The sequence below is a fragment of the Camelus bactrianus genome, chromosome 8 (genome assembly GCF_048773025.1).
Source record: "Camelus bactrianus isolate YW-2024 breed Bactrian camel chromosome 8, ASM4877302v1, whole genome shotgun sequence".
In the NCBI taxonomy this organism is placed as follows: domain Eukaryota; kingdom Metazoa; phylum Chordata; class Mammalia; order Artiodactyla; family Camelidae; genus Camelus; species Camelus bactrianus.
This window is the reverse complement of record NC_133546.1, coordinates 90,600,995-90,888,483: the sequence shown is the minus strand read 5'-3', so window position 1 is coordinate 90,888,483 and position 287,489 is coordinate 90,600,995.

The window sequence follows — 287,489 nt, the reverse complement described above, 5'->3', positions numbered from 1 at the left end:
CGCAATCCACACAGCTGCCTGGTGTCACAGGTGTTCCCTGGCAGGGGGAATTCCGCTTATTACCTCATCTGTCCATGGGGAGGCACTAGATGCTACCTACATTTCCAGCACAACCCCCGACTATCCCAGGCAGCCCGCAATAAGAGACACTCGGGGAAGACACGCGGATGACTCCTAGTATATCCCAGGCACTGCAGACAGAGGACGAAACCTCGCCACACTCAGAATTCCGGAACGAGTCTGAATGTGTGTGGGAGGTTTGGGCCCGCACTTCACGCAGCTGCGTGGTGTCACATGTGTTCCCTCGATGGGAAAACCGCTAATTACCGCCCCTGTACAGAGGGAGGCACTACATGCTACCTGCATTTCCAGCCCAATCCCCAAAATTCCCCGGCAGCCCGCACAAGGGGACACTAGGGGAAGACACATGGAGGGCTCCTAGGATATCCCAGTCGCTGCAGAATGTGTACGGACCTCCCCACACTCAGAATTCAGTAACGCGGCAGAGTGGGTGGGAGAAGTTTGTGGCCGCCTTCCACGCTGCTTCCTCGTGTCACAGGTGTTCCCTACAAAGGGAAGGTCCGCTAAAAACCTCCCCTGTCCAGGGGTAGGCACTATATACTACCTGTATTTCCAGCACAACCCCCGCATTTCCCCGGCACCCCGCACTAGGATACACTCGGGGAAGACACGCGTAGGGATCCTAGGAGATCCCAGGCACTGCAGACAGATTACGGAACTTCCCCACACTCAGAATTCCGAAACGCGGCCGAGTGGGTGGGGGACGATTAGGACCACCCTCCACACAGATGCCTGGTGTCACATGTGTTCCCTGGCAGGGGGAATTCCGCTAATTACCTCCCCTGTCCACGGGGAGGCACTAGATGCTACCTGCATTTCCATCGAAACCTCCGCCTTTCCCCGGCATCCCGCAATAGGAGACACTCGGGGAAGACACCCAGATGGCTACTAGGAGATCCTATGTTCTGCAGACAAAGAACGGAATCTCCCCACACTCAGAAATCTGGAACGCTGCCAAGTTGGTGGGAGAGGTTTGTGGCCGCCCTCCACGCAGCTGCCTGGTGTCACATGTGTTCCCTTGCAGGGTAAATCCGCTAATTACCTCCACTATCCAGGGGGAGGGACTACATGCTACCTGCTTTTCCAGCCAAACGACCGTTTTTCACTGGCAGCCCGCACTAGGAGACACTCGGGTAGACACGTGGAGGGCCCCTAGTTGATACCAGGCGCTTCAGACGGAAGACTTGACTTCCCCACACTCAGAATTCCGGAATGAGTCTGAATGTGTGTGGGAGGTTTGGGGCCGCACTTCACGCAGCTGCGTGGTGTCACATGTGTTCCCTCGATGGGAAAACCGCTAATTACCGCCCCTGTACAGAGGGAGGCACTACAAGCTACCTGCATTTCCAGCCCAATCCACAAATTTCCCCGGCAGCTCGCACTAGGAGACACTAGGGGAAGACACATGGAGGGCTCCTAGGAAATCCCAGGCGCTGCAGAAAGTGTACGGACCTCCCCACACTCAGAATTCAGGAACGCGGCAGAGTGGGTGGGAGAGGTTTGTGGCCGCCCTCCACGCAGCTGCCTCGTGTCACAGGTGTTCCCTACAAGGGGGAGGTCCGCTAATTACCTCCCCTGTCCAGGGGGATGCACTATATACTACTTGTATTTCCAGCCCAAACCCCGCATTTCCCCGGCACCCCGCAGTAGGATACACTCGGGGAAGAAACGCGGAGGTATCCTAGGAGATGCCAGACGCTGCAGACAGAGAACGGAACCTCCCCACACTCAGAATTCCGGAACGCGGCCGAGTGGGTGGGGGAGGTTTGGGGCCGCCCTCCACGCAGCTGCCTGTTGTCACATGTGTTCCCTGGCAGGGGGAATTCCGCTAACAACCTCTTCTGTCCAGGGGGAGGCAATAGATGCTACCTGCATTTCCAGCCAAACCCCCGTGTTTACCCGGCAGCCCGCTCTAGGATACACTCGGGGAAGACAGGCGGAGGACTCCTAGGAGATCCCAGGTGCTGCAGACCGAGGACAGAACCTCGACACACTCAGAATTCTGGAACGCGTCCGAGTTGGTGGGGGAGGTTTGGGGCCGACATCCACGCAGCTGCCTGGTGTCACATGTGTTCCCTGGCAGGGTGAATTCCGCTAATTACCTCATCTGTCCAGGTGGAGGCACTAGATGCTACCGGCATTTCCAGCCAAACCCCCAAATTTCGCCGGCATCCCGCACTATGAGACACTCGGGAAGACACGTGGATGGTTCCTAGGTGGTACCAGGCTCTTTAGACCGAAGACGGGACCTCTCCACACTCAGAATAACAGAACAAGCCCGAGTGGGTGTGGGAGGTATGGGGCCAACCGCCACGCAGTTGCCTCTTGTCACAGGTGTTCCCAGGCAGGGTGACTTCCGCTAATTACCTTCCCTGTTCAGGGGGAGGCACTACATGCTACCAGTTATTCCAGCACAACCCCCGCATTTTCATTGTAGCCCGCAAAATTAGACACTCCGGGAAGACACGCGGAGTGCTCCTAGAAGATCCCAGGTGCTGCAGACAGAGGACAGAACCTCCCCACACTCAGATTTCCGGAACTCGTCCGAGTGGGTGGGGGAGGTTTGGGGCCGCCCTCCAATCAGCTGCCTGGTATCAAAGGTGTTCCATGTCAGGGGGAATTCCGCTTTTACCTCTTCTGCCCAGGGGGAGTCCCTAGATGCTACCTGAAATTCCAGGACAACACCAGGATTTCCCTGCCACCCCCACAAGTAGACACTCGGCGAATACAAGCAGAGGGCTCCTAGGTGATCAAAGGCGCTGCAGTCAGAGTACGGAACCTCCCCACACTCAGAATTCCGGTATGTGGCCGAGTGGGTTGAGGAGGATTTGGGCCGCCCGCCACACAGCTAACTGGTGTCACATGTGTTCCCTTGCAGGGGAAATCCGCTAATTACCTCCACTATCCAGGGGGAGGCACTACATGCTACCTGCTTTTCCAGCCCAACGACCGTTTTTCACCGGAATCCCGCACTAGGAGACACTCGGGAAGACACGTGGAGGGCTCCTAGATAATACCAGGCGCTTCAGATCGAAGACTTGACTTCCCCACACTCAGAATTCCGGAACGAGTCCGAATGTGTGTGGGAGGTTTGGGGCCGCCCTTCACGCAGCTGCGTGGTGTCACATGTGTTCCCTTGATGGGAAATCCGCTAATTACCGCCCCTGTACAGAGGGAGGCACTACATGCTACCTGCATTTCCAGCCCAATCCCCAAATTTCCCCGGAAGCCCGCACTAGGAGACACTAGGGGAAGACACATTCAGTGCTCCTAGGAAATCCAAGGCGCTGCAGAAAGTGTACGGACCTCCCCACACTCAGAATTCAGGAACGCGGCAGAGTGGGTGGGAGAGGTTTGTGGCCGCCCTCCACGCAGCTGCCTCATGTCACAGGTGTTCCCTACAAGCGGGAAGTCCGCTAATTACCTCCCCTGTCCTGGCGGAGGCACTATATACTACCTGTATTTCCAGCCCAACCCCCGCATTTCCCCGGCAGCCCGCACAAGGAGACACTCGGGGAAGACACGCGGATGGTTCGTAGGAGATCCCAGGTGCTGCAGAGAGAGGACGGAACCTCGCCAAACTCAGAATTCCGGAACGCGGCCAAGTGGGTAGGGGAGGTTTGGGGCCGCCATCCACACAGCTGCCTGGTGTCACAGGTCTTCCCTGGCAGGGGGAAGTCCGCTAATTACCTCATGTGTCCAGGGGGATTCACTAGATGCTACCTGCATTTCTAGCCAAGCCCCCGAATTTCCCCGGCACACCGCAGTAGGATACACTCGGGGAAGAAACGCGGAGGGATCCTAGGAGATGCCAGGAGCTGCAGACAGAGAATGGAACCTCCCCACACTCAGAATTCCGGAACGCGGCCGAGTGGTGGGGGAGGTTTGGGGCCGCACTCCACGCAGCTGACTGGTGTCACAGGTGTTCCCTGGCAGGGGGAATTCCGCTAATTACCTCATCTGTCCAGGGGGAGGCACTAGATGCTACCTGCATTTCCAGCACAACCCCCGCTTTCCCTGTCAGCCCGCTCAAGTATCCACACGGGGAAGACAGGCGGAAGTCTCCTAGGAGATCCCAGGCGCTGCAGACCGAGGATGGAACCTCGCCAAACTCAGAATTCCGGAACGCGGCCGAGTGGGTGGGGGAGGATTGGGGCCGCCATCCACACAGCTGCCTGGTGTCACAGGTGTTCCCTGACAGGGGGAAGTCCGCTAATTACCTCATCTGTCCAGGGGGAGGCACTAGATGCTACCTGCATTTCCAGCCAAACCCCCGCGTTTACCCGGCAGCCCGCTCTAGGATACACTCGGGGAAGACACGCGGAGGACTCCTAGGAGATCCCAGGCGCTGCAGACAGAGGACGGAACCTCGCCACACTCAGAATTCCGGAACGTGCCCGATTGGGTGGGGGAGGTTTTGGGCTGCCCTCCACGCAGCCGCCTGGTTTCACTGGTGTTCCCTGGCAGGGGGAAGTCCGCTAATTACCTCATCTGTCCAGGGGTAGGCACTAGATGCTACCTGCATTTCTAGCCCAACCCCCGCCTTTCCCCGGCAGCCCGCAATAGGAGACACTCGGGGAAGACAGGCGGAGGGCACCTATGAGATCCCAGGTGCTGCAGACCGAGGACTGAACCTCGCCACACTCAGAATTCCGGAACGCAGCCGCGTGTGTGGGGGAGGTTTGGGGCCGCATTCCACGCAGATGCCTGGTGTCACAGGTGTTCACTGGGAGGGGGAATTCCGCTAATTACCTCATCTGTCCAGGGGGAGGCACTAGATGCTACCTACATTTCCAGCTCAACCACCGTCTTTCCCAGGCAGCCCGCAATAAGAGACACTCGGGGAAGACACGCGATGGACTCCTAGGAGATCCCAGGCACTGCAGACAGAGGACGGAACCTCGCCACACTAAGAATTCCGGAACGGGGTCGAGTGGGTGTGGGAGGTTTGGGGCGGACATCCACGCAGCTGCGTGGTGTCACATGTGTTCCCTCGAAGGGAAAACCGCTAATTACCGCCCCTGAACAGAGGGAGGCACTACATGCTAACTGCATTTCCAGCCCAATCCCCAAATTTCCCCGGCAGCCCGCACTAGGGGACACTAGGTGAAGACACATTGAGTGCTCCTAGGAAATCCCAGGCGCTGTAGAAAGTGTACGGACCTCCCCACACTCAGAATTCAGGAACACGGCAGAGTGGGTGGGAAAGGTTTGTGGCCGCCGTCCACGCAGCTGATTCATGTCACAGGTGTTCCCTACAAGAGGGAGGTCCGCTAATTACCTCCCCTGTCCAGGGGGAGGCACTATATACTACCTGTATTTCCAGCCCAACCCCCGCATTTCCCCGGCACACCACTGTAGGATACACTCGGGGAAGAAACACGGAGGGATCCTAGGAGATGCCAGGCGCTGCAGACAGAGAACGGAACCTCCCCACACTCAGAATTCCGGAACGGGGTCGAGTTGGTGGGGGAGGTTTGGGGCCGCACTCCACGCAGGTGCCTGGTGTCACAGGTGTTCCCTGGCAGGGGGAAGTCCGCTAATTACCTCATCTGTCCAGGGGGAGGCACTAGATGCTACCTGCATTTCCAGACCAACCCCCGCATTTCCCCGGCAGCCCGCAAAAGGAGACACTCGGGGAAGACACGTGGATGGTTCCTAGGAGATCCCAGGCTCTGCAGAGAGAGGACGGAACCTCGCCAAACTCAGAATTCCAGAACGCGGCCGAGTGGGTAGGGGAGCTTTGGGGCCGCCCTCCACACAGCTGCCTGGTGTCACATGTGTTCCCTGCAGGGGGAAGTCCGCTAAATACCTCTTATGTCCAGGGGGAGGCAATAGATGCTACCTGCATTTCCAGCACAACCCCCGCATTTCCCCAAAAGCCCGCACTAGGATACACACGGGGAAGACAGGCGGAGGGCTCCTAGGAGATCCCAGGTGCTGCAGACCGAGGACGGAACATCGCTACACTCAGAATTCCGGAACGCGGCCGAGTGGGTGGGGGAGGATTGGGGCCGCCCTAAACGCAGCTGCCTGGTGTCACAAGTGTTCCCTGTCACGGGGAATTCCGCTATTTACCTTATCTGTCCAGGTGTATGCACTAGATGCTACCTGCATATACAGCCCAACCCCCGCCTTTCCCCAAAGCCCGCACTCGGAGACACTCAGGGAAGACACACGGAGGGCTCCTAGGACATCCAAGGCTCTGTATACAGAGGACGGAACCTCGCTACACTCAGAATTCCGGAACGCGGCCTAGTGTGTGTGTGAGGTTTGGGGCCGCACTCCACGCAGCTGCCTGGTGTCACAGGTGTTCCCTGGCAGGCGGAAGTCCGCTAATTACCTCATCTGTCCATGGGGAGGCACTAGATGCTACCTGCATTTCTAGCCTATCCCCCGCGTCTTCCCGGCAGCCCGCACTAAGAGACACTCGTGGAAGACACGTGGAAGGCTCCTAGGAGATCCCAGGCGCTGCAGACAGATGACGGAACCTCCCCTAACTCAGAATTCCGGAACGCGGTCGAGTGGGTGAGGGAGGTTTGGGGCCGCCCTCCACGCAGCTTCCTATTGTCACAGGTGTTCCCTGGCAGGAGGAATTCCGCTAATAACCTCATCTGTCCAGGGGGAGGCACTACATGCTAGCTACATTTCCAGCCCAACCCCCGCCTTTCCCCGGCAGCCCGCAATAGGAGACACTCGGGGAAGACAGGCGATGGACTCCTAGGAGATCCCAGGCGCTGCAGACAGAGGACGGAACCTCGCCACACTAAGTATTCCGGAACGGGGTCGAGTGGGTGTGGGAGTTTTGGGGCCGCCATCCACGCAGTTGCCTGGTGTCAAATGTGTTCCCTGGCATGGGGAAGTCCGCTAATTACCTCATCTGTCCAGGGGGAGGCACTAGATGCTACCTGCATTTCCAGCACAACACCCGACTTTCCCCGGCAGCCCGCTCTATGATACACTCGGGGAAGACAGGCGGAGGGCTCCTAGGAGATCCCAGGTGCTGCAGAACAAGGACGGAAACTCGCCACACTCAGAATTCTGGAACGCTGCCGAGTGGGTGCGGGAGGTTTGGGGCCGACCTCAACGGAGCTGCCTGGTGTCACAGATATTCCCTGGCAGTGGAAATTCCGCTAATTACCTCATCTTTCCAGGGGGAGGCACTAGATGCTACCTGCATTTCCAGCCCCCCACGGCTTTCCCCAAAGCCCGCACTCGGAGACACTCAGGGAAGACACACGGAGGGCTCCTAGGACATCCAAAGCGCTGCATACACAGGACGGAACCTCGCTACACTCAGAATTCCGGAACGCGGCCTAGTGTGTGGGTGAGGTTTGGGGCCGCACACCACGCAGCTGCCTGGTGTCACAGGTGTTCCCTGGCAGGCGGAAGTCCGCTAATTACCTCATCTGTTCATGGGGAGGCACTAGATTCTACCTGCATTTCTAGCCTATCCCCCGCGTCTTCCCGGCAGCCCGCACTAGGAGAACCTTGTGGAAGACACGCGAAGGCTCCTAGGAGATCCCAGGCGCTGCAGACAGATGACGGAACCTACCCTAACTCAGAATTCCGGAACGCGGTCGAGTGGGTGGGGGAGGTTTTGGGCCGCCCCCCACGCAGCTTCCTATTGTCACAGGTGTTCCCTGGCTGAAGGAATTCCGCTAATAACCTCATCTTTCCAGGGGGAGGCACTAGATGCTACCTGCATTTCCAGCCCAACACCCGCCTTTCCCCGGCAGCCCGCTCTATGATACACTCGGGGAAGACAGGCGGAGGGCTCCTAGGATATCCCAGGCGCTGCAGAACGAGGACGGAAACTCGCCACACTCAGAATTCTGGAACGTGGCCGAGTGGGTGGGGGAGGTTTGGGGCCGACCTCCACGGAGCTGCCTGGTGTCACAGGTATTCCCTGGCAGTGGGAAGTCCACTAATTACCTCATTTTTCCAGGGGGAGGCACTAGATGCTACCTGCATTTCCAGCCCCTCCCGGGTTTCCCCGGCAGCCCGCACTAGGAGACACTCTGGGAAGACACGCGGATGGCTCCTAGGAGATCCCAGGTGCTGTAGAGAGAGGATGGAACCTCGCCACACTCAGAATTCCGGAACGCGGCCGAGTGGGTGCGGGAGGTTTGGGGCCGCCCTTCACGCAGCTGCGTGGTGTCACATGTGTTCCCTTGATGGGAAATCCGCTAATTACCGCCCCTGTACAGAGGGAGGCAGTACATGCTACCTGCATTTCCAGCCCAATCCCCAAATTTCCCCGGAAGCCCGCACTAGGAGACACTAGGGGAAGACACATTGAGTGCTCCTAGGAAATCCCAGGCGCTGTAGAAAGTGTACGGACCTCCCAACACTCAGAATTCAGGAACGAGGCAGAGTGGGTGGGAGAGGTTTGTGGCCGCCCTCCACGCAGCTGCCTCATGTCACAGGTGTTCCCTACAAGGGGGAAGTCCGCTAATTACCTCCCCTGTCCAGGCGGAGGCACTATATACTACCTGTATTTCCAGCCCAACCCCCGCATTTCCCCGGCAGCCCGCACAAGGAGACACTCGGGGAAGACACGCGGATGGTTCGTAGGAGATCCCAGGTGCTGCAGAGAGAGGACGGAACCTCGCCAAACTCAGAATTCCGGAACGCGGCCAAGTGGGTAGGGGAGGTTTGGGGCCGCCATCCACACAGCTGCCTGGTGTCACAGGTCTTCCCTGGCAGGGGGAAGTCCGCTAATTACCTCATGTGTCCAGGGGGATTCACTAGATACTACCTGCATTTCTAGCCAAACCCCCGCATTTCCCCGGCACACCGCAGTAGGATACACTCGGGGAAGAAACGCGGAGGGATCCTAGGAGATGCCAGGAGCTGCAGACAGAGAACGGAACCTCCCCACACTCAGAATTCCGGAACGCGGCCGAGTGGGTGGGGGAGGTTTGGGGCCGCCCTCCACACAGCTGACTGGTGTCACAGGTGTTCCCTGGCAGGGGGAAGTCCGCTAATTACCTCATATGTCCAGGGGGAGGCACTAGATGCTACCTGCATTTCCAGCACAACCCCCGCTTTCCCCGTCAGCTCGCTCAAGTATCCACACGGGGAAGACAGGCGGAAGTCTCCTAGGAGATCCCAGGCGCTGCAGACCGAGGATGGAACCTCGCCAAACTCAGAATTCCGGAACGCGGCCGAGTGGGTTGGGGAGGTTGGGGGCCGCCATCCACACAGCTGCCTGGTGTCACAGGTGTTCCCTGACAGGGGGAAGTCCGCTAATTACCTCATCTGTCCAGGGGGAGGCACTAGATGCTACCTGCATTTCCAGCCAAACCACCGTCTTTCCCAGGCAGCCCGCAATAGGAGACACTCGGGGAAGACACGCGATGGACTCCTAGGAGATCCCAGGCACTGCAGACAGAGGACGGAACCTCGCCACACTAAGAATTCCGGAACGGGGTCGAGTGGGTGTGGGAGGGTTGGGGGCAGCCATCCACACAGCTGCCTGGTGTCACAGGTGTTCCCTGACAGGGGGAAGTCCGCTAATTACCTCATCTGTCCAGGGGGAGGCACTAGATGCTACCTGTATTTCCAGCCAAACCCCCGCGTTTACCCGGCAGCCCGCTCTAGGATACACTCGGGGAAGACACGCGGAGGACTCCTAGGAGATCCCAGGCGCTGCAGACAGAGGACGGAACCTCGCCACACTCAGAATTCCGGAACGTGGCCGATTGGGTGGGGGAGGTTTTGGGCTGCCCTCCACGCAGCCGCCTGGTTTCACTGCTGTTCCCTGGCAGGGGGAAGTCCGCTAATTACCTCATCTGTCCAGGGGGAGGCACTAGATGCTACCTGCATTTCTAGCCCAACCCCCGCCTTTCCCCGGCAGCCCGCAATAGGAGACACTCGGGGAAGACAGGCGGAGGGCACCTATGAGATCCCAGGTGCTGCAGACCGAGGACTGAACCTCGCCACACTCAGAATTCTGGAACACGGCCGAGTGTGTGGGGGAGGTTTTGGGCCACCTTCCACGCAGATGCCTGGTGTCACAGGTGTTCACTGGGAGGGGGAATTCCGCTAATTACCTCATCTGTCCAGGGGGAGGCACTAGATGCTACCTAAATTTCCAGCCCAACCACCGTCTTTCCCAGGCAGCCCGCAATAAGAGACACTCGGGGAAGACACGCGATGGACTCCTAGGAGATCCCAGGCACTGCAGACAGAGGACGGAACCTCGCCACACTAAGAATTCCGGAACGGGGTCGAGTGGGTGTGGGAGGGTTTGGGGCCGCCATCCACACAGCTGCCTGGTGTCACAGGTGTTCCCTGACAGGGGGAAGTCCGCTAATTACCTCATCTGTCCAGGGGGAGGCACTAGATGCTACCTGCATTTCCAGCCAAACCCCCGCGTTTACCCGGCAGCCCGCTCTAGGATACACTCGGGGAAGACACGCGGAGGACTCCTAGGAGATCCCAGGCGCTGCAGACAGAGGACGGAACCTCGCCACACTCAGAATTCCGGAAATGGTTCGAGTGGGTGGGGGAGGTTTGGGGCCGCCCTCCACGCAGCTGCCTGGGGTCACATGTGTACTCTGGCAGGGGGAATTCCGCTAATTACCTCATCTATCCAGGGGGAGGCACTAGATTCTACCTGCATTTCCAGTGCAACCCAAGCCTTCCCCTGAAGACCGCGCTAGGAGACACTCAGGGACACACGCGGAAGGCTCCTAGAAGATCCCAGGCACTGCAGACAGAAGACGGAACCTCCTCACACTCAGAATTCCGGAACGCGCCCGAGTGGGTGGGGGAGGTTTGGGGCCGCCACCACACAGCTGCATGGTGTCACAGGCGTTCCATGGCAGTGGGAAGTCCGCTAATTACCTCATCTGTCCAGGGAGAGGCACTAGATGCTACCTGCATTTCTAACCCAACCCCCGCTTTTCCCCAGAACCCCGCACTAGGAGACATTTGGGGAAGACACGCGGAGGGCTCCTAGGAGATCTCAGGCACTGCAGACCTAGGACGGAACCTCGCCACACTCAGAATTCCGGAACGCAGCCGAGTGTGTGGGGGAGGTTTGGGGCCGCCATCCACGCCGCTGCCTGGTGACACAGGTGTTCCCTGGCAGGGGTGTAATTCCGCTAATTACCTCATTTGTCCAGGGGGATGCACTAGATGCTACCTGCGTTTCAAGTCCAACCCCGCCTTTCCGCAGCAGCCCGCATAAGTGTCACTCGGGAAGACACGCGGAGGGCTCCTAGGAGATCCCAAGCGCTGCAGACAGAGGACGGAACCTCCCCACACTCAGAATTCCGGAACGAGGCCGAGTCTGTGGGGGAGGTTTGGGGCCGCCCTCCACGCAGCTGCATGGTGTGACAAGTGTTCCATAGCTGGGGGAATTCCGCTAATTACCTCATCTGTCCAGGGGGAGGCACTAGATGCTACCTGCATTTCCAGCCCAACCCCCGCCTTTCCCCGGCAGCCCGCTCTAGGATACACTCGGTGAAGGCAGGCGGAAGGCTCCTAGGATATCCCAGGCACTGCAGACTGAGGATGGAACCTCGCCACACTCAGAATTAAGGAACGCGGCCGAGTGGGTGTGGGAAGTTGGGGCCGACCTCCACTCAGCTGCCTGGTGTCACAGGTGTTCCCTGACAGGGGGAATTTCGCTAAATACCTCATCAGTCCAGGGGGAGGCACTAGATGCTACCTGCATTTCTAGCCCATCCCCCACGTTTTCCCGTCAGCCCGCAATAAGGGACACTCCTGGAAGACAGGCGGAGGGCTCCTAGGATATCCCAGTCGATGCAGACAGAAGACGGATCCTCCTACCACTCAGAATTCCGGAACGCGGCCTAGTGGATGTTGGAGGTTTGGGGCCGCCCTCCACGCAGCTGCCTGGTGTCACAGGTGTTCCCTGGCAGGAGGAAGACCGCTAATTTCCTCATCTGTCCAGGGAGAGACACTAGATGCTACCTGCATTTCCAGGTCAACCCCCGGTTTTCCCCGGCAGCCCAACTAGGAGACACTCGGGGAAGACACGCGAATGGCTCCTAGGTATTCCCAGGCGCTGTAGACTGCGGACGGAACCTCGCCACACTAAGAATTCTGGAACGGGGTCGAGTGCGTGGGGAAGTTTGGGGCCGCCCTCCACACAGCTGCCTGGTGTCACATGTGTTCCCTGTCAGGGGGAAGTCCGCTAATTACCTCATCAGTCCAGGGGGAGGCACTCGATTCTACCTGCATTTCCAGCCCAACCCCCGCCTTTCCCAGGCAGCCCGCTCTAGGATACACTCGGAGAAGACGTGCGGAGGGCTCCTAGGAGATCCCAGGCGCTGCAGACAGAGGACGGAACCTCGCCACACTCAGAATTCCGGAACACGGTCGAGTGGGTGCGGGAGGTTTGGGGCCGACCTCAACGGAGCTGCCTGGTGTCACAGGTATTCCCTGGCAGTGGGAAGTCCGCTAATTACCTCATCTTTCCAGGGGGAGGCACTAGATGCTACCTGCATTTCCAGCCCCCCCCGTCTTTCCCCAAAGCCCGCACTCGGAGACACTCAGGGAAGACACACGGAGGGCTCCTAGGACATCCAAGGCGCTGCATACACAGGACGGAACCTCGCTACACTCAGAATTCCGGAACGCGGCCTAGTGTGTGGGTGAGGTTTGGGGCCGCACACCACGCAGCTGCCTGGTGTCACAGGTGTTCCCTGGCAGGCGGAAGTCCGCTAATTACCTCATCTGTTCATGGGGAGGCACTAGATGCTACCTGCATTTCTAGCCTATCTCCCGCGTCTTCCCGGCAGCCCGCACTAGGAGACACTCGTGGAATACACGCGAAGGCTCCTAGGAGATCCCAGGCGCTGCAGACAGATGACGGAACCTCCCCTAACTCAGAATTCCGGAACGCGGTCGAGTGGGAGGGGGAGGTTTGGGGCCGCCCCCCACGCAGCTTCCTATTGTCACAGGTGTTCCCTGGCTGAAGGAATTCCGCTAATAACCTCATCTGTCCAGGGGGAGGCACTAGATGCTACCTGCATTTCCAGCCCAACACCCGCCTTTCCCCGGAAGCCCGCTCTATGATACACTCGGGGAAGACAGGCGGAGGGCTCCTAGGAGATCCCAGGCGCTGCAGAACGAGGACGGAAACTCGCCACACTCAGAATTCTGGAACGTGGCCGAGTGGGTGGGGGAGGTTTGGGGCCGACCTCCACGGAGATGCCTGGTGTCACAGGTATTCCCTGGCAGTGGGAAGTCCGCTAATTACCTCATCTTTCCAGGGGGAGGCACTAGATGCTACCTGCATTTCCAGCCCCCCCGGCTTTCCCCGGCAGCCCGCACTAGGAGACACTCTGGTAAGACACGCGGATGGCTCCTAGGATATCCCAGGTGCTGTAGAGAGAGGATGGAACCTCGCCACACTCAGAATTCCGGAACGCGGCCGAGTGGGTGCGGGAGGTTTGTGGCCGCCCTCCACGCAGCTGCCTCGTGTCACAGGTGTTCCCTACAAGGGGGAGGTCCGCTAATTACCTCCCCTGTCCAGGGGGAGGCACAATATACTACCTGTATTTCCAGCCCAACCCCCGCATTTCCCCGGCACCCCGCACTAGGATACACTCGGGGAAGACACGCGGAGGGATCCTAGGAGATCCCAGGCACTGCAGACAGAGGACGGAACTTCCCCACTCTCAGAATTCCGGAATGCTGCCGAGTGGGTGGGGGATGTTTGGGACCACCCTGTACACAGCTGCCTGGTGTCACAGGTGTTTCCTGGCAGGGTGAATTCCGATAATTTCCTCCCATGTCCAGGGGGAGACACTACATGTTACCTTCTTTTCCAGCACAACCCCCGTATTTCCGGGCAGCCCGCAATAGGAAACACTCGGGGAAGGAACGCGGAGGGCTCCTAGAATATCCCATTTTCTGCAGACAGTGTACGGACCTCCCAACACTCAAAATTCCGGAACACGGCCGAGTGGGTGTGGGAGATTTGGGGCCACCCTCCACGAAGCTGCCTGGTATCACATGTGTTCCCTGGCAGGGGGAAGCCGCTAATTACCTCCCCTGTCCATGGGGAGGCACTAGATGCTACCTGCATTTATAGCCCAAGCCCCGCATTTCCCCGGCACCCCGCAAAAAGGTACACTGTGGAAGACACGCGGAGGGCTCCTAGGAGATCCCAGGCACTGCAGACAGAGGACGAAACCTCCCCACACTCAGAATTCCGGAACGTGGCCGATTGGGTGGGAAATGTTTGGGCCCGGATTCCACGCAGCTGCCTGGTGTCACAGGTGTTCCCTGGCAGGGGATATCCGCTAATAACCTCCCCGGTCCTGAGGGAGGCACTACATTCTACCTGCATTTCCAGCCAAACCCCCAAATTTCCCCGGCATCCCGCACTAGGAGACACCCGGGAAGACACGGGGATGGCTCCTAGGTGGTACCAGGCGCTATAGACCGAAGACGGGACCTCTCCACACTCAGAATTCCAGAACAAGCCCGAATGGGTGTGGGAGGTATGGGGCCACACGCCACGCAGTTGCCTCTTGTCACAGGTGTTCCCAGGCAGGGTGACTTCCGCTAATTACCTTCCCTGTTCAGGGGGAGGCACTACATGCTACCAGCTATTCCAGCACAACCCCCGGATTTTCATTGTAGCCCGCACAAGTAGACACTCCGGGAAGTCACGCGGAGTGCTCCTAGAAGATCCCAGGCGCTGCAGACAGAGGACGGAACCTACACACTCAGATTTCCGGAACGCGTCCGAGTGGGTGGGGGAGGTTTGGGGCCGCCCTCCAATCAGCTGCCTGGTGTCAAAGGTGTTCCATGTCAGGGGGAATTCCGCTTTAACCTCTCCTGTCCAGGGGGAGTCCCTAGATGCTACCTGAAATTCCAGGACAACACCAGGATTTCCCTGCCACCCCCACAAGTTGACACTCGGCGAATACACGCGGAGGGCTCCTAGGTGATCAAAGGCGCTGCAGTCAGAGTACGGAACCTCCCCACACTCAGAATTCCGGTATGCGGCCGAGTGGGTTGGGGAGGATTTGGGCCGCCCTCCACACAGCTAACTGGTGTCACATGTGTTCCCTTGCAGGGGATATCCGCTAATTACCTCCACTATCCAGGGGGAGGCACTATATGCTACCTGCTTTTCCAGCCCAACGACCGTTTTCACCAGCAGCCCGCACTAGGAGACACACAGGAAGACACCTGGAGGGCTCCTAGATAATACCACGCGCTTCAGACAGAAGACTTGACTTCCCCACACTCAGAATTCCGGAACGAGACCGAATGTGTGTGGGAGGTTTGGGGCCGCCCTTCACGCAGCTGCGTGGTGTCACATGTGTTCCGTTGATGGGAAATCCGCTAATTACCGCCCCTGTACAGAGTGAGGCACTACATGCTACCTGCATTTCCAGCCCAATCCCCAAATTTCCCCGGCAGCCCGCACTAGGAGACACTAGGGGAAGACACATTTAGGGCTCCTAGGAAATCCCAGGCGCTGCAGAAAGTGTACGGACCTCCCCACACTCAGAATTCAGGAACGAGGCAGAGTGGGTGCGAGAGGTTTGTGGCCGCCCTCCACGCAGCTGCCTCATGTCACAGGTGTTCCCTACAAAGGGGAAGTCCGCTAATTACCTCCCCTGTCCAGGGGGAGGCACTATATACTACCTATATTTCCAGCCCAACCCCCGCATTTCCCCGGCACACCGCAGTAGGATACACTCGGGGAAGAAACGCGGAGGGATCCTAGGAGATGCCAGGCGCTGCAGACAGAGAACGGAACCTCCCCACACTCAGAATTCCGGAAAGCGGCCGAGTGGGTGGGTGAGGTTTGGGGCCGCACTCCACGCAGCTGCCTGGTGTCACATGTGTTCCCTGGCATGGGGAAGTCCGCTAATTACCTCATCTGTCCAGGGGGAGTCACTAGATGCTACCTGCATTTCCAGCCCAACACCCGCCTTTCCCCGGCAGCCCGCTCTATGATACACTCGGGGAAGACAGGCGGAGGGCTCCTAGGAGATCCCAGGCGCTGCAGAACGAGGACGGAAACTCGCCACACTCAGAATTCTGGAACGCGGCCGAGTGGGTGTGGGAGGTTTGGGGCCGACCTCCACGGAGCTGCCTGGTGTACAGATATTCCCTGGCAGGGGGAAGTCCGCTAATTACCTCATCTTTCCAGGGGGAGGCACTAGATGCTACCTGCATTACCAGACCCCCTCCGGCTTTCCCCAAAGCCCGCACTCGGAGACACTCAGGGAAGACACACGGAGGGTTCCTAGGACATCCAAGGCGCTGCATACAGAGGACGGAACCTCGCTACACTCAGAATTCCGGAACGCGGCCTAGTGTGTGGGTGAGGTTTGGGGCCGCACTCCACGCAGCTGCCTGGTGTCACAGGTGTTCCCTGGCAGGCGGAAGTCCGCTAATTACCTCATCTGTCCATGGGGAGGCACTAGATGCTACCTGCATTTTTAGCCTATCCCCCGCGTCTTCCCGGCAGCCCGCACTAGGAGACACTCGTGGAAGACACGCGGAAGGCTCCGAGGAGATCCCAGGCACTGCAGACAGATGACGGAACCTCCCCTAACTCAGAATTCCGGAACGCGGTCGAGTGGGTGGGGAAGGTTTGGGGCCGCCCTCCACACAGCTTCCTATTGTCACAGGTGTTCCCTGGAAGGAGGAATTCCGCTAATAACCTCCTCTGTCCAGGGGGAGGCACTACATGCTACCTACATTTCCAGCCCAACCCCCGCCTTTCCCCGGCAGCCCGCAATATGAGACACTCGGGGAAGACAGGCGGTGGACTCCTAGGAGATCCCAGGCGCTGCAGACAGAGGACGGAACCTCGCCACACTAAGAATTCCGGAACGGGGTCGAGTGGGTGTGGGAGGTTTGGGGCCACCATCCACGCAGTTGCCTGGTGTCACATGTGTTCCCTGGCATGGGGAAGTCCGCTAATTACCTCATCTGTCCAGGGGGAGGCACTAGATGCTACCTGCATTTCCAGCCCTACACCCGCCTTTCCCCGGCAGCCCGCTCTATGATACACTCGGGGAAGACAGGCGGAGGGCTCCTAGTAGATCCCAGGCGCTGCAGAACGAGGACGGAAACTCGCCACAGTCAGAATTCTGGAACGCGGCCGAGTGGGTGGGGGAGGTTTGGGGCCGACCTCCACGGAGCTGCCTGGTGTCACAGGTATTCCATGGCAGTGGGAGTCCGCTAATTACCTCAGCTTTCCATGGGGAGGCACTAGATGCTACCTGCATTTCCAGGCCCCCCCGGCTTTCCCCGGCAGCCCGCACTAGGAGACACTCTGGTAAGACACGCGGATGGCTCCTAGGAGATCCCAGGTTCTGTAGAGAGAGGATGGAACCTCGCCACACTCAGAATTCCGGAACGCGGCCGAGTGGGTGCGGGAGGTTTTGGGCCACCATCCACACAGCTGCCTGGTGTCACAGGTGTTCTCTGGCAGGGGGAATTCCGCTTATTACCTCATCTGTCCATGGGGAGTCACTAGATGCTACCTGCATTTCTAGCCTATCCCCCGCGTTTTCCCGGCAACCCGCACTAGGAGACACTCATGGAAGGCACGCGGAAGGCTCCTAGGAGATCCCAGGCGCTGCAGACAGAGGACGGAACCTCCCCACACTCAGAATTCCGGAACACGGTCGAGTGGGTGGGGGACGTTTGGGGCCGCCTTACACGCAGATGCCTGGTGTCACAGGTGTTCCCTGGCAGGGGGAATTCCGCTAATTACCTCATCTGTCCAGGGGGAGGCACTAGATGCTACCTACATTTCCAGCCCAACCCCCGCCTATCCCAGTCAGCTCGCAATAAGAGACACTCGGGGAAGACACGCGGATGACTCCTAGGAGATCCCAGGCGCTGCAGACAGAGGACGAAACCTCGCCACACTCAGAATTCAGGAACGAGTCTGAATGTGTGTGGGAGGTTTGGGGCCGCACTTCATGCAGCTGCGTGGTGTCACATGTGTTCCCTCGATGGGAAAACCGCTAATTACCGCCCCTGTACAGAGGGAGGCACTACATGCTACCTGCATTTCCAGCCCAACGACCGTTTTTCACCAGCAGCCCGCACTAGGAGACACACAGGAAGACACCTGGAGGGCTCCTAGATAATACCACGCGCTTCAGACAGAAGACTTGACTTCCCCACACTCAGAATTCCGGAACGAGACCGAATGTGTGTGGGAGGTTTGGGGCCGCCCTTCACGCAGCTGCGTGGTGTCACATGTGTTCCGTTGATGGGAAATCCGCTAATTACCGCCCCTGTACAGAGTGAGGCACTACATGCTACCTGCATTTCCAGCCCAATCCCCAAATTTCCCCGGCAGCCCGCACTAGGAGACACTAGGGGAAGACACATTTAGGGCTCCTAGGAAATCCAAGGCGCTGCAGAAAGTGTACGGACCTCCCCAAACTCAGAATTCAGGAACGAGGCAGAGTGGGTGGGAGAGGTTTGTGGCCGCCCTCCACGCAGCTGCCTCATGTCACAGGTGTTAACTACAAGGGGGAAGTCCGCTAATTACCTCCCCTGTCCAGGGGGAGGCACTATATACTACCTGTATTTCCAGCCCAACCCCCGCATTTCCCCGGCACACCGCAGTAGGATACACTTGGGGAAGAAACGCGGAGGGATCCTAGGAGATGCCAGGCGCTGCAGACAGAGAACTGAACCTCCCAACACTAAGAATACCGGAAAGCGGCCGAGTGGGTGGGGGAGGTTTGGGGCCGCACTCCACGCAGCTGCCTGGTGTCACAGGTGTTCCCTGGCAGGGGGAAGTCCGCTAATTACCTCATCTGTCCAGGGGTAGGCACTAGATGCTACCTGCATTTCTAGCTTATCCCCTGCTTCTTTCCGGCAGCCCGCACTAGGAGACACTCGTGGAAAACACGCGGAAGGCCACTAAGAGATCCCAGGCGTTGCAGACAGATGACGGAAACTCCCCTAACTCAGAATTCCGGAACGCGGTCGAGTGGGTGGGGGAGGTTTCGGGCCGCCCTCCACGCAGCTTCCTATTTTCACAGGTGTTCCCTGGCAGGAAGAATTCCGCTAATAACCTCATCTGTCCAGGGGGAGGCACTAGATGCTACCTGCATTTCTAGCCTATCCCCCGCGTTTTCCCGTCAACCCGCAATAAGAGACACTCGTGGAAGACAGGCGGAGGGCTCCTAGGAAATCCCAGTCGATGCAGACAGAAGACGGAACCTCCTCACACTCAGAATTCCGGAACGCGGCCTAGTGGATGTGGGAGGTTTGGGGCCGCCCTCCACGCAGCTGCCTGGTGTCACAGGTTTTCCCTGGCAGGAGGAAGACCGCTAATTTCCTCATCTGTCCAGGGGGAGGCACTAGATGCTACCGGCATTTCCAGGCCAACCCACGGTTTTCCCCGGCAGCCCAACTAGGAGACACTCGGGGAAGTCACGCGAATGGCTCCTAGGTAATCCCAGGCGCTGTAGAATGCGGACGGAACCTCGCCACACTCAGAAATCCGTAACGCGCCCGAGTGGGTGGAGGATGTTTGGGGCCGCCCTCCAAGTAGCTGCCAGGTGTCACAGGTGTTCCCTTGTACGGGCAAGTCCGCTAATTACCTCATCTGTCCAGGGGGAGGCACTAGATGCTACCTGCATTTCCAGGCCAACCCCAGCCTTTCCCTGGCAGCCCGCACTAGGAGACACTCGGGGAAGTCACTCGGAATGCTCCTAGGAGATCCCAGGCGCTGCCGACAGAGGACGGAACCTCCCCAAACTCAAAATTCCGGAACGCGGCCGAGTAGGTGGGGGAGGTTTGGGGACGCCCTCCACGCAGCTGTCTGTTGTCACATGTGTTCCTGGCAGGAGCAAGACCGCTAAATACCTCATCTGTCCAGGGGGAGGCACTAGATGCTACCTGCATTTCCAGCCCAACCCCCGCATTTACAGGCATCCGGCACTAGGTAACAATCGGGGAAGACACGCGGAGGGCTCCTAGGAGATCCCAGGTGCAGCAGACAGAGGACGGAACCTCGCCACACTCAGAATTCCGGAACGTGCCCTAGTGGGTTTGGGAGGTATGGGGCCGCACTCCACGCAGCTGCCAGGTATCACAGGTGATCCCTGGCACGGGGAATTCCGCTAATTACCTCATCTGTCCAGGGGGAGGCACTAGATGCTACCTGCATTTCCAGCCCAACCCCAACTATTCCACGGCATCCCGCAGTATGAGACACTCGAGAAAGAAACGCGGAGTGCTACTAGGAGATCCCAGGCACTGCAGACAGAGGACGGAACCTCCCAACACTCAGAATTCCGGAACGCTGCCGAGTGGATGGGGTAGGTTTGGGTCCACCCTCCACGCAGCTGCCTGGTGTCACAGTTATTCCCTGGCAGTGGGAATTCCGCTAATTACCTCATGTGTCCAGGGTGAGGCACTAGATGCTACCTGCATTTCCAGCCCAACCCCCGAATTTCCCTGGCAGCCCGCACTAGGAGACACTCGTGGAAGTCACGCGGAGGGCTCCTAGGAGATCCCAGGCGCTGCAGACAGAGGACGGAACCTCGCCACACTCATAATTCCGGTTCGCGGCCGATTGTGTGGGGGAGGATTGGGGCCAACCTCCACGCAGCTGCCTGGTGTCACAGGTGTTCCCTGGCAGGGGGAAGTCCGCTAATTACCTCATCTGTCCAGGGGGAGGCACTAGATGCTACCTGCATTTCCAGCCCAACCCCCGCATTTACCCGGCAGCCCGCTCTAGGATACACTCGGGGAAGACAGGCGGAGGGCTCCTAGGAGATCTCAGGCGCTGCAGACCGAGGACGGAAACTCGCCACACTCAGAATTCTGGAACGCGGCCCAGTGGGTGGGGAAGTTTGGGGCCGACCTCCACGCAGCTGCCTGGTGTCACAGGTGTTCCCTGGCAGTGGGAAGTCCGCTAATTACCTCATCTTTCCAGGGGGAGGCACAAGATTCTACCCGAATTTCCAGACCCCCTGCCTTTCCCCGGCATCCCGCATGAGGAGACACTCGTGGAAGACACGCGGAAGGCTTCTAGGAGATCCCAGGCGCTGCAGACAGAGGATGGAACCTCCCCACACTCAGAATTCCGGAACACGGTCGAGTGGGTGGGGTAGGTTTGGGGCCGACTTCAACACAGATGCCTGGTGTCACAGGTGTTCCCTGGCAGGGGGAATTCCGCTAATTACCTCATCTGTCCAGGGGGAGGCACTAGATGCTACCTACATTTCCAGCCCAACCCCCGCCTATCCAAGGCAGCCGGCAATAAGAGACACTCGGGAAAGACACGCGGATGACTCCTAGTTGCTCCCAGGCGCTGCAGACAGAGGACGGAACCTCGCCAAACTAAGAATTCCGGAACGGGGTCGAGTGGGTGGGGGATGTTTGGGGCCGACCTCCACGCAGCTGCCTGGTGTCACAGGTGTTCCCTGGCAGTGGGAAGTCCGCTAATTACCTCATCTTTCCAGGGGGAGGCACTAGATGCTACCTGCATTTCCAGCACAACCACCGCCTTTCCCCGGCAGCCCGCACTTGGAGACACTCGGGGAAGACAAGCTGAGGACTCCTAGGAGAAACCAGGCGCTGCAGACAGAGGACGGAACATCGCCACACTCAGAATTCTGGAACGCGGCCGAGTGGCTGGGGATGTTTGGGGCCGACCTCCACGCAGCTGTCTGGTGTCACAGGTGTTCCCTGGCAGTTGGAAGTCCGCTAATTACCTCATCTTTCCAGGGGGAGGCACTAGATGCTACCTGCATTTCCAGCCCAACCACCGCCTTTCCCCGGCAGACCGCACTAAGAGCCATTCGGGGAAGACACGCGGAGAGCTCCTTGGAGATCCCAGGCACTGCAGACAGAGGACGGTACCTCGCCACACTCAGAATTCCGGAACGCGGCCTAGTGTGTGGGGGAGATTTGGGGCCGCCCCCAACGCAGCTGCCTGGTGTCACAGGTGTTCCCTGGCAGGCGGAAGTCCGCTAATTACCTCATCTGTCCAGGGGGAGGCACTAGATGCTAAATGATTTACCAGCTCAACCCCCGACTTTCCCCGGCAGCCCGCAATAGGAGACACTCGGGGAAGACAGGCGGTGGACTCCTAGGAGATCCCAGGCGCTGCAGACAGAGGACGGAACCTCGCCACACTAAGAATTCCGGAACGGGGTCGAGAGGGTGTTGGATGTTTGGGGTCGCCATCCACGCAGTTGCCTGGTGTCACATGTGTTCCCTGGCATGGGGAATTCCGCTAATTACCTCATCAGTCCAGGGGGAGGCACTAGATGCTACCTGCATTTCCAGCCCAACACTCGCCTTTCCCCGGCAGCCCGCCCTATGATACACTCGGGGAAGACAGGCGGAGGGCTCCTAGGAAATCCCAGGCGCTGCAGACAGAGGACGGAACCTCGCCACACTCAGAATTCCGGAACACGGTCGAGTGGGTGCGGGAGGTTTGGGGCCGACCTCAACGGAGCTGCCTGGTGTCACAGGTATTCCCTGGCAGTGGGAAGTCCGCTAATTACCTCATCTTTCCAGGGGGAGGCACTAGATGCTACCTGCATTTCCAGCCCCCCCCCGTCTTTCCCCAAAGCCCGCACTCGGAGACACACAGGGAAGACACACGGAGGGCTCCTAGGACATCCAAGGCGCTGCATACACAGGACGGAACCTCGCTACACTCAGAATTCCGGAACGCGTCCTAGTGTGTGGGTGAGGTTTGGGGCCGCACACCACGCAGCTGCCTGGTGTCACAGGTGTTCCCTGGCAGGCGGAAGTCCGCTAATTACCTCATCTGTTCATGGGGAGGCACTAGATGCTACCTGCATTTCTAGCCTATCCCCCGCGTCTTCCCGGCAGCCCGCACTAGGAGACACTCGTGGAATACACGCGAAGGCTCCTAGGAGATCCCAGGCGCTGCAGACAGATGACGGAACCTCCCCTAACTCAGAATTCCGGAACGCGGTCGAGTGGGAGGGGGAGGTTTGGGGCCGCCCCCCACGCAGCTTCCTATTGTCACAGGTGTTCCCTGGCTGAAGGAATTCCGCTAATAACCTCATCTGTCCAGGGGGAGGCACTAGATGCTACCTGCATTTCCAGCCCAACACCCGCCTTTCCCCGGAAGCCCGCTCTATGATACACTCGGGGAAGACAGGCGGAGGGCTCCTAGGAGATCCCAGGCGCTGCAGAACGAGGACGGAAACTCGCCACACTCAGAATTCTGGAACGTGGCCGAGTGGGTGGGGGAGGTTTGGGGCCGACCTCCACGGAGATGCCTGGTGTCACAGGTATTCCCTGGCAGTGGGAAGTCCGCTAATTACCTCATCTTTCCAGGGGGAGGCACTAGATGCTACCTGCATTTCCAGGCCCCCCCGGCTTTCCCCGGCAGCCCGCACTAGGAGACACTCTGGTAAGACACGCGGATGGCTCCTAGGAGATCCCAGGTTCTGTAGAGAGAGGATGGAACCTCGCCACACTCAGAATTCCGGAACGCGGCCGAGTGGGTGCGGGAGGTTTTGGGCCGCCATCCACACAGCTGCCTGGTGTCACAGGTGTTCTCTGGCAGGGGGAATTCCGCTTATTACCTCATCTGTCCATGGGGAGGCACTAGATGCTACCTGCATTTCTAGCCTATCCCCCGCGTTTTCCCGGCAACCCGCACTAGGAGACACTCATGGAAGGCACGCGGAAGGCTCCTAGGAGATCCCAGGCGCTGCAGACAGAGGACGGAACCTCCCCACACTCAGAATTCCGGAACACGGTCGAGTGGGTGGGGGACGTTTGGGGCCGCCTTACACGCAGATGCCTGGTGTCACAGGTGTTCCCTGGCAGGGGGAATTCCGCTAATTACCTCATCTGTCCAGGGGGAGGCACTAGATGCTACCTACATTTCCAGCCCAACCCCCGCCTATCCCAGTCAGCTCGCAATAAGAGACACTCGGGGAAGACACGCGGATGACTCCTAGGAGATCCCAGGCGCTGCAGACAGAGGACGAAACCTCGCCACACTCAGAATTCAGGAACGAGTCTGAATGTGTGTGGGAGGTTTGGGGCCGCACTTCATGCAGCTGCGTGGTGTCACATGTGTTCCCTCGATGGGAAAACCGCTAATTACCGCCCCTGTACAGAGGGAGGCACTACATGCTACCTGCATTTCCAGCCCAACGACCGTTTTTCACCAGCAGCCCGCACTAGGAGACACACAGGAAGACACCTGGAGGGCTCCTAGATAATACCACGCGCTTCAGACAGAAGACTTGACTTCCCCACACTCAGAATTCCGGAACGAGACCGAATGTGTGTGGGAGGTTTGGGGCCGCCCTTCACGCAGCTGCGTGGTGTCACATGTGTTCCGTTGATGGGAAATCCGCTAATTACCGCCCCTGTACAGAGTGAGGCACTACATGCTACCTGCATTTCCAGCCCAATCCCCAAATTTCCCCGGCAGCCCGCACTAGGAGACACTAGGGGAAGACACATTTAGGGCTCCTAGGAAATCCAAGGCGCTGCAGAAAGTGTACGGACCTCCCCAAACTCAGAATTCAGGAACGAGGCAGAGTGGGTGGGAGAGGTTTGTGGCCGCCCTCCACGCAGCTGCCTCATGTCACAGGTGTTAACTACAAGGGGGAAGTCCGCTAATTACCTCCCCTGTCCAGGGGGAGGCACTATATACTACCTGTATTTCCAGCCCAACCCCCGCATTTCCCCGGCACACCGCAGTAGGATACACTTGGGGAAGAAACGCGGAGGGATCCTAGGAGATGCCAGGCGCTGCAGACAGAGAACGGAACCTCCCAACACTAAGAATACCGGAAAGCGGCCGAGTGGGTGGGGGAGGTTTGGGGCCGCACTCCACGCAGCTGCCTGGTGTCACAGGTGTTCCCTGGCAGGGGGAATTCCGCTAATTACCTCATCTGTCCAGGGGTAGGCACTAGATGCTACCTGCATTTCTAGCTTATCCCCTGCTTCTTTCCGGCAGCCCGCACTAGGAGACACTCGTGGAAAACACGCGGAAGGCCACTAAGAGATCCCAGGCGTTGCAGACAGATGACGGAAACTCCCCTAACTCAGAATTCCGGAACGCGGTCGAGTGGGTGGGGGAGGTTTCGGGCCGCCCTCCACGCAGCTTCCTATTTTCACAGGTGTTCCCTGGCAGGAAGAATTCCGCTAATAACCTCATCTGTCCAGGGGGAGGCACTAGATGCTACCTGCATTTCTAGCCTATCCCCCGCGTTTTCCCGTCAACCCGCAATAAGAGACACTCGTGGAAGACAGGCGGAGGGCTCCTAGGAAATCCCAGTCGATGCAGACAGAAGACGGAACCTCCTCACACTCAGAATTCCGGAACGCGGCCTAGTGGATGTGGGAGGTTTGGGGCCGCCCTCCACGCAGCTGCCTGGTGTCACAGGTTTTCCCTGGCAGGAGGAAGACCGCTAATTTCCTCATCTGTCCAGGGGGAGGCACTAGATGCTACCTGCATTTCCAGGCCAACCCACGGTTTTCCCCGGCAGCCCAACTAGGAGACACTCGGGGAAGTCACGCGAATGGCTCCTAGGTAATCCCAGGCGCTGTAGAATGCGGACGGAACCTCGCCACACTCAGAAATCCGTAACGCGCCCGAGTGGGTGGAGGATGTTTGGGGCCGCCCTCCAAGCAGCTGCCAGGTGTCACAGGTGTTCCCTTGTACGGGCAAGTCCGCTAATTACCTCATCTGTCCAGGGGGAGGCACTAGATGCTACCTGCATTTCCAGGCCAACCCCAGCCTTTCCCTGGCAGCCCGCACTAGGAGACACTCGGGGAAGTCACTCGGAATGCTCCTAGGAGATCCCAGGCGCTGCCGACAGAGGACGGAACCTCCCCAAACTCAAAATTCCGGAACGCGGCCGAGTAGGTGGGGGAGGTTTGGGGACGCCCTCCACGCAGCTGTCTGTTGTCACATGTGTTCCTGGCAGGAGCAAGACCGCTAAATACCTCATCTGTCCAGGGGGAGGCACTAGATGCTACCTGCATTTCCAGCCCAACCCCCGCATTTACAGGCATCCGGCACTAGGTAACAATCGGGGAAGACACGCGGAGGGCTCCTAGGAGATCCCAGGTGCAGCAGACAGAGGACGGAACCTCGCCACACTCAGAATTCCGGAACGTGCCCTAGTGGGTTTGGGAGGTATGGGGCCGCACTCCACGCAGCTGCCAGGTATCACAGGTGATCCCTGGCACGGGGAATTCCGCTAATTACCTCATCTGTCCAGGGGGAGGCACTAGATGCTACCTGCATTTCCAGCCCAACCCCAACTATTCCACGGCATCCCGCAGTATGAGACACTCGAGAAAGACACGCGGAGTGCTACTAGGAGATCCCAGGCACTGCAGACAGAGGACGGAACCTCCCAACACTCAGAATTCCGGAACGCTGCCGAGTGGATGGGGTAGGTTTGGGTCCACCCTCCACGCAGCTGCCTGGTGTCACAGTTATTCCCTGGCAGTGGGAATTCCGCTAATTACCTCATGTGTCCAGGGTGAGGCACTAGATGCTACCTGCATTTCCAGCCCAACCCCCGAATTTCCCTGGCAGCCCGCACTAGGAGACACTCGTGGAAGTCACGCGGAGGGCTCCTAGGAGATCCCAGGCGCTGCAGACAGAGGACGGAACCTCGCCACACTCATAATTCCGGTTCGCGGCCGATTGTGTGGGGGAGGATTGGGGCCAACCTCCACGCAGCTGCCTGGTGTCACAGGTGTTCCCTGGCAGGGGGAAGTCCGCTAATTACCTCATCTGTCCAGGGGGAGGCACTAGATGCTACCTGCATTTCCAGCCCAACCCCCGCATTTACCCGGCAGCCCGCTCTAGGATACACTCGGGGAAGACAGGCGGAGGGCTCCTAGGAGATCTCAGGCGCTGCAGACCGAGGACGGAAACTCGCCACACTCAGAATTCTGGAACGCGGCCCAGTGGGTGGGGAAGTTTGGGGCCGACCTCCACGCAGCTGCCTGGTGTCACAGGTGTTCCCTGGCAGTGGGAAGTCCGCTAATTACCTCATCTTTCCAGGGGGAGGCACAAGATTCTACCCGAATTTCCAGACCCCCTGCCTTTCCCCGGCAGCCCGCATGAGGAGACACTCGTGGAAGACACGCGGAAGGCTTCTAGGAGATCCCAGGCGCTGCAGACAGAGGATGGAACCTCCCCACACTCAGAATTCCGGAACACGGTCGAGTGGGTGGGGAGGTTTGGGGCCGACTTCAACACAGATGCCTGGTGTCACAGGTGTTCCCTGGCAGGGGGAATTCCGCTAATTACCTCATCTGTCCAGGGGGAGGCACTAGATGCTACCTACATTTCCAGCCCAACCCCCGCCTATCCAAGGCAGCCGGCAATAAGAGACACTCGGGAAAGACACGCGGATGACTCCTAGTTGATCCCAGGCGCTGCAGACAGAGGACGGAACCTCGCCAAACTAAGAATTCCGGAACGGGGTCGAGTGGGTGGGGGATGTTTGGGGCCGACCTCCACGCAGCTGCCTGGTGTCACAGGTGTTCCCTGGCAGTGGGAAGTCCGCTAATTACCTCATCTTTCCAGGGGGAGGCACTAGATGCTACCTGCATTTCCAGCACAACCACCGCCTTTCCCCGGCAGCCCGCACTTGGAGACACTCGGGGAAGACAAGCTGAGGACTCCTAGGAGAAACCAGGCGCTGCAGACAGAGGACGGAACATCGCCACACTCAGAATTCTGGAACGCAGCCGAGTGGCTGGGGAAGTTTGGGGCCGACCTCCACGCAGCTGTCTGGTGTCACAGGTGTTCCCTGGCAGTTGGAAGTCCATAATTACCTCATCTTTCCAGGGGGAGGCACTAGATGCTACCTGCATTTCCAGCCCAACCACCGCCTTTCCCCGGCAGACCGCACTAAGAGCCATTCGGGGAAGACACGCGGAGAGCTCCTTGGAGATCCCAGGCACTGCAGACAGAGGACGGTACCTCGCCACACTCAGAATTCCGGAACGCGGCCTAGTGTGTGGGGGAGATTTGGGGCCGCCCCCAACGCAGCTGCCTGGTGTCACAGGTGTTCCCTGGCAGGCGGAAGTCCGCTAATTACCTCATCTGTCCAGGGGGAGGCACTAGATGCTACCTGATTTACCAGCTCAACCCCCGACTTTCCCCGGCAGCCCGCAATAGGAGACACTCGGGGAAGACAGGCGGTGGACTCCTAGGAGATCCCAGGCGCTGCAGACAGAGGACGGAACCTCGCCACACTAAGAATTCCGGAACGGGGTCGAGAGGGTGTTGGATGTTTGGGGTCGCCATCCACGCAGTTGCCTGGTGTCACATGTGTTCCCTGGCATGGGGAATTCCGCTAATTACCTCATCAGTCCAGGGGGAGGCACTAGATGCTACCTGCATTTCCAGCCCAACACTCGCCTTTCCCCGGCAGCCCGCTCTATGATACACTCGGGGAAGACAGGCGGAGGGCTCCTAGGAAATCCCAGGCGCTGCAGAACGAAGACGGAACCTCGCCACACTCAGAATTCCGGAACGAGGCCGAGTGGGTGGGGGAGGTTTTGGCCTACCTCCACTCAGCTGCCTGTTGTCACAGGTGTTCCCTGGCAGGGGGAAGTCCGCTAATTACCTCATCTGTCCAGTGGGAGGCAGTAGATGCTACCAGCATTTCCAGCCAAACCCCCGCCATTCCCCGGCAGCCCGCACTAAGAGTAACTCGGGGAAGACCCGCGCATGGCTCCTAGGAGATCCCAGCTGCTGCAGAGAGAGGACGGAACCTCGCCACACTAAGAATTCTGGAACGGGGTCGAGTGCGTGGGGAAGTTTGGGGCCGCCCTCCACACAGCTGCCTGGTGTCACAGGTTTTCCCTGGCAGGAGGAAGACCGCTAATTTCCTCATCTGTCCAGGGGGAGGCACTAGATGCTACCTGCATTTCCAGGCCAACCCACGGTTTTCCCCGGCAGCCCAACTAGGAGACACTCGGGGAAGTCACGCGAATGGCTCCTAGGTAATCCCAGGCGCTGTAGAATGCGGACGGAACCTCGCCACACTCAGAAATCCGTAACGCGCCCGAGTGGGTGGAGGATGTTTGGGGCCGCCCTCCAAGCAGCTGCCAGGTGTCACAGGTGTTCCCTTGTACGGGCAAGTCCGCTAATTACCTCATCTGTCCAGGGGGAGGCACTAGATGCTACCTGCATTTCCAGGCCAACCCCAGCCTTTCCCTGGCAGCCCGCACTAGGAGACACTCGGGGAAGTCACTCGGAATGCTCCTAGGAGATCCCAGGCGCTGCCGACAGAGGACGGAACCTCCCCAAACTCAAAATTCCGGAACGCGGCCGAGTAGGTGGGGGAGGTTTGGGGACGCCCTCCACGCAGCTGTCTGTTGTCACATGTGTTCCTGGCAGGAGCAAGACCGCTAAATACCTCATCTGTCCAGGGGGAGGCACTAGATGCTACCTGCATTTCCAGCCCAACCCCCGCATTTACAGGCATCCGGCACTAGGTAACAATCGGGGAAGACACGCGGAGGGCTCCTAGGAGATCCCAGGTGCAGCAGACAGAGGACGGAACCTCGCCACACTCAGAATTCCGGAACGTGCCCTAGTGGGTTTGGGAGGTATGGGGCCGCACTCCACGCAGCTGCCAGGTATCACAGGTGATCCCTGGCACGGGGAATTCCGCTAATTACCTCATCTGTCCAGGGGGAGGCACTAGATGCTACCTGCATTTCCAGCCCAACCCCAACTATTCCACGGCATCCCGCAGTATGAGACACTCGAGAAAGACACGCGGAGTGCTACTAGGAGATCCCAGGCACTGCAGACAGAGGACGGAACCTCCCAACACTCAGAATTCCGGAACGCTGCCGAGTGGATGGGGTAGGTTTGGGTCCACCCTCCACGCAGCTGCCTGGTGTCACAGTTATTCCCTGGCAGTGGGAATTCCGCTAATTACCTCATGTGTCCAGGGTGAGGCACTAGATGCTACCTGCATTTCCAGCCCAACCCCCGAATTTCCCTGGCAGCCCGCACTAGGAGACACTCGTGGAAGTCACGCGGAGGGCTCCTAGGAGATCCCAGGCGCTGCAGACAGAGGACGGAACCTCGCCACACTCATAATTCCGGTTCGCGGCCGATTGTGTGGGGGAGGATTGGGGCCAACCTCCACGCAGCTGCCTGGTGTCACAGGTGTTCCCTGGCAGGGGGAAGTCCGCTAATTACCTCATCTGTCCAGGGGGAGGCACTAGATGCTACCTGCATTTCCAGCCCAACCCCCGCATTTACCCGGCAGCCCGCTCTAGGATACACTCGGGGAAGACAGGCGGAGGGCTCCTAGGAGATCTCAGGCGCTGCAGACCGAGGACGGAAACTCGCCACACTCAGAATTCTGGAACGCGGCCCAGTGGGTGGGGAAGTTTGGGGCCGACCTCCACGCAGCTGCCTGGTGTCACAGGTGTTCCCTGGCAGTGGGAAGTCCGCTAATTACCTCATCTTTCCAGGGGGAGGCACAAGATTCTACCCGAATTTCCAGACCCCCTGCCTTTCCCCGGCAGCCCGCATGAGGAGACACTCGTGGAAGACACGCGGAAGGCTTCTAGGAGATCCCAGGCGCTGCAGACAGAGGATGGAACCTCCCCACACTCAGAATTCCGGAACACGGTCGAGTGGGTGGGGAGGTTTGGGGCCGACTTCAACACAGATGCCTGGTGTCACAGGTGTTCCCTGGCAGGGGGAATTCCGCTAATTACCTCATCTGTCCAGGGGGAGGCACTAGATGCTACCTACATTTCCAGCCCAACCCCCGCCTATCCAAGGCAGCCGGCAATAAGAGACACTCGGGAAAGACACGCGGATGACTCCTAGTTGATCCCAGGCGCTGCAGACAGAGGACGGAACCTCGCCAAACTAAGAATTCCGGAACGGGGTCGAGTGGGTGGGGGATGTTTGGGGCCGACCTCCACGCAGCTGCCTGGTGTCACAGGTGTTCCCTGGCAGTGGGAAGTCCGCTAATTACCTCATCTTTCCAGGGGGAGGCACTAGATGCTACCTGCATTTCCAGCACAACCACCGCCTTTCCCCGGCAGCCCGCACTTGGAGACACTCGGGGAAGACAAGCTGAGGACTCCTAGGAGAAACCAGGCGCTGCAGACAGAGGACGGAACATCGCCACACTCAGAATTCTGGAACGCAGCCGAGTGGCTGGGGAAGTTTGGGGCCGACCTCCACGCAGCTGTCTGGTGTCACAGGTGTTCCCTGGCAGTTGGAAGTCCATAATTACCTCATCTTTCCAGGGGGAGGCACTAGATGCTACCTGCATTTCCAGCCCAACCACCGCCTTTCCCCGGCAGACCGCACTAAGAGCCATTCGGGGAAGACACGCGGAGAGCTCCTTGGAGATCCCAGGCACTGCAGACAGAGGACGGTACCTCGCCACACTCAGAATTCCGGAACGCGGCCTAGTGTGTGGGGGAGATTTGGGGCCGCCCCCAACGCAGCTGCCTGGTGTCACAGGTGTTCCCTGGCAGGCGGAAGTCCGCTAATTACCTCATCTGTCCAGGGGGAGGCACTAGATGCTACCTGATTTACCAGCTCAACCCCCGACTTTCCCCGGCAGCCCGCAATAGGAGACACTCGGGGAAGACAGGCGGTGGACTCCTAGGAGATCCCAGGCGCTGCAGACAGAGGACGGAACCTCGCCACACTAAGAATTCCGGAACGGGGTCGAGAGGGTGTTGGATGTTTGGGGTCGCCATCCACGCAGTTGCCTGGTGTCACATGTGTTCCCTGGCATGGGGAATTCCGCTAATTACCTCATCAGTCCAGGGGGAGGCACTAGATGCTACCTGCATTTCCAGCCCAACACTCGCCTTTCCCCGGCAGCCCGCTCTATGATACACTCGGGGAAGACAGGCGGAGGGCTCCTAGGAAATCCCAGGCGCTGCAGAACGAAGACGGAACCTCGCCACACTCAGAATTCCGGAACGAGGCCGAGTGGGTGGGGGAGGTTTTGGCCTACCTCCACTCAGCTGCCTGTTGTCACAGGTGTTCCCTGGCAGGGGGAAGTCCGCTAATTACCTCATCTGTCCAGTGGGAGGCAGTAGATGCTACCAGCATTTCCAGCCAAACCCCCGCCATTCCCCGGCAGCCCGCACTAAGAGTAACTCGGGGAAGACCCGCGCATGGCTCCTAGGAGATCCCAGCTGCTGCAGAGAGAGGACGGAACCTCGCCACACTAAGAATTCTGGAACGGGGTCGAGTGCGTGGGGAAGTTTGGGGCCGCCCTCCACACAGCTGCCTGGTGTCACATGTGTTCCCTGTCAGGGGGAAGTCCGCTAATTACCTCATCAGTCCAGGGGGAGGCACTCGATTCTACCTGCATTTCCAGCCCAACCCCCGCCTTTCCCCGGCAGCCCGCTCTAGGATACACTCGGAGAAGACATGCGGAGGGCTCCTAGGAGATCCCAGGCGCTGCAGACAGAGGACGGAACCTCGCCACACTCAGAAATCCGGAACGCGGCCGAGTGGGTGGGGGAGGACTGGGGCCAACCACCACGCAGCTGAATGGTGTCACATGTGTTCCCTGGCAGGGGGAAGTCCGCTAATTACCTCATCTGTCCAGGGGTAGGCACTAGATGCTACCTGCATTTCCAGCCCAACCTCCGATTTTCCCCGGCAGCCCACTAAAGGATAAACTCGGGGAATACAGGCGGTGGGCTCCTAGTAGATCCCAGTCGCTGCAGACCGAGGACGGAACCTCGCCACACTCAGAATTAAGGAACGCGGCCGAGTGGATGTGGGAAGTTGGGGCCGACTTCCACTCAGCTGCCTGGTGTCACAGGTGTTCCCTGGCAGGGGGAATTTTGCTAAATACCTCATCAGTCCAGGGGGAGGCACTAGATGCTACCTGCATTTCTAGCCTATCCCCCGCGTTTTCCCGTCAGCCCGCAATAAGAGACACTCGTGGAAGACAGGCGGAGGGCTCCTAGGAAATCCCAGTCGATGCAGACAGAAGACGGAACCTCCTCACACTCAGAATTCCGGAACGCGGTCTAGTGGATGTGGGAGGTTTGGGGCCGCCCTCCACGCAGCTGCCTGGTGTCACAGGTGTTCCCTGGCAGGAGGAAGACCGCTAATTTCCTCATCTGTCCAGGGAGAGGCACTAGATGCTACCTGCATTTCCAGGCCAACCCACGGATTTCCCCGGCAGCCCAACTAGGAGACACTCGGGGAAGACACGCGAATGGCTCCTAGGTAATCCCAGGCGCTGTAGAATGCGGACGGAACCTCGCCACACTCAGAAATCCGTAACGCGCCCGAGTGGGTGGAGGATGTTTGGGGCCGCCCTCCAAGAAGCTGCCAGGTGTCACAGGTGTTCCCTTGTATGGGGATGTCCGCTAATTATCTCATCTGTCCAGGGGGAGGCACTAGATGCTACTTGCATTTCCAGGACCACCCCAGCATTTCCCTGGCAGCCCGCACTAGGAGACACTCGGGGAAGTCACTCGGAATGCTCCTAGGAGATCCCAGGCGCTGCCGACAGAGGACGGAACCTCCCCAAACTCAAAATTCCGGAACGCGGCCGAGTAGGTGGGGGAGGTTTGGGGACGCCCTCCACGCAGCTGTCTGTTGTCACATGTGTTCCTGGCAGGATCAAGACCGCTAAATACCTCATCTGTCCAGGAGGAGGCACTAGATGCTACCTGCATTTCCAGCCCAACCCCCGCCTTTCCCCGGCTGCCCGCACTAAGAGTAACTCGGGGAAGACCGGCGCATGGCTCCTAGGAGATCCCAGGTGCTGCAGAGAGAGGACGGAACATCGCCACACTCAGAATTCCGGAACGCGGCCGAGTGGGTGGGGGAAATTTGGGCCGACCACCACTCAGCTGCCTGGTGTCACAGGTGTTCCCAGGCAAGGGGAAGTCCGCTAATTACCTCATCTGTCCACTGGGAGGCACTTGATGCTACCTGCATTTCCAGCCAAACCCCCAACTTTCCCAGGCAGCCGCACTTGGAGTCACTCGGGGAAGACCCGCGGATGGCTACTAGGAGATCCCAGTTGCTGCAGAGAGAGGACGAAACCTCGCCACACTCAGAATTCCGGAACGGGGTCGAGTGCGTGGGGAAGTTTGGGGCCGCCCTCCACACAGCTGCCTGGTGTCACATCTGTTCCCTGTCAGGGGGAAGTCCGCAAATTACCTCATCCGTCCAGGGGGAGGCACTAGATGCTACCTGCATTTCCAGCCCAACCCCCGACTTTCCCCGGCATCCCGCTCTAGGATACACTCGGAGAAGACAGGCGGAGGGCTCTTAGGAGATCCCAGGCGCTGCAGACAGAGGACGGAAACTCGCCACACTCAGAATTCCGGAACGCGGCCGAGTGGGTGGGGGAGGATTGGGGCCAACCTCCACGCAGCTGAATGGTGTCACATGTGTTCCCTGGCAGGGGGAAGTCTGCTAATTGCCTCATCTGTCCAGGGGGAGGCACTAGATGCTACCTGCATTTCCAGCCCAAATTCCGCCTTTCCCCAGCATCCCGCAATAGGACACACTCGGGGAAAACACGCGGAGGACTCCTAGGAAATCCCAGGCGCAGCAGACCGAGGACGGAACCTCGCCACACTCAGAATTCCGGAACGGGTTCGAGTAGCTGTGGGAGGTTTGGGCCGACCACCACTCAGGTGCCTGGTATCACATGTGTTCCCTAGCAGGGGGAAGTCCGCTGATTACGTCATCTGTCCAGGAGGAGGCACTAGATGCTACCTGCATTTCCAGGCCAACCCCCGGTTTTCCGCGGCAGCCCAACTAGGAGACACTCGGGGAAGACACGCGAATGGCTCCTAGGTAATCCCAGGCGCTGTAGACTGCGGACGGAACCTCGCCACACTCAGAAATCCGTGACGCGCCCGAGTGGGTGGGGGATGTTTGGGGCAGCCCTCCAAGCAGCTGCCAGGTGTCACAGGTGTTCCCTTGTACGGGGAAGTCCGCTAATTACCTCATCTGTCCAGGGGGAGGCACTAGATGCTACCTGCATTTCCAGCCCAACCCCAGCCTTTCCCTGGCAGCCCGCACTAGGAGACACTCGGGGAAGTCACTCGGAATGCTCCTAGGAGATCCCAGGCGCTGCCGACAGAGGACGGAACCTCCACAAACTGAAAATTCCGGAACGCGGCCGAGTCTGTGGGGGAGGTTTGGGGCCGCCCTCCACGCAGCTGCATGGTGTGACAGGTGTTCTATGGCTGGGGGAATTCCGCTAATTACCTCATCTGTCCAGGGGGAGGCACTAGATGCTACCTGCATTTCCAGCCCAACCCCCGCCTTTCCCCGGCAGCCCGCTCTAGGATACACTCGGAGAAGACAGGCGGAGGGCTCCTAGGATATCCCAGGCACTGCAGACCGAGGACGGAACCTCGCCACACTCAGAATTAAGGAACGCGGCCGAGTGGGTGTGGGAAGTTGGGGCCGACCTCCACTCAGCTGCCTGGTGTCACAGGTGTTCCCTGACAGGGGGAATTTCGCTAAATACCTCATCAGTCCAGGGGGAGGCACTAGATGCTACCTGCATTTCTAGCCCATCCCCCGCGTTTTCCCGTCAGCCCGCAATAAGAGACACTCGTGAAAGACAGGCGGAGGGCTCCTAGGAGATCCCAGTCGATGCAGACAGAAGACGGATCCTCCTACCACTCAGAATTCCGGAACGCGGCCTAGTGGATGTTGGAGGTTTGGGGCCGCCCTGCACGCAGCTGCCTTGTGTCACAGGTGTTCCCTGGCAGGAGGAAGACCGCTAATTTCCTCATCTGTCCAGGGGGAGGCACTAGATGCTACCTGCATTTCCAGGCCAACCCCCGGTTTTCCCCTGCAGCCCAACTAGGAGACACTTGGGGAAGACACGCGAATGGCTCCTAGGTAATCCCAGGCGCTGTAGACTGCGGACGGATCCTCGCCACTCTAAGAATTCCGGAACGGGGTCGAGTGCGTGGGGAAGTTTGGGGCCGCCCTCCACACAGCTGCCTGGTGTCACATGTGTTCCCTGTCAGGGGGAAGTCCGCTAATTACCTCATCAGTCCAGGGGGAGGCACTCGATTCTACCTGCATTTCCAGCCCAACCCCCGCCTTTCCCCGGCAGCCCGCTCAAGTATACACTCGGAGAAGACATGCGGAGGGCTCCTAGGAGATCCCAGGCGCTGCAGACAGAGGACGGAACCTCGCCACACTCAGAAATCCGGAACGCGGCCGAGTGGGTGGGGGAGGATTGGGGCCAACCACCACGCAGCTGAATGGTGTCACATGTGTTCCCTGGCAGGGGGAAGTCCGCTAATTACCTAATCTGTCCAGGGGTAGGCACTAGATGCTACCTGCATTTCCAGCCCAACCCCCGCCTTTCCCCGGCAGCCCACTAAAGGATAAACTCGGGGAATACAGGCGGTGGGCTCCTAGTAGATCCCAGTCGCTGCAGACCGAGGACGGAACCTCGCCACACTCAGAATTAAGGAACGCGGCCGAGTGGATGTGGGAAGTTGGGGTCGACTTCCACTCAGCTGCCTGGTGTCACAGGTGTTCCCAGGCAAGGGGAAGTCCGCTAATTACCTCATCTGTCCACTGGGAGGCACTTGATGCTACCTGCATTTCCAGCCAAACCCCCAACTTTCCCAGGCAGCCGCACTTGGAGTCACTCGGGGAAGACCCGCAGATGGCTCCTAGGAGATCCCAGTTGCTGCAGAGAGAGGACGAAACCTCGCCACACTCAGAATTCCGGAACGGGGTCGAGTGCGTGGGGAAGTTTGGGGCCGCCCTCCACACAGCTGCCTGGTGTCACATGTGATCCCTGTCAGGGGGAAGTCCGCAAATTACCTCATCAGTCCAGGGGGAGGCACTAGATGCTACCTGCATTTCCAGCCCAACCCCCGCCTTTCCCCCGCATCCCGCTCTAGGATACACTCGGAGAAGACAGGCGGAGGGCTCTTAGGAGATCCCAGGCGCTGCAGACAGAGGACGGAACCTCGCCACACTCAGAATTCCGGAACGCGGCCGAGTGGGTGGGGGAGGATTGGGGCCAACCTCCACGCAGCTGAATGGTGTCACATGTGTTCCCTGGCAGGGGGAAGTCCGCTGATTACGTCATCTGTCCAGGAGGAGGCACTAGATGCTACCTGCATTTCCAGGCCAACCCCCGGTTTTCCCCGGCAGCCCAACTAGGAGACACTCGGGGAAGACACGCGAATGGCTCCTAGGTAATCCCAGGCGCTGTAGACTGCGGACGGAACCTCGCCACACTCAGAAATCCGTGACGCGCCCGAGTGGGTGGGGGATGTTTGGGGCAGCCCTCCAAGCAGCTGCCAGGTGTCACAGGTGTTCCCTTGTACGGGCAAGTCCGCTAATTACCTCATCTGTCCAGGGGGAGGCACTAGATGCTACCTGCATTTCCAGACCAACCCCAGCCTTTCCCTGGCAGCCCGCACTAGGAGACACTCGGGGAAGTCACTCGGAATGCTCCTAGGAGATCCCAGGCGCTGCCGACAGAGGACGGAACCTCCACAAACTGAAAATTCCGGAACGCGGCCGAGTAGGTGGGGGAGGTTTGGGGACGCCCTCCACGCAGTTGCCTGGTGTCACAGGTGTTCCCTGGCAGGGGGAATTCCGCTAATTACCTCATCTCTCCAGGGGGAGGCACTAAATGCTACCTGCATTTCTAGCCAATCCCCCACGTTTTCCCGGAAGCCCGAACTAGGAGACACTCGTGGAAGTCACGCGGAGGGCTCCTAGGAGATCCCAGGCGCTGCAGACCGAGTACGGAACCTCCCCACACTCAGAATTCCGGAACGCGGTCGAGTGGGTGGGGGAGGTTTGGGGCCGCCCTCCACGCAGCTGCCTGTTGTCACACGTGTTCCCTGGCTTGGGGAATTCCGTTAATTACCTCATCTGTCCAGGGGGAGGCACTAGATGCTACCTGCATTTCCAGTCCAACCCCCGCCTTTCCCCGGCAGCCCGCACTGGGAGACACTCGGAGAAGACAGGCGGAGGGCTCCTAGGAGATCCCAGGCGCTGCAGACCGAGGACGGAACCTCGCCACACTCAGAATTCCGGAAATGGTTCGAGTGGGTGGGGGAGGTTTGGGGCCGCCCTCCACGCAGCTGCCTGGTGTCACATGTCTTTCCTGGCAGGGGGAAGTATGCTAATTACCTCTTTTGTCCAGGGGTAGGCACTAGATGCTACCTGCATTTCCAGCCCAACCCCCGCCTTTCCCCGGCAGCCCGCTCTAGGATACACTCGGGTAAGACATGCGGAGGGCTCCTAGGAGATCCCAGGCTCTGCAGAAAGAGGACGGAACCTCGCCACACTCAGAATTCCGGAACGCGGCCGAGTGGGTGGGGGAGGATTGGGGCCAAAATCCACGCAGCTGCATGGTGTCACATGTGTACTCTGGCAGGGGGAATTCCGCTAATTACCTCATCTATCCAGGGGGAGGCACTAGATTCTACCTGCATTTCCAGTGCAACCCAAGCCTTTCCCCTGAAGACCGCGCTAGGAGACACTCAGGGAATACACGCGGAAGGCTCCTAGAAGATCCCAGGCACTGCAGACAGAAGACGGAACCTCCTCACACTCAGAATTCCGGAACGCGCCCGAGTGGGTGGGGGAGGTTTGGGGCCGCCACCACACAGCTGCATGGTGTCACAGGCGTTCCATGGCAGTGGGAAGTCCGATAATTACCTCATCTGTCCAGGGAGAGGCACTAGATGCTACCTGCATTTCTAACCCAACCCCCGCTTTTCCCCAGAAGCCCGCACTAGGAGACATTTGGGGAAGACACGCGGAGGGCTCCTAGGAGATCCCAGGCACTGCAGACCTAGGACGGAACCTCGCCACACTCAGAATTCCGGAACGCAGCCGAGTGTGTGGGGGAGGTTTGGGGCCGCCATCCACGCTGCTGCCTGGTGACACAGGTGTTCCCTGGCAGGGGTGTAATTCCGCTAATTACCTCATTTGTCCAGGGGGATGCACTAGATGCTACCTGCGTTTCAAGTCCAACCCCGCCTTTCCGCAGCAGCCCGCATAAGTGTCACTCGGGAAGACACGCGGAGGGCTCCTAGGAGATCCCAAGCGCTGCAGACAGAGGACGGAACCTCCCCACACTCAGAATTCCGGAACGCGGCCGAGTCTGTGGGGGAGGTTTGGGGCCGCCCTCCACGCAGCTGCATGGTGTGACAGGTGTTCCATGGCTGGGGGAATTCCGCTAATTACCTCATCTGTCCAGGGGGAGGCACTAGATGCTACCTGCATTTCCAGCCCAACCCCCGCCTTTCCCCGGCAGCCCGCTCTAGGATACACTCGGAGAAGACAGGCGGAGGGCTCCTAGGATATCCCAGGCACTGCAGACCGAGGACGGAACCTCGCCACACTCAGAATTAAGGAACGCGGCTGAGTGGGTGTGGGAAGTTGGGGCCGACCTCCACTCAGCTGCCTGGTGTCACAGGTGTTCCCTGACAGGGGGAATTTCGCTAAATACCTCATCAGTCCAGGGGGAGGCACTAGATGCTACCTGCATTTCTAGCCCATCCCCCGCATTTTCCCGTCAGCCCGCAATAAGAGACACTCGTGAAAGACAGGCGGAGGGCTCCTAGGAGATCCCAGTCGATGCAGACAGAAGACGGATCCTCCTACCACTCAGAATTCCGGAACGCGGCCTAGTGGATGTTGGAGGTTTGGGGCCGCCCTCCACGCAGCTGCCTGGTGTCACAGGTGTTCCCTGGCAGGAGGAAGACCGCTAATTTCCTCATCTGTCCAGGGGGAGGCACTAGATGCTACCTGCATTTCCAGGCCAACCCCCGGTTTTCCCCTGCAGCCCAACTAGGAGACACTCGGGGAAGACACGCGAATGGCTCCTAGGTAATCCCAGGCGCTGTAGACTGCGGACGGAACCTCGCCACACTAAGAATTCCGGAACGGGGTCGAGTGCGTGGGGAAGTTTGGGGCCGCCCTCCACACAGCTGCCTGGTGTCACATGTGTTCCCTGTCAGGGGGAAGTCCGCTAATTACCTCATCAGTCCAGGGGGAGGCACTCGATTCTACCTGCATTTCCAGCCCAACCCCCGCCTTTCCCCGGCAGCCCGCTCTAGGATACACTCGGAGAAGACATGCGGAGGGCTCCTAGGAGATCCCAGGCGCTGCAGACAGAGGACGGAACCTCGCCACACTCAGAAATCCGGAACGCGGCCGAGTGGGTGGGGGAGGATTGGGGCCAACCACCACGCAGCTGAATGGTGTCACATGTGTTCCCTGGCAGGGGGAAGTCCGCTAATTACCTAATCTGTCCAGGGGTAGGCACTAGATGCTACCTGCATTTCCAGCCCAACCCCCGCCTTTCCCCGACAGCCCACTAAAGGATAAACTCGGGGAATACAGGCGGTGGGCTCCTAGTAGATCCCAGTCGCTGCAGACCGAGGACGGAACCTCGCCACACTCAGAATTCCGGAACGCGGCCGAGTGGGTGGGGGAGGATTGGGGCCAAAATCCACGCAGCTGCATGGTGTCACATGTGTACTCTGGCAGGGGGAATTCCGCTAATTACCTCATCTGTCCAGGGGGAGGCACTAGAAGCTACTTGTATTTCCAGCCCAACCCCCGCCTTTCCCCGGCAGCCCGCAGTAGGAGAAACTCGGGGAAGACACGGGAAGGTCTCCTAGGAGATCCCAGGCGCTGCAGACAGAGGACGGGACCTCGCCACACTCAGAATTCCGGAACGGGGTCGAGTGCGTGGGGGAGGTTTTTGGCCGCCCTACACGAGGCTGCCTGGTGTCACATGTGTCCCCTGGCAGGGGGAAGTCCGCTAATTACCTCATCTTTCCAGGGGGATGCACTAGATGCTACCTGCATTACCAGATCAATCCCCGACTTTCCCCTGCAGCCCGCTCTAGGATACACTCGGGGAAGACATCGGAGGGCTCCTAGGAGATCCCAGGCGCTGCAGACCGAGGACGGAACCGCGCCACACTCAGAATTCCGGAACGCGGACGAGTGAGTGGGGGAGGTTTGGGGCAGCCCTCCACGAAGCTGCCTGGTTTCACAAGTGTTCCCTGGAAGGGGAAGTCCGCTAAATACCTCATCTGTCCAGAGGGAGGCACTAGATGTTACGTGCATATCCAGCCTAACCCCCTATTTTCCCCGGAAGCCCGCACAAGGAGACGCTCGGGGAAGACACGCGGAGGGCTCCTACGATATCCAAGGCGCTGCAGACAGAGGACGGAACCTCCCCACACTCAGAATTCCGGAACCCGGCCGAGTGTTTGGGGGAGGTTTGGGGCCGCCCTCCAAGCAGCTGCCTGGTATCACAGGTGTTCCCTGGCAGGGGGAAATCCGCTAATTACCTCATCTGTCCAGGGGGAGACACTAGATGCTACCTGCATTTACAGCACAATCCCAGAATTTCCCTTGCTGCCCGCATGATAGTCACTCGGGGAAGACACGCGGAGGGCTCCGAAGAGATCCCAGGCGCTGCAGACATAGGACGGAACCTCGCCACACTCAGAATTCCGGAACCCGGCCTAGTGTTTGGGGGAGGTTTGGGGCCGCCCTCCAAGCAGCTTCCTGGTGTCACAGGTGTTCCCTTGCAGGGTGAAGTCCGCAAACTACCTGATGTGTCCAGGGGGAGGCACAAGATGCCACCTGCATTTCCAGCCCAACCCCCGACTTTCCCCTGCAGCCCGCTCTAGGATACACTTGGGGAAGACAGGCGGAGGGCTCCTAGGGGATCCCAGGCGGTGCAGACCGAGGACGGATCCTCGCCACACTCAGAATTCCGGAACGTGGCCGAGTGTGTGGGGGAGTTTTGGGGCAGCCCTCCACGCAGCTGCCAGGTGTCACAGGTGTTCCCTGGCAGGGGGAAGTCCGCTAAATACCTCATCTGTCCAGGGGGAGGCACTAGATGCTACCTGCATTTCCAGGCCAACACCCGACTTTCCCCTGCAGCCCGCATAAGAGTCACTCGGGGAAGACACGCGGAGGGCTCCTAGTAGACCCCAGGCGCTGCAGACAGAGGACGGAACCTACCCACACTCAGAATTCCGGAACGCGGCCGAGTGGGTGGGGTAGGTTTGGGGCCGCCCTCCACGCAGCTGCCTGGTGTCACAGGTGTTCCCTGGCAGGGGGAATTCCGCTAAATACCTCATTGTCCAGGGGGAGGCACTAGATGCTACCTGCATTTCCAACCCAACCCCCGATTTTCCCATGCAGCCCGCTCTAGGATACACTCGGGGAAGACACGGGAAGGGCTCCTAGGAGATCCCAGGCGCTGCAGACAGAGGACGGTACCTCGCCACACTCAGAAATTCGGAACGGGGTCGAGTGCGTGGGAGAGGTTTGTGGCCGCCCTCCACGCAGCTGCCTGGTGTCACATGTGTTCCCTAGCAGGGGGAAGTCCGCTAATTACCTCATCTGTCCAGGGGGAGGCACTAGATGCTACCTGCATTTCCAGCACAACCCCCGACATTCCCCTGCAGCCCGCATAATAGTCACTCGGGGAATACACGCGGAGGGCTCCTAGGAGATCCCAGGCGCAGTAGACATAAGACGGAACCTCGCCACACTCAGAATTCTGGAACGCGGCCGAGTTGGTGGGGGAGGTTAGGGGCCCACTTCCACGTAGCTGCCTGGTGTCACAGGTGTTCCCTTGCAGGGTGAAGTCCGCTAACTACCTGATGTGTCCAGGGGGAGGCACTAGATTCTACCTGCATTTCCAGACAAACCCCCGCCTTTCCCCAGCAGCCTGCACTAGGAGACACTCGGGGAAGACACGGGGAGGGCTCCTAGGAGTTCCCAGGCCCTGCAGACAGAGGACGGAATCTCCCCACACTCAGAATTCGGGTACGCGGCCGAGTGGGTTTGGTAGGTTTGGGGCCGCCCTCCACAAAGCTGCCTGGTGTCACAGCTGTTCCCTGGCAGGGGGAATTCCGCTAATAACCTCATCTGTCCAGGGGGAGTCACTATTGCTACCTGCATTTCCAGCCCAACCCCCGACTTTCCCATGCAGCCCGGTCTAGGATACACTCGGGGAAGACAGGCGGAGGGCTCCTAGGAGACCCCAGGCGCTGCAGACAGAGGACGGAACCTACCCAAACTCAGAATTCCGGAACGCGGCCGAGTGGGTGCGGTAGGTTTGGGGCCCACTTACATGTAGCTGCCTGGTTTCACAGGTGTTCCCTGGCAGGGGGAATTCCGCTAACTAACTGATGTGTCCAGGGGGAGGCACTAGATTCTACCTGCATTTCCACACCAACCCCTGCCTTTCCCCGGCAGCCCGCACTAGGAGACACTCGGGGAAGACACGGGGAGGGCTCCTAGGTGTTTCCAGGCCCTGCAGACAGAGGACGGAACCTCCCCACACTCAGAATTCCGGAACACGGCCGAGTGGGTGGGGGAGGTTTGGGGCCGCCCTCCACGCATCTGCCTGGTTTCACAGGTGTTCCCTGGCAGGGGAAGTCCGCTAAATACCTCATCTGTCCAGAGGGATGCACTAGATGCTACCTGCATTTCCAGCCTCACCCCCTATTTTCCCCGGAAGCCCACACAAGGAGACTCTCGGGGAAGACCCGCGGAAGGCTCCTAGGATACCCAAGGCGCTGCAGACAGAGGACGGAACCTCCCCACACTCAGAATTCCGGAACCCGGCCGAGTGTGTGGGGGAGGTTTGGGGCCGCCCTCCAAGCAGCTGCCTGGTGTCACAGGTTTTCCCTGGCAGGGGGAAGTCCGCTAAATACCTCATCTGTCCAGGGGGAGGCACTAGATGCTACCGGCGTTTCCAGCCCAACCCCCGACTTTCCCCAGCAGCCCACACAAGGAGAAACTCGGGGAAGACACGGGAAGGGCTCCTAGGAGATCCCAGGCGCTGCAGACAGAGGACGGTACCTGGCCACACTCAGAATTCCGGAACGGGGTCGAGTGCGTGGGGGAGGTTTGTGGCCGCCCTACACGCAGCTGCCTCGTGTCACATGTGTTCCCTGGCAGGGGGAAGTCCGCTAATTACCTCATCTGTCCAGGTGGAGGCACTAGATGCTACCTGAATTTCCAGCAAATCCCCCGACTTTCCCCTGCAGCCCGCATAATAGTCACTCGGGGAAGACACGCGGAGGGCTCCTAGGAGATCCCAGGCGCTGCAGACAGAGGACGGAAGCTCGCCACAATCAGAATTCCGGAACACGGCCGAGTGGGTGGGGGAGGTTTGGGGCCGCCCTCCACGCAGCTGCCTGGTTTCACAGGTGTTCCCTGGCAGGGGAAGTCCGCTAAATACCTCATCTGTCCAGAGGGATGCACTAGATGCTACCTGCATTTCCAGCCTAACCCCCTATTTTCCCCGGAAGCCCACACTAGGAGACTCTCGGGGAAGACACGCGGAGGGCTCCTAGGATATCCAAGGCGCTGCAGACAGAGGACGGAACCTCCACACACTCAGAATTCCGGAACCCGGCCGAGTGTGTGGGGGAGGTTTGGGGCCGCCCTCCAACCAGCTGCCTGGTGTCACAGGTTTTCCCTGGCAGGGGGAAGTCCGCTAATTACCTCATCTGTCCAGGGGGAGGCACTAGATGCTACCTGCGTTTCCAGCCCAACCCCCGAATTTCCCAGGCAGCACGCACTAGGAGAAACTCGGGGAAGACATGGGAAAGGCTCCTAGGAGATCCCAGGCGCTGCAGACAGAGGACGGTACCTCGCCACACTCAGAATTCCGCAACGGGGTCGAGTGCGTGGGGGAGGTTTGTGGCCGCCCTACACGCAGCTGCCTGGTGTCACATGTGTTCCCTGGCAGGGGGAATTCCGCTAATAACCTCATCTGTCCAGAGGGAGGCACTAGATGCTACCTGCATTTCCAGCCCAACCCCCGACTTTCCCATGCAGCCCGCTCTAGGATAGACTCGGGGAAGACAGGCGGAGGGCTCCTAGGAGATCCCAGGCACTGCAGACCGAGGACGGAACCTCGCCACACTCAAAATTCCGGAACGCGCCCGAGTTTGTGGGGGATGTTTGGTGCCGCTCTCCACGCAGCTGCCTGGTGTCACAGGTGTTCCCTGGCAGGGGTGTAATTCCGCTAATTACCTCATTTGTCCAGGGGGAGGCACTAGATGCTACCTGCATTTCCAGCGCAACCACCGCCTTTCCCCAGCAGCCCGCAATAAGAGACATTCGGGGAAGACACGCGGAGAGCTCCACGGAGATCCCAGGCGCTGTAGACAGAAGACGGGACCTCGCCACACTCAGAATTCCGGAACGCGGCCGAGTTGGTGGGGTAGTTTTGGGGCAGCCCTCCACGCAGCTGCCTGGTGTCACAGGTGTTCCCTGGCAGGGGGAATTCCGCTAAATACCTCATCGTCCAGGGGTAGGCACTAGATGCTACCTGCATTTCCAGCCCAACCCCGACATTCCCATGCAGCCCGCTTTAGGATACACTCGGGGAAGACAAGCGGAGGGCTCCTAGGAGATCCTAGGCGCTGCAGACAGAGGACGGAACCTCGCCACACTCAGAATTTCGGAACCCGGCCGAGTGTGTGGGGGAGGTTTTCGTCCGCCCTCCAAGCAGCTGCCTGGTGTCACAGGTGTTCCCTGGCAGGGGGAAGGCCGCTAATTACCTCATCTGTCCGGGGGAGGCACTAGATGCTACCTGCATTTCCAGCCCAACCCCCGCCTTTCCCCGCAGCCCGCACTAGGAGAAACTCGGGGAAGACACGGGAAGGGCTCCTAGGAGATCCCAGGCGCTGCAGACAGAGGACGGTACCTCGACACACAGAGAATTCCGGAACGGGGTCGAGTGCGTGGGGGAGGTTTGTGGCCAAACTACACGCAGCTGCCTGGTGTCACATTTGTTCCCTGGCAGGGGGAATTCGGCTAATTACCTCATTTATCCAGGGGGAGGCACTTGATGCTACCTGCATTTCCAGCCCAACCCCCGACTTTCCCCTGCAGCCCGCTCTAGGATACACTCGGGGAAGACAGCGGAGGGCTCCTAGGAGATCCCTGGCGCTGCAGACCGAGGACGGAACCTCGCCACATTCAGAATTCCGGAACGTGGCCGAGTGGGTGGGGGAGGTTTGGGGCAGCACTCCACGCAGCTGCCTGGTCTCACAGGTGTTCCCTGGCAGGAGTGAAATTCCACTAATTACCTCATTTGTCCAGAGGGAGGCACAAGATGCTACCTGCGTTTCCAGCCCAACCCCCGACTTTCCCCAGCAGCCCGCATAATAGTCACTCGGGGAAGACACGCGGAGGGCTCCACGGAGATCCCAGGCGCTGTAGACAGAGGACGGAACCTCGCCACACTCAGAATTCCGGAACGCGGCCGAGTGTGTGGGGGAGGTTTGGGGCAGCCCTCCACGAAGCTGCCTGGTGTCACAGGTGTTCCCTGGCAGGGGGAAGTCCGATAAATACTTCATGTGTCCAGAGGGAGGCACTAGATGCTACCTGTATTTCCAGCCCAACCCCCGCCTTTCCAATGCAGCCCGCATAAGAGTCACTCGGGGAAGACACGCGGAGGGCTCCTAGGAGATCCCAGGCGCTGCAGACAGAGGACGGAAGCTCGCCACAATCAGAATCCCGGAACACGGCCGAGTGGGTGGGGGAGGTTTGGGGCCGCCCTCCACGCAGCTGCCTGGTTTCACAGGTGTTCCCTGGCAGGGGAAGTCCGCTAAATACCTCATCTGTCCAGAGGGATGCACTAGATGCTACCTGCATTTCCAGTCTAACCCCCTATTTTCCCCGGAAGCCCACACTAGGAGACTCTCGGGGAAGACACGCGGAGGGCTCCTAGTATATCCAAGGCGATGCAGACAGAGGACGGAACCTCCCCACACTCAGAATTCCGGAACCAGGCCGAGTGTGTGGGGGAGGTTTGGGGCCGCCATCCAAGGAGCTGCCTGGTGTCACAGGTTTTCCCTGGCAGGGGGAAGTCCGCTAATTACCTCATCTGTCCAGGGGGAGGCACTAGATGCTACCTGCGTTTCCAGCCCAACCCTCGATTTTCGCCGGCAGCCCGCACTAGGAGAAACTCGGGGAAGACACGGGAAGGGCTCCTAGGAGATCCCAGGCGCTGCAGACAGAGGACGGTACCTCGACACACAGAGAATTCCGGAACGGGGTCGAGTGCGTGGGGGAGGTTTGTGGCCAAACTACACGCAGCTGCCTGGTGTCACATTTGTTCCCTGGCAGGGGGAATTCGGCTAATTACCTCATTTATCCAGGGGGAGGCACTTGATGCTACCTGCATTTCCAGCCCAACCCCCGACTTTCCCCTGCAGCCCGCTCTAGGATACACTCGGGGAAGACAGCGGAGGGCTCCTAGGAGATCCCTGGCGCTGCAGACCGAGGACGGAACCTCGCCACATTCAGAATTCCGGAACGTGGCCGAGTGGGTGGGGGAGGTTTGGGGCAGCACTCCACGCAGCTGCCTGGTCTCACAGGTGTTCCCTGGCAGGAGTGAAATTCCACTAATTACCTCATTTGTCCAGAGGGAGGCACAAGATGCTACCTGCGTTTCCAGCCCAACCCCCGACTTTCCCCAGCAGCCCGCATAATAGTCACTCGGGGAAGACACGCGGAGGGCTCCACGGAGATCCCAGGCGCTGTAGACAGAGGACGGAACCTCGCCACACTCAGAATTCCGGAACGCGGCCGAGTGTGTGGGGGAGGTTTGGGGCAGCCCTCCACGAAGCTGCCTGGTGTCACAGGTGTTCCCTGGCAGGGGGAAGTCCGATAAATACTTCATGTGTCCAGAGGGAGGCACTAGATGCTACCTGTATTTCCAGCCCAACCCCCGCCTTTCCAATGCAGCCCGCATAAGAGTCACTCGGGGAAGACACGCGGAGGGCTCCTAGGAGATCCCAGGCGCTGCAGACAGAGGACGGAAGCTCGCCACAATCAGAATCCCGGAACACGGCCGAGTGGGTGGGGGAGGTTTGGGGCCGCCCTCCACGCAGCTGCCTGGTTTCACAGGTGTTCCCTGGCAGGGGAAGTCCGCTAAATACCTCATCTGTCCAGAGGGATGCACTAGATGCTACCTGCATTTCCAGTCTAACCCCCTATTTTCCCCGGAAGCCCACACTAGGAGACTCTCGGGGAAGACACGCGGAGGGCTCCTAGTATATCCAAGGCGATGCAGACAGAGGACGGAACCTCCCCACACTCAGAATTCCGGAACCAGGCCGAGTGTGTGGGGGAGGTTTGGGGCCGCCATCCAAGGAGCTGCCTGGTGTCACAGGTTTTCCCTGGCAGGGGGAAGTCCGCTAATTACCTCATCTGTCCAGGGGGAGGCACTAGATGCTACCTGCGTTTCCAGCCCAACCCTCGATTTTCGCCGGCAGCCCGCACTAGGAGAAACTCGGGGAAGACACGGGAAGGGCTCCTAGGAGATCCCAGGCACTGCAGACAGAGGATGGTACCTCGCCACACTCAGAATTCCGGAACGGGTTCGAGTGCGTGGGGGAGGTTTGTGGCCGCCCTACACGCAGCTGCCTCGTGTCACATGTGTTCCCTGGCAGGGGGAAGTCCGCTAATTACCTCATCTGTCCAGGGGGAGGCACTAGATACTACCTGAATTTCCAGCAAAACCCCCGACTTTCCCCTGCAGCCCGCATAATAGTCACTCGGGGAAGACACGCGGAGGGCTCCTAGGAGATCCCAGGCGCTGCAGACATAGGAAGGAACCTCGCCACACTCAGAATTCCGGAACACGGCCGAGTGGGTGGGGGAGGATTGGGGCCGCCCTCCACGCAGCTGCCTGGTTTCACAGGTGTTCCCTGGCAGGGGAAGTCCGCTAAATACCTCATCTGTCCAGAGGGATGCACTAGATGCTACCTGCATTTCCAGCCTAACCCCCTATTTTCCCCGGAATCCCACACTAGGAGACTCTCGGGGAAGACACGCGGAGGGCTCCAAGGATATCCAAGGCGCTGCAGACAGAGGACGGTACCTCGCCACACTCAGAATTCCGGAACGGGGTCGAGTGCGTGGGGGAGGTTTGTGGCCGCCCTCCAACCAGCTGCCTGGTGTCACATGTGTTCCCTGACAGGGGGAAGTCCGCTAATTACCTCATCTGTCCAGGGGGAGGCACTAGATGCTTCCTGCATTTCCAGCAAAACCCCCGACTTTCCCATGCAGCCCGTATAATAGTCACTCGTGGAAGACACGCGGAGGGCTCCTAGGAGTTCCCAGGCGCTGCAGACATAGGATGGAACCTCGCCACACTCAGAATTCCGGAACACGGCCGAGTGGGTGGGGGAGGTTTGGGGCCGCCATCCAAGGAGCTGCCTGGTGTCACAGGTGTTCCCTGGCAGGGGGAATTCCGCTAATAACCTCATCTGTCCAGGGGGAGGCACTATATGCTAACCGCATTTCCAGCCCAACCCCCGAATTTCACATGCAGCCCGCTCTAAGATACACTCGGGGAAGACAGGCGGAGGGCTCCTAGGAGATCCCAGGTGCTGCAGACCGAGGACGGAACCTCGCCACACTCAGAATTCCGGAACGCGCCCGAGTGAGTGTGGGAGGTTTGTGGCCCACTTCCACGTAGCTGCCTGTTTTCACAGGTGTTCCCTGGCAGGTGGAATTCCGCTAAATACCTGATGTGTCCAGATGGAGGCACTAGATTCTATCTGCATTTCCAGACCAACCCCCGCCTTTCCCATGCAGCCCGCTCTAGGATAAACTCGGGGAAGACAGGCGGAGGGCTCCTAGGAGATCCCAGGCGCTGTAGACCGAGGACGGAACCTCGCCACACTCAGAATTCCGGAACGCGGCCGAGTGGGTGGGGGAGGTTTGGTGCCGCCCTCCACCCAGATGCCTGGTGTCACAGGTGATCCCTGGCAGGGGTGTAATTCCGCTAATTACCTCATTTGTCCAGGGGGAGGCACTAGATTCTACCTGCATTTCCAGCCCAACCACCGCCTTTCCCCTGCAGCTCGCAATAAGAGACATTCGGGGAAGACACGCGGAGAGCTCCGTGGGGATCCCAGGCGCTGCAGACAGAGGACGGAAACTACCCACACTCAGAATTCCGGAACGCAGCCGAGTGAGTGGGGGAGGTTTGTGGCCCACTTCCACGTAGCTGCCTGTTTTCACAGGTGTTCCCTGGCAGGTGGAATTCCGCTAAATACCTGATGTGTCCAGATGGGGGCACTAGATTCTACCTGCATTTCCAGACCAACCCCCGCCTTTCCCCGGCAGCCCGCACTTGGAGACACTCGGGGAAGATACGGGGAGGGCTCCTAGGTGTTCCCAGGCCCTGCAGACAGAGGACGGAACCTCCCCACACTCAGAATTCCGGAACGGGGTCGAGTGCGTGTGGGAGGTTTGTGGCCAAGCTACACGCAGCTGCCTGGTGTCACATGTGTTCCCTGGCAGGGGGAAGTCGGCTAATTACCTCATCTGTCCAGGGGGAAGCACTAGATGTTACCTGCATTTCCAGCCCAACCCCCGACTTTCCCCTGCAGCCCGCTCTAGGATACACTCGGGGAAGACAGCGGAGGGCTCCTAGGAGATCCCTGGCGCTGCAGACCGAGGACGGAACCTCGCCACACTCAGAATTCCGGAACGCGGCCGAGTGGGTGGGGGAGGTTTGGGGCAGCACTCCACGTACCTGCCAGGTGTCACAGGTGTTCCCTGGAAGGGGGAAGTCCGCTAATTACCTCATCTGTCCAGGGGGAGGCACTAGATGCTACCTGCATTTCCAGCCCAACCCCCGACTTTCCCCTGCAGCCCGCATAAGAGTCACTCGGGGAAGACCCGCGGAGGGCCCCTAGGAGATCCCAGGCGCTGCAGACAGAGGACAGAACCTCGCCACACTCAGAATTCCGGAACGCGGCCGAGTTGGTGGGGTAGTTTTGGGGCAGCCCTCCACGCAGCTGCCTGGTTTCACAGGTGTTCCCTGGCAGGGGGAATTCCGCTAAATACCTCATCGTCCAGGGGTAGGCACTAGATGCTACCTGCATTTCCAGCCCAACCCCGACATTCCCATGCAGCCCGCTTTAGGATACACTCGGGGAAGACAAGCGGAGGGCTCCTAGGAGATCCTAGGCGCTGCAGACAGAGGACGGAACCTCGCCACACTCAGAATTTCGGAACCCGGCCGAGTGTGTGGGGGAGGTTTTCGTCCGCCCTCCAAGCAGCTGCCTGGTGTCACAGGTGTTCCCTGGCAGGGGGAAGGCCGCTAATTACCTCATCTGTCCGGGGGAGGCACTAGATGCTACCTGCATTTCCAGCCCAACCCCCGCCTTTCCCCGCAGCCCGCACTAGGAGAAACTCGGGGAAGACACGGGAAGGGCTCCTAGGAGAGCCCAGGCGCTGCAGACAGAGGACGGTACCTCGACACACAGAGAATTCCGGAACGGGGTCGAGTGCGTGGGGGAGGTTTGTGGCCAAACTACACGCAGCTGCCTGGTGTCACATTTGTTCCCTGGCAGGGGGAAGTCGGCTAATTACCTCATCTATCCAGGGGGAGGCACTTGATGCTACCTGCATTTCCAGCCCAACCCCCGACTTTCCCCTGCAGCCCGCTCTAGGATACACTCGGGGAAGACAGCGGAGGGCTCCTAGGAGATCCCTGGCGCTGCAGACCGAGGACGGAACCTCGCCACATTCAGAATTCCGGAACGTGGCCGAGTGGGTGGGGGAGGTTTGGGGCAGCACTCCACGCAGCTGCCTGGTCTCACAGGTGTTCCCTGGCAGGAGTGAAATTCCACTAATTACCTCATTTGTCCAGAGGGAGGCACAAGATGCTACCTGCGTTTCCAGCCCAACCCCCGACTTTCCCCAGCAGCCCGCATAATAGTCACTCGGGGAAGACACGCGTAGGGCTCCACGGAGATCCCAGGCGCTGTAGACAGAGGACGGAACCTCGCCACACTCAGAATTCCGGAACGCGGCCGAGTGTGTGGGGGAGGTTTGGGGCAGCCCTCCACGAAGCTGCCTGGTGTCACAGGTGTTCCCTGGCAGGGGGAAGTCCGATAAATACTTCATGTGTCCAGAGGGAGGCACTAGATGCTACCTGTATTTCCAGCCCAACCCCCGCCTTTCCAATGCAGCCCGCATAAGAGTCACTCGGGGAAGACACGCGGAGGGCTCCTAGGAGATCCCAGGCGCTGCAGACAGAGGACGGAACCTCGCCACAATCAGAATCCCGGAACACGGCCGAGTGGGTGGGGGAGGTTTGGGGCCGCCCTCCACGCAGCTGCCTGGTTTCACAGGTGTTCCCTGGCAGGGGAAGTCCGCTAAATACCTCATCTGTCCAGAGGGATGCACTAGATGCTACCTGCATTTCCAGTCTAACCCCCTATTTTCCCCGGAAGCCCACACTAGGAGACTCTCGGGGAAGACACGCGGAGGGCTCCTAGTATATCCAAGGCGATGCAAACAGAGGACGGAACCTCCCCACACTCAGAATTCCGGAACCCGGCCGAGTGTGTGGGGGAGGTTTGGGGCCGCCATCCAAGGAGCTGCCTGGTGTCACAGGTTTTCCCTGGCAGGGGGAAGTCCGCTAATTACCTCATCTGTCCAGGGGGAGGCACTAGATGCTACCTGCGTTTCCAGCCCAACCCTCGATTTTCGCCGGCAGCCCGCACTAGGAGAAACTCGGGGAAGACACGGGAAGGGCTCCTAGGAGATCCCAGGCACTGCAGACAGAGGATGGTACCTCGCCACACTCAGAATTCCGGAACGGGTTCGAGTGCGTGGGGGAGGTTTGTGGCCGCCCTACACGCAGCTGCCTCGTGTCACATGTGTTCCCTGGCAGGGGGAAGTCCGCTAATTACCTCATCTGTCCAGGGGGAGGCACTAGATACTACCTGAATTTCCAGCAAAACCCCCGACTTTCCCCTGCAGCCCGCATAATAGTCACTCGGGGAAGACACGCGGAGGGCTCCTAGGAGATCCCAGGCGCTGCAGACATAGGAAGGAACCTCGCCACACTCAGAATTCCGGAACACGGCCGAGTGGGTGGGGGAGGATTGGGGCCGCCCTCCACGCAGCTGCCTGGTTTCACAGGTGTTCCCTGGCAGGGGAAGTCCGCTAAATACCTCATCTGTCCAGAGGGATGCACTAGATGCTACCTGCATTTCCAGCCTAACCCCCTATTTTCCCCGGAATCCCACACTAGGAGACTCTCGGGGAACACACGCGGAGGGCTCCAAGGATATCCAAGGCGCTGCAGACAGAGGACGGTACCTCGCCACACTCAGAATTCCGGAACGGGGTCGAGTGCGTGGGGGAGGTTTGTGGCCGCCCTCCAACCAGCTGCCTGGTGTCACATGTGTTCCCTGACAGGGGGAAGTCCGCTAATTACCTCATCTGTCCAGGGGGAGGCACTAGATGCTTCCTGCATTTCCAGCAAAACCCCCGACTTTCCCATGCAGCCCGTATAATAGTCACTCGTGGAAGACACGCGGAGGGCTCCTAGGAGTTCCCAGGCGCTGCAGACATAGGATGGAACCTCGCCACACTCAGAATTCCGGAACACGGCCGAGTGGGTGGGGGAGGTTTGGGGCCGCCATCCAAGGAGCTGCCTGGTGTCACAGGTGTTCCCTGGCAGGGGGAATTCCGCTAATAACCTCATCTGTCCAGGGGGAGGCACTATATGCTAACCGCATTTCCAGCCCAACCCCCGAATTTCACATGCAGCCCGCTCTAAGATACACTCGGGGAAGACAGGCGGAGGGCTCCTAGGAGATCCCAGGCGCTGCAGACCGAGGACGGAACCTCGCCACACTCAGAATTCCGGAACGCGCCCGAGTGAGTGTGGGAGGTTTGTGGCCCACTTCCACGTAGCTGCCTGTTTTCACAGGTGTTCCCTGGCAGGTGGAATTCCGCTAAATACCTGATGTGTCCAGATGGAGGCACTAGATTCTATCTGCATTTCCAGACCAACCCCCGCCTTTCCCATGCAGCCCGCTCTAGGATAAACTCGGGGAAGACAGGCGGAGGGCTCCTAGGAGATCCCAGGCGCTGTAGACCGAGGACGGATCCTCGCCACACTCAGAATTCCGGAACGCGGCCGAGTGGGTGGGGGAGGTTTGGTGCCGCCCTCCACCCAGATGCCTGGTGTCACAGGTGATCCCTGGCAGGGGTGTAATTCCGCTAATTACCTCATTTGTCCAGGGGGAGGCACTAGATTCTACCTGCATTTCCAGCCCAACCACCGCCTTTCCCCTGCAGCTCGCAATAAGAGACATTCGGGGAAGACACGCGGAGAGCTCCGTGGGGATCCCAGGCGCTGCAGACAGAGGACGGAAACTACCCACACTCAGAATTCCGGAACGCAGCCGAGTGAGTGGGGGAGGTTTGTGGCCCACTTCCACGTAGCTGCCTGTTTTCACAGGTGTTCCCTGGCAGGTGGAATTCCGCTAAATACCTGATGTGTCCAGATGGGGGCACTAGATTCTACCTGCATTTCCAGACCAACCCCCGCCTTTCCCCGGCAGCCCACACTAGGAGACAATCGGGGAAGACACGGGGAGGGCTCCTAGGAGTTCCCAGGCCCTGCAGATAGAGGACGGAACCTCCCCACCCTCAGAATTCCGGAACGCGGCCGAGTGTGTGCGGGAGGTTTGGGGCCCACTTCCATGAAGCTGCCTGATTTCACAGGTGTTCCCTGGCAGGGGGAATTCCGCTAACTACCTCATGTGTCCAGGGGGAGGCACTAGATTCTACCTGCATTTCCAGACCATCCCCCGACTTTCCCCGGCAGCCCGCACTTGGAGACACTCGGGGAAGATACGGGGAGGGCTCCTAGGTGTTCCCAGGCCCTGCAGACAGAGGACGGAACCTCCCCACACTCAGAATTCCGGAACGGGGTCGAGTGCGTGTGGGAGGTTTGTGGCCAAGCTACACGCAGCTGCCTGGTGTCACATGTGTTCCCTGGCAGGGGGAAGTCGGCTAATTACCTCATCTGTCCAGGGGGAAGCACTAGATGTTACCTGCATTTCCAGCCCAACCCCCGACTTTCCCCTGCAGCCCGCTCTAGGATACACTCGGGGAAGACAGCGGAGGGCTCCTAGGAGATCCCTGGCGCTGCAGACCGAGGACGGAACCTCGCCACACTCAGAATTCCGGAACGCGGCCGAGTGGGTGGGGGAGGTTTGGGGCAGCACTCCACGTACCTGCCAGGTGTCACAGGTGTTCCCTGGAAGGGGGAAGTCCGCTAATTACCTCATCTGTCCAGGGGGAGGCACTAGATGCTACCTGCATTTCCAGCCCAACCCCCGACTTTCCCCTGCAGCCCGCATAAGAGTCACTCGGGGAAGACCCGCGGAGGGCCCCTAGGAGATCCCAGGCGCTGCAGACAGAGGACAGAACCTCGCCACACTCAGAATTCCGGAACACGGCTGAGTGGGTGGGGTAGGTTTGGGGCCGCCATCCACGCAGCTGCCTGGTCTCACAGGTGTTCCCTGGCAGGAGTGAAATTCCACTAATTACCTCATTTGTCCAGGGGGAGGCACTAGATGCTACCTGCGTTTCCAGCCCAACCCCCGACTTTCCCCAGCAGCCCGCATACTAGTCACTCGGGAAAGACACGCGGAGGGATCCACGGAGATCCCAGGCGCTGTAGACAAAGGACGGAACCTCGCCACACTCAGAATTCCGGAACGCGTCCGAGTGTGTGGGGGAGGTTTGGGGCAGCCCTCCACGAAGCTGCTGGTGTCACAGGTGTTCCCTGGCAGGGGGAACTCCGATAAATACCTCATGTGTCCAGAGGGAGGCACTAGATGCTACCTGTATTTTCAGCCCAATCCCCGCCTTTCCAATGCAGCCCGCATAAGAGTCTCTCGGGGAAGACACGCGGAGGGCTCCTAGGAGATCCCAGGCGCTGCAGACAGAGGACGGAAGCTCGCCACAATCAGAATTCCGGAACACGGCCGAGTGAGTTGGGGAGGTTTGTGGCCCACTTCCACGTAGCTGCTTGTTTTCACAGGTGTTCCCTGGCAGGTGGAATTCCGCTAAATACCTGATGTGTCCAGATGGAGGCACTAGATTCTACCTGCATTTCCAGACCAACCCCCGCCTTTCCCATGCAGCCCGCTCTAGGATACACTCGGGGAAGACAGGCGGATGGCTCCTATGAGATCCCAGGCGCTGCAGACAGAGGACGGATCCTCCCCACACTCAGAATTCCGGAAAGCGGCCGAGTGGGTGGGGAAGTTTGGAGCCACAATCACCGGAGCTGCCTGGTGTCACAGGTGTTCCCTGGCAGGGGGAATTCCGCTAATAACCTCATCTGTCCAGTGGGAGGCACTAGATGCTACCTGCATTTCCAGCGCAACCCCCGGATTTCCCCGGCAGCCCGCACTAGAAGACACTCGGGGAAGACACGCGGAGGGATCCTAGGAGATCCCTGGCACTGCAGACAGAGGACGGAACCTCGCCACACTCAGAATTCCGGAACGCGGCCGAGTGGGTGGGGGAGTTTTGGGGCCGCCCTCCACTTAGCTGCCTGGTGTTACAGATGTTCTCTGGCAGGGGGAAGCCCGCTAATTACCTGATCTGTCCAGGGGGAGGCACTAGATGCTACCTGCATTTCCATCCCAACCCCCGGCTTTCCCCGGCTGCCCGCACTAGGAGACACTCGGGGAATTAACATGGAGGGCTCCTAGAAGTTCCCAGGAACTGCAGACAGAGGACGGAACCTCGCAACACTCAGAATTCCGGAACGAGTCCGAGTGGCTGGGGGATGTTTGGGGCCGACCTCCACGAAGCTTCCTGATGTCACAGGTGTTCCCTGCCAGGGGGAATTCCGCTAATTACCTCATATGTCCAGAGGGAGGCACTAGATGCTACCTGCTTTTCCAGCACAACACACGCATTTTTACGGCAGACCGCACTAGGAGACAAAAGGGGAAGAAACGGGGAGGGCTACTAAGAGATACCAGACGCTGCAGACCGAGGACGGAACCACCCCACACTCAGAATTCCGGAACGCGGCCGAGTGGTTGGGGGAGGTTTGGGGCCGCCATCCACGCAGCTGCCTGGTGTCACAGGTGTTAGTTGGCAGGGGGAATTCCGCTAATAACCTCATCTGTCCTGGGGTAGGCACTTGGTGCTACCTGCATTTCCAGGCCAACCACCGCCTTTCCCCTGCAGCCCGCATAAGAGTCACTCGGGGAAGACACTCGGATTGCTCCTAGGAGATCCCAGGCGCTGCAGACACAGAACGGAACCTCGCCACACTCAGAATTCCGGAACGCGACCGATAGTTTGGGGGAGGTTTGGGGCCACCCTGCCCGATGCTGCCTGGTGTCACCGGTGTTCCCTGGCAGGGGGAAGTCCGCTAATTACCTCATCTGTCCAGGGGTAGGCACTAGATTCTACCTGCTTTTCGAGCCCACCCCCGCATTTCCCTGGAAGCCCGCATAAGAGTCACTAGGGGAAGAAACGCGGAGGGCTCCTAGGAGATCCCAGGCGCTGCAGAGAGAAGACGGAACCTCGCCACACTCAGAAATCCGGAACGCGGCCAAGTGGGTTGGGGATATTTGGGGCCGTCCACCACGCAGCTGCCTGGTGTCACAGGTGTTCCTTGGCAGGGGGAAGTCCGCTAATTACCTCATCTGTCCAGGGGTAGGCACTAGATGCTACCTGCTATTCGAGCCCAACACCCGCCTTTCCCCGGAAGCCCGCATAAGACTCACTAGGGGAAGACAGGCGGAGGGCTCCTAGGAGATTCCAGGCTCTGCTGACAGAGGACGGAACCTCGCCACACTCAGAATTCCGGAAGGCGGCCGAGTGTGTGGGGGATTTTTGGGGCCGCCCTCCACGAAGCTGCCTCGTGTCACAGGTGTTCCCTGGCAGGAGGAATTCCGCTAATTACCTGATCTGTCCAGGGGGAGACACTAGAGGATACCTGCATTTCCAGCCCATCCCCTGTCTTTCCCCGGCAGCCCACACTAGGAGATACTCGGGGAAGACACGCGGAGGGCTCCTAGGAGATCCTAGGCGCTGCAGAGAGAGGACGGAACCTCCCCACACTCAGAAATCCGGAAAGTGACCGAGTGTGTTGGGGAGGTCTGGGTCCGCCCTCAACGCAGCTACCTGGTGTCACAGGTGTTCCCTGGCAGGGAAAGTCCGCTAATTACCTCATCGGTCCAGGGGTAGGCACTAGATTCCACCTGAATTTCCAGCATTACTCCCGCATTTCCCCGGCAGCCCGCACTAGGAGACACTCGGGTAATACACGCGGAGGGCTCCTAGGAGGTCCCAGGCGCTGCAGACAGAGGACGGAAGCTCGCCACACTCAGAATTCCGGAACGCGGCCGAGTGGGTGGGGTAGCTTTGGGGCCAACCTCCACATAGCTGCCTGGTGTCACAGATGTTCCCTGGCAAGGGGAAGTCCGCTAATTACCTGATCTGTCCAGAGGGAGGCACTAGATGCTACCTGCATTTCCAGCGCAACCCCCTCTTTTCCCCGGCAGCCTGCACTAGGACACACTCGGTTAAGACACGCGGAAGTCTCCTAGGAGATCCCAGGCGCTGCAGACAGAGGACGGAACCTCGTCACACTAAGAATTTCGGAACGCGGCCTAGTGGGTTGGGGAAGTTTGAGGCCGACCTCCACGCAGCTGCCTGGTGTCACAGGTGTTCCCTGGCAGGAGGAATTCCGCTATGTACCTCATCGGTCCAGGGGGAGGCTCTAGATGCTACTGAATTTAGAGCCCAACCCCCGCCTTTCCCCGGCAGCCCGCTCTAGGAGACACTCGGGGAAGACACGCTCAGGGCTCCTAGGAGATCCCAGGCGCTGCAGACTGAGGACGGAACCTCGCCAAACTCAGAAATCCGGAAAGCGGCCGAGTGGGTGTGGGAGGTTTGGGGACGCACTCCACCAAACTGCCTGGTGTCACAGGTGTTCCCTGGCAGGGGGAAGTCCGCTAATTATCTGATCTGTCCAGGGGGAGGCACTAGATGCTACCTGCATTTCCAGCGCAGCACCCGTTTCCCAGGCAGCCCGCACTAGGGGACACTCGGGGAAAACACGCGGAGGACTCCTAGGAGATCCCAGGTGCTGCAGACAGAGGACGGAAACTCGCCACACTCAGAAATCCGGAACGCGTCCTAGTGTGTTGGGGAAGTTTGGGGACGCCCACCGCGCAGCTGCCTGTTGTCACAGGTGTTCCCTTGCAGGGGGAAGTCTGCTAAATACCTCATCTGTCAAGGGGGAGGCACTAGATGCTACCTGCATTTCCAGCACAACCTCCTTCTTTCCCCGGCAGCCCGCACAATGAGACACTCGGGGAAGACACGCGGAGGGCTCCTTGGGGATCCCAGGCACTGCAGACAGAGGACGGATCCTCGCCACACTCCGAATTCCGAAACGAAGCCGAGTGGGTTTGGGAGGTTTGGGGCCGCCCTCCACAGAGCTGCCTGGTATAACAGGTGTTCCCTGGCAGGGGGAAGTCCGCTAATTATCTGATCTGTCCAGGGGGAGGCACTAGATGCTACCTGCGTTTCCAGCCAAACTCCCGCCTGTTCCCTGAAGCCCGCATAAGTGTCATTCTGGGAAGACACGCAGAGGTCTCCTAGGAGATCCCAGGCGCTGCAGACAGAGGACGGAACCTCGCCACACTCAGAATTCCGGAACGCGGCCGAGTGGGTGGGTGAGGTTTGGGTCCGCACTCCGAGCAGCTCCCTGGTGTCACAGGTTTTCCCTGGCTGTGGCAAGTCCGCTAAATACCTCATCTGTCCAGGGGGAGGCACTAGATGCTACCAGAATTTCCAACAAAACACCCGCGTTTCCCCGGCAGCACGCACTAGGAGAAACTCGGGGAAGTCATGCGGAGGGCTCCTTGGGGATCCCAGGCACTGCAGACAGAGGACGGAAAGTCGCCACACTCAGAAATCCGGAAAGCGGCCTAGTTTGTTGGGGAGTTTTGGGGACGCCCTCCACGCAGCTGCCTGGTGTCACAGGTGTTCCCTGGCAGGGGTAAGTCCGCTAATTACCTCATCTGTCCGGGGGTAGGCACTAGATGCTACCTGCATTTCGAGCCCAACCCCCGCCTTTCCCCGGAAGCCCGCATAAGAGTCACTAGGGGAAGACACGCGGAGGGCTCCTAGGAGATCCCAGGCGCTGCAGACTGAGGACGGAACCTCGCCAAACTCAGAAATCCGGAAAGCGGCCGAGTGGGTGGGGGAGGTTTGGGGACGCACTCCATCCAACTGCCTGGTATCACAGGTGTTCCCTGGCAGGGGTAAGTCCGCTAATTATCTGATCTCTCCAGGGGGAGGCACTAGATGCTACCTGCATTTCCAGCGCAACACCCGCCTTTCCCCGGCATCTCGCACTAGGAGACACTCGGGGAAATCACGCGGAGGACTCCTAGGAGATCCAAGGCGCTGCAGACAGAGGACGGAACCTCGCCACACTCAGAAATCTGGAACGCGGCCTAGTGTGTTGGGGAAGTTTGGGGACGCCCACCACGCAGCTGCCTGTTGTCACAGGTGTTCCCTGGCAGGGGGAAGTCCGCTAATTACCTCATCTGTCCAGGGGGAGGCACTAGATTCTACCTGCATTTCCAGCACAACCTCCTTTTTTCCCCGGCAGTCCGCACAAGGAGACACTCGGGGAAGTCATGCGGAGGGCTCCTTGGGGATCCCAGGCACTGCAGACAGAGGACGGAAAGTCGCCACACTCAGAAATCCGGAAAGCGGCCTAGTTTGTTTGGGAGTTTTGGGGACGCCCTCCACGCAGCTGCCTGGTGTCACAGGTGTTCCCTGGCAGGGGGAAGTCCGCTAATTACCTCATTCGTCCAGGGGGAGGCACTAGATGCTACCTGCATTTCCAGCACAACCTCCTTCTTTCCCCGGAAGTCCGCATAAAAGTCACTCGGGGAATACACGCGGAGGGCTCCTAGGAGATCCCAGGCGCTGCAGACAGAGGACGGATCCTCGCCACACTCCGAATTCCGAAACGAAGCCGAGTGGGTTTGGGAGGTTTGGGGCCGCCCTCCACACAGCTGCCTGGTATAACAGGTGTTCCCTGGCAGGGGGAAGTCCGCTAATTATCTGATCTGTCCCGGGGGAGGCACTAGATGCTACCTGCATTTCCAGAACAACCCCCTCCTTTCCCCGGGAGACCGCAATTAGAGATACTCGGGGAAGACACGCAGAGGGCTCCTAGGAGATCCCAGGCGCTGCAGACAGAGGGCGGAACCTCGCCACACTGAGAATTACGAAACGCGGCCTAGTGTGTTGGGGAAATTTGGGGCCGCCCACCACTCAGCTGCCTGGTGTCACAGGTGTTCCCTGGCAGGGGAAGTCCGCTAATTACCTCATCGGTCCTGGGGGAGGCACTAGATGCTACCTGCTTTTCCTGCCCAACCCCCGCCATTCCCCGGGAGCCCGCACTAGTAGACACTCGGGGAAGACACGCGAAGGGCTCCTAGGAGATCCCAGGCGCTGCAGACTGAGGACGGAACCTCGCCAAACTCAGAATTCTGGAACGCGGCCGAGTGGGTTGGGGAAGTTTGGGGCCGCCCTCCACGCAGCTGCCTGGTGTCACAGGTGTTCCCTGGCAGGGGGAAGTCCGCTAATTACCTCATCGGTCCAGAGGGAGGCACTAGATGCTACTGAATTTCCAGCACAACCCCCTGTTTCCCCGGCAGCCCGCACTAGGAGACACTCGGGGAAGACACGTGGAGGGCTCCTAGGAGATCCGAGGCGCTGCAGACAGAGGACGGAAACTCGCCACACTCAGAAATCCGGAACGCGGCCTAGTGTTTTGAGGAATTTTGAGGCCACCCACCACTCACCTGCCTGGTGTCACAGGTGTTCCCTGGCAGGAGGAAGTCCGCTAGTACCTCATCTGTCCACGGGGAGGCACTAGATGCTACCTGCGTTTCCAGCCCAACTCCCGCCTTTTCCCTGAAGCCCGCATATGTGTCATTCTGGGAAGACACGCGGAGGGCTCCTAGGAGATCCCAGGCGCTGCAGACAGAGGACGGAACCTCGCCACACTCAGAATACCGGAACGCGGCCGAGTGGGTGGGTGAGGTTTGGGTCCGCCCTCCACGCAGCTCCCTGGTGTCACAGGTTTTCCCTGGCTGGGGAAAGTCCGCTAATTACCTCATCTGTCCAGGGGGAGGCACTAGATGCTACCAGCATTTCCAACACAACACCCGCGTTTCCCCGGCAGCCCGCACAAGTAGACACTCGGGGAAGTCATGCGGAGGGCTCCTTGGGAATCCCAGGCACTGCAGACAGAGGACGGAAAGTCGCCACACTCAGAAATCCGGAAAGCGGCCTAGTGGGTTGGGGAAGTTTGGGGCCGCCCTTCTCGCAGCTGCCTGGTGTCACAGGTGTTCCCTGGCAGGGGGAATACCGCTAATTATCTCATCTGTCCAGCGGTAGGAACTAGATGCTACCTGATTTTCCAGCACAACACCCGCTTTTCCCCGGAAGTCCGCATAAGAGTCACTCGGTGAAGACACGCGGAGGGCTCCTAGGAGATCCCAGGCGCTGCAGACAGAGGACGGAAACTCGCCACACTCCGAATTCCGAAACGAAGCCGAGTGGGTTTGGGAGGTTTGGGGCCGCCCTCCACACAGCTGCCTGGTATAACAGGTGTTCCCTGGCAGGGGGAAGTCCGCTAATTATCTGATCTGTCCAGGGGGAGGCAATAGATGCTACCTGCATTTCCAGCACAACCCCCTCCTTTCCCCGGCAGCCCGCAATTTGAGATACTCGGGGAAGACACGCAGAGGGCTCCTAGGAGATCCCAGGCGCTGCAGTCAGAGAACGGAACCTCACCACACTCAGAAATCCGGAACGCGGCCGAGTGGGTAGGGGAGGTTTGGGGCCGCACACCACGCAGCTGCCTGGTGTCACAGATGTTCCCCGGCAGGGGAAGTCCGCTAATTACCTCATCGGTCCTGGGGGAGGCACTAGATGCTACCTGGTTTTCCTGCCCAACCCCCGCCATTCCCCGGTAGCCCGCACTAGTAGACACTCGGGGAAGACACGCGGAGGGCTCTTAGGAGATCCCAGGCGCTGCAGACTGAGGACGGAACCTCGCAAAACTCAGAATTCCGGAACGCGGCCGAGTGGGTTGGGGAAGTTTGGGGCCGCCCTCCACGCAGCTGCCTGGTGTCACAGGTGTTCCCTGGCAGGGGGAAGTCCGCTAATTATCGGATCTGTCCAGGGGGAGGCACTAGATGCTACCTGCATTTCCATGCAAACCCCCGCCATTCCCCGGCAGCCCGCACTAGGAGACACTCGGGGAAGACAGGCGGAAGGCTCCTAGGAGATCCCAGGTGCTGCAGACAGTGGACGGAACCTTGCCACACTCAGAAATCCGGAACGCGGCCTAGTGGGTTGGGGAGGTTTGCGGCCGCCCACCACGGAGTGCCTGGTGTCACAGGTGTTCCCTGGCAGGGGGAAATCCGCTAATTTTCTGATCTGTCCAGGGGGAGGCACTAGATGCTACCTGCATTTCCAGCCCAACCCCCGCCATTCCCCGGCAGCCCGCATTAGGAGACACTCGGGTATGATAAGCGGAGGGCTCCTAGGAGATCCCAGGCACTGCAGACAGAGGACGGAACCTCGCCACACTCAGAATACCGGAACGCGGCCGAGTGGGTGGGGGAGGTTTGGGGCCGCACACCACGAAGCTGACTTGTGTCACAGGTGTTCCCTGGCAGGGGTAAGTCCGCTAATTTCCTCATCTGTCCACATTGAGGCACTAGAATCTACCTGCATTTTCAGCACAACCCCCTTTTTCCCCGGCGGCCCGCACTAGGAGACACTCGGGGAAGACACGCGGAGGGCTCCTAGGAGATCCCAGGCGCTGCAGACTGAGGACGTAACCTCACCACACTCAGAAATCCGGAACGCGGCGTAGTGGTTTGGGGAGATTTGGGGCCGCCCTCCAAGCAGCTGCCTGGTTTCAAAGTGTTCCCTGGCAGGGGGAAGTCCGCTAATTACCTCAATTTTCCAGGGGGAGGCACTAGATGCTACCTGCATTTCCAGCACAACCCCCTCATTTCCCTGGCAGCCTGCACTAGGAGATACTCGGGGAAGACACGCGGAGGGCTCCTAGGAGATCCTAGGCGCTGCAGAGAGAGGACGGAACCTCGCCACACTCAGAAATCCGGAAAGCGACTGAGTGTGTTGGGGAGGTCTGGGGCCGCCCTCAACGCAGATACATGGTGTCACAGGTGTTCCCTGGCAGGGAAAGTCCGCTAATTACCTCATCGGTCCAGGGGTAGGCACTAGATTCTACCTGAATTTCCAGCATTACTCCCGCATTTCCCCGGCAGCCCGCACTAGGAGACACTCGGGGAATACACGCGGAGGGCTCCTAGGAGGTCCTAGGCGCTGCAGACGGAGGACGTAAGCTCGCCACACTCAGAATTCCGGAACGCGGCCGAGTGGGTGGGGTAGCTTTGGGGCCAACCTCCACATAGCTGCCTGGTGTCACAGATGTTCCCTGGCAAGGGGAAGTCCGCTGATTACCTGATCTGTCCAGGGGGAGGCACTAGATGCTACCTGCATTTCCAGCGCAACCCCCGTGTATTCCCGGCAGCCCGCACTAGGAGACACTCGGTTAAGACACGCGGAAGTCTCCTAGGAGATCCCAGGCGCTGCAGACAGAGGACAGAACCTCGTCACACTAAGAATTCGGGATCGCGGCCTAGTGGTTGGGGTAGTTTTGGGGATGCCTCCACACAGCTTCCTGGTGTCACAGGTGTTCCCTGGCAGGGGGAAGTCCGCTAATTACCTATCTGTCCAGGGGGAGGCTCTAGATGCTACTGAATTTCCAGCCCAACCCCCGACTTTCCCCGGCAGCCCGCTCTAGGAGACACTCGGGGAAGACACGCTCAGGGCTCCTAGGAGATCCCAGGCGCTGCAGACTGAGGACGGAACCTCGCCAAACTCAGAAATCCGGAAAGCGGCCGAGTGGGTGGGGGAGGTTTGGGGACGCACTCCACCAAACTGCCTGGTATCACAGGTGTTCCCTGGCAGGGGGAAGTCCGCTAATTATCTGATCTGTCCAGGGGGAGGCACTAGATGCTACCTGCATTTCCAGCGCAACACCCGCCTTTCCCCGGCAGCCCGCACTAGGAGACACTCGGGGAAAACACGCGGAGGACTCCTAGGAGATTCCAGGCGCTGCAGACAGAGGAGGGAACCTCGCCACACTCAGAAATCCGGAACGCGGCCTAGTGTGTTGGGGAGGTTTGGGGACGCCCACCACGCAGCTGCCTGTTGTCACAGGTGTTCCCTGGCAGGGGGAATTCCGCTAATTACCTCATCTGTCCAGGGGGAGGCACTAGATGCTACCTGCATTTCCAGCACAACCTCCTTCTTTCCCCGGCAGTCCGCACAAGGAGACACTCGGGGAAGTCATGCGGAGGGCTCCTTGGGGATCCCAGGCACTGCAGACAGAGGACGGAAAGTCACCACACTCAGAAATCCGGAAAGCGACCTGGTGGATTGGGGAGATTTGGGGCCGCCCTTCACGCAGTTGCCTGCTGACACAGGTGTTCCCTGGCAGGGGGAAGTCCGCTAATTACCTCAATATTCCAGGGGGAGGCACTAGATGCTACCTGCATTTTCTGCCCAACCCCCACAATTCCCCGGTTGTCCGCACTAGTAGACACTCGGGGAAGACACGCGGAGTTCTCCTAGGTGATCCCAGGTGCTGCAGACAGAGGACGGAACCTCGCCACACTCAGAATTCCGGAACGCAGCCGAGTGGGTTGGGTAGGTTTGGTTCCGCCCTCCACGCAGCTGCCTGGTGTCACAGGTGTTCCCTGGCATGGGGAAGTCCGCTAATTTCCTCATCTGTCCACATTGAGGCACTAGAATCTACCTGCATTTTCAGCATAACCCACTATTTCCCCGGCGGCCCGCACTAGGAGACACTCGGGGAAGACACGCGGAGGGCTCCTTGGAGATCCCAGGTGCTGCAGACAGAGGACGGAACCTCGCCACACTCAGAAATCCGGAACGCGGCGTAGCGGTTTGGGGAGGTTTGGGGCCACCCTCCAAGAATCTGCCTGGTGTCAAAGTGTTCCCTGGCAGGGGGAAGTCCGCTAATTACCTCAATTTTCCAGGGGGAGGCACTAGATGCTCCCTGCATTTCCAGCACAACCCCCTCCTTTCCCCGGGAGCCCGCACAAGGAGACATTAGGGAAGACATGCGGGGGGATCCTAGGAGATCCCAGGCGATGCAGAGAGAGGAAGGAACATCGCCACACTCAGAAATCCGGAACACGACCGAGTGGTTTGGGGAGGTTTGGGGCCGCACACCACGCAGCTGCCTGGTGTCACAGATGTTCCCTGGCAGGGGAAGTCCGCTAATTACCTCATCGTTCCAGAAGGAGGCACTAGATGCTACTTAATTTCCAGCACAACCCCCTCTTTCCTCGGCAGCCCGCACTAGGAGACACTCGGGGAAGACACGCGGAGGGCTCCTAGGAGATCCCAGGCGCTGCAGACAGAGGACGGAACCTCGCCACACTCAGAATTCCGGAACGAGGCCGAGTGGGTGGGTGAGTTTTGGGTCCGCCCTCCACGCAGCTCCCTGGTGTCACAGGTGTTCCCTGGCTGGGGCAAGTCCGCTAATTACCTCATCTGTCCAGGGGGAGGCACTAGATGCTACCAGCATTTCCAACACAACACCCGCTTTTCCCCGGCAGCCGGCAGTAGGAGATACTCTGGGAATACACGCGGAGGGCTCCTAGGAGATCCCAGGCGCTGCAGACAGAGGAGGGAACCTCGCCACACTCAGAATTCCGGAAGGCGGCCGAGTGGGTGGGGGAGTTTTGGGGCCACCCTCCACGAAGCTGCCTGGTGTCACAGGTGTTCCCTGGCAGGAGGAATTCCGCTAATTACCTGATCTGTCCAGGGGGAGGCACTAGAGGATACCTGCATTTCCAGCCCATCCCCTGCTTTTCCCTGGCCGCCTGCACTAGGAGATACTCGGGGAAGACACGCGGAGGGCTCCTAGGAGATCCTAGGCGCTGCAGAGAGAGGACGGAACCTCGCCACACTCAGAAATCCGGAAAGCGACCGAGTGTGTTGGGGAGGTCTAGGACCGCCCTCAACGCAGATACATGGTGTCACAGGTGTTCCCTGGCAGGGAAAGTCCGCTAATTACCTCATCGGTCCAGGGGTAGGCACTAGATTCTACCTGAATTTCCAGCATTACTCCCGCATTTCCCCGGCAGCCCGCACTAGGAGACACTCGGGGAATACACGCGGAGGGCTCCTAGGAGGTCCTAGGCGCTGCAGACAGAGGACGGAAGCTCGCCACACTCAGAATTCCGGAACGCGGCCGAGTGGGTGGGGTAGCTTTGGGGCCAACCTCCACATAGCTGCCTGGTGTCACAGATGTTCCCTGGCAAGGGGAAGTCCGCTAATTACCTGATCTGTCCAGGGGGAGGCACTAGATGCTACCTGCATTTCCAGCGCAAACCCCGTGTATTCCCGGCAGCCCGCACTAGGAGACACTCGGTTAAGACACGCGGAAGTCTCCTAGGAGATCCCAGGCGCTGCAGACAGAGGACAGAACCTCGTCACACTAAGAATTCGGGATCGCGGCCTAGTGGTTGGGGTAGTTTTGGGGATGCCTCCACACAGATGCCTGGTGTCACAGGTGTTCCCTGGCAGGGTGAAGTCCGCTAATTACCTATCTGTCCAGGGGGAGGCTCTAGATGCTACTGAATTTCCAGCCCAACCCCCGCCTTTCCAAGGCAGCACGCTCTAGGAGACACTCGGGGAAGACACGCTCAGGGCTCCTAGGAGATCCCAGGCGCTGCAGACTGAGGACGGAACCTCGCCAAACTCAGAAATCCGGAAAGCGGCCGAGTGGGTGGGGGAGGTTTGGGGACGCACTCCACCCAACTGCCTGGTATCACAGGTGTTCCCTGGCAGGGGGAATTCCGCTAATTACCTCATCTGTCCAGGGGGAGGCACTAGATGCTACCTGCATTTCCAGCACAACCTCCTTCTTTCCCCGGCAGTCCGCACAAGGAGACACTCGGGGAAGTCATGCGGAGGGCTCCTTGGGGATCCCAGGCACTGCAGACAGAGGACGGAAAGTCACCACACTCAGAAATCCGGAAAGCGGCCTGGTGGATTGGGGAGATTTGGGGCCGCCCTTCACGCAGTTGCCTGCTGTCACAGGTGTTCCCTGGCAGGGGGAAGTCCGCTAATTACCTCAATATTCCAGGGGGAGGCACTAGATGCTACCTGCATTTTCTGCCCAACCCCCACCATTCCCCGGTTGTCCGCACTAGTAGACACTCGGGGAAGACACGCGGAGTTCTCCTAGGTGATCCCAGGTGCTGCAGACAGAGGACGGAACCTCGCCACACTCAGAATTCCGGAACGCAGCCGAGTGGGTTGTGGAGGTTTGGTTCCGCCCTCCACGCAGCTGCCTGGTTTCACAGGTGTTCCCTGGCAGGGGGAAGTCCGCTAATTTCCTCATCTGTCCACATTGAGGCACTAGAATCTACCTGCATTTTCAGCATAACCCACTATTTCCCCGGCGGCCCGCACTAGGAGACACTCGGGGAAGACACGCGGAGGGCTCCTTGGAGATCCCAGGCGCTGCAGACAGAGGACGGAACCTCGCCACACTCAGAAATCCGGAACGCGGCGTAGTGGTTTGGGGAGGTTTGGGGCCGCCCTCCAAGAAGCTGCCTGGTGTCAAAGTGTTCCCTGGCAGGGGGAAGTCCGCTAATTACCTCAAATTTCCAGGGGGAGGCACAAGATGCTACCTGCATTTCCAGCACAACCCCCTCCTTTCCCCGGGAGCCCGCACAAGGAGACATTAGGGAAGACATGCGGGGGGATCCTAGGAGATCCCAGGCGATGCAGAGAGAGGAAGGAACATCGCCACACTCAGAAATCCGGAACACGACCGAGTGGTTTGGGGAGGTTTGTGGCCGCACACCACGCAGCTGCCTGGTGTCACAGATGTTCCCTGGCAGGGGAAGTCCGCTAATTACCTCATCGGTCCTGGGGGAGGCACTCGATGCTACCTGCTTTTCCAGCCCAACCCCCGCCATTCCCCGGTAGCCCGCACTAGTAGACACTCTGGGAAGACACGCGGAGGGCTCCTAGGAGATCCCAGGCGCTGCAGACTGAGGACGGAACCTCGCCAAACTCAGAATTCCGGAACGCGGCCGAGTGGGTTGGGGAAGTTTGGGGCCGCCCTCCACGAAGCTGCCTGGTGTCACAGGAGTTCCCTGGCAGGGGGAAGTCCGCTAATTACCTCATCGTTCCAGAGGGAGGCACTAGATGCTACTTAATTTCCAGCACAACCCCCTCTTTCCTCGGCAGCCCGCACTAGGAGACACTCGGGGAAGACACGCGGAGGGCTCCTAGGAGATCCCATGCGCTGCAGACAGAGGACGGAAACTCGCCACACTCAGAAATCCGGAACGTGGCCTAGTGTGTTGCGGAATTTTGTGGCCGCCCACCACGCAGCTTCCAGGTGTCACAGGTGTTCCCTGGCAGGGGGAATTCCGCTAAGTACCTCATCGGTCCAGGGGGAGGCACTAGATGCTACTGAATTTCCAGCCCAACCCCCGCCTTTCCCCGGCAGCCCGCTCTAGGAGACACCCAGGGAAGACACGCTCAGGGCTCCTTGGAGATCCCAGGCGCTGCAGACTGAGGACGGAATCTCGCCAAACTCAGAAATCCGGAAAGCGGCCGAGTGGGTGGGGGAGGTTTGGGGACGCACTCCACCAAACTGCCTGGTATCACAGGTGTTCCCTGGCAGGGGGAAGTCCGCTAATTATCTGATCTGTCCAGGGGGAGGCACTAGATGCTACCTGCATTTCCAGCCCAACCCCCGCAATTCCCCGGCAGTCCACACGAGGATACACTCGGGGAAGACACGCTCAGGGCTCCTAGGAGATCCCAGGCGCTGCAGACTGAGGACGGAACCTCTCCACACTCAGAATTCGGGAACGCGGCCTAGTGTGTTGGGGAGGTTTGGGGACGCCCACCACGCAGCTGCCTGTTGTCACAGGTGTTCCGTGGCAGGAGGAAGTCCGCTAGTACCTCATCTGTCCAGGGGGAGGCACTAGATGCTACCTGCTTTTCGAGCCCAACCCCCGCCTTTCCCTGGAAGCCCGCATAAGAGTCACTAGGGGAAGACACGCGGAGGGCTCCTAGGAGATCCCAGGCGCTGCAGACAGAAGACGGAACCTCGCCACACTCAGAAATCCGGAAAGCGGCATAGTGGGTTGGGGAAGTTTGGGGCCGCCATTCTCGCAGCTGCCTGGTGTCACAGGTGTTCCCTGGCAGGGGGAATACCGCTAATTACCTCATCTATCCAGGGGTAGGAACTAGATGCTACTTGTTTTCCAGCACAACACCCACTTTTCCCCGGAAATCCGCATAAGAGTCACTCGGGGAAGACACGCGGAGTGCTCCTAGGAGATCCCAGGCGCTGCAGACAGAGGACGGATCCTCGCCACACTCCGAATTCCGAAAAGAAGCCGAGTGGTTTTGGGAGGTTTGGGGCCGCCCTCCACACAGCTGCCTGGTATAACAGGTGTTCCCTGGCAGGGGGAAGTCCGCTAATTATCTGATCTGTCCAGGGGGAGGCACTAGTTGCTACCTGCATTTCCAGCACAACCCCCTCCTTTCCCCGGCAGCCCGCAATTAGAGATACTCGGGGAAGACACGCAGAGGGCTCCTAGGAGATCCCAGGCGCTGCAGACAGAGGACGGAACCTCGCCACACTGAGAATTACGAAACACGGCCTAGTGTGTTGGGGAAGTTTGGGGCCGCCCACCACTCAGCTGCCTGGTGTCACAGGTGTTCCCTGGCAGGGGGAAGTCCGCTAAATATGTGATCTGTCCAGGGGGAGGCAATAGATGCTACCTGCATTTCCAGCACAACACCCGCATTTCCCCGGCAGCTCGCACTAGGAGACGCTCGGGGAAGACAAGCGGAAGGCTCCTAGGAGATCCCAGGCACTGCAGACAGAGGACGGAACCTCTCCACACTCAGAAATCCGGAACGCGGCCGAGTGGGTAGGGGAGGATTGGGGCCGCACACCACGCAGCTGCCTGGTGTCACAAATATTCCCTGGCAGGGGAAGTCCTCTAATTACCTCATCGGTCCTGGGGGAGGCACTAGATTCTACCTGATTTTCCTGCCCAACCCCCGCCATTCCCCGGTAGCCCGCACTAGTAGACACTCGGAGAAGACACGCGGAGGGCTCTTAGGAGATCCCAGGCGCTGCAGACTGAGGACGGAACCTCGCCAAACTCAGAATTCCGGAACGCGGCCGAGTGGGTTGGGGAAGTTTGGGGCCGCCCTCCACGCAACTGCCTGGTGTCACAGGTGTTCCCTGGCAGGGGGAAGTCCGCTAATTACCTCATCGGTCCAGAGGGAGGCACTAGATGCTACTGAATTTCCAGCACAACCCCCTGTTTTCCCGGCAGCCCGCACTAGGAGACACTCGGGGAAGACACGTGGAGGGCTCCTAGGAGATCCCAGGCGCTGCAGACAGAGGACGGAAACTCGCCACACTCAGGAAACCGGAACGCGGCCTAGTGTGTTGAGGAATTTTGAGGCCGCCCACCACGCAGCTGCCTGGTGTCACAGGTGTTCCCTGGCAGGGGGAATTCCGCTAATTATCTGATTTGTCCAGGAGGAGGCACTAGATCCTACATGCATTTCCAGCCCAACCCCTGCCTTTCCCCGGCAGCCCGCACTAGGAGACACTCGGGGAAGACACGCGGAGGGCTCCTAGGAGATCCCAGGCGCTGTAAACAGAGGACGGAACCTCGCCAAACTCAGAAATCCGGAAAGCGGCCCAGTGGGTGTGGGAAGTTTGGGGACGCACTCCACCCAACTGCCTTGTATCACAGTTGTTCCCTGGCAGGGGGAAGTCCGCTAAATATCTGATCTGTCCAGGGGGAGGCACTAGATGCTACCTGCATTTCCAGCCCTACCCCCGCAATTCCCCGGCAGTCTGCACGAGGATACACTCGGGGAAGACACACGGAAGGCTCCTAGGAGATCCCAGTTGCTGCAAAGAGAGGACGGAACCTCGCCACACTCAGAATTCGGGAACGCGGCCTAGTGGTTTGGGGACGTTTGGGGCCGCCCTCCACGCAGCTGCCTGTTGTCACAGGTGTTCCCTGGCAGGAGGAAGTCCGCTAGTACCTCATCTGTCCAGGGGGAGACACTAGATGCTACCTGCGTTTCCAGCCCAACTCCCGCCATTTCCCTGCTGCCCGCATAAGTGTCATTCGGGGAAGACACGCGGAGGGCTCCTAGGAGATCCCAGTTGCTGCAAACAGAGGACGGAACCTCGCCACACTCAGAAATCCGGAACGCGGCCTAGTGGGTTGGGGAGGTTTGCGGCCGCCAAACACGGAGTGCCTGGTGTCACAGGTGTTCCCTGGCAGGGGGAAATCCGCTAATTTTCTGATCTGTCCAGGGGGAGACACTAGATGCTACCTGCATTTCCAGCCCAACCCCCGCCATTCCCCGGCAGCCCGCACTAGGAGACACTCGGGAAAGATAAGCGGAGGGCTCCTAGGAGATCCCAGTCACTGCAGACAGAGGACGGAACCTCGCCACCCTCAGAATACCGGAACGCGGCCGAGTGGGTGGGGGAGTTTTGGGGCCGCACACCACGAAGCTGACTTGTGTCACAGGTGTTCCCTGGCAGGGGTAAGTCCGCTAATTTCCTCATCTGTCCACATTGAGGCACTAGAATCTACCTGCATTTTCAGCACAACCACCTTTTTCCCCGGCGGCCCGCACTAGGAGACACACGGGGAATACACGCGGAGGGCTCCTAGGAGGTCCTAGGCGCTGCAGACAGAGGACGGAAGCTCGCCACACTCAGAATTCCGGAACGCGGCCGAGTGGGTGGGGTAGATTTGGGGCCAACCTCCACATAGATGCCTGGTGTCACAGATGTTCCCTGGCAATGGGAAGTCCGCTAATTACCTGATTTGTCCAGGGGGAGGCACTAGATGCTACCTGCATTTCCACGCAACCCCCGCGTATTCCCGGCAGCCCGCACTATGAGACACTCGGTTAAGACACGCAGAAGTCTCCTAGGAGATCCCAGGCGCTGCAGACAGAGGACGGAACCTCGTCACACTAAGAATTCGGGAACGCGGCCTAGTGGTTGGGGTAGTTTTGGGGATGCCTCCACACAGCTGCCTGGTGTCACAGGTGTTCCCTGGCAGGGGGAAGTCCGCTAATTACCTATCTGTCCAGGGGGAGGCTCTAGATGATACTGAATTTCCAGCCCAACCCTCGCCTTTCCCCGGCAGCCCGCTCTAGGAGACACTCGGGGAATACACGCTCAGGGCTCCTAGGAGATCCCAGGCGCTGCAGACTGAGGACGGAACCTCGCCAAACTCAGAAATCCGGAAAGCGGCCGAGTGGGTGGGGGAGGTTTGGGGACGCACTCCACCCAACTGCCTGGTATCACAGTTGTTCCCTGGCAGGGGGAAGTCCGCTAAATATCTGATCTGTCCAGGGGGAGGCACTAGATGCTACCTGCATTTCCAGCGCAACACCCGCCTTTCCCCGGCAGCCCGCACTAGGAGGCACTCGGGGAAAACACGCGGAGGACTCCTAGGAGATCCCAGGCGCTGCAGACAGAGGACGGAACCTCGCCACACTCAGAAATCCGGAACGCGGCCTAGTGTGTTGGGGAGGTTTGGGGACGCCCACCACGCAGCTGCCTGTTGTCACAGGTGTTCCCTGGCAGGGGGAAGTCCGCTAATTACCTCATCTGTCCAGGGGGAGGCACTAGATGCTACCTGCATTTCCAGCACAACCTCCTTTTTTCCCCGGCAGTCCGCACAAGGAGACACTCGGGGAAGTCATGCGGAGGGCTCCTTGAGGATCCCAGGCACTGCAGACAGAGGACGGAAAGTCGCCACACTCAGAAATCCGGAAAGCGGCCTAGTTTGTTGGGGAGATTTGGGGCCGCCCTCCACGCAGCTGCCTGGTGTCACAGGTGTTCCCTGGCAGGGGGAAGTCCGCTAATTACCTCAATATTCCAGGGGGAATCACTAGATGCTACCTGCATTTCCTGCCCAACCCCCACCATTCCCCGGTTGTCCGCACTAGACACTCGGGGAAGACACGCGGAGGGCTCCTAGGAGATTCCAGGCGCTGCAGACAGAGGACGGAATCTCGCCACACTCAGAAATCCGGAACGCGGCCTAGTGGGTTGGGGATATTTTGGGCCGCCCACCACGAAGCTGCCTGGTGTCACAGGTGTTCCCTGGCAGGGGGAAGTCCGCTAATTATCGGATCTGTCCAGGGGGAGGCACTAGATGCTACCTGCATTTCCAGCCAAACCCCCGCCATTCCCCGGCAGCCCGCACTAGGAGACACTCGGGGAAGACAGGCGGAAGGCTCCTAGGAGATCCCAGGTGCTGCAGACAGAGGACGGAACCTCGCCACACTCAGAAATCCGGAACGCGGCCTAGTGGGTTGGGGAGGTTTGCGGCCGCCCACCACGGAGTGCCAGGTGTCACAGGTGTTCCCTGGCAGGGGGAAGTCCGCTAATTTTCTGATCTGTCCTGGGGGAGGTACTAGATGGTACCTGCATTTCCAGCCCAACCCCCGCCATTCCCCGGCAGCCCGCACTAGGATACACTCGGGAAAGTTAAGCGGAGGGCTCCTAGGAGATCCCAGGCGCTGCAGAAAGAGGACGGAACCTCGTCACACTCAGAAATCCGGAACGCGGCCTAGTGTGTTGCGGAATTTTGTGGCCGCCCACCACGCAGCTGCCTGGTGTCACAGGTGTTCCCTTGCAGGGGGAATTCCGCTAAATATCTGATTTGTCCAGGAGGAGGCACTAGATGCTACATGCATTTCCAGCCCAACCCCTGCCTTTCCCCGGCAGCCCGCACTAGGAGACACTCGGGGAAGACACGCGGAGGGCTCCTAGGAGATCCCAGGCGCTGTAAACAGAGGACGGAACCTCGCCAAACTCAGAAATCCGGAAAGCGGCCGAGTGGGTGGGGGAGGTTTGGGGACGCACTCCACCCAACTGCCTGGTATCACAGTTGTTCCCTGGCAGGGGGAAGTCCGCTAATTATCTGATCTGTCCAGGGGGAGGCATTAGATGCTACCTGCATTTCCAGCCAAACCCCCGAATTTCCCCGGCAGTCCGCACGAGGATACACTCGGGGAAGAAACGCGGAGGGCTCCTAGGAGATCCCAGGCGCTACAGAGAGAGGACGGAACCTCGCCACACTAAAAAATCCGGAACGCGACCTAGTGGGTTGGGGAAGTTTGAGGGCGCCCTCCACGCAGCTGCCTGGTGTCACAGGTGTTCCCTGGCAGGAGGAATTCCGCTAAGTACCTCATCGGTCCAGGGGGAGGCACTATATGCTACTGAATTTCCAGCCCAACCACCGACTTTCCCCGGCAGCCCGCTCTAGGAGACACTCGGGGAAGACACGCTCAGGGCTCCTAGGAGATCCCAGGCGCTGCAGACTGAGGACGGAACCTCGCCAAACTCAGAAATCCGGAAAGCGGCCGAGTGGGTGGGGGAGGTTTGGGGACGCACCCAAACAACTGCCTGGTATCACAGGTGTTCCCTGGCAGGGGCAAGTCCGCGAATTATCTGATCTGTCCAGGGGGAGGCACTAGATGCTACCTGCATTTCCAGCCCAACCCCCGCAATTCCCCGGCAGTCCACACGAGGATACACTCAGGGAAGACACGCTCAGGGCTCCTAGGAGATCCCAGGCGCTGCAGACTGAGGACGGAACCTCGCCACACTCAGAATTCGGGAACGCGGCCTAGTGGGTTGGGGAGGTTTGGGGCCGCCCACCACGCAGCTGCCTGGTGTCACAGGTGTTCCCTGGCAGGAGGAAGTCCGCTAGTACCTCATCTGTCCAGGGGGAGGCACTAGATGCTACCTGCGTTTCCAGCCCAACTCCCGCCTTTTCCCTGAAGCCCGTATAAGTGTCACTCTGGGAAGACACGCGGAGGGCTCCTAGGAGATCCCAGGCGCTGCAGACTGAGGACGGAACCTCGCCACACTCAGAATTCCGGAACGCGGCCGAGTGGAAGGGTGAGGTTTGGGGCCGCACTCCACGCAGGTGCCTGGTGTCACAGGTGTTCCCTGTCAGGGGGAATTTCGCTAATTACCTGATCTGTCCAGGGGGAGGCACTAGAGGCTACCTGCATTTCCAGGCCAACCCCTGCATTTCCCCGGCAGCCCGCTCTACGAGACACTCGGGGAAGACACGCGGAGGGCTCCTAGGAGATCCTAGGCGCTGCAGAGAGAGGACGGAAACTCGCCACACTCAGAAATCCGGAAAGCAACCGAGTGTGTTGGGGAGGACTGGGGCCGCCCTCAACGCAGCTACCTGGTGTCACAAGTGTTCCCTGGCAGGGAAAGTCCGCTAATTACCTGATCTGTCCAGGGGTAGGCAATAGATGCTACCTGCATTTCCAGCCAAACCCCCGCATTTCCCCGGCAGTCCGCACGAGGATACACTCAGGGAAGACACGCGGAGGGCTCCTAGGAGATCCCAGGCGCTACAGACAGAGGACGGAACCTCGCCACACTAAAAAATCCGGAACGCGACCTAGTGGGTTGGGGAAGTTTGTGGCCGCCCTCCACGCAGCTGCCTGGTGTCACAGGTGTTCCCTGGCAGGAGGAATTCCGCTAAGTACCTCATCAGTCCAGGGGGTGGCACTATTTGCTACTGAATTTTCAGCCCAACCCCCGACTTTCCCCGGCAGCCCGCTCTAGGAGACACTCGGGGAAGACACGCTCAGGGCTCCTAGGAGATCCCAGGCGCTGCAGACTGAGGACGGAACCTCGCCAAACTCAGAAATCCGGAAAGCGGCCGAGTGGGTGGGGGAGGTTTGGGGACGCACCCAACCAACTGCCTGGTATCACAGGTGTTCCCTGGCAGGGGCAAGTCCGCGAATTATCTGATCTGTCCAGGGGGAGGCACTAGATGCTACCTGCATTTCCAGCCCAACCCCCGCAATTCCCCGGCAGTCCACACGAGGTTACACTCAGGGAAGACACGCTCAGGGCTCCTAGGAGATCCCAGGCGCTGCAGACTGAGGACGGAACCTCGCCACACTCAGAATTCGGGAACGCGGCCTAGTGGGTTGGGGAGGTTTGGGGCCGCCCACCACGCAGCTGCCTGGTGTCACAGGTGTTCCCTGGCAGGAGGAAGTCCGCTAATTACCTGATCTGTCCAGGGGGAGGCACTAGATGCTACCTGCATTTCCAGCGCAACCCCCGCGTATTCCCGGCAGCCCGCACTATGAGACACTCGGTTAAGACAAGCGGAAGTCTCCTAGGAGATCCCAGGCGCTGCAGACATAGGACGGAACCTCGTCACACTAAGAATTCGGGAACGCGGCCTAGTGGTTGGGGTAGTTTTGGGGATGCCTCCACACAGCTGCCTGGTGTCACAGGTGTTCCCTGGCAGGGGGAAGTCCGCTAATTACCTATCTGTCCAGGGGGAGGCTCTAGATGCTACTGAATTTCCAGCCCAACCCTCGCCTTTCCCCGGCAGCCCGCTCTAGGAGACACTCGGGGAATACACGCTCAGGGCTCCTAGGGGATCCCAGGCGCTGCAGACTGAGGACGGAACCTCGCCAAACTCAGAAATCCGGAAAGCGGCCGAGTGGGTGGGGGAGGTTTGGGGACGCACCCAACCAACTGCCTGGTATCACAGGTGTTCCCTGGCAGGGGCAAGTCCGCGAATTATCTGATCTGTCCAGGGGGAGGCACTAGATGCTACCTGCATTTCCAGCCCAACCCCCGCAATTCCCCGGCAGTCCACACGAGGTTACACTCAGGGAAGACACGCTCAGGGCTCCTAGGAGATCCCAGGCGCTGCAGACTGAGGACGGAACCTCGCCACACTCAGAATTCGGGAACGCGGCCTAGTGGGTTGGGGAGGTTTGGGGCCGCCCACCACGCAGCTGCCTGGTGTCACAGGTGTTCCCTGGCAGGAGGAAGTCTGCTAATTACCTGATCTGTCCAGGGGGAGGCACTAGATGCTACCTGCATTTCCAGCGCAACCCCCGCGTATTCCCGGCAGCCCGCACTATGAGACACTCGGTTAAGACACGCGGAAGTCTCCTAGGAGATCCCAGGCGCTGCAGACAGAGGACGGAACCTCGTCACACTAAGAATTCGGGAACGCGGCCTAGTGGTTGGGGTAGTTTTGGGGATGCCTCCACACAGCTGCCTGGTGTCACAGGTGTTCCCTGGCAGGGGGAAGTCCGCTAATTACCTATCTGTCCAGGGGGAGGCTCTAGATGCTACTGAATTTCCAGCCCAACCCTCGCCTTTCCCCGGCAGCCCGCTCTAGGAGACACTCGGGGAATACACGCTCAGGGCTCCTAGGAGATCCCAGGCGCTGCAGACTGAGGACGGAACCTCGCCAAACTCAGAAATCCGGAAAGCGGCCGAGTGGGTGGGGGAGGTTTGGGGACGCACCCAACCTACTGCCTGGTATCACAGGTGTTCCCTGGCAGGGGGAAGTCCGCGAATTATCTGATCTGTCCAGGGGGAGGCACTAGATGCTACCTGCATTTCCGGCGCAACACCCGCCTTTCCCCGGCAGCCCGCACTAGGAGGCACTCGGGGAAAACACGCGGAGGACTCCTAGGAGATCCCAGGCGCTGCAGACAGAGGACGGAACCTCGCCACACTCAGAAATCCGGAACGAGGCCTAGTGTGTTGGGGACGTTTGGGGACGCCCACCACGCAGCTGCCTGTTGTCACAGGTGTTCCCTGGCAGGGGGAAGTCCGCTAATTACCTCATCTGTCCAGGGGGAGGCACTAGATGCTACCTGCATTTCCAGCACAACCTCCTTTTTTCCCCGGCAGTCCGCACAAGGAGACACTCGGGGAAGTCATGCGGAGGGCTCCTTGAGGATCCCAGGCACTGCAGACAGAGGACGGAAAGTCGCCACACTCAGAAATCCGGAAAGCGGCCTAGTTTGTTGGGGAGATTTGGGGCCGCCCTCCACGCAGCTGCCTGGTGTCACAGGTGTTCCCTGGCAGGGGGAAGTCCGCTAATTACCTCAATATTCCAGGGGGAATCACTAGATGCTACCTGCATTTCCTGCCCAACACCCACCATTCCCCGGTTGTCCGCACTACACACTCGGGGAAGACACGCGGAGTTCTCCTAGGTGATCCCAGGTGCTGCAGACAGAGGACGGAACCTCGCCACACTCAGAATTCCGGAACGCGGCCGAGTGGGTTGGGGAGGTTTGGTTCCGCCCTCCACGCAGCTGCCTGGTTTCACAGGTGTTCCCTGGCAGGGGGAAGTCCGCTAAATATCTGATCTGTCCAGGGGGAGGCACTAGATGCTACCTGCATTTCCAGCACAACACCCGCCTTTCCCCGGCATCTCGCACTAGGAGACACTCGGGGAAGACACGCGGAGGGCTCCTAGGAGATTCCAGGCGCTGCAGACAGAGGACGGAATCTCGCCACACTCAGAAATCCGGAACGCGGCCTAGTGGGTTGGGGATATTTTGGGCCGCCCACCACGAAGCTGCCTGGTGTCACAGGTGTTCCCTGGCAGGGGGAAGTCCGCTAATTATCTGATCTGTCCAGGGGGAGGCACTAGATGCTACCTGCATTTCCAGCCAAACCCCCGCCATTCCCCGGCAGCCCGCACTAGGAGACACTCGGGGAAGACAGGCGGAAGGCTCCTAGGAGATCCCAGGTGCTGCAGACAGAGGACGGAACCTCGCCACACTCAGAAATCCGGAACGCGGCCTAGTGGGTTGGGGAGGTTTGCGGCCGCCCACCACGGAGTGCCAGGTGTCACAGGTGTTCCCTGGCAGGGGGAAGTCCGCTAATTATCTGATCTGTCCAGGGGGAGGCACTAGATGCTACCTGCATTTCCAGCCCAACCCCCGCCATTCCCCGGCAGCCCGCACTAGGATACACTCGGGAAAGTTAAGCGGAGGGCTCCTAGGAGATCCCAGGCGCTGCAGAAAGAGGACGGAACCTCGTCACACTCAGAAATCCGGAACGCGGCCTAGTGTGTTGCGGAATTTTGTGGACGCCCACCACGCAGCTGCCTGGTGTCACAGGTGTTCCCTTGCAGGGGGAATTCCGCTAAATATCTGATTTGTCCAGGAGGAACCACTAGATGCTACATGCATTTCCAGCCCAACCCCTGCGTTTCCCCGGCAGCCCGCACTAGGAGACACTCGGGGAATACACGCGGAGGGCTCCTAGGAGATCCCAGGCGCTGTAAACAGAGGACGGAACCTCGCCAAACTCAGAAATCCGGAAAGCGGCCGAGTGGGTGGGGGAGGTTTGGGGACGCACTCCACCCAACTGCCTGGTATCACAGTTGTTCCCTGGCAGGGGGAAGTCCGCTAATTATCTGATCTGTCCAGGGGGAGGCACTAGATGCTACCTGCATTTCCAGCCAAACCCCCGCATTTCCCCGGCAGTCCGCACGAGGATACACTCGGGGAAGAAACGCGGAGGGCTCCTAGGAGATCCTAGGCGCTGCAGAGAGAGGACGGAAACTCGCCACACTCAGAAATCCGGAAAGCAACCGAGTGTGTTGGGGAGGACTGGGGCCGCCCTCAACGCAGCTACCTGGTTTCACAAGTGTTCCCTGGCAGGGAAAGTCCGCTAATTACCTGATCTGTCCAGGGGTAGGCAATAGATGCTACCTGCATTTCCAGCCAAACCCCCGCATTTCCCCGGCAGTCCGCACGAGGATACACTCAGGGAAGACACGCGGAGGGCTCGTAGGAGATCCCAGGCGCTACAGACAGAGGACGGAACCTCGACACACTAAAAAATCCGGAACGCGACCTAGTGGGTTGGGGAAGTTTGAGGCCGCCCTCCACGCAGCTGCCTGGTGTCACGGGTGTTCCCTGGCAGGAGGAATTCCGCTAAGTACCTCATCGGTCCAGGGGGTGGCACTATATGCTACTGAATTTCCAGCCCAACCCCCGACTTTCCCCGGCAGCCCGCTCTAGGAGACACTCGGGGAAGACACGCTCAGGGCTCCTAGGAGATCCCAGGCGCTGCAGACTGAGGACGGAACCTCGCCAAACTCAGAAATCCGGAAAGCGGCCGAGTGGGTGGGGGAGGTTTGGGGACGCACCCAACCAACTGCCTGGTATCACAGGTGTTCCCTGGCAGGGGCAAGTCCGCGAATTATCTGATCTGTCCAGGGGGAGGCACTAGATGCTACCTGCATTTCCAGCCCAACCCCCGCAATTCCCCGGCAGTCCACACGAGGATACACTCAGGGAAGACACGCTCAGGGCTCCTAGGAGATCCCAGGCGCTGCAGACAGTGGATGGAACCTCGCCAAACTCAGAATTCCAGAACGTGCCCGAGTGCGTGGGGGATGTTTGGGGCCGCCCACCACTCAGCTGCCTGGTGTCACAGGTGTTCCCGGGCAGGGAGAATTCCGCTAATTACCTGATCCGTCCATGGGGAGGCACTAGATGCTACCTGAAATTCCAGCCAAACCCCCGCCTTTCCACGGCAGCCCGCACTACGAGACACTAGGGGAAGACACTCGGATTGCCCCTAGGGGATCCCAGGCGCCGCAAACCGAGGACAAAACCTCCCCACACTCAAAATTCCAGAACGCGGCCGAGTGGGTGGGGGAGGTTTGGGGCCGCCCACCATGCAGGTGCATGGTGTCATAGGTGTTCCCTGAAAGGAGGATTTCCGCTAATTACCTGATCTTTGCAGGGGGAGGCACTAGATGCTACCTGCATTTCCAGCACAACCCCCGCATTTCCCAGGCAGCCCGCACTACGAGACACTCGGGGAAGACAAACGGAGTGCTTCTAGGAGATCCCAGTCGCCGCAAACAGAGGACTGAACCTCAACACAATGAGAATTCCAGAACACGGCCCATTCGGTGGGGGAGGTTTGGGGCCGCCCTCCATGCAGGTGCATGATGTCACAGGTGTTCCCTTGCAGGAGGAAGTCCGCTAATTACCTGATCTGTGCAGGGGTGGCACTAGATGCTACCAGCTTTTCCAAACCAAACCCCGCCTTTCCCTCTCAGACCGCACTATGAGATACTCGGGGAAGACACTCGGATGGCTCCTAGGAGATCCCAGGCTCTGCAAACAGAGGACGGAACATCGCCACACTCAGAATTCCGGAACGCGGAAGAGTGGGTTGGGGATGTTTGGGGCCGACCTCCACGCAGCTGCCTGGTGTCACTGGTGTTCCCTTGCAGGGGGAAGTCCGCTAATTACCTGATCTGTGCAGGGGGAAGCACTAGATGCTACCTGCATTTCCAGCCCAACCCCCGACTTTCCCCGGCAGCCCGCATAAAATGTACTCGGGGAAGACTCGCGGAGGGCTGCTAGGAGATCCCAGGCGATGCAGTGGATGGAACCTCGCCACACACAGAATTCCAGAACGTGGCCTATTGGGAGGGGGAGGTTTTGGGCCGCCCCCCACGCAGCTGCCAGGTGTCACAGGTGTTCGCTGGGAGGAAGAATTCCGCTAAATACCTGATATGTGCAGGGGGAGGCACTGGATGCTACCTGCATTTCCAGCCCAACCCCCGCATTTCCCCGGCAGCCCGCACTAGGAGACACTCGGGGAAGACACGCGGAGGGCTCCTAGGAGATCTCAGGCGCTGCAGACAATGGATGGAACCTCGCCACACTCAGAATCCCAGAACGTGGCCGAGTGTGTGGGGGAGGTTTGGGGCCGCACTTCACGCAGCTGCCTGGTGTCACAGGTGTTCCCTTGTAGGAGGAAGTCCGCTAATTACCTGATCCGTCCAGGGGGAGGCACTAGATGCTACCTGCAATTCCAGCACAACCCCCGCAATTCCCCGGAAGCCCGCACTAGGAGACACTAGGGGAAGACACTCGAAGTGCTCCTAGGGGATCCCAGGCGGCGCAAACAGATGACTAAACCTCCCCACACTCAAAATTCCAGAACGCGGCCGAGTGGGTGGGGGAGGTTTGGGGCCGCCCACCATGCAGGTGCATGGTGTCACAGGTGTTCCCTGAAAGGAGGAATTCCGCTAATTACCTGATCTTTGCAGGGGGAGGCACTAGATGCTACCTGCATTTCCAGCCGAACCCCCGCATTTCCCAGGCAGCCCGCACTACGAGACACTCGGTGAAGACACTCGGAATGCTCCTAGTGGATCCCTAGCGCCGCAAACAGAGGACTAACCCTCCCCACACGCAGAATTCCGGAACGCGGCCGAGTGGATGGGGGAGGTTTGGGGCAGCCCTCCATGCAGGTGCATGGTGTCACAGGTGTTCCCTGACAGGAGGAAGTCCGCTAATTACCTGATCTGTGCAGGGGGAGGCACTAGATGCTACCTGCAATTCCAGCCCAACCCCCGGATTTTCCCGGCAGCCCGCACTAGGAAACACTCGGGGAAGACACGCGGTTGGCTCCTAGGAGATCCCAGGCGCCACAAACAGAGGACTAAACCTCCCCACACTCAGAATTCCAGAACGTGGCCGAGTGGATTGGGAGGATTGGGGCCGCACTCCATGCAGGTGCATGGTGTCACAGTTGTTCCCTGGCAGGGGGAAGTCCGCTAATTACCTGATCTGTGCAGGGGAACCACTAGATGATACCTGCATTTCCAGCCCAACCCCTGCCTTTCCCCGGCAGCTCGCACTAGAAGACACTCGGGGAAGACACGCGGAGGGCTCCTAGGAGATCCCAGGCGCTGCAGACAGAGGACGGAACCTCCCCTCTCTCAGAACTCCGGAACGCGGCCGAGTGGGTGGGGGTGATTTTGGGCCACCCCCCACGCAGCTGCCTGTTGTCACAGTTGTTCCCTGGCAGGGGAAAGTCCGATAATTACCTTATCTGTCGAGGGGGAGGCACTAGATGCTACCTGCATTTCCAGCCCAACCCCCGAATTTCCCAGGCAGCCCGCACTAGGAGACATCGGGGAAGACACACGGAGGGCTCCTAGGAGATCCCAGGCGCTGCAGAGAGAGGACGGAACATCGCCACACTCAGAATTCCGGAACGTGGCCGAGTGGGTGGGGGAGGATTGGGGCCGACCTCCACGAAGCTGCCTTGTGTCACAGGTGTTCCCTGGCAGGAGGAAGTCCGCTAATTACCTGATCTGTCCAGGGGGAGGCACTAGATGCTAACTGCATTTCCAGCCCAATCCCCGCCTTTCCCAGGCAGCCCGCTCTAGGAAACACTCGGGGAAGACACGCGGAATGCTCCTAGGAGTTCCCAGGCGCTGCAGACAGAGGACGGATCATCGCCACACTCAGAATTCAGGAACGCGGCCGAGTGGTTGGGGGAGGTTTTGGTCCGCCCTCCACGAAGATGCCTGGTGTCACAGGTGTTCCCTTGCAGGGGGAAGACCGCTAAATTCCTCATCTCTCCAGGGGGAGGCACAAGATGCTACCTGTTTTTCCAGCCCAACAACCGCCTTTCCCCGGCAGCCCGCATAAAAGTCACTCGGGGAAGACACGCGGAGGGATCCTAGGAGATCTCAGGTGCTGCAGACAGTGGATGGAACCTCGCCAAACTCAGAATTCCAGAACGTGGCCGAGTGCGTGTGGGATGTTTGGGGTTGCCCACCACACAGTTGCCTGGTGTCACAGGAATTCCCTAGCAGGGGGAATTCCGCTAATTACCTGATCCGTCCAGGGGGAGGTACTAGATGCTACCTACAATTCCAGCCCAACCCCCAACTTTCCCCGGCAGCCCGTATAAGTGTCACTCGTGGAAGACACGCGGAGGGCTCCTTGGAGATCCCAGGCGCTGCAGACAGTGGATGGATCCTCGCCAAATTCAGAATTCCTGAACTTGGCCGAGTGAGTGGGGGAGGTTTGGGGCCGCCCTCCACGCAGCTGCCTGGTGTCCCAGGTGTTCCCTTGCAGGGAGAAATCCGCTAATTACCTGATCCGTCCACGGGGAGGCACTAGATGCTACCTGCATTTCCAACAAAACCCCCGCCTTTCCCCGGCAGCCCTCACTACGAGACACTCGGGGAAGACACTCGGAGTGCTCCTAGGGGATCCCAGGCACCGCAAACAGAGGACTAAACCTCCCCACACTCAAAATTCCAGAACGCGGCCGAGTGGGTGGGGGAGGTTTGGGGCCGCCCTCCATGCAGGTGCATGGTGTCACAGGTGTTCCCTGGCAGGAGGAAGTCCGCTAATTACCTGATCTGTGCAGGGGGAGGCACTAGATGCTACCTGCATTTCCAATACAAACCCCGCATTTCCCTCGCAGCCCGCACTATGAGATACTCGGGAAGACACTCGGATGGCTCCTAGGAGATCCCAGGCTCTGCAGACAGAGGACGGAACATCGCCACACTCAGAATTCCGGAACGCGGAAGAGTGGGTTGGGGAGGTTTGGGGCCGACCTCCACGCAGCTGCATGGTGTCACTGGTGTTCCCTTGCAGGCAGAAGTCCGCTAATTACCTGATCTGTGCAGGGGGAGGCACTAGATTCTACCTGCATATCCAGCCCAACCCCCGCTTTTCCCCGGCAGCCCACATAAAAGTCACTCAGGGAAGACTCGCGGAGGGCTCCTAGGAGATCCCAGGCGATGCAGACAGTGGATGGAACCTCGCCAAACTCAGAATTCCAGAACGTGGCCGAGTGGGAGGGGTAGGTTTGGGGCTGCCCACCATGCAGGTGCATGGTGTCACAGGTGTTCCCTGAAAGGAGGAATTCCGCTAATTACCTGATCTTTGCAGGGGGAGGCACTAGATGCTACCTGCATTTCCAGCCCAACCCCCGCATTTCCAAGTCAGCCCGCACTATGAGACACTCGGGGAAGACACTCGGAGGGCTCCTAGGAGATCCCAGGCGCTGCAGACAGAGGACGGAACCTCGCCACACTCAGAATATCGGAACGCAGTCGAGTGGGTTGGGAAATTTTGGGGCCGCCCTACACGCACCTGCCTGGTGTCACAGGTGTTCCCTGGCAGGGGGAAGTCCGCTAATTACCTGATCTGTGCAGGGGGAGGCACTAGATGCTACCTGCATTTCCAGCCCAACCCCCGTATTTCACCGGCAGCCCGCACTTGGAAACACTCGGGAAAGACACGCGGTGGGCTCCTAGGAGATCCAAGGTGCTGCAGACAGAGGACGGAACCTCGCCACTCTCAGAATTCCGGAACGCGGCCGAGTGGGTGGGGGAGGTTTGGGATCGCCCACCACGTAGCTGCCTGGTGTCACAGGTGTTCCCTGGCAGGAGGAATTCCGCTAATTACCTCATCTGTGCAGGGGGAGGAACTAGATGCTACCTGCATTTCCAGCCCAACCCACGCATTTCCCGGGGAGCCCGCACTAGGAAACACTCGGGGAAGACACGCGGAGGGCTCCTAGGAGATCTCAGGCGCTGCAGACAGTCGATGGAACCTCGCAACACTCAGAATTCCAGAACGTGGCCGAGTGGGTGGGGGAGTTTTGGGGCCACCCTCCACGCAGCTGCCTGGTGTCACAGGTGTTCCGTGGCATGAGGAATTCCGCTAATTACCTGATCTGTGCAGGGGGAGGCACTAGATGCTTCCTGCATTTCCAGAACAACCCCCGCATTTCCCCGGCAGCCCGCACTATGAGACACTCGGTGAAGACACGCGGAGGGCTTCTAGGAGATCCCAGGCACTGCAGACAGAGGATGGAATCTCGTCACATTCAGAATTCCGGAAATCGGCCGAGTGGGTGGGGGAAATTTGGGGCCGCCCTCCACCCAGCTGTCTGGTGTCACATGTGTTCCCTGGCTCGGGGATATCCGCTAATTACCTGATCCTTCCAGGGGTTGGCACTTGATGCTACCGGCATTTCCAGCCCAACCCCCTCCTTTCCCCGGCAGCCCGAACTACGAGACACTCGGGGAAGACACGCGGAGTGCTCCAAGTGGATCCCAGGCGCCGCAAACAGAGGACTAAACCTCCCCACACTCAGAATTCCAGACCGTGGCCGAGTGGATTGGGGAGGATTGGGGCCGCCCTCCATGCAGGTGCATGGTGTCACAGGTTTTCCCTGAAAGGAGGAATTCCGCTAATTACCTGATCTGTGCAGGGGGAGGCACTAGATGCTACCTGCATTTCCAACACAAATCCCGCCTTTCCCTCGCAGCCCGCACTATGAGATACTCGGGGAAGACACTCGGATGGCTCCTTGGTGATCCCAGGCTCTGCAGACAGAGGACGGAACATCGCCACACTCAGAATTCCGGAACGCGGCAGAGTGGGTTGGGGAGGTTTGGGGCCGACCTCCACGCAGCTGCCTGGTGTCACAAGTGTTCCCTTGCAGGGGGAAGACCGGTAAATTCCTGATCGGTCCAGGGGGAGGCACTAGATGCTACCTGTGTTTCCAGCCAAACCCCCGCCTTTCCCCGGCAGCCCGCATAAGAGTCACTCGGGGAAGACTCGCGGAGGGCTCCTAGGAGATCCCAGGCGATGCAGACAGTGGAAGGAACCTCGCCACCCTCAGAATTCCAGAACGTGGCCGAGTGGGAGTGGGAGGTTTGGAGCCTCCCTCCACGCAGCTGCCTGGTTTCACAGGTGTTCCCTGGCAGGAGGAAGTCCGGTAATTAACTGATCTGTGCAGGGGGAGGCACTAGATGCTACCTGCATTTCCAGCCCAACCCCCGCCTTTCCCTGGCAGCCCGCACTACGAGACACTCGGGGAAGACACTCGGAGGGCTCCTAGGAGATCCCAGGCGCTGCAGACAGAGGACGGAACCTCGCAACACTCAGAATTCTGGAACGCGGCCGAGTGGTATGGGGAGGTTAAGGGCCGCACTCCACGCAGCTGCCTGGTGTCATCGGTGTTCCCTTGAAGGGGGAATTCCGCTAATTACCTGATCTTTTCAGGGGGAGGCACTAGATGCTACCTGCATTTCCAACAAAACCCCCGCCTTTCACCGGCAGCCCGCACTACGAGACACTCGGGGAAGACACTCGGAGTGCTCCTAGGGGATCCCAGGCACCGCAAACAGAGGACTAAACCTCCCCACACTGAAAATTCCAGAACGCGGCCGAGTGGATGGGGGAGGTTTGGGGCCGCCCTCCATGCAGGTGCATGGTGTCACAGGTGTTCCCTGGCAGGAGGAAGTCCGCTAATTACCTGATATGTGCAGGGGGAGGCTCTAGATGCTACCTGCATTTCCAATACAAACCCCGCATTTCCCTCGCAGCCCGCACTATGAGATAAACGGGGAAGACACTCGGATGGCTCCTAGGAGATCCCAGGCTCTGCAGACAGAGGACGGAACATCGCCACACTCAGAATTCCGGAACGCGGAAGAGTGGGTTGGGGAGGTTTGGGGCCGACCTCCACGCAGCTGCCTGGTGTCACAGGTGTTCCCTTGCAGGGGGAAGACGGCTAAATACCTCATCGGTCCAGGGGGAGGCACTAGATGCTACCTGCATTTCCAGCCCAACCCCCGCATTTCCCAGGCAGCCCGCACTACGAGACACTCGGTGAAGACACTCGGAATGCTCCTAGTGGATCCCTAGTGCCGCAAACAGAGGACTAACCCTCCCCACACGCAGAATTCCGGAACGCGGCCGAGTGGATGGGGGAGGTTTGGGGCAGCCCTCCATGCAGGTGCATGGTGTCACAGGTGTTCCCTGACAGGAGGAAGTCCGCTAATTACCTGATCTGTGCAGGGGGAGGCACTAGATGCTACCTGCAATTCCAGCCCAACCCCCGGATTTTCCCGGCAGCCCGCACTAGGAAACACTCGGGGAAGACACGCGGTTGGCTCCTAGGAGATCCCAGGCGCCACAAACAGAGGACTAAACCTCCCCACACTCAGAATTCCAGAACGTGGCCGAGTGGATTGGGAGGATTGGGGCCGCACTCCATGCAGGTGCATGGTGTCACAGTTGTTCCCTGGCAGGGGGAAGTCCGCTAATTACCTGATCTGTGCAGGGGAACCACTAGATGATACCTGCATTTCCAGCCCAACCCCTGCCTTTCCCCGGCAGCTCGCACTAGAAGACACTCGGGGAAGACACGCGGAGGGCTCCTAGGAGATCCCAGGCGCTGCAGACAGAGGACGGAACCTCCCCTCTCTCAGAACTCCGGAACGCGGCCGAGTGGGTGGGGGTGATTTTGGGCCACCCCCCACGCAGCTGCCTGTTGTCACAGTTGTTCCCTGGCAGGGGAAAGTCCGATAATTACCTTATCTGTCGAGGGGGAGGCACTAGATGCTACCTGCATTTCCAGCCCAACCCCCGAATTTCCCAGGCAGCCCGCACTAGGAGACATCGGGGAAGACACACGGAGGGCTCCTAGGAGATCCCAGGCGCTGCAGAGAGAGGACGGAACATCGCCACACTCAGAATTCCGGAACGTGGCCGAGTGGGTGGGGGAGGATTGGGGCCGACCTCCACGAAGCTGCCTTGTGTCACAGGTGTTCCCTGGCAGGAGGAAGTCCGCTAATTACCTGATCTGTCCAGGGGGAGGCACTAGATGCTAACTGCATTTCCAGCCCAATCCCCGCCTTTCCCAGGCAGCCCGCTCTAGGAAACACTCGGGGAAGACACGCGGAATGCTCCTAGGAGTTCCCAGGCGCTGCAGACAGAGGATGGAAACTCGCCACACTCAGAATTCAGGAACGCGGCCGAGTGGTTGGGGGAGGTTTTGGTCCGCCCACCACGAAGATGCCTGGTGTCACAGGTTTTCCCTTGCAGGGGGAAGACCGCTAAATTCCTCATCTCTCCAGGGGGAGGCACAAGATGCTACCTGTATTTCCAGCCAAACCCCCGACTTTCCCCGGCAGCCCGCATAAAATGTACTCGGGGAAGACTCGCGGAGGGCTGGTAGGAGATCCCAGGCGATGCAGACAGTGGATGGAACCTCGCCAAAAACAGAATTCCAGAACGTGGCCGAGTGGGAGGGGGAGGTTTTGGGCCGCCCCCCACGCAGCTGCCAGGTGTCACAGGTGTTCGCTGGGAGGAAGAATTCCGCTAAATACCTGATATGTGCAGGGGGAGGCACTGGATGCTACCTGCATTTCCAGCCCAACCCCCGCATTTCCCCGGCAGCCCACACTAGGAGACACTCGGGGAAGACACGCGGAGGGCTCCTAGGAGATCCCAGGCGCTGCAGACAGAGGATGGAAACTCGCCACACTCAGAATTCAGGAACGCGGCCGAGTGGTTGGGGGAGGTTTTGGTCCGCCCTCCACGAAGATGCCTGGTGTCACAGGTGTTCCCTTGCAGGGGGAAGACCGCTAAATTCCTCATCTCTCCAGGGGGAGGCACAAGATGCTACCTGTTTTTCCAGCCCAACAACCGCCTTTCCCCGGCAGCCCGCATAAAAGTCACTCGGGGAAGACACGCGGAGGGATCCTAGGAGATCTCAGGTGCTGCAGACAGTGGATGGAACCTCGCCAAACTCAGAATTCCAGAACGTGGCCGAGTGCGTGTGGGATGTTTGGGGTTGCCCACCACACAGTTGCCTGGTGTCACAGGAATTCCCTAGCAGGGGGAATTCCGCTAATTACCTGATCCGTCCAGGGGGAGGTACTAGATGCTACCTACAATTCCAGCCCAACCCCCAACTTTCCCCGGCAGCCCGTATAAGTGTCACTCGTGGAAGACACGCGGAGGGCTCCTTGGAGATCCCAGGCGCTGCAGACAGTGGATGGATCCTCGCCAAATTCAGAATTCCTGAACTTGGCCGAGTGAGTGGGGGAGGTTTGGGGTCGCCCTCCACGCAGCTGCCTGGTGTCCCAGGTGTTCCCTTGCAGGGAGAAATCCGCTAATTACCTGATCCGTCCACGGGGAGGCACTAGATGCTACCTGCATTTCCAACAAAACCCCCGCCTTTCCCCGGCAGCCCTCACTACGAGACACTCGGGGAAGACACTCGGAGTGCTCCTAGGGGATCCCAGGCACCGCAAACAGAGGACTAAACCTCCCCACACTCAAAATTCCAGAACGCGGCCGAGTGGGTGGGGGAGGTTTGGGGCCGCCCTCCATGCAGGTGCATGGTGTCACAGGTGTTCCCTGGCAGGAGGAAGTCCGCTAATTACCTGATCTGTGCAGGGGGAGGCACTAGATGCTACCTGCATTTCCAATACAAACCCCGCATTTCCCTCGCAGCCCGCACTATGAGATACTCGGGAAGACACTCGGATGGCTCCTAGGAGATCCCAGGCTCTGCAGACAGAGGACGGAACATCGCCACACTCAGAATTCCGGAACGCGGAAGAGTGGGTTGGGGAGGTTTGGGGCCGACCTCCACGCAGCTGCATGGTGTCACTGGTGTTCCCTTGCAGGCAGAAGTCCGCTAATTACCTGATCTGTGCAGGGGGAGGCACTAGATTCTACCTGCATATCCAGCCCAACCCCCGCTTTTCCCCGGCAGCCCACATAAAAGTCACTCAGGGAAGACTCGCGGAGGGCTCCTAGGAGATCCCAGGCGATGCAGACAGTGGATGGAACCTCGCCAAACTCAGAATTCCAGAACGTGGCCGAGTGGGAGGGGTAGGTTTGGGGCTGCCCACCATGCAGGTGCATGGTGTCACAGGTGTTCCCTGAAAGGAGGAATTCCGCTAATTACCTGATCTTTGCAGGGGGAGGCACTAGATGCTACCTGCATTTCCAGCCCAACCCCCGCATTTCCAAGTCAGCCCGCACTATGAGACACTCGGGGAAGACACTCGGAGGGCTCCTAGGAGATCCCAGGCGCTGCAGACAGAGGACGGAACCTCGCCACACTCAGAATATCGGAACGCAGTCGAGTGGGTTGGGAAATTTTGGGGCCGCCCTACACGCACCTGCCTGGTGTCACAGGTGTTCCCTGGCAGGGGGAAGTCCGCTAATTACCTGATCTGTGCAGGGGGAGGCACTAGATGCTACCTGCATTTCCAGCCCAACCCCCGTATTTCACCGGCAGCCCGCACTTGGAAACACTCGGGAAAGACACGCGGTGGGCTCCTAGGAGATCCAAGGTGCTGCAGACAGAGGACGGAACCTCGCCACTCTCAGAATTCCGGAACGCGGCCGAGTGGGTGGGGGAGGTTTGGGATCGCCCACCACGTAGCTGCCTGGTGTCACAGGTGTTCCCTGGCAGGAGGAATTCCGCTAATTACCTCATCTGTGCAGGGGGAGGAACTAGATGCTACCTGCATTTCCAGCCCAACCCACGCATTTCCCGGGGAGCCCGCACTAGGAAACACTCGGGGAAGACACGCGGAGGGCTCCTAGGAGATCTCAGGCGCTGCAGACAGTCGATGGAACCTCGCAACACTCAGAATTCCAGAACGTGGCCGAGTGGGTGGGGGAGTTTTGGGGCCGCCCTCCACGCAGCTGCCTGGTGTCACAGGTGTTCCGTGGCATGAGGAATTCCGCTAATTACCTGATCTGTGCAGGGGGAGGCACTAGATGCTTCCTGCATTTCCAGAACAACCCCCGCATTTCCCCGGCAGCCCGCACTATGAGACACTCGGGGAAGACACGCGGAGGGCTTCTAGGAGATCCCAGGCACTGCAGACAGAGGATGGAATCTCGTCACATTCAGAATTCCGGAAATCGGCCGAGTGGGTGGGGGAAGTTTGGGGCCGCCCTCCACCCAGCTGTCTGGTGTCACATATGTTCCCTGGCTCGGGGATATCCGCTAATTACCTGATCCTTCCAGGGGTTGGCACTTGATGCTACCGGCAGTTCCAGCCCAACCCCCTCCTTTCCCCGGCAGCCCGCACTACGAGACACTCGGGGAAGACACGCGGAGTGCTCCAAGTGGATCCCAGGCGCCGCAAACAGAGGACTAAACCTCCCCACACTCAGAATTCCAGACCGTGGCAGAGTGGATTGGGGAGGATTGGGGCCGCCCTCCATGCAGGTGCATGGTGTCACAGGTTTTCCCTGAAAGGAGGAATTCTGCTAATTACCTGATCTGTGCAGGGGGAGGCACTAGATGCTACCTGCATTTCCAACACAAATCCCGCCTTTCCCTCGCAGCCCGCACTATGAGATACTCGGGGAAGACACTCGGATGGCTCCTTGGTGATCCCAGGCTCTGCAGACAGAGGACGGAACATCGCCACACTCAGAATTCCGGAACGCGGCAGAGTGGGTTGGGGAGGTTTGGGGCCGACCTCCACGCAGCTGCCTGGTGTCACAGGTGTTCCCTTGCAGGGGGAAGACCGGTAAATTCCTCATCGGTCCAGGGGGAGGCACTAGATGCTACCTGTGTTTCCAGCCAAACCCCCGCCTTTCCCCGGCAGCCCGCATAAGAGTCACTCGGGGAAGACTCGCGGAGGGCTCCTAGGAGATCCCAGGCGATGCAGACAGTGGAAGGAACCTCGCCACCCTCAGAATTCCAGAACGTGGCCGAGTGGGAGTGGGAGGTTTGGAGCCTCCCTCCACGCAGCTGCCTGGATTCACAGGTGTTCCCTGGCAGGAGGAATTCCGGTAATTAACTGATCTGTGCAGGGGGAGGCACTAGATGCTATCTGCATTTCCAGCCCAACCCCCGCCTTTCCCTGGCAGCCCGCACTACGAGACACTCGGGGAAGACACTCGGAGGGCTCCTAGGAGATCCCAGGCGCTGCAGACAGAGGACGGAACCTCGCAACACTCAGAATTCTGGAACGCGGCCGAGTGGTATGGGGAGGTTAAGGGCCGCACTCCACGCAGCTGCCTGGTGTCATCGGTGTTCCCTTGAAGGGGGAATTCCGCTAATTACCTGATCTTTTCAGGGGGAGGCACTAGATGCTACCTGCATTTCCAACAAAACCCCCGCCTTTCACCGGCAGCCCGCACTACGAGACACTCGGGGAAGACACTCGGAGTGCTCCTAGGGGATCCCAGGCACCGCAAACAGAGGACTAAACCTCCCCACACTGAAAATTCCAGAACGCGGCCGAGTGGATGGGGGAGGTTTGGGGCCGCCCTCCATGCAGGTGCATGGTGTCACAGGTGTTCCCTGGCAGGAGGAAGTCCGCTAATTACCTGATATGTGCAGGGGGAGGCTCTAGATGCTACCTGCATTTCCAATACAAACCCCGCATTTCCCTCGCAGCCCGCACTATGAGATAAACGGGGAAGACACTCGGATGGCTCCTAGGAGATCCCAGGCTCTGCAGACAGAGGACGGAACATCGCCACACTCAGAATACCGGAACGCGGAAGAGTGGGTTGGGGAGGTTTGGGGCCGACCTCCACGCAGCTGCCTGGTGTCACAGGTGTTCCCTTGCAGGGGGAAGACGGCTAAATACCTCATCGGTCCAGGGGGAGGCACTAGATGCTACCTGTGTTTCCAGCCAAACCCCCGCCTTTCCCCGGCAGCCCGCATAAAAGTCACTCGGGGAAGACTCGCGGAGGGCTCCTAGGAGATCCCAGGCGATGCAGACAGTGGATGGAACCTCGCCACACTCAGAATTCCAGAACGTGGCCGAGTGGAAGGGGGAGGTTTGGGGCCACCCACCATGCAGGTGCATGGTGACACAGGTGTTCCCTGAAAGGAGGAATTCCGCTAATTACCTGATCTTTGCAGGGGGAGGCACTAGATGCTACCTGCATTTCCAGCCCAACCCCCGCATTTCCAAGTCAGCCCGCACTATGAGACACTCGGTGAAGACAAGCGGAGTGCTTCTAGGAGATCCCAGGTGCCGCAAACAGTGGACTGAACCTCAACACAATGAGAATTCCAGAACGAGGCCCAGTCGGTGGGGGAGGTTTGGGGCCGCCCTCCATGAAGGTGCATGGTGTCACAGGTGTTCCCTTGCAGGAGGAAGTCCGCTAATTACCTGATCTGTGCAGGGGGAGGCACTAGATGCTACCTGCATTTCCAGCCCAACACCCGGCTTTCCCTGGCAGCCCGCACTATGAGACACTCGGGGAAGACACTCGGAGTGCTCCTAGGAGATCCCAGGCGCTGCAGACCGAGGACGGAACCTCGCCACACTCAGAATATCGGAACGCAGCCGAGTGGGTTGGGAAATTTTGGGGCCGCCCTACACGCACCTGCCTGGTGTCACAGGTGTTCCCTGGCAGGGGGAAGTCCGCTAATTACCTGATCTGTGCAGGGGGAGGCACTAGATGCTACCTGCATTTCCAGCCCAACCCCCGTATTTCCCAGGCAGCCCGCACTAGGAAACACTCGGGAAAGACACGCGGTGGGCTCCTAGGAGATCCCAGGTGCTGCAGACAGAGGACGGAACCTCGCCACTCTCAGAATTCCGGAACGCGGCCGAGTGGGTGGGGAAGTTTGGGATCGCCCACCACGTAGCTGCCTGGTGTCACAGGTGTTCCCTGGCAGGAGGAAGTCCGCTAATTACCTCATCTGTGCAGGGGGATGAACTAGATGCTACCTGCATTTCCAGCACAACCCACGCATTTCCCGGGGAGCCCGCACTAGGAGACACTCGGGGAAGACACTCGGAGTGCTCCTAGGGGATCCCAGGCACCGCAAACAGAGGACTAAACCTCCCCACACTCAAAATTCCAGAACGCGGCCGAGTGGGTGGGGGAGGTTTGGGGCCGCCCTCCATGCAGGTGCATGGTGTCACAGGTGTTCCCTGGCAGGAGGAAGTCCGCTAATTACCTGATCTGTGCAGGGGGAGGCACTAGATGCTACCTGCATTTCCAATACAAACCCCGCATTTCCCTCACAGCCCGCACTATGACATACTCGGGAAGACACTCGGATGGCTCCTAGGAGATCCCAGGCTCTGCAGACAGAGGACGGAACATCGCCACACTCAGAATTCCGGAACGCGGAAGAGTGGGTTGGGGAGGTTTGGAGCCGACTTCCACGCAGCTGCATGGTGTCACTGGTGTTCCCTTGCAGGCAGCAGTCCGCTAATTACCTGATCTGTGCAGGGGGAGGCACTAGATTCTACCTGCATTTCCAGCCCAACCCCCGCTTTTCCCCGGCAGCCCACAAAAAAGTCACTCGGGGAAGACTCGCGGAGGGCTCCTAGGAGATCCCAGGCGATGCAGACAGTGGATGGAACCTCGCCAAACTCAGAATTCCAGAACGTGGCCGAGTGGGAGGGGGAGGTTTGGGGCTGCCCACCATGCAGGTGCATGGTGTCACAGGCGTTCCCTGAAAGGAGGAATTCCGCTAATTACCTGATCATTGCAGGGGGAGGCACTAGATGCTACCTGCATTTCCAGCCCAACCCCCGCATTTCCAAGTCAGCCCGCACTATGAGACACTCGGGGAAGACACTCGGAGGGCTCCTAGGAGATCCCAGGCGCTGCAGACAGAGGACGGAACCTCGCCACACTCAGAATATCGGAACGCAGTCGAGTGGGTTGGGAAATTTTGGGGCCGCCCTACACGCACCTGCCTGGTGTCACAGGTGTTCCCTGGCAGGAAGAAGTCCGCTAATTACCTGATCTGTGCAGGGGGAGGCACTAGATGCTACCTGCATTTCCAGCCCAACCCCCGTATTTCACCGGCAGCCCGCACTTGGAAACACTCGGGAAAGACACGCGGTGGGCTCCTAGGAGATCCAAGGTCCTGCAGACAGAGGACGGAACCTCGCCACTCTCAGAATTCCGGAACGCGGCCAAGTGGGTGGGGGAGGTTTGGGATCGCCCACCACGTAGCTGCCTGGTGTCACAGGTGTTCCCTGGCAGGAGGAATTCCGCTAATTACCTGATCTGTGCAGGGGGAGGCACTAGATGCTTCCTGCATTTCCAGAACAACCCCCGCATTTCCCCGGCAGCCCGCACTATGAGACACTCGGTGAAGACACGCGGAGGGCTTCTAGGAGATCCCAGGCACTGCAGACAGAGGATGGAATCTCGTCACATTCAGAATTCCGGAAATCGGCCGAGTGGGTGGGGGAAGTTTGGGGCCGCCCTCCACCCAGCTGCCTGGTGTCACATGTGTTCCCTGGCTCGGGGATATCCGCTAATTACCTGATCCTTCCAGGGGTTGGCACTTGATGCTACCGGCATTTCCAGCCCAACCCCCTCCTTTCCCCGGCAACCCGCACTACGAGACACTCGGGGAAGACACGCGGAGTGCTCCAAGTGGATCCCAGGCGCTGCAAACAGAGGACTAAACCTCCCCACACTCAGAATTCCAGACCGTGGCCGAGTGGATTGGGGAGGATTGGGGCCGCCCTCCATGCAGGTGCATGGTGTCACAGGTTTCCCTGACAGGAGGAAGTCCGCTAATTACCTGATCTGTGCAGGGGGAGGCACTAGATGCTACCTGCATTTCCAACACAAACCCCGCCTTTCCCTCGCAGCCCGCACTATGAGATACTCGGGGAAGACACTCGGATGGCTCCTTGGTGATCCCAGGCTCTGCAGACAGAGGACGGAACATCGCCACACTCAGAATTCCGGAACGCGGCAGAGTGGGTTAGGGAGGTTTGGGGCCGACCTCCACGCAGCTGCCTGGTGTCACAGGTGTTCCCTTGCAGGGGGAAGACCGGTAAATTCCTCATCGGTCCAGGGGGAGGCACTAGATGCTACCTGTGTTTCCAGCCAAACCCCGCCTTTCCCCGGCAGCCCGCATAAGAGTCACTCGGGGAAGACTCGCGGAGGGCTCCTAGGAGATCCCAGGCGATGCAGACAGTGGAAGGAACCTCGCCACCCTCAGAATTCCAGAACGTGGCCGAGTGGGAGTGGGAGGTTTGGAGCCTCCCTCCACGCAGCTGCCTGGTTTCACAGGTGTTCCCTGGCAGGAGGAAGTCCGGTAATTAACTGATCTGTGCAGGGGGAGGCACTAGATGCTACCTGCATTTCCAGCCCAACCCCCGCCTTTCCCTGGCAGCCCGCACTACGAGACACTCGGGGAAGACACTCGGAGGGCTCCTAGGAGATCCCAGGCGCTGCAGACAGAGGACGGAACCTCGCAACACTCAGAATTCTGGAACACGGCCGAGTGGTATGGGGAGTTTAAGGGCCGCCCTCCACGCAGCTGCCTGGTGTCATCGGTGTTCCCTTGCAGGGGGAATTCCGCTAATTACCTGATCTTTTCAGGGGGAGGCACTAGATGCTACCTGCATTTCCAACAAAACCCCCGCCTTTCACCGGCAGCCCGCACTACGAGACACTCGGGGAAGACACTCGGAGGGCTCCTAGGGGATCCCAGGCACCGCAAACAGAGGACTAAACCTCCCCACACTCAAAATTCCAGAACGCGGCCGAGTGGGTGGGGGAGGTTTGGGGCCGCCCTCCATGCAGGTGCATGGTGTCACAGGTGTTCCCTGGCAGGAGGAATTCCGCTAATTACCTGATATGTGCAGGGGGAGGCTCTAGATGCTACCTGCATTTCCAATACAAACCCCGCATTTCCCTCGCAGCCCGCACTATGAGATACTCGGGGAAGACACTCGGATGGCTCCTAGGAGATCCCAGGCTCTGCAGACAGAGGACGGAACATCGCCACACTCAGAATTCCGGAACGCGGAAGAGTGGGTTTGGGAGGTTTGGGGCCGACCTCCACGCAGCTGCCTGGTGTCACAGGTGTTCCCTTGCAGGGGGAAGACGGCTAAATACCTCATCGGTCCAGGGGGAGGCACTAGATGCTACCTGTGTTTCCAGCCAAACCCCCTCCTTTCCCCGGCAGCCCGCATAAAAGTCACTCGGGGAAGACTCGCGGAGGGCTCATAGGAGATCCCAGGCGATGCAGACAGTGGATGGAACCTCGCCACACTCAGAATTCCAGAACGTGGCCGAGTGGAAGGGGGAGGTTTGGGGCCGCCCACCATGCAGGTGCATGGTGACACAGGTGTTCCCTGAAAGGAGGAATTCCGCTAATTACCTGATTTTTGCAGGGGGAGGCACTAGATGCTACCTGCATTTCCAGCCCAACCCCCGCATTTCCAAGTCAGCCCGCACTATGAGACACTCGGTGAAGACAAGCGGAGTGCTTCTAGGAGATCCCAGGTGCCGCAAACAGTGGACTGAACCTCAACACAATGAGAATTCCAGAACGAGGCCCAGTCGGTGGGGGAGGATTGGGGCCGCCCTCCATGAAGGTGCATGGTGTCACAGGTGTTCCCTGGCAGGAGGAAGTCCGCTAATTACCTGATCTGTGCAGGGGGAGGCACTAGATGCTACCTGCATTTCCAGCCCAACACCCGGCTTTCCCTGGCAGCCCGCACTATGAGACACTCGGGGAAGACACTCGGAGTGCTCCTAGGAGATCCCAGGCGCTGCAGACCGAGGACGGAACCTCGCCACACTCAGAATATCGGAACACAGCCGAGTGGGTTGGGAAATTTTGGGGCCGCCCTACACGCACCTGCCTGGTGTCACAGGTGTTCCCTGGCAGGGGGAAGTCCGCTAATTACCTGATCTGTGCAGGGGGAGGCACTAGATGCTACCTGCATTTCCAGCCCAACCCCCGTATTTCCCAGGCAGCCCGCACTAGGAAACACTCGGGAAAGACACGCGGTGGGCTCCTAGGAGATCCCAGGTGCTGCAGACAGAGGACCGAACCTCGCCACTCTCAGAATTCCGGAACGCGGCCGAGTGGGTGGGGGAGGTTTGGGATCGCCCACCACGTAGCTGCCTGGTGTCACAGGTTTTCGCTGGAAGGAAGAAGTCCGCTAAATACCTGATCTGTGCAGGGGGAGGCACTGGAAGCTACCTGCAATTCCAGCCCAACTCCCGCATTTCCCCGGCAGCCCGCACAAGAGACACTCGGAGAAGACACGTGGAGGGCTCCAAGGAGATCCCAGGCTCTGCAGACAAAGGACGGAACATCGCCACACTCAGAATTCCGGAACGCGGAAGAGTGGGTTGCGGAGGTTTGGGGCCGACCCCCACGCAGCTGCCTGGTGTCACTGGTGTTCCCTTGCAGGCGGAAGTCCGCTAATTACCTGATCTGTGCAGGGGGAGGCACTAGATGCTACCTGCATTTCCAGCCCAACACCCGGCTTTCCCTGGCAGCCCGCACTATGAGACATTCGGGGAAGACACTCGGAGGGCTCCTAGGAGATCCCAGGTGCTGCAGACAGAGGACGGAACCTCGCCATACTCAGAATTCCGGAACGCGGCCGAGTGGGTTGGGAAATTTTGGGGCCGCCTTACACGCACCTGCCTGGTGTCACAGGAGTTCCCTGGCAGGGGGAAGTCCGCTAATTACCTGATCTGTGCAGGGGGAGGCAGTAGATGCTACCTGCATTTCCAGCCCAACCCCCGCATTTCCCCGGCAGCCAGCACTAGGAAACACTCGGGAAAGACACGCGGTGGGCTCCTAGGAGATCCCAGGCGCTGCAGACAGAGGACGGAACCTCGCCACTCTCAGAATTCTGGAACGCGGCCGAGAGGGTGGGGGAGGTTTGGGATCACCCACCACGAACCTGCGTGGTGTCACAGGTGTTCCCTTGCAGGAGGCAGTCCGCTAATTACCTGATCTGTCCAGGGGGAGGCACTAGATGCTACCTGCATTTCTAGCACAACCCCCGCTTTTCCCCTGCATTCTGCACTAGGAGACACTTGGGGTAGACACGCGGATGGCTCCTAGAAATCCCAGACGCTGCAGACAGAGGATGGAACCTCGCGACACTCAGAACTCCGGAACGCGGCCGAGTGGTTTGGGGAGGTTTGGGGCCGCCCTCCTCGCAGCTGCCTGGTGTCACAGGTGTTCCCTGGCAGGGGGAAGTCCGCTAATTTCCTCATCTGTGCAGGGGTCGACACTAGATTCTACCTGCATATCCAGGCCAACCCCCGCATTTCCCCGGCAGATCGCACTACGAGACACTCGGGGAAGACACTCGGAATGCTCCTAGTGGATCCCTGGTGCCGCAAACAGAGGACTAAACCTCCCCACACGCAGAATTCCGGAACGAGGCCGAGTGGGTGGGGGAGGTTTGGGGCAGACCTCCATGCAGGTGCATGGTGTCACAGGTGTTCCCTGACAGGAGGAAGTCCGCTAAATACCTGATCTGTGCAGGGGGAGGCACTAGATGCTACCTGCATTTCCCGCCCAACCCCCGGATTTCCCCGGCAGCCCGCACTAGGAAACCCTCGGGGAAGACACGCGGTTGGCTCCTTGGAGATCCCAGGTGATGCAGACAAAGGACGGAACCTTGCCATTCTCAGAATTCCGGAACGTGGCCGAGTGGGTGGGGGAGGTTTGGGACCACCCTCCACGAAGCTGCCTGGTGTCACAGGTGTTCCCTGGCAGGAGGAAGTCCGCTAATTACCTCATCTGTGCAGGGGGAGGCACTAGATGCTACCTGCATTTCCAGCCCAACCCCCGCAATTCCCCGGGAGCCCGCACTAGGAGACACTCGGGGAAGACACGCGGAGGGCTCCTAGGATATCCCAGGCACTGCAGACAGAGGACGGATCATCGCCACACTCAGAATTCAGAAACGCGGCCTAGTGGTTGGGGGAGGTTTTGGGCCGCCCTCCACGAAGCTGCCTGGTGTCACAGGTGTTCCCTTGCAGGGGGAAGACCGTTAATTCCTCATCACTCCAGGGGGAGTCACAAGATGCTACCTGTTTTTCCAGCCCAACACCCGTCTTTCCCCGGCAGCCCGCATAAAAGTCACTCGGGGAAGACACGCGGAAGGATCCTAGGAGATCTCAGGTGCTGCAGACAGTGGATGGAACCTCGCCAAACTCAGAATCCCAGAACGTGGCCGAGTGCGTGGGGGATGTTTGGGGTCGCCCACCACGCAGCTGCCTGGTGTCACAGGAGTTCCCTGGCAGGGGGAATTCCGCTAATTACCTGATCCGTCCAGGGGGAGGCACTAGATGCTACCTACAATTCCAGCCCAACCCCCACCTTTCCCCGGCAGCCCGTAGAAGAGTCACTCGTGGAAGACACGCGGAGGGCTCCTTGGAGATCCCAGGCGCTGCAGACAGTGGATGGATCCTCGCCAAACTCAGAAATCCTGAACTTGGCCGAGAGAGTGTTGGAGGTTTGGGGCCGCCCTCCACGCAGCTGCCTGGTTTCACAGGTGTTCCCTTGCAGGGAGAAATCCGCTAATTACCTGATCCGTCCAGGGGGAGGCACTAGATGCTACCTGCATTTCCAACAAAACCCCCGCCTTTCCCCGGAAGCCCGCACTACGAGACACTCGGGGAAGACACTCGGAGTGCTCCTAGGGGATCCCAGGCACCGCAAACAGAGGACTAAACCTCCCCACACTCAAAATTCCAGAACTCGGCCGAGTGGGTGTTGGAGGTTTGGGGCCGCCCTCCATGCAGGTGCATGGTGTCACAGGTGTTCCCTGGCAGGAGGAAGTCCGCTAATTACCTGATCTGTGCAGGGGGAGGCACTAGATGCTACCTGCATTTCCAGCCCAACCCCCGCATTTCCAAGTCAGCCCGCACTATGAGACACTCGGGGAAGACACTCGGAGGGCTCCTAGGAGATCCCAGGCGCTGCAGACAGAGGACGGAACCTCGCCACACTCAGAATATCGGAACGCAGTCGAGTGGGTTGGGAAATTTTGGGGCCGCCCTACACGCACCTGCCTGGTGTCACAGGTGTTCCCTGGCAGGAAGAAGTCCGCTAATTACCTGATCTGTGCAGGGGGAGGCACTAGATGCTACCTGCATTTCCAGCCCAACCCCCGTATTTCACCGGCAGCCCGCACTTGGAAACACTCGGGAAAGACACGCGGTGGGCTCCTAGGAGATCCAAGGTGCTGCAGACAGAGGACGGAACCTCGCCACTCTCAGAATTCCGGAACGCGGCCAAGTGGGTGGGGGAGGTTTGGGATCGCCCACCACGTAGCTGCCTGGTGTCACAGGTGTTCCCTGGCAGGAGGAATTCCGCTAATTACCTGATCTGTGCAGGGGGAGGCACTAGATGCTTCCTGCATTTCCAGAACAACCCCCGCATTTCCCCGGCAGCCCGCACTATGAGACACTCGGTGAAGACACGCGGAGGGCTTCTAGGAGATCCCAGGCACTGCAGACAGAGGATGGAATCTCGTCACATTCAGAATTCCGGAAATCGGCCGAGTGGGTGGGGGAAGTTTGGGGCCGCCCTCCACCCAGCTGCCTGGTGTCACATGTGTTCCCTGGCTCGGGGATATCCGCTAATTACCTGATCCTTCCAGGGGTTGGCACTTGATGCTACCGGCATTTCCAGCCCAACCCCCTCCTTTCCCCGGCAACCCGCACTACGAGACACTCGGGGAAGACACGCGGAGTGCTCCAAGTGGATCCCAGGCGCTGCAAACAGAGGACTAAACCTCCCCACACTCAGAATTCCAGACCGTGGCCGAGTGGATTGGGGAGGATTGGGGCCGCCCTCCATGCAGGTGCATGGTGTCACAGGTTTCCCTGAAAGGAGGAAGTCCGCTAATTACCTGATCTGTGCAGGGGGAGGCACTAGATGCTACCTGCATTTCCAACACAAACCCCGCCTTTCCCTCGCAGCCCGCACTATGAGATACTCGGGGAAGACACTCGGATGGCTCCTTGGTGATCCCAGGCTCTGCAGACAGAGGACGGAACATCGCCACACTCAGAATTCCGGAACGCGGCAGAGTGGGTTAGGGAGGTTTGGGGCCGACCTCCACGCAGCTGCCTGGTGTCACAGGTGTTCCCTTGCAGGGGGAAGACCGGTAAATTCCTCATCGGTCCAGGGGGAGGCACTAGATGCTACCTGTGTTTCCAGCCAAACCCCGCCTTTCCCCGGCAGCCCGCATAAGAGTCACTCGGGGAAGACTCGCGGAGGGCTCCTAGGAGATCCCAGGCGATGCAGACAGTGGATGGAACCTCGCCACCCTCAGAATTCCAGAACGTGGCCGAGTGGGAGTGGGAGGTTTGGAGCCTCCCTCCACGCAGCTGCCTGGTTTCACAGGTGTTCCCTGGCAGGAGGAAGTCCGGTAATTAACTGATCTGTGCAGGGGGAGGCACTAGATGCTACCTGCATTTCCAGCCCAACCCCCGCCTTTCCCTGGCAGCCCGCACTACGAGACACTCGGGGAAGACACTCGGAGGGCTCCTAGGAGATCCCAGGCGCTGCAGACAGAGGACGGAACCTCGCAACACTCAGAATTCTGGAACACGGCCGAGTGGTATGGGGAGTTTAAGGGCCGCCCTCCACGCAGCTGCCTGGTGTCATCGGTGTTCCCTTGCAGGGGGAATTCCGCTAATTACCTGATCTTTTCAGGGGGAGGCACTAGATGCTACCTGCATTTCCAACAAAACCCCCGCCTTTCACCGGCAGCCCGCACTACGAGACACTCGGGGAAGACACTCGGAGGGCTCCTAGGGGATCCCAGGCACCGCAAACAGAGGACTAAACCTCCCCACACTCAAAATTCCAGAACGCGGCCGAGTGGGTGGGGGAGGTTTGGGGCCGCCCTCCATGCAGGTGCATGGTGTCACAGGTGTTCCCTGGCAGGAGGAATTCCGCTAATTACCTGATATGTGCAGGGGGAGGCTCTAGATGCTACCTGCATTTCCAATACAAACCCCGCATTTCCCTCGCAGCCCGCACTATGAGATACTCGGGGAAGACACTCGGATGGCTCCTAGGAGATCCCAGGCTCTGCAGACAGAGGACGGAACATCGCCACACTCAGAATTCCGGAACGCGGAAGAGTGGGTTTGGGAGGTTTGGGGCCGACCTCCACGCAGCTGCCTGGTGTCACAGGTGTTCCCTTGCAGGGGGAAGACGGCTAAATACCTCATCGGTCCAGGGGGAGGCACTAGATGCTACCTGTGTTTCCAGCCAAACCCCCTCCTTTCCCCGGCAGCCCGCATAAAAGTCACTCGGGGAAGACTCGCGGAGGGCTCATAGGAGATCCCAGGCGATGCAGACAGTGGATGGAACCTCGCCACACTCAGAATTCCAGAACGTGGCCGAGTGGAAGGGGGAGGTTTGGGGCCGCCCACCATGCAGGTGCATGGTGACACAGGTGTTCCCTGAAAGAGGAATTCCGCTAATTACCTGATTTTTGCAGGGGGAGGCACTAGATGCTACCTGCATTTCCAGCCCAACCCCCGCATTTCCAAGTCAGCCCGCACTATGAGACACTCGGTGAAGACAAGCGGAGTGCTTCTAGGAGATCCCAGGTGCCGCAAACAGTGGACTGAACCTCAACACAATGAGAATTCCAGAACGAGGCCCAGTCGGTGGGGGAGGATTGGGGCCGCCCTCCATGAAGGTGCATGGTGTCACAGGTGTTCCCTGGCAGGAGGAAGTCCGCTAATTACCTGATCTGTGCAGGGGGAGGCACTAGATGCTACCTGCATTTCCAGCCCAACCCCCGTATTTCCCAGGCAGCCCGCACTAGGAAACACTCGGGAAAGACACGCGGTGGGCTCCTAGGAGATCCCAGGTGCTGCAGACAGAGGACCGAACCTCGCCACTCTCAGAATTCCGGAACGCGGCCGAGTGGGTGGGGGAGGTTTGGGATCGCCCACCACGTAGCTGCCTGGTGTCACAGGTTTTCGCTGGAAGGAAGAAGTCCGCTAAATACCTGATCTGTGCAGGGGGAGGCACTGGATGCTACCTGCAATTCCAGCCCAACTCCCGCATTTCCCCGGCAGCCCGCACAAGAGACACTCGGAGAAGACACGTGGAGGGCTCCAAGGAGATCCCAGGCTCTGCAGACAAAGGACGGAACATCGCCACACTCAGAATTCCGGAACGCGGAAGAGTGGGTTGCGGAGGTTTGGGGCCGACCCCCACGCAGCTGCCTGGTGTCACTGGTGTTCCCTTGCAGGCGGAAGTCCGCTAATTACCTGATCTGTGCAGGGGGAGGCACTAGATGCTACCTGCATTTCCAGCCCAACACCCGGCTTTCCCTGGCAGCCCGCACTATGAGACATTCGGGGAAGACACTCGGAGGGCTCCTAGGAGATCCCAGGTGCTGCAGACAGAGGACGGAACCTCGCCATACTCAGAATTCCGGAACGCGGCCGAGTGGGTTGGGAAATTTTGGGGCCGCCTTACACGCACCTGCCTGGTGTCACAGGAGTTCCCTGGCAGGGGGAAGTCCGCTAATTACCTGATCTGTGCAGGGGGAGGCACTAGATGCTACCTGCATTTCCAGCCCAACCCCCGCATTTCCCCGGCAGCCAGCACTAGGAAACACTCGGGAAAGACACGCGGTGGGCTCCTAGGAGATCCCAGGCGCTGCAGACAGAGGACGGAACCTCGCCACTCTCAGAATTCTGGAACGCGGCCGAGTGGGTGGGGGAGGTTTGGGATCGCCCACCACGAACCTGCGTGGTGTCACAGGTGTTCCCTTGCAGGAGGCAGTCCGCTAATTACCTGATCTGTCCAGGGGGAGGCACTAGATGCTACCTGCATTTCTAGCACAACCCCCGCTTTTCCCCTGCATTCTGCACTAGGAGACACTTGGGGTAGACACGCGGATGGCTCCTAGAAATCCCAGACGCTGCAGACAGAGGATGGAACCTCGCGACACTCAGAACTCCGGAACGCGGCCGAGTGGTTTGGGGAGGTTTGGGGCCGCCCTCCTCGCAGCTGCCTGGTGTCACAGGTGTTCCCTGGCAGGGGGAAGTCCGCTAATTTCCTCATCTGTGCAGGGGTCGACACTAGATTCTACCTGCATATCCAGGCCAACCCCCGCATTTCCCCGGCAGATCGCACTACGAGACACTCGGGGAAGACACTCGGAATGCTCCTAGTGGATCCCTGGTGCCGCAAACAGAGGACTAAACCTCCCCACACGCAGAATTCCGGAACGAGGCCGAGTGGGTGGGGGAGGTTTGGGGCAGACCTCCATGCAGGTGCATGGTGTCACAGGTGTTCCCTGACAGGAGGAAGTCCGCTAAATACCTGATCTGTGCAGGGGGAGGCACTAGATGCTACCTGCATTTCCCGCCCAACCCCCGGATTTCCCCGGCAGCCCGCACTAGGAAACCCTCGGGGAAGACACGCGGTTGGCTCCTTGGAGATCCCAGGTGATGCAGACAAAGGACGGAACCTTGCCATTCTCAGAATTCCGGAACGTGGCCGAGTGGGTGGGGGAGGTTTGGGACCACCCTCCACGAAGCTGCCTGGTGTCACAGGTGTTCCCTGGCAGGAGGAAGTCCGCTAATTACCTCATCTGTGCAGGGGGAGGCACTAGATGCTACCTGCATTTCCAGCCCAACCCCCGCAATTCCCCGGGAGCCCGCACTAGGAGACACTCGGGGAAGACACGCGGAGGGCTCCTAGGATATCCCAGGCACTGCAGACAGAGGACGGATCATCGCCACACTCAGAATTCAGAAACGCGGCCTAGTGGTTGGGGGAGGTTTTGGGCCGCCCTCCACGAAGCTGCCTGGTGTCACAGGTGTTCCCTTGCAGGGGGAAGACCGTTAATTCCTCATCACTCCAGGGGGAGTCACAAGATGCTACCTGTTTTTCCAGCCCAACACCCGTCTTTCCCCGGCAGCCCGCATAAAAGTCACTCGGGGAAGACACGCGGAAGGATCCTAGGAGATCTCAGGTGCTGCAGACAGTGGATGGAACCTCGCCAAACTCAGAATTCCAGAACGTGGCCGAGTGCGTGGGGGATGTTTGGGGTCGCCCACCACGCAGCTGCCTGGTGTCACAGGAGTTCCCTGGCAGGGGGAATTCCGCTAATTACCTGATCCGTCCAGGGGGAGGCACTAGATGCTACCTACAATTCCAGCCCAACACCCACCTTTCCCCGGCAGCCCGTAGAAGAGTCACTCGTGGAAGACACGCGGAGGGCTCCTTGGAGATCCCAGGCGCTGCAGACAGTGGATGGATCCTCGCCAAACTCAGAAATCCTGAACTTGGCCGAGAGAGTGTTGGAGGTTTGGGGCCGCCCTCCACGCAGCTGCCTGGTTTCACAGGTGTTCCCTTGCAGGGAGAAATCCGCTAATTACCTGATCCGTCCAGGGGGAGGCACTAGATGCTACCTGCATTTCCAACAAAACCCCCGCCTTTCCCCGGAAGCCCGCACTACGAGACACTCGGGGAAGACACTCGGAGTGCTCCTAGGGGATCCCAGGCACCGCAAACAGAGGACTAAACCTCCCCACACTCAAAATTCCAGAACTCGGCCGAGTGGGTGTTCGAGGTTTGGGGCCGCCCTCCATGCAGGTGCATGGTGTCACAGGTGTTCCCTGGCAGGAGGAAGTCCGCTAATTACCTGATCTGTGCAGGGGGAGGCACTAGATGCTACCTGCATTTCCAGCCCAACCCCCGCATTTCCAAGTCAGCCCGCACTATGAGACACTCGGGGAAGACACTCGGAGGGCTCCTAGGAGATCCCAGGCGCTGCAGACAGAGGACGGAACCTCGCCACACTCAGAATATCGGAACGCAGTCGAGTGGGTTGGGAAATTTTGGGGCCGCCCTACACGCACCTGCCTGGTGTCACAGGTGTTCCCTGGCAGGAAGAAGTCCGCTAATTACCTGATCTGTGCAGGGGGAGGCACTAGATGCTACCTGCATTTCCAGCCCAACCCCCGTATTTCACCGGCAGCCCGCACTTGGAAACACTCGGGAAAGACACGCGGTGTGCTCCTAGGAGATCCAAGGTGCTGCAGACAGAGGACGGAACCTCGCCACTCTCAGAATTCCGGAACGCGGCCAAGTGGGTGGGGGAGGTTTGGGATCGCCCACCACGTAGCTGCCTGGTGTCACAGGTGTTCCCTGGCAGGAGGAATTCCGCTAATTACCTGATCTGTGCAGGGGGAGGCACTAGATGCTACCTGCATTTCCAACACAAACCCCGCCTTTCCCTCGCAGCCCGCACTATGAGATACTCGGGGAAGACACTCGGATGGCTCCTTGGTGATCCCAGGCTCTGCAGACAGAGGACGGAACATCGCCACACTCAGAATTCCGGAACGCGGCAGAGTGGGTTAGGGAGGTTTGGGGCCGACCTCCACGCAGCTGCCTGGTGTCACAGGTGTTCCCTTGCAGGGGGAAGACCGGTAAATTCCTCATCGGTCCAGGGGGAGGCACTAGATGCTACCTGTGTTTCCAGCCAAACCCCGCCTTTCCCCGGCAGCCCGCATAAGAGTCACTCGGGGAAGACTCGCGGAGGGCTCCTAGGAGATCCCAGGCGATGCAGACAGTGGAAGGAACCTCGCCACCCTCAGAATTCCAGAACGTGGCCGAGTGGGAGTGGGAGGTTTGGAGCCTCCCTCCACGCAGCTGCCTGGTTTCACAGGTGTTCCCTGGCAGGAGGAAGTCCGGTAATTAACTGATCTGTGCAGGGGGAGGCACTAGATGCTACCTGCATTTCCAGCCCAACCCCCGCCTTTCCCTGGCAGCCCGCACTACGAGACACTCGGGGAAGACACTCGGAGGGCTCCTAGGAGATCCCAGGCGCTGCAGACAGAGGACGGAACCTCGCAACACTCAGAATTCTGGAACGCGGCCGAGTGGTATGGGGAGTTTAAGGGCCGCCCTCCACGCAGCTGCCTGGTGTCATCGGTGTTCCCTTGCAGGGGGAATTCCGCTAATTACCTGATCTTTTCAGGGGGAGGCACTAGATGCTACCTGCATTTCCAACAAAACCCCCGCCTTTCACCGGCAGCCCGCACTACGAGACACTCGGGGAAGACACTCGGAGGGCTCCTAGGGGATCCCAGGCACCGCAAACAGAGGACTAAACCTCCCCACACTCAAAATTCCAGAACGCGGCCGAGTGGGTGGGGGAGGTTTGGGGCCGCCCTCCATGCAGGTGCATGGTGTCACAGGTGTTCCCTGGCAGGAGGAATTCCGCTAATTACCTGATATGTGCAGGGGGAGGCTCTAGATGCTACCTGCATTTCCAATACAAACCCCGCATTTCCCTCGCAGCCCGCACTATGAGATACTCGGGGAAGACACTCGGATGGCTCCTAGGAGATCCCAGGCTCTGCAGACAGAGGACGGAACATCGCCACACTCAGAATTCCGGAACGCGGAAGAGTGGGTTTGGGAGGTTTGGGGCCGACCTCCACGCAGCTGCCTGGTGTCACAGGTGTTCCCTTGCAGGGGGAAGACGGCTAAATACCTCATCGGTCCAGGGGGAGGCACTAGATGCTACCTGTGTTTCCAGCCAAACCCCCTCCTTTCCCCGGCAGCCCGCATAAAAGTCACTCGGGGAAGACTCGCGGAGGGCTCATAGGAGATCCCAGGCGATGCAGACAGTGGATGGAACCTCGCCACACTCAGAATTCCAGAACGTGGCCGAGTGGAAGGGGGAGGTTTGGGGCCGCCCACCATGCAGGTGCATGGTGACACAGGTGTTCCCTGAAAGGAGGAATTCCGCTAATTACCTGATTTTTGCAGGGGGAGGCACTAGATGCTACCTGCATTTCCAGCCCAACCCCCGCATTTCCAAGTCAGCCCGCACTATGAGACACTCGGTGAAGACAAGCGGAGTGCTTCTAGGAGATCCCAGGTGCCGCAAACAGTGGACTGAACCTCAACACAATGAGAATTCCAGAACGAGGCCCAGTCGGTGGGGGAGGATTGGGGCCGCCCTCCATGAAGGTGCATGGTGTCACAGGTGTTCCCTGGCAGGAGGAAGTCCGCTAATTACCTGATCTGTGCAGGGGGAGGCACTAGATGCTACCTGCATTTCCAGCCCAACACCCGGCTTTCCCTGGCAGCCCGCACTATGAGACACTCGGGGAAGACACTCGGAGTGCTCCTAGGAGATCCCAGGCGCTGCAGACCGAGGACGGAACCTCGCCACACTCAGAATATCGGAACGCAGCCGAGTGGGTTGGGAAATTTTGGGGCCGCCCTACACGCACCTGCCTGGTGTCACAGGTGTTCCCTGGCAGGGGGAAGTCCGCTAATTACCTGATCTGTGCAGGGGGAGGCACTAGATGCTACCTGCATTTCCAGCCCAACCCCCGTATTTCCCAGGCAGCCCGCACTAGGAAACACTCGGGAAAGACACGCGGTGGGCTCCTAGGAGATCCCAGGTGCTGCAGACAGAGGACCGAACCTCGCCACTCTCAGAATTCCGGAACGCGGCCGAGTGGGTGGGGGAGGTTTGGGATCGCCCACCACGTAGCTGCCTGGTGTCACAGGTTTTCGCTGGAAGGAAGAAGTCCGCTAAATACCTGATCTGTGCAGGGGGAGGCACTGGATGCTACCTGCAATTCCAGCCCAACTCCCGCTTTTCCCCGGCAGCCCGCACAAGAGACACTCGGAGAAGACACGTGGAGGGCTCCAAGGAGATCCCAGGCTCTGCAGACAAAGGACGGAACATCGCCACACTCAGAATTCCGGAACGCGGAAGAGTGGGTTGCGGAGGTTTGGGGCCGACCCCCACGCAGCTGCCTGGTGTCACTGGTGTTCCCTTGCAGGCGGAAGTCCGCTAATTACCTGATCTGTGCAGGGGGAGGCACTAGATGCTACCTGCATTTCCAGCCCAACACCAGGCTTTCCCTGGCAGCCCGCACTATGAGACATTCGGGGAAGACACTCGGAGGGCTCCTAGGAGATCCCAGGTGCTGCAGACAGAGGACGGAACCTCGCCATACTCAGAATTCCGGAACGCGGCCGAGTGGGTTGGGAAATTTTGGGGCCGCCTTACACGCACCTGCCTGGTGTCACAGGAGTTCCCTGGCAGGGGGAAGTCCGCTAATTACCTGATCTGTGCAGGGGGAGGCACTAGATGCTACCTGCATTTCCAGCCCAACCCCCGCATTTCCCCGGCAGCCAGCACTAGGAAACACTCGGGAAAGACACGCGGTGGGCTCCTAGGAGATCCCAGGCGCTGCAGAGAGAGGACGGAACCTCGCCACTCTCAGAATTCTGGAACGCGGCCGAGTGGGTGGGGGAGGTTTGGGATCGCCCACCACGAACCTGCGTGGTGTCACAGGTGTTCCCTTGCAGGAGGCAGTCCGCTAATTACCTGATCTGTCCAGGGGGAGGCACTAGATGCTACCTGCATTTCTAGCACAACCCCCGCTTTTCCCCTGCATTCTGCACTAGGAGACACTTGGGGTAGACACGCGGATGGCTCCTAGAAATCCCAGACGCTGCAGACAGAGGATGGAACCTCGCGACACTCAGAACTCTGGAACGCGGCCGAGTGGTTTGGGGAGGTTTGGGGCCGCCCTCCTCGCAGCTGCCTGGTGTCACAGGTGTTCCCTGGCAGGGGGAAGTCCGCTAATTTCCTCATCTGTGCAGGGGTCGACACTAGATTCTACCTGCATATCCAGGCCAACCCCCGCATTTCCCCGGCAGATCGCACAACGAGACACTCGGGGAAGACACTCGGAATGCTCCTAGTGGATCCCTGGTGCCGCAAACAGAGGACTAAACCTCCCCACACGCAGAATTCCGGAACGAGGCCGAGTGGGTGGGGGAGGTTTGGGGCAGACCTCCATGCAGGTGCATGGTGTCACAGGTGTTCCCTGACAGGAGGAAGTCCGCTAAATACCTGATCTGTGCAGGGGGAGGCACTAGATGCTACCTGCATTTCCCGCCCAACCCCCGGATTTCCCCGGCAGCCCGCACTAGGAAACCCTCGGGGAAGACACGCGGTTGGCTCCTTGGAGATCCCAGGTGATGCAGACAAAGGACGGAACCTTGCCATTCTCAGAATTCCGGAACGTGGCCGAGTGGGTGGGGGAGGTTTGGGACCACCCTCCACGAAGCTGCCTGGTGTCACAGGTGTTCCCTGGCAGGAGGAAGTCCGCTAATTACCTCATCTGTGCAGGGGGAGGCACTAGATGCTACCTGCATTTCCAGCCCAACCCCCGCAATTCCCCGGGAGCCCGCACTAGGAGACACTCGGGGAAGACACGCGGAGGGCTCCTAGGATATCCCAGGCACTGCAGACAGAGGACGGATCATCGCCACACTCAGAATTCAGAAACGCGGCCTAGTGGTTGGGGGAGGTTTTGGGCCGCCCTCCACGAAGCTGCCTGGTGTCACAGGTGTTCCCTTGCAGGGGGAAGACCGTTAATTCCTCATCACTCCAGGGGGAGTCACAAGATGCTACCTGTTTTTCCAGCCCAACACCCGTCTTTCCCCGGCAGCCCGCATAAAAGTCACTCGGGGAAGACACGCGGAAGGATCCTAGGAGATCTCAGGTGCTGCAGACAGTGGATGGAACCTCGCCAAACTCAGAATTCCAGAACGTGGCCGAGTGCGTGGGGGATGTTTGGGGTCGCCCACCACGCAGCTGCCTGGTGTCACAGGAGTTCCCTGGCAGGGGGAATTCCGCTAATTACCTGATCCGTCCAGGGGGAGGCACTAGATGCTACCTACAATTCCAGCCCAACCCCCACCTTTCCCCGGCAGCCCGTAGAAGAGTCACTCGTGGAAGACACGCGGAGGGCTCCTTGGAGATCCCAGGCGCTGCAGACAGTGGATGGATCCTCGCCAAACTCAGAAATCCTGAACTTGGCCGAGAGAGTGTTGGAGGTTTGGGGCCGCCCTCCACGCAGCTGCCTGGTTTCACAGGTGTTCCCTTGCAGGGAGAAATCCGCTAATTACCTGATCCGTCCAGGGGGAGGCACTAGATGCTACCTGCATTTCCAACAAAACACCCGCCTTTCCCCGGAAGCCCGCACTACGAGACACTCGGGGAAGACACTCGGAGTGCTCCTAGGGGATCCCAGGCACCGCAAACAGAGGACTAAACCTCCCCACACTCAAAATTCCAGAACTCGGCCGAGTGGGTGTTGGAGGTTTGGGGCCGCCCTCCATGCAGGTGCATGGTGTCACAGGTGTTCCCTGGCAGGAGGAAGTCCGCTAATTACCTGATCTGTGCAGGGGGAGGCACTAGATGCTACCTGCATTTCCAGCCCAACCCCCGTATTTCACCGGCAGCCCGCACTTGGAAACACTCGGGAAAGACACGCGGTGGGCTCCTAGGAGATCCAAGGTGCTGCAGACAGAGGACGGAACCTCGCCACTCTCAGAATTCCGGAACGCGGCCAAGTGGGTGGGGGAGGTTTGGGATCGCCCACCACGTAGCTGCCTGGTGTCACAGGTGTTCCCTGGCAGGAGGAATTCCGCTAATTACCTGATCTGTGCAGGGGGAGGCACTAGATGCTTCCTGCATTTCCAGAACAACCCCCGCATTTCCCCGGCAGCCCGCACTATGAGACACTCGGTGAAGACACGCGGAGGGCTTCTAGGAGATCCCAGGCACTGCAGACAGAGCATGGAAACTCGTCACATTCATAATTCCGGAAATCGGCCGAGTGGGTGGGGGAAGTTTGGGGCCGCCCTCCACCCAGCTGCCTGGTGTCACATGTGTTCCCTGGCTCGGGGATATCCGCTAATTACCTGATCCTTCCAGGGGTTGGCACTTGATGCTACCGGCATTTCCAGCCCAACCCCCTCCTTTCCCCGGCAACCCGCACTACGAGACACTCGGGGAAGACACGCGGAGTGCTCCAAGTGGATCCCAGGCGCTGCAAACAGAGGACTAAACCTCCCCACACTCAGAATTCCAGACCGTGGCCGAGTGGATTGGGGAGGATTGGGGCCGCCCTCCATGCAGGTGCATGGTGTCACAGGTTTCCCTGACAGGAGGAAGTCCGCTAATTACCTGATCTGTGCAGGGGGAGGCACTAGATGCTACCTGCATTTCCAACACAAACCCCGCCTTTCCCTCGCAGCCCGCACTATGAGATACTCGGGGAAGACACTCGGATGGCTCCTTGGTGATCCCAGGCTCTGCAGACAGAGGACGGAACATCGCCACACTCAGAATTCCGGAACGCGGCAGAGTGGGTTAGGGAGGTTTGGGGCCGACCTCCACGCAGCTGCCTGGTGTCACAGGTGTTCCCTTGCAGGGGGAAGACCGGTAAATTCCTCATCGGTCCAGGGGGAGGCACTAGATGCTACCTGTGTTTCCAGCTAAACCCCGCCTTTCCCCGGCAGCCCGCATAAGAGTCACTCGGGGAAGACTCGCGGAGGGCTCCTAGGAGATCCCAGGCGATGCAGACAGTGGAAGGAACCTCGCCACCCTCAGAATTCCAGAACGTGGCCGAGTGGGAGTGGGAGGTTTGGAGCCTCCCTCCACGCAGCTGCCTGGTTTCACAGGTGTTCCCTGGCAGGAGGAAGTCCGGTAATTAACTGATCTGTGCAGGGGGAGGCACTAGATGCTACCTGCATTTCCAACAAAACCCCCGCCTTTCACCGGCAGCCCGCACTACGAGACACTCGGGGAAGACACTCGGAGGGCTCCTAGGGGATCCCAGGCACCGCAAACAGAGGACTAAACCTCCCCACACTCAAAATTCCAGAACGCGGCCGAGTGGGTGGGGGAGGTTTGGGGCCGCCCTCCATGCAGGTGCATGGTGTCACAGGTGTTCCCTGGCAGGAGGAATTCCGCTAATTACCTGATATGTGCAGGGGGAGGCTCTAGATGCTACCTGCATTTCCAATACAAACCCCGCATTTCCCTCGCAGCCCGCACTATGAGATACTCGGGGAAGACACTCGGATGGCTCCTAGGAGATCCCAGGCTCTGCAGACAGAGGACGGAACATCGCCACACTCAGAATTCCGGAACGCGGAAGAGTGGGTTTGGGAGGTTTGGGGCCGACCTCCACGCAGCTGCCTGGTGTCACAGGTGTTCCCTTGCAGGGGGAAGACGGCTAAATACCTCATCGGTCCAGGGGGAGGCACTAGATGCTACCTGTGTTTCCAGCCAAACCCCCTCCTTTCCCCGGCAGCCCGCATAAAAGTCACTCGGGGAAGACTCGCGGAGGGCTCATAGGAGATCCCAGGCGATGCAGACAGTGGATGGAACCTCGCCACACTCAGAATTCCAGAACGTGGCCGAGTGGAAGGGGGAGGTTTGGGGCCGCCCACCATGCAGGTGCATGGTGACACAGGTGTTCCCTGAAAGGAGGAATTCCGCTAATTACCTGATTTTTGCAGGGGGAGGCACTAGATGCTACCTGCATTTCCAGCCCAACCCCCGCATTTCCAAGTCAGCCCGCACTATGAGACACTCGGTGAAGACAAGCGGAGTGCTTCTAGGAGATCCCAGGTGCCGCAAACAGTGGACTGAACCTCAACACAATGAGAATTCCAGAACGAGGCCCAGTCGGTGGGGGAGGATTGGGGCCGCCCTCCATGAAGGTGCATGGTGTCACAGGTGTTCCCTGGCAGGAGGAAGTCCGCTAATTACCTGATCTGTGCAGGGGGAGGCACTAGATGCTACCTGCATTTCCAGCCCAACACCCGGCTTTCCCTGGCAGCCCGCACTATGAGACACTCGGGGAAGACACTCGGAGTGCTCCTAGGAGATCCCAGGCGCTGCAGACCGAGGACGGAACCTCGCCACACTCAGAATATCGGAACGCAGCCGAGTGGGTTGGGAAATTTTGGGGCCGCCCTACACGCACCTGCCTGGTGTCACAGGTGTTCCCTGGCAGGGGGAAGTCCGCTAATTACCTGATCTGTGCAGGGGGAGGCACTAGATGCTACCTGCATTTCCAGCCCAACCCCCGTATTTCCCAGGCAGCCCGCACTAGGAAACACTCGGGAAAGACACGCGGTGGGCTCCTAGGAGATCCCAGGTGCTGCAGACAGAGGACCGAACCTCGCCACTCTCAGAATTCCGGAACGCGGCCGAGTGGGTGGGGGAGGTTTGGGATCGCCCACCACGTAGCTGCCTGGTGTCACAGGTTTTCGCTGGAAGGAAGAAGTCCGCTAAATACCTGATCTGTGCAGGGGGAGGCACTGGATGCTACCTGCAATTCCAGCCCAACTCCCGCATTTCCCCGGCAGCCCGCACAAGAGACACTCGGAGAAGACACGTGGAGGGCTCCAAGGAGATCCCAGGCTCTGCAGACAAAGGACGGAACATCGCCACACTCAGAATTCCGGAACGCGGAAGAGTGGGTTGCGGAGGTTTGGGGCCGACCCCCACGCAGCTGCCTGGTGTCACTGGTGTTCCCTTGCAGACGGAAGTCCGCTAATTACCTGATCTGTGCAGGGGGAGGCACTAGATGCTACCTGCATTTCCAGCCCAACCCCCGCATTTCCCCGGCAGCCAGCACTAGGAAACACTCGGGAAAGACACGCGGTTGGCTCCTTGGAGATCCCAGGCGCTGCAGACAGTGGATGGATCCTCGCCAAACTCAGAAATCCTGAACTTGGCCGAGAGAGTGTTGGAGGTTTGGGGCCGCCCTCCACGCAGCTGCCTGGTTTCACAGGTGTTCCCTTGCAGGGAGAAATCCGCTAATTACCTGATCCGTCCAGGGGGAGGCACTAGATGCTACCTGCATTTCCAACAAAACCCCCGCCTTTCCCCGGAAGCCCGCACTACGAGACACTCGGGGAAGACACTCGGAGTGCTCCTAGGGGATCCCAGGCACCGCAAACAGAGGACTAAACCTCCCCACACTCAAAATTCCAGAACTCGGCCGAGTGGGTGTTGGAGGTTTGGGGCCGCCCTCCATGCAGGTGCATGGTGTCACAGGTGTTCCCTGGCAGGAGGAAGTCCGCTAATTACCTGATCTGTGCAGGGGGAGGCACTAGATGCTACCTGCATTTCCAATACAAACCCCGCATTTCCCTCGCAGCCCGCAATATGAGATACTCGGGGAAGACAACCGGATGGCTCCTAGGAGATCCCAGGCTCTGCAGACAGAGGACGGAACATCGCCACACTCAGAATTCCGGAACGCGGAAGAGTGGGTTGGGGAGGTTTGGGGCCGACCTCCACGCAGCTGCCTGGTGTCACTGGTGTTCCCTTGCAGGCAGAAGTCCGCTAATTACCTGATCTGTGCAGGGGGAGGCACTAGATTCTATTTGCATTTCCAGCCCAACCCCCGCTTTTCCCCGACAGCCCGCACTAGGAGACACTCGGGGAAGTCACGCGGAGGGCTCCTAGGAGATACCAGGAGCTGCAGACAGAGGACGGAACTTCGCCACACTCAGAATTCAGGAACGCGGCCGAGTGGTTGGGGGAGATTTGGGGCCGCCATCCACGCAGCTGCCTGGTGTCACAGGTGTTCCCTTGCAGGGGGAAGACCGCTAAATACCTCATCGGTCCAGGGGGTGGCACTAGATGCTACCTGTGTTTCCAGCCAAACCCCCGCCTTTCCCCGGCAGCCCGCATAAAAGTCACTCGGGGAAGACTCGCGGAGGGCTCCTAGGAGATCCCAGGCGATGCAGACAGTGGATGGAACCTCGCCACACTCAGAATTCCAGAACGTGGCCGAGTGGGAGGGGGAGGTTTGGGGCCGCCCACCATGCAGGTTCATGGTGTCACAGGTGTTCCCTGAAAGGAGGAATTCCGCTAATTACCTGATCTTTGCAGGGGGTGGCACTAGATGCTACCTGCATTTCCCGCACAACCCCAGCATTTCCAAGTCAGCCCGCACTATGAGACACTCGGGGAAGACAAGCGGAGTGCTTCTAGGAGATCCCAGGCGCCGCAAACAGTGCACTGAACCTCAACACATTGAGAATTCCAGAACGAGTCCCAGTCGGTGGGGGAGGTTTGGGGCCGCCCTCCATGCAGGTGCATGGTGTCACAGGTGTTCCCTGGCAGGAGGAAGTCCGCTAATTACCTGATCTGTGCAGGGGGAGGCACTAGATGCTACCTGCATTTCCAGCCCAACCCCCGGCTTTCACTGGCAGCCTGCACTATGAGACACTCGGGGAAGACACTCGGAGGGCTCCTAGTAGATCCCACGCGCTGCAGACAGAGGACGAAACCTCGCCACACTCAGAATATCGGAACGCGGCTGAGTGGGTTGGGAAATTTTGGGGCCGCCCTACACGCACCTGCCTGTTGTCACAGGTGTTCCCTTGCAGGGGGAAGTCCGCTAATTACCTGATCTGTGCAGGGGGAGGCACTAGATGCTACCGGCATTTCCAGCCCAACCCCCGCATTTCCCCGGCAGCCCGCACTAGGAAACACTCGGGAAAGACACGCGGTGGGCTCCTAGGAGATCCCAGGCGCCGCAGACAGAGGACGGAACCTCACCACTCTCAGAAATCCGGAACGCGCCCGAGTGGGATGGGGAGGTTTGGGATCGCCCTCCATGAAGGTGCATGGTGTCACAGGTGTTCCCTGGCAGGGGGAAGTCCGCTAATTCCCTGATCTGTGCAGGGGGAGGATCTAGAAGCTTCCTGCATTTCCAGCCCAACCCCCGACTTTCCCCAGCAGCCTGTATAAGAGTCACTTGGGGAAGACACAAGGAGGGCTCCTTGGAGATCCCAGGCCCTGCAGACACTGGATGGATCCTCGCCAAATTCAGAATTCCTGAACGTGGCCGAGTGAGTGGGGGAGGTTTGGGGCCGCCCACCACGCAGCTGCCTGGTGTCACAGGTGTTCCCTGGCAGGGAGAAATCCGATAATTACCTGATCATTCCAGGGGGAGGCACTAGATGCTACCTGCATTTCCAGCCCGACACACGCATTTCCCCGGCAGCCCGCACAAGAGACACTCGGGGAAGACAAGCGGAGTGCTTCTAGGAGATCCCAGTCGCCGCAAACAGAGGACTGAAACTCAACACAATGAGAATTCCAGAACGCGGCCCAGTCGGTGCGGGAGTTTTGGGGCCGCCATCCATGCAGGTGCATGGTGTCACAGCTGTTCCCTGGCAGGAGGAAGTCCGCTAATTACCTGATCTGTGCAGGGGGAGGCACTAGATGCTACCTGCATTTCCAACACAAACCCCGCCTTTCCCTCGCAGCCCGCAATATGATATACTCGGGGAAGACACTCGGATGGCTCCTAGGAGATCCCAGGCTCTGCAGACAGAGGACGGAACATCTCCACACTCAGAAATCCGGCACGCGGAAGAGTGGGTTGCGGAGGTTTGGGGCCGACCACCACGCAGCTGCCTGGTGTCACTGGTGTTCCCTTGCAGGCGGAAGTCCGCTAATTACCTGATCGGTGCAGGGGGAGGCACTAGATGCTACCTGCATTTCCAGCACATCACCCGGCTTTCCCTGGCAGCCCGCACTATGAGACACTCGGGGAAGACACTCGGAGGGCTCCTAGGAGATCCCAGGCGCTGCAGACAGAGGACGGAACCTCGCCACACTCAGAATTCCGGAACGTGGCCGAGTGGGTGGGGGAGGTTTGGGGCCGCCCTACACGCAGCTGCCTGGTTTCACACGTGTTCCCTGGCAGGAGGATGTTTGCTAATTACCTGATCTGTGCAGGTGGAGGCACTAGATGCTTCCTGCATTTCCAGACCAACCCCCGCCTTTCCCCGGCAGCCCGCACTAGGAAACACTCGGGGAAGACACTCGGAGGGCTCCTAGGAGATCTCAGGCGCTGCAGACAGTCGATGGAACCTCGCAACACTCAGAATTCCAGAACGTGGCCGAGTGGGTGGGGGAGTTTTGGGGCCACCCTCCACGCAGCTGCCTGGTGTCACAGGTGTTCCCTGGCAGGATGAAGTCCGCTAATTATTTGATCTGTGCAGGGGGAGGCACTAGATGCTTCCTGCATTTCCAGCCCAACCCCCGCTTTTCCCCGGCAGCCCGCACTAGGAGACACTCGGGGAAGACACGCGGAAGGCTCCTAGGAGTTCTCAGGTGCTGCACACAGTGGATGGAACCTCGCCACACTCAGAATCCCAGAACGTGGCCGAGTGGGTGGGGGAGTTTTGGTGCCGCCATCCACGCAGCTGCCTGGTGTCACAGGTGTTCCCTGGCAGGAGGATGTTTGCTAATTACCTGATCTGTGCAGGGGGAGGCACTAGATGCTTCCTGCATTTCCAGACCAACCCCCGCCTTTCCCCGGCAGCCCGCACTAGGAAACACTCGGGGAAGATACGCGGAGGGCTTCTAGGTGATCCTAGGCGCTGCAGACAGAGGACGGAACCTCGCCACACTCAGAATTCAGGAACGCGGCCGAGTGGGTGGGGGAGGTTGGGGCCGCCTTCCACCCAGCTACCTGGTGTCACATGTGTTCCCTGGCAGGGGGATGTCCGCTAATTACCTGATACATCCAGGGGGAGGCACTAGATGCTACCTGAAATTCCAGCCCAACCCCCGCCTTTCCCCAGCAGCCCGCACTAGGAAACACTCGGGGAAGACACTCGGAGTGCTCCTATGGGATCCCAGGCGCCGCAAACAGAGGACTAAACCTCCCCACACTCAAAATTCCAGAACGCGTCCGAGTGGGTGGGGGAGTTTTGGGGCCGCCCACCATGCAGCTGCCTGGTGTCACAGGTGTTCCCTTGCAGGGGGAAGACAGCTAAATACCTCCTGTGTCCAGGGGGAGGCAATAGATGCTACCTGTGTTTCCAGCCCAACCCCCGCCTTTCCCAGGCAGCCCGCATAAATGTCACTCGGGAAGACACGCGGAGGGATCCTAGGAGATCCCAGGCGCTGCAGACAGTGGATGGAACCTCGCCACACTCAGGATTCCGGAATGCGGCCGAGTGTGTTGGGGAGGTTTGGGGCCGCCCTCCACGCAGCTGCCTGGTGTAACAGGTGTTCCCTTGCAGGGGGAAGTCCGCTAATTACCTCATCTGTGCAGGGGTAGGCACTAGATGCTCCCTGCATTTATAGCCCAACCTCCGCCATTCCCCGGGAACCCGCACTACGAGACACTCGGGGAAGACACTCGGAGTGCCCCTAGAGGATTCCAGGCGCCGAAAACATAGGACTGAACCTCAAAACAATGAGAATTCCAGAACGCGGCCGAGTGGGTTGGGGAGGTTTGGGGCCGACCTCCCCACAGCTGCCTGGTGTCACAAGTGTTCCCTGGCAGGAGGAAGTCCGATAATTACCTGATCTGGGCAGGGGGAGGCACTAGATGCTACCTGAATTTCCAGGCCAACCCCCGCCTTTCCCCGACAGCCCGCACTAGGAGAAACTCGGGGAAGTCACGCGGAGGGCTCCTAGGAGATCCCAGGATCTGCAGACAGAGGACGGAACCTCGCCACACTCAGAATTCAGGAACGCGGCCGAGTGTTTGTGGGAGGTTTTGGGCCGCCATCCACGCAGCTGCCTGGTGTCATAGGTGTTCCCTTGCAGGGGGAAGACCGCTAAATACCTCATCGGTCCAGGGGGAGGCACTAGATTCTACCTGTGTTTCCAGCCAAACCCCCGCCTTTCCCCGGCAGCCCGCATAAGAGTCACTCGCGGAAGACTCGCGGAGGGCTCCTAGGAGATCCCAGGCAATGCAGACAGTGGATGGAACCTCGCCACACTCAGATTTCCAGAACGTGGATGAGTGGGAGGGGGAGGTTTGGAGCCGCCCTCCACGCAGCTGCCTGGTTTCACAGGTGTTCCTTGCAGGAGGAAGTTCGCTAATTAACTGATCTGGGCAGGGGGAGGCACTAGATGCTACCTGCATTTCCAGCCCAACCCCCGCCTTTCCCAGGCAGCCGGCACTACGAGACACTCGGGGAAGACACTCGGAGTGCTCCTAGAAGATCCCAGGCACTGCATACAGAGGACGGATCATCGCCACACTCAGAATTCAGGAACGCTGCCGAGTGGGTGTGGGAAGTTTTGGGCCGCCCTCCACGAAGCTGCCTGGTGTCACACGTGTTCCCTTGCAGGGGGAAGACCGCTACATACCTCATCTGTCAAGGGGGATGCACTAGATGCTACCTGTGTTTCCAGCACAACCCCCGCTTTTCCCCGGCAGCCCGCATAAAAGTCAATTGGGGAAGACACGCGGAGGGATACTAGGTGATCTCAGGCGCTGCAGACAGTGGATGGAACCTCGCCACACTCAGTATTCCACAACGTGGCCGAGTGGTTGGGGGAGATTTGGGGCTGCCCTCCACGCTGCTGCCTGGTGTCACATTTGTTCCCTGGCAGGGGGAAGTCCGCTAAATTCCTGATCTGTGCAGGGGGAGGCACTAGATGCTTACTGCATTTCCAGCCCATCAACCTGATTTCCCCGGCAGTCCGCACTACGAAACACTCGGGGAAGACACGCGGAGGGTTTCTAGGAGATCCCAGGCGCTGCAGACAAAGGACGGAACCTCGCCACACTCAGAATTCCGGAACTCGGCCGAGTGGGTGGGGGAGGTTTGGGGCCGCCTTCCACCCATCTGCTTGGTGTCACATGTGTTCCCTGTCAGGGGGATGTCCGCTAATTACCTGATACATCCAGGGGGAGGCACTAGATGCTACCTGCAATTCCAGCCAAACCCCCGCCTTTCCCAGGCAGCCCGCACTAGGAAACACTCGGGGAAGACACTCGGAGTGCTCCTAGGGGATCCCAGGTGCCGCAAACAGAGGACTAAACCTCCCCACACTCAGAATTCCAGAACGTGGCCGAGTGGATTGGGGAGGATTGGGGCCGCCCTCCATGCAGGTGCATGGTGTCACAGGTCTTCCCTGACAAGAGGAATTCCGCTAATTACCTGATCTGTGCAGGGGGAGGCACTAGATGCTACCTGCATTTCCAGCCCATCCCACTGATTTCCCCGGCAGCCTGCAATAGAAGACACTCGGGGAAGACATGCGGAGGGCTCCTAGGAGATCCCAGGCACTGCAGACAGGGGACGGATCTCTCCACACTCAGAATACCGGAACGCTTTCGAGTGGGTTGGGGAGGTTTTGGGCCGTCTTTCACGCAGCTGCCTGATGTCACAGGTGTTCGCTGGGAGGAAGAAATCCGCTAAATACCTGATCTGTTCAGGGAGAGGCACTAGATGTTACCTGCATTTCCAGCCCAACCCCCACATTTCCCGGCAGCTCGCACTAGGAGACACTCGGGGAAGACACACGGAGGGCTCATAGGAGGTCCCAGGTGCTGAAGACAGTGGATGGAACCTCGCCACACTCAGAATTCCAGAACGTGGCCGAGTGTGTGGGGGAGGTTTGATGCCGCCCTCCACGCAGCTGCCTGGTGTCACAGGTGTTCCCTGGCAGGAGGAAGTACGCTAATTACCTGATCTGTGCAGGGAGAGGCACTAGAAACTTCCTGCATTTCCAGCCCAAACCCCGCATTTCCGCGGCAGAACGCAATACGTTACACTAGGGTAAGACACTCGGAGTGCCCCAAGGGGATCCCAGGCGCCGCAAACAGAGGACTAAACCTCCCCACACTCAAAATTCCAGAACGCTGCTGAGTGGGTGGGGGAGGTTTGGGGCCGCCCTCCATGCAGGTGCATGGTGTCACAGGTGTTCCCTGGCAGGAGGAAGTCCGCAAATTACCTGATCTGTGCAGGGGGAGGCACTAGATGCTACCTGCATTTCCAACCCAAACCCCGCATTTCCCTCGCAGCCCGCACTATGAGATACTCGGGGAAGACACTCGGAGGGCTCCTAGGAAATCCCAGGCTCTGCAGACAGAGGACGGAACATCGCCACACTCAGAATTCCGGAAAGCGGCCGAGTGGGTGGGGAAATTTGGGGCCGCCCTCCACGCAGCTGCCTGGTGTCACAGGTGTTCCCTTGCAGGGGAAATTCCGCTAATTACCTCATCTGTGCAGGGGTAGGCACTAGATTCTACCTGCATTTCCAGCCCAACCCCCGCATTTCCCCGGGAACCCGCACTACAAGACACTCGGGGAAGACACTCGGAGTGCCCCTAGAGGATCCCAGGCGCCGAAAACATAGGACTGAACCTCAAAACAATGAGAATTCCAGAACGCGTCCGAGTGGGTTGGGGAGGTTTGGGGCCGCCCTCCCCACAGCTGCCTGGTTTCACAGGTGTTCCCTGGCAGGAGGAAGTCCGCTAATTACCTGATCTGGGCAGGGGGAGGCACTAGATGCTACCTGCATTTCCAGCACAACCCCCGATTTTCCCCGACAGCCCGCACTAGGAGACACTCGGGGAAGTCACGCGGAGGGCTCCTAGGAGATCCCAGGAGCTGCAGACAGAGGACGGAATCTCGACACACTCAGAATTCAGGAACGCGGCCGAGTGGTTGGGGGAGGTTTGGGGCCGCCATCCACGCAGCTGCCTGATGTCACATGTGTTCGCTGGGAGGAAGAAGTCCGCTAAATACCTGATCTGTTCAGGAAGAGGCACTGGATGTTACCTGCATTTCCAGCCCAACCCCAGCATTTCCCGGCAGCCCGCACTAGGAGACACTCGAGGAAGACACACGGAGGGCTCCTAGGAGATCCCAGGCGCTGAAGACAGTGGATGGAACCTCGCCACACTCAGAATTCCAGAACGTGGCCGAGTGGGTGGGGGAGGTTTGGCGCCGCCCTCCACGCAGCTGCCTGGTGTCACAGGTGTTCCCTGGCAGGAGGAAGTACGCTAATTACCTGATCTCTGCAGGAGGAGGCACTTGAAACTTCCTGCATTTCCAGCCCAAACCCCGCATTTCCCCGGCAGCCCGCAATACGTGACACTAGGGTAAGACACTCGGAGTGCCCCAAGGGGATCCCAGGCGCCGCAAACAGAGCACTAAACCTCCCCACTCTCAAAATTCCAGAACGCGGCCGAGTGGTTGGGGGAGGTTTGGGGCCACCATCCACGCAACTGCCTGGTGTCACAGGTGTTCCCTTGCAGGGGGAAGACAGCTAAATACCTCATGTGTCCAGGTGGAGGCTATAGATGCTACCTGTGTTTCCAGCCCAACCCCCGCCTTTCCCCGGCAGCCCGCATAAAAGTCACTCGGGGAAGACACGCGGAGGGATCCTAGGAGATCCCAGGCGCTGCAGACAGTGGATGGAACCTCGCCAAACTCAGAATTCCGGAACGTGCCCGAGTGTTTCGGGGAGGTTTGGGGCTGCCTTCCACGCAGATGCCTGGTGTCACAGGTGTTCCCTGGCAGGGGGAATTCCGCTAATTACCTGATCTGTCCAGGGGGAGGCTCTAGATGATACCTGCTATTCTAGCCCCACCCCCGCTTTTCCCCAGCAGCCCGCACTAGGAGTCACCCGGGGAAGACACGCGGAGGGCTCCTAGAAGATCCCAGGCACTGCAGACAGAGGAGGGAACCTCGCGACACTCAGAATTCCGGAATGCGGCCGATTGGGTTGGGGATGTTTTGGGCCGCCCACCACGCAGCTACCTGGTGTAACAGGTGTTCCCTTGCAGGGGGAAGTCCGTTAATTACCTCATTTGTGCAGGGGTATGCACTAGATCCTACCTGCATTTCCAGCCCAACAACCGCCTTTCCCCGGGAACCCACACTACGAGACACTCGGGGAAGACACTTGGAGTGCCCCTAGAGGATCCCAGGTGCCGAAAACATAGGACTGAACCTCAAAACAATGAGAATTCCAGAACGCGGCCGAGTGGGTTGGGGAGGTTTGGGGCCGCCCTCCCCACAGCTGCCTGGTGTCACAGGTGTTCCCTTGCAGGGGTAAGACCGCTAAATACATCATCGGTCCAGGGGGAGGCAATAGATGCTACCTGTGTTTCCAGCCAAACCCCCGCCTTTCCCCGCCAGCCCGCATAATAGTCACTCGGGGAAGACACTCGGAGGGCTCCTAGGAGATCCCAGTCTCTGCAGACAGAAGACGGAACATCGCCACACTCAGAATTCCGGAAAGCGGCCGAGTGGGTGGTGGAAGTTTGGGGCCGCCCTCCACGCAGATGCCTGGTGTCACATGTGTTCCCTGGCTGGGGGATGTCCTCTAATTACCTGATCAGTCCAGGGGGTGGCACTAGATGCTACCTGCATTTCCCGCACAACCCCAGCATTTCCAAGTCAGCCCGCACTATGAGACACTCGGGGAAGACAAGCGGAGTGCTTCTAGGAGATCCCAGGCGCCGCAAACTGTGCACTGAACCTCAACACATTGAGAATTCCAGAACGAGTCCCAGTCGGTGGGGGAGGTTTGGGGCCGCCCTCCATGCAGGTGCATGGTGTCACAGGTGTTCCCTGGCAGGAGGAAGTCCGCTAATTACCTGATCTGTGCAGGGGGAGGCACTAGATGCTACCTGCATTTCCAGCCCAACCCCCGGCTTTCACTGGCAGCCTGCACTATGAGACACTCGGGGAAGACACTCGGAGGGCTCCTAGTAGATCCCACGCGCTGCAGACAGAGGACGAAACCTCGCCACACTCAGAATATCGGAACGCGGCTGAGTGGGTTGGGAAATTTTGGGGCCGCCCTACACGCACCTGCCTGTTGTCACAGGTGTTCCCTTGCAGGGGGAAGTCCGCTAATTACCTGATCTGTGCAGGGGGAGGCACTAGATGCTACCGGCATTTCCAGCCCAACCCCCGCATTTCCCCGGCAGCCCGCACTAGGAAACACTCGGGAAAGACACGCGGTGGGCTCCTAGGAGATCCCAGGCGCCGCAGACAGAGGACGGAACCTCACCACTCTCAGAAATCCGGAACGCGCCCGAGTGGGATGGGGAGGTTTGGGATCGCCCTCCATGAAGGTGCATGGTGTCACAGGTGTTCCCTGGCAGGGGGAAGTCCGCTAATTCCCTGATCTGTGCAGGGGGAGGATCTAGAAGCTTCCTGCATTTCCAGCCCAACCCCCGACTTTCCCCAGCAGCCTGTATAAGAGTCACTTGGGGAAGACACAAGGAGGGCTCCTTGGAGATCCCAGGCCCTGCAGACACTGGATGGATCCTCGCCAAATTCAGAATTCCTGAACGTGGCCGAGTGAGTGGGGGAGGTTTGGGGCCGCCCACCACGCAGCTGCCTGGTGTCACAGGTGTTCCCTGGCAGGGAGAAATCCGATAATTACCTGATCATTCCAGGGGGAGGCACTAGATGCTACCTGCATTTCCAGCCCGACACACGCATTTCCCCGGCAGCCCGCACAAGAGACACTCGGGGAAGACAAGCGGAGTGCTTCTAGGAGATCCCAGTCGCCGCAAACAGAGGACTGAAACTCAACACAATGAGAATTCCAGAACGCGGCCCAGTCGGTGCGGGAGTTTTGGGGCCGCCATCCATGCAGGTGCATGGTGTCACAGCTGTTCCCTGGCAGGAGGAAGTCCGCTAATTACCTGATCTGTGCAGGGGGAGGCACTAGATGCTACCTGCATTTCCAACACAAACCCCGCCTTTCCCTCGCAGCCCGCAATATGATATACTCGGGGAAGACACTCGGATGGCTCCTAGGAGATCCCAGGCTCTGCAGACAGAGGACGGAACATCTCCACACTCAGAAATCCGGCACGCGGAAGAGTGGGTTGCGGAGGTTTGGGGCCGACCACCACGCAGCTGCCTGGTGTCACTGGTGTTCCCTTGCAGGCGGAAGTCCGCTAATTACCTGATCGGTGCAGGGGGAGGCACTAGATGCTACCTGCATTTCCAGCACATCACCCGGCTTTCCCTGGCAGCCCGCACTATGAGACACTCGGGGAAGACACTCGGAGGGCTCCTAGGAGATCCCAGGCGCTGCAGACAGAGGACGGAACCTCGCCACACTCAGAATTCCGGAACGTGGCCGAGTGGGTGGGGGAGGTTTGGGGCCGCCCTACACGCAGCTGCCTGGTTTCACACGTGTTCCCTGGCAGGAGGATGTTTGCTAATTACCTGATCTGTGCAGGTGGAGGCACTAGATGCTTCCTGCATTTCCAGACCAACCCCCGCCTTTCCCCGGCAGCCCGCACTAGGAAACACTCGGGGAAGACACTCGGAGGGCTCCTAGGAGATCTCAGGCGCTGCAGACAGTCGATGGAACCTCGCAACACTCAGAATTCCAGAACGTGGCCGAGTGGGTGGGGGAGTTTTGGGGCCACCCTCCACGCAGCTGCCTGGTGTCACAGGTGTTCCCTGGCAGGATGAAGTCCGCTAATTATTTGATCTGTGCAGGGGGAGGCACTAGATGCTTCCTGCATTTCCAGCCCAACCCCCGCTTTTCCCCGGCAGCCCGCACTAGGAGACACTCGGGGAAGACACGCGGAAGGCTCCTAGGAGTTCTCAGGTGCTGCACACAGTGGATGGAACCTCGCCACACTCAGAATCCCAGAACGTGGCCGAGTGGGTGGGGGAGTTTTGGTGCCGCCATCCACGCAGCTGCCTGGTGTCACAGGTGTTCCCTGGCAGGAGGATGTTTGCTAATTACCTGATCTGTGCAGGGGGAGGCACTAGATGCTTCCTGCATTTCCAGACCAACCCCCGCCTTTCCCCGGCAGCCCGCACTAGGAAACACTCGGGGAAGATACGCGGAGGGCTTCTAGGTGATCCTAGGCGCTGCAGACAGAGGACGGAACCTCGCCACACTCAGAATTCAGGAACGCGGCCGAGTGGGTGGGGGAGGTTGGGGCCGCCTTCCACCCAGCTACCTGGTGTCACATGTGTTCCCTGGCAGGGGGATGTCCGCTAATTACCTGATACATCCAGGGGGAGGCACTAGATGCTACCTGAAATTCCAGCCCAACCCCCGCCTTTCCCCAGCAGCCCGCACTAGGAAACACTCGGGGAAGACACTCGGAGTGCTCCTATGGGATCCCAGGCGCCGCAAACAGAGGACTAAACCTCCCCACACTCAAAATTCCAGAACGCGTCCGAGTGGGTGGGGGAGTTTTGGGGCCGCCCACCATGCAGCTGCCTGGTGTCACAGGTGTTCCCTTGCAGGGGGAAGACAGCTAAATACCTCCTGTGTCCAGGGGGAGGCAATAGATGCTACCTGTGTTTCCAGCCCAACCCCCGCCTTTCCCAGGCAGCCCGCATAAATGTCACTCGGGAAGACACGCGGAGGGATCCTAGGAGATCCCAGGCGCTGCAGACAGTGGATGGAACCTCGCCACACTCAGGATTCCGGAATGCGGCCGAGTGTGTTGGGGAGGTTTGGGGCCGCCCTCCACGCAGCTGCCTGGTGTAACAGGTGTTCCCTTGCAGGGGGAAGTCCGCTAATTACCTCATCTGTGCAGGGGTAGGCACTAGATGCTCCCTGCATTTATAGCCCAACCTCCGCCATTCCCCGGGAACCCGCACTACGAGACACTCGGGGAAGACACTCGGAGTGCCCCTAGAGGATTCCAGGCGCCGAAAACATAGGACTGAACCTCAAAACAATGAGAATTCCAGAACGCGGCCGAGTGGGTTGGGGAGGTTTGGGGCCGACCTCCCCACAGCTGCCTGGTGTCACAAGTGTTCCCTGGCAGGAGGAAGTCCGATAATTACCTGATCTGGGCAGGGGGAGGCACTAGATGCTACCTGAATTTCCAGGCCAACCCCCGCCTTTCCCCGACAGCCCGCACTAGGAGAAACTCGGGGAAGTCACGCGGAGGGCTCCTAGGAGATCCCAGGATCTGCAGACAGAGGACGGAACCTCGCCACACTCAGAATTCAGGAACGCGGCCGAGTGTTTGTGGGAGGTTTTGGGCCGCCATCCACGCAGCTGCCTGGTGTCATAGGTGTTCCCTTGCAGGGGGAAGACCGCTAAATACCTCATCGGTCCAGGGGGAGGCACTAGATTCTACCTGTGTTTCCAGCCAAACCCCCGCCTTTCCCCGGCAGCCCGCATAAGAGTCACTCGCGGAAGACTCGCGGAGGGCTCCTAGGAGATCCCAGGCAATGCAGACAGTGGATGGAACCTCGCCACACTCAGATTTCCAGAACGTGGATGAGTGGGAGGGGGAGGTTTGGAGCCGCCCTCCACGCAGCTGCCTGGTTTCACAGGTGTTCCTTGCAGGAGGAAGTCCGCTAATTAACTGATCTGGGCAGGGGGAGGCACTAGATGCTACCTGCATTTCCAGCCCAACCCCCGCCTTTCCCAGGCAGCCCGCACTACGAGACACTCGGGGAAGACACTCGGAGTGCTCCTAGAAGATCCCAGGCACTGCATACAGAGGACGGATCATCGCCACACTCAGAATTCAGGAACGCTGCCGAGTGGGTGTGGGAAGTTTTGGGCCGCCCTCCACGAAGCTGCCTGGTGTCACACGTGTTCCCTTGCAGGGGGAAGACCGCTACATACCTCATCTGTCAAGGGGGATGCACTAGATGCTACCTGTGTTTCCAGCACAACCCCCGCTTTTCCCCGGCAGCCCGCATAAAAGTCAATTGGGGAAGACACGCGGAGGGATACTAGGTGATCTCAGGCGCTGCAGACAGTGGATGGAACCTCGCCACACTCAGTATTCCACAACGTGGCCGAGTGGTTGGGGGAGATTTGGGGCTGCCCTCCACGCTGCTGCCTGGTGTCACATTTGTTCCCTGGCAGGGGGAAGTCCGCTAAATTCCTGATCTGTGCAGGGGGAGGCACTAGATGCTTACTGCATTTCCAGCCCATCAACCTGATTTCCCCGGCAGTCCGCACTACGAAACACTCGGGGAAGACACGCGGAGGGTTTCTAGGAGATCCCAGGCGCTGCAGACAAAGGACGGAACCTCGCCACACTCAGAATTCCGGAACTCGGCCGAGTGGGTGGGGGAGGTTTGGGGCCGCCTTCCACCCATCTGCTTGGTGTCACATGTGTTCCCTGTCAGGGGGATGTCCGCTAATTACCTGATACATCCAGGGGGAGGCACTAGATGCTACCTGCAATTCCAGCCAAACCCCCGCCTTTCCCAGGCAGCCCGCACTAGGAAACACTCGGGGAAGACACTCGGAGTGCTCCTAGGGGATCCCAGGTGCCGCAAACAGAGGACTAAACCTCCCCACACTCAGAATTCCAGAACGTGGCCGAGTGGATTGGGGAGGATTGGGGCCGCCCTCCATGCAGGTGCATGGTGTCACAGGTCTTCCCTGACAAGAGGAATTCCGCTAATTACCTGATCTGTGCAGGGGGAGGCACTAGATGCTACCTGCATTTCCAGCCCATCCCACTGATTTCCCCGGCAGCCTGCAATAGAAGACACTCGGGGAAGACATGCGGAGGGCTCCTAGGAGATCCCAGGCACTGCAGACAGGGGACGGATCTCTCCACACTCAGAATACCGGAACGCTTTCGAGTGGGTTGGGGAGGTTTTGGGCCGTCTTTCACGCAGCTGCCTGATGTCACAGGTGTTCGCTGGGAGGAAGAAATCCGCTAAATACCTGATCTGTTCAGGGAGAGGCACTAGATGTTACCTGCATTTCCAGCCCAACCCCCACATTTCCCGGCAGCTCGCACTAGGAGACACTCGGGGAAGACACACGGAGGGCTCATAGGAGGTCCCAGGTGCTGAAGACAGTGGATGGAACCTCGCCACACTCAGAATTCCAGAACGTGGCCGAGTGTGTGGGGGAGGTTTGATGCCGCCCTCCACGCAGCTGCCTGGTGTCACAGGTGTTCCCTGGCAGGAGGAAGTACGCTAATTACCTGATCTGTGCAGGGAGAGGCACTAGAATCTTCCTGCATTTCCAGCCCAAACCCCGCATTTCCGCGGCAGAACGCAATACGTTACACTAGGGTAAGACACTCGGAGTGCCCCAAGGGGATCCCAGGCGCCGCAAACAGAGGACTAAACCTCCCCACACTCAAAATTCCAGAACGCTGCTGAGTGGGTGGGGGAGGTTTGGGGCCGCCCTCCATGCAGGTGCATGGTGTCACAGGTGTTCCCTGGCAGGAGGAAGTCCGCAAATTACCTGATCTGTGCAGGGGGAGGCACTAGATGCTACCTGCATTTCCAACCCAAACCCCGCATTTCCCTCGCAGCCCGCACTATGAGATACTCGGGGAAGACACTCGGAGGGCTCCTAGGAAATCCCAGGCTCTGCAGACAGAGGACGGAACATCGCCACACTCAGAATTCCGGAAAGCGGCCGAGTGGGTGGGGAAATTTGGGGCCGCCCTCCACGCAGATGCCTGGTGTCACATGTGTTCCCTTGCTGGGAGATGTCCGCTAATTACCTGATCCGTCCAGGGGATGGCACTAGATGCTACCTGCATTTCCAGCCCAACCCCCGCCTTTCCCCGGCAGCCCGCACTAGGAGACACACGGGGAAGACACTCAGATGGCTCCTAGGAGATCCCAGGCGCTGCAGACAAAGGACGGATCATCGCCACACTCAGAATTCAGGAACGCGGCCGAGTGGGTGGGGGAGGTTTTGGGCCGCCCTCCACGCAGCTGCCTGGTGTCACAGGTGTTCCCTTGCAGGGGAAATTCCGCTAATTACCTCATCTGTGCAGGGGTAGGCACTAGATTCTACCTGCATTTCCAGCCCAACCCCCGCATTTCCCCGGGAACCCGCACTACAAGACACTCGGGGAAGACACTCGGAGTGCCCCTAGAGGATCCCAGGCGCCGAAAACATAGGACTGAACCTCAAAACAATGAGAATTCCAGAACGCGTCCGAGTGGGTTGGGGAGGTTTGGGGCCGCCCTCCCCACAGCTGCCTGGTTTCACAGGTGTTCCCTGGCAGGAGGAAGTCCGCTAATTACCTGATCTGGGCAGGGGGAGGCACTAGATGCTACCTGCATTTCCAGCCCAACCCCCGATTTTCCCCGACAGCCCGCACTAGGAGACACTCGGGGAAGTCACGCGGAGGGCTCCTAGGAGATCCCAGGAGCTGCAGACAGAGGACGGAATCTCGAAACACTCAGAATTCAGGAACGCGGCCGAGTGGTTGGGGGAGGTTTGGGGCCGCCATCCACGCAGCTGCCTGATGTCACATGTGTTCGCTGGGAGGAAGAAGTCCGCTAAATACCTGATCTGTTCAGGAAGAGGCACTGGATGTTACCTGCATTTCCAGCCCAACCCCAGCATTTCCCGGCAGCCCGCACTAGGAGACACTCGGGGAAGACACACGGAGGGCTCCTAGGAGATCCCAGGCGCTGAAGACAGTGGATGGAACCTCGCCACACTCAGAATTCCAGAACGTGGCCGAGTGGGTGGGGGAGGTTTGGCGCCGCCCTCCACGCAGCTGCCTGGTGTCACAGGTGTTCCCTGGCAGGAGGAAGTACGCTAATTACCTGATCTCTGCAGGAGGAGGCACTTGAAACTTCCTGCATTTCCAGCCCAAACCCCGCATTTCCCCGGCAGCCCGCAATACGTGACACTAGGGTAAGACACTCGGAGTGCCCCAAGGGGATCCCAGGCGCCGCAAACAGAGCACTAAACCTCCCCACTCTCAAAATTCCAGAACGCGGCCGAGTGGTTGGGGGAGGTTTGGGGCCACCATCCACGCAACTGCCTGGTGTCACAGGTGTTCCCTTGCAGGGGGAAGACAGCTAAATACCTCATGTGTCCAGGTGGAGGCTATAGATGCTACCTGTGTTTCCAGCCCAACCCCCGCCTTTCCCCGGCAGCCCGCATAAAAGTCACTCGGGGAAGACACGCGGAGGGATCCTAGGAGATCCCAGGCGCTGCAGACAGTGGATGGAACCTCGCCAAACTCAGAATTCCGGAACGTGCCCGAGTGTTTCGGGGAGGTTTGGGGCTGCCTTCCACGCAGATGCCTGGTGTCACAGGTGTTCCCTGGCAGGGGGAATTCCGCTAATTACCTGATCTGTCCAGGGGGAGGCTCTAGATGATACCTGCTATTCTAGCCCCACCCCCGCTTTTCCCCAGCAGCCCGCACTAGGAGTCACCCGGGGAAGACACGCGGAGGGCTCCTAGAAGATCCCAGGCACTGCAGACAGAGGAGGGAACCTCGCGACACTCAGAATTCCGGAATGCGGCCGATTGGGTTGGGGATGTTTTGGGCCGCCCTCCACGCAGCTACCTGGTGTAACAGGTGTTCCCTTGCAGGGGGAAGTCCGTTAATTACCTCATTTGTGCAGGGGTATGCACTAGATCCTACCTGCATTTCCAGCCCAACAACCGCCTTTCCCCGGGAACCCACACTACGAGACACTCGGGGAAGACACTTGGAGTGCCCCTAGAGGATCCCAGGTGCCGAAAACATAGGACTGAACCTCAAAACAATGAGAATTCCAGAACGCGGCCGAGTGGGTTGGGGAGGTTTGGGGCCGCCCTCCCCACAGCTGCCTGGTGTCACAGGTGTTCCCTTGCAGGGGTAAGACCGCTAAATACATCATCGGTCCAGGGGGAGGCAATAGATGCTACCTGTGTTTCCAGCCAAACCCCCGCCTTTCCCCGCCAGCCCGCATAATAGTCACTCGGGGAAGACACTCGGAGGGCTCCTAGGAGATCCCAGTCTCTGCAGACAGAAGACGGAACATCGCCACACTCAGAATTCCGGAAAGCGGCCGAGTGGGTGGTGGAAGTTTGGGGCCGCCCTCCACGCAGATGCCTGGTGTCACATGTGTTCCCTGGCTGGGGGATGTCCTCTAATTACCTGATCCGTCCAGGGGGTGGCACTAGATGCTACCTTCATTCCCAGCCCAACCCCCGCTTTCCCAGGCAGCCCTCAGTAGGAGACACACAGGGAAGGCACTCAGATGGCTCCTAGGAGATCCCAGGCGCTGCAGACAGAGGACGGATCATCGCCACACTCAGAATTCAGGAACGCGGCCGAGTGGGTGGGGGATGTTTTGGGCCGCCCTCCACGCAGCTGCCTGGTGTCACACGTGTTCCCTTGTAGGGGGAAGACCGCTACATAACTCATCTGTCGAGGGGGAGGCACTAGATGCTACCTGTGTTTCCAGCACAACCCCCGTTTTCCCCGGCAGCCCGCATAAAATTCAATTGGGGAAGACACGCAGAGGGATCCTAGGAGATCTCAGGCGATGCAGACAGTGGATGGAACCTCGCCACACTCAGTATTCCACAACGTGGCCGAGTGGGTGGGGGTGGTTTGGGGCCGCCATCCACGCTGCTGCCTGGTGTCACAGGTGTTCCCTGGCAGGGGGAAGTCCGCTAATTTCCTGATCTGTGCAGGGGGAGGCACTAGATGCTTCCTGCATTTCCAGCCCATCACCCTGATTTCCCCGGCAGCCCGCACTAGGAAACACTCGGGGAAGACACGCGGAGGGCTTCTAGGAGATCCCAGGCGCTGCAGACAGAGGACGGAACCTCGCCACACTCAGAAACCCGGAACTCGGTCGAGTAGGTGGGGGAGGTTTGGGGCCGCCTTCCACCCAGCTGCCTGGTGTCACATGTGTTCCCTGGCAGGGGGATGTCCGCTAATTACCTGATACATCCAGGGGGAGGCACTAGATGCTACCTGCAATTCCAGCCCAACCCCCGCCTTTCCCAGGCAGCACACACTAGGAAACACTCGGGAAAGACACTCGGAGTGCTCCTAGGGGATCCCAGGTGCCGCAAACAGAGGACTAAACCTCCCCACACTCAGAATGCCAGAACGTGGCCGAGTGGATTGGGGAGGATTGGGGCCGCCCTCCATGCAGGTGCATGGTGTCACAGGTGTTCCCTGACAGGAGGAATTCCGCTAATTACCTGATCTGTGCAGGGGGAGGCACTAGATTCTACCTGCATTTCCAGCCCAAATCCCGCCTTTCCCCGGCAGCCCACACTAGGAGACACTCAGGGAAGACATGCGGAGGGCTCGAGGAGATCCCAGGCACCGCAGACAGGGGACGGATCTCGCCACACTCAGAATTCCGGAACGCTTCCGAGTGGGTTGGGGAGGTTTTGGGCTGCCTTTCACGCAGCTGCCTGATGTCACAGGTGTTCGCTGGGAGGAAGAAGTCCGCTAAATACCTGATCTGTTCAGGAAGAGGCACTAGATGTTACCTGCATTTCCAGCCCAACCCCCGCATTTCCCGGCAGCCCGCCCTAGGAGACACTCGGGGAAGACACACGGAGGGCTCATAGGAGATCCCAGGCGCTGAAACAGTGGATGGAACCTCGCCACACTCAGAATTCCAGAACGTGGCCGAGTGGGTGGGGGAGGTTTGGCGCCGCCCTCCACGCAGCTGCCTGGTGTCACAGGTGTTCCCTGGCAGGAGGAAGTACGCTAATTACCTGATCTGTGCAGGGGGAGGCACTAGAAACTTCCTGCATTTCCAGCCCAAACCCCGCATTTCCCTGGCAGCCCGCAATACGTGACACTAGGGTAAGACACTCGGAGTGCCCCAAGGGGATCCCAGGCGCCGCAAACAGAGGACTAAACCTCCCCACACTCAAAATTCCAGAACGCGGCCGAGTGGTTGGGGGAGGTTTGGGGCCGCCCACCACGCAGCTGCCTGGTGTCACAGGTGTTCCCTTGCAGGGGGAAGACCGCTAAATACCTCATTGGTCCAGGGGGAGGCAATAGATGCTACCTGGGTTTCCAGCCAAACCCCCGCATTTCCCCGGCAGCCCGCATAAGAGTCACTCGGGGAAGACTCGCGGAGGGCTCATAGGAGATCCCAGGCGATGCAGACAGTGGATGGAACCTCGCCACACTCAGAATTCCAGAACGTGGCCGAGTGGGAGGGGAAGGTTTGGAGCCGCCCTCCACGCAGCTGCCTGGTTTCACAGGTGTTCCCTGGCAGGAGGAATTCCGCTAATTAACTGATCTGTGCAGGGGGAGGCACTGGATGCTACCTGCATTTCCAGCCCAACCCCCGCCTTTTCCCAGCAGCCCGCACTACGAGACACTCCGGGAAGACACTCGGAGGGCTCCTAGGAGATCCCAGGCGCTGCAGACTGAGCACGGAACCTCGCAACACTCAGAATTCCGGAACGCGGCCGAGTGGTTTGGGGAGGTTAGGGGCCGCCCTCCACGCAGCTGCCTGGTGTCACTGGTGTTCCCTTGCAGGGGGAAGTCCGCTAATTACCTGATCTTTCCAGGGGGAGGCACTAGATGCTACCTGCATTTCCAGCCCAACCCCCGACTTTCCCCAGCAGCCCGCACTAGGAAACACTCGGGGAAGACGCGGAGGGCTCCTAGGAGATCTCAGGCGCTGCAGACAATGGATGGAACCTCGCCACACTCAGAATCCCAGAACGTGGCCGAGTGGTTGGGGGAGTTTTGGGTCCGCCCTCCAGGCAGCTGCCTGGTGTCACAGGTGTTCCCTGGTTGGAAGAAGTCCGCTAATTACCTGATCTGTGCAGGGGGAGGATCTAGAAGCTTCCTGCATTTCCAGCCCAACCCCCGACTTTCCCCGGCAGCCCATATAAGAGTCACTCGGGGAAGACACGTGGAGGGCTCCTTGGAGATCCCAGGCGCTGCAGACATTGGATGGATCCTCGCCAAATTCAGAATTCTAGAACGTGGCCGAGTGAGTGGAGTAGGTTTGGGGCCGCCCCCCACGCTGCTGCCTGGTGTCACAGGTGTTCCCTGGCAGGGAGAAATCCGATAATTACCTGATCCTTCCAGGGGGAGGCACTAGATGCTACCTGCATTTCCAGCCGAACCCCCGCCTTTCCCCGGCAGCCGGCACTGTGAGACACTAGGGGAAGACACTCGGAGTGCTCCTAGGGGATCCCAGGCGCCGCAAACAGAGGACTAAACCTCCCCAAACTCAAAATTCAAGAACGCGGCCGAGTGGGTTGGGGAGGTTTGGGGCCGCTCACCTTGCAGGTGCATGGTGTCACAGGTGTTCCCTGAAAGGAGGAATTCCGCTAATTACCTGATCTTTGCAGGGGGAGGCACTAGATGCTACCTGCATTTCCAGCCGAACCCCCGCATTTCCCAATTAGCCCGCACTACGAGACACTCGGGGAAGACTAGCGGAGTGCTTCTAGGAGATCCCAGGTGCCGCAAACAGAGGACTGAAACTCAACACAATGAGAATTCCAGAACGCGGCCCAGTCGGTGGGGGAGGTTTGGGGCCGCCAACCATGCAGGTGCATGGTGTCACAGGTGTTCCCTGGCAGGAGGAAGTCCGCTAATTACCTGATCTGTGCAGGGGGAGGCACTAGATGCTACCTGCATTTCCAATCCAAACCCCGCTTTTCCCTCGCAGCCCGCACTATGTTATACTCGGGGAAGACACTCGGATGGCTCCTAGGAGATCCCAGGCTCTGCAGACAGAGGACGGAACATCGCCACACTCAGAATTCCGGAACGCGGAAGAGTGGGTTGCGGAGGTTTGGGGCCGACCTCCACGCAGCTGCCTGGTGTCACTGGTGTTCCCTTGCAGGCGGAAGTCCGCTAATTACCTGATCTGTGCAGGGGGAGGCACTAGATGCTACCTGCATTTCCAGCCCAACCCCCGCTTTTCCCCGACAGCCCGCACTAGGAGACACTCGGGGAAGTCACGCGGAGGGCTCCTAGGACATCCCAGGCGCTGCAGACAGAGGACGGATCATCGCAAACCTCAGAATTCAGGAACGCGTCCGAGTGGGTGGGGGAGGTTTTGGGCCGCCCTCCACGCAGCTGCCTGGTGTCACACGTGTTCCCTTGCAGGGGGAAGACCGCTACATACCTCATCTGTCGAGGGGGAGGCACTAGATGCTACCTGTGTTTCCAGCACAACCCCCGCTTTTCCCCGGCAGCCCGCATAAAAGTCAATTGGGGAAGACACGCGGAGGGATCCTAGGAGATCTCAGGCGCTGCAGACAGTGGATGGAACCTCGCCACAGTCAGTATTCCACAACGTGGCCGAGTGGGTTGGGGTGGTTTGGGGCCGCCCTCCACGCAGCTGCCTGGTGTCACAGGTGTTCCCTGGCAGGAGGATATCCGCTAATTACCTGATCTGTGCAGGGGAAGGCACTAGATTCTTTCTGCATTTCCAGACCAACCCCCGCATTTCCCCGGCAGTCCGCACTTGGAGACAATCAGGGAAGACACGCGGAGGGCTTCTAGGAGATCCCAGGCGCTGCAGACAGAGGACGGAACCTCGCCACACTCAGAATTCCGGAACTCGGCCGAGTGGGTGGGGGAGGTTTGGGGCCGCCTTCCACCCAGCTGCCTGGTGTCACATGTGTTCCCTGGCAGGGGGATGTCCGCTAATTACCTGATACATCCAGGGGGAGGCACAAGATGCTACCTGCAATTCCAGCCCAACTCCCGCCTTTCCCCGGCAGCCCGCACTAGGAAACACTCGGGGAAGACACGCGGAGGGCTTCTAGGAGATCCCAGGCGCTGCAGACAGAGGACGGATCCTCGCCACACTCAGAATTCAGGAACGCGGCCGAGTGGGTGGGTTAAGTTTGGGGCCGCCCTCCACGCCGCTGCCTGGTGTCACAGGTGTTCCCTTGCAGGGGGAAGACAGCTAAATACCTCATATGTCCATGGGGAGGCTATAGATGCTACCTGTGTTTCCAGCCCAACCCCCGCCTTTCCCCGGCAGCCCGCATAAAAGTCACTCGGGGAAGACACGCGGAGGGATCCTAGGAGATCCCAGGCGCTGCAGACAGTGGATGGAACCTCGCCAAACTCAGAATTCCGGAACGTGCCCGAGTGCTTGGGGGAGGTTTGGGGCTGCCTTCCACGCAGATGCCTGGTGTCACAGGTGTTCCCTGGCAGGGGGAATTCCGCTAATTACCTGATCTGTCCAGGGGGAGGCTCTAGATGATACCTGCTATTCTAGCCACACCCCCGCTTTTCCCTGGCAGCCCGCACTAGGAGTCACTCGGTGAAGAAACGCGGAGGGCTCCTAGAAGATCCCAGGCGCTGCAGACAGAGGATGGAACCTCGCGACACTCAGAATTCCGGAATGCGGCCGAGTGGGTTGGGGAGGTTTTGGGCCGCCCTCCACGCAGCTGCCTGGTGTAACAGGTATTCCCTTGCAGGGGGAAGTCCGCTAATTACCTGATCAGGGCAGGGGGAGGCACTAGATGCTACCTGCATTTGCAGCCCAACCTCCGCATTTCCCCGACAGCCCGCACAAGGAGACACTCGGGGAAGTCACGCGGAGGGCTCCTAGGAGATCCCAGGAGCTGCAGACAGAGGACGGAACCTCGCCACACTCAGAATTCAGGAACGCGGCCGAGTGGTTGGGGGAGGTTTGGGGCCGCCATCCACGCAGCTGCCTGGTGTCACAGGTGTTCCCTTGCAGGGGGAAGACCGCTAAATACCTCATCGGTCCAGGGGGAGGCAATAGATTCTACCTGGGTTTCCAGCCAAACCCCCGCCTTTCCCCGGCAGCCTGCATAAGAGTCACTCGGGGTAGACTCACGGAGGGCTCCTAGGAGATCCCAGGCGATGCAGACAGTGGATGGAACCTCGCCACACTCAGAATTCCAGAACGTGGCCGAGTGGGAGGGGGAGGTTTGGAGCCGCCCTCCACGCAGCTGCCTGGTTTCACAGGTGTTCCCTGGCAGGAGGAAGTCCGCTAATTAACTGATTTATGCAGGGGGAGGCACTGGATGCTACCTGCATTTCCAGCCCAACCCCCGCCTTTCCCTGGCAGCCCGCACTACCAGACACTCCGGGAAGACACTCGGAGGGCTCCTAGGAGATCGCAGGCGCTGCAGACAGAGGACGGAACCTCGCAACACTCAGAATTCTGGAACGCGGCGGAGTGGTTTGGGGAGGTTAGGGGCCGCCCTCCACGAAGCTGCCTGGTGTCACTGGTGTTCCCTTGCAGGGGGAAGTCCGCTAATTACCTGATCTTTCCAGGGGGAGGCACTAGATGCTACCTGCATTTCCAGCCCAAACCCCGCCTTTCCCCGGCAGCCCGCACTAGGGAACACTCAGGGAAGACACGCGGATGGCTCCAAGGAGATCTCAGGCGCTGCAGACAATGGATGGAACCTCGCCACACTCAGAATCCCAGAACGTGGCCGAGTGGGTGGGGGAGGTTTGGGGCCGCCCTCCACGCAGCTGCCTGGTGTCACAGGTGTTCCCTGGTAGGAAGAAGTCCGCTAATTACCTGATCTGTGCAGGGGGAGGATCTAGAAGCTTTCTGCATTTCCAGCCCAACCCCCGACTTTCCCAGTCAGCCCGTATAAGAGTCACTGGGGGAAGACACGCGGAGGGCTCCTTGGAGATCCCAGGCGCTGCAGACATTGGATGGATCCTCGCCAAATTCAGAATTCCTGAACGTGGCCGAGTGAGTGGAGTAGGTTTGGGGCCGCCCTCCACGCAGCTGCCTGGTATCACAGGTGTTCCCTGGCAGGGAGAAATCCGATAATTACCTGAACCTTCCAGGGGAAGGCACTAGATGCTACCTGCATTTCCAGCCCAACCCCCGCATTTCCCCGGCAGCCGGCACTAGGAGACACTAGGGGAAGACACTCGGAGTGCTCCTAGGGGATCCCAGGCGCCGCAAACAGAGGACTAAACCTCCCCACACTCAAAATTCCAGAACGCGGCCAAGTGGGTTGGGGAGGTTTGGGTCCGCCCACCTTGGAGATGCATGGTGTCACAGGTGTTCCCTAAAAGGAGGAATTCCGCTAATTACCTGATGTGTGCAGGGGGAGGCACTAGATGCTACCTGCATTTCCAGCCCAACACCCGCATTTCCCAGGCAGCCCGCACTACGAGACACTCCGGGAAGACATGCGGAGTGCTTCTAGGAGATCCCAGGCGCCGCAAACAGAGGACTGAAACACAACACAATGAGAATTCCAGAACGCGGCCCAGTCGGTGGGGGAGGTTTGGGGCCGCCAACCATGCAGGTGCATGGTGTCACAGGTGTTCCATGGCAGGAGGAATTCCGCTAATTACCTGATCTGTGCAGGGGGAGGCAATAGATGCTACCTGCATTTCCAACACAAACCCCGCTTTTCCCTCGCAGCCCGCACTATGATATACTCGGGGAAGACACTCGGATGGCTCCTAGAAGATCCCAGGCTCTGCAGATAGAGGACGGAACATAGCCACACTCAGAATTCCGGAACGCGGAAGAGTGGGATGCGGAGGTTTGGGGCCGACACCCACGCAGCTGCCTGGTGTCACTGGTGTTCCCTTGCAGGCGGAAGTGCGCTAATTACCTGATCTGTGCAGGGGGAGGCACTAGATGCTACCTGCATTTCCAGCCCAAACCCCGCCTTTCCCCGGCAGCCCGCACTAGGAGACACTCGGGGAAGTCACGCGGAGGGCTCCTAGGAGATCCCAGGAGCTGCAGACATAGGACGGAACCTCGCCACACTCAGAATTCAGGAACGCGGCCGAGTGGTTGGGGGAGGTTTGGGGCCGCCATCCACGCACCTGCCTGGTGTCACAGGTGTTCCCTTGCAGGGGGAAGACCGCTAAATACCTCATCGGTCCAGGGGGAGGCACTAGATTCTACCTGTGTTTCCAGCCAAACCCCTGCCTTACCCCGGCAGCCCGCATAAGAGTCACTCGGGGAAGACTCGCGGAGGGCTCCTAGGAGATCCCAGGCGATGCAGACAGTGGATGGAACCTCGCCACACTCATAATTCCAGAACGTGGTCGAGTGGGAGGGGGAGATTTGGAGCCGCCCTCCACGCAGCTGCCTGGTTTCACAGGTGTTCCCTGGCAGGAGGAATTCCGCTAATTAACTGATCTGTGCAGGGTGAGGCACTAGATGCTACCTGCATTTCCAGCCCAACCCCCGCCTTTCCCTGGCAGCCCGCACTACGAGACACTCGGGGAAGACACTCGGAGGGCTCCTAGGAGATCCCAGGCGCTGCAGACAGAGGACGGGACCTCGCAACACTCAGAATTCCGGAACACGGCCGAGTGGTTTGGGGAGATTAGGGGCCGCCCTCCACGCAGCTGCCTGGTGTCACTGGTGTTCCCTTGCAGGGGGAAGTCCGCTAATTACCTGATCTTTTCAGGGGGATGCACTAGATGCTACCTTCATTTCCAGCCCAACCCACGGCTTTCACCGGCAGCCCGCACTAGGAAACACTCGGGGAAGACACGCGGAGGGCTTCTAGGAGATCCCAGGCGCTGCAGACATAGGACGGATCTTCGCCACACTCAGAATTCAGGAACACGCCCGAGTGGGTTGAGGAGGTTTTGGGCCGCCCTCCACGCAGCTGCCAGGTGTCACAGCTGTTCGCTGGGAGGAAGAAGTCCGCTAAATACCTGATCTGTGCAGGCTGAGGCACTGGAAGCTACCTGCATTTCCAGCCCAACCCCCGCATTTCCCCGGCAGCCCGAACTAGGAGACACTCGGGGAAGACATGCGGAGGGCTCCTAGGAGATCTCAGGTGCTGCAGACAGTGGATGGAACCTCGCCACACTCATAATCCCAGATCGTGGCCGAGTGAGTGGGGGAGGTTTGGGGCCGACCCCCACCCAGATGCCTGGTGTCACATGTGTTCCCTGGCTGGGGGATATCCGCTAATTACCTGATCCGTCCAGGTGGTGGCACTAGATGCTACCTGCATTTCCAGCCCAACCCCCGCCTTTCCCCGGGAGCCCGCACTAGGAGACACTCCGGGAAGAAACGCGGATGGCTCCTAGGAGATCCCAGGCGCTGCAGACAGAGGACGGATCATCGCCACACTCAGAATACAGGAACGCGGCCGAGTGGGTGGGGGAGGTTTTGCGCCGCCCTCCACGGAGCTGCCTGGTGTCACACGTGTTCCCTTGCAGGGGGAAGACCGCTACATACCTCATCTGTCGAGGGGGAGGCACTAGATGCTACCTGTGTTTCCAGCACAACCCCCGCTTTTCCCCGGCAGCCCGCATAAAAGTCAATCCGGGAAGACACGCGGAGGGATCCTAGGAGATCTCAGGCGCTGCAGACAGTGGATGGAACCTCGCAACACTCAGTATTCCACAACGTGGCCGAGTGGTTGGGGGAGGTTTGGGGCCGCCCTCCACACAGCTGCCTGGTGTCAAAGGTGTTCCCTGGCAGGGGGAAGTCCGCTAATTACCTGATCTGTGCAGGGGGAGGCACTAGATGCTACCTGCAATTCCAGCACAACCCCCGCTTTTCCCCGGCAGCCCGCACTAGGAAACACTCGGGGAAGTCACGCGGAGGGCTCCTAGGAGATCCCAGGTACTGCAGACAGAGGACGGAACCTCGCCACACTCAGAATTCAGGAACGCAGACGAGTGGTTGGGGGAGGTTTGGGGCCGCCATCCACGCAGCTGCCTGGTGTCACAGGTGTTCCCTTGCAGGGGGAAGACCGCTAAATACCTCATTGGTCCAGGCGGAGGCACTAGATTCTACCTCTGTTTTCAGCCAAACCCCCGCCTTTCCCCAGCAGCCCGCATAAGAGTCACTCGGGAAGACTCGCGGAGGGCTCCTAGGAGATCCCAGGCGATGCAGACAGTGGATGGATCCTCGACACACTCAGAAATCCAGAACGTGGCCGAGTGGGAGGGGGAGGTTTGGAGCCGCCCTCCACGCAGCTGCCTGGTTTCACAGGTGTTCCCTGACTGGAGGAAGTCCGCTAATTAACTGATCTGTGCAGGGGGAGGCACTAGATGCTACCTGCATTTCCAGCCCAACCCCCGCCTTTCCCTGGCAGCCCGCACTACTAGAAACTCGGGGAAGACACACGGAGGGCTCCTAGGAGATCCCAGGCGCTGCAGACAGAGGACGGAACCTCGCAACACTCAGAATTCCGGAACGCGGCCGAGTGGTTTGGGGAGTTTAGGGGCCGCCCTCTACGCAGCTGCCTGGTGTCACTGGTGTTCCCTTGCAGGGGGAAGTCCGCTAATTACCTGATATTTCAACGGGGAGGCACTAGATGCTACCTACATTTCCAGCCCAACCCCCGCCTTTCCCGGCAGCCCGCACTAGGAAACACTCGGGGAAGACACGCGGAGGGCTTCTAGGAGATCCCAGGCGCTGCAGACAGAGGACGGATCCTCGCCACACTCAGAATTCAGGAACGCGCCCGAGTGGGTTGAGGAGGTTTTGCGCCGCCATCCACGCAGCTGCCAGTTGTCACAGCTGTTCGCTGGGAGGAAGAAGTCCGCTAAATACCTGATCTGTGCAGCGGGAGGCACTGGAAGCTACCTGCATTTCCAGCCCAACCTCCGCATTTCCTCGGCAGCCCGCACTAGGAGACACTCGGGGAAGACACGCGGAGGGCTCCTAGGAGATCTCAGGTGCTGCAGACAGTGGATGGAACCTCGCCACACTCAGAATCCCAGAACGTGGCCGAGTGGGTTGGGGAGGTTTGGGGCCGCCCTCCACGCAGCTGCCTGGTGTCACATGTGTTCCCTGGCTTGGGGATATCCGCTAATTACCTGATCCGTCCAGGTGGTGGCACTAGATGCTACCTGCATTTCAAGCCCAACCCCCGCCTTTCCCCGGCAGCCCGCACTAGAATACACTCAGGGAAGACACGCGGATGGCTCCTAGGAGATCCCAGGCGCTGCAGACAGAGGACGGATCATCGCAACACTCAGAATTCAGGAACGCGGCCGAGTGGGTGGGGGAGGTTTTGGGCCGTCCTCCACGAAGCTGCCTGGTGTCACACGTGTTCCCTTGCAGGGGGAAGACTGCTACATACCTCATCTGTCGAGGGGGAGGCACTAGATGCTACCTGTGTTTCCAGCACAACCCCCGATTTTCCCCGGCAGCCCGCATAAAATTCAATTGGGGAAGACACGCGGAGGGATCCTAGGAGATCTCAGGCGCTGCAGACAATGGATGGAACCTCGCCACACTCAGTATTCCACAACTTGGCCGAGTGGTTGGGGGTGGTTTGGGGCCGCCATCCACGCTGCTGCCTGGTGTCACAGGTGTTCCCTGGCAGGGGGAAGTCCGCTAATTTCCTGATCTGTGCAGGGGGAGGCACTAGATGCTTCCTGTATTTCCAGCCCATCACCCTGATTTCCCCGGCAGCCCGCACTAGGAAACACTCGGGGAAGACACGCGGAGGGCTTCTAGGAGATCCCAGGCACTGCAGACAGAGGACGGAACTTCGCCACACTCAGAAACCCGGAACTCGGCCGAGTGGGTGGGGGAGGTTTGGGGTCGCCTTCCACCCAGCTGCCTGGTGTCACATGTGTTCCCTGGCAGGGGGATGTCCGCTAATTACCTGATACATCCAGGGGGAGGCACTAGATGCTACCTGCAATTCCAGCCCAACCCCCGCCTTTCCCAGGCAGCACGCACTAGGAAACACTCGGGAAAGACACTCGGAGTGCTCCTAGGGGATCCCAGGTGCCGCAAACAGAGGACTAAACCTCCCCACACTCAGAATTCCAGAACGTGGCCGAGTGGATTGGGGAGAATTGGGGCCGCCCTCCATGCAGGTTCATGGTGTCACAGGTGTTCCCTGACAGGAGGAATTCCGCTAATTACCTGATCAGTGCAGGGGGAGGCACTAGATTCTACCTGCATTTCCAGCCCAAATCCCGCCTTTCCCCGGCAGCCCACACTAGGAGACACTCGGGGAAGACATGCGGAGGGCTCGAGGAGATCCCAGGCACTGCAGACAGGGGACGGATCTCGCCACACTCAGAATTCCGGAACGCTTCCGAGTGGGTTGGGTAGGTTTTGGGCTGCCTTTCTCGCAGCTGCCTGATGTCACAGGTGTTCGCTGGGAGGAAGAAGTCCGCTAAATACCTGATCTGTTCAGGAAGAGGCACTAGATGTTACCTGCATTTCCAGCCCAACCCCCGCATTTCCCGGCAGCCCGCACTAGGAGACACTCGGGGAAGACACACGGAGGGCTCATAGGAGATCCCAGGCGCTGAAACAGTGGATGGAACCTCGCCACACTCAGAATTCCAGAACGTGGCCGAGTGGGTGGGGGAGGTTTGGCGCCGCCCTCCACGCAGCTGCCTGGTGTCACAGGTTTTCCCTGGCAGGAGGAAGTACGCTAATTACCTGATCTGTGCAGGGGGAGGCACTAGAAACTTCCTGCATTTCCAGCCCAAACCCCGCATTTCCCCGGCAGCCCGCAATACGTGACACTAGGGTAAGACACTCGGAGTGCCCCAAGGGGATCCCAGGCGCCGCAAACAGAGGACTAAACCTCCCCACACTCAAAATTCCAGAACGCGGCCGAGTGGTTGGGGGAGGTTTGGGGCCACCCTCCACGCAGCTGCCTGGTTTCACAGGTGTTCCCTGGCTGGAGGAAGTCCGCTAATTAACTGATCTGTGCAGGGGGAGGCACTAGATGCTACCTGCATTTCCAGCACAACCCCCGCCTTTCCCTGGCAGCCCGCACTACGAGACACTCGGGGAAGACACACGGAGGGCTCCTAGGAGATCCCAGGCGCTGCAGACAGAGGACGGAACCTCGAAACACTCAGAATTCCGGAACGCGGCCGAGTGGTTTGGGGAGGTTAGGGGCTGCCCTCTACGCAGCTGCCTGGTGTCACTGGTGTTCCCTTGCAGGGGGAAGTCCGCTAATTACCTGATATTTCAAGGGGGAGGCACTAGATGCTACCTACATTTCCAGCCCAACCCCCGCCTTTCCCGGCAGCCCGCACTAGGAAACACTCGGGGAAGACACGCGGAGGGCTTCTAGGAGATCCCAGGCGCTGCAGACAGAGGACGGATCCTCGCCACACTCAGAATACAGGAACGCGCCCGAGTGGGTTGAGGAGGTTTTGGGCCGCCATCCACGCAGCTGCCAGTTGTCACAGCTGTTCGCTGGGAGGAAGAAGTCCGCTAAATACCTGATCTGTGCAGCGGGAGGCACTGGAAGCTACCTGCATTTCCAGCCCAACCCCCGCATTTCCCAGGCAGCCCGCACTAGGAGACACTCCGGGAAGACACTCGGAGGGCTCCTAGGAGATCCCAGGCGCTGCAGACAGAGCACGGAACCTCGCAACACTCAGAATTCCGGAACGCGGCCGAGTGGTTTGGGGAGGTTAGGGGCCGCCCTCCACGCAGCTGCCTGGTGTCACTGGTGTTCCCTTGCAGGGGGAAGTCCGCTAATTACCTGAACTTTCCAGGGGGAGGCACTAGATGCTACCTGCATTTCCAGCCCAACCCCCGCCTTTCCCCGGCAGCCCGCACTAGGAAACACTCGGGGAAGACGCGGAGGGCTCCTAGGAGATCTCAGGCGCTGCAGACAATGGATGGAACCTCGCCACACTCAGAATCCCAGAACGTGGCCGAGTGGGTGGGGGAGGTTTGGGGCCGCCCTCCACGCAGCTGCCTGGTGTCACAGGTGTTCCCTTGTTGGAAGAATTCCGCTAATTACCTGATCTGTGCAGGGGGAGGATCTAGAAGCTTCCTGCATTTCCAGCCCAACCCCCGACTTTCCCCGGCAGCCCGTATAATAGTCACTCGGGGAAGACACGTGGAGGGCTCCTTGGAGATCCCAGGCGCTGCAGACATTGGATGGATCCTCGCCAAATTCAGAATTCTAGAACGTGGCCGAGTGAGTGGAGTAGGTTTGGGGCCGCCCCCCACGCAGCTGCCTGGTGTCACAGTTGTTCCCTGGCAGGGAGAAATCCGATAATTACCTGATCCTTCCAGGGGGAGGCACTAGATGCTACCTGCATTTCCAGCCGAACCCCCGCCTTTCCCCGGCAGCCGGCACTGGGAGACAATAGGGGAAGACACTCGGAGTGCTCCTAGGGGATCCCAGGCGCCGCAAACAGAGGACTAAACTTCCCCAAACTCAAAATTCCAGAACGCGGCCGAGTGGGTTGGGGAGGTTTGGGGCCGCTCACCTTGCAGGTGCATGGTGTCACAGGTGTTCCCTGAAAGGAGGAATTCCGCTAATTACCTGATCTTTGCAGGGGGAGGCACTAGATGCTACCTGCATTTCGAGCCCAACCCCCGCATTTCCCAAGCAGCCCGCACTACGAGACACTCGGGGAAGACTAGCGGAGTGCTTCTAGGAGATCCCAGGCGCCGCAAACAGAGGACTGAAACTCAACACAATGAGAATTCCAGAACGCGGCCCAGTCGGTGGGGGAGGATTGGGGCCGCCAACCATGCAGGTGCATGGTGTCACAGGTGTTCCCTGGCAGGAGGAATTCCGCTAATTACCTGATCTGTGCAGGGGGAGGCACTAGATGCTACCTGCATTTCCAATCCAAACCCCGCTTTTCCCTCGCAGCCCGCAATATGATATACTCGGGGAAGACACTCGGATGGCTCCTAGGAGATCCCAGGCTCTGCAGACAGAGGACGGAACATCGCCACACTCAGAATTCCGGAAAGCGGAAGAGTGGGTTGCGGAGGTTTGGGGCCGACCTCCACGCAGCTGCCTGGTGTCACTGGTGTTCCCTTGCAGGCGGAAGTCCGCTAATTACCTGATCTGTGCAGGGGGAGGCACTAGATGCTACCTGCATTTCCAGCACAACCCCCGCTTTTCCCCGAAAGCCCGCACTAGGAGACACTCGGGGAAGTCACGCGGAGGGCTCCTAGGAGATCCCAGGCGCTGCAGACAGAGGACGGATCATCGCAACCCTCAGAATTCAGGAACGCAGCCGAGTGGGTGGGGGAAGTTTTGGGCCGCCCTCCACGCAGCTGCCTGGTGTCACACGTGTTCCCTTGCAGGGGGAAGACCGCTACATACCTCATCTGTCGAGGGGGAGGCACTAGATGCTACCTGTGTTTCCAGCACAACACCCGCTTTTCCCCGGCAGCCCGCATAAAATTCAATTGGGGAAGACACGCGGAGTTATCCTCGGAGATCTCAGGCGCTGCCGACAGTGGATGGAACCTCGCCACAGTCAGTATTCCACATCGTGGCCGAGTGGGTGGGGGTGGTTTGTTGCCGCCCTCCACGCAGCTGCCTGGTGTCACAGGTGTTCCCTGGCAGGAGGATATCCGCTAATTACCTGATCTGTGCAGGGGAAGGCACTAGATTCTTCCTGCATTTCCAGACCAACCCCCGCATTTCCCCGGCAGTCCTCACTTGGAGACAATCAGGGAAGACACGCGGAGGGCTTCTAGGAGATCCCAGGCGCTGCAGACAGAGGACGGATCCTCGCCACACTCAGAATTCAGGAACGCGGCCGAGTGGGTGGGGGAGGTTTGGGGCCGCCCTCCACGCAGCTGCCTGGTGTCACAGGTGTTCCCTTGCAGGGGGAAGACAGCTAAATACCTCATATGTCCATGGGGAGGCTATAGATGCTACCTGTGTTTCCAGCCCAACCCCCGCCTTTCCCAGGCAGCCCGCATAAAAGTCACTCGGGGAAGACACGCGGAGGGATCCTAGGAGATCCCAGGCGCTGCAGACAGTGGATGGAACCTCGCCAAACTCAGAATTCCGGAACGTGCCCGAGTGCTTGGGGGAGGTTTCGGGCTGCCTTCCACGCAGATGCCTGGTGTCACAGGTGTTCCCTGGCAGGGGGAATTCCGCTAATTACCTGATCTGTCCAGGGGGAGGCTCTAGATGATACCTGCTATTCTAGCCCCACCCCCGCTTTTCCCTGGCAGCCCGCACTAGGAGTCACTCGGGGAAGACACGCGGAGGGCTCCTAGAAGATCCCAGGCGCTGCAGACAGAGGATGGAACCTCGCGACACTCAGAATTCCGGAATGCGGCCGAGTGGGTTGGGGAGGTTTTGGGCCGCCCTCCACGCAGCTGCCTGGTGTAACAGGTGTTCCCTTGCAGGGGGAAGTCCGCTAATTACCTCATCTGTGCAGGGGTAGGCACTAGATGCTACCTGCATTTCCAGCCCAACCCCCGCCTTTCCCCGTGAACCCGCACTACGAGACACTCGGGGAAGACACTCGGAGTGCCCCTAGAGGATCCCAGGCGCCGGAAACATAGGACTGAACCTCAAAACAATGAGAATTCCAGAACGCGGCCGACTGGGTTGGGGAGGTTTGGGGCCGCCCCCCCACAGCTGCCTGGATTCACAGGTGTTCCCTGGCAGGAGGAAGTCCGCTAATTACCTGATCAGGGCAGGGGGAGGCACTAGATGCTACCTGCATTTGCAGCCCAACCCCCGCTTTTCCCCGACAGCCCGCACTAGGAGACACTCGGGGAAGTCACGCGGAGGGCTCCTAGGAGATCCCAGGAGCTGCAGACAGAGGACGGAACCTCGCCACACTCAGAATTCAGGAACGCGGCCGAGTGGTTGGGGGAGGTTTGGGGCCGCCATCCACGCAGCTGCCTGGTGTCACAGGTGTTCCCTTGCAGGGGGAAGACCGCTAAATACCTCATCGGTCCAGGGGGAGGCAATAGATGCTACCTGGGTTTCCAGCCAAACCCCCGCCTTTCCCCGGCAGCCTGCATAAGAGTCACTCGGGGTAGACTCACGGAGGGCTCCTAGGAGATCCCAGGCGATGCAGGCAGTGGATGGAACCTCGGCACACTCAGAATTCCAGAACGTGGCCGAGTGGGAGTGGGAGGTTTGGAGCCGCCCTCCACGCAGCTGCCTGGTTTCACAGGTGTTCCCTGGCAGGAGGAAGTCCGCTAATTAACTGATTTATGCAGGGGGAGGCACTGAATGCTACCTGCATTTCCAGCCCAACACCCGCCTTTCCCTGGCAGCCCGCACTAACAGACACTCCGGGAAGACACTCGGAGGGCTCCTAGGAGATCGCAGGCGCTGCAGACAGAGGACGGAACCTCGCAACACTCAGAATTCTGGAACGCGGCCGAGTGGTTTGGGGAGGTTTGGGGCCGCCATCCACGAAGCTGCCTGGTGTCACTGGTGTTCCCTTGCAGGGGGAAGTCCGCTAATTACCTGATCTTTCCAGGGGGAGGCACTAGATGCTACCTGCATTTCCAGCCCAAACCCCGCCTTTCCCCGGCAGCCCGCACTAGGGAACACTCGGGGAAGACACGTGGAGGGCTCCAAGGAGATCTCAGGCGCTGCAGACAATGGATGGAACCTCGCCACACTCAGAATCCCAGAACGTGGCCGAGTGGGTAGGGGAGGTTTGGGGCCGCCCTCCACGCAGCTGCCTGGTGTCACAGGTGTTCCCTGGTAGGAAGAAGTCCGCTAATTACCTGATCTGTGCAGGGGGAGGATCTAGAAGCTTTCTGCATTTCCAGCCCAACCCCCGACTTTCCCCGGCAGCCCGTATAAGAGTCACTGGGGGAAGACACGCGGAGGGCTCCTTGGAGATCCCAGGCGCTGCAGACATTGGATGGATCCTCGCCAAATTCAGAATTCCTGAACGTGGCCGAGTGAGTGGAGTAGTTTTGGGGCCGCCCTCCACGCAGCTGCCTGGTATCACAGGTGTTCCCTGGCAGGGAGAAATCCGATAATTACCTGAACCTTCCAGGGGGAGGCACTAGATGCTACCTGCATTTCCAGCCCAACCCCCGCATTTCCCCGGCAGCCGGCACTAGGAGACACTAGGGGAAGACACTCGGAGTGCTCCTAGGGGATCCCAGGTGCCGCAAACAGAGGACTAAACCTCCCCACACTCAAAATTCCAGAACGCGGCCGAGTGGGTTGGGGAGGTTTGGGTCCGCTCACCTTGGAGATGCATGGTGTCACAGGTGTTCCCTGAAAGGAGGAATTCCGCTAATTACCTGATGTGTGCAGAGGGAGGCACTAGATGCTACCTGCATTTCCAGCCCAACACCCGCATTTCCCAGGCAGCCCGCACTACGAGACACTCCGGGAAGACATGCGGAGTGTTTCTAGGAGATCCCAGGCACCGCAAATAGAGGACTGAAACTCAACACAATGAGAATTCCAGAACGCGGCCCAGTCGGTGGGGGAGGTTTGGGGCCGCCAACCATGAAGGTGCATGGTGTCACAGGTGTTCCATGGCAGGAGGAATTCCGCTAATTACCTGATCTGTGCAGGGGGAGGCACTAGATGCTACCTGCATTTCCAACACAAACCCCGCTTTTCCCTCGCAGCCCGCACTATGATATACTCGGGGAAGACACTCGGATGGCTCCTAGAAGATCCCAGGCTCTGCAGATAGAGGACGGAACATCGCCACACTCAGAATTCCGGAACGCGGAAGAGTGGGTTGCGGAGGTTTGGGGCCGCCATCCACGCAGCTGCCTGGTGTCACAGGTGTTCCCTTGCAGGGGGAAGACCGCTAAATACCTCATCGGTCCAGGGGGAGGCAATAGATGCTACCTGGGTTTCCAGCCAAACCCCCGCCTTTCCCCGGCAGCCTGCATAAGAGTCACTCGGGGTAGACTCACGGAGGGCTCCTAGGAGATCCCAGGCGATGCAGACAGTGGATGGAACCTCGGCACACTCAGAATTCCAGAACGTGGCCGAGTGGGAGTGGGAGGTTTGGAGCCGCCCTCCACGCAGCTGCCTGGTTTCACAGGTGTTCCCTGGCAGGAGGAAGTCCGCTAATTAACTGATTTATGCAGGGGGAGGCACTGAATGCTACCTGCATTTCCAGCCCAACACCCGCCTTTCCCTGGCAGCCCGCACTAACAGACACTCCGGGAAGACACTCGGAGGGCTCCTAGGAGATCGCAGGCGCTGCAGACAGAGGACGGAACCTCGCAACACTCAGAATTCTGGAACGCGGCCGAGTGGTTTGGGGAGTTTAGGGGCCGCCCTCCACGAAGCTGCCTGGTGTCACTGGTGTTCCCTTGCAGGGGGAAGTCCGCTAATTACCTGATCTTTCCAGGGGGAGGCACTAGATGCTACCTGCATTTCCAGCCCATACCCCGCCTTTCCCCGGCAGCCCGCACTAGGGAACACTCGGGGAAGACACGCGGAGGGCTCCAAGGAGATCTCAGGCGCTGCAGACAATGGATGGAACCTCGCCACACTCAGAATTCCAGAACGTGGCCGAGTGGGTAGGGGAGGTTTGGGGCCGCCCTCCACGCAGCTGCCTGGTGTCACAGGTGTTCCCTGGTAGGAAGAAGTCCGCTAATTACCTGATCTGTGCAGGGGGAGGATCTAGAAGCTTTCTGCATTTCCAGCCCAACCCCCGACTTTCCCCGGCAGCCCGTATAAGAGTCACTGGGGGAAGACACGCGGAGGGCTCCTTGGAGATCCCAGGCGCTGCAGACAGAAGACGGAACCTCGCCACACTCAGAATTCAGGAACGCGGCCGAGTGGTTGGGGGAGGTTTGGGGCCGCCATCCACGCAGCTCCCTGGTGTCACAGGTGTTCGCTTGCAGGTGGAAGACCGCTAAATACCTCATCGGTCCAGGGGGAGGCACTAGATGCTACCTGTGTTTCCAGTCAAATCCCCGCCTTTCCCCGGCAGCCCGCATAAGAGTCACTCTGGGAAGACTCGCGGAGGGCTCCTAGGAGATCCCAGGCGATGCAGACAGTGGATGGAACCTCGCCACACTCAGAATACCAGAACGTGGCCGAATGGGAGGGGGATGTTTGGAGACGCCCACCACGCAGCTGCCTGGTTTCACAGGTGTTCCCTGGCAGGAGGAAGTCCGCTAATTAACTGATCTGTGCAGGGGGAGGCACTAGATGCTACCTGCATTTCCAGCCCAACCCCCGCCTTTCCCTGGCAGCCCGCACTACAAGACACTCGGGGAAGACACGCGGAGAGCTCCTAGGAGATCTCAGGTGCTGCAGACAGTGGATGGAACCTCGCCACACTCAGAATCCCAGAACGTGGCCGAGTGGGTTGGGGAGGTTTGGGGCCGCCCTCCACGCAGCTGCCTGGTGTCACATGTGTTCCCTGGCTTGGGGATATCCGCTAATTACCTGATCCGTCCAGGTGGTGGCACTAGATGCTACCTGCATTTCAAGCCCAACCCCCGCCTTTCCCCGGCAGCCCGCACTAGGAGACACTCAGGGAAGACAGGGGGATGGCTCCTAGGAGATCCCAGGCGCTGCAGACAGAGGACGGATCATCGCGACACTCAGAATTCAGGAACGCGGCCGAGTGGGTGGGGGAGGTTTTGGGCCGTCCTCCACGCAGCTGCCTGGTGTCACACTTGTTCCCTTGCAGGGGGAAGACTGCTACATACCTCATCTGTCGAGGGGAGGCACTAGATGCTACCTGTGTTTCCAGCACAACCCCCGCTTTTCCCCGGCAGCCCGCATAAAATTCAATTGGGGAAGACACGCGGAGTGATCCTAGGAGATCTCAGGCGCTGCAGACAGTGGATGGAACCTCGCCACACTCAGTATTCCACAACGTGGCCGAGTGGGTGGGGGTGGTTTGGGGCCGCCCTACACGCAGCTGCCTGGTGTCACAGGTGTTCCCTGGCAGGAGGATGTTCGCTAATTACCTGATCTGTGCAGTGGAAGGCTCTAGATTCTTCCTGCATTTCCAGACCAACCCCCGCATTTCCCCGGCAGTCCGCACTTGGAGACACTCGGGGAAGACACGCGGAGGGCTTCTAGGAGATCCCAGGCGCTGCAGACAGAGGACGGAACCTCGCCACACTCAGAATTCCGGAACTCGGCCGAGTGGGTGGGGGAGGTTTGGGGCCGCCTTCCACCCAGCTGCCTGGTGTCACATGTGTTCCCTGGCAGGGAGATGTCCGCTAATTACCTGATACATCCAGGGGGAGGCACTAGATGCTACCTGCATTTCCAGCCCAACCCCCGCCTTTCCCCGGCAGCCCGCACTAGGAAACACTCGGGGAAGACACGCGGAGGGCTTCTATGAGATCCCAATTGCTGAAGACAGTGGACGGATCCTCGCCACACTCAGAATTCAGGAACGCGCCCGAGTGGGTTGAGGAGGTTTTGGGCCGCCCTCCTCGCAGCTGTCAGGTGTCACAGCTCTTCGCTGGGAGGAAGAAGTCCGCTAAATACTTGATTTGTGCAGGGGGAGGCACTGATGCTACCTGCATTTCCAGCCCAACCCCCGCATTTCCCCGGCAGCCCGCACTAGGAGACACTCGGGGAATACACGCGGAGGGCTCCTAGGAGTTTTCAGGTGCTGCACACAGTGGATGGACCTCGGCACACTCAGAATCCCAGAACGTGCCCGAGTGGGTGGGGGAGGTTTGGGGCCGCCCTCCACGCAGCTGCCTGCTGTCACAGGTGTTCCCTGGCAGGATGAAGTACGCTAATTACCTGATCTGTGCATGGGGAGGCACTAGAAACTTCCTGCATTTCCAGCCCAAACCCCGCATTTCCCCGGCAGCCCGCAATACGTGACACTAGGGTAAGACACTCGGAGTGCTCCAAGGGGATCCCAGGCGCCGCAAACAGAGGACTAACCCTCGTCACACTCAAAATTCCAGAACGCGGCCAAGTGGGTGGGGGAGGTTTGGGGCCGCCCTCCATGCAGGTGCATGTTGTCACAGGTGTTCCCTGGCAGGAGGAAGTCCGCAAAATACGTGATCTGTGCAGGGGGAGGCACTAGATGCTACCTGCATTTCCCACCCAAACCCCGCATTTCCCTCGCAGCCCGCACTATGAGATACTCGGGGAAGACACTCGGAGGGCTCCTAGGAGATCTGAGGCTCTGCAGACATAGGACGGTACATCGCCACACTCAGAATTCCAGAACGCGGCCGAGTGGGTGGGGGAAGTTTGGGGCCGCCCACCACGCAGCTGCCTGGTGTAACAGGTGTTCCCTTGCAGGGGGAAGTCTGCTAAATACCTCATCTGGCAGGGGTAGGCACTAGATGCTACCTGCATTTACAGCCCAACTCCCGCCTTTTCCCGGGAACCCACACTACGAGACACTCGGGGAAGACACTCGGAGTGCCCCTAGAGGATCCCAGGCGCCGAAAACATAGGACTGAACCTCAAAACAATGAGAATTCCAGAACGCGGCCGAGTGGGTTGGGGAGGTTTGGGGCCGCCCTCCCCACAGCTGCCTGGTGTCACAGGTGTTCCCTGGCAGGAGGAAGTCCGCTAATTACCTGATCTGGGCAGGAGGAGGCACTAGATGCTACCTGCATTTCCAGCCCAACCTCCGCTTTTCCCCGACAGCCCGCAATAGGAGACACTCGGGGATGTCACGCGGAGGGCTCCAAGGAGATCCCAGGAGCTGCAGACAGAAGACGGAACCTCGCCACACTCAGAATTCAGGAACGCGGCCGAGTGGTTGGGGGAGGTTTGGGGCCGCCATCCACGCAGCTCCCTGGTGTCACAGGTGTTCCCTTGCAGGTGGAAGACCGCTAAATACCTCATCGGTCCAGGGGGAGGCACTAGATGCTACCTGTGTTTCCAGTCAAATCCCCGCCTTTCCCCGGCAGCCCGCATAAGAGTCACTCTGGGAAGACTCGCGGAGGGCTCCTAGGAGATCCCAGGCGATGCAGACAGTGGATGGAACCTCGCCACACTCAGAATACCAGAACGTGGCCGAATGGGAGGGGGATGTTTGGAGACGCCCACCACGCAGCTGCCTGGTTTCACAGGTTTTCCCTGGCAGGAGGAAGTCCGCTAATTAACTGATCTGTGCAGGGGGAGGCACTAGATGCTACCTGCATTTCCAGCCCAACCCCCGCCTTTCCCTGGCAGCCCGCACTACAAGACACTCGGGGAAGACACTCGGAGGGCTCCTAGGATATCCCAGGTGCTGCAGACAGAGGATGGAACCTCGCAACACTCAGAATTCCGGAACGCGGCCGAGTGGTTTGGGGAGGTTAGGGGCCACCCTCCACGCAGCTGCCTGGTGTCACTTGTGTTCCCTTGCAGAGGGAAGTCCGCTAAATACCTGATCTTTCCAGGGGGAGGCACTAGATGCTACCTGCATTTCCAGCCCAACCCCCGCCTTTCCCCGGCAGCCCGCACTAGGAAACACTCGGGGAAGACACGCGGTGGGCTTCTAGGAGATCCCAGGCGCTGCAGACAGAGGACGGATCCTCGCCACACTCAGAATTCAGGAACGCGCCCGATTGGGTTGAGGAGGTTTTCGGCCGCCCGCCACGCAGCAGCCAGGTGTCACAGGTTTTCGCTGGGAGGAAGAAGTCCGCTAAATACCTAATCTGTGCAGGGGGAGGCACTGGATGCTACCTGCATTTCCAGCACAACCCCCGCATTTCCCCGGCAGCCCGCAGTAGGAGACACTCGGGGAAGACACGCGGATGGCTCCTAGGAGATCTCAGGTGCTGCAGACAATGGATGGAACCTCGCCACACTCAGAATCCCAGAACGTGGCCGAGTGGGTGGGGGAGGTTTGGGGCCGCCCTCCACGCAGCTGCCTCGTGTCACAGTTGTTCCCTGGCAGGGAGAAATCCGATAATTACCTGATCCTTCCAGGTGGAGGCACTAGATGCTACCTGCAATTCCATCCCAACCCCCGCATTTCCCCGGCAGCCCGCACTACGAGATACTAGGGGATGACACTCGGAGTGCTCCTAGGGGATTCCAGGCGCCGCATACAGAGGACTAACCCTCCCCACACTCAAAATTCCAGAACGCGGCCGAGTGGGTTGGGGAGGTTTGGGGCCGCCCACCATGCAGGTGCATGGTGTCACAGATGTTCCCTGAAAGGAGGAATTCCGCTAATTACCAGATCTTTGCAGGGGGAGGCACTAGATGCTACCTGCATTTCCAGCCCAACCCCTCATTTCCCAGGCAGCCCGCACAAGAGACACTCGGGAAGACAAGCGGAGTGCTTCTAGGAGATCCCAGGCGCCGCAAACAGAGGACTGAAACTCAACACAATGAGAATTCCAGAACGCGGCCCAGTCGGTGGGGGAGGTTTGTGGCCGCCATCCATGCAGGTGCATTTTGTCACAGGTGTTCTCTGGCAGGAGGAAGTCCGCTAATTACCTGATCTGTGCAGGGGGAGGCACTAGATGCTACCTGCATTTCCAACACAAACCCCGCCTTTCCCTCGCAGCCCGCACTATGATATACTCGGGGAAGACACTCGGATGGCTCCTAGGAGATCCCAGGCTCTGCAGACAGAGGACGGAACATCGCCACACTCAGAATTCCAGGACGCGGAGGAGTGGGTTGCTGAGGTTTGGGGCCGACATCCACGCAGCTGCCTGGTGTCACTGGTGTTCCCTTGCAGGCGGAAGTCCGCTAATTACCTGATCTGTGCAGGGGGAGGCACTAGATGCTACCGGCATTTCCAGCCCAACCCCCGCTTTTCCTCAGCAGCCCGCACTAGGAGTCACTCGGGGAAGACACGTGGAAGCCTCCTAGAAGATCCCTGGCGCTGCAGACAGAGGATGGAACCTCGTGACACTCAGAATTCCGGAATGCGCCCGAGTGGGTTGGGGAGGTTTGGGTCCGCCTTCCACGCAACTGCCTGGAGTAACAGGTGTTCCCTTGCAGGGGGAAGTCCGCTAATTACCTCATTTGTGCAGGGGTAGGCACTAGATGCTTCCTGAATTTCCAGCCCAACCCACGCCTTTCCCCGGGGACCCGCAAAACGAGACACTCGGGGAAGACACTCAGAGTGCTCCTAGAGGATCCCAGGCGCCGCAAACAGAGGACTAAACCTCCCCACACTCAGAATTCAAGAACGCGGCCGAGTGGGTAGGGGATGTTTGGGGCCGCCCTCCATGCAGGTGCATGGTGTCACAGGTGTTCCCTGACAGGATGAAGTCCGAAAATTACCTGATCTGTGCAGGGGGAGGCACTAGATGCTACCTGCATTTCCAGTCCAACCCCCGACTTTCCATGGAAGCCCGCACTACGAGACACTCGGGGAAGACACTCGGAGGGCTCCTAGGAGATCCCAGGCGCTGCAGACAGAGGACGGAACCTCGCCACTCTTAGAATTCCGGAAAGCGGCCGAGTGGGTGGGGGAGGTTTGGGACCGCCCTCCACGCAGCTGCCTGGTGTCACAGGTGTTCCCTGGCTGGAGGAAGTCCGCTAATTAACTCATCTGTGCAGGGGGAGGCACTAGATGCTACCTGCATTTCCAGCAAACCCCCCGCATTTCCACGGCAGCCCGCACTAGGACACACTCGGGGAAGACTCGCGGAGGGCTCCTAGGAGATCTTAGGCGCTGCAGACAGTGGATGGAAACTCGCAACACTTAGAAATCCAGAACGTGGCCGAGTGGGTGGGGGAGGTTTGGGGCCGCCCTCCACGCAGCTGCCTGGTGTAACAGGTGTTCCCTTGCAGGGGGAAGTCCGCTAAATACCTCATCTGTGCAGGGGTAGGCACTAGATGCTTCCTGCATTTCCAGCCCAACCCCCGACTTTCCCTGGAAGCCCGCACTACGAGACACTCGGGGAAGACACTCGGAGGGCTCCTAGGAGATCTCAGGCGCTGCAGACAGAGGACGGAACCTCGCCACACTCAGAATTCCGGAAAGCGGCCGAGTGGGTGGGGGAGGTTTGGGACCGCCCTCCACGCAGCTGCCTGGTGTCACAGGTGTTCCGTGGCTGGAGGAAGTCCGCTAATTACCTCATCTGTGCAGGGGGAGGCACTAGATGCTACCTGCATTTCCAGCACAACCCCCGCATTTCCACGGTAGCCCGCACTAGGACACACTCGGAGAAGACTCGCGGAGGGCTCCTAGGAGATCTTAGGCGCTGCAGACAGTGGATGGAAACTCGCAACACTCAGAATTCCAGAACGTGGCCGAGTGGGTGGGGGATGTTTGGGGCCGCCCTCCACGCAGCTGCCTGGTGTCACAGGTGTTCCCTGGCAGGAGGATGTCCGCTAATTACCTGATCAGTCCAGGGGGAGGCACTAGATGCTACCTGCTATTCTAGCCAAAACCCTGCTTTTCCTCAGGAGCCCGCAATAGGAGTCACTCGGGGAAGACACGCGGAGGGCTCCTAGAAGATCCCAGGCGCTGCAGACAGAGGATGGAACCTCGTGACACTCAGAAATCCGGAATGCGCCCGAGTGGGTTGGGGAGGTTTGGGGCCGCCCTCCACGCAGCTGCCTGGTGTAACAGGTGTTCCCTTGCAGGGGGAAGTCCGCTAATTACCTCATCTGTGCAGGGGTAGGCAGTAGATGCTTCCTGCATTTCCAGCCCAACCCCCGCCTTTCCCCGGGGACCCGCACAAAGAGACACTCGGGGAAGGCAATAGGAGTGCTCCTAGAGGACCCCAGGCGCCGCAAACAGAGGATTAAACCTCCCCACACTCAGAATTCAAGAACGCGGCCGAGTGGGTAGGGGAGGTTTGGGGCCGCCCTCCATGCAGGTGCATGGTGTCACAGGTGTTCCCTGACAGGATGAAGTCCGAAAATTACCTGATATGTGCAGGGGGAGGCACTAGATGCTACCTGCATTTCCAGTCCAACCCCCGACATTCCCTGGAAGCCCGCAATACGAGACACTCGGGGAAGACACTCGGAGGGCTCCTAGGAGATCTCAGGCGCTGCAGACAGAGGACGGAACCTCGCCACACTCAGAATTCCGTAAAGCGGCAGAGTGGGTGCGGGAGGTTTGGGACCGCCCTCCACGCAGCTGCCTGGTGTCACAGGTGTTCCCTGGCTGGAGGAAGTCCGCTAATTACCTCATCTGTGCAGGGGGAGGCACTAGATGCTACCTGCATTTCCAGCACAACCCCCGCATTTCCACGGCAGCCCGCACTAGGACACACTCGGAGAAGACTCGCGGAGGGCTCCTAGGAGATCTTATGTGCTGCAGACAGTGGATGGAAACTCGCAACACTCAGAATTCCAGAACGTGGACGAGTGGGTGGGGGAGGTTCGGGGCCGCCCTCCACGCAGCTGCCTGGTGTCACAGGTGTTCCCTGGCAGGAGGATGTCCGCTAATTACCTGATCTGTCCAGGGGGAGGCACTAGATGCTACCTGCATTTCCAGCCCAACCCCCGCATTTCCCAGGCAGCCCGCACTAGGAGACTCTCGGGGAAGACAAGCGGAGTGCTTCTAGTAGATCCAAGGCTCCGCAAACTGAGGACTGAACCTCAACACAATGAGAATTCCAGAACGCGGCCCAGTGGTTTGGGGAGTTTTGGGGCCGCCTTACATGCATGTGCATGGTTTCACAGTTGTTCCCTGGCAGGAGGAAGTCCGCTAATTACCTGATCTGTGCAGGGGGTGGCACTAGATGCTACCTGCATTTCCAGCCCAACCCCCGCCTTTCCCCGGCAGCCCGCACTAGGAGACACTCGGGGAAGACACGCGGATGGCTCCTAGGAGATCCCAGGACCTGCAGAGAGAGGACGGATCATCACCACACTCAGAATTCAGGAACGCGCCCGAGTGGTGGGGGAGGTTTTAAGCTGCCCCCCACGCAGCTGCCTGGTGTCACTGGTGTTCCCTTGCAGGGGGAAGACCGCTAAATACCTCATCTGTCCAGGGGGAGGCACTAGATGCTACCTGTGATTCCAGCCCAACCCCCGCCTTTCCACGGCAGCCCGCATTAAAGTCTCTCGGGGAAGACACGCGGAGGGATCCTATGAGATCCCAGGCGCTGAAGACAGTGGATGGAACCTCGCCAAACTCCGAATTCCAGAACGTGGCCGAGTGGGTGGGGGAGGTTTGGGGCTGCCCTCCACGCAGCTGCCTGATGTCAAAGGTGTTCCCTGGCAGGGGGAATTCCGCTAATTACCTGATCTGTCCAGGGGGAGGCACTAGATGCTACCTGCTATTCTAGCCCAACCCCCGCTTTTCCTCAGCAGCCCGCACTAGGAGTCACTCGGGGAAGACACGTGGAAGCCTCCTAGAAGATCCCTGGCGCTGCAGACAGAGGATGGAACCTCGTGACACTCAGAATTCCGGAATGCGCCCGAGTGGGTTGGGGAGGTTTGGGTCCGCCTTCCACGCAGCTGCCTGGTGTAACAGGTGTTCCCTTGCAGGGGGAAGTCCGCTAATTACCTCATCTGTGCAGGGGTAGGCACTAGATGCTTCCTGCATTTCCAGCCCAACCCACGCCTTTCCCCGGGGACCCGCAAAACGAGACACTCGGGGAAGACACTCAGAGTGCTCCTAGAGGATCCCAGTCGCCGCAAACAGAGGACTAAACCTCCCCACACTCAGAATTCAAGAACGCGGCCGAGTGGGTAGGGGAGGTTTGTGGCCGCCCTCCATGCAGGTACATGGGGTCACAGGTGTTCCCTGACAGGATGAAGTCCGAAAATTACCTGATCTGTGCAGGGGGAGGCACTAGATGCTACCTGCATTTCCAGTCCAACCCCCGAATTTCCCTGGAAGCCCGCACTACGAGACACTCGGGGAAGACACTCGGAGGGCTCCTAGGAGATCTCAGGCGCTGCAGACAGAGGACGGAACCTCGCCACACTCAGAATTCCAGAAAGCGGCCGAGTGGGTGGGGGAGGTTTGGGACAGCCCTCCACGCAGCTGCCTGGTGTCACAGGTGTTCCCTGGCTGGAGGAAGTCCGCTAATTACCTCATCTGTGCAGGGGGAGGCACTAGATGCTACCTGCATTTCCAGCACAACCCCCGCATTTCCACGGCAGCCCGCACTAGGACACACTCGGGGAAGACTCGCGGAGGGCTCCTAGGAGATCTTAGGCGCTGCAGACAGTGGATGGAAACTCGCAACACTCAGAATTCCAGAACGTGGCCGAGTGGGTGGGGGAGGTTTGGGGCCGCCCTCCACGCAGCTGCCTGGTGTCACAGGTGTTCCCTGGCAGGAGGATGTCCGCTAAATACCTGATCTGTCCAGGGGGAGGCACTAGATGCTACCTGCTATTCTAGCCCAAACCCCGCTTTTCCTCAGGAGCCCGCAATAGGAGTCACTCGGGGAAGATACGCGGAGGGCTCCTAGAAGATCCCAGGCGCTGCAGACAGAGGATGGAACCTCGTGACACTCAGAAATCCGGAATGCGCCCGAGTGGGTTGGGGAGGTTTGGGGCCGCCCTCCACGCAGCTGCCTGGTGTAACAGGTGTTCCCTTGCAGGGGGAAGTCCGCTAATTACCTGATACATCCAGGGGTAGGCACTAGATGCTTCCTGCATTTCCAGCCCAACCCCCGCCTTTCCCCGGGGACCCGCACAACGAGACACTCGGGGAAGACAATAGGAGTGCTCCTAGAGGACCCCAGGCGCCGCAAACAGAGGACTAAACCTCCCCACACTCAGAATTCAAGAACGCGGCCGAGTGGGTAGGGGAGGTTTGGGGCCGCCCTCCATGCAGGTGCATGGTGTCACAGGTGTTCCCTGACAGGATGAAGTCCGAAAATTACCTGATCTTTGCAGGGGGAGGCACTAGATGCTACCTGCATTTCCAGTCCAACCCCCGACTTTCCCTGGAAGCCCGCACTACGAGACACTCGGGGAAGACACTCGGAGGGCTCCTACGAGATCTCAGGCGCTGCAGACAGAGGACGGAACCTCGCCACACTCAGAATTCCGTAAAGCGGCCGAGTGGGTGCGGGAGGTTTGGGACCGCCCTCCACGCAGCTGCCTGGTGTCACAGGTGTTCCCTGGCTGGAGGAAGTCCGCTAATTACCTCATCTGTGCAGGGGGAGGCACTAGATGCTACCTGCATTTCCAGCAAAACCCCCGCATTTCCACGGCAGCCCGCACTAGGACACACTCGGAGAAGACTCGCGGAGGGCTCCTAGGAGATCTTAGGCGCTGCAGACAGTGGATGGAAACTCGCAACACTCAGAATTCCAGAACGTGGCCGAGTGGGTGGGGAAGGTTTGGGGCCGCCCTCCACGCAGCTGCCTGGTGTCACAGGTGTTCCCTTGCAGGAGGATGTCCGCTAATTACCTGATCTGTCCAGGGGGAGGCACTAGATGCTACCTGCTATTCTAGCCCAAACCCCGATTTTCCTCAGGAGCCCGCAATAGGAGTCACTCTGGGAAGACACGCGGAGGGCTCCTAGGAGATCCCAGGAGCTGCAGACAGAGGATGGAACCTCGCCACACTCAGAATTCAGGAACGCGGCCGAGTGGTTGGGGGAGGTTTGGGGCCACCATCCACGCACCTGCCTGGTGTCACAGGTGTTCCCTTGCAGGGGGAAGACCGCTACCTACCTCATCTGTCGAGGGGGAGGCACTAGATGCTACCTGTGTTTCCAGCACAACCCCCGCTTTTCCCCGGCATCCCGCATAATAGTCAATCGGGGAAGACACGCGGAGGGATCCTAGGAGATCTCAGGCGCTGCAGACAGTGGATGGAACCTCGCCACACTCAGTATTCCACAACGTGGCCGAGTGGGTAGGGGAGGTTTGGGGCCGCCTTCCACGCAGCTGCCTGGTGTCACAGGTGTTCCCTTGCAGGGGGAAGTCCGCTAATTTCCTGATCTGTGCAGTGGGAGGCACTAGATGCTTCCTGCATTTCCAGCCCAACCCCCGGATTTCCCCGGCATCCCGCACTAGGAAGCACTCGGGGAAGACACGCGGAGGGCTCCTAGGGCATCCCAAGTGCTGCAGACAGAGGACGGAACCTCGCCACTCTCAGAATTCCGGAAAGCGGCCGAGTGGGTTGGGGATGTTTGGGACCGCCCTCCACGCAGCTGCCAGGTGTCACAGGTGTTCCCTGGCAGGAGGAAGTCCGCTAATTACCTCATCTGTTCAGGGGGAGGCACTAGATGCTACCTGCATTTCCAGCCCAACCCCCGCATTTCCCGGCAGCCTGCACTAGGAGACACTCGGGGAAGACACACGGAGGGCTCATAGGAGATCCCAGGCGCTGCAGACAGTGGTTGGAACCTCGCCACACTCAGAATTCCAGAACGTGGCCGAGTGGGTGGGGGAGGTTTGGGGCCGCCCTCCACGCAGCTGCCTGGTGTCACAGGTTTTCCCTGGCAGGAGGAAGTACGCTAATTACCTGATCTGTGCAGGGGGAGGCACTAGAAACTTCCTGCATTTCCAGCCCAAACCCCGCATTTCCCCGGCAGCCCGCAATACGTGACACTAGGGTAAGACACTCGGAGTGCTCCAAGGGGATCCCAGGCGCCGCAAACAGAGGACTAAACCTCCCCACACTCAAAATTCCAGAACGCGGCCGAGTGGGTGGGGGAGGTTTGGGGCCGCCCTCCATGAATTTGCATGGTGTCACAGATTTTCCCTGGCAGTAGGAAGTCCGCAAATTAACTGATGTGTGCAGGGGGAGGCACTAGATGCTACCTGCATTTCCAGCCCAACCCCCGCATTTCCCAGGCAGCCCGCACTAGGAGACTCTCGGGGAAGACAAGCGGAGTGCTTCTAGTAGATCCAAGGCTCCGCAAACTTAGGACTGAACCTCAACACAATGAGAATTCCAGAACGCGGCCCAGTGGTTGGGGGAGGTTTGGGGCCGCCTTACATGCAGGTGCATGGTTTCACAGTTGTTCCCTGGCAGGAGGAAGTCCGCTATTTACCTGATCTGTGCAGGGGGTGGCACTAGATGCTACCTGCATTTCCAGCCCAACCCCCGCCTTTCCCCGGCAGCCCGCACTAGGAGACACTCGGGGAAGACACGCGGATGGCTCCTAGGAGATCCCAGGACCTGCAGAGGGAGGACGGATCATCGCCACACTCAGAATTCAGGAACGCGCCCGAGTGGGTGGGGGAGGTTTTAGGCCGCCCCCCACGCAGCTGCCTGGTGTCACTGGTGTTCCCTTGCAGGGTGAAGACCGCTAAATACCTCATCTGTCCAGGGGGAGGCACTAGATGCTACCTGTGATTCCAGCCCATCCCCCGCCTTTCCCCGGCAGCCCGCATTAAAGTCTCTCGGGGAAGACACGCGGAGGGATCCTATGAGATCCCAGGCGCTGCAGACAGTGGATGGAAACTCGCAACACTTAGAATTCCAGAACGTGGCCGAGTGGGTGGGGGAGGTTTGGGGCCGCCCTCCACGCAGCTGCCTGGTGTCACAGGTGTTCCCTGGCAGGAGGATGTCCGCTAAATACCTGATCTGTCCAGGGGGAGGCACTAGATGCTACCTGCTATTCTAGCCCAACCCCCGCTTTTCCTCAGGAGCCGGCACTAGGAGTCACTCGGGGAAGACACGCGGAGGGCTCCTAGAAGATCCCAGGCGCTGCAGACAGAGGATGGAACCTCGTGACACTCAGAAATCCGGAATGCGCCCGAGTGGGTTGGGGAGGTTTGGGGCCGCCCTCCACGCAGCTGCCTGGTGTAACAGGAGTTCCCTTGCAGGGGGAAGTCCGCTAATTACCTCATCTGTGCAGGGGTAGGCACTAGATGCTTCCTGCATTTCCAGCCCAACCCCCGCCTTTCCCCGGGGACCCGCACAACGAGACACTCGGGGAAGACACTAGGAGTGCTCCTAGAGGACCCCAGGCGCCGCAAACAGAGGACTAAACCTCCCCACACTCAGAATTCAAGAACGCGCCCGAGTGGGTAGGGGAGGTTTGGGGCCGCCCTCCATGCAGGTGCATGGGGTCACAGGTGTTCCCTGACAGGATGAAGTCCGAAAATTACCTGATTTGTGCAGGGGGAGGCACTAGATGCTACCTGCATTTCCAGTCCAACCCCCGACTTTCCCTGGAAGCCCGCACTACGAGACACTCGGGGAAGACACTCGGAGGGCTCCTAGGAGATCTCAGGCGCTGCAGACAGAGGACGGAACCTCGCCACACTCAGAATTCCGGAAAGCGGCCGAGTGGGTGGGGGAGGTTTGGGACCGCCCTCCACGCAGCTGCCTGGTGTCACAGGTGTTCCCTGGCTGGAGGAAGTCCGCTAATTACCTCTCTGTGCAGGGGGAGGCACTAGATGCTACCTGCTATTCTAGCCCAAACCCCGCTTTTCCTCAGGAGCCCGCAATAGGAGTCACTCGGGGAAGACACGCGGAGGGCTCCTAGAAGATCCCAGGCGCTGCAGACAGAGGATGGAACCTCGTGACACTCAGAAATCCGGAATGCGCCCGAGTGGGTTGGGGAGGTTTGGGGCCGCCCTCCACGCAGCTGCCTGGTGACAAACTTGTTCCCTTGCAGGGGGAAGACTGCTACATACCTCATCTGTCGAGGGGAGGCACTAGATGCTACCTGTGTTTCCAGCACAACCCCCGCTTTTCCCCGGCAGCCCGCATAAAATTCAATTGGGGAAGACACGCGGAGGGATCCTAGGAGATCTCAGGCGCTGCAGACAGTGGATGGAACTTCGCCACACTCAGTATTCCACAACGTGGCCGAGTGGGTGGGGGTGGTTTGGGGCCACCCTCCACGCAGCTGCCTGGTGTCACAGGTGTTCCCTGGCAGGAGGATGTCCGCTAATTACCTGATCTGTGCAGGGGAAGGCTCTAGATTCTTCCTGCATTTCCAGACCAACCCCCGACTTTCCCTGGAAGCCCGCACTACGAGACACTCGGGGAAGACACTCGGAGGGCTCCTAGGAGATCCCAGGCGCTGCAGACAGAGGACGGAACCTCGCCACACTCAGAATTCCGGAAAGCGGCCGAGTGGGTGGGGGAGGTTTGGGACAGCCCTCCACGCAGCTGCCTGGTGTCACAGGTGTTCCCTGGCTGGAGGAAGTCCGCTAATTACCTCATCTGTGCAGGGGGAGGCACTAGATGCTACCTGCATTTCCAGCACAACCCCCGCATTTCCACGGCAGCCCGCACTAGGACACACTCGGGGAAGACTCGCGGAGGGCTCCTAGGAGATCTTAGGCGCTGCAGACAGTGGATGGAAACTCGCAACACTCAGAATTCCAGAACGTGGCCGAGTGGGTGGGGGAGGTTTGGGGCCGCCCTCCACGCAGCTGCCTGGTGTCACAGGTGTTCCCTGGCAGGAGGATGTCCGCTAAATACCTGATCTGTCCAGGGGGAGGCACTAGATGCTACCTGCTATTCTAGCCCAAACCCCGCTTTTCCTCAGGAGCCCGCAATAGGAGTCACTCGGGGAAGACACGCGGAGGGCTCCTAGAAGATCCCAGGCGCTGCAGACAGAGGATGGAACCTCGTGACACTCAGAAATCCGGAATGCGCCCGAGTGGGTTGGGGAGGTTTGGGGCCGCCCTCCACGCAGCTGCCTGGTGTAACAGGTGTTCCCTTGCAGGGGGAAGTCCGCTAATTACCTGATACATCCAGGGGTAGGCACTAGATGCTTCCTGCATTTCCAGCCCAACCCCCGCCTTTCCCCGGGGACCCGCACAACGAGACACTCGGGGAAGACAATAGGAGTGCTCCTAGAGGACCCCAGGCGCCGCAAACAGAGGACTAAACCTCCCCACACTCAGAATTCAAGAACGCGGCCGAGTGGGTAGGGGAGGTTTGGGGCCGCCCTCCATGCAGGTGCATGGTGTCACAGGTGTTCCCTGACAGGATGAAGTCCGAAAATTACCTGATCTTTGCAGGGGGAGGCACTAGATGCTACCTGCATTTCCAGTCCAACCCCCGACTTTCCCTGGAAGCCCGCACTACGAGACACTCGGGGAAGACACTCGGAGTGCTCCTACGAGATCTCAGGCGCTGCAGACAGAGGACGGAACCTCGCCACACTCAGAATTCCGTAAAGCGGCCGAGTGGGTGCGGGAGGTTTGGGACCGCCCTCCACGCAGCTGCCTGGTGTCACAGGTGTTCCCTGGCTGGAGGAAGTCCGCTAATTACCTCATCTGTGCAGGGGGAGGCACTAGATGCTACCTGCATTTCCAGCAAAACCCCCGCATTTCCACGGCAGCCCGCACTAGGACACACTCGGAGAAGACTCGCGGAGGGCTCCTAGGAGATCTTAGGCGCTGCAGACAGTGGATGGAAACTCGCAACACTTAGAATTCCAGAACGTGGCCGAGTGGGTGGGGGAGGTTTGGGGCCGCCCTCCACGCAGCTGCCTGGTGTCACAGGTGTTCCCTGGCAGGAGGATGTCCGCTAAATACCTGATCTGTCCAGGGGGAGGCACTAGATGCTACCTGCTATTCTAGCCCAACCCCCGCTTTTCCTCAGGAGCCGGCACTAGGAGTCACTCGGGGAAGACACGCGGAGGGCTCCTAGAAGATCCCAGGCGCTGCAGACAGAGGATGGAACCTCGTGACACTCAGAAATCCGGAATGCGCCCGAGTGGGTTGGGGAGGTTTGGGGCCGCCCTCCACGCAGCTGCCTGGTGTAACAGGAGTTCCCTTGCAGGGGGAAGTCCGCTAATTACCTCATCTGTGCAGGGGTAGGCACTAGATGCTTCCTGCATTTCCAGCCCAACCCCCGCCTTTCCCCGGGGACCCGCACAACGAGACACTCGGGGAAGACACTAGGAGTGCTCCTAGAGGACCCCAGGCGCCGCAAACAGAGGACTAAACCTCCCCACACTCAGAATTCAAGAACGCGCCCGAGTGGGTAGGGGAGGTTTGGGGCCGCCCTCCATGCAGGTGCATGGGGTCACAGGTGTTCCCTGACAGGATGAAGTCCGAAAATTACCTGATTTGTGCAGGGGGAGGCACTAGATGCTACCTGCATTTCCAGTCCAACCCCCGACTTTCCCTGGAAGCCCGCACTACGAGACACTCGGGGAAGACACTCGGAGGGCTCCTAGGAGATCTCAGGCGCTGCAGACAGAGGACGGAACCTCGCCACACTCAGAATTCCGGAAAGCGGCCGAGTGGGTGGGGGAGGTTTGGGACCGCCCTCCACGCAGCTGCCTGGTGTCACAGGTGTTCCCTGGCTGGAGGAAGTCCGCTAATTACCTCTCTGTGCAGGGGGAGGCACTAGATGCTACCTGCTATTCTAGCCCAAACCCCGCTTTTCCTCAGGAGCCCGCAATAGGAGTCACTCGGGGAAGACACGCGGAGGGCTCCTAGAAGATCCCAGGCGCTGCAGACAGAGGATGGAACCTCGTGACACTCAGAAATCCGGAATGCGCCCGAGTGGGTTGGGGAGGTTTGGGGCCGCCCTCCACGCAGCTGCCTGGTGACAAACTTGTTCCCTTGCAGGGGGAAGACTGCTACATACCTCATCTGTCGAGGGGAGGCACTAGATGCTACCTGTGTTTCCAGCACAACCCCCGCTTTTCCCCGGCAGCCCGCATAAAATTCAATTGGGGAAGACACGCGGAGGGATCCTAGGAGATCTCAGGCGCTGCAGACAGTGGATGGAACTTCGCCACACTCAGTATTCCACAACGTGGCCGAGTGGGTGGGGGTGGTTTGGGGCCACCCTCCACGCAGCTGCCTGGTGTCACAGGTGTTCCCTGGCAGGAGGATGTCCGCTAATTACCTGATCTGTGCAGGGGAAGGCTCTAGATTCTTCCTGCATTTCCAGACCAACCCCCGACTTTCCCTGGAAGCCCGCACTACGAGACACTCGGGGAAGACACTCGGAGGGCTCCTAGGAGATCCCAGGCGCTGCAGACAGAGGACGGAACCTCGCCACACTCAGAATTCCGGAAAGCGGCCGAGTGGGTGGGGGAGGTTTGGGACAGCCCTCCACGCAGCTGCCTGGTGTCACAGGTGTTCCCTGGCTGGAGGAAGTCCGCTAATTACCTCATCTGTGCAGGGGGAGGCACTAGATGCTACCTGCATTTCCAGCACAACCCCCGCATTTCCACGGCAGCCCGCACTAGGACACACTCGGGGAAGACTCGCGGAGGGCTCCTAGGAGATCTTAGGCGCTGCAGACAGTGGATGGAAACTCGCAACACTCAGAATTCCAGAACGTGGCCGAGTGGGTGGGGGAGGTTTGGGGCCGCCCTCCACGCAGCTGCCTGGTGTCACAGGTGTTCCCTGGCAGGAGGATGTCCGCTAAATACCTGATCTGTCCAGGGGGAGGCACTAGATGCTACCTGCTATTCTAGCCCAAACCCCGCTTTTCCTCAGGAGCCCGCAATAGGAGTCACTCGGGGAAGACACGCGGAGGGCTCCTAGAAGATCCCAGGCGCTGCAGACAGAGGATGGAACCTCGTGACACTCAGAAATCCGGAATGCGCCCGAGTGGGTTGGGGAGGTTTGGGGCCGCCCTCCACGCAGCTGCCTGGTGTAACAGGTGTTCCCTTGCAGGGGGAAGTCCGCTAATTACCTGATACATCCAGGGGTAGGCACTAGATGCTTCCTGCATTTCCAGCCCAACCCCCGCCTTTCCCCGGGGACCCGCACAACGAGACACTCGGGGAAGACAATAGGAGTGCTCCTAGAGGACCCCAGGCGCCGCAAACAGAGGACTAAACCTCCCCACACTCAGAATTCAAGAACGCGGCCGAGTGGGTAGGGGAGGTTTGGGGCCGCCCTCCATGCAGGTGCATGGTGTCACAGGTGTTCCCTGACAGGATGAAGTCCGAAAATTACCTGATCTTTGCAGGGGGAGGCACTAGATGCTACCTGCATTTCCAGTCCAACCCCCGACTTTCCCTGGAAGCCCGCACTACGAGACACTCGGGGAAGACACTCGGAGTGCTCCTACGAGATCTCAGGCGCTGCAGACAGAGGACGGAACCTCGCCACACTCAGAATTCCGTAAAGCGGCCGAGTGGGTGCGGGAGGTTTGGGACCGCCCTCCACGCAGCTGCCCGGTGTCACAGGTGTTCCCTGGCTGGAGGAAGTCCGCTAATTACCTCATCTGTGCAGGGGGAGGCACTAGATGCTACCTGCATTTCCAGCAAAACCCCCGCATTTCCACGGCAGCCCGCACTAGGACACACTCGGAGAAGACTCGCGGAGGGCTCCTAGGAGATCTTAGGCGCTGCAGACAGTGGATGGAAACTCGCAACACTCAGAATTCCAGAACGTGGCCGAGTGGGTGGGGAAGGTTTGGGGCCGCCCTCCACGCAGCTGCCTGGTGTCACAGGTGTTCCCTGGCAGGAGGATGTCCGCTAATTACCTGATCTGTCCAGGGGGAGGCACTAGATGCTACCTGCTATTCTAGCCCAAACCCCGATTTTCCTCAGGAGCCCGCAATAGGAGTCACTCTGGGAAGACACGCGGAGGGCTCCTAGGAGATCCCAGGAGCTGCAGACAGAGGATGGAACCTCGCCACACTCAGAATTCAGGAACGCGGCCGAGTGGTTGGGGGAGGTTTGGGGCCACCATCCACGCACCTGCCTGGTGTCACAGGTGTTCCCTTGCAGGGGGAAGACCGCTACCTACCTCATCTGTCGAGGGGGAGGCACTAGATGCTACCTGTGTTTCCAGCACAACCCCCGCTTTTCCCTGGCATCCCGCATAATAGTCAATCGGGGAAGACACGCGGAGGGATCCTAGGAGATCTCAGGCGCTGCAGACAGTGGATGGAACCTCGCCACACTCAGTATTCCACAACGTGGCCGAGTGGGTAGGGGAGGTTTGGGGCCGCCTTCCACGCAGCTGCCTGGTGTCACAGGTGTTCCCTTGCAGGGGGAAGTCCGCTAATTTCCTGATCTGTGCAGTGGGAGGCACTAGATGCTTCCTGCATTTCCAGCCCAACCCCCGGATTTCCCCGGCATCCCGCACTAGGAAGCACTCGGGGAAGACACGCGGAGGGCTCCTAGGGCATCCCAGGTGCTGCAGACAGAGGACGGAACCTCGCCACTCTCAGAATTCCGGAAAGCGGCCGAGTGGGTTGGGGATGTTTGGGACCGCCCTCCACGCAGCTGCCAGGTGTCACAGGTGTTCCCTGGCAGGAGGAAGTCCGCTAATTACCTCATCTGTTCAGGGGGAGGCACTAGATGCTACCTGCATTTCCAGCCCAACCCCCGCATTTCCCGGCAGCCTGCACTAGGAGACACTCGGGGAAGACACACGGAGGGCTCATAGGAGATCCCAGGCGCTGCAGACAGTGGTTGGAACCTCGCCACACTCAGAATTCCAGAACGTGGCCGAGTGGGTGGGGGAGGTTTGGGGCCGCCCTCCACGCAGCTGCCTGGTGTCACAGGTTTTCCCTGGCAGGAGGAAGTACGCTAATTACCTGATCTGTGCAGGGGGAGGCACTAGAAACTTCCTGCATTTCCAGCCCAAACCCCGCATTTCCCCGGCAGCCCGCAATACGTGACACTAGGGTAAGACACTCGGAGTGCTCCAAGGGGATCCCAGGCGCCGCAAACAGAGGACTAAACCTCCCCACACTCAAAATTCCAGAACGCGGCCGAGTGGGTGGGGGAGGTTTGGGGCCGCCCTCCATGAATTTGCATGGTGTCACAGATTTTCCCTGGCAGTAGGAAGTCCGCAAATTAACTGATGTGTGCAGGGGGAGGCACTAGATGCTACCTGCATTTCCAGCCCAACCCCCGCATTTCCCAGGCAGCCCGCACTAGGAGACTCTCGGGGAAGACAAGCGGAGTGCTTCTAGTAGATCCAAGGCTCCGCAAACTGAGGACTGAACCTCAACACAATGAGAATTCCAGAACGCGGCCCAGTGGTTGGGGGAGGTTTGGGGCCGCCTTACATGCAGGTGCATGGTTTCACAGTTGTTCCCTGGCAGGAGGAATTCCGCTATTTACCTGATCTGTGCAGGGGGTGGCACTAGATGCTACCTGCATTTCCAGCCCAACCCCCGCCTTTCCCCGGCAGCCCGCACTAGGAGACACTCGGGGAAGACACGCGGATGGCTATTAGGAGATCCCAGGACCTGCAGAGGGAGGACGGATCATCGCCACACTCAGAATTCAGGAACGCGCCCGAGTGGGTGGGGGAGGTTTTAGGCCGCCCCCCACGCAGCTGCCTGGTGTCACTGGTGTTCCCTTGCAGGGTGAAGACCGCTAAATACCTCATCTGTCCAGGGGGAGGCACTAGATGCTACCTGTGATTCCAGCCCATCCCCCGCCTTTCCCCGGCAGCCCGCATTAAAGTCTCTCGGGGAAGACACGCGGAGGGATCCTATGAGATCCCAGGCGCTGCAGACAGTGGATGGAAACTCGCAACACTTAGAATTCCAGAACGTGGCCGAGTGGGTGGGGGAGGTTTGGGGCCGCCCTCCACGCAGCTGCCTGGTGTCACAGGTGTTCCCTGGCTGGAGGAAGTCCGCTAATTACCTCATCTGTGCAGGGGGAGGCACTAGATGCTACCTGCTATTCTAGCCCAAACCCCGCTTTTCCTCAGGAGCCCGCAATAGGAGTCACTCGGGGAAGACACGCGGAGGGCTCCTAGAAGATCCCAGGCGCTGCAGACAGAGGATGGAACCTCGTGACACTCAGAAATCCGGAATGCGCCCGAGTGGGTTGGGGAGGTTTGGGGCCGCCCTCCACGCAGCTGCCTGGTGTCACACTTGTTCCCTTGCAGGGGGAAGACTGCTACATACCTCATCTGTCGAGGGGAGGCACTAGATGCTACCTGTGTTTCCAGCACAACCCCCGCTTTTCCCCGGCAGCCCGCATAAAATTCAATTGGGGAAGACACGCGGAGGGATCCTAGGAGATCTCAGGCGCTGCAGACAGTGGATGGAACTTCGCCACACTCAGTATTCCACAACGTGGCCGAGTGGGTGGGGGTGGTTTGGGGCCACCCTCCACGCAGCTGCCTGGTGTCACAGGTGTTCCCTGGCAGGAGGATGTCCGCTAATTACCTGATCTGTGCAGGGGAAGGCTCTAGATTCTTCCTGCATTTCCAGACCAACCCCCGCATTTCCCCGGCAGTCCGCACTTGGAGACACTCGGGGAAGACACGCGGAGGGCTTCTAGGAGATCCCAGGCGCTGCAGACAGAGGACGGAACCTCGCCACACTCAGAATTCCGGAACTCGGCCGAGTGGGTGTGGGAGGTTTGGGGCCGCCTTCCACCCAGCTGCCTGGTGTCACATGTGTTCCCTGGCAGGGAGATGTCCGCTAATTACCTGATACATCCAGGGGGAGGCACTAGATGCTACCTGCATTTCCAGCCCAACCCCCGCCTTTCCCCGGCAGCCCGCACTAGGAAACACTCGGGGAAGACACGCGGAGGGCTTCTATGAGATCCCAATTGCTGAAGACAGTGGACGGATCCTCGCCACACTCAGAATTCAGGAACGCGCCCGAGTGGGTTGAGGAGGTTTTGGGCCGCCCTCCTCGCAGCTGTCAGGTGTCACAGCTCTTCGCTGGGAGGAAGAAGTCCGCTAAATACTTGATTTGTGCAGGGGGAGGCACTGATGCTACCTGCATTTCCAGCCCAACCCCCGCATTTCCCCGGCAGCCCGCACTAGGAGACACTCGGGGAATACACGCGGAGGGCTCCTAGGAGTTTTCAGGTGCTGCACACAGTGGATGGACCTCGGCACACTCAGAATCCCAGAACGTGCCCGAGTGGGTGGGGGAGGTTTGGGGCCGCCCTCCACGCAGCTGCCTGCTGTCACAGGTGTTCCCTGGCAGGATGAAGTACGCTAATTACCTGATCTGTGCATGGGGAGGCACTAGAAACTTCCTGCATTTCCAGCCCAAACCCCGCATTTCCCCGGCAGCCCGCAATACGTGACACTAGGGTAAGACACTCGGAGTGCTCCAAGGGGATCCCAGGCGCCGCAAACAGAGGACTAACCCTCGTCACACTCAAAATTCCAGAACGCGGCCGAGTGGGTGGGGGAGGTTTGGGGCCGCCCTCCATGCAGGTGCATGTTGTCACAGGTGTTCCCTGGCAGGAGGAAGTCCGCAAAATACGTGATCTGTGCAGGGGGAGGCACTAGATGCTACCTGCATTTCCCACCCAAACCCCGCATTTCCCTCGCAGCCCGCACTATGAGATACTCGGGGAAGACACTCGGAGGGCTCCTAGGAGATCTGAGGCTCTGCAGACATAGGATGGTACATCGCCACACTCAGAATTCCAGAACGCGGCCGAGTGGGTGGGGGAAGTTTGGGGCCGCCCACCACGCAGCTGCCTGGTGTAACAGGTGTTCCCTTGCAGGGGGAAGTCTGCTAAATACCTCATCTGGCAGGGGTAGGCACTAGATGCTACCTGCATTTACAGCCCAACTCCCGCCTTTCCCCGGGAACCCACACTACGAGACACTCGGGGAAGACACTCGGAGTGCCCCTAGAGGATCCCAGGCGCCGAAAACATAGGACTGAACCTCAAAACAATGAGAATTCCAGAACGCGGCCGAGTGGGTTGGGGAGGTTTGGGGCCGCCCTCCCCACAGCTGCCTGGTGTCACAGGTGTTCCCTGGCAGGAGGAAGTCCGCTAATTACCTGATCTGGGCAGGAGGAGGCACTAGATGCTACCTGCATTTCCAGCCCAACCTCCGCTTTTCCCCGACAGCCCGCACTAGGAGACACTCGGGGATGTCACGCGGAGGGCTCCAAGGAGATCCCAGGAGCTGCAGACAGAAGACGGAACCTCGCCACACTCAGAATTCAGGAACGCGGCCGAGTGGTTGGGGGAGGTTTGGGGCCGCCATCCCCGCAGCTCCCTGGTACACAGGTGTTCCCTTGCAGGTGGAAGACCGCTAAATACCTCATCGGTCCAGGGGGAGGCACTAGATGCTACCTGTGTTTCCAGTCAAATCCCCGCCTTTCCCCGGCAGCCCGCATAAGAGTCACTCGGGGAAGACTCGCGGAGGGCTCCTAGGAGATCCCAGGCGATGCAGACAGTGGATGGAACCTCGCCACACTCAGAATACCAGAACGTGGCCGAATGGGAGGGGGATGTTTGGAGACGCCCACCACGCAGCTGCCTGGTTTCACAGGTGTTCCCTGGCAGGAGGAAGTCCGCTAATTAACTGATCTGTGAAGGGGGAGGCACTAGATGCTACCTGCATTTCCAGCCCAACCCCCGCATTTCCCTGGCAGCCAGCACTACAAGACACACGGGGAAGACACTCGGAGGGCTCCTAGGATATCCCAGGTGCTGCAGACAGAGGACGGAACCTCGCAACACTCAGAATTCCGGAACGCGGCCGAGTGGTTTGGGGAGGTTAGGGGCCACCCTCCACGCAGCTGCCTGGTGTCACTTGTGTTCCCTTGCAGAGGGAAGTCCGCTAATTACCTGATCTTTCCAGGGGGAGGCACTAGATGCTACCTGCATTTCCAGCCCAACCCCCGCCTTTCCCGGCAGCCCGCACTAGGAAACACTCGGGGAAGACACGCGGTTGGCTTCTAGGAGATCCCAGGCGCTGCAGACAGAGGACGGATCCTCGCCACACTCAGAATTCAGGAACGCGCCCGATTGGGTTCAGGAGGTTTTCGGCCGCCCGCCACGCAGCAGCCAGGTGTCACAGGTTTTCGCTGGGAGGAAGAAGTCCGCTAAATACCTGATCTGTGCAGGGGGAGGCACTGGATGCTACCTGCATTTCCAGCCCAACCCCCGCATTTCCCCGGCAGCCCGCAGTAGGAGACACTCGGGGAAGACACGCGGATGGCTCCTAGGAGATCTCAGGCGCTGCAGACAATGGATGGAACCTCGCCACACTCAGAATCCCAGAACGTGGCCGAGTGGGTGGGGGAGGTTTGGGGCCGCCCTCCACGCAGCTGCCTCGTGTCACAGGTGTTCCCTGGCAGGGAGAAATCCGATAATTACCTGATCCTTCCAGGTGGAGGCACTAGATGCTACCTGCAATTCCAGCCCAACCCCCGCATTTCCCCGGCAGCCCGCACTACGAGATACTAGGGGATGACACTCGGAGTGCTCCTAGGGGATTCCAGGCGCCGCATACAGAGGGCTAACCCTCCCCACACTCAAAATTCCAGAACGCGGCCGAGTGGGTTGGGGAGGTTTGGGGCCGCCCACCATGCAGGTGCATGGTGTCACAGATGTTCCCTGAAAGGAGGAATTCCGCTAATTACCTGATCTTTGCAGGGGGAGGCACTAGATGCTACCTGCATTTCCAGCCCAACCCCTCATTTCCCAGGCAGCCCGCACAAGAGACACTCGGGAAGACAAGCGGAGTGCTTCTAGGAGATCCCAGGCGCCGCAAACAGAGGACTGAAACTCAACACAATGAGAATTCCAGAACGCGGCCCAGTCGGTGGGGGAGGTTTAGGGCCGCCATCCATGCAGGTGCATTTTGTCACAGGTGTTCTCTGGCAGGAGGAAGTCCGCTAATTACCTGATCTGTGCAGGGGGAGGCACTAGATGCTACCTGCATTTCCAACACAAACCCCGCCTTTCCCTCGCAGCCCGCACTATGATATACTCGGGGAAGACACTCGGATGGCTCCTAGGAGATCCCAGGCTCTGCAGACAGAGGACGGAACATCGCCACACTCAGAATTCCAGAACGCGGAGGAGTGGGTTGCTGAGGTTTGGGGCCGACATCCACGCAGCTACCTGGTGTCACTGGTGTTCCCTTGCAGGCGGAAGTCCGCTAATTACCTGATCTGTGCAGGGGGAGGCACTAGATGCTACCGGCATTTCCAGCCCAACCCCCGCTTTTCCTCAGCAGCCCGCACTAGGAGTCACTCGGGGAAGACACGTGGAAGCCTCCTAGGAGATCCCTGGTGCTGCAGACAGAGGATGGAACCTCGTGACACTCAGAAATCCGGAATGCGCCCGAGTGGGTTGGGGAGGTTTGGGGCCGCCCTCCACGCAGCTGCCTGGAGTAACAGGTGTTCCCTTGCAGGGGGAAGTCCGCTAATTACCTCATTTGTGCAGGGGTAGGCACTAGATGCTTCCTGAATTTCCAGCCCAACCCACGCCTTTCCCCGGGGACCCGCAAAACGAGACACTCGGGGAAGACACTCAGAGTGCTCCTAGAGGATCCCAGGCGCCGCAAACAGAGGACTAAACCTCCCCACACTCAGAATTCAAGAACGCGGCCGAGTGGGTAGGGGATATTTGGGGCCGCCCTCCATGCAGGTGCATGGTGTCACAGGTGTTCCCTGACAGGATGAAGTCCGAAAATTACCTGATCTGTGCAGGGGGAGGCACTAGATGCTACCTGCATTTCCAGTCCAACCCCCGACTTTCCATGGAAGCCCGCACTACGAGACACTCGGGGAAGACACTCGGAGGGCTCCTAGGAGATCCCAGGCGCTGCAGACAGAGGACGGAACCTCGCCATTCTTAGAATTCCGGAAAGCGGCCGAGTGGGTGGGGGAGGTTTGGGACCGCCCTCCACGCAGCTGCCTGGTGTCACAGGTGTTCCCTGGCTGGAGGAAGTCCGCTAATTAACTCATCTGTGCAGGGGGAGGCACTAGATGCTACCTGCATTTCCAGCAAACCCCCCGCATTTCCACGGCAGCCCGCACTAGGACACACTCGGGGAAGACTCGCGGAGGGCTCCTAGGAGATCTTAGGCGCTGCAGACAGTGGATGGAAACTCGCAACCCTCAGAATCCCAGAACGTGGCCGAGTGGGTGGGGGAGGTTTGGGGCCGCCCTCCACGCAGCTGCCTGGTGTCACAGGTGTTCCCTGGCAGGAGGATGTCCGCTAATTACCTGATCTGTCCAGGGGGAGGCACTAGATTCTACCTGCTATTCTAGCCAAAACCCTGCTTTTCCTCAGGAGCCCGCAATAGGAGTCACTCGGGGAAGACACGCGGAGGGCTCCTAGAAGATCCCAGGAGCTGCAGACAGAGGATGGAACCTCGTGACACTCAGAAATCCGGAATGCGCCCGAGTGGGTTGGGGAGGTTTGGGGCCGCCCTCCACGCAGCTGCCTGGTGTAACAGGTGTTCCCTTGCAGGGGGAAGTCCGCTAATTACCTCATCTGTGCAGGGGTAGGCACTAGATGCTTCCTGCATTTCCAGCCCAACCCACGCCTTTCCCCGGGGACCCGCACAAAGAGACACTCGGGGAAGACAATAGGAGTGCTCCTAGAGGACCCCAGGCGCCGCAAACAGAGGATTAAACCTCCCCACACTCAGAATTCAAGAACGCGGCCGAGTGGGTAGGGGAGGTTTGGGGCCGCCCTCCATGCAGGTGCATGGTGTCACAGGTGTTCCCTGACAGGATGAAGTCCGAAAATTACCTGATATGTGCAGGGGGAGGCACTAGATGCTACCTGCATTTCCAGTCCAACCCCCGACATTCCCTGGAAGCCCGCAATACGAGACACTCGGGGAAGACACTCGGAGGGCTCCTAGGAGATCTCAGGCGCTGCAGACAGAGGACGGAACCTCGCCACACTCAGAATTCCGTAAAGCGGCAGAGTGGGTGCGGGAGGTTTGGGACCGACCTCCACGCAGCTGCCTGGTGTCACAGGTGTTCCCTGGCTGGAGGAAGTCCGCTAATTACCTCATCTGTGCAGGGGGAGGCACTAGATGCTACCTGCATTTCCAGCACAACCCCCGCATTTCCACGGCAGCCCGCACTAGGACACAGTCGGAGAAGACTCGCGGAGGGCTCCTAGGAGATCTTATGTGCTGCAGACAGTGGATGGAAACTCGCAACACTCAGAATTCCAGAACGTGGACGCGTGGGTGGGGGAGGTTCGGGGCCGCCCTCCACGCAGCTGCCTGGTGTCACAGGTGTTCCCTGGCAGGAGGATGTCCGCTAATTACCTGATCTGTCCAGGGGGAGGCACTAGATGCTACCTGCATTTCCAGCCCAACCCCCGCATTTTCCAGGCAGCCCGCACTAGGAGACACTCTGGGAAGACACGCGGAGGGCTCCTAGGAGTTCCCAGGAGCTGCAGACAGAGGATGGAACCTCGCCACACTCAGAATTCAGGAACGCGGCCGAGTGGTTGGGGGAGGTTTGGGGCCACCATCCACGCACCTGCCTGGTGTCACAGGTGTTCCCTTGCAGGGGGAAGACCGCTACCTACCTCATCTGTCGAGGGGGAGGCACTAGATGCTACCTGTGTTTCCAGCACAACCCCCGCTTTTCCCCGGCAGCCCGCATAATAGTCAATCGGGGAAGACACGCGGAGGGATCCTAGGAGATCTCAGGCGCTGCAGACAGTGGATGGAACCTCGCCACACTCAGTATTCCGCAACGTGGCCGAGTGGGTAGGGGTGGTTTGGGGCCGCCTTCCACGCAGCTGCCTGGTGTCACAGGTGTTCCCTTGCAGGGGAAGTCCGCTAATTTCCTGATCTGTGCAGTGGGAGGCACTAGATGCTTCCTGCATTTCCAGCCCAACCCCCGGATTTCCCCGGCATCCCGCACTAGGAAGCACTCGGGGAAGACACGCGGAGGGCTCCTAGGGCATCCCAGGTGCTGCAGACAGAGGACGGAACCTCGCCACTCTCAGAATTCCGGAAAGCGGCCGAGTGGGTTGGGGATGTTTGGGACCGCCCTCCACGCAGCTGCCTGGTGTCACAGGTTTTCCCTGGCAGGAGGAAGTACGCTAATTACCTGATCTGTGCAGGGGGAGGCACTAGAAACTTCCTGCATTTCCAGCCCAAACCCCGCATTTCCCCGGCAGCCCGCAATACGTGACACTAGGGTAAGACACTCGGAGTGCTCCAAGGGGATCCCAGGCGCCGCAAACAGAGGACTAAACCTCCCCACACTCAAAATTCCAGAACGCGGCCGAGTGGGTGGGGGAGGTTTGGGGCCGCCCTCCATGAATTTGCATGGTGTCACAGATTTTCCCTGGCAGTAGGAAGTCCGCAAATTAACTGATGTGTGCAGGGGGAGGCACTAGATGCTACCTGCATTTCCAGCCCAACCCCCGCATTTCCCAGGCAGCCCGCACTAGGAGACTCTCGGGGAAGACAAGCGGAGTGCTTCTAGTAGATCCAAGGCTCCGCAAACTGAGGACTGAACCTCAACACAATGAGAATTCCAGAACGCGGCCCAGTGGTTGGGGGAGGTTTGGGGCCGCCTTACATGCAGGTGCATGGTTTCACAGTTGTTCCCTGGCAGGAGGAAGTCCGCTAATTACCTGATCTGTGCAGGGGGTGGCACTAGATGCTACCTGCATTTCCAGCCCAACCCCCGCCTTTCCCCGGCAGCCCGCACGAGGAGACACTCGGGGAAGACACGCGGATGGCTCCTAGGAGATCCCAGGACCTGCAGAGAGAGGACGGATCATCGCCACACTCAGAATTCAGGAACGCGCCCGAGTGGGTGGGGGAGGTTTTAGGCCGCCCCCCACGCAGCTGCCTGGTGTCACTGGTGTTCCCTTGCAGGGTGAAGACCGCTAAATACCTCATCTGTCCAGGGGGAGGCACTAGATGCTACCTGTGATTCCAGCCCATCCCCCGCCTTTCCCCGGCAGCCCGCATTAAAGTCTCTCGGGGAAGACACGCGGAGGGATCCTATGAGATCCCAGGCGCTGCAGACAGTGGATGGAAACTCGCAACACTTAGAATTCCAGAACGTGGCCGAGTGGGTGGGGGAGGTTTGGGGCCGCCCTCCACGCAGCTGCCTGGTGTCACAGGTGTTCCCTGGCAGGAGGATGTCCGCTAAATACCTGATCTGTCCAGGGGGAGGCACTAGATGCTACCTGCTATTCTAGCCCAACCCCCGCTTTTCCTCAGGAGCCGGCACTAGGAGTCACTCGGGGAAGACACGCGGAGGGCTCCTAGAAGATCCCAGGCGCTGCAGACATAGGATGGAACCTCGTGACACTCAGAAATCCGGAATGCGCCCGAGTGGGTTGGGGAGGTTTGGGGCCGCCCTCCACGCAGCTGCCTGGTGTAACAGGAGTTCCCTTGCAGGGGGAAGTCCGCTAATTACCTCATCTGTGCAGGGGTAGGCACTAGATGCTTCCTGCATTTCCAGCCCAACCCCCGCCTTTCCCCGGGGACCCGCACAACGAGACACTCGGGGAAGTCACTAGGAGTGCTCCTAGAGGACCCCAGGCGCCTCAAACAGAGGACTAAACCTCCCCACACTCAGAATTCAAGAACGCGCCCGAGTGGGTAGGGGAGGTTTGGGGCCGCCCTCCATGCAGGTGCATGGTGTCACAGGTGTTCCCTGACAGGATGAAGTCCGAAAATTACCTGATCTGTGCAGGGGGAGGCACTAGATGCTACCTGCATTTCCAGTCCAACCCCCGACTTTCCCTGGAAGCCCGCACTACGAGACACTCGGGTAAGACACTCGGAGGGCTCCTACGAGATCTCAGGCGCTGCAGACAGAGGACGGAACCTCGCCACACTCAGAATTCCGGAAAGCGGCCGAGTGGGTGCGGGAGGTTTGAGACCGCCCTCCACGCAGCTGCCTGGTGTCACAGGTGTTCCCTGGCTGGAGGAAGTCCGCTAATTACCTCATCTGTGCAGGGGGAGGCACTAGATGCTACCTGCATTTCCAGCACAACCCCCGCATTTCCACGGCAGCCCGCACTAGGACACACTCGGAGAAGACTCGCGGAGGGCTCCTAGGAGATCTTAGGCGCAGCAGACAGTGGATGGAAACTCGCAACCCTCAGAATTCCAGAACGTGGCCGAGTGGGTGGGGGAGGTTTGGGGCCGCCCTCCACGCAGCTGCCTGGTGTCACAGGTGTTCCCTGGCAGGAGGATGTCCGCTAATTACCTGATCTGTCCAGGGGGAGGCACTAGATGCTACCTGCTATTCTAGCCCAAACCCCGATTTTCCTCAGGAGCCCGCAATAGGAGTCACTCTGGGAAGACACGCGGAGGGCTCCTAGAAGATCGCAGGCGCTGCAGACAGAGGATGGAACCTCGTGACACTCATAATTCCGGAATGCGCCCGAGTGGGTTGGGGAAGTTTGGGGCCGCCGTCCACGCAGCTGCCTGGTGTAACAGGTGTTCCCTTGCAGGAGGAAGTCCGCTAATTACCTGATACATCCAGGGGGAGGCACTAGATGCTACCTGCATTTCCAGCCCAACCCCCGGTTTTCCCCGACAGCCGGCACTAGGAGACACTAGGGGAAGACACTCGGAGGGCTCCTAGGAGATCCCAGGAGCTGCAGACAGAGGACGGAACCTGGCCACACTCAGAATTCAGGAACGCGGCCGAGTGTTTGGGGGAGGTTTGGGGCCACCATCCACGCACCTGCCTGGTGTCTCAGGTGTTCCCTTGCAGGGGGAAGACCGCTAAATACCTCATCGGTCCAGGGGGAGGCACTAGATTCTACCTGTGTTTCCAGCCAAACCCCTGCCTTTCCCCGGCAGCCCGCATAAGAGTCACTCGGGGAAGACTCGCGGAGGGCTCCTAGGAGATCCCAGGCGATGCAGATAGTGGATGGAACCTCGCCACACTGAGAATTCCAGAACGTGGCCGAGTGGGAGGGGGAGGTTTGGAGCCGCCCTCCACGCAGCTGCCTGGTTAAACAGGTGTTCCCTGGCAGGAGGAAGTCCGCTAATTAACTGATCTGTGCAGGGGGAGGCACTAGATGCTACCTGCATTTCCAGCACAACCCCCGCCTTTCCCTGGCAGCCCGCACTACGACACACTCGGGGAAGACACACGGAGGGCTCCGAGGAGATCCCAGTCGCTGCAGACAGAGGACGGAACCTCGCAACACTCAGAATTCCGGAACACGGCCGAGTGGTTTGGGGAGGTTAGGGGCCGCCCTCCACGAGGCTGCCTGGTGTCACTGGTGTTCCCTTGCAGGGGAAAGTCCGCTAATTACCTCATCTTTCCAGGGGGAGGCACTAGATGCTACCTGCATTTCCAGCCCAACCCCCGCATTTCCCGGCAGCCCGCACTAGGAGACACTCGGGGAAGACACACGGAGGGCTCATAGGAGATCCCAGGCGCTGCAGACAGTGGATGGATCCTAGCCACACTCAGAATTCCAGAACGTGGAAGAGTGGGTGGGGGAGGTTTGGGGCCGCCCTCCACGCAGCTGCCTAGTGTCACAGGTTTTCCCTGGCAGGAGGAAGTCCGCTAAATACCTGATCTGTGCAGGGGGAGGCACTAGGAACTTCCTGCATTTCCAGCCCAAACCCCGCATTTCCCCGGCAGCCCGCAATACGTGACACTAGGGTAAGACACTCGGAGTGCTCAAAGGGGATCCCAGGCCCCGCAAACAGAGGACTAAACCTCCCCAAACTCAAAATTCCAGAACGCGGACGAGTGGGTGGGGGAGGTTTGGGGCCGCCCTCCATGAAGGTGCATGGTGTCACAGGTGTTCCCTGGCAGGAGGAAGTCCGCAAATTAACTGATGTGTGCAGGGGGAGGCACTAGATGCTACCTGCATTTCCAGCCCAACCCCCGCCTTTCCTCGGCAGAACGCAATACGAGACACTAGGGTAAGACACTCGGAGTGCTCCTAGGGGATTCCAGGCCCCGCAAACAGAGGACTAAACCTCCCCACACTCAAAATTCCAGAACGCGGACGAGTGGGTGGGGGAGTTTTGGGGCCGCCAACCATGCAGGTGCATGGTGTCACAGGTGTTCCCTGAAAGGAGGAATTCCGCTAATTACCTGATCTTTGCAGGGGGAGGCACTAGATGCTACCTGCATTTCCAGCCCAACACCCGCATTTCCCAGGCAGCCCGCACTACGAGACACTCGGGGAAGACTAGCGGAGTGCTTCTAGGAGATCCCAGGCGCCGCAAACAGAGGACTGAAACTCAACACAATGAGAATTCCAGAACGCGGCCCAGTCGGTGGGGGAGGTTTGGGGCCGCCAACCATGCAGGTGCATGGTGTCACAGGTGTTCCCTGGCAAGAGGAATTCCGCTAATTACCTGATCTGTGCAGGGGGAGGCACTAGATGCTACCTGCATTTCCAACCCAAACCCCGCTTTTCCCAGGCAGCACGCACTACGAGACACTCGGGGAAGACTAGCGGAGTGCTTCTAGGAGATCCCAGGCGCCGCAAACAGAGGACTGAAACTCAACACAATGAGAATTCCAGAACGCGGCCTTGTCGGTGGGGGAGGTTTGGGGCCGCCAACCATGCAGGTGCATGGTGTCACATGTGTTCCCTGGCAGAAGGAATTCCGCTAATTACCTGATCTGTGCAGGGGGAGGCACTAGATGCTACCTGCATTTCCAACCCAAACCCCGCTTTTCCCTCGCAGCCCGCACTATGATATACTCGGGGAAGACACTCGGAGGGCTCCTAGGAGATCCCAGGCTCTGCAGACAGAGGACGGAACATCGCCACACCCAGAATTCCGGAACGCGGAAGAGTGGTTTGCGGAGGTTTGGGGCCGACCTCCACGCAGCTGCCTGGTGTCACATGTGTTCCCTTGCAGGCGGAAATCCGCTAATTACCTGATCTGTGCAGGGGGAGGCACTAGATGCTACCTGCATTTCCAGCCGAACCCCCGGTTTTCCCCGACAGCCCGCACTAGGAGACACTCGGGGAAGTCACGCGGAGGGCTCCTAGGAGATCCCAGGAGCTGCAGACAGAGGACGGAACCTCGCCACACTCAGAATTCAGGAACGCGGCCGAGTGGTTGGGGGAGGTTTGGGGCCACCATCCACGCACCTGCCTGGTGTCACAGGTGTTCCCTTGCAGGGAGAAATCCGCTAATTACCTGATCCGTCCAGGGGGAGGCACTAGATGCTACCTGCATTTCCAACAAAACCCCCGCCTTTCCCCGGCAGCCCGCATTAAAGTCTCTCGGGGAAGACACGCGGAGGGATCCTATGAGATCCCAGGCGCTGCAGACAGTGGATGGAAACTCGCAACACTTAGAATTCCAGAACGTGGCCGAGTGGGTGGGGGAGGTTTGGGGCCGCCCTCCACGCAGCTGCCTGGTGTCACAGGTGTTCCCTGGCAGGAGGATGTCCGCTAAATACCTGATCTGTCCAGGGGGAGGCACTAGATGCTACCTGCTATTCTAGCCCAACCCCCGCTTTTCCTCAGGAGCCGGCACTAGGAGTCACTCGGGGAAGACACGCGGAGGGCTCCTAGAAGATCCCAGGCGCTGCAGACATAGGATGGAACCTCGTGACACTCAGAAATCCGGAATGCGCCCGAGTGGGTTGGGGAGGTTTGGGGCCGCCCTCCACGCAGCTGCCTGGTGTAACAGGAGTTCCCTTGCAGGGGGAAGTCCGCTAATTACCTCATCTGTGCAGGGGTAGGCACTAGATGCTTCCTGCATTTCCAGCCCAACCCCCGCCTTTCCCCGGGGACCCGCACAACGAGACACTCGGGGAAGTCACTAGGAGTGCTCCTAGAGGACCCCAGGCGCCGCAAACAGAGGACTAAACCTCCCCACACTCAGAATTCAAGAACGCGCCCGAGTGGGTAGGGGAGGTTTGGGGCCGCCCTCCATGCAGGTGCATGGTGTCACAGGTGTTCCCTGACAGGATGAAGTCCGAAAATTACCTGATCTGTGCAGGGGGAGGCACTAGATGCTACCTGCATTTCCAGTCCAACCCCCGACTTTCCATGGAAGCCCGCACTACGAGACACTCGGGTAAGACACTCGGAGGGCTCCTACGAGATCTCAGGCGCTGCAGACAGAGGACGGAACCTCGCCACACTCAGAATTCCGGAAAGCGGCCGAGTGGGTGCGGGAGGTTTGAGACCGCCCTCCACGCAGCTGCCTGGTGTCACAGGTGTTCCCTGGCTGGAGGAAGTCCGCTAATTACCTCATCTGTGCAGGGGGAGGCACTAGATGCTACCTGCATTTCCAGCACAACCCCCGCATTTCCACGGCAGCCCGCACTAGGACACACTCGGAGAAGACTCGCGGAGGGCTCCTAGGAGATCTTAGGCGCAGCAGACAGTGGATGGAAACTCGCAACCCTCAGAATTCCAGAACGTGGCCGAGTGGGTGGGGGAGGTTTGGGGCCGCCCTCCACGCAGCTGCCTGGTGTCACAGGTGTTCCCTGGCAGGAGGATGTCCGCTAATTACCTGATCTGTCCAGGGGGAGGCACTAGATGCTACCTGCTATTCTAGCCCAAACCCCGATTTTCCTCAGGAGCCCGCAATAGGAGTCACTCTGGGAAGACACGCGGAGGGCTCCTAGAAGATCGCAGGCGCTGCAGACAGAGGATGGAACCTCGTGACACTCATAATTCCGGAATGCGCCCGAGTGGGTTGGGGAAGTTTGGGGCCGCCGTCCACGCAGCTGCCTGGTGTAACAGGTGTTCCCTTGCAGGAGGAAGTCCGCTAATTACCTGATACATCCAGGGGGAGGCACTAGATGCTACCTGCATTTCCAGCCCAACCCCCGGTTTTCCCCGACAGCCGGCACTAGGAGACACTAGGGGAAGACACTCGGAGGGCTCCTAGGAGATCCCAGGAGCTGCAGACAGAGGACGGAACCTGGCCACACTCAGAATTCAGGAACGCGGCCGAGTGTTTGGGGGAGGTTTGGGGCCACCATCCACGCACCTGCCTGGTGTCTCAGGTGTTCCCTTGCAGGGGGAAGACCGCTAAATACCTCATCGGTCCAGGGGGAGGCACTAGATTCTACCTGTGTTTCCAGCCAAACCCCTGCCTTTCCCCGGCAGCCCGCATAAGAGTCACTCGGGGAAGACTCGCGGAGGGCTCCTAGGAGATCCCAGGCGATGCAGATAGTGGATGGAACCTCGCCACACTGAGAATTCCAGAACGTGGCCGAGTGGGAGGGGGAGGTTTGGAGCCGCCCTCCACGCAGCTGCCTGGTTAAACAGGTGTTCCCTGGCAGGAGGAAGTCCGCTAATTAACTGATCTGTGCAGGGGGAGGCACTAGATGCTACCTGCATTTCCAGCACAACCCCCGCCTTTCCCTGGCAGCCCGCACTACGACACACTCGGGGAAGACACACGGAGGGCTCCGAGGAGATCCCAGTCGCTGCAGACAGAGGACGGAACCTCGCAACACTCAGAATTCCGGAACACGGCCGAGTGGTTTGGGGAGGTTAGGGGCCGCCCTCCACGAGGCTGCCTGGTGTCACTGGTGTTCCCTTGCAGGGGAAAGTCCGCTAATTACCTCATCTTTCCAGGGGGAGGCACTAGATGCTACCTGCATTTCCAGCCCAACCCCCGCATTTCCCGGCAGCCCGCACTAGGAGACACTCGGGGAAGACACACGGAGGGCTCATAGGAGATCCCAGGCGCTGCAGACAGTGGATGGATCCTAGCCACACTCAGAATTCCAGAACGTGGAAGAGTGGGTGGGGGAGGTTTGGGGCCGCCCTCCACGCAGCTGCCTAGTGTCACAGGTTTTCCCTGGCAGGAGGAAGTCCGCTAAATACCTGATCTGTGCAGGGGGAGGCACTAGGAACTTCCTGCATTTCCAGCCCAAACCCCGCATTTCCCCGGCAGCCCGCAATACGTGACACTAGGGTAAGACACTCGGAGTGCTCAAAGGGGATCCCAGGCCCCGCAAACAGAGGACTAAACCTCCCCAAACTCAAAATTCCAGAACGCGGACGAGTGGGTGGGGGAGGTTTGGGGCCGCCCTCCATGAAGGTGCATGGTGTCACAGGTGTTCCCTGGCAGGAGGAAGTCCGCAAATTAACTGATGTGTGCAGGGGGAGGCACTAGATGCTACCTGCATTTCCAGCCCAACCCCCGCCTTTCCTCGGCAGAACGCAATACGAGACACTAGGGTAAGACACTCGGAGTGCTCCTAGGGGATTCCAGGCCCCGCAAACAGAGGACTAAACCTCCCCACACTCAAAATTCCAGAACGCGGACGAGTGGGTGGGGGAGTTTTGGGGCCGCCAACCATGCAGGTGCATGGTGTCACAGGTGTTCCCTGAAAGGAGGAATTCCGCTAATTACCTGATCTTTGCAGGGGGAGGCACTAGATGCTACCTGCATTTCCAGCCCAACACCCGCATTTCCCAGGCAGCCCGCACTACGAGACACTCGGGGAAGACTAGCGGAGTGCTTCTAGGAGATCCCAGGCGCCGCAAACAGAGGACTGAAACTCAACACAATGAGAATTCCAGAACGCGGCCCAGTCGGTGGGGGAGGTTTGGGGCCGCCAACCATGCAGGTGCATGGTGTCACAGGTGTTCCCTGGCAAGAGGAATTCCGCTAATTACCTGATCTGTGCAGGGGGAGGCACTAGATGCTACCTGCATTTCCAACCCAAACCCCGCTTTTCCCAGGCAGCACGCACTACGAGACACTCGGGGAAGACTAGCGGAGTGCTTCTAGGAGATCCCAGGCGCCGCAAACAGAGGACTGAAACTCAACACAATGAGAATTCCAGAACGCGGCCCTGTCGGTGGGGGAGGTTTGGGGCCGCCAACCATGCAGGTGCATGGTGTCACATGTGTTCCCTGGCAGAAGGAATTCCGCTAATTACCTGATCTGTGCAGGGGGAGGCACTAGATGCTACCTGCATTTCCAACCCAAACCCCGCTTTTCCCTCACAGCCCGCACTATGATATACTCGGGGAAGACACTCGGAGGGCTCCTAGGAGATCCCAGGCTCTGCAGACAGAGGACGGAACATCGCCACACCCAGAATTCCGGAACGCGGAAGAGTGGTTTGCGGAGGTTTGGGGCCGACCTCCACGCAGCTGCCTGGTGTCACATGTGTTCCCTTGCAGGCGGAAATCCGCTAATTACCTGATCTGTGCAGGGGGAGGCACTAGATGCTACCTGCATTTCCAGCCGAACCCCCGGTTTTCCCCGACAGCCCGCACTAGGAGACACTCGGGGAAGTCACGCGGAGGGCTCCTAGGAGATCCCAGGAGCTGCAGACAGAGGACGGAACCTCGCCACACTCAGAATTCAGGAACGCGGCCGAGTGGTTGGGGGAGGTTTGGGGCCACCATCCACGCACCTGCCTGGTGTCACAGGTGTTCCCTTGCAGGGAGAAATCCGCTAATTACCTGATCCGTCCAGGGGGAGGCACTAGATGCTACCTGCATTTCCAACAAAACCCCCGCCTTTCCCCGGCAGCCCGCACTACGAGACACTCGGGGAAGACACTCGGAGTGCTCCTAGGGGATCCCAGGCACCACAAACAGAGGACTAAACCTCCCCACACTCAAAATTCCAGAACGCGGCCGAGTGGGTGTTGGAGGTTTGGGGCCGCCCTCCATGCAGGTGCATGGTGTCACAGGTTTTCCCTGGCAGGAGGAAGTCCGCTAATTACCTGATCTGTGCAGGGGGAGGCACTAGATGCTACCTGCATTTCCAGCCCAACCCCCGCCTTTCCTCGGCAGAACGCAATACGAGACACTAGGGTAAGACACTCGGAGTGCTCCTAGGGGATTCCAGGCCCCGCAAACAGAGGACTAAACCTCCCCACACTCAAAATTCCAGAACGCGGACGAGTGGGTGGGGGAGGTTTGGGGCCGCCAACCATGCAGGTGCATGGTGTCACAGGTGTTCCCTGAAAGGAGGAATTCCGCTAATTACCTGATCTTTGCAGGGGGAGGCACTAGATGCTACCTGCATTTCCAGCCCAACACCCGCATTTCCCAGGCAGCCCGCACTACGAGACACTCGGGGAAGACTAGCGGAGTGCTTCTAGGAGATCCCAGGCGCCGCAAACAGAGGACTGAAACTCAACACAATGAGAATTCCAGAACGCGGCCCAGTCGGTGGGGGAGGTTTGGGGCCGCCAACCATGCAGGTGCATGGTGTCACAGGTGTTCCCTGGCAAGAGGAATTCCGCTAATTACCTGATCTGTGCAGGGGGAGGCACTAGATGCTACCTGCATTTCCAACCCAAACCCCGCTTTTCCCAGGCAGCACGCACTACGAGACACTCGGGGAAGACTAGCGGAGTGCTTCTAGGAGATCCCAGGCGCCGCAAACAGAGGACTGAAACTCAACACAATGAGAATTCCAGAACGCGGCCCTGTCGGTGGGGGAGGTTTGGGGCCGCCAACCATGCAGGTGCATGGTGTCACATGTGTTCCCTGGCAGAAGGAATTCCGCTAATTACCTGATCTGTGCAGGGGGAGGCACTAGATGCTACCTGCATTTCCAACCCAAACCCCGCTTTTCCCTCGCAGCCCGCACTATGATATACTCGGGGAAGACACTCGGAGGGCTCCTAGGAGATCCCAGGCTCTGCAGACAGAGGACGGAACATCGCCACACTTAGAATACCGGAACGCGGAAGAGTGGGTTGCGGAGGTTTGGGACCGACGTCCACGCAGCTGCCTGGTGTCACTGGTGTTCCCTTGCAGGCGGAAGTCCGCTAATTACCCGATCTGTGCAGGGGGAGGCACTGGATGCTACCTGCATTTCCAGCCCAACCCCCGCATTTCCCCGGCAGCCCGCACTAGGAGTCACTCGGGAAAGACACGCGGAAGGCTCCTAGGAGATCTCAGCTGCTGCAGACAGTGGATGGAACATCGCAACACTCAGAATCCCAGAACGTGTCCGAGTGGGTGGGGGAGGTTTGGGGCCGCCATCCACGCAGCTGCCTGGTGTCACATGTGTTCCCTGGCTGGGGGATATCCGCTAATTACCTGATCCGTCCAGGGGGTGGCACTAGATGCTACCTACATTTCCAGCCCAACCCCCGCCTTTCCCCAGGAGCCCGCACTAGGAGACACTCGGGGAAGACATGCGAATGGCTCCTAGGAGATCCCAGGCGCTGCAGACAGAGGACGGATCATCGCCACACTCAGAATTCAGAAACGCGGCCGAGTGGGTGGGGGAGGTTTTGGGCTGCCCTCCACGCACCTGCCTGGTGTCACATGTGTTCCCTGGCTGGGGGATATCCGCTAATTACATGATCCGTCCAGGGGTTGGCACTAGATGCTACCTGCATTTCCAGCCCAACCCCCGCCTTTCCCCAGGAGCCCGCACTAGGAGACACTCGGGGAAGACACGCGGATGGCTCCTAGGAGATCCCAGGCGCTGCAGACAGAGGACGGATCATCGCAACACTCAGAATTCAGAAACGCGGCCGAGTGGGTGGGGGAGGTTTTGGGCCGCCCTCCACGCAGCTGCATGGTGTCACATGTGTTCCCTTGCAGGGGGAAGACCGCTAAATACCTCATCTGTCGAGGGAGAGGCACTAGATGCTACCTGCATTTCCAGCACAACCCCCGCATTTCCACGGCAGCCCGCACTAGGAGACACTCGGGGAAGACTCGCGGAGGGTTCCTAGGAGATCTTAGGCGCTGCAGACAGTGGATGGAAACTCGAAACACTCAGAATTCCAGAACGTGCCCGAGTGGGTGGGGGAGGTTTGGGGCCGCCCTCCACGCACCTGCCTTGTGTCACACGTGTTCCCTGGCAGGAGGATGTTTGCTAATTACCTGATCTGTGCAGGGGGAGGCACTAGATGCTTCCTGCATTTCCAGACCAACCCCTGCCTTTCCCCGGCAGCCCGCACTAGGAAACACTCGGGGAAGACACGCGGAGGGCTCCTAGGAGATCTCAGGCGCTGCAGACAGTCGATGGAACCTCGCAACACTCAGAATTCCAGAACGTGGCCGAGTGGGTGGGGGAGTTTTGGGGCCGCCCTCCACGCAGCTGCCTGGTGTCACAGGTGTTCCCTTGTAGGGTGAAGACCGCTCAATACCTCATCGGTCCAGTGGGAGGCACTAGATTCTACCTGTGTTTCCAGCCAAACCCCCGCCTTTCCCCGGCAGCCCGCATAAGAGTCACTCGGGGAAGAATCTCGGAGGGCTTCTTGGAGATCCCAGGCGCTGCAGACAGAGGACGGATCCTCGCCACACTCAGAATTCAGGAACGCGCCCGATTGGGTTGAGGAGGTTTTGGGCCGCCCTCCACGCAGCTGCCAGGTGTCACAGCTGTTCGCTGGGAGAAAGAATTCCGCTAAATACCTGATCTGTGCAGGGGGAGGCACTGGATGGTACCTGCATTTCCAGCCCAACCCCCGCATTTCCCCGGCAGCTCACACTAGGAGTCACTCGGGAAGACACGCGGAAGGCTCCTAGGAGATCTCAGGTGCTGCAAACAGTGGATGGAACCTCGCCACACTCACAATCCCAGAACGTGGCCGAGTGGGTGGGGGAGGTTTGGGGCCGCCCTCCACGCAGCTGCCTGGTGTCACATGTGTTCCCTGGCTGGGGGATATCCGCTAATTACCTGATCCGTCCAGGGGGTGGCACTAGATGCTACCTGCATTTCCAGCCCAACCCCCGCCTTTCCCCAGGAGCCCTCACTAGGAGACACTCGGGGAAGACACGCCGATGGCTCCTAGGAGATCCCAGGCGCTGCAGACAGAGGACGGATCATCGCAACACTCAGAATTCAGTAACGCGGCCAAGTGGGTGGGGGAGGTTTTGGGCCGCCCTCCACGCAGCTGCCTGGTGTCACATGTGTTCCCTTGCAGGGGGAAGACCGCTAAATACCTCATCTGTCGAGGGAGAGGCACTAGATGCTACCTGCATTTCCAGCACAACCCCCGCATTTCCACGGCAGCCCGCACTAGGAGACACTCGGGGAAGACTCGCGGAGGGCTCCTAGGAGATCTTAGGCGCTGCAGACAGTGGATGGAAACTCGAAACACTCAGAATTCCAGAACGTGCCCGAGTGGGTGGGGGAGGTTTGGGGCCGCCCTCCACGCAGCTGCCTGGTGTCACAGGTGTTCCCTGGCAGGAGGATGTTTGCTAATTACCTGATCTGTGCAGGGGGAGGCACTAGATGCTTCCTGCATTTCCAGACCAACCCCCGCCTTTCCCCGGCATCCCGCACTAGGAAACACTCCGGGAAGATACGCGGAGGGCTTCTAGGTGATCCCAGGCGCTGCAGACAGAGGACGGAACCTCGCCACACTCAGAATTCAGGAACGCGGCCGAGTGGGTGGGGGAGGTTGGGGCCGCCTTCCACCCAGCTACCTGGTGTCACATGTGTTCCCTGGCAGGGGGATGTCTGCTAATTACCTGATACATCCAGGGGGAGGCACTAGATGCTACCTGAAATTCCAGCCCAACCCCCTCCTTTCCCCAGCAGCCCGCACTATGAAACACTCGGGGAAGACACTCGGAGTGCTCCTATGGGATCCCAGGCGCCGCAAACAGAGGACTAAACCTCCCCACACTCAAAATTCCAGAATGCGGCCGAGTGGGTGGGGGAGTTTTGGGGCCGCCCACCACGCAGCTGCCTGGTGTCACAGGTGTTCCCTTGCAGGGGGAAGACAGCTAAATACCTCATGTGTCCAGGGGGAGGCAATAGATGCTACCTGTGTTTCCAGCCCAACCCCCGCCTTTCCCCGGCAGCCCGCAAAAATGTCACTCGGGGAAGACACGCGGAGGGATCCTAGCAGATCCCAGGCGCTGCAGACAGTGGATGGAACCTCGCCACACTCAGGATTCCGGAATGCGGCCGAGTGTGTTGGGGAGGTTTGGGGCCGCCCTCCACGCAGCTGCCTGGTGTAACAGGTGTTCCCTTGCAGGGGGAAGTCCGCTAATTACCTCATCTGTGCAGGGGTAGGCACTAGATGCTCCCTGCATTTATAGCCCAACCTCCGCCTTTCCCCGGGAACCCGCACTACGAGACACTCGGGGAAGACACTCGGAGTGCCCCTAGAGGATTCCAGGCGCCGAAAACATAAGACTGAACCTCAAAACAATGAGAATTCCATAACGCGGCCGAGTGGTTTGGGGAGGTTTGGGGCCGCCCTCCCCACAGCTGCCTGGTGTCACATGTGTTCCCTGGCAGGAGGAAGACCGATAATTACCTGATCTGGGCAGGGGGAGGCACTAGATGCTACCTGAATTTCCAGGCCAACCCCCGCCTTTCCCCGACAGCCCGCACTAGGAGACACTCGGGGAAGTCACGCGGAGGGCTCCTAGGAGATCCCAGGAACTGCAGACAGAGGACGGAACCTCGCCACACTCAGAATTCAGGAACGCGGCCGAGTGTTTGTGGGAGGTTTTGGGCCGCCATCCACGCAGCTGCCTGGTGTCACAGGTGTTCCCTGGCAGGGGGAAGACCGCTAAATACCTCATCGGTCCAGGGGGAGGCAATAGATGCTACCTGGGTTTCCAGCCAAACCCCCGCCTTTCCCCGGCAGCCCGCATAAGAGTCACTCGCGGAAGACTCCCGGAGGGCTCCTAGGAGATCCCAGGCAATGCAGACAGTGGATGGAACCTCGCCACACTCAGATTTCCAGAACGTGGATGAGTGAGAGGGGGAGGTTTGGAGCCGCCCTCCACGCAGCTGCCTGGTTCCACAGGTGTTCCTTGCAGGAGGAAGTCCGGTAATTAACTGATCTGTGCAGGGGGAGGCACTAGATGCTACCTGCATTTCCAGCCCAACCCCCGCCTTTCCCTGGCAGCCCGCACTACGAGAAACTCGGGGAAGACACTCGGAGGGCTCCTAGAAGATCCCAGGCGCTGCATACAGAGGACGGATCATCGCCACACTCAGAATTCAGGAACGCTGCCGAGTGGGTGTGGGAAGTTTTGGGCCGCCCTCCACGAAGCTGCCTGGTGTCACACGTGTTCCCTTGCAGGGGGAAGACCGCTACATACCTCATCTGTCAAGGGGGATGCACTAGATGCTACCTGTGTTTCCAGCACAACCCCCGCTTTTCCCCGGCAGCCCGCATAAAAGTCAATTGGGGAAGACACGCGGAGGGATACTAGGAGATCTCAGGCGCTGCAGACAGTGGATGGAACCTCGCCACACTCAGTATTCCACAACGTGGCCGAGTGGTTGGGGGAGATTTGGGGCTGCCCTCCACGCTGCTGCCTGGTGTCACAGGTGTTCCCTGGCAGGGGGAAGTCCGCTAAATTCCTGATCTGTGCAGGGGGAGGCACTAGATGCTTACTGCATTTCCAGCCAATCCCCCTGATTTCCCCGGCAGCCCGCACTAGGAAACACTCGGGGAAGACACGCGGAGGGTTTCTAGGAGATCCCAGGCGCTGCAGACAAAGGACGGAACCTCGCCACACTCAGAATTCCGGAACTCGGCCGAGTGGGTGGGGGAGGTTTGGGGCCGCCTTCCACCCAGCTGCCTGGTGTCACATGTGTTCCCTGTCAGGGGGATGTCCGCTAATTACCTGATACATCCAGGGGGAGGCACTAGATGCTACCTGCAATTCCAGCCAAACCCCCGCCTTTCCCAGGCAGCCCGCACTTGGAAACACTCGGGGAAGACACTCGGAGTGCTCCTAGGGGATCCCAGGTGCCGCAAACAGAGGACTAAACCTCCCCACACTCAGAATTCCAGAACGTGGCCGAGTGGATTGGGGAGGATTGGGGCCGCCCTCCATGCAGGTGCATGGTGTCACAGGTCTTCCCTGACAGGAGGAATTCAGCTAATTACCTGATCTGTGCAGGGGGAGGCACTAGATGCTACCTGCATTTCCAGCCCATCCCCCTGATTTCCCTGGCAGCCTGCAATAGAAGACACTCGGGGAAGACATGCGGAGGGCTCCTAGGAGATCCCAGGCACTGCAGACAGGGGACGGATCTCTCCACACTCAGAATACCGGAACGCTTTCGAGTGGGTTGGGGAGGTTTTGGGCCGTCTTTCACGCAGCTGCCTGATGTCACAGGTGTTCGCTGGGAGGAAGAAGTCCGCTAAATACCTGATCTGTTCAGGGAGAGGCACTAGATGTTACCTGCATTTCCAGCCCAACCCCCGCATTTCCCGGCAGCCCGCACTAGGAGACACTCGGGGAAGACAAACGGAGGGCTCATAGGAGGTCCCAGGCGCTGAAGACAGTGGATGGAACCTCGCCACACTCAGAATTCCAGAACGTGGCCGAGTGGGTGGGGGAGGTTTGGTGCCGCCCTCCACGCAGCTGCTTGGTGTCACAGGTGTTCCCTGGCAGGAGGAAGTACGCTAATTAACTGATCTGTGCAGGGGGAGGCACTAGATGCTACCTGCATTTCCAACCCAAACCCCGCATTTCCCTCGCAGCCCTCACTATGATATACTCGGGGAAGACACTCGGAGGGCTCCTAGGAGATCCCAGGCTCTGCAGACAGAGGACGGAACATCGCCACACTCAGAATTCCGGAAAGCGGCCGAGTGGGTGGGGAAATTTGGGGCCGCCCTCCACGCAGATGCCTGGTGTCACATGTGTTCCCTGGCTGGGGGATGTCCGCTAATTACCTGATCCGTCCAGGGGGTGGCACTAGATGCTACCTGCATTTCCAGCCCAACCCCCGCCTTTCCCAGGCAGCCCGCAATAGGAGACACACGGGGAAGACACTCAGATGGCTCCTAGGAGATCCCAGGCGCTGCAGACAGAGGACGGATCATCGCCACACTCAGAATTCAGGAACGCGGCCGAGTGGGTGGGGGAGGTTTTGGGCCGCCCTCCACGCAGCTGCCTGGTGTCACAGGTGTTCCCTTGCAGGGGAAAGTCCGCTAATTACCTCATCTGTGCAGGGGTAGGCACTAGATTCTACCTGCATTTCCAGCCCAACCCCCGCATTTCCCCGGGAACCCGCACTACAAGACACTCGGGGAAGACACTCGGAGTGCCCCTAGAGGATCCCAGGCGCCGAAAACATAGGACTGAACCTCAAAACAATGAGAATTCCAGAACGCGGCCGAGTGGGTTGGGGAGGTTTGGGGCCGCCCACCCCACAGCTGCCTGGTTTCACAGGTGTTCCCTGGCAGGAGGAAGTCCGCTAATTACCTGATCTGGGCAGGGGGAGGCACTAGATGCTACCTGCATTTCCAGCCCAACCCCCGATTTTCCCCGACAGCCCGCAATAGGAGACACTCGGGGAAGTCACGCGGAGGGCTCCTAGGAGATCCCAGGAGCTGCAGACAGAGGACGGAATCTCGACACACTCAGAATTCAGGAACGCGGCCGAGTGGTTGTGGGAGGTTTGGGGCCGCCATCCACGCAGCTGCCTGATGTCACATGTGTTCGCTGGGAGGAAGAAGTCCGCTAAATACCTGATCTGTTCAGGAAGAGGCACTGGATGTTACCTGCATTTCCAGCCCAACCCCCGCATTTCCCGGCAGCCCGCACTAGGAGACACTCGGGGAAGACACACGGAGGGCTCATAGGAGATCCCAGGCGCTGAAGACAGTGGATGGAACCTCGCCACCCTCAGAATTCCAGAACGTGGCCGAGTGGGTGGGGGAGTTTTGGCGCCGCCCTCCACGCAGCTGCCTGGTGTCACAGGTGTTCCCTGGCAGGAGGAATTACGCTAATTCCCTGATCTGTGCAGGAGGAGGCACTAGAAACTTCCTGCATTTCCAGCCCAAACCCCGCATTTCCCCGGCAGCCCGCAATACGTGACACTAGGGTAAGACACTCGGAGTGCCCCAAGGGGATCCCAGGCGCCGCAAACAGAGGACTAAACCTCCCCACTCTCAAAATTCCAGAACGCCGCAGAGTGGTTGGGGGAGGTTTGGGGCCGCCCTCCACGCAGCTGCCTGGTGTCACAGGTGTTCCCTTGCAGGGGGAAGACAGCTAAATACCTCATGTGTCCAGGTGGAGGCTATAGATGCTACCTGTGTTTCCAGCCCAACCCCCGCCTTTCCCCGGCAGCCCGCATAAAAGTCACTCGGGGAAGACACGCGGAGGGATCCTAGGAGATCCCAGGCGCTGCAGACAGTGGATGGAACCTCGCCAAACTCAGAATTCCGGAACGTGCCCGAGTGTTTCGGGGAGGTTTGGGCTGCCTTCCACGCAGATGCCTGGTGTCACAGGTGTTCCCTGGCAGGGGGAATTCCGCTAATTACCTGATCTGTCCAGGGGGAGGCTCTAGATGATACCTGCTATTCTAGCCCCACCCCCGCTTTTCCCCAGCAGCCCGCACTAGGAGTCACTCGGGGAAGACACGCGGAGGGCTCCTAGAAGATCCCAGGCGCTGCAGACAGAGGAGGGAACCTCGCGACACTCAGAATTCCGGAATGCGGCCGATTGGGTTGGGGATGTTTTGGGCCGCCCTCCACGCAGCTTCCTGGTGTAACAGGTGTTCCCTTGCAGGGGGAAGTCCGTTAATTACCTCATCTGTGCAGGGGTATGCACTAGATCCTACCTGCATTTCCAGCCCAACAACCGCCTTTCCCCGGGAACCCACACTACGAGACACTCGGGGAAGACACTCGGAGTGCCCCTAGAGGATCCCAGGTGCCGAAAACATAGGACTGAACCTCAAAACAATGAGAATTCCAGAACGCGGCCGATTGGGTTGGAGAGGTTTGGGGCCGCCCTCCCCACAGCTGCCTGGTGTCACAGGTGTTCCCTTGCAGGGGTAAGACCGCTAAATACCTCATCGGTCCACGGGGAAGGCAATAGATGCTACCTGTGTTTCCAGCCAAACCCCCGCATTTCCCCACCAGCCCGCATAAGAGTCACTCGGGGAAGACACTCGGAGGGATCCTAGGTGATCTCAGGCGATGCAGACAGTGGATGGAACCTCGCCACACTCAGTATTCCACAACGTGGCCGAGTGGGTGGGGGAGGTTTGGGGCTGCCTTCCACACAGATGCCTGGTGTCACAGGTGTTCCCTGGCAGGGGGAATTTCGCTAATTACCTGATCTGTCCAGGGGGAGGCTCTAGATGATACCTGCTATTCTAGCCCGACCCCCGCTTTTCCCCGGCCGCCCGCACTAGGAGTCTCTTGGGGAAGACACGCGGAGGGCTCCTAGAAGATCCCAGGCGCTGCAGACAGAGGATGGAACCTCGTGACACTCAGAATTCCGGAATGCGGCCGAGTGGGTTGGGGAGGTTTTGGTCCGCCCTCCACGCAGCTGCCTGGTGTAACAGGTGTTCCCTTGCAGGGGGAAGTCCGCTAATTACCTCATGTGTGCAGGGGTAGGCTCTAGATGCTACCTGCATTTCCAGCCCAACCCCCGCCTTTCCCCGGGAACCCGCACTACGAGACACTCGGGGAAGACACTCGGAGTGCCCCTAGAGGATCCCAGGCGCCGGAAACATAGGACTGAACCTCAAAACAATGAGAATTCCAGAACGCGGCCGAGTGGGTGGGGGATGTTTTGGGCCGCCCTCCACGCAGCTGCCTGGTGTCACACGTGTTCCCTTGTAGGGGGAAGACCGCTACATACCTCATCTGTCGAGGGGGAGGCACTAGATGCTACCTGTGTTTCCAGCACAACCCCCGCTTTTCCCCGGCAGCCCGCATAAAAGTCAATTGGGGAAGACACGCAGAGGGATCCTAGGAGATCTCAGGCGATGCAGACAGTGGATGGAACCTCGCCACACTCAGTATTCCACAACGTGGCCGAGTGGGTGGGGGTGGTTTGGGGCCGCCATCCACGCTGCTGCCTGGTGTCACAGGTGTTCCCTGGCAGGGGGAAGTCCGCTAATTTCCTGATCTGTGCAGGGGGAGGCACTAGATGCTTCCTGCATTTCCAGCCCATCACCCTGATTTCCCCGGCAGCCCGCACTAGGAAACACTCGGGGAAGACACGCGGAGGGCTTCTAGGAGATCCCAGGCGCTGCAGACAGAGGATGGAACCTCGCCACACTCAGTATTCCACAACGTGGCCGAGTGGGTGGGGGTGGTTTGGGGCCGCCATCCACCCAGCTGCCTGGTGTCACATGTGTTCCCTGGCAGGGGGATGTCCGCTAATTACCTGATACATCCAGGGGGAGGCACTAGATGCTACCTGCAATTCCAGCCCAACCCCCGCTTTTCCCAGGCAGCACGCACTAGGAAACACTCGGGAAAGACACTCGGAGTGCTCCTAGGGGATCCCAGGTGCCGCAAACAGAGGACTAAACCTCCCCACACTCAGAATTCCAGAACGTGGCCGAGTGGATTGGGGAGGATTTGGGCCGCCCTCCATGCAGGTGCATGGTGTCACAGGTGTTCCCTGACAGGAGGAATTCCGCTAATTACCTGCTCTGTGCAGGGGGAGGCACTAGATTCTACCTGCATTTCCAGCCCAAATCCCGCCTTTCCCCGGCAGCCCACACTAGGAGACACTCGGGGAAGACATGCGGAGGGCTCGAGGAGATCCCAGGCACTGCAGACAGGGGACGGATCTCGCCACACTCAGAATTCCGGAACGGTTCTGAGTGGGTTGGGGAGGTTTTGGGCTGCCTTTCACGCAGCTGCCTGATGTCACAGGTGTTCGCTGGGAGGAAGAAGTCCGCTAAATACCTGATCTGTTCAGGAAGAGGCACTAGATGTTACCTGCATTTCCAGCCCAACCCCCGCATTTCCCGGCAGCCCGCACTAGGAGACACTCCGGGAAGACACACGGAGAGCTCATAGGAGATCCCAGGCGCTGAAACAGTGGATGGAACCTCGCCACACTCAGAATTCCAGAACGTGGCCGAGTGGGTGGGGGAGGTTTGGCGCCGCCCTCCACGCAGCTGCCTGGTGTCACAGGTGTTCCCTGGCAGGAGGAAGTACGCTAATTACCTGATCTGTGCAGGGGGAGGCACTAGAAACTTCCTGCATTTCCAGACCAAACCCCGCATTTCCCCGGCAGCCCGCAATACGTGACACTAGGGTAAGACACTCGGAGTGCACCAAGGGGATCCCAGGCGCCGCAAACAGAGGACTAAACCTCCCCACACTCAAAATTCCAGAACGCGGCCGAGTGGGTTGGGGAGGTTTGGGGCCGCTCAACTTGCAGGTGCATGGTGTCACAGGTGTTCCCTGAAAGGAGGAATTCCGCTAATTACCTGATCTTTGCAGGGGGAGGCACTAGATGCTACCGGCATTTCGAGCCCAACCCCTGCATTTCCCAAGCAGCCCGCACTACGAGACACTCGGGGAAGACTAGCGGAGTGCTTCTAGGAGATCCCAGGCGCCGCAAACAGAGGACTGAAACTCAACACAATGAGAATTCCAGAACGCGGCCCAGTTGGTGGGGGAGGTTTGGGGCCGCCAACCATGCAGGTGCATGGTGTCACAGGTGTTCCCTGGCAGGAGGAAGTCCGCTAATTACCTGATCTGTGCAGGGGGAGGCACTAGATGCTACCTGCATTTCCAATCCAAACCCCGCTTTTCCCTCGCAGCCCGCACTATGATATACTCGGGGAAGACACTCGGATGGCTCCTAGGAGATCCCAGGCTCTGCAGACAGAGGACGGAACATCGCCACACTCAGAATTCCGGAACGCGGAAGAGTGGGTTGCGGAGGTTTGGGGCCGACCTCCACGCAGCTGCCTGGTGTCACTGGTGTTCCCTTGCAGGCGGAAGTCCGCTAATTACCTGATCTGTGCAGGGGGAGGCACTAGATGCTACCTGCATTTCCAGCCCAACCCCCGCTTTTCCCCGACAGCCCGCACTAGGAGACACTCGGGGAAGTCACGCGGAGGGCTCCTAGGAGATCCCAGGCGCTGCAGACAGAGGACGGATCATCGCAACCCTCAGAATTCAGGAACGCGGCCGAGTGGGTGGGGGAGGTTTTGGGCCGCCCTCCACGCAGCTGCCTGGTGTCACACGTGTTCCCTTGCAGGGGGAAGACCGCTACATACCTCATCTGTCGAGTGGGAGGCACTAGATGCTACCTGTGTTTCCAGCACAACCCCCGCTTTTCCCCGGCAGCCCGCATAAAAGTCAATTGGGGAAGACACGCGGAGTTATCCTAGGAGATCTCAGGCGCTGCAGACAGTGGATGGAACCTCGCCACAGTCAGTATTCCACAACGTGGCCGAGTGGGTGGGGGTGGTTTGGGGCCGCCCTCCACGCAGCTGCCTGGTGTCACAGGTGTTCCCTGGCAGGAGGATATCCGCTAATTACCTGATCTGTGCAGGGGAAGGCACTAGATTCTTCCTGCATTTCCAGACCAACCCCCGCATTTCCCCGGCAGTCCGCACTTGGAGACAATCAGGGAAGACACGCGGAGGGCTTCTAGGAGATCCCAGGCGCTGCAGACAGAGGACGGAACCTCGCCACACTCAGAATTCCGGAACTCGGCCGAGTGGGTGGGGGAGGTTTGGGGCCGCCTTCCACCCAGCTGCCTGGTGTCACATGTGTTCCCTGGCAGGGGGATGTCCGCTAATTACCTGATACATCCAGGGGGAGGCACTAGATGCTACCTGCAATTCCAGCCCAACCCCCGCCTTTCCCCGGCAGCCTGCACTAGGAACCACTCGGGGAAGAAACTCGGAGTGCTCCTAGGGGATCCCAGGCGCCGCAAACAGAGGACTAACCCTCCCCACACTCAGAATTCCAGAACGTGGCCGAGTGGATTGGGGAGGATTTGGGCCGCCCTCCATGCAGGTGCATGGTGTCACAGGTGTTCCCTGACAGGAGTAATTCCGCTAATTACCTGATCTGTGCAGGGGGAGGCACTAGATGCTACCTGCATTTGCAGCCCAACCCCCGCATTTCCCCGGCAGCCCGCACTAGGAAACACTCGGGGAAGACACGCGGAGGGCTTCTAAGAGATCCCAGGCGCTGCAGACAGAGGACGGATCCTCGCCACACTCAGAATTCAGGAACGCGGCCGAGTGGGTGGGGGAGGTTTGGGGCCGCCCTCCACGCAGCTGCCTGGTGTCACAGGTGTTCCCTTGCAGGGGGAAGACAGCTAAATACCTCATATGTCCATGGGGAGGCTATAGATGCTACCTGTGTTTCCAGCCCAACCCCCGCCTTTCCCCGGCAGCCCGCATAAAAGTCACTCGGGGAAGACACGCGGAGGAATCCTAGGAGATCCCAGGCGCTGCAGACAGTGGATGGAACCTCGCCAAACTCAGAATTCCGGAACGTGCCCGAGTGCTTGGGTGAGGTTTGGGGCTGCCTTCCACGCAGATGCCTGGTGTCACAGGTGTTCCCTGGCAGGGGGAATTCCGCTAATTACCTGATCTGTCCAGGGGGAGGCTCTAGATGATACCTGCTATTCTAGCCCCACCCCCGCTTTTCCCTGGCAGCCCGCACTAGGAGTCACTCGGGGAAGACACGCGGAGGGCTCCTAGAAGATCCCAGGCGCTGCAGACAGAGGATGGAACCTCGCGACACTCAGAATTCCGGAATGCGGCCGAGTGGGTTGGGGAGGTTTTGGGCCGCCCTCCACGCAGCTGCCTGGTGTAACAGGTGTTCCCTTGCAGGGGGAATTCCGCTAATTACCTCATCTGTGCAGGGGTAGGCACTAGATGCTACCTGCATTTCCAGCCCAACCCCCGCCTTTCCCCGGGAACCCGCACTACGAGATACTCGGGGAAGACACTCGGAGTGCCCCTAGAGGATCCCAGGCGCCGGAAACATAGGACTGAACCTCAAAACAATGAGAATTCCAGAACGCGGCCGAGTGGGTTGGGGAGATTTGGGGCCGCCCTCCCCACAGCTGCCTGGATTCACAGGTGTTCCCTGGCAGGAGGAAGTCCGCTAATTACCTGATCAGGGCAGGGGGAGGCACTAGATGCTACCTGCATTTGCAGCCCAACCCCCGCTTTTCCCCGACAGCCCGCACTACGAGACACTCGGGGAAGTCACACGGAGGGCTCCTAGGAGATCCCAGGAGCTGCAGACAGAGGACGGTACCTCGCCACACTCAGAATTCAGGAACGCGGCCCAGTGGTTGGGGGAGGTTTGGGGCCGCCATCCACGCAGCTGCCTGGTGTCACAGGTGTTCCCTTGCAGGGGGAAGACCGCTAAATACCTCATCGGTCCAGGGGGAGGCAATAGATGCTACCTGGGTTTCCAGCCAAACCCCCGCCTTTCCCCGGCAGCCTGCATAAGAGTCACTCGGGGTAGACTCACGGAGGGCTCCTAGGAGATCCCAGGCGATGCAGACAGTGGATGGAACCTCGGCACACTCAGAATTCCAGAACGTGGCCGAGTGGGAGGGGGAGGTTTGGAGCCGCCCTCCACGCAGCTGCCTGGTTTCACAGGTGTTCCCTGGCAGGAGGAAGTCCGCTAATTAACTGATTTATGCAGGGGGAGGCACTGGATGCTACCTGCATTTCCAGCCCAACCCCCGCCTTTCCCTGGCAGCCCGCACTACCAGACACTCCGGGAAGACACTCGGAGGGCTCCTAGGAGATCGCAGGCGCTGCAGACAGAGGACGGAACCTCGCAACACTCAGAATTCTGGAACGCGGCCGAGTGGTTTGGGGAGGTTAGGGGCCGCCCTCCACGAAGCTGCCTGGTGTCACTGGTGTTCCCTTGCAGGGGGAAGTCCGCTAATTACCTGATCTTTCCAGGGGGAGGCACTAGATGCTACCTGCATTTCCAGCCCAAACCCCGCCTTTCCCCGGCAGCCCGCACTAGGAAACACTCGGGGAAGACACGCGGAAGGCTCCAAGGAGATCTCAGGCGCTGCAGACAATGGATGGAACCTCGCCACACTCAGAATCCCAGAACGTGGCCGAGTGGGTAGGGGAGGTTTGGGGCCGCCCTCCACGCAGCTGCCTGGTGTCAAAGGTGTTCCCTGGTAGGAAGAAGTCCGCTAATTACCTGATCTGTGCAGGGGGAGGATCTAGAAGCTTTCTGCATTTCCAGCCCAACCCCCGACTTTCCCCGGCAGCCCGTATAAGAGTCAGTGGGGGAAGACACGCGGAGGGCTCCTTGGAGATCCCAGGCGCTGCAGACATTGGATGGATCCTCGCCAAATTCAGAATTCCTGAACGTGGCCGAGTGAGTGGAGTAGGTTTGGGGCCACCCTCCACGCAGCTGCCTGGTATCACAGGTGTTCCCTGGCAGGGAGAAATCCGATAATTACCTGAAACTTCCAGTGGGAGGCACTAGATGCTACCTGCATTTCCAGCCCAACCCCCGCATTTCCCCGGCAGCCGGCACTAGGAGACACTAGGGGAAGACACTCGGAGTGCTCCTAGGGGATCCCAGGCGCCGCAAACAGAGGACTAAACCTCCCCACACTCAAAATTCCAGAACGTGGCCGAGTGGGTGGGGGAGTTTTGGCGCCGCCCTCCACGCAGCTGCCTGGTGTCACAGGTGTTCCCTGGCAGGAGGAAGTACGCTAATTCCCTGATCTGTGCAGGAGGAGGCACTAGAAACTTCCTGCATTTCCAGCCCAAACCCCGCATTTCCCCGGCAGCCCGCAATACGTGACACTAGGGTAAGACACTCGGAGTGCCCCAAGGGGATCCCAGGCGCCGCAAACAGAGGACTAAACCTCCCCACTCTCAAAATTCCAGAACGCCGCAGAGTGGTTGGGGGAGGTTTGGGGCCGCCCTCCACGCAGCTGCCTGGTGTCACAGGTGTTCCCTTGCAGGGGGAAGACAGCTAAATACCTCATGTGTCCAGGTGGAGGCTATAGATGCTACCTGTGTTTCCAGCCCAACCCCCGCCTTTCCCCGGCAGCCCGCATAAAAGTCACTCGGGGAAGACACGCGGAGGGATCCTAGGAGATCCCAGGCGCTGCAGACAGTGGATGGAACCTCGCCAAACTCAGAATTCCGGAACGTGCCCGAGTGTTTCAGGGAGGTTTGGGGCTGCCTTCCACGCAGATGCCTGGTGTCACAGGTGTTCCCTGGCAGGGGGAATTCCGCTAATTACCTGATCTGTCCAGGGGGAGGCTCTAGATGATACCTGCTATTCTAGCCCCACCCCCGCTTTTCCCCAGCAGCCCGCACTAGGAGTCACTCGGGGAAGACACGCGGAGGGCTCCTAGAAGATCCCAGGCGCTGCAGACAGAGGAGGGAACCTCGCGACACTCAGAATTCCGGAATGCGGCCGATTGGGTTGGGGATGTTTTGGGCCGCCCTCCACGCAGCTTCCTGGTGTAACAGGTGTTCCCTTGCAGGGGGAAGTCCGTTAATTACCTCATCTGTGCAGGGGTATGCACTAGATCCTACCTGCATTTCCAGCCCAACAACCGCCTTTCCCTGGGAACCCACACTACGAGACACTCGGGGAAGACACTCGGAGTGCCCCTAGAGGATCCCAGGTGCCGAAAACATAGGACTGAACCTCAAAACAATGAGAATTCCAGAACGCGGCCGAGTGGGTTGGGGAGGTTTGGGGCCGCCCTCCCCACAGCTGCCTGGTGTCACAGGTGTTCCCTTGCAGGGGTAAGACCGCTAAATACCTCATCGGTCCACGGGGAAGGCAATAGATGCTACCTGTGTTTCCAGCCAAACCCCCGCATTTCCCCGCCAGCCCGCATAAGAGTCACTCGGGGAAGACACTCGGAGGGCTCCTAGGAGATCCCAGTCTCTGCAGACAGAAGACGGAACATCGCCACACTCAGAATTCCGGAAAGCGGCCGAGTGGGTGGTGGAAGTTTGGGGCCGCCCTCCACGCAGATGCCTGGTGTCACATGTGTTCCCTGGCTGGGGGATGTCCGCTAATTACCTGATCCGTCCAGGGGGTGGCACTAGATGCTACCTGCATTTCCAGCCCAACCCCCAATTTTCCCCGGCAGCCCGCAAAAAAGTCAATTGGGGAAGACACGCGGAGGGATCCTAGGTGATCTCAGGCGATGCAGACAGTGGATGGAACCTCGCCACACTCAGTATTCCACAACGTGGCCGAGTGGGTGGGGGAGGTTTGGGGCTGCCTTCCACACAGATGCCTGGTGTCACAGGTGTTCCCTGGCAGGGGGAATTTCGCTAATTACCTGATCTGTCCAGGGGGAGGCTCTAGATGATACCTGCTATTCTAGCCCGACCCCCGCTTTTCCCCGGCCGCCCGCACTAGGAGTCTCTTGGGGAAGACACGCGGAGGGCTCCTAGAAGATCCTAGGCGCTGCAGACAGAGGATGGAACCTCGTGACACTCAGAATTCCGGAATGCGGCCGAGTGGGTTGGGAAGGTTTTGGTCCGACCTCCACGCAGCTGCCTGGTGTAACAGGTGTTCCCTTGCAGGGGGAAGTCCGCTAATTACCTCATCTGTGCAGGGGTAGGCACTAGATGCTACCTGCATTTCCAGCCCAACCCCCGCCTTTCCCCGGGAACCCGCACAACGAGACACTCGGGGAAGACACTCGGAGTGCCCCTAGAGGATCCCAGGCGCCGGAAACATAGGACTGAACCTCAAAACAATGAGAATTCCAGAACGCGGCCGAGTGGGTGGGGGATGTTTTGGGCCGCCCTCCACGCAGCTGCCTGGTGTCACACGTGTTCCCTTGTAGGGGGAAGACCGCTACATACCTCATCTGTCGAGGGGGAGGCACTAGATGCTACCTGAGTTTCCAGCACAACCCCCGCTTTTCCCCGGCAGCCCGCATAAAAGTCAATTGGGGAAGACACGCAGAGGGATCCTAGGAGATCTCAGGCGATGCAGACAGTGGATGGAACCTCGCCACACTCAGTATTCCACAACGTGGCCGAGTGGGTGGGGGTGGTTTGGGGCCGCCATCCACGCTGCTGCCTGGTGTCACAGGTGTTCCCTGGCAGGGGGAAGTCCGCTAATTTCCTGATCTGTGCAGGGGGAGGCACTAGATGCTTCCTGCATTTCCAGCCCATCACCCTGATTTCCCCGGCCGCCCGCACTAGGAAACACTCGGGGAAGACACGCGGAGGGCTTCTAGGAGATCCCAGGCGCTGCAGACAGAGGATGGAACCTCGCCACACTCAGTATTCCACAACGTGGCCGAGTGGGTGGGGGTGGTTTGGGGCCGCCATCCACCCAGCTGCCTGGTGTCACATGTGTTCCCTGGCAGGGGGATGTCCGCTAATTACCTGATACATCCAGGGGGAGGCACTAGATGCTACCTGCAATTCCAGCCCAACCCCCGCTTTTCCCAGGCAGCACGCACTAGGAAACACTCGGGAAAGACACTCGGAGTGCTCCTAGGGGATCCCAGGTGCCGCAAACAGAGGACTAAACCTCCCCACACTCAGAATTCCAGAACGTGGCCGAGTGGATTGGGGAGGATTTGGGCCGCCCTCCATGCAGGTGCATGGTGTCACAGGTGTTCCCTGACAGGAGGAATTCCGCTAATTACCTGCTCTGTGCAGGGGGAGGCACTAGATTCTACCTGCATTTCCAGCCCAAATCCCGCCTTTCCCCGGCAGCCCACACTAGGAGACACTCGGGGAAGACATGCGGAGGGCTCGAGGAGATCCCAGGCACTGCAGACAGGGGACGGATCTCGCCACACTCACAATTCCGGAACGGTTCTGAGTGGGTTGGGGAGGTTTTGGGCTGCCTTTCACGCAGCTGCCTGATGTCACAGGTGTTCGCTGGGAGGAAGAAGTCCGCTAAATACCTGATCTGTTCAGGAAGAGGCACTAGATGTTACCTGCATTTCCAGCCCAACCCCCGCATTTCCCGGCAGCCCGCACTAGGAGACACTCGGGGAAGACACACGGAGAGCTCATAGGAGATCCCAGGCGCTGAAACAGTGGATGGAACCTCGCCACACTCAGAATTCCAGAACGTGGCCGAGTGGGTGGGGGAGGTTTGGCGCCGCCCTCCACGCAGCTGCCTGGTGTCACAGGTGTTCCCTGGCAGGAGGAAGTACGCTAATTACCTGATCTGTGCAGGGGGAGGCACTAGAAACTTCCTGCATTTCCAGACCAAACCCCGCATTTCCCCGGCAGCCCGCAATACGTGACACTAGGGTAAGACACTCGGAGTGCACCAAGGGGATCCCAGGCGCCGCAAACAGAGGACTAAACCTCCCCACACTCAAAATTCCAGAACGCGGCCGAGTGGGTTGGGGAGGTTTGGGGCCGCTCACCTTGCAGGTGCATGGTGTCACAGGTGTTCCCTGAAAGGAGGAATTCCGCTAATTACCTGATCTTTGCAGGGGGAGGCACTAGATGCTACCGGCATTTCGAGCCCAACCCCCGCATTTCCCAAGCAGCCCGCACTACGAGACACTCGGGGAAGACTAGCGGAGTGCTTCTAGGAGATCCCAGGCGCCGCAAACAGAGGAATGAAACTCAACACAATGAGAATTCCAGAACGCGGCCCAGTTGGTGGGGGAGGTTTGGGGCCGCCAACCATGCAGGTGCATGGTGTCACAGGTGTTCCCTGGCAGGAGGAAGTCCGCTAATTACCTGATCTGTGCAGGGGGAGGCACTAGATGCTACCTGCATTTCCAACCCAAACCCCGCTTTTCCCTCGCAGCCCGCACTATGATATACTCGGGGAAGACACTCGGATGGCTCCTAGGAGATCCCAGGCTCTGCAGACAGAGGACGGAACTTCGCCACACTCAGAATTCCGGAACGCGGAAGAGTGGGTTGCGGAGGTTTGGGGCCGACCTCCACGCAGCTGCCTGGTGTCACTGGTGTTCCCTTGCAGGCGGAAGTCCGCTAATTACCTGATCTGTGCAGGGGGAGGCACTAGATGCTACCTGCATTTCCAGCCCAACCCCCGCTTTTCCCCGACAGCCCGCACTAGGAGACACTCGGGGAAGTCACGCGGAGGGCTCCTAGGAGATCCCAGGCGCTGCAGACAGAGGACGGATCATCGCAACCCTCAGAATTCAGGAACGCGGCCGAGTGGGTGGGGGAGGTTTTGGGCCGCCCTCCACGCAGCTGCCTGGTGTCACACGTGTTCCCTTGCAGGGGGAAGACCGCTACATACCTCATCTGTCGAGTGGGAGGCACTAGATGCTACCTGTGTTTCCAGCACAACCCCCGCTTTTCCCCGGCAGCCCGCATAAAAGTCAATTGGGGAAGACACGCGGAGTTATCCTAGGAGATCTCAGGCGCTGCAGACAGTGGATGGAACCTCGCCACAGTCAGTATTCCACAACGTGGCCGAGTGGGTGGGGGTGGTTTGGGGCCGCCCTCCACGCAGCTGCCTGGTGTCACAGGTGTTCCCTGGCAGGAGGATATCCGCTAATTACCTGATCTGTGCAGGGGAAGGCACTAGATTCTTCCTGCATTTCCAGACCAACCCCCGCATTTCCCCGGCAGTCCGCAATTGGAGACAATCAGGGAAGACACGCGGAGGGCTTCTAGGAGATCCCAGGCGCTGCAGACAGAGGACGGAACCTCGCCACACTCAGAATTCCGGAACTCGGCCGAGTGGGTGGGGGAGGTTTGGGGCCGCCTTCCACCCAGCTGCCTGGTGTCACATGTGTTCCCTGGCAGGGGGATGTCCGCTAATTACCTGATACATCCAGGGGGAGGCACTAGATGCTACATGCAATTCCAGCCCAACCCCCGCCTTTCCCCGGCAGCCCGCACTAGGAACCACTCGGGGAAGAAACTCGGAGTGCTCCTAGGGGATCCAAGGCGCCGCAAACAGAGGACTAACCCTCCCCACACTCAGAATTCCAGAACGTGGCCGAGTGGATTGGGGAGGATTTGTGCCGCCCTCCATGCAGGTGCATGGTGTCACAGGTGTTCCCTGACAGGAGTAATTCCGCTAATTACCTGATCTGTGCAGGGGGAGGCACTAGATGCTACCTACATTTGCAGCCCAACCCCCGCATTTCCCCGGCAGCCCGCACTAGGAAACACTCGGGGAAGACACGCGGAGGGCTTCTAAGAGATCCCAGGCGCTGCAGACAGAGGACGGATCCTCGCCACACTCAGAATTCAGGAACGCGGCCGAGTGGGTGGGGGAGGTTTGGGGCCGCCCTCCACGCAGCTGCCTGGTGTCACAGGTGTTCCCTTGCAGGGGGAAGACAGCTAAATACCTCATATGTCCATGGGGAGGCTATAGATGCTACCTGTGTTTCCAGCCCAACCCCCGCCTTTCCCCGGCAGCCCGCATAAAAGTCACTCGGGGAAGACACGCGGAGGAATCCTAGGAGATCCCAGGCGCTGCAGACAGTGGATGGAACCTCGCCAAACTCAGAATTCCGGAACGTGCCCGAGTGCTTGGGTGAGGTTTGGGGCTGCCTTCCACGCAGATGCCTGGTGTCACAGGTGTTCCCTGGCAGGGGGAATTCCGCTAATTACCTGATCTGTCCAGTGGGAGGCTCTAGATGATACCTGCTATTCTAGCCCCACCCCCACTTTTCCCTGGCAGCCCGCACTAGGAGTCACTCGGGGAAGACACGCGGAGGGCTCCTAGAAGATCCCAGGCGCTGCAGACAGAGGATGGAACCTCGCGACACTCAGAATTCCGGAATGCGGCCGAGTGGGTTGGGGAGGTTTTGGGCCGCCCTCCACGCAGCTGCCTGGTGTAACAGGTGTTCCCTTGCAGGGGGAAGTCCGCTAATTACCTCATCTGTGCAGGGGTAGGCACTAGATGCTACCTGCATTTCCAGCTCAACCCCCGCCTTTCCCCGGGAACCCGCACTACGAGATACTCGGGGAAGACACTCGGAGTGCCCCTAGAGGATCCCAGGCGCCGGAAACATAGGACTGAACCTCAAAACAATGAGAATTCCAGAACGCGGCCGAGTGGGTTGGGGAGATTTGGGGCCGCCCTCCCCACAGCTGCCTGGATTCACAGGTGTTCCCTGGCAGGAGGAAGTCCGCTAATTACCTGATCAGGGCAGGGGGAGGCACTAGATGCTACCTGCATTTGCAGCCCAACCCCCGCTTTTCCCCGACAGCCCGCACTACGAGACACTCGGGGAAGTCACACGGAGGGCTCCTAGGAGATCCCAGGAGCTGCAGACAGAGGACGGAACCTCGCCACACTCAGAATTCAGGAACGCGGCCCAGTGGTTGGGGGAGGTTTGGGGCCGCCATCCACGCAGCTGCCTGGTGTCACAGGTGTTCCCTTGCAGGGGGAAGACCGCTAAATACCTCATCGGTCCAGGGGGAGGCAATAGATGCTACCTGGGTTTCCAGCCAAACCCCCGCCTTTCCCCGGCAGCCTGCATAAGAGTCACTCGGGGTAGACTCACGGAGGGCTCCTAGGAGATCCCAGGCGATGCAGACAGTGGATGGAACCTCGGCACACTCAGAATTCCAGAACGTGGCCGAGTGGGAGGGGGAGGTTTGGAGCCGCCCTCCACGCAGCTGCCTGGTTTCACAGGTGTTCCCTGGCAGGAGGAAGTCCGCTAATTAACTGATTTATGCAGGGGGAGGCACTGGATGCTACCTGCATTTCCAGCCCAACCCCCGCCTTTCCCTGGCAGCCCGCACTACCAGACACTCCGGGAAGACACTCGGAGGGCTCCTAGGAGATCGCAGGCGCTGCAGACAGAGGACGGAACCTCGCAACACTCAGAATTCTGGAACGCGGCCGAGTGGTTTGGGGAGGTTAGGGGCCGCCCTCCACGAAGCTGCCTGGTGTCACTGGTGTTCCCTTGCAGGGGGAAGTCCGCTAATTACCTGATCTTTCCAGGGGGAGGCACTAGATGCTACCTGCATTTCCAGCCCAAACCCCGCCTTTCCCCGGCAGCCCGCACTAGGAAACACTCGGGGAAGACACGCGGAGGGCTCCAAGGAGATCTCAGGCGCTGCAGACAATGGATGGAACCTCGCCACACTCAGAATCCCAGAACGTGGCCGAGTGGGTAGGGGAGGTTTGGGGCCGCCCTCCACGCAGCTGCCTGGTGTCACAGGTGTTCCCTGGTAGGAAGAAGTCCGCTAATTACCTGATCTGTGCAGGGGGAGGATCTAGAAGCTTTCTGCATTTCCAGCCCAACCCCCGACTTTCCCCGGCAGCCCGTATAAGAGTCAGTGGGGGAAGACACGCGGAGGGCTCCTTGGAGATCCCAGGCGCTGCAGACATTGGATGGATCCTCGCCAAATTCAGAATTCCTGAACGTGGCCGAGTGAGTGGAGTAGGTTTGGGGCCACCCTCCACGCAGCTGCCTGGTATCACAGGTGTTCCCTGGCAGGGAGAAATCCGATAATTACCTGAACCTTCCAGTGGGAGGCACTAGATGCTACCTGCATTTCCAGCCCAACCCCCGCATTTCCCCGGCAGCCGGCACTAGGAGACACTAGGGGAAGACACTCGGAGTGCTCCTAGGGGATCCCAGGCGCCGCAAACAGAGGACTAAACCTCCCCACACTCAAAATTCCAGAACGCGGCCGAGTGGGTTGGGGAGGTTTGGGTCCGCCCACCTTGGAGATGCATGGTGTCACAGGTGTTCCCTGAAAGGAGGAATTCCGCTAATTACCTGATGTGTGCAGGGGGAGGCACTAGATGCTACCTGCATTTCCAGCCCAACACCCGCATTTCCCAGGCAGCCCGCACTACGAGACACTCCGGGAAGACATGCGGAGTGCTTCTGGGAGATCCCAGGCGCCGCAAACAGAGGACTGAAACTCAACACAATGAGAATTCCAGAACGCGGCCCAGTCGGTGGGGGAGGTTTGGGGCCGCCAACCATGCAGGTGCATGGTGTCACAGGTGTTCCATGGCAGGAGGAATTCCGCTAATTACCTGATCTGTGCAGGGGGAGGCACTAGATGCTACCTGCATTTCCAACACAAACCCCGCTTTTCCCTCGCAGCCCGCACTATGATATACTCGGGGAAGACACTCGGATGGCTCCTAGAAGATCCCAGGCTTTGCAGATAGAGGACGGAACATCGCCACACTCAGAATTCCGGAACGCGGAAGAGTGGGTTGCGGAGGTTTGGGGCCGACCTCCACGCAGCTGCCTGGTGTCACTGGTGTTCCCTTGCAGGCGGAAGTGCGCTAATTACCTGATCTGTGCAGGGGGAGGCACTAGATGCTACCTGCATTTCCAGCCCAAACCCCGCCTTTCCCCGGCAGCCCGCACTAGGAGACACTCGGGGAAGTCACGCGGAGGGCTCCTAGGAGATCCCAGGAGCTGCAGACATAGGACGGAACCTCGCCACACTCAGAATTCAGGAACGCGGCCGAGTGGTTGGGGGAGGTTTGGGGCCGCCATCCACGCACCTGCCTGGTGTCACAGGTGTTCCCTTGCAGGGGGAAGACCGCTAAATACCTCATCGGTCCAGGGGGAGGCACTAGATTCTACCTGTGTTTCCAGCCAAACCCCTTCCTTACCCCGGCAGCCCGCATAAGAGTCAATCGGGGAAGACTCGCGGAGGGCTCCTAGGAGATCCCAGGCGATGCAGACAGTGGATGGAACCTCGCCACACTCAGAATTCCAGAACGTGGTCGAGTGGGAGCGGGAGATTTGGAGCCGCCCTCCACGCAGCTGCCTGGTTTCACAGGTGTTCCCTGGCAGGAGGAAGTCCGCTAATTAACTGATCTGTGCAGGGTGAGGCACTAGATGCTACCTGCATTTCCAGCCCAACCCCCGCCTTTCCCTGGCAGCCCGCACTACGAGACACTCGGGGAAGACACTCGGAGGGCTCCTAGGAGATCCCAGGCGCTGCAGACAGAGGACGGGACCTCGCAACACTCAGAATTCCGGAACACGGCCGAGTGGTTTGGGGAGGTTAGGGGCCGCCCTCCACGCAGCTGCCTGGTGTCACTGGTGTTCCCTTGCAGGGGGAAGTCCGCTAATTACCTGATCTTTCCAGGGGGATGCACTAGATGCTACCTGCATTTCCAGCCCAACCCCCGCATTTCCCGGCAGCCCGCACTAGGAGACACTCGGGGAAGACACACGGAGAGCTCATAGGAGATCCCAGGCGCTGAAACAGTGGATGGAACCTCGCCACACTCAGAATTCCAGAACGTGGCCGAGTGGGTGGGGGAGGTTTGGCGCCGCCCTCCACGCAGCTGCCTGGTGTCACAGGTGTTCCCTGGCAGGAGGAAGTACGCTAATTACCTGATCTGTGCAGGGGGAGGCACTAGAAACTTCCTGCATTTCCAGACCAAACCCCGCATTTCCCCGGCAGCCCGCAATACGTGACACTAGGGTAAGACACTCGGAGTGCACCAAGGGGATCCCAGGCGCCGCAAACAGAGGACTAAACCTCCCCACACTCAAAATTCCAGAACGCGGCCGAGTGGGTTGGGGAGGTTTGGGGCCGCTCACCTTGCAGGTGCATGGTGTCACAGGTGTTCCCTGAAAGGAGGAATTCCGCTAATTACCTGATATTTGCAGGGGGAGGCACTAGATGCTACCGGCATTTCGAGCCCAACCCCCGCATTTCCCAAGCAGCCCGCACTACGAGACACTCGGGGAAGACTAGCGGAGTGCTTCTAGGAGATCCCAGGCGCCGCAAACAGAGGACTGAAACTCAACACAATGAGAATTCCAGAACGCGGCCCAGTTGTTGGGGGAGGTTTGGGGCCGCCAACCATGCAGGTGCATGGTGTCACAGGTGTTCCCTGGCAGGAGGAAGTCCGCTAATTACCTGATCTGTGCAGGGGGAGGCACTAGATGCTACCTGCATTTCCAATCCAAACCCCGCTTTTCCCTCGCAGCCCGCACTATGATATACTCGGGGAAGACACTCGGATGGCTCCTAGGAGATCCCAGGCTCTGCAGACAGAGGACGGAACATCGCCACACTCAGAATTCCGGAACGCGGAAGAGTGGGTTGCGGAGGTTTGGGGCCGACCTCCACGCAGCTGCCTGGTGTCACTGGTGTTCCCTTGCAGGCGGAAGTCCGCTAATTACCTGATCTGTGCAGGGGGAGGCACTAGATGCTACCTGCATTTCCAGCCCAACCCCCGCTTTTCCCCGACAGCCCGCACTAGGAGACACTCGGGGAAGTCACGCGGAGGGCTCCTAGGAGATCCCAGGCGCTGCAGACAGAGGACGGATCATCGCAACCCTCAGAATTCAGGAACGCGGCCGAGTGGGTGGGGGAGGTTTTGGGCCGCCCTCCACGCAGCTGCCTGGTGTCACACGTGTTCCCTTGCAGGGGGAAGACCGCTACATACCTCATCTGTCGAGTGGGAGGCACTAGATGCTACCTGTGTTTCCAGCACAACCCCCGCTTTTCCCCGGCAGCCCGCATAAAAGTCAATTGGGGAAGACACGCGGAGTTATCCTAGGAGATCTCAGGCGCTGCAGACAGTGGATGGAACCTCGCCACAGTCAGTATTCCACAACGTGGCCGAGTGGGTGGGGGTGGTTTGGGGCCGCCCACCACGCAGCTGCCTGGTGTCACAGGTGTTCCCTGGAAGGAGGATATCCGCTAATTACCTGATCTGTGCAGGGGAAGGCACTAGATTCTTCCTGCATTTCCAGACCAACCCCCGCATTTCCCCGGCAGTCCGCACTTGGAGACAATCAGGGAAGACACGCGGAGGGCTTCTAGGAGATCCCAGGCGCTGCAGACAGAGGACGGAACCTCGCCACACTCAGAATTCCGGAACTCGGCCGAGTGGGTGGGGGAGGTTTGGGGCCGCCTTCCACCCAGCTGCCTGGTGTCACATGTGTTCCCTGGCAGGGGGATGTCCGCTAATTACCTGATACATCCAGGGGGAGGCACTAGATGCTACCTGCAATTCCAGCCCAACCCCCGCCTTTCCCCGGCAGCCCGCACTAGGAACCATTCGGGGAAGAAACTCGGAGTGCTCCTAGGGGATCCCAGGCGCCGCAAACAGAGGACTAACCCTCCCCACACTCAGAATTCCAGAACGTGGCCGAGTGGATTGGGGAGGATTTGGGCCGCCCTCCATGCAGGTGCATGGTGTCACAGGTGTTCCCTGACAGGAGTAATTCCGCTAATTACCTGATCTGTGCAGGGGGAGGCACTAGATGCTACCTGCATTTGCAGCCCAACCCCCGCATTTCCCCGGCAGCCCGCACTAGGAAACACTCGGGGAAGACACGCGGAGGGCTTCTAAGAGATCCCAGGCGCTGCAGACAGAGGACGGATCCTCGCCACACTCAGAATTCAGGAACGCGGCCGAGTGGGTGGGGGAGGTTTGGGGCCGCCCTCCACGCAGCTGCCTGGTGTCACAGGTGTTCCCTTGCAGGGGGAAGACAGCTAAATACCTCATATGTCCATGGGGAGGCTATAGATGCTACCTGTGTTTCCAGCCCAACCCCCGCCTTTCCCCGGCAGCCCGCATAAAAGTCACTCGGGGAAGACACGCGGAGGAATCCTAGGAGATCCCAGGCGCTGCAGACAGTGGATGGAACCTCGCCAAACTCAGAATTCCGGAACGTGCCCGAGTGCTTGGGTGAGGTTTGGGGCTGCCTTCCACGCAGATGCCTGGTGTCACAGGTGTTCCCTGGCAGGGGGAATTCCGCTAATTACCTGATCTGTCCAGGGGGAGGCTCTAGATTATACCTGCTATTCTAGCCCCACCCCCGCTTTTCCCTGGCAGCCCGCACTAGGAGTCACTCGGGGAAGACACGCGGAGGGCTCCTAGAAGATCCCAGGCGCTGCAGACAGAGGATGGAACCTCGCGACACTCAGAATTCCGGAATGCGGCCGAGTGGGTTGGGGAGGTTTTGGGCCGCCCTCCACGCAGCTGCCTGGTGTAACAGGTGTTCCCTTGCAGGGGGAAGTCCGCTAATTACCTCATCTGTGCAGGGGTAGGCACTAGATGCTACCTGCATTTCCAGCCCAACCCCCGCCTTTCCCCGGGAACCCGCACTACGAGATACTCGGGGAAGACACTCGGAGTGCCCCTAGAGGATCCCAGGCGCCGGAAACATAGGACTGAACCTCAAAACAATGAGAATTCCAGAACGCGGCCGAGTGGGTTGGGGAGATTTGGGGCCGCCCTCCCCACAGCTGCCTGGATTCACAGGTGTTCCCTGGCAGGAGGAAGTCCGCTAATTACCTGATCAGGGCAGGGGGAGGCACTAGATGCTACCTGCATTTGCAGCCCAACCCCCGCTTTTCCCCGACAGCCCGCACTACGGGACACTCGGGGAAGTCACACGGAGGGCTCCTAGGAGATCCCAGGAGCTGCAGACAGAGGACGGAACCTCGCCACACTCAGAATTCAGGAACGCGGCCCAGTGGTTGGGGGAGGTTTGGGGCCGCCATCCACGCAGCTGCCTGGTGTCACAGGTGTTCCCTTGCAGGGGGAAGACCGCTAAATACCTCATCGGTCCAGGGGGAGGCAATAGATGCTACCTGGGTTTCCAGCCAAACCCCCGCCTTTCCCCGGCAGCCTGCATAAGAGTCACTCGGGGTAGACTCACGGAGGGCTCCTAGGAGATCCCAGGCGATGCAGACAGTGGATGGAACCTCGGCACACTCAGAATTCCAGAACGTGGCCGAGTGGGAGGGGGAGGTTTGGAGCCGCCCTCCACGCAGCTGCCTGGTTTCACAGGTGTTCCCTGGCAGGAGGAAGTCCGCTAATTAACTGATTTATGCAGGGGGAGGCACTGGATGCTACCTGCATTTCCAGCCCAACCCCCGCCTTTCCCTGGCAGCCCGCACTACCAGACACTCCGGGAAGACACTCGGAGGGCTCCTAGGAGATCGCAGGCGCTGCAGACAGAAGACGGAACCTCGCAACACTCAGAATTCTGGAACGCGGCCGAGTGGTTTGGGGAGGTTAGGGGCCGCCCTCCACGAAGCTGCCTGGTGTCACTGGTGTTCCCTTGCAGGGGGAAGTCCGCTAATTACCTGATCTTTCCAGGGGGAGGCACTAGATGCTACCTGCATTTCCAGCCCAAACCCCGCCTTTCCCCGGCAGCCCGCACTAGGAAACACTCGGGGAAGACACGCGGAGGGCTCCAAGGAGATCTCAGGCGCTGCAGACAATGGATGGAACCTCGCCACACTCAGAATCCCAGAACGTGGCCGAGTGGGTAGGGGAGGTTTGGGGCCGCCCTCCACGCAGCTGCCTGGTGTCACAGGTGTTCCCTGGTAGGAAGAAGTCCGCTAATTACCTGATCTGTGCAGGGGGAGGATCTAGAAGCTTTCTGCATTTCCAGCCCAACCCCCGACTTTCCCCGGCAGCCCGTATAAGAGTCAGTGGGGGAAGACACGCGGATGGCTCCTTGGAGATCCCAGGCGCTGCAGACATTGGATGGATCCTCGCCAAATTCAGAATTCCTGAACGTGGCCGAGTGAGTGGAGTAGGTTTGGGGCCACCCTCCACGCAGCTGCCTGGTATCACAGGTGTTCCCTGGCAGGGAGAAATCCGATAATTACCTGAAACTTCCAGTGGGAGGCACTAGATGCTACCTGCATTTCCAGCCCAACCCCCGCATTTCCCCGGCAGCCGGCACTAGGAGACACTAGGGGAAGACACTCGGAGTGCTCCTAGGGGATCCCAGGCGCCGCAAACAGAGGACTAAACCTCCCCACACTCAAAATTCCAGAACGTGGCCGAGTGGGTGGGGGAGTTTTGGCGCCGCCCTCCACGCAGCTGCCTGGTGTCACAGGTGTTCCCTGGCAGGAGGAAGTACGCTAATTCCCTGATCTGTGCAGGAGGAGGCACTAGAAACTTCCTGCATTTCCAGCCCAAACCCCGCATTTCCCCGGCAGCCCGCAATACGTGACACTAGGGTAAGACACTCGGAGTGCCCCAAGGGGATCCCAGGCGCCGCAAATAGAGGACTAAACCTCCCCACTCTCAAAATTCCAGAACGCCGCAGAGTGGTTGGGGGAGGTTTGGGGCCGCCCTCCACGCAGCTGCCTGGTGTCACAGGTGTTCCCTTGCAGGGGGAAGACAGCTAAATACCTCATGTGTCCAGGTGGAGGCTATAGATGCTACCTGTGTTTCCAGCCCAACCCCCGCCTTTCCCCGGCAGCCCGCATAAAAGTCACTCGGGGAAGACACGCGGAGGGATCCTAGGAGATCCCAGGCGCTGCAGACAGTGGATGGAACCTCGCCAAACTCAGAATTCCGGAACGTGCCCGAGTGTTTCGGGGAGGTTTGGGGCTGCCTTCCACGCAGATGCCTGGTGTCACAGGTGTTCCCTGGCAGGGGGAATTCCGCTAATTACCTGATCTGTCCAGGGGGAGGCTCTAGATGATACCTGCTATTCTAGCCCCACCCCCGCTTTTCCCCAGCAGCCCGCACTAGGAGTCACTCGGGGAAGACACGCGGAGGGCTCCTAGAAGATCCCAGGCGCTGCAGACAGAGGAGGGAACCTCGCGACACTCAGAATTCCGGAATGCGGCCGATTGGGTTGGGGATGTTTTGGGCCGCCCTCCACGCAGCTTCCTGGTGTAACAGGTGTTCCCTTGCAGGGGGAAGTCCGTTAATTACCTCATCTGTGCAGGGGTATGCACTAGATCCTACCTGCATTTCCAGCCCAACAACCGCCTTTCCCCGGGAACCCACACTACGAGACACTCGGGGAAGACACTCGGAGTGCCCCTAGAGGATCCCAGGTGCCGAAAACATAGGACTGAACCTCAAAACAATGAGAATTCCAGAACGCGGCCGAGTGGGTTGGGGAGGTTTGGGGCCGCCCTCCCCACAGCTGCCTGGTGTCACAGGTGTTCCCTTGCAGGGGTAAGACCGCTAAATACCTCATCGGTCCACGGGGAAGGCAATAGATGCTACCTGTGTTTCCAGCCAAACCCCCGCATTTCCCCGCCAGCCCGCATAAGAGTCACTCGGGGAAGACACTCGGAGGGCTCCTAGGAGATCCCAGTCTCTGCAGACAGAAGACGGAACATCGCCACACTCAGAATTCCGGAAAGCGGCCGAGTGGGTGGTGGAAGTTTGGGGCCGCCCTCCACGCAGATGCCTGGTGTCACATGTGTTCCCTGGCTGGGGGATGTCCGCTAATTACCTGATCCGTCCAGGGGGTGGCACTAGATGCTACCTGCATTTCCAGCCCAACCCCCACTTTTCCCCGGCAGCCCGCAAAAAAGTCAATTGGGGAAGACACGCGGAGGGATCCTAGGTGATCTCAGGCGATGCAGACAGTGGATGGAACCTCGCCACACTCAGTATTCCACAACGTGGCCGAGTGGGTGGGGGAGGTTTGGGGCTGCCTTCCACACAGATGCCTGGTGTCACAGGTGTTCCCTGGCAGGGGGAATTTCGCTAATTACCTGATCTGTCCAGGGGGAGGCTCTAGATGATACCTGCTATTCTAGCCCGACCCCCGCTTTTCCCCGGCCGCCCGCACTAGGAGTCTCTTGGGGAAGACACGCGGAGGGCTCCTAGAAGATCCCAGGCGCTGCAGACAGAGGATGGAACCTCGTGACACTCAGAATTCCGGAATGCGGCCGAGTGGGTTGGGGAGGTTTTGGTCCGACCTCCACGCAGCTGCCTGGTGTAACAGGTGTTCCCTTGCAGGGGGAAGTCCGCTAATTACCTCATCTGTGCAGGGGTAGGCACTAGATGCTACCTGCATTTCCAGCCCAACACCCGCCTTTCCCCGGGAACCCGCACTACGAGACACTCGGGGAAGACACTCGGAGTGCCCCTAGAGGATCCCAGGCGCCGGAAACATAGGACTGAACCTCAAAACAATGAGAATTCCAGAACGCGGCCGAGTGGGTGGGGGATGTTTTGGGCCGCCCTCCACGCAGCTGCCTGGTGTCACACGTGTTCCCTTGTAGGGGGAAGACCGCTACATACCTCATCTGTCGAGGGGGAGGCACTAGATGCTACCTGTGTTTCCAGCACAACCCCCGCTTTTCCCCGGCAGCCCGCATAAAAGTCAATTGGGGAAGACACGCAGAGGGATCCTAGGAGATCCCAGGCGCTGCAGACAGAGGATGGAACCTCGCCACACTCAGTATTCCACAACGTGGCCGAGTGGGTGGGGGTGGTTTGGGGCCGCCATCCACCCAGCTGCCTGGTGTCACATGTGTTCCCTGGCAGGGGGATGTCCGCTAATTACCTGATACATCCAGGGGGAGGCACTAGATGCTACCTGCAATTCCAGCCCAACCCCCGCTTTTCCCAGGCAGCACGCACTAGGAAACACTCGGGAAAGACACTCGGAGTGCTCCTAGGGGATCCCAGGTGCCGCAAACAGAGGACTAAACCTCCCCACACTCAGAATTCCAGAACGTGGCCGAGTGGATTGGGGAGGATTTGGGCCGCCCTCCATGCAGGTGCATGGTGTCACAGGTGTTCCCTGACAGGAGGAATTCCGCTAATTACCTGCTCTGTGCAGGGGGAGGCACTAGATTCTACCTGCATTTCCAGCCCAAATCCCGCCTTTCCCCGGCAGCCCACACTAGGAGACACTCGGGGAAGACATGCGGAGGGCTCGAGGAGATCCCAGGCACTGCAGACAGGGGACGGATCTCGCCACACTCAGAATTCCGGAACGGTTCTGAGTGGGTTGGGGAGGTTTTGGGCTGCCTTTCACGCAGCTGCCTGATGTCACAGGTGTTCGCTGGGAGGAAGAAGTCCGCTAAATACCTGATCTGTTCAGGAAGAGGCACTAGATGTTACCTGCATTTCCAGCCCAACCCCCGCATTTCCCGGCAGCCCGCACTAGGAGACACTCGGGGAAGACACACGGAGAGCTCATAGGAGATCCCAGGCGCTGAAACAGTGGATGGAACCTCGCCACACTCAGAATTCCAGAACGTGGCCGAGTGGGTGGGGGAGGTTTGGCGCCGCCCTCCACGCAGCTGCCTGGTGTCACAGGTGTTCCCTGGCAGGAGGAAGTACGCTAATTACCTGATCTGTGCAGGGGGAGGCACTAGAAACTTCCAGCATTTCCAGATCAAACCCCGCATTTCCCCGGCAGCCCGCAATACGTGACACTAGGGTAAGACACTCGGAGTGCACCAAGGGGATCCCAGGCGCCGCAAACAGAGGACTAAACCTCCCCACACTCAAAATTCCAGAACGCGGCCGAGTGGGTTGGGGAGGTTTGGGGCCGCTCACCTTGCAGGTGCATGGTGTCACAGGTGTTCCCTGAAAGGAGGAATTCCGCTAATTACCTGATCTTTGCAGGGGGAGGCACTAGATGCTACCGGCATTTCGAGCCCAACCCCCGCATTTCCCAAGCAGCCCGCACTACGAGACACTCGGGGAAGACTAGCGGAGTGCTTCTAGGAGATCCCAGGCGCCGCAAACAGAGGACTGAAACTCAACACAATGAGAATTCCAGAACGCGGCCCAGTTGGTGGGGGAGGTTTGGGGCCGCCAACCATGCAGGTGCATGGTGTCACAGGTGTTCCCTGGCAGGAGGAAGTCCGCTAATTACCTGATCTGTGCAGGGGGAGGCACTAGATGCTACCTGCATTTCCAATCCAAACCCCGCTTTTCCCTCGCAGCCCGCACTATGATATACTCGGGGAAGACACTCGGATGGCTCCTAGGAGATCCCAGGCTCTGCAGACAGAGGACGGAACATCGCCACACTCAGAATTCCGGAACGCGGAAGAGTGGGTTGCGGAGGTTTGGGGCCGACCTCCACGCAGCTGCCTGGTGTCACTGGTGTTCCCTTGCAGGCGGAAGTCCGCTAATTACCTGATCTGTGCAGGGGGAGGCACTAGATGCTACCTGCATTTCCAGCCCAACCCCCGCTTTTCCCCGACAGCCCGCACTAGGAGACACTCGGGGAAGTCACGCGGAGGGCTCCTAGGAGATCCCAGGCGCTGCAGACAGAGGACGGATCATCGCAACCCTCAGAATTCAGGAACGCGGCCGAGTGGGTGGGGGAGGTTTTGGGCCGCCCTCCACGCAGCTGCCTGGTGTCACACGTGTTCCCTTGCAGGGGGAAGACCGCTACATACCTCATCTGTCGAGTGGGAGGCACTAGATGCTACCTGTGTTTCCAGCACAACCCCCGCTTTTCCCCGGCAGCCCGCATAAAAGTCAATTGGGGAAGACACGCGGAGTTATCCTAGGAGATCTCAGGCGCTGCAGACAGTGGATGGAACCTCGCCACAGTCAGTATTCCACAACGTGGCCGAGTGGGTGGGGGTGGTTTGGGGCCGCCCCCCACGCAGCTGCCTGGTGTCACAGGTGTTCCCTGGCAGGAGGATATCCGCTAATTACCTGATCTGTGCAGGGGAAGGCACTAGATTCTTCCTGCATTTCCAGACCAACCCCCGCATTTCCCCGGCAGTCCGCACTTGGAGACAATCAGGGAAGACACGCGGAGGGCTTCTAGGAGATCCCAGGCGCTGCAGACAGAGGACGGAACCTCGCCACACTCAGAATTCCGGAACTCGGCCGAGTTGGTTAGGGAGGTTTGGGGCCGCCTTCCACCCAGCTGCCTGGTGTCACATGTGTTCCCTGGCAGGGGGATGTCCGCTAATTACCTGATACATCCAGGGGGAGGCACTAGATGCTACCTGCAATTCCAGCCCAACCCCCGCCTTTCCCCGGCAGCCCGCACTAGGAACCACTCGGGGAAGAAACTCGGAGTGCTCCTAGGGGATCCCAGGCGCCGCAAACAGAGGACTAACCCTCCCCACACTCAGAATTCCAGAACGTGGCCGAGTGGATTGGGGAGGATTTGGGCCGCCCTCCATGCAGGTGCATGGTGTCACAGGTGTTCCCTGACAGGAGTAATTCCGCTAATTACCTGATCTGTGCAGAGGGAGGCACTAGATGCTACCTGCATTTGCAGCCCAACCCCCGCATTTCCCCGGCAGCCCGCACTAGGAAACACTCGGGGAAGACACGCAGAGGGCTTCTAAGAGATCCCAGGCGCTGCAGACAGAGGACGGATCCTCGCCACACTCAGAATTCAGGAACGCGGCCGAGTGGGTGGGGGAGGTTTGGGGCCGCCCTCCACGCAGCTGCCTGGTGTCACAAGTGTTCCCTTGCAGGGGGAAGACAGCTAAATACCTCATATGTCCATGGGGAGGCTATAGATGCTACCTGTGTTTCCAGCCCAAACCCCGCCTTTCCCCGGCAGCCCGCATAAAAGTCACTCGGGGAAGACACGCGGAGGAATCCTAGGAGATCCCAGGCGCTGCAGACAGTGGATGGAACCTCGCCAAACTCAGAATTCCGGAACGTGCCCGAGTGCTTGGGTGAGGTTTGGGGCTGCCTTCCACGCAGATGCCTGGTGTCACAGGTGTTCCCTGGCAGGGGGAATTCCGCTAATTACCTGATCTGTCCAGGGGGAGGCTCTAGATGATACCTGCTATTCTAGCCCCACCCCCACTTTTCCCTGGCAGCCCGCACTAGGAGTCACTCGGGGAAGACACGCGGAGGGCTCCTAGAAGATCCCAGGCGCTGCAGACAGAGGATGGAACCTCGCGACACTCAGAATTCCGGAATGCGGCCGAGTGGGTTGGGGAGGTTTTGGGCCGCCCTCCACGCAGCTGCCTGGTGTAACAGGTGTTCCCTTGCAGGGGGAAGTCCGCTAATTACCTCATCTGTGCAGGGGTAGGCACTAGATGCTACCTGCATTTCCAGCCCAACCCCCGCCTTTCCCCGGGAACCCGCACTACGAGATACTCGGGGAAGACACTCGGAGTGCCCCTAGAGGATCCCAGGCGCCGGAAACATAGGACTGAACCTCAAAACAATGAGAATTCCAGAACGCGGCCGAGTGGGTTGGGGAGATTTGGGGCCGCCCTCCCCACAGCTGCCTGGATTCACAGGTGTTCCCTGGCAGGAGGAAGTCCGCTAATTACCTGATCAGGGCAGGGGGAGGCACTAGATGCTACCTGCATTTGCAGCCCAACCCCCGCTTTTCCCCGACAGCCCGCACTACGGGACACTCGGGGAAGTCACACGGAGGGCTCCTAGGAGATCCCAGGAGCTGCAGACAGAGGACGGAACCTCGCCACACTCAGAATTCAGGAACGCGGCCCAGTGGTTGGGGGAGGTTTGGGGCCGCCATCCACGCAGCTGCCTGGTGTCACAGGTGTTCCCTTGCAGGGGGAAGACCGCTAAATACCTCATCGGTCCAGGGGGAGGCAATAGATGCTACCTGGGTTTCCAGCCAAACCCCCGCCTTTCCCCGGCAGCCTGCATAAGAGTCACTCGGGGTAGACTCACGGTGGGCTCCTAGGAGATCCCAGGCGATGCAGACAGTGGATGGAACCTCGGCACACTCAGAATTCCAGAACGTGGCCGAGTGGGAGGGGGAGGTTTGGAGCCGCCCTCCACGCAGCTGCCTGGTTTCACAGGTGTTCCCTGGCAGGAGGAAGTCCGCTAATTAACTGATTTATGCAGGGGGAGGCACTGGATGCTACCTGCATTTCCAGCCCAACCCCCGCCTTTCCCTGGCAGCCCGCACTACCAGACACTCCGGGAAGACACTCGGAGGGCTCCTAGGAGATCGCAGGCGCTGCAGACAGAGGACGGAACCTCGCAACACTCAGAATTCTGGAACGCGGCCGAGTGGTTTGGGGAGGTTAGGGGCCGCCCTCCACGAAGCTGCCTGGTGTCACTGGTGTTCCCTTGCAGGGGGAAGTCCGCTAATTACCTGATCTTTCCAGGGGGAGGCACTAGATGCTACCTGCATTTCCAGCCCAAACCCCGCCTTTCCCCGGCAGCCCGCACTAGGAAACACTCGGGGAAGACACGCGGAGGGCTCCAAGGAGATCTCAGGCGCTGCAGACAATGGATGGAACCTCGCCACACTCAGAATCCCAGAACGTGGCCGAGTGGGTAGGGGAGGTTTGGGGCCGCCCTCCACGCAGCTGCCTGGTGTCACAGGTGTTCCCTGGTAGGAAGAAGTCCGCTAATTACCTGATCTGTGCAGGGGGAGGATCTAGAAGCTTTCTGCATTTCCAGCCCAACCCCCGACTTTCCCCGGCAGCCCGTATAAGAGTCAGTGGGGGAAGACACGCGGAGGGCTCCTTGGAGATCCCAGGCGCTGCAGACATTGGATGGATCCTCGCCAAATTCAGAATTCCTGAACGTGGCCGAGTGAGTGGAGTAGGTTTGGGGCCACCCTCCACGCAGCTGCCTGGTATCACAGGTGTTCCCTGGCAGGGAGAAATCCGATAATTACCTGAACCTTCCAGTGGGAGGCACTAGATGCTACCTGCATTTCCAGCCCAACCCCCGCATTTCCCCGGCAGCCGGCACTAGGAGACACTAGGGGAAGACACTCGGAGTGCTCCTAGGGGATCCCAGGCGCCGCAAACAGAGGACTAAACCTCCCCACACTCAAAATTCCAGAACGCGGCCGAGTGGGTTGGGGAGGTTTGGGTCCGCCCACCTTGGAGATGCATGGTGTCACAGGTGTTCCCTGAAAGGAGGAATTCCGCTAATTACCTGATGTGTGCAGGGGGAGGCACTAGATGCTACCTGCATTTCCAGCCCAACACCCGCATTTCCCAGGCAGCCCGCACTACGAGACACTCCGGGAAGACATGCGGAGTGCTTCTGGGAGATCCCAGGCGCCGCAAACAGAGGACTGAAACTCAACACAATGAGAATTCCAGAACGCGGCCCAGTCGGTGGGGGAGGTTTGGGGCCGCCAACCATGCAGGTGCATGGTGTCACAGGTGTTCCATGGCAGGAGGAATTCCGCTAATTACCTGATCTGTGCAGGGGGAGGCACTAGATGCTACCTGCATTTCCAACACAAACCCCGCTTTTCCCTCGCAGCCCGCACTATGATATACTCGGGGAAGACACTCGGATGGCTCCTAGAAGATCCCAGGCTTTGCAGATAGAGGACGGAACATCGCCACACTCAGAATTCCGGAACGCGGAAGAGTGGGTTGCGGAGGTTTGGGGCCGACCTCCACGCAGCTGCCTGGTGTCACTGGTGTTCCCTTGCAGGCGGAAGTGCGCTAATTACCTGATCTGTGCAGGGGGAGGCACTAGATGCTACCTGCATTTCCAGCCCAAACCCCGCCTTTCCCCGGCAGCCCGCACTAGGAGACACTCGGGGAAGTCACGCGGAGGGCTCCTAGGAGATCCCAGGAGCTGCAGACATAGGACGGAACCTCGCCACACTCAGAATTCAGGAACGCGGCCGAGTGGTTGGGGGAGGTTTGGGGCCGCCATCCACGCACCTGCCTGGTGTCACAGGTGTTCCCTTGCAGGGGGAAGACCGCTAAATACCTCATCGGTCCAGGGGGAGGCACTAGATTCTACCTGTGTTTCCAGCCAAACCCCTTCCTTACCCCGGCAGCCCGCATAAGAGTCAATCGGGGAAGACTCGCGGAGGGCTCCTAGGAGATCCCAGGCGATGCAGACAGTGGATGGAACCTCGCCACACTCAGAATTCCAGAACGTGGTCGAGTGGGAGCGGGAGATTTGGAGCCGCCCTCCACGCAGCTGCCTGGTTTCACAGGTGTTCCCTGGCAGGAGGAAGTCCGCTAATTAACTGATCTGTGCAGGGTGAGGCACTAGATGCTACCTGCATTTCCAGCCCAACCCCCGCCTTTCCCTGGCAGCCCGCACTACGAGACACTCGGGGAAGACACTCGGAGGGCTCCTAGGAGATCCCAGGCGCTGCAGACAGAGGACGGGACCTCGCAACACTCAGAATTCCGGAACACGGCCGAGTGGTTTGGGGAGGTTAGGGGCCGCCCTCCACGCAGCTGCCTGGTGTCACTGGTGTTCCCTTGCAGGGGGAAGTCCGCTAATTACCTGATCTTTCCAGGGGGATGCACTAGATGCTACCTGCATTTCCAGCCCAACCCACGGCTTTCCCCGGCAGCCCGCACTAGGAAACACTCGGGGAAGACACGCGGAGGGCTTCTAGGAGATCCCAGGCGCTGCAGACAGAGGACGGATCTTCGCCACACTCAGAATTCAGGAACACGCCCGAGTGGGTTGAGGAGGTTTTGGGCCGCCCTCCACGCAGCTGCCAGGTGTCACAGCTGTTCGCTTGGAGGAAGAAGTCCGCTAAATACCTGATCTGTGCAGGGGGAGGCACTGGAATCTACCTGCATTTCCAGCCCAACCCCCGCATTTCCCCGGCAGCCCGAACTAGGAGACACTCGGGGAAGACACGCGGAGGGCTCCTATGAGATCTCAGGTGCTGCAGACAGTGGATGGAACCTCGCCACACTCAGAATCCCAGATCGTGGCCGAGTGAGTGGGGGAGGTTTGGGGCCGACCCCCACGCAGATGCCTGGTGTCACATGTGTTCCATGGCTGGGGGATATCCGCTAATTACCTGATCCGTCCAGGTGGTGGCACTAGATGCTACCTGCATTTCCAGCCCAACCCCCGCCTTTCCCCGGGAGCCCGCACTAGGAGACACTCGGGGAAGTAACGCAGATGGCTCCTAGGAGATCCCAGGCGCTGCAGACAGAGGACGGATCATCGCCACACTCAGAATACAGGAACGCGGCCGAGTGGGTGGGGGAGGTTTTGCGCCGCCCTCCACGGAGCTGCCTGGTGTCACACGTGTTCTCTTGCAGGGGGAAGACCGCTACATACCTCATCTGTCGAGGGGGAGGCACTAGATGCTACCTGTGTTTCCAGCACAACCCCCGCTTTTCCCCGGCAGCCCGCATAAAAGTCAATCCGGGAAGACACGCGGAGGGATCCTAGGAGATCTCAGGCGCTGCAGACAGTGGATGGAACCTCGCAACACTCAGTATTCCACAACGTGGCCGAGTGGTTTGGGGAGGTTTGGGGCCGCCATCCACGCAGCTGCCTGGTGTCACAGGTGTTCCCTGGCAGGGGGAAGTCCGCTAATTACCTGATCTGTGCAGGGGGAGGCACTAGATGCTACCTGCAATTCCAGCCCAACCCCAGCCTTTCTCCGGCAGCCCGCACTAGGAAACACTCGGGGAAGTCACGCGGAGGGCTCCTAGGAGATCCCAGTTACTGCAGACAGAGGACGGAACCTCGCCACACTCAGAATTCAGGAACGCGGACGAGTGGTTAGGGGAGGTTTGGGGCCGCCATCCACGCAGCTGCCTGGTGTCACAGGTGTTCCCTTGCAGGGGGAAGACCACTAAATACCTCATTGGTCCAGGCGGAGGCACTAGATTCTACCTCTGTTTTCAGCCAAACTCCCGCCTTTCCCCGGCAGCCCGCATAAGAATCACTCGGGGAAGACTCGCGGAGGGCTCCTAGGAGATCCCAGGCGATGCAGACAGTGGATGGATCCTCGACACACTCAGAAATCCAGAACGTGGCCGAGTGGGAGGGGGAGGTTTGGAGCCGCCCTCCACGCAGCTGCCTGGTTTCACAGGTGTTCCCTGGCTGGAGGAAGTCCGCTAATTAACTGATCTGTGCAGGGGGAGGCACTAGATGCTACCTGCATTTCCAGCCCAACCCCCGCCTTTCCCTGGCAGCCCGCACTACGAGACACTCGGGGAAGACACTCGGAGGGCTCCTAGGAGATCCCAGGCGCTGCAGACAGAGGACGGAACCTCGCAACACTCAGAATTCCGGAACGCGGCCGAGTGGTTTGGGGAGGTTAGGGGCCGCCCTCTACGCAGCTGCCTGGTGTCACTGGTGTTCCCTTGCAGGGGGAAGTCCGCTAATTACCTGATATTTCAAGGGGGAGGCACTAGATGCTACCTACTTTTCCAGCCCAACCCCCGCCTTTCCCGGCAGCCCGCACTAGGAAACACTCGGGGAAGACACGCGGAGGGCTTCTAGGAGATCCCAGGCGCTGCAGACAGAGGACGGATCCTCGCCACACTCAGAATTCAGAAACGCGCCCGAGTGGGTTGAGGAGGTTTTGGGCCGCCCTCCACGCAGCTGCCAGTTGTCACAGCTGTTCGCTTGGAGGAAGAATTCCGCTAAATACCTGATCTGTGCAGCGGGAGGCACTGGAAGCTACCTGCATTTCCAGCCCAACCCCCGCATTTCCCCGGCAGCCCGCACTAGGAGACACTCGGGGAAGACACGCGGAGGGCTCCTAGGAGATCTCAGGTGCTGCAGACAGTGGATGGAACCTCGCCACACTCAGAATCCCAGAACGTGGCCGAGTGGGTTGGGGAGGTTTGGGGCCGCCCTCCACGCAGCTGCCTGGTGTCACATGTGTTCCCTGGCTTGGGGATATCCGCTAATTACCTGATCCGTCCAGGTGGTGGCACTATATGCTACCTGCATTTCAAGCCCAACCCCCGCCTTTCCCCGGCAGCCCGCACTAGGAGACACTCAGGGAAGACAAGCGGATGGCTCCTAGGAGATCCCAGGCGCTGCAGACAGAGGACGGATCATCGCAACACTCAGAATTCAGGAACGCGGCCGAGTGGGTGGGGGAGGTTTTGGGCCGTCCTCCACGCAGCTGCCTGGTGTCACACGTGTTCCCTTGCAGGGGGAATACTGCTACATACCTCATCTGTCGAGGGGGAGGCAATAGATGCTACCTGTGTTTCCAGCACAACCCCCGCTTTTCCCCGGCAGCCCACATAAAATTCAATTGGGGAAGACACGCGGAGGGATCCTAGGAGGTCTCAGGCGCTGCAGACAGTGGATGGAACCTCGCCACACTCAGTATTCCACAACGTGGCCGAGTGGGTGGGGGTGGTTTGGGGCCGCCATCCACGCTGCTGCCTGGTGTCACAGGTGTCCCTGGCAGAGGGAAGTCCGCTAATTTCCTGATCTGTGCAGGGGGAGGCACTAGATGCTTCCTGCATTTCCAGCCCATCACCCTGATTTCCCCGGCAGCCCGCACTAGGAAACACTCGGGGAAGACACGCGAAGGGCTTCTAGGAGATCCCAGGCGCTGCAGACAGAGGACGGAACCTCGCCACACTCAGAAACCCGGAACTCGGCCGAGTGGGTGGGGGAGGTTTGGGGCCGCCTTCCACCCAGCTGCCTGGTGTCACATGTGTTCCCTGGCAGAGGGATGTCCGCTAATTACCTGATACATCCAGGGGGAGGCACTAGATGCTACCTGCAATTCCAGCCCAACCCCCGCCTTTCCCAGGCAGCACGCACTAGGAAACACTCGGGAAAGACACTCGGAGTGCTCCTAGGGGATCCCAGGTGCCGCACACAGAGGACTAAACCTCCCCACACTCAGAATTCCAGAACGTGGCCGAGTGGATTGGGGAGGATTGGGGCCGCCCTCCATGCAGGTGCATGGTGTCACAGGTGTTCCCTGACAGGAGGAATTCCGCTAATTACCTGATCTGTGCAGGGGGAGGCACTAGATTCTACCTGCATTTCCAGCCCAAATCCCGCCTTTCCCCGGCAGCCCACACTAGGAGACACTCGGGGAAGACATGCGGAGGGCTCGAGGAGATCCCAGGCACTGCAGACAGGGGACGGATCTCGCCACACTCAGAATTCCGGAACGCTTCCGAGTGGGTTGGGGAGGTTTTGGGCTGCCTTTCACGCAGCTGCCTGATGTCACAGGTGTTCGCTGGGAGGAAGAAGTCCGCTAAATACCTGATCTGTTCAGGAAGAGGCACTAGATGTTACCTGCATTTCCAGCCCAACCCCCGCATTTCCCGGCAGCTCGCACTAGGAGACACTCGGGGAAGACACACGGAGGGCTCATAGGAGATCCCAGGCGCTGAAACAGTGGATGGAACCTCGCCACACTCAGAATTCCAGAACGTGGCCGAGTGGGTGGGGGAGGTTTGGCGCCGCCCTCCACGCAGCTGCCTGGTGTCACAGGTTTTCCCTGGCAGGAGGAAGTACGCTAATTACCTGATCTGTGCAGGGGGAGGCACTAGAAACTTCCTGCATTTCCAGCCCAAACCCCGCATTTCCCTGGCAGTCCGCAATACGTGACACTAGGGTAAGACACTCAGAGTGCCCCAAGGGGATCCCAGGCGCCGCAAACAGAGGACTAAACCTCCCCACACTCAAAATTCCAGAACGCGGCCGAGTGGTTGGGGGAGGTTTGGGGCCGCCCTCCACGCAGCTGCCTGGTGTCACAGGTGTTCCCTTGCAGGGGGAAGACAGCTAAATACCTCATCGGTCCAGGGGGAGGCAAAAGATGCTACCTGGGTTTCCAGCCAAACCCCCGCCTTTCCCCGGCAGCCCGCATAAGAGTCACTCGGGGAAGACTCGCGGAGGGCTCCTAGGAGATCCCAGGCGCTGCAGACAGAGGACGGATCTTCGCCACACTCAGAATTCAGGAACACGCCCGAGTGGGTTGAGGAGGTTTTGGGCCGCCCTCCACGCAGCTGCCAGGTGTCACAGCTGTTCGCTTGGAGGAAGAAGTCCGCTAAATACCTGATCTGTGCAGGGGGAGGCACTGGAATCTACCTGCATTTCCAGCCCAACCCCCGCATTTCCCCGGCAGCCCGAACTAGGAGACACTCGGGGAAGACACGCGGAGGGCTCCTATGAGATCTCAGGTGCTGCAGACAGTGGATGGAACCTCGCCACCCTCAGAATCCCAGATCGTGGCCGAGTGAGTGGGGGAGGTTTGGGGCCGACCCCCACGCAGATGCCTGGTGTCACATGTGTTCCATGGCTGGGGGATATCCGCTAATTACCTGATCCGTCCAGGTGGTGGCACTAGATGCTACCTGCATTTCCAGCCCAACCCCCGCCTTTCCCCGGGAGCCCGCAATAGGAGACACTCGGGGAAGAAACGCAGATGGCTCCTAGGAGATCCCAGGCGCTGCAGACAGAGGACGGATCATCGCCACACTCAGAATACAGGAACGCGGCCGAGTGGGTGGGGGAGGTTTTGCGCCGCCCTCCACGGAGCTGCCTGGTGTCACACGTGTTCCCTTGCAGGGGGAAGACCGCTACATACCTCATCTGTCGAGGGGGAGGCACTAGATGCTACCTGTGTTTCCAGCACAACCCCCGCTTTTCCCCGGCAGCCCGCATAAAAGTCAATCCGGGAAGACACGCGGAGGGATCCTAGGAGATCTCAGGCGCTGCAGACAGTGGATGGAACCTCGCAACACTCAGTATTCCACAACGTGGCCGAGTGGTTTGGGGAGGTTTGGGGCCGCCATCCACGCAGCTGCCTGGTGTCACAGGTGTTCCCTGGCAGGGGGAAGTCCGCTAATTACCTGATCTGTGCAGGGGGAGGCACTAGATGCTACCTGCAATTCCAGCCCAACCCCAGCCTTTCTCCGGCAGCCCGCACTAGGAAACACTCGGGGAAGTCACGCGGAGGGCTCCTAGGAGATCCCAGTTACTGCAGACAGAGGACGGAACCTCGCCACACTCAGAATTCAGGAACGCGGACGAGTGGTTAGGGGAGGTTTGGGGCCGCCATCCACGCAGCTGCCTGGTGTCACAGGTGTTCCCTTGCAGGGGGAAGACCACTAAATACCTCATTGGTCCAGGCGGAGGCACTAGATTCTACCTCTGTTTTCAGCCAAACTCCCGCCTTTCCCCGGCAGCCCGCATAAGAATCACTCGGGGAAGACTCGCGGAGGGCTCCTAGGAGATCCCAGGCGATGCAGACAGTGGATGGATCCTCGACACACTCAGAAATCCAGAACGTGGCCGAGTGGGAGGGGGAGGTTTGGAGCCGCCCTCCACGCAGCTGCCTGGTGTCACATGTGTTCCCTGGCAGAGGGATATCCGCTAATTACCTGATCCGTCCAGGTGGTGGCACTAGATGCTACCTGCATTTCAAGCCCAACCCCCGCCTTTCCCCGGCAACCCGCACTAGGAGACACTCAGGGAAGACACGCGGATGGCTCCTAGGAGATCCCAGGCGCTGCAGACAGAGGACGGATCATCGCAACACTCAGAATTCAGGAACGCGGCCGAGTGGGTGGGGGAGGTTTTGGGCCGTCCTCCACGCAGCTGCCTGGTGTCACACGTGTTCCCTTGCAGGGGGAATACTGCTACATACCTCATCTGTCGAGGGGGAGGCAATAGATGCTACCTGTGTTTCCAGCACAACCCCCGCTTTTCCCCGGCAGCCCACATAAAATTCAATTGGGGAAGACACGCGGAGGGATCCTAGGAGGTCTCAGGCGCTGCAGACAGTGGATGGAACCTCGCCACACTCAGTATTCCACAACGTGGCCGAGTGGGTGTGGGTGGTTTGGGGCCGCCATCCACGCTGCTGCCTGGTGTCACAGGTGTCCCTGGCAGAGGGAAGTCCGCTAATTTCCTGATCTGTGCAGGGGGAGGCACTAGATGCTTCCTGCATTTCCAGCCCATCACCCTGATTTCCCCGGCAGCCCGCACTAGGAAACACTCGGGGAAGACACGCGAAGGGCTTCTAGGAGATCCCAGGCGCTGCAGACAGAGGACGGAACCTCGCCACACTCAGAAACCCGGAACTCGGCCGAGTGGGTGGGGGAGGTTTGGGGCCGCCTTCCACCCAGCTGCCTGGTGTCACATGTGTTCCCTGGCAGAGGGATGTCCGCTAATTACCTGATACATCCAGGGGGAGGCACTAGATGCTACCTGCAATTCCAGCCCAACCCCCGCCTTTCCCAGGCAGCACGCACTAGGAAACACTCGAGAAAGACACTCGGAGTGCTCCTAGGGGATCCCAGGTGCCGCACACAGAGGACTAAACCTCCCCACACTCAGAATTCCAGAACGTGGCCGAGTGGATTGGGGAGGATTGGGGCCGCCCTCCATGCAGGTGCATGGTGTCACAGGTGTTCCCTGACAGGAGGAATTCCGCTAATTACCTGATCTGTGCAGGGGGAGGCACTAGATTCTACCTGCATTTCCAGCCCAAATCCCGCCTTTCCCCGGCAGCCCACACTAGGAGACACTCGGGGAAGACTTGCGGAGGGCTCGAGGAGATCCCAGGCACTGCAGACAGGGGACGGATCTCGCCACACTCAGAATTCCGGAACGCTTCCGAGTGGGCTGGGGAGGTTTTGGGCTGCCTTTCACGCAGCTGCCTGATGTCACAGGTGTTCGCTGGGAGGAAGAATTCCGCTAAATACCTGATCTGTTCAGGAAGAGGCACTAGATGTTACCTGCATTTCCAGCCCAACCCCCGCATTTCCCGGCAGCCCGCACTAGGAGACACTCGGGGAAGACACACGGAGGGCTCATAGGAGATCCCAGGCGCTGAAACAGTGGATGGAACCTCGCCACACTCAGAATTCCAGAACGTGGCCGAGTGGGTGGGGGAGGTTTGGCGCCGCCCTCCACGCAGCTGCCTGGTGTCACAGGTTTTCCCTGGCAGGAGGAAGTACGCTAATTACCTGATCTGTGCAGGGGGAGGCACTAGAAACTTCCTGCATTTCCAGCCCAAACCCCGCATTTCCCCGGCAGCCCGCAATACGTGACACTAGGGTAAGACACTCGGAGTGCCCCAAGGTGATCCCAGGCGCCGCAAACAGAGGACTAAACCTCCCCACACTCAAAATTCCAGAACGCGGCCGAGTGGTTGGGGGAGGTTTGGGGCCGCCCTACACGCAGCTGCCTGGTGTCACAGGTGTTCCCTTGCAGTGGGAAGACAGCTAAATACCTCATTGGTCCAGGGGGAGGCAAAAGATGCTACCTGGGTTTCCAGCCAAACCCCCGCCTTTCCCCGGCAGCCCGCATAAGAGTCACTCGGGGAAGACTCGCGGAGGGCTCCTAGGAGATCCCAGGCGATGCAGACAGTGGATGGAACCTCGCCACACTCAGAATTCCAGAACGTGGCCGAGTGGGAGGGGGAGGTTTGGAGCCGCCCTCCACGCAGCTGCCTGGTTTCACAGGTGTTCCCTGGCAGGAGGAAGTCCGCTAATTAACTGATCTGTGCAGGGGGAGGCACTGGATGCTACCTGCATTTCCAGCCCAACCCCCGCCTTTCCCTAGCAGCCCGCACTAGGAAAAACTCGGGGAAGACGCGGAGGGCTCCTAGGAGATCTCAGGCGCTGCAGACAATGGATGGAACCTCGCCACACTCAGAATCCCAGAACGTGGCCGAGTGGGTGGGGGAGGTTTGGGGCCGCCCTCCACGCAGCTGCCTGGTGTCACAGGTGTTCCCTGGTAGGAAGAAGTCCGCTAATTACCTGAACTGTGCAGGGGGACGATCTAGAAGCTTCCTGCATTTCCAGCCCAACCCCCGACTTTCCCCGGCAGCCCGTATAAGAGTCACTCGGGGAAGACACGTGGAGGGCTCCTTGGAGATCCCAGGCGCTGCAGACATTGGATGGATCCTCGCCAAATTCAGAATTCTAGAACGTGGCCGAGTGAGTGGAGTAGGTTTGGGGCCGCCCCCCACGCAGCTGCCTGGTGTCACATGTGTTCCCTGGCAGGGAGAAATCCGATAATTACCTGATCCTTCCAGGGGGAGGCACTAGATGCTACCTGCATTTCCAGCCGAACCCCCGCTTTTCCCCGGCAGCCGGCACTGGGAGACACTAGGGGAAGACACTCGGAGTGCTCCTAGGGGATCCCAGGCGCCGCAAACAGAGGACTAAACCTCCCCAAACTCAAAATTCCAGAACGCGGCCGAGTGGGTTGGGGAGGTTTGGGGCCGCTCACCTTGCAGGTGCATGGTGTCACAGGTGTTCCCTGAAAGGAGGAATTCCGCTAATTACCTGATCTTTGCAGGGGGAGGCACTAGATGCTACCTGCATTTCGAGCCCAACCCCCGCATTTCCCAAGCAGCCCGCACTACGAGACACTCGGGGAAGACTAGCGGAGTGCTTCTAGGAGATCCCAGGCGCCGCAAACAGAGGACTGAAACTCAACACAATGAGAATTCCAGAACGCGGCCCAGTCGGTGGGGGAGGTTTGGGGCCGCCAACCATGCAGGTGCATGGTGTCACACGTGTTCCCTTGCAGGCGGAAGTCCGCTAATTACCTGATCTGTGCAGGGGGAGGCACTAGATGCTACCTGCATTTCCAGCCCAACCCCCGCTTTTCCCCGACAGCCCGCACTATGAGACACTCGGGGAAGTCACGCGGAGGGCTCCTAGGAGATCCCAGGCGCTGCAGACAGAGGACGGATCATCGCAACCCTCAGAATTCAGGAACGCGGCCGAGTGGTTGGGGGAGGTTTTGGGCCGCCCTCCACGCAGCTGCCTGGTGTCACACGTGTTCCCTTGCAGGGGGAAGACCGCTACATACCTCATCTGTCGAGGGGGAGGCACTAGATGCTACCTGTGTTTCCAGCACAACCCCCGCTTTTCCCCGGCAGCCCGCATAAAAGTCAATTGGGGAAGACACGCGGAGTTATCCTAGGAGATCTCAGACGCTGCAGACAGTGGATGGAACCTCGCCACAGTCAGTATTCCACAACGTGGCCGAGTGGGTGGGGGTGGTTTGGGGCGGCCCTCCACGCAGCTGCCTGGTGTCACAGGTGTTCCCTGGCAGGAGGATATCCGCTAATTACCTGATCTGTGCAGGGGAAGGCACTAGATTCTTCCTGCATTTCCAGAACAACCCCCGCATTTCCCCGGCAGCCCGCACTAGGAAACACTCGGGGAAGACACGCGGAGGGCTTCTAGGAGATCCCAGGCGCTGCAGACAGAGGACGGATCCTCGCCACACTCAGAATTCAGGAACGCGGCCGAGTGGGTGGGGGAGGTTTGGGGCCGCCCTCCACGCAGCTGCCTGGTGTCACAGGTGTTCCCTTGCAGGGGGAAGACAGCTAAATACCTCATATGTCCATGGGGAGGCTATAGATGCTACCTGTGTTTCCAGCCCAACCCCCGCCTTTCCCCGGCAGCCCGCATAAAAGTCACTCGGGGAAGACACGCGGAGGGATCCTAGGAGATCCCAGGCGCTGCAGACAGTGGATGGAACCTCGCCAAACTCAGAATTCCGGAACGTGCCCGAGTGCTTGGGGGAGGTTTGGGGCTGCCTTCCACGCAGATGCCTGGTGTCACAGGTGTTCCCTGGCAGGGGGAATTCCGCTAATTACCTGATCTGTCCAGGGGGAGGCTCTAGATGATACCTGCTATTCTAGCCCCACCCCCGCTTTTCCCTGGCAGCCCGCACTAGGAGTCACTCGGGGAAGACACGCGGAGGGCTCCTAAAAGATCCCAGGCGCTGCAGACAGAGGATGGAACCTCGCGACACTCAGAATTCCGGAATGCGGCCGAGTGGGTTGGGGAGGTTTTGGGCCGCCATCCACGCAGCTGCCTGGTGTAACAGGTGTTCCCTAGCAGGGGGAAGTCCGCTAATTACCTCATCTGTGCAGGGGTAGGCACTAGATGCTACCTGCATTTCCAGCCCAACCCCCGCCTTTCCCCGGGAACCCGCACTACGAGACACTCGGGGAAGACACTCGGAGTGCCCCTAGAGGATCCCAGGCGCCGCAAACAGAGGAATGAAACTCAACAAAATGAGAATTCCAGAACACGGCCCAGTCGGTGGGGGAGGTGTGGGGCCGCCATCCATGCAGGTGCATGGTGTCACAGGTGTTCCCTGGCAGGAGGAAGTCCGCTAATTAACAGATCTGTGCAGGTGGAGGCACTAGATGCTACCTGCATTTCCAACCCAAACCCCGCCTTTCCCTCGCAGCCCGCACTATGATATACTCGGGGAAGACACTCGGATGGCTCCTAGGAGATCCCAGGCTCTGCAGACAGAGGACGGAACATCGCCACACTCAGAATTCCAGAACGCGGAAGAGTGGGTTGCGGAGGTTTGGGGCCAACAACCACGCAGCTGCCTGTTGTCACTGGTGTTCCCTTGCAGGCAGAAGTCCGCTAATTACCTGATTTTTCCAGGGGGAGGCACTAGATGCTACCTGCATTTACAGCCCTACTCCCGCATTTCCCCAGCAGCCCGCACTAGGAGACACTCGGGGAAGACACGCGGAGGTTTCCTAGGAGATCTCAGGTGCTGCAGACAGTGGATGGAACCTCGCCACACTCAGAATCCCAGAACGTGGCCGAGTGGGTGGGGGAGGTTTGGGGCCGCCCTCCACGCAGCTGCCTGGTGTCACACGTGTTCCCTTGCAGGGGGAAGACTGTTACATACCTCATCTGTCGAGGGGGAGGCACTAGATGCTACCTGTGTTTCCAGCACAACCCCCGCTTTTCCCCGGCAGCCCGCATAAAATTCAATTGGGGAAGACACGCGGAGGGATCCTAGGAGATCTCAGGCGCTGCAGACAGTGGATGGAACCTCGCCACACTCAGTATTCCACAACGTGGTCGAGTGGGTGGGGGAGGTTTGGGGCCGCCTTCCACCCAGCTGCCTGGTGTCACATGTGTTCCCTGGCAGGGAGATGTCCGCTAATTACCTGATACATCCAGGGGGAGGCACTAGATGCTACCTGCATTTCCAGCCCAACCCCCGCCTTTCCCCGGCAGCCCGCACTAGGAAACACTCGGGGAAGACACGCGGAGGGCTTCTATGAGATCCCAGTTGCTGAAGACAGAGGACGGAACCTCGCCACACTCAGAATTCAGGAACGCGCCCGAGTGGGTTGAGGAGGTTTTGGGCCGCCCTCCTCGCAGCTGTCAGGTGTCACAGCTCTTCGCTGGGAGGAAGAAGTCCGCTAAATACTTGATTTGTGCAGGGGGAGGCACTGATGCTACCTGCATTTCCAGCCCAACCCCCGCATTTCCCCGGCAGCCCGCACTAGGAGACACTCGGGGAAGAAACGCGGAGGGCTCCTAGGAGTTTTCAGGTGCTGCACACAGTGGATGGAACCTCGGCACACTCAGAATCCCAGAACGTGCCCGAGTGGGTGGGGGAGGTTTGGGGCCGCCCTCCACGCAGCTGCCTGGTGTCACAGGTGTTCCCTGGCAGGAGGAAGTCCGCTAATTACCTGATCTGGGCAGGAGGAGGCACTAGATGCTACCTGCATTTCCAGCCCAACCCCCGCTTTTCCCCGACAGCCCGCACTAGGAGACACTCGGGGATGTCACGCGGAGGGCTCCAAGGAGATTCCAGGAGCTGCAGACAGAAGACGGAACCTCGCCACACTCAGAATTCAGGAACGCGGCCGAGTGGTTGGGGGAGGTTTGGGGCCGCCATCCACGCAGCTCCCTGGTGTCACAGGTGTTCCCTTGCAGGTGGAAGACCGCTAAATACCTCATCGGTCCAGGGGGAGGCACTAGATGCTACCTGTGTTTCCAGCCAAACCCCCGCCTTTCCCCGGCAGCCCGCAAAAGAGTCACTCGGGGAAGACTCGCGGAGGGCTCCTAGGAGATCCCAGGCGATGCAGACAGTGGATGGAACCTCGCCACACTCAGAATACCAGAACGTGGCCGAATGGGAGGGGGATGTTTGGAGACGCCCACCACGCAGCTGCCTGGTTTCACAGGTGTTCCCTGGCAGGAGGAAGTCCGCTAATTAACTGATCTGTGCAGGGGGAGGCACTAGATGCTACCTGCATTTCCAGCCCAACCCCCGCCTTTCCCTGGCAGCCCGCACTACAAGACACTCGGGGAAGACTCTCGGAGGGCTCCTAGGATATCCCAGGTGCTGCAGACAGAGGACGGAACCTCGCAACACTCAGAATTCCGGAACGCGGCCGAGTGGTTTGGGGAGGTTAGGGGCCACCATCCACGCAGCTGCCTGGTGTCACTTGTGTTCCCTTGCAGAGGGAAGTCCGCTAATTTCCTGATCTTTCCAGGGGGAGGCACTAGATTCTACCTGCATTTCCAGCCCAACCCCCGCCTTTCCCCCGCAGCCCGCACTAGGAAACACTCGGGGAAGACACGCGGTGGGCTTCTAGGAGATCCAGGCGCTGCAGACAGAGGACGGATCCTCGCCACACTCAGAATTCAGGAACGCGCCCGAGTGGGTTGAGGAGGTTTTCAGCTGCCCGCCACGCAGCAGCCAGGTGTCACAGGTTTTCGCTGGGAGGAAGAAGTCCGCTAAATACCTGATCTGTGCAGGGGGAGGCACTGGATGCTACCTGCATTTCCAGCCCAACCCCCGCATTTCCCCGGCAGCCCGCTGTAGGAGACACTCGGGGAAGACACGCGGATGGCTCCTAGGAGATCTCAGGCGCTGCAGACAATGGATGGAACCTCGCCACACTCAGAATCCCAGAACGTGGCCGAGTGGGTGGGGGATGTTTGGGGCCGCCCTACACGCAGCTGCCTGGTGTCACAGGTGTTCCCTGGCAGGGAGAAATCCGATAATTACCTGATCCTTCCAGGTGGAGGCGCTAGATGCTACCTGCAATTCCAGCCCAACCCCCGCATTTCCCCGGCAGCCCGCACTAGGAGATAATAGGGGATGACACTCGGAGTGCTCCTAGGGGATTCAAGGCGCCGCATACAGAGGACTAACCCTCCCCACACTCAAAATTCCAGAACGCGGCCGAGTGGGTTGGGGAGGTTTGGGGTCGCCCACCATGCAGGTGCATGGTGTCACAGGTGTTCCCTGAAAGGAGGAATTCCGCTAATTACCAGATCTTTGCAGGGGGAGGCACTAGATGCTACCTGCATTTCCAGCCCAACCCCTCATTTCCCAGGCAGCCCGCACAAGAGACACTCGGGGAAGACAAGCGGAGTGCTTCTAGGAGATCCCAGGCGCCGCAAACAGAGGACTGAAACTCAACACAATGAGAATTCCAGAACGCGGCCCAGTCGGTGGGGGAGGTTTGGGGCCGCCATCCATGCAGGTGCATGTTGTCACATGTGATCTCTGGCAGGAGGAAGTCCGCTAATTACCTGATCTGTGCAGGGGGATGCACTAGATGCTACCTGCATTTCCAACACAAACCCCTCCTTTCCCTCGCAGCCCGCACTATGATATACTCGGGGAAGACACTCGGATGGCTCCTAGGAGATCCCAGGCTCTGCAGACAGAGGACGGAACATCGCCACACTCAGAATTCCAGAACGCGGAAGAGTGGGTTGCGGAGGTTTGGGGCCGACATCCACGCAGCTACCTGGTGTCACTGGTGTTCCCTTGCAGGCGGAAGTCTGCTAATTACCTGATCTGTGCAGGGGGAGGCACTAGATGCTACCGGCATTTCCAGCCCAACCCCCGGTTTTCCCCGACAGCCCGCACTAGGAGACACTCGGGGAAGTCACGCGGAGGGCTCCTAGGAGATCCCAGGAGCTGCAGACAGAGGACGGAACCTCGCCACACTCAGAATTCAGGAACGCGGCCGAGAGGTTGGGGGAATTTTGGGGCCGCCCTCCACGCAGCTGCCTGGTGTCACAGGTGTTCCCTTGCAGGGGGAAGACCGCTAAATACCTCATTGGTCCAGGTGGAGGCACTAGATTCTACCTGTGTTTCCAGCCAAACCCCCGCCTTTCCCCGGCAGCCCGCATAAGAGTCACTCTGGGAAGACTCGCGGAGGGCTCCTAGGATATCCCAGGCGCTGCAGACAGAGGACGGAACCTCGCAACACTCAGAATTCCGGAACGTGGCCGAGTGGTTTGGGGAGGTTAGGGGCCACCATCCACGCAGCTGCCTGGTGTCACTGGTGTTCCCTAGCAGGGGGAAGTCCGCTAATTACCTGATCTTTCCAGGGGGAGGCACTAGATGCTACCTGCATTTCCAGCCCAACCCCCGCCTTTCCCCGGCAGCCCGCACTAGGAAACACTCTGGGAAGACACGCGGTGTGCTTCTAGGGGATCCCAGGCGCTGCAGACAGAGGACGGATCCTAGCCACACTCAGAATACAGGAACGCGCCCGAGTGGTTTCAGGAGGTTTTGGGCCGCCCGCCACGCAGCTGCCAGGTGTCACAGGTTTTCGCTGGGAGGAAGAATTCCGCTAAATACCTGATCTGTGCAGGGGGAGGCACTGAATGCTACCTGCATTTCCAGCCCAACCCCCGCATTTCCCCGGCAGCCCGCAGTAGGAGACACTCGGGGAAGACACGCAGATGGCTCCTAGGAAATCTCAGGCGCGGCAGACAATGGATGGAACCTCGCCACACTCAGAATCGCAGAACGTGGCCGAGTGGGTGGGGGAAGTTTGGGGCCGCCCTCCACGCAGCTGCCTGGTGTCACAGGTGTTCCCTTGTAGGAGGAATTCCGCTAATTACCTGATCTGTGCAGGGGGAGGATCTAGAAGCTTCCTGCATTTCCAGCCCAACCCCCGACTTTCCCCGGCAGCCCGTATAAGAGTCACTCGGGAAAGACACGCGGAGGGCTCCTTGGAGATCCCAGGCGCTGCAGACAGTGGATGGATCCTCGCCAAATTCAGAATTCCTGAACGAGGTCGAGTGAGTGGGGTAGATTTGGGGCCGCCCTCCACGCAGCTGCCTGGTGTCACAGGTGTTCCCTGGCAGGGAGAAATCCGATAATTACCTGATCCTTCCAGGTGGAGGCACTAGATGCTAACTGCATTTCCAGCCCAACCCCCGCCTTTCCCCTGCAGCCCGCACTACGAGATACTAGGGGATGACACTCGGAGTGCTCCTAGGTTATCCCAGGCGCCGCAAACAGAGGACTAAACCTCCCCACACTCAAAATTCCAGAACGCGGCCGAGTGGGTTGGGGAGGTTTGGGGCCGCCCACCATGCAGGTGCATGGTGTCACAGGTGTTCCCTGAAAGGAGGAATTCCGCTAATTACCAGATCTTTGCAGGGGGAGGCACTAGATGCTACCTGCATTTCCAGCCCAACCCCCGCATTTCCCAGGCAGCCGCACAAGAGACACTCGGGGAAGACAAGCGGAGTGCTTCTAGGAGATCCCAGGCGCCGCAAACAGAGGAATGAAACTCAACAAAATGAGAATTCCAGAACACGGCCCAGTCGGTGGGGGAGGTGTGGGGCCGCCATCCATGCAGGTGCATGGTGTCACAGGTGTTCCCTGGCAGGAGGAAATCCGCTAATTAACAGATCTGTGCAGGTGGAGGCACTAGATGCTACCTGCATTTCCAACCCAAACCCCGCCTTTCCCTCGCAGCCCGCACTATGATATACTCGGGGAAGACACTCGGATGGCTCCTAGGAGATCCCAGGCTCTGCAGACAGAGGACGGAACATCGCCACACTCAGAATTCCAGAACGCGGAAGAGTGGGTTGCGGAGGTTTGGGGCCAACAACCACGCAGCTGCCTGGTGTCACTGGTGTTCCCTTGCAGGCAGAAGTCCGCTAATTACCTGATTTTTCCAGGGGGAGGCACTAGATGCTACCTGCATTTCCAGCCCAACCCCCGCCTTTCCCCGGCAGCCTGCACTAGGAAACACTCGGGGAAGACACGCGGAGGGCTTCTAGGAGATCCCAGGCACTGCAGACAGAGGACGGATCCTCGCCACTCTCAGAATTCAGGAACGCGCCCGAGTGGGTTGAGGAGGTTTTGGGCCGCCCTCCACGCAGCTGCCTGATGTCACACGTGTTCCCTTGCAGGGGGAAGACCGCTACCTACCTCATCTGTCGAGGGGGAGGCACTAGATGCTACCTGTGTTTCCAGCCCAACCCCCGCCTTTCCCCGGGGACCCGCACAACGAGACACTCGGGGAAGACACTAGGAGTGCTCCTAGAGGACCCCAGGCGCCGCAAACAGAGGACTAAACCTCCACACACTCAGAATTCAAGAACGCGGCCGAGTGGGTAGGGGAGGTTTGGGGCCGCCCTCCATGCAGGTGCATGGGGTCACAGGTGTTCCCTGACAGGATGAAGTCCGAAAATTACCTGATCTGTGCAGGGGGAGGCACTAGATGCTACCTGCATTTCCAGCACAAACCCCGCATTTCCACGGCAGCCCGCATTAGGACACACTCGGAGAAGACTCGCAGAGGGCTCCTAGGAGATCTTAGGCGCTGCAGACAGTGGATGGAAACTCGCAACACTCAGAATTCCAGAACGTGGCCGAGTGGGTGGGGGAGGTTTGGGGCCGCCCTCCACGCAGCTGCCTGGTGTCACAGGTGTTCCCTGGCAGGAGGATGTCCGCTAAATACCTGATCTGTCCAGGGGGAGGCACTAGATGCTACCTGCTATTCTAGCCCAAACCGTGCTTTTCCTCAAGAGCCCGCAATAGGAGTCACTCGGGGAAGACACGCGGAGGGCTCCTAGAAGATCCCAGGCGCTGCAGACACAGGATGAAACCTCGTGACACTCAGAAATCCGGAATGCTCCCGAGTGGGTTGGGGAGGTTTGGGGCCGCCCTCCACGCAGCTGCCTGGTGTAACAAGTGTTCCCTTGCAGGGGGAAGTCCGCTAATTACCTCATCTGTGCAGGGGTAGGCACTAGATGCTTCCTGCATTTCCAGCCCAACCCCCGCATTTCCCCGGGGACCCGCACAACGAGACACTCGGGGGAGACAATAGGAGTGCTCCTAGAGGACCCCAGGCGCCGCAAACAGAGGACTAAACCTCCCCACACTCAGAATTCAAGAACGCGGCCGAGTGGGTAGGGGAGGTTTGGGGCCGCCCTCCATGCAATTGCATGGTGTCACAGGTGTTCCCTGACAGGATGAAGTCCGAAAATTACCTGATCTGTGCAGGGGGAGGCACTAGATGCTACCTGCATTTCCAGTCCAACCCCCGACTTTCTCTGGAAGCCCGCACTACGAGACACTCGGGGAAGACACTCGGAGGGCTCCTACGAGATCTCAGGCGCTGCAGACAGAGGACGGAACCTCGCCACACTCAGAATTCCGTAAAGCGGCCGAGTGGGTGCGGGAGGTTTGGGACCGCCCTCCACGCAGCTGCCTGGTGTCACAGGTGTTCCCTGGCTGGAGGAAGTCCGCTAATTACCTCATCTGTGCAGGGGGAGGCACTAGATGCTACCTGCATTTCCAGCACAACCCCCGCATTTCCACGGCAGCCCGCACTAGGACACATTCGGAGAAGACTCGCGGAGGGCTCCTAGGAGATCTTAGGCGCTGCAGACAGTGGATGGAAACTCGCAACACTCAGAATTCCAGAACGTGGCCGAGTGGGTGGGGGAGGTTTGGGGCCGCCCTCCACGCATCTGCCTTTTGTCACAGGTGTTCCCTGGCAGGAGGATTTCCGCTAATTACCTGATCTGTCCAGGGGGAGGCACTAGATGCTACCTGCTATTCTAGCCCAAACCCCGATTTTCCTCAGGAGCCCGCAATAGGAGTCACTCTGGGAAGACACGCGGAGGGCTCCTAGAAGATCCCAGGCGCTGCAGACAGAGGGTGGAACCTAGTGACACTCATAATTCCGGAATGCGCCCGAGGGGGTTGGGGAAGTTTGGGGCCGCCGTCCAGGCAGCTGCCTGGTGTAACAGGTGTTCCCTTGCAGGAGGAATTCCGCTAATTACCTGATACATCCAGGGGGAGGCACTAGATTCTACCTGCATTTCCAGCCCAACCCCCGGTTTTCCCCGACAGCCGGCACTAGGAGACACTAGGGGAAGACACTCGGAGGGCTCCTAGGAGATCCCAGGAGCTGCAGACAGAGGACGGAACCTCGCCACACTCAGAATTCAGGAACGCGGCCGAGTGGTTGGGGGAGGTTTGGGGCCACCATCCACGCACCTGCCTGGTGTCACAGATGTTCCCTTGCAGGGGGAAGACCGCTAAATACCTCATCGGTCCAGGGGGAGGCACTAGATTCTACCTGTGTTTCCAGCCAAACCCCTGCCTTTCCCCGGCAGCCCGCATAAGAGTCACTCGGGGAAGACTCGCTGAGGGCTCCTAGGAGATCCCAGGCGATGCAGACAGTGGATGGAACCTCGCCACACTGAGAATTCCAGAACGTGGCCGAGTGGGAGGGGGAGGTTTGGAGCCGCCCTCCACGCAGCTGCCTGGTTAAACAGGTGTTCCCTGGCTGGGGGATATCCGCTAATTAACTGATCCGTCCAGGGGGTGGCACTAGATGCTACCTGCATTTCCATCCCAACCCCCGCATTTCCCCGGGAACCCGCACTAGGAGACACTCGGGGAAGACACGCGGATGGCTCCTAGGAGATCCCAGGCGCTGCAGACAGACGACGGATCATCGCCACACTCAGAATTCAGGAACGAGGCCGAGTGGGTGGGGGAGGTTTTGGGCCGCCCTCCACGCAGCTGCCTGATGTCACACGTGTTCCCTTGCAGGGGGAAGACCGCTACCTACCTCATCTGTCGAGGGGGAGGCACTAGATGCTACCTGTGTTTCCAGCACAACCCCCGCTTTTCCCCGGCAGCCCGCATAATAGTCAATCGGGGAAGACACGCGGAGGGATCCTAGGAGATCTCAGGTGCTGCAGACAGTGGATGGAACCTCGCCACACTCAGTATTCCACAACGTGGCCGAGTGGGTAGGGGTGGTTTGGGGCCGCCTTCCACGCAGCTGCCTGGTGTCACAGGTGTTCCCTTGCAGGGGGAATTCCGCTAATTTCCTGATCTGTGCAGTGGGAGGCACTAGATGCTTCCTGCATTTCCAGACCAACCCCCGGATTTCCCCGGCATCCCGCACTAGGAAACACTCGGGGAAGACACGCGGAGGGCTCCTAGGGCATCCCAGGTGCTGCAGACAGTGGATGGAAACTCTCAACAATCAGAATTCCAGAACGTGGCCGAGTGGGTGGGGGATGTTTGGGACCGCCCTCCACGCAGCTGCCAGGTGTCACAGGTGTTCCCTGGCAGGAGGAAGTCCGCTAATTACCTCATCTGTGCAGGGGGAGGCACTAGATGCTACCTGCATTTCCAGCCCAACCCCCGCATTTCCCGGCAGCCTGCACTAGGAGACACTCGGGGAAGACACACGGAGGGCTCATAGGAGATCCCAGGCGCTGCAGACAGTGGATGGAACCTCGCCACACTCAGAATTCCAGAACGTGGCCGAGTGGGTGGGGGAGGTTTGGGGCCGCCCTCCACGCAGCTGCCTGGTGTCACAGGTTTTCCCTGGCAGGAGGAAGTACGCTAATTACCTGATCTGTGCAGGGGGAGGCACTAGAAACTTCCTGCATTTCCAGCCCAAACCCCGCATTTCCCCGGCAGCCCGCAATACGTGACACTAGGGTAAGACACTCGGAGTGCTCCAAGGGGATCCCAGGCGCCGCAAACAGAGAACTAAACCTCCCCACACTCAAAATTCCAGAACGCGGCCGAGTGGGTGGGGGAGGTTTGGGACCGCCCTCCACGCAGCTGCCTGGTGTCACAGGTGTTCCCTGGCTGGAGGAAGTCCGCTAATTACCTCATCTGTGCAGGGGGAGGCACTAGATGCTACCTGCATTTCCAGCAAACCCCCCGCATTTCCACGGCAGCCCGCACTAGGACACACTCGGGGAAGACTCGCGGAGGGCTCCTAGGAGATCTTAGGCGCTGCAGACAGTGGATGGAAACTCGCAACACTTAGAATTCCAGAACGTGGCCGAGTGGGTGGGGGAGGTTTGGGGCCGCCCTCCACGCAGCTGCCTGGTGTCACAGGTGTTCCCTGGCAGGAGGATGTCCGCTAAATACCTGATCTGTCCAGGGGGAGGCACTAGATGCTACCTGCTATTCTAGCCCAACCCCCGCTTTTCCTCAGGAGCCGGCACTAGGAGTCACTCGGGGAAGACACGCGGAGGGCTCCTAGAAGATCCCAGGCGCTGCAGACAGAGGATGGAACCTCGTGACACTCAGAAATCCGGAATGCGCCCGAGTGGGTTGGGGAGGTTTGGGGCCGCCCTCCACGCAGCTGCCTGGTGTAACAGGAGTTCCCTTGCAGGGGGAAGTCCGCTAATTACCTCATCTGTGCAGGGGTAGGCACTAGATGCTTCCTGCATTTCCAGCCCAACCCACGCATTTCCCCGGGGACCCGCACAACGAGACACTCGGGGAAGACACTAGGAGTGCTCCTAGAGGACCCCAGGCGCCGCAAACAGAGGACTAAACCTCCCCACACTCAGAATTCAAGAACGCGGCCGAGTGGGTAGGGGAGGTTTGGGGCCGCCCTCCATGCAGGTGCATGGTGTCACAGGTGTTCCCTGACAGGATGAAGTCCGAAAATTACCTGATCTGTGCAGGGGGAGGCACTAGATGCTACCTGCATTTCCAGTCCAACCCCCGACTTTCCCTGGAAGCCCGCACTACGAGACACTCGGGGAGGACACTCAGAGGGCTCCTAGGAGATCTCAGGCGCTGCAGACAGAGGACGGAACCTCGCCACACTCAGAATTCCGGAAAGCGGCCGAGTGGGTGGGGGAAGTTTGGGACCGCCCTCCACGCAGCTGCCTGGTGTCACAGGTGTTCCCTGGCTGGAGGAAGTCCGCTAATTACCTCATCTGTGCAGGGGGAGGCACTAGATGCTACCTGCATTTCCAGCACAACCCCCGCATTTCCACGGCAGCCAGCACTAGGACACACTCGGAGAAGACTCGCGGAGGGCTCCTAGGAGATCTTAGGCGCTGCAGACAGTGGATGGAAACTCGCAACACTCAGAATTCCAGAACGTGGCCGAGTGGGTGGGGGAGGTTTGGGGCCGCCCTCCACGCAGCTGCCTGGTGTCACAGGTGTTCCCTGGCAGGAGTATGTCCGCTAAATACCTGATCTGTCCAGGGGGAGGCACTAGATGCTACCTGCTATTCTACCCAAACCCCGCTTTTCCTCAGGAGCCCGCAATAGGAGTCACTCGGGGAAGACACGCGGAGGGCTCCTAGAAGATCCCAGGCGCTGCAGACAGAGGATGGAACCTCGTGACACTCAGAAATCCGGAATGCGCCCGAGTGGGTTGGGGAGGTTTGGGGCCGCCCTCCACGCAGCTGCCTGGTGTAACAGGTGTTCCCTTGCAGGGGGAAGTCCGCTAATTACCTCATCTGTGCAGGGGTAGGCACTAGATGCTTCCTGCATTTCCAGCCGAACCCCCGCCTTTCCCCGGGGACCCGCACAATGAGACACTCGGGGAAGACAATAGGAGTGCTCCTAGAGGACCCCAGGCGCCGCAAACAGAGGACTAAACCTCTCCACACTCAGAATTCAAGAACGCGGCCGAGTGGGTAGGGGAGGTTTGGGGCCGCCCTCCATGCAGGTGCATGGTGTCACAGGTGTTCCCTGACAGGATGAAGTCCGAAAATTACCTGATCTGTGCAGGGGGAGGCACTAGATGCTACCTGCATTTCCAGTCCAACCCCCGACTTTCCCTGGAAGCCCGCACTACGAGACACTCGGGGAAGACACTCGGAGGGCTCCTACGAGATCTCAGGCGCTGCAGACAGAGGACGGAACCTCGCCACACTCAGAATTCCGTAAAGCGGCCGAGTGGGTTGGGGAAGTTTGGGGCCGCCGTCCACGCAGCTGCCTGGTGTAACAGGTGTTCCCTTGCAGGAGGAAGTCCGCCAATTACCTGATACATCCAGGGGGAGGCTCTAGATGCTACCTGCATTTCCAGCCCAACCCCCGGTTTTCCCCGACAGCCGGCACTAGGAGACACTAGGGGAAGACACTCGGAGGGCTCCTAGGAGATCCCAGGAGCCGCAGACAGAGGACGGAACCTCGCCACACTCAGAATTCAGGAACACGGCCGAGTGGTTGGGGGATGTTTGGGGCCACCATCCACGCACCTGCCTGGTGTCACAGGTGTTCCCTTGCAGGGGGAAGACCGCTAAATACCTCATCGGTCCAGGGGGATGCACTAGATTCTACCTGTGTTTCCAGCCAAACCCCTGCCTTTCCCCGGCAGCCCGCATAAGAGTCACTCGGGGAAGACTCGCGGAGGGCTCCTAGGTGGTCCCAGGCGATGCAGACAGTGGATGGAACCTCGCCACACTGAGAATTCCAGAACGTGGCCGAGTGGGAGGGGGAGGTTTGGAGCCGCCCTCCACGCAGCTGCCTGGTTAAACAGGTGTTCCCTGGCAGGAGGAAGTCCGCTAATTAACTGATCTGTGCAGGGGGAGGCACTAGATGCTACCTGCATTTCCAGCACAACCCCCGCCTTTCCCTGGCAGCCCGCACTACGACACACTCGGGGAAGACACTCGGAGGGCTCCGAGGAGATCCCAGGCGCTGCAGACAGAGGACGGAACCTCGAAAACACTCAGAATTCCGGAACACGTCCGAGTGGTTTGGGGAGGTTAGGGGCCGCCCTCCACGAGGCTGCCTGGTGTCACTGGTGTTCCCTTGCAGGGGAAAGTCCGCTAATTACCTCATCTTTCCAGGGGGAGGCACTAGATGCTACCTGCTTTTCCAGCCCAACCCCCGCATTTCCCGGCAGCCCGCACTAGGAGACACTCGGGGAAGACACACGGAGGGCTCATAGGAGATCCCAGGCGATGCTGACAGTGGATGGATCCTCGCCACACTCAGAATTCCAGAACGTGGAAGAGTGGGTGGGGGAGGTTTGGGGCCGCCCTCCACGCAGCTGCCTAGTGTCACATGTTTTCCCTGGCAGGAGGAAGTCCGCTAAATACCTGATCTGTGCAGGGGGAGGCACTAGAAACTTCCTGCATTTCCAGCCCAAACCCCGCATTTCCCCGGCAGCCCGCAATACGTGACACTAGGGTAAGACACTCGGAGTGCTCCAAGGGGATCCCAGGCGCCGCAAACAGAGGACTTAACCTCCCCACACTCAAAATTCCAGAACGAGGCCGAGTGGGTGGGGGAGGTTTGGGGCCGCCCTCCATGAAGGTGCATGGTGTCACAGGTGTTCCCTGGCAGGAGGAAGTCCGCAAATTAACTGATGTGTGCAGGGGGAGGCACTAGATGCTACCTGCATTTCCAGCCCAACCCCCGCCTTTCCTCGGCAGAACGCAATACGAGACACTAGGGTAAGACACTCGGAGTGCTCCTAGGGGATCCCAGGCCCCGCAAACAGAGGACTAAACCTCCCCACACTCAAAATTCCAGAACGCGGCCGAGTGGGTGGGGGAGGTTGGGGGCCGCCATCCATGAATTTGCATGGTGTCACAGGTGTTCCCTGGCAGGACGAAGTCCGCAAATTAACTGATGTGTGCAGGGGGAGGCACTAGATGCTACCTGCATTTCCAGCCCAACCCCCGCATTTCCCAGGCAGCCCGCACTACGATATTCTCGGGGAAGACAAGCGGAGTGCTTCTAGTAGATCCAAGGCTCCGCAAACTGAGGACTGAACCTCAACACAATGAGAATTCCAGAACGCGGCCCAGTGGTTGGGGGAGGTTTGGGGCCGCCTTACATGCAGGTGCATGGTTTCACAGTTGTTCCCTGGCAGGAGGAAGTCCGCTAATTACCTGATCTGTGCAGGGGGTGGCACTAGATGCTACCTGCATTTCCAGCCCAACCCCCGCCTTTCCCCGGCAGCCCGCACTAGGAGACACTCGGGGAAGACACGCGGATGGCTCCTAGGAGATCCCAGGACCTGCAGAGAAAGGACGGATCATCGCCACACTCAGAATTCAGGAACGCGCCCGAGTGGGTGGGGGAGGTTTTAGGCCGCCCCCCATGCAGCTGCCTGGTGTCACTGGTGTTCCCTTGCAGGGGGAAGACCGCTAAATACCTCATCTGTCCAGGGGGAGGCACTAGATGCTACCTGTGATTCCAGCCCATCCCCCGCCTTTCCCCGGCAGCCCGCATTAAAGTCTCTCGGGGAAGACACGCGGAGGGATCCTATGAGATCCCAGGCGCTGAAGACAGTGGATGGAACCTCGCCAAACTCCGAATTCCAGAACGTGGCCGAGTGGGTGGGGGAGGTTTGGGGCTGCCCTCCACGCAGCTGCCTGATGTCAAAGGTGTTCCCTGGCAGGGGGAATTCCGCTAATTACCTGATCTGTCCAGGGGGAGGCACTAGATGCTACCTGCTATTCTAGCCAAAACCCCGCTTTTCCTCAGGAGCCTGCAATAGGAGTCACTCGGGGAAGACACGCGGAGGGCTCCTAGAAGATCCCAGGCGCTGCAGACAGAGGATGGAACCTCGTGACACTCAGAAATCCGGAATGCGCCCGAGTGGGTTGGGGAGGTTTGGGGCCGCCCTCCACGCAGCTGCCTGGTGTAACAGGTGTTCCCTTGCAGGGGGAAGTCCGCTAATTACCTAATCTGTGCAGGGGGAGGCACTAGATGCTACCTGCTTTTCCAGTCCAACCCCCGACTTTCCCTGGAAGCCCGCAATACGAGACACTCGGGGAAGACACTCGGAGGGCTCCTACGAGATCTCAGGCGCTGCAGACAGAGGACGGAACCTCGCCACACTCAGAATTCCGTAAAGCGGCAGAGTGGGTGCGGGAGGTTTGGGACCGACCTCCACGCAGCTGCCTGGTGTCACAGGTGTTCCCTGGCTGGAGGAAGTCCGCTAATTACCTCATCTGTGCAGGGGGAGGCACTAGATGCTACCTGCATTTCCAGCACAACCCCCGCATTTCCACGGCAGCCCGCACTAGTACACACTCGGAGAAGACTCGCGGAGGGCTCCTAAGAGATCTTATGCGCTGCAGACAGTGGATGGAAACTCGCAACACTCAGAATTCCAGAACGTGGCCGAGTGGGTGGGGGAGTTTCGGGGCCGCCCTCCACGCAGCTGCCTGGTGTCACAGGTGTTCCCTGGCAGGAGGATGTCCGCTAATTACCTGATCTGTCCAGGGGGAGGCACTAGATGCTACCTGCATTTCCAGTCCAACCCCCGACTTTCCCTGGAAGCCCGCATTAAAGTCTCTCGGGGAAGACACGCGGAGGGATCCTATGAGATCCCAGGCGCTGAAGACAGTGGATGGAACCTCGCCAAACTCCGAATTCCAGAACGTGGCCGAGTGGGTGGGGGAGGTTTGGGGCTGCCCTCCACGCAGCTGCCTGATGTCAAAGGTGTTCCCTGGCAGGGGGAATTCCGCTAATTACCTGATCTGTCCAGGGGGAGGCACTAGATGCTACCTGCTATTCTAGCCCAACCCCCGCTTTTCCTCAGCAGCCCGCACTAGGAGTCACTCGGGGAAGACACGTGGAAGCCTCCTAGAAGATCCCTGGCGCTGCAGACAGAGGATGGAACCTCGTGACACTCAGAATTCCGGAATGCGCCCGAGTGGGTTGGGGAGGTTTGGGTCCGCCCTCCACGCAGCTGCCTGGTGTAACATGTGTTCCCTTGCAGGGGGAAGTCCGCTAATTACCTCATCTGTGCAGGGGTAGGCACTAGATGCTTCCTGCATTTCCAGCCCAACCCACGCCTTTCCCCGGGGACCCGCAAAACGAGACACTCGGGGAAGACACTCAGAGTGCTCCTAGAGGATACCAGGCGCCGCAAACAGAGGACTAAACCTCCCCACACTCAGAATTCAAGAACGCAGCCGAGTGGGTAGGGGAGGTTTGGGGCCGCCCTCCATGCAGGTGCATGGTGTCACATGTGTTCCCTGACAGGATGAAGTCCGAAAATTACCTGATCTGTGCAGGGGGAGGCACTAGATGCTACCTGCATTTCCAGTCCAACCCCCGACTTTCCCTGGAAGCCCGCACTACGAGACACTCGGGGAAGAGACTCGGAGGGCTCCTAGGAGATCCCAGGCGCTGCAGACAGAGGACGGAACCTCGCCACACTCAGAATTCCGGAAAGCGGCCGAGTGGGTGGGGGAGGTTTGGGACCGCCCTCCACGCAGCTGCCTGGTGTCACAGGTGTTCCCTGGCTGGAGGAAGTCCGCTAATTACCTCATCTGTGCAGGGGGAGGCACTAGATGCTACCTGCATTTCCAGCAAACCCCCCGCATTTCCACGGCAGCCCGCACTAGGACACACTCGGGGAAGACTCGCGGAGGGCTCCTAGGAGATCTTAGGCGCTGCAGACAGTGGATGGAAACTCGCAACACTTAGAATTCCAGAACGTGGCCGAGTGGGTGGGGGAGGTTTGGGGCCGCCCTCCACGCAGCTGCCTGGTGTCACAGGTGTTCCCTGGCAGGAGGATGTCCGCTAAATACCTGATCTGTCCAGGGGGAGGCACTAGATGCTACCTGCTATTCTAGCCCAACCCCCGCTTTTCCTCAGGAGCCGGCACTAGGAGTCACTCGGGGAAGACACGCGGAGGGCTCCTAGAAGATCCCAGGCGCTGCAGACAGAGGATGGAACCTCGTGACACTCAGAAATCCGGAATGCGCCCGAGTGGGTTGGGGAGGTTTGGGGCCGCCCTCCACGCAGCTGCCTGGTGTAACAGGAGTTCCCTTGCAGGGGGAAGTCCGCTAATTACCTCATCTGTGCAGGGGTAGGCACTAGATGCTTCCTGCATTTCCAGCCCAACCCACGCATTTCCCCGGGGACCCGCACAACGAGACACTCGGGGAAGACACTAGGAGTGCTCCTAGAGGACCCCAGGCGCCGCAAACAGAGGACTAAACCTCCCCACACTCAGAATTCAAGAACGCGGCCGAGTGGGTAGGGGAGGTTTGGGGCCGCCCTCCATGCAGGTGCATGGTGTCACAGGTGTTCCCTGACAGGATGAAGTCCGAAAATTACCTGATCTGTGCAGGGGGAGGCACTAGATGCTACCTGCATTTAAAGTCCAACCCCCGACTTTCCCTGGAAGCCCGCACTACGAGACACTCGGGGAGGACACTCAGAGGGCTCCTAGGAGATCTCAGGCGCTGCAGACAGAGGACGGAACCTCGCCACACTCAGAATTCCGGAAAGCGGCCGAGTGGGTAGGGGAAGTTTGGGACCGCCCTCCACGCAGCTGCCTGGTGTCACAGGTGTTCCCTGGCTGGAGGAAGTCCGCTAATTACCTCATCTGTGCAGGGGGAGGCACTAGATGCTACCTGCATTTCCAGCACAACCCCCGCATTTCCACGGCAGCCCGCACTAGGACACACTCGGAGAAGACTCGCGGAGGGCTCCTAGGAGATCTTAGGCGCTGCAGACAGTGGATGGAAACTCGCAACACTCAGAATTCCAGAACGTGGCCGAGTGGGTGGGGGAGGTTTGGGGCCGCCCTCCACGCAGCTGCCTGGTGTCACAGGTGTTCCCTGGCAGGAGTATGTCCGCTAAATACCTGATCTGTCCAGGGGGAGGCACTAGATGCTACCTGCTATTCTACCCAAACCCCGCTTTTCCTCAGGAGCCCGCAATAGGAGTCACTCGGGGAAGACACGCGGAGGGCTCCTAGAAGATCCCAGGCGCTGCAGACAGAGGATGGAACCTCGTGACACTCAGAAATCCGGAATGCGCCCGAGTGGGTTGGGGAGGTTTGGGGCCGCCCTCCACGCAGCTGCCTGGTGTAACAGGTGTTCCCTTGCAGGGGGAAGTCCGCTAATTACCTCATCTGTGCAGGGGTAGGCACTAGATGCTTCCTGCATTTCCAGCCGAACCCCCGCCTTTCCCCGGGGACCCGCACAATGAGACACTCGGGGAAGACAATAGGAGTGCTCCTAGAGGACCCCAGGCGCCGCAAACAGAGGACTAAACCTCTCCACACTCAGAATTCAAGAACGCGGCCGAGTGGGTAGGGGAGGATTGGGGCCGCCCTCCATGCAGGTGCATGGTGTCACAGGTGTTCCCTGACAGGATGAAGTCCGAAAATTACCTGATCTGTGCAGGGGGAGGCACTAGATGCTACCTGCATTTCCAGTCCAACCCCCGACTTTCCCTGGAAGCCCGCACTACGAGACACTCGGGGAAGACACTCGGAGGGCTCCTACGAGATCTCAGGCGCTGCAGACAGAGGACGGAACCTCGCCACACTCAGAATTCCGTAAAGCGGCCGAGTGGGTTGGGGAAGTTTGGGGCCGCCGTCCACGCAGCTGCCTGGTGTAACAGGTGTTCCCTTGCAGGAGGAAGTCCGCCAATTACATGATACATCCAGGGGGAGGCTCTAGATGCTACCTGCATTTCCAGCCCAACCCCCGGTTTTCCCCGACAGCCGGCACTAGGAGACACTAGGGGAAGACACTCGGAGGGCTCCTAGGAGATCCCAGGAGCCGCAGACAGAGGACGGAACCTCGCCACACTCAGAATTCAGGAACACGGCCGAGTGGTTGGGGGATGTTTGGGGCCACCATCCACGCACCTGCCTGGTGTCACAGGTGTTCCCTTGCAGGGGGAAGACCGCTAAATACCTCATCGGTCCAGGGGGATGCACTAGATTCTACCTGTGTTTCCAGCCAAACCCCTGCCTTTCCCCGGCAGCCCGCATAAGAGTCACTCGGGGAAGACTCGCGGAGGGCTCCTAGGAGATCCCAGGCGATGCAGACAGTGGATGGAACCTCGCCACACTGAGAATTCCAGAACGTGGCCGAGTGGGAGGGGGAGGTTTGGAGCCGCCCTCCACGCAGCTGCCTGGTTAAACAGGTGTTCCCTGGCAGGAGGAAGTCCGCTAATTAACTGATCTGTGCAGGGGGAGGCACTAGATGCTACCTGCATTTCCAGCACAACCCCCGCCTTTCCCTGGCAGCCCGCACTACGACACACTCGGGGAAGACACTCGGAGGGCTCCGAGGAGATCCCAGGCGCTGCAGACAGAGGACGGAACCTCGAAAACACTCAGAATTCCGGAACACGTCCGAGTGGTTTGGGGAGGTTAGGGGCCGCCCTCCACGAGGCTGCCTGGTGTCACTGGTGTTCCCTTGCAGGGGAAAGTCCGCTAATTACCTCATCTTTCCAGGGGGAGGCACTAGATGCTACCTGCTTTTCCAGCCCAACCCCCGCATTTCCCGGCAGCCCGCACTAGGAGACACTCGGGGAAGACACACGGAGGGCTCATAGGAGATCCCAGGCGATGCTGACAGTGGATGGATCCTCGCCACACTCAGAATTCCAGAACGTGGAAGAGTGGGTGGGGGAGGTTTGGGGCCGCCCTCCACGCAGCTGCCTAGTGTCACATGTTTTCCCTGGCAGGAGGAAGTCCGCTAAATACCTGATCTGTGCAGGGGGAGGCACTAGAAACTTCCTGCATTTCCAGCCCAAACCCCGCATTTCCCCGGCAGCCCGCAATACGTGACACTAGGGTAAGACACTCGGAGTGCTCCAAGGGGATCCCAGGCGCCGCAAACAGAGGACTTAACCTCCCCACACTCAAAATTCCAGAACGAGGCCGAGTGGGTGGGGGAGGTTTGGGGCCGCCCTCCATGAAGGTGCATGGTGTCACAGGTGTTCCCTGGCAGGAGGAAGTCCGCAAATTAACTGATGTGTGCAGGGGGAGGCACTAGATGCTACCTGCATTTCCAGCCCAACCCCCGCCTTTCCTCGGCAGAACGCAATACGAGACACTAGGGTAAGACACTCGGAGTGCTCCTAGGGGATCCCAGGCCCCGCAAACAGAGGACTAAACCTCCCCACACTCAAAATTCCAGAACGCAGACGAGTGGGTGGGGGAGGTTTGGGGCCGCCAACCATGCAGGTGCATGGTGTCACAGGTGTTCCCTGAAAGGAGGAATTCCGCTAATTACCTGATCTTTGCAGGGGGAGGCACTAGATGCTACCTGCATTTCCAGCCCAACCCCCGCATTTCCCAGGCAGCCCGCACTAGGAGACACTCGGGGAAGACTAGCGGAGTGCTTCTAGGAGATCACAGGCGCCGCAAACAGAGGACTGAAACTCAACACAATGAGAATTCCAGAACGCGGCCCAGTCGGTGGGGGAGTTTTGGGGCCGCCAACCATGCAGGTGCATGGTGTCACAGGTGTTCCCTGGCAGGAGGAATTCCGCTAATTACCTGATCTGTGCAGGGGGAGGCACAAGATGCTACCTGCATTTCCAACCCAAACCCCGCTTTTCCCAGGCAGCACGCACTACGAGACACTCGGGGAAGACTAGCGGAGTGCTTCTAGGAGATCCCAGGCGCCGCAAACAGAGGACTGAAACTCAACACAATGAGAATTCCAGAACGCGGCCCAGTCGGTGGGGGAGGTTTGGGGCCGCCAACCATGCAGGTGCATGGTGTCACATGTGTTCCCTGGCAGAAGGAATTCCGCTAATTACCTGATCTGTGCAGGGGGTGGCACTAGATGCTACCTGCATTTCCAACCCAAACCCCGCTTTTCCCTCACAGCCCGCATTATGATATACTCGGGGAAGACACTCGGATGGCTCCTAGGAGATCCCAGTCTCTGCAGACAGAGGACGGAACATCGCCACACTCAGAATTCCGGAACGCGGAAGAGTGGGTTGCGGAGGTTTGGGGCCGACCTCCACGCAGCTGCCTGGTGTCACTGGTGTTCCCTTGCAGGCGGAAATCCGCTAATTACCTGATCTGTGCAGGGGGAGGCACTAGATGCTACCTGCATTTCCAACCCAAACCCCGCTTTTCCCTAAGAGCCCGCACTATGATATACTCGGGGAAGACACTCGGATGGCTCCTAGGAGATCCCAGGCTCTGCAGACAGATGACGGAACATCGCCACACTCAGAATTCCGGAACGCGGAAGAGTGGGTTGCGGAGGTTTGGGGCCGACCTCCACGCAGCTGCCTGGTGTCACTGGTGTTCCCTTGCAGGCGGAAGTCCGCTAATTACCTGATCTGTGCAGGGGGAGGCACTAGATGCTGCCTGCATTTCCAGCCCAACCCCCTGTTTTCCCCGACAGCAAGCACTAGGAGACACTCGGGGAAGTCACGCGGAGGGCTCTTGGAGATCCCAGGAGCTGCAGACAGAGGACGGAACCTCGCCACACTCAGAATTCAGGAACGCGGCCGAGTGGTTGGGGGAAGTTTGGGGCCACCATCCACGCACCTGCCTGGTGTCACAGGTGTTCCCTTGCAGGGGGAAGACCGCTAAATACCTCATCGGTCCAGGGGGAGGCACTAGATTCTACCTGTGTTTCCAGCCAAACCCCTGCCTTTCCCCGGCAGCCCGCATAAGAGTCACTCGGGGAAGACTCGCGGAGGGCTCCTAGGAGATTCCAGGCGATGCAGACAGTGGATGGAACCTCGCCACACTGAGAATTCCAGAACGTGGCCGAGTGGGAGGGGGAGGTTTGGAGCCGCCCTCCACGCAGCTGCCTGGTTAAACAGGTGTTCCCTGGCAGGAGGAAGTCCGTTAATTAACTGATCTGTGCAGGGGGAGGCACTAGATGCTACCTGCATTTCCAGCCCAACCCCCGCGTTTCCCTGGCAGCCCGCACTATGACACACTCGGGGAAGACACTCGGAGGGCTCCTAGGAGATCCCAGGCGCTGCAGACAGAGGACGGAACCTCGCAACACTCAGAATTCCGGAACACGACCGAGTGGTTTGGGGAGGTTAGGGGCCGCCCTCCACGAAGCTGCCTGGTTTCACTGGTGTTCCCTTGCAGGGGGAAGTCCGCTAATTACCTCATCTTTCCAGGGGGAGGCACTAGATGCTACCTGCATTTCCAGCCCAACCCCCGCCTTTCCCAGGCAGCCCGCACTAGGAAACACTCGGGGAAGACACTCGGAGGGCTTCTAGGAAATCCCAGGCGCTGCAGACAGAGGACGGATCCTCGCCACACTCAGAATTCAGGAACGCGCCGGAGTGGGTTGAGGTGGTTTTGGGCCGCCCTCCACGCAGCTGCCAGGTGTCACAGCTGTTCGCTTGGAGGAAGAATTCCGCTAAATACCTGATCTGTGCAGGGGGAGGCACTGGAAGCTACCTGCATTTCCAGCCCAACCCCCGAATTTCCCCGGCAGCCCGAACTAGGAGACACTCAGGGAAGACACGCGGAGGGCTCCTAGGAGATCTCAGGTGCTGCAGACAGTGGATGGAACCTCGCCACACTCAGAATCCCAGAACGTGGCCGAGTGATGGGGGAGGTTTGGGGCCGCCCTCCACGCAGATGCCTGGTGTCACATGTGTTCCCTGGCTGCGGGATATCCGCTAATTATCTGATCCGTCCAGGTGGTGGCACTAGATGCTACTTGCATTTCCAGCCCAACCCCCGCCTTTCCCCGGTAGCCCGCACTAGGAGACACTCGGGGAAGACACGCGGATGGCTCCTAGGAGATCCCAGGCGCTGCAGACAGAGGACGGATCATCGCCACACTCAGAATACAGGAACGTGGCCGAGTGGGTGGGGGAGGTTTTGGGCCGCACTACACGCAGCTGCCTGGTGTCACACGTGTTTCCTTGCAGGGGGAAGACCGCTACATACCTCATCTGTCGAGGGGGAGGCACTAGATGCTACCTGTGTTACCAGCACAACCCCCGATTTTCCCCGGCAGCCCGCATAAAAGTCAATCGGGGAAGACACGCGGAGGGATCCTAGGAGATCTCAGGCGCTGCAGACAGTAGATGGAACCTCGCCACACTCAGTATTCCACAACGTGGCCGAGTGGTTGGGGGAGGTTTGGGGCCGCCCTCCACGCAGCTGCCTGGTGTCACAGGTGTTCCCTGGCAGGGGAAGTCCGCTAATTTCCTGATCTGTGCAGGGTGAGGCTCTCGATGCTTCCTACATTTCCAGCCCAACCCCCTGATTTCCCCGGCAGCCCGCACTTGGAAACACTCGGGGAAGACACGCGGAGGGCTCCTAGGAGATCCTAGGTGCTGCAGACAGAGGACGGAACCTCGCCACACTCAGAATTCCGGAAAGCGTCCGAGTGGGTGGGGGAGGTTTGGGACCGCACTCCACGCAGCTGCCTGGTGTCACTGGTGTTCCCTTGCAGGGGGAAGTCCGCTAATTACCTGATCTTTCCAGGGGGAAGCACTAGATGCTACCTGCAATTCCAGCCTATCCCCCGCCTTTCCCAGGCAGCCCGCACTAGGAAACACTCGGGGAAGTCACGCGGAGGGCTCCTAGGAGATCCCAGGTACTGCAGACAGAGGACGGATCCTCGCCACACTCAGAATTCAGGAACGCGCCCGAGTGGGTTGAGGAGGTTTTGGGCCGCCCTCCACGCAGCTGCCAGGTGTCACAGCTGTTCGCTGGGAGGAAGAAGTCCGCTAAATACCTGATCTGTGCAGGGGGAGGCACTGGAAGCTACCTGCATTTCCAGTCCAACCCCCGCATTTCCCCGGCAGCCCGCACTAGGAGACACTCAGGGAAGACACGCGGATGGCTCCTAGGAGATCCCAGGCGCTGCAGACAGAGGACGGATCATCGCAACACTCAGAATTCAGGAAAGCGGCCGAGTGGGTGGGGGAGGTTTTGGGCCGCCCTCCACGCAGCTGCCTGGTGTCACACGTGTTCCCTTGCAGGGGGAAGACCGCTACATACCTCATCTGTCGAGGGGGAGGCACTAGATGCTATCTGTGTTTCCAGCACAACCCCCGATTTTCCCCGGCAGCCCGCATAAAAGTCAATTGGGGAAGACACGCGGAGGGATCCTAGGAGATCTCAGGCGCTGCAGACATTGGATGGAACCTCGCCACACTCAGTATTCCACAACGTGGCCGAGTGGGTTGGGGTGGTTTGGGGCCGCCCTCCACGCAGCTGCCTGGTGTCACAGGTGTTCCCTGGCAGGAGGATGTCCGCTAATTACCTGATCTGTGCAGGGGAAGGCACTAGATTCTTCCTGCATTTCCAGACCAACCCCCGCATTTCCCCGGCAGTCCGCACTAGGAGACACTCGGGGAAGACACGCGGAGGGCTTCTAGGAGATCCCAGGCGCTGCAGACAGAGGACGGATCCTCGCCACACTCAGAATTCCGGAACTCGGCCGAGTGGGTGGGGGAGGTTTGGGGCCGCCTTCCACACAGCTGCCTGGTGTCACATGTGTTCCCTGGCAGGGGGATATCCGCTAATTACCTGATACATCCAGGGGGAGGCACTAGATGCTACCTGCATTTCCAGCCCAACCCCCGCCTTTCCCTGGCAGCCGGCACTAGGAGACACTAGGGGAAGACACTCGGAGTGCTCCTAGGGGATCCCAGGCGCCGCAAACAGAGGACTAAACCTCCCCACACTCAAAATTCCACAACGCGGCCGAGTGGGTTGGGGAGGTTTGGGGCCGCTCACCTTGCAGGTGCATGGTGTCACAGGTGTTCCCTGAAAGGAGGAATTCCGCTAATTACCTGATCTGTGCAGGGGGAGGCACTAGATGCTACCTGCATTTCTAACCCAAACCCCGCTTTTCCCAGGCAGCACGCACTAATAGACACTCGGGGAAGACTAGCGGAGTGCTTCTAGGAGATCCCAGGCGCCGCAAACAGAGGACTGAAACTCAACACAATGAGAATTCCAGAACGCGGCCCAGTCGGTGGTGGAGGATTGGGGCCGCCAACCATGCAGGTGCATGGTGTCACAGGTGTTCCCTGGCAGGAGGAATTCCGCTAATTACCTGATCTGTGCAGGGGGAGGCACTAGATGTTACCTGCTTTTCCAACCCAAACCCCGCTTTTCCCTCGCAGCCCGCACTATGATATACTCGGGGAAGACACTCGGATGGCTCCTAGGAGATCCCAGACTCTGCAGACAGATGACGGAACATCGCCACACTCAGAATTCCGGAACGCGGAAGAGTGGGTTGCGGAGGTTTGGGGCCGACCTCCACGCAGCTGCCTGGTGTCACTGGTGTTCCCTTGCAGGCGGAAGTCCGCTAATTACCTGATCTGTGCAGGGGGAGGCACTAGATGCTACCTGCATTTCCAGCCCAACCCCCGGTTTTCCCCGACAGCCCGCAATAGGAGACACTCGGGGAAGTCACGCGGAGAGCTCCTAGGAGATCCCAGGAGCTGCAGACAGAGGACGGAACCTCGCCACACTCAGAATTCAGGAACGCGGCCGAGTGGTTGGGGGAGGTTTGGGGCCACCATCCACGCACCTGCCTGGTGTCACAGGTGTTCCCTTGCAGGGGGAAGACCGCTACATACCTCATCTGTCGAGGGGGAGGCACTAGATGCTACCTGTTTTTCCAGCACAACCCCCGCTTTTCCCTGGCAGCCCGCATAAAAGTCAATCGGGGAAGATACGCGGAGGGATCCTAGGAGATCTCAGGCGCTGCAGACAGTGGATGGAACCTCGCCACACTCAGTATACCACAAAGTGGCCGAGTGGTTGGGGGAGTTTTGGGGCCGCCCTCCACGCAGCTGCCAGGTGTCACAGCTGTTCGCTGGGAGGAAGAAGTCCGCTAAATACCTGATCTGTGCAAGGGGAGGCACTGGAAGCTACCTGCATTTCCAGCCCAACCCCCGCATTTCCCAGGCAGCCCGCACTAGGAGACACTCAGGGAAGACACGCGTATGGCTCCTAGGAGATCCCAGGCGCTGCAGACAGAGGACGGATCATCGCAACACTCAGAATTCAGGAAAGCGGCCGAGTGGGTGGGGGAGATTTTGGGCCGCCATCCACGAAGCTGCCTGGTGTCACACGTGTTCCCTTGCAGGGGGAAGACCGCTACATACCTCATCTGTCGAGGGGGAGGCACTAGATGCTACCAGTGTTTCCAGCACAACCCCCGCTTTTCCCCGGCAGCCCGCATAAAAGTCAATTGGGGAAGACACGCGGAGGGATCCTAGGAGATCTCAGGCGCTGCAGACAGTGGATGGAACCTCGCCACACTCAGTATTCCACAACGTGGCCGAGTGGGTGGGGGTGGTTTGGGGCCGCCCTCCACGCACCTGCCTGGTGTCACAGGTGTTCCCTGGCAGGAGGATGTCCGCTAATTACCTGATCTGTGCCGGGGAAGGCACTAGATTCTTCCTGCATTTCCAGACCAACCCCCGCATTTCCCCGGCAGTCCGCACTTGGAGACACTCGGGGAAGACACGCGGAGGGCTTCTAGGAGATCCCAGGCGCTGCAGACAGAGGACAGAACCTTGCCACACTCAGAATTCCGGAACTCGGCCGAGTGGGTGGGGGAGGTTTGGGGCCGCCTTCCACCCAGCTGCCTGTTGTCACATGTGTTCCCTGGCAGGGGGATGTCCGCTAATTACCTGATACATCCAGGGGGAGGCACTAGAAGCTACCTGCAATTCCAGCCCAACCCCCGCCTTTCCCTGGCAACCCGCACTAGGAGACACTCGGCGAAGACACGCGGAGGGCTTCTAGGAGATCCCAGGCGCTGCAGACAGAGGACGGATCCTCGCCACACTCAGAATTCAGGAACGCGGCCGAGTGGGTGGGGGAGGTTTGGGGCCGACCTCCACGCAGCTGCCTGGTGTCACAGGTGTTCCCTTGCAGGGTTAAGACAGCTAAATACCTCATGTGTCCAGGGGGAGGCTATAGATGCTACCTGTGTTTCCAGCACAACCCCCGCCTTTCCCCGGCAGCCCGCATAAAAGTCACTCGGGGAAGACACGCGGAAGGATCCTAGGAGATCCCAGGCGCTGCAGACAGTGGATGGAACCTCGCCAAACTCAGAATTCCGGAACGTGCCCGAGTGCTTGGAGGAGGTTTGGGACTGCCTTCCACGCAGATGCCTGGTGTCACAGGTGTTCCCTTGCAGGGGGAATTCCGCTAATTACCTGATCTGTCCAGGGGGAGGCTCTAGATGATACCTGCTATTCTAGCCCCACCCCCACTTTTCCCCGGCAGCCCGCACTAGGAATCACTCGGGGATACACGCGGAGGACTCCTAGAAGTTCCCAGGCGCTGCAGACAGAGGATGGAACCTCGCGACACTCAGAATTCCGGAATGCGGCCGAGTGGGTTGGGGAGGTTTTGGGCCGCCCTCCACGCAGCTGCCTGGTTTAACAGGTGTTCCCTTGCAGGGGGAAATCCGCTAATTACCTCATCTGTGCAGGGGTAGGCACTAGATGCTACCTGCATTTCCAGCCCAACCCCCGCCTTTCCCCGGGAACCCGCACTACGAGACACTCGGGGAAGACACGCGGAGGGCTCCTTGGAGATCCCAGGCGCTGCAGAAAGTGGATGGAATCTCGCCAAACTCAGAATTCCTGAACGTGGCCGAGTGAGTGGGGTAGGTTTGGGGCCGCCCACAACGCAGCTGCCTGGTGTCACAGGTGTTCCCTGGCAGGGAGAAATCCGATAATTACCTGATCCTTCCAGGTGGAGGCACTAGATGCTACCTGCATTTCCAGCCCAACCCCCGCCTTTCCCCGACAGCCCGCACTAGGAGATACTAGGGGATGACACTCGGAGTGCTCCTAAGGGATCCCAGGCGCCGCAAACAGAGGACTAAACCTCCCCACACTCAAAATTCCAGAACGCGGCCGAGTGGGTTGGGGAGGTTTGGGGCCGCCCACCATGCAGGTGCATGGTATCACAGGTATTCTCTGAAAGGAGGAATTCCGCTAATTACCTGATCTTTGCAGGGGGAGGCACTAGATGCTACCTGCATTTCCAGCCCAACCCCCGCATTTCCCAGGAAGCCCGCACTACGAGACACTCGGGGAAGACAAGCGGAGTGCTTCTAGGAGATCCCAGGCGCCGCAAACAGAGGACTGAAACTCAACACAATGAAAATTCCAGAACGCGGCCCAGTCGTTGGGGGAGGTTTGGGGCCGCCATCCATGCAGGTGCATGGTGTCACAGGTGTTCCCTGGCAGGAGGAAGTCCGCTATTTACCTGATCTGTGCAGGGGGAGGCACTAGATGCTACCTGCATTTCCAACCCAAACCCCGCCTTTCCCTCGCAGGCCGCACTAAGATATACTCCGGGAAGACACTCGGATGGCTCCTAGGAGATCCCAGGCTCTGCAGATAGAGGACGGAATATCGCCACACTCAGAATTCCGGAACGAGGAAGAGTGAGTTGCGGAGGTTTGGGGCCGACATCCACGCAGCTGCCTGGTGTCACTGGTGTTCCCTTGCAGGCGGAAGTCCGCTAATTACCTGATCTGTGCAGGGGGAGGCACTAGATGCTACCTGCATTTCCAGCCCAACCCCCGGTTTTCCCCGACAGCCCGCACTAGGAGACACTCGGGGAAGTCACGCGGAGGGCTCCTAGGAGATCCCAGGAGCTGCAGACAGAGGACGGAACCTCGCCACACTCAGAATTCAGGAACGCAGCCGAGTGGTTGGGGGAGGTTTGGGGCCGCCGTCCACGCAGATGCCTGGTGTCACAGGTGTTCCCTTGCAGGGGGAAGACCGCTAAATACCTCATCGGTCCAGGGGGAGGCACTAGATTCTGCCTGTGTTTCCAGCCAAACCCCCGGCTTTCCCCGGCAGCCCGCATAAGAGTCACTCCGGGAAGACACGCGGAGGGCTCCTAGGAGATCCCAGGCGATGCAGACAGTGGATGGAACCTCGCCACACTCAGAATTCCAGAACGTGGCCGAGTGGGAGGGGGAGGTTTGGAGCCGCCCTCCACGCAGCTGCCTGGTTTCACAGGTGTTCCCTTTCAGGAGGAAATCCACTAATTAACTGATCTGTGCAGGGGGAGGCACTAGATGCTACCTGCATTTTAAGCCGAACCCCCGCCTTTCCCTGGCAGACCGCACTAGGAGACACTCTGGGAAGACACTCGGAGGGCTCCTAGGAGATCCCAGGAGCTGCAGACAGAGGACGGAACCTCGCAACACTCAGAATTCCGGAACGCGGCCGTGTAGTTTGGGGAGGTTATGGGCCGCCCTCCACGCAGCTGCCTGGTGTCACTGGTGTTCCCTTGCAGGGGGAAGTCCGCTAATTACCTGATCTTTCCAGGGGGAGGTACTAGATGCTACCTGCATTTCCAGCCCAATCCCCGCCTTTCCCTGGCAGCCCGCACTAGGAAACACTCGGGGAGGACACGTGGAGGGCTTCTAGGAGATCCCAGGCGCTGCAGACAGAGGACGGATCCTCGCCACACTCAGAATTCAGGAACGCGCCGAGTGGGTTGAAAAGGTTTTGGGCCGCCCTCCACGCAGCTGCCAGGTGTCACAGCTGTTCGCTGGAGGGAAGAAGTCCGCTAAATACCTGATCAGTGCAGGGGGAGGCACTGGATGCTACCTGCATTTCCAGCCCAACCCCGCATTTCCCCGGCAGCCCGCACTAGGAGACACTCGGGGAAGACACGCGGAGGGCTCCTAGGAGATCTCAGGTGCTGCAGACAGTGGATGGAACCTCGCCACACTCAGAATCCCAGAACGTGGCCGAGTGGGTGGGGGAGGTTTGGGGCCGCCCTCCACGCAGCTGCCTGGTGTCACATGTGTTCCCCGGCTGGGGGATATCCGCTAATTACCTGATCCGTCCAGGTGGTGGCACTAGATGCTACCTGCATTTCCAGCCCAACCCCCGTATTTCCCCGGGAGCCCGCACTAGGAGACACTCGGGGAAGACATGCGGATGGCTACTAGGAGATCCCAGGCGCTGCAGAAAGAGGATGGATCATCGCCACACTCAGAATTCAGGAACGCGGCCGAGTGGGTGGGGGAGTTTTTGGGCTGCCCTCCACGCAGTTGCCTGGTGTCACACGTGTTCCCTTGCAGGGGGAAGACCGCTACATACCTCATCTGTCGAGGGGGAGGCACTAGATGCTACCTGTTTTTCCAGCACAACCCCCGCTTTTCCCTGACAGCCCGCACTAGGAGACACTCTGGGAAGTCACGCGGAGGGCTCCTAGGAGATCCCAGGAGCTGCAGACAGAGGATGGAACCTCGCCACACTCAGAACTCAGGAACGCGGCCGAGTGGTTGGGGGAGGTTTGGGGCCGCCAACCACGCAGCTGCCTGGATTCACAGGTGTTCCCTGGCAGGAGGAAGTCCGCTAACTAACTGATCTGTGCAGGGGGAGGCACTAGATGCTACCTGCATTTCCAGCCCAACCCCCGCCTTTCCCTGGCAGCCCGCACTACGAGACACTCGGGGAAGACACTCGGAGGGCTCCTAGGATATCCCAGGCGCTGCAAACAGAGGACGGAACCTCGCAACACTCAGAATTCCGGAACGCGTCCGAGTGGTTTGGGGAGGTTAGGGGCCGCCCTCCACGCAGCTGCCTGGTGTCACTGGTGCTCCCTTGCAGGGGGAAGTCCGCTAATTACCTGATCTTTCCAGGGGGAGGCACTAGATGCTACCTGCATTTCCAGCCCAACCCCCGCCTTTCCCCTGCAGTCCGCACTAGGAAACACTCGGGGAAGACACGCGTAGGGCTTCTAGGAGATCCCAGACGCTGCAGACCGAGGACGGATCCTCGCCACACTCAGAATTCAGGAACGCGCCCAAGTGGGTTTAGGAGGTTTTGGGCCGCCCTCCACGCAGCTACCAGGTGTCACAGGTTTTCACTGGGAGGAAGAAGTCCGCTAAATTCCTGATCTGTGCAGGGGGAGGCACTGGATGCTACCTGCATTTCCAGCCCAACCCCCGCGTTTTCCCGGCAGCCCGCACTAGGAGACACTCGAGGAATACACGCAGATGGCTCCTAGGAGATCTCAGGCGCTGCAGACAATGGATGGAACCTCGCCACACTCAGAATCCCAGAACGTGGCCGAGTGGGTGGGGGAGGTTTGGGGCCGCCCTCCAGGCAGCTGCCTGGTGTCACAGGTGTTCCCTGGTAGGAGGAAGTCCGCTAATTACAAGATCTGTGCAGGGGGAGGATCTAGAAGCTTCCTGCATTTCCAGCCCAGCCCCCGACTTTCCCCGGCAGCCCGTATAAGAGTCACTCGGGGAAGACACCCGGAGGGCTCCTTGGAGATCCCAGGCGCTGCAGACAATGGATGGAATCTCGCCAAATTCAGAATTCCTGAACGTGGCCGAGTGAGTGGGGTAGGTTTGGGGCCGCCCTCCATGCAGCTGCCTGGTGTCACAGGTGTTCCCTGGCAGGGAGAAATCCGATAATTACCTGATCTTTCCAGGTGGAGGCACTAGATGCTACCTGCATTTCCAGCCCAACCCCCGCCTTTCCCCGGCAGCCCGCACTAGGAGATACTAGGGGATGACACTCGGAGTGCTCCTAAGGGATCCCAGGCGCCGCAAACAGAGGACTAAACCTCCCCACACTCAAAATTCCAGAACGCGGCCGAGTGGGTTGGGGAGGTTTGGGGCCGCCCACCATGCAGGTGCACGGTATCACAGGTGTTCCCTGATAGGAGGAATTCCGCTAATTACCTGATCTTTGCAGGGGGAGGCACTAGATGCTACCTGCATTTCCAGCCCAACCCCCGCATTTCCCAGGAAGCCCGCACTACGAGACACTCGGGGAAGACAAGCGGAGTGCTTCTAGGAGATCCCAGGCGACGCAAACAGAGGACTGAAACTCAACACAATGAGAATTCCAGAACGCGGCCCAGTCGTTGGGGGAGGTTTGGGGCCGCCATCCATGCAGGTGCATGGTGTCACAGGTGTTCCCTGGCAGGAGGAAGTCCGCTATTTACCTGATCTGTGCAGGGGGAGGCACTAGATGCTACCTGCTTTTCCAACCCAAACCCCGCCTTTCCCTCGCAGCCCGCACTATGATATACTCCGGGAGGACACTCGGATGGCTCCTAGGAGATCCCAGGCTCTGCAGATAGAGGACGGAATATCGCCACACTCAGAATTCCGGAACGCGGAAGAGTGGGTTGCGGAGGTTTGGGGCCGACATCCACGCAGCTGCCTGGTGTCACTGGTGTTCCCTTGCAGGCGGAAGTCCGCTAATTACCTGATCTGTGCAGGGGGAGGCACTAGATGCTACCTGCATTTCCAGCCCAACCCCCGGTTTTCCCCGACAGCCCGCACTAGGAGACACTCGGGGAAGTCACGCGGAGGGCTCCTAGGAGATCCCAGTAGCTGCAGACAGAGGACGGAACCTCGCCACACACAGAATTCAGGAACGCGGCCGAGTGGTTGGGGGAGGTTTGGGGCTGCCGTCCACGCAGCTGCCTGGTGTCACAGGTGTTCCCTTGCAGGGGGAAGACCGCTAAATACCTCATCGGTCCAGGGGGAGGCACTAGATTCTGCCTGTGTTTCCAGCCAATCCCCCGGCTTTCCCCGGCAGCCCGCATAAGAGTCACTCCGGGAAGACTCGCGGAGGGCTCCTAGGAGATCCAAGGCGATGCAGACAGTGGATGGAACCTCGCCACACTCAGAATTCCAGAACGTGGCCGAGTGGGAGGGGGAGGTTTGGAGCTGTCCTCCACGCAGCTGCCTGGTTTCACAGGTGTTCCCTTGAAGGAGGAAATCCACTAATTAACTGATCTGTGCAGGGGGAGGCACTAGATGCTACCAGCATTTCCAGCCCAACCCCCGCCTTTCCCTGGCAGCCCACACTAGGAGACACTCTGGGAAGACACTCGGAGGGCTCCTAGGAGATCCCAGGCGCTGCAGACAGAGGACGGAACCTCGCAACACTCAGAATTCCGGAACGCGGCCGTGTAGTTTGGGGAGGTTATGGGCCGCCCACCACGCAGCTGCCTGGTGTCACTGGTGTTCCCTTGCAGGGGGAATTCCGCTAATTACCTGATCTTTCCAGGGGGAGGTACTAGATGCTACCTGCATTTCCAGCCCAATCCCCGCCTTTCCCTTGCAGCCCGCACTAGGAAACACTCGGGGAGGACACGTGGAGGGCTTCTAGGAGATCCCAGGCGCTGCAGACAGAGGACGGATCCTCGCCACACTCAGAATTCAGGAACGCGCCCGAGTGGGTTGAGGAGGTTTTGGGCCGCCCTCCACGCAGCTGCCAGGTGTCACAGCTGTTCGCTGGGAGGAAGAAGTCCGCTAAATTCCTGATCTGTGCAGGGGGAGGCACTGGATGCTACCTGCATTTCCAGCCCAACCCCGCATTTCCCCGGCAGCCCGCACTAGGAGACACTCTGGGAAGACACGCGGAGGGCTCCTAGGAGATCTCAGGCGCTGCAGACAGTGGATGGAACCTCGCCACACTCAGTAATCCACAACGTGGCCGAGTGGGTGGGGGTGGTTTGGGGCCGCCCTCCACGCAGCTGCCTGGTGTCACAGTTGTTCCCTGGCAGGGGGATGTCCGCTAATTACATGATACATCCAGGAGGAGGCACTAGATGCTACCTGCATTTCCAGCCCAACCCCCGCGTTTTCCCGGCAGCCCGCACTAGGAGACACTCGGGGAATACACGCAGATGGCTCCTAGGAGATCTCAGGCGCTGCAGACAATGGATGGAACCTCGCCACACTCAGAATCCCAGAACGTGGCCGAGTGGGTGGGGGAGGTTTGGGGCCGCCCTCCAGGCAGCTGCCTGGTGTCACAGGTGTTCCCTGGTAGGAGGAAGTCCGCTAATTACAAGATCTGTGCAGGGGGAGGATCTAGAAGCTTCCTGCATTTCCAGCCCAGCCCCCGACTTTCCCCGGCAGCCCGTATAAGAGTCACTCGGGGAAGACACCCGGAGGGCTCCTTGGAGATCCCAGGCGCTGCAGACAATGGATGGAATCTCGCCAAATTCAGAATTCCTGAACGTGGCCGAGTGAGTGGGGTAGGTTTGGGGCCGCCCTCCATGCAGCTGCCTGGTGTCACAGGTGTTCCCTGGCAGGGAGAAATCCGATAATTACCTGATCTTTCCAGGTGGAGGCACTAGATGCTACCTGCATTTCCAGCCCAACCCCCGCCTTTCCCCGGCAGCCCGCACTAGGAGATACTAGGGGATGACACTCGGAGTGCTCCTAAGGGATCCCAGGCGCCGCAAACAGAGGACTAAACCTCCCCACACTCAAAATTCCAGAACGCGGCCGAGTGGGTTGGGGAGGTTTGGGGCCGCCCACCATGCAGGTGCACGGTATCACAGGTGTTCCCTGATAGGAGGAATTCCGCTAATTACCTGATCTTTGCAGGGGGAGGCACTAGATGCTACCTGCATTTCCAGCCCAACCCCCGCATTTCCCAGGAAGCCCGCACTACGAGACACTCGGGGAAGACAAGCGGAGTGCTTCTAGGAGATCCCAGGCGCCGCAAACAGAGGACTGAAACTCAACACAATGAGAATTCCAGAACGCGGCCCAGTCGTTTGGGGAGGTTTGGGGCCGCCATCCATGCAGGTGCATGGTGTCACAGGTGTTCCCTGGCAGGAGGAAGTCCGCTATTTACCTGATCTGTGCAGGGGGAGGCACTAGATGCTACCTGCATTTCCAACCCAAACCCCGCCTTTCCCTCGCAGCCCGCACTATGATATACTCCGGGAGGACACTCGGATGGCTCCTAGGAGATCCCAGGCTCTGCAGATAGAGGACGGAATATCGCCACACTCAGAATTCCGGAACGCGGAAGAGTGGGTTGCGGAGGTTTGGGGCCGACATCCACGCAGCTGCCTGGTGTCACTGGTGTTCCCTTGCAGGCGGAAGTCCGCTAATTACCTGATCTGTGCAGGGGGAGGCACTAGATGCTACCTGCATTTCCAGCCCAACCCCCGGTTTTCCCCGACAGCCCGCACTAGGAGACACTCGGGGAAGTCACGCGGAGGGCTCCTAGGAGATCCCAGTAGCTGCAGACAGAGGACGGAACCTCGCCACACACAGAATTCAGGAACGCGGCCGAGTGGTTGGGGGAGGTTTGGGGCTGCCGTCCACGCAGCTGCCTGGTGTCACAGGTGTTCCCTTGCAGGGGGAAGACCGCTAAATACCTCATCGGTCCAGGGGGAGGCACTAGATTCTGCCTGTGTTTCCAGCCAATCCCCCGGCTTTCCCCGGCAGCCCGCATAAGAGTCACTCCGGGAAGACTCGCGGAGGGCTCCTAGGAGATCCAAGGCGATGCAGACAGTGGATGGAACCTCGCCACACTCAGAATTCCAGAACGTGGCCGAGTGGGAGGGGGAGGTTTGGAGCTGTCCTCCACGCAGCTGCCTGGTTTCACAGGTGTTCCCTTGAAGGAGGAAATCCACTAATTAACTGATCTGTGCAGGGGGAGGCACTAGATGCTACCAGCATTTCCAGCCCAACCCCCGCCTTTCCCTGGCAGCCCACACTAGGAGACACTCTGGGAAGACACTCGGAGGGCTCCTAGGAGATCCCAGGCGCTGCAGACAGAGGACGGAACCTCGCAACACTCAGAATTCCGGAAGGCGGCCGTGTAGTTTGGGGAGGTTATGGGCCGCCCACCACGCAGCTGCCTGGTGTCACTGGTGTTCCCTTGCAGGGGGAATTCCGCTAATTACCTGATCTTTCCAGGGGGAGGTACTAGATGCTACCTGCATTTCCAGCCCAATCCCCGCCTTTCCCTTGCAGCCCGCACTAGGAAACACTCGGGGAGGACACGTGGAGGGCTTCTAGGAGATCCCAGGCGCTGCAGACAGAGGACGGATCCTCGCCACACTCAGAATTCAGGAACGCGCCCGAGTGGGTTGAGGAGGTTTTGGGCCGCCCTCCACGCAGCTGCCAGGTGTCACAGCTGTTCGCTGGGAGGAAGAAGTCCGCTAAATTCCTGATCTGTGCAGGGGGAGGCACTGGATGCTACCTGCATTTCCAGCCCAACCCCGCATTTCCCCGGCAGCCCGCACTAGGAGACACTCTGGGAAGACACGCGGAGGGCTCCTAGGAGATCTCAGGCGCTGCAGACAGTGGATGGAACCTCGCCACACTCAGTAATCCACAACGTGGCCGAGTGGGTGGGGGTGGTTTGGGGCCGCCCTCCACGCAGCTGCCTGGTGTCACAGTTGTTCCCTGGCAGGGGGATGTCCGCTAATTACATGATACATCCAGGAGGAGGCACTAGATGCTACCTGCAATTCCAACCCAACCCCCGCCATTCCCCGGCAGCCCGCAAAAGGAAACACTCGGGGAAGACATGCGGAGGGCTCCTAGGAGATCCCAGGCACTGCAGATAGGGGACGGATCTCGCCACACTCAGAATTCCGGAAAGCTTCCTAGTAGGTTGGGGAGGTTTTGGGCCGCCCTTCACGCAGCTGCCAGATGTCACAGGTGTTCGCTTGGAGGAAGAAGTCCGCTAAATACCTGAACTTTTCAGGGAGAGGCACTAGATGTTACCTGCATTTCCAGCCCAACCCCCACATTTCCCGGCAGCCCGCACTAGGAGACACTCGGGGAAGACACACGGAGGGCTCATAGGAGATCCCAGTCGCTGCAGACAGTGGATGGAACCTCGCCACACTCAGAATTCCAGAACGTGGCCGAGTGGGTGGGGGAGGTTTGAAGCCGCCCTCCACGCAGCTGCCTGGTGTCACAGGTGTTCCCTGGCAGGAGGAAGTAGGCTACTTACCTGATCTGTGCAGGGGGAGGCACTAGAAACTTCCTGCATTTCCAGCCCAAACCCCGCATTTCCCCGGCTGCCCGCAATACATGACACTAGGGTAAGACACTCGGAGTGCTCCAAGGGGATCCCAGGCGCCGCAAACAGAGGACTAAACCTCCCCACACTCAAAATTCCAGAACGCGGCCGAGTGGGTGGGGGAGGTTTGGGGCCGCCCTCCATGAAAGTGCATGGTGTCACAGGTGTTCCCTGGCAGGAGGAAGTCCGCAAATTAACTGATGTTTGCAGGGGGAGGCACTAGATGCTACCTGCATTTCCAGCCCAACCCCCGCCTTTCCCCAGCAGCCCGCAATACGAGACACTAGGGTAAGACACTAGGAGTTCTCCTAGGGGATCCCAGGCGCCTCAAACTGAGGACTAAACCTCCCCACACTCAAAATTCCATAACGCGGCCGAGTTGGTGGGGGAGGTTTGGGGCCGCCCACCATGCAGGTGCATGGTGTCACAGGTGTTCCCTGAAAGGAGGAATTCCGCTAATTACCTGATCTGTCCAGGGGGAGGCACTAGATGCTACCTGCTATTCTAGCCCAACCCCCGCTTTTCCTCAGCAGCCCGCACTAGGAGTCACTCGGGGAAGACACGCGGAGGGCTCCTTGGAGATCCCAGGCGCTGCAGAAAGTGGATGGAATCTCGCCAAACTCAGAATTCCTGAACGTGGCCGAGTGAGTGGGGTAGGTTTGGGGCCGCCCACAACGCAGCTGCCTGGTGTCACAGGTGTTCCCTGGCAGGGAGAAATCCGATAATTACCTGATCCTTCCAGGTGGAGGCACTAGATGCTACCTGCATTTCCAGCCCAACCCCCGCCTTTCCCCGACAGCCCGCACTAGGAGATACTAGGGGATGACACTCGGAGTGCTCCTAAGGGATCCCAGGCGCCGCAAACAGAGGACTAAACCTCCCCACACTCAAAATTCCAGAACGCGGCCGAGTGGGTTGGGGAGGTTTGGGGCCGCCCACCATGCAGGTGCATGGTATCACAGGTATTCTCTGAAAGGAGGAATTCCGCTAATTACCTGATCTTTGCAGGGGGAGGCACTAGATGCTACCTGCATTTCCAGCCCAACCCCCGCATTTCCCAGGAAGCCCGCACTACGAGACACTCGGGGAAGACAAGCGGAGTGCTTCTAGGAGATCCCAGGCGCCGCAAACAGAGGACTGAAACTCAACACAATGAAAATTCCAGAACGCGGCCCAGTCGTTGGGGGAGGTTTGGGGCCGCCATCCATGCAGGTGCATGGTGTCACAGGTGTTCCCTGGCAGGAGGAAGTCCGCTATTTACCTGATCTGTGCAGGGGGAGGCACTAGATGCTACCTGCATTTCCAACCCAAACCCCGCCTTTCCCTCGCAGCCCGCACTAAGATATACTCCGGGAAGACACTCGGATGGCTCCTAGGAGATCCCAGGCTCTGCAGATAGAGGACGGAATATCGCCACACTCAGAATTCCGGAACGAGGAAGAGTGAGTTGCGGAGGTTTGGGGCCGACATCCACGCAGCTGCCTGGTGTCACTGGTGTTCCCTTGCAGGCGGAAGTCCGCTAATTACCTGATCTGTGCAGGGGGAGGCACTAGATGCTACCTGCATTTCCAGCCCAACCCCCGGTTTTCCCCGACAGCCCGCAATAGGAGACACTCGGGGAAGTCACGCGGAGGGCTCCTAGGAGATCCCAGGAGCTGCAGACAGAGGACGGAACCTCGCCACACTCAGAATTCAGGAACGCAGCCGAGTGGTTGGGGGAGGTTTGGGGCCGCCGTCCACGCAGATGCCTGGTGTCACAGGTGTTCACTTGCAGGGGGAAGACCGCTAAATACCTCATCGGTCCAGGGGGAGGCACTAGATTCTGCCTGTGTTTCCAGCCAAACCCCCGGCTTTCCCCGGCAGCCCGCATAAGAGTCACTCCGGGAAGACACGCGGAGGGCTCCTAGGAGATCCCAGGCGATGCAGACAGTGGATGGAACCTCGCCACACTCAGAATTCCAGAACGTGGCCGAGTGGGAGGGGGAGGTTTGGAGCCGCCCTCCACGCAGCTGCCTGGTTTCACAGGTGTTCCCTTTCAGGAGGAAATCCACTAATTAACTGATCTGTGCAGGGGGAGGCACTAGATGCTACCTGCATTTTAAGCCGAACCCCCGCCTTTCCCTGGCAGACCGCACTAGGAGACACTCTGGGAAGACACTCGGAGGGCTCCTAGGAGATCCCAGGAGCTGCAGACAGAGGACGGAACCTCGCAACACTCAGAATTCCGGAACGCGGCCGTGTAGTTTGGGGAGGTTATGGGCCGCCCTCCACGCAGCTGCCTGGTGTCACTGGTGTTCCCTTGCAGGGGGAAGTCCGCTAATTACCTGATCTTTCCAGGGGGAGGTACTAGATGCTACCTGCATTTCCAGCCCAATCCCCGCCTTTCCCTGGCAGCCCGCACTAGGAAACACTCGGGGAGGACACGTGGAGGGCTTCTAGGAGATCCCAGGCGCTGCAGACAGAGGACGGATCCTCGCCACACTCAGAATTCAGGAACGCGCCGAGTGGGTTGAAAAGGTTTTGGGCCGCCCTCCACGCAGCTGCCAGGTGTCACAGCTGTTCGCTGGAGGGAAGAAGTCCGCTAAATACCTGATCAGTGCAGGGGGAGGCACTGGATGCTACCTGCATTTCCAGCCCAACCCCGCATTTCCCCGGCAGCCCGCACTAGGAGACACTCGGGGAAGACACGCGGAGGGCTCCTAGGAGATCTCAGGTGCTGCAGACAGTGGATGGAACCTCGCCACACTCAGAATCCCAGAACGTGGCCGAGTGGGTGGGGGAGGTTTGGGGCCGACCTCCACGCAGCTGCCTGGTGTCACATGTGTTCCCCGGCTGGGGGATATCCGCTAATTACCTGATCCGTCCAGGTGGTGGCACTAGATGCTACCTGCATTTCCAGCCCAACCCCCGTATTTCCCCGGGAGCCCGCACTAGGAGACACTCGGGGAAGACATGCGGATGGCTACTAGGAGATCCCAGGCGCTGCAGAAAGAGGATGGATCATCGCCACACTCAGAATTCAGGAACGCGGCCGAGTGGGTGGGGGAGTTTTTGGGCCGCCCTCCACGCAGTTGCCTGGTGTCACACGTGTTCCCTTGCAGGGGGAAGACCGCTACATACCTCATCTGTCGAGGGGGAGGCACTAGATGCTACCTGTTTTTCCAGCACAACCCCCGCTTTTCCCTGACAGCCCGCACTAGGAGACACTCTGGGAAGTCACGCGGAGGGCTCCTAGGAGATCCCAGGAGCTGCAGACAGAGGATGGAACCTCGCCACACTCAGAACTCAGGAACGCGGCCGAGTGGTTGGGGGAGGTTTGGGGCCGCCAACCACGCAGCTGCCTGGATTCACAGGTGTTCCCTGGCAGGAGGAAGTCCGCTAACTAACTGATCTGTGCAGGGGGAGGCACTAGATGCTACCTGCATTTCCAGCCCAACCCCCGCCTTTCCCTGGCAGCCCGCACTACGAGACACTCGGGGAAGACACTCGGAGGGCTCCTAGGATATCCCAGGCGCTGCAAACAGAGGACGGAACCTCGCAACACTCAGAATTCCGGAACGCGTCCGAGTGGTTTGGGGAGGTTAGGGGCCGCCCTCCACGCAGCTGCCTGGTGTCACTGGTGCTCCCTTGCAGGGGGAAGTCCGCTAATTACCTGATCTTTCCAGGGGGAGGCACTAGATGCTACCTGCATTTCCAGCCCAACCCCCGCCTTTCCCCTGCAGTCCGCACTAGGAAACACTCGGGGAAGACACGCGTAGGGCTTCTAGGAGATCCCAGACGCTGCAGACCGAGGACGGATCCTCGCCACACTCAGAATTCAGGAACGCGCCCAAGTGGGTTTAGGAGGTTTTGGGCCGCCCTCCACGCAGCTACCAGGTGTCACAGGTTTTCACTGGGAGGAAGAATTCCGCTAAATTCCTGATCTGTGCAGGGGGAGGCACTGGATGCTACCTGCATTTCCAGCCCAACCCCCGCGTTTTCCCGGCAGCCCGCACTAGGAGACACTTGGGGAATACACGCAGATGGCTCCTAGGAGATCTCAGGCGCTGCAGACAATGGATGGAACCTCGCCACACTCAGAATCCCAGAACGTGGCCGAGTGGGTGGGGGAGGTTTGGGGCCGCCCTCCAGGCAGCTGCCTGGTGTCACAGGTGTTCCCTGGTAGGAGGAAGTCCGCTAATTACAAGATCTGTGCAGGGGGAGGATCTAGAAGCTTCCTGCATTTCCAGCCCAGCCCCCGACTTTCCCCGGCAGCCCGTATAAGAGTCACTCGGGGAAGACACCCGGAGGGCTCCTTGGAGATCCCAGGCGCTGCAGACAATGGATGGAATCTCGCCAAATTCAGAATTCCTGAACGTGGCCGAGTGAGTGGGGTAGGTTTGGGGCCGCCCTCCATGCAGCTGCCTGGTGTCACAGGTGTTCCCTGGCAGGGAGAAATCCGATAATTACCTGATCTTTCCAGGTGGAGGCACTAGATGCTACCTGCATTTCCAGCCCAACCCCCGCCTTTCCCCGACAGCCCGCACTAGGAGATACTAGGGGATGACACTCGGAGTGCTCCTAAGGGATCCCAGGCGCCGCAAACAGAGGACTAAACCTCCCCACACTCAAAATTCCAGAACGCGGCCGAGTGGGTTGGGGAGGTTTGGGGCCGCCCACCATGCAGGTGCACGGTATCACAGGTATTCCCTGATAGGAGGAATTCCGCTAATTACCTGATCTTTGCAGGGGGAGGCACTAGATGCTACCTGCATTTCCAGCCCAACCCCCGCATTTCCCAGGAAGCCCGCACTACGAGACACTCGGGGAAGACAAGCGGAGTGCTTCTAGGAGATCCCAGGCGCCGCAAACAGAGGACTGAAACTCAACACAATGAGAATTCCAGAACGCGGCCCAGTCGTTGGGGGAGGTTTGGGGCCGCCATCCATGCAGGTGCATGGTGTCACAGGTGTTCCCTGGCAGGAGGAAGTCCGCTATTTACCTGATCTGTGCAGGGGGAGGCACTAGATGCTACCTGCATTTCCAACCCAAACCCCGCCTTTCCCTCGCAGCCCGCACTATGATATACTCCGGGAAGACACTCGGATGGCTCCTAGGAGATCCCAGGCTCTGCAGATAGAGGACGGAATATCGCCACACTCAGAATTCCGGAACGCGGAAGAGTGGGTTGCGGAGGTTTGGGGCCGACATCCACGCAGCTGCCTGGTTTCACAGGTGTTCCCTTGCAGGAGGAAATCCACTAATTAACTGATCTGTGCAGGGGGAGGCACTAGATGCTACCAGCATTTCCAGCCCAACCCCCGCCTTTCCCTGGCAGCCCACACTAGGAGACACTCTGGGAAGACACTCGGAGGGCTCCTAGGAGATCCCAGGCGCTGCAGACAGAGGACGGAACCTCGCAACACTCAGAATTCCGGAACGCGGCCGTGTAGTTTGGGGAGGTTATGGGCCGCCCACCACGCAGCTGCCTGGTGTCACTGGTGTTCCCTTGCAGGGGGAATTCCGCTAATTACCTGATCTTTCCAGGGGGAGGTACTAGATGCTACCTGCATTTCCAGCCCTATCCCCGCCTTTCCCTTGCAGCCCGCACTAGGAAACACTCGGGGAGGACACGTGGAGGGCTTCTAGGAGATCCCAGGCGCTGCAGACAGAGGACGGATCCTCGCCACACTCAGAATTCAGGAACGCGCCCGAGTGGGTTGAGGAGGTTTTGGGCCGCCCTCCACGCAGCTGCCAGGTGTCACAGCTGTTCGCTGGGAGGAAGAAGTCCGCTAAATACCTGATCTGTGCAGGGGGAGGCACTGGATGCTACCTGCATTTCCAGCCCAACCCCGCATTTCCCCGGCAGCCCGCACTAGGAGACACTCTGGGAAGACACGCGGAGGGCTCCTAGGAGATCTCAGGCGCTGCAGACAGTGGATGGAACCTCGCCACACTCAGTATTCCACAACGTGGCCGAGTGGGTGGGGGTGGTTTGGGGCCGCCCTCCACGCAGCTGCCTGGTGTCACAGTTGTTCCCTGGCAGGGGGATGTCCGCTAATTACATGATACATCCAGGAGGAGGCACTAGATGCTACCTGCAATTCCAACCCAACCCCCGCCATTCCCCGGCAGCCCGCAAAAGGAAACACTCGGGGAAGACACTCGGAGTGCTCCTAGGGGATCCCAGGCGCCGCAAACAGAGGACTAAACCTCCCCACACTCAGAATTCCAGAACTTGGCCGAGTGGATTGGGGAGGATTTGGGCCGCCCACCATGCAGTTGCATGGTGTCACAGGTGTTCCCTGACAGGAGGAATTCCGCTAATTACCTGATCTGTGCAGGGGGAGGCACTAGATGCTACCTGCATTTCCAGCCCAACCCCCGCCTTTCCCTGGCAGCCCGCACTAGGAGACACTCGGGGAAGACATGCGGAGGGCTCCTAAGAGATCCCAGGCACTGCAGATAGGGGACGGATCTCGCCACACTCAGAATTCCGGAACGCTTCCGAGTGGGTTGGGGAGGTTTTGGGCCGCCCTTCACGCAGCTGCCAGATGTCACAGGTGTTCGCTTGGAGGAAGAATTCCGCTAAATACCTGATCTGTTCAGGGAGAGGCACTAGATGTTACCTGAATTTCCAGCCCAACCCCCGCATTTCCCGGCAGCCCGCACTAGGAGGCACTCGGGGAAGACACACGGAGGGCTCATAGGAGATCCCAGGCGCTGCAGACAGTGGATGGAACCTCGCCACACTCAGAAATCCAGAACGTGGCCGAGTGGGTGGGGGAGTTTTGGGGCCGCCCTACACGCAGCTGCCTGGTGTCACAGGTGTTCCCTGGCAGGAGGAAGTACGCTAATTACCTTATCTGTGCAGGGGGAGGCACTAGAAACTTCCTGCATTTCCAGCCCAAACCCCGCATTTCCCCGGCAGCCCGCAATATGTGACACTAGGATAAGACACTCGGAGTGCTCCAAGGGGATCCTAGGCGCCGCAAACAGAGGACTAAACCTCCCCACACTCAAAATTCCAGAACGCGGCCGAGTGGGTGGGGGAGGTTTGGGGCCGTCCTCCATGAAGGTGCATGGTGTCACAGGTGTTCCCTGAAAGGAGGAATTCCGCTAATTACCTGATCTTTGCAGGGGGAGGCACTAGATGCTACCTGCATTTCCAGCCCAACCCCCGCATTTCCCAGGAAGCCCACACTATGATATACTCGGGGAAGACACTCGGATGGCTCCTAGGAGATCCCAGGCTCTGCAGACAGAGGACGGAACATCGCCACACTCAGAATTCCGGAACACGGAAGAGTGGGTTTCAGAGGTTTGGGGCCGACCTCCACGCAGCTTCCTGGTGTCACTGGTGTTCCCTTGCAGGCGGAAGTCCACTAATTACCTGATCAGTGCAGGGGGAGGCACTAGAAGCTACCTGCATTTCCAGCCCAACCCCTGGTTTTCCCCGACAGCCCGCACTAGGAAAAACTCGGGGAAGTCACGCGGAGGGCTCCTAGGAGATCCCAGGAGCTGCAGACAGAGGACGGAACCTCGCCACACTCAGAATTCAGGAACGCGCCCGAGTGATTGGGGGAGGTTTGGGGCCGCCTTCCACGCAGCTGCCTGGTGTCACATGTGTTCCCTTGCAGGGGGATATCCGCTAATTACCTGATACATCCAGGGGGAGGCACTAGATGCTACCTGCATTTCCAGATCAACCCCCGCCTTTCCCCGGCAGCCCGCAATACGAGACACTAGGGTAAGACACTAGGAGTGCTCCTAGGGGATCCCAGGCGCCGCAAACAGAGGACTAAACCTCCCCACACTCAAAATTCCTGAACGCGGCCTAGTGGGTGTGGGAGGTTTGGGGCCGCCCACCATGCAGGTGCATGGTGTCACAGCTGTTCCCTGAAAGGAGGAATTCCGCTAATTACCTGATCTTTGCAGGGGGAGGCACTAGATGCTACCTTCATTTCCAGCCCAACCCCCGCCTTTCCCCGGCAGCCCGCACTAGGAGACACTCGGGGAAGACACGCGAATGGCTCCTAGGAGATCCCAGGCGCTGCAGACAGAGGACGGATCATCGCCACACTCAGAATTCAGGAACGCGGCCCAGTGGGTGGGGGAGGTTTTAGGCCGCCTACCACGCAGGTACCTGGTGTCACAGGTGTTCCCTTGCAGGGGGAAGACCGCTAAATACCTCATCTGTCCAGGGGGAGGCACTAGATGCTACCTGTGTTTCCAGCCCAACCCCAGCCTTTCCCCGGCAGCCCGCATAAAATTCTCTCGGGGAAGACACGCGGAGGGATCCTATGAGATCCCAGACGCTGCAGACAGTGGATGGAACCTCGCCAAACTCCGAATTCCAGAACGTGGCCGTGTGCGTGGGGGAGGTTTGGGGCTGCCCTCCACGCAGCTGCCTGGTGTCACAGGTGTTCCCTGGCAGGGGGAATTCCGCTAATTACCTGATCTGTCCAGGGGGAGGCACTAGATGCTACCTGCTATTCTAGCCCAACCCCCGCTTTTCCTCAGCAGCCCGCACTAGGAGTCACTCGGGGAAGACACGCGGAGGGCTCCTAGAAGATCCCAGGCGCTGCAGACAGAGGATGGAACCTCGTGACACTCAGAATTCCGGAATGCGGCCGAGTGGGTTGGGGAAGTTTGGGGCCGCCCGCCACGCAGCTGCCAGGTGTAACAGGTGTTCCCTTGCAGGGGGAAGTCCGCTAAATACTTCATCTGTCCAGAGGGAGGCACTAGATGCTACCTGTGTTTCCAGCCCAACCCCAGCCTTTCCCTGGCAGCCCGCATAAAAGTCTCTCAGGGAAGACAATCGGAATGCTCCTAGGGGATCCCAGGCGCCGCAAACAGAGGACTGAACCTCCCCACACTCAGAATTCCAGAACGCGGCCGAGTGGGTGGGGGAGGTTTGGGGGCGCCCTCCACGCAGCTGCCAGTTGTCACAAGTGTTCCCTGGCAGGGGGAATTCCGCTAATTACTTGATCTGTCCAGGGTGATGCTCTAGATCCTACCTGCATTTCCAGAACAACCCCCGACTTTCCCGGCAGCCCGCACTAGGAGACAATCGGTGAAGACACGCGGAGGACTCCTAGGAGATCCCAGGCGCTGCAGACAGAGGATAGAACCTCGCCACAGTCAGAATTCCGGAACGCGGCCGAGTGGGTGTGGGAGGTTTGGGGCCGCCCACCCCACAGCTGCCTGGTGTCACAGGTGTTCCCTGGCAGGGGGAATTCCGCTAATTTCCTCATCTGTGCTGTGAGAGGCACTAGATGGTACCAGAATTTCCAGCCTACAGCCCGCCTTTCCCCTGCAGCCCGCACTAGTAAACACCCGGGGAAGACACGTGGTGGGCTTCTAGGAGATCCTATTCGCTGCAGACAGAGGACGGAAACTCGCCACACTCAGAAATCTGGAACATGGCCGAGTGGTTGGGGGAGGTTTGGGGCTGCACTCCACGCAGATGCCTGGTGTCACAGGTGTTCCCTGGCAGGGGGAAGTCCGCTAATTACCTCATCTGTGCAGGGGGAGGCACTAGATGCTACCTTCATTTCCAGCCCAACCCCCGCCTTTCCCCGGCAGCCCGCACTAGGAGACACTCGGGGAAGACACGCGAATGGCTCCTAGGAGATCCCAGGCGCTGCAGACAGAGGACGGATCATCGCCACACTCAGAATTCAGGAACGCGGCCCAGTGGGTGGGGGAGGTTTTAGGCCGCCTACCACGCAGGTACCTGGTGTCACAGGTGTTCCCTTGCAGGGGGAAGACCGCTAAATACCTCATCTGTCCAGGGGGAGGCACTAGATGCTACCTGTGTTTCCAGCCCAACCCCAGCCTTTCCCCGGCAGCCCGCATAAAAGTCTCTCGGGGAAGACACGCGGAGGGATCCTATGAGATCCCAGACGCTGCAGACAGTGGATGGAACCTCGCCAAACTCCGAATTCCAGAACGTGGCCGTGTGCGTGGGGGAGGTTTGGGGCTGCCCTCCACGCAGCTGCCTGGTGTCACAGGTGTTCCCTGGCAGGGGGAATTCCGCTAATTACCTGATCTGTCCAGGGGGAGGCACTAGATGCTACCTGCTATTCTAGCCCAACCCCCGCTTTTCCTCAGCAGCCCGCACTAGGAGTCACTCGGGGAAGACACGCGGAGGGCTCCTAGAAGATCCCAGGCGCTGCAGACAGAGGATGGAACCTCGTGACACTCAGAATTCCGGAATGCGGCCGAGTGGGTTGGGGAAGTTTGGGGCCGCCCGCCACGCAGCTGCCAGGTGTAACAGGTGTTCCCTTGCAGGGGGAAGTCCGCTAAATACTTCATCTGTCCAGGGGGAGGCACTAGATGCTACCTGTGTTTCCAGCCCAACCCCAGCCTTTCCCTGGCAGCCCGCATAAAAGTCTCTCTGGGAAGACAATCGGAATGCTCCTAGGGGATCCCAGGCGCCGCAAACAGAGGACTGAACCTCCCCACAC